The sequence below is a fragment of the Myotis yumanensis genome, unplaced genomic scaffold (genome assembly GCF_028538775.1).
Source record: "Myotis yumanensis isolate MYYU_CA2020_CCGP unplaced genomic scaffold, mMyoYum1.0.hap1 SCAF_11, whole genome shotgun sequence".
Lineage (NCBI taxonomy): Eukaryota > Metazoa > Chordata > Mammalia > Chiroptera > Vespertilionidae > Myotis > Myotis yumanensis.
Window position 1 is genome coordinate 35,012,930 of NW_027223762.1, and position 264,122 is coordinate 35,277,051.

At 41.6% G+C, this 264,122-nt stretch overlaps 3 protein-coding genes, 1 non-coding gene and 4 pseudogenes across 9 annotated transcripts; 3 read left to right on the forward strand and 5 right to left on the reverse strand.

Annotated features, from left to right (window-relative positions):
* Window positions 1-8,487: 8,487 nt before the first annotated feature.
* LOC139019639 (neuronal PAS domain-containing protein 2-like) lies at window positions 8,488-25,145 on the reverse strand (annotated as a pseudogene).
* A 14,438-nt stretch (window positions 25,146-39,583) lies between these two features.
* On the reverse strand, window positions 39,584-40,758 carry LOC139019640 (selenide, water dikinase 1 pseudogene; annotated as a pseudogene).
* Window positions 40,759-41,215: 457 nt separating this feature from the next.
* Window positions 41,216-41,608, forward strand: LOC139019431 (small ribosomal subunit protein eS24 pseudogene; annotated as a pseudogene).
* Window positions 41,609-43,994: 2,386 nt separating this feature from the next.
* Window positions 43,995-215,762, forward strand: COMMD1 (copper metabolism domain containing 1). 3 transcript variants are annotated; one of them, XM_070429310.1, is made up of 6 exons: window positions 43,995-44,165; window positions 50,413-50,536; window positions 70,319-70,516; window positions 73,433-73,622; window positions 155,748-156,029; window positions 215,550-215,762. In XM_070429310.1, the coding sequence occupies exons 4-6, from the start codon at window positions 73,608-73,610 to the stop codon at window positions 215,655-215,657; spliced, it is 405 nt and encodes a 134-aa protein (XP_070285411.1). In that variant the 5' UTR covers window positions 43,995-44,165; window positions 50,413-50,536; window positions 70,319-70,516; window positions 73,433-73,607; the 3' UTR covers window positions 215,658-215,762. The 3 variants fall into 3 exon arrangements, with proteins under 3 accessions (XP_070285411.1, XP_070285410.1, XP_070285409.1); XM_070429309.1 differs by lacking the exon at window positions 70,319-70,516; XM_070429308.1 differs by lacking the exons at window positions 43,995-44,165; window positions 50,413-50,536; window positions 70,319-70,516; window positions 73,433-73,622 and adding an exon at window positions 140,040-140,218.
* FAM161A (FAM161 centrosomal protein A) lies at window positions 82,864-109,466 on the reverse strand. 4 transcript variants are annotated; one of them, XM_070429299.1, is made up of 7 exons: window positions 109,235-109,466; window positions 100,144-100,379; window positions 97,310-98,473; window positions 96,785-96,952; window positions 94,370-94,469; window positions 84,795-84,949; window positions 82,864-84,336 (listed from the first exon to the last, which is right to left on the reverse strand). In XM_070429299.1, exons 1-7 carry the CDS (start codon window positions 109,439-109,441, stop codon window positions 84,195-84,197), a joined length of 2,172 nt encoding a protein of 723 aa, XP_070285400.1. In that variant the 5' UTR covers window positions 109,442-109,466; the 3' UTR covers window positions 82,864-84,194. The 4 variants fall into 4 exon arrangements, with proteins under 4 accessions (XP_070285400.1, XP_070285402.1, XP_070285401.1 ...); XM_070429301.1 differs by having other exon boundaries at window positions 100,144-100,375; window positions 109,235-109,322; XM_070429300.1 differs by lacking the exon at window positions 96,785-96,952.
* Window positions 114,912-129,488, reverse strand: CCT4 (chaperonin containing TCP1 subunit 4). Its single transcript, XM_070429305.1, has 14 exons — window positions 129,248-129,488; window positions 125,755-125,807; window positions 124,036-124,125; window positions 123,036-123,144; window positions 121,940-122,082; window positions 120,802-120,923; window positions 120,074-120,206; window positions 119,183-119,322; window positions 118,299-118,395; window positions 118,107-118,217; window positions 117,881-118,011; window positions 117,545-117,779; window positions 115,343-115,456; window positions 114,912-115,118 (listed from the first exon to the last, which is right to left on the reverse strand). Exons 1-14 carry the CDS (start codon window positions 129,372-129,374, stop codon window positions 115,104-115,106), a joined length of 1,620 nt encoding a protein of 539 aa, XP_070285406.1. The 5' UTR covers window positions 129,375-129,488; the 3' UTR covers window positions 114,912-115,103.
* Window positions 176,470-176,576, reverse strand: LOC139020290 (U6 spliceosomal RNA). The gene has a single exon (XR_011473282.1). It is a non-coding gene; the product is annotated as a U6 spliceosomal RNA (small nuclear RNA).
* LOC139019936 (large ribosomal subunit protein eL6-like) lies at window positions 184,091-186,767 on the forward strand (annotated as a pseudogene).
* Window positions 215,763-264,122: the final 48,360 nt, after the last annotated feature.

The window sequence follows — 264,122 nt, forward strand, 5'->3', positions numbered from 1 at the left end:
AAAGCTGAGGGAAATAAAGAAATATGTATAAAAATATTAATTTTTCATCATCTGTGTATATTAATTTAGGTTCCAGTCATTACCCAATGACATCCAATGGAGGGGAACAGGTTTATTTTGGCACTATTAATCTGATATTATGTCAGACTCAAGATTGTTAGTCAAAGACTTGAGATTATGGTTATTGTTTCAGAGTCATTGGTCAAAGATTCCAGATGGGGGTTGGGGGTGGAAGAGGAAAGGGTGCATCTTTTGGGGGTTCTACCTAGTCTGTCAGTTAATAGGCTGAGCCCCTTGTAACAGATGGGAGCTGCCTTGCCATGTCTTGGGAATTCAAATCTCAAAGATATGATTTATTTTCACAACCTAGGGCAGTGATGGTAAACCTTTTGAGCTCAGTGTGTCAGCATTTTGAAAAACCCTAACTTAACTCTGGTGCTGTGTCACATATAGAAATTTTTTTTTATTTGCAACCATAGTAAAACAAAGACTTATATTTTTGATATTTATTTTATATATTTAAATGCCATTTAACAAAGAAAAATCAACCAAAAAAATGAGTTCACGTGTCACCTCTGACACGCATGTCATAGGTTCGCCATCACTGACCTAGGGCATCACCTATTCCTTAGGAATCTTTCAACTTTTACCTCTGCCTAATTTTTATGGTAACTACTTTTAACTTTTCTTGATTTGAGAGGATGGAATTCTGCACATCCCACTGGAAAGTTCAGCTAATCTCTTTGCTTATTAAAGTTAATTTAATTCTTTGTCTCTTTTATATTTATTTTCTTATCTAATAAACAGATTAACACCAGAGTTCTACATCATAAGATTGTTGTAAGCCTTAAATGAAATTTTATAAATCATAATGTCTGGTATATAGTAAGTGCTCACTATATGTTAACTATTATTATTACTAGAGGCCCGGTGCACAAAATTTGTGCACTGGGGGTGGGGGAGGGTGTCCCTTAGCCCGGCTTGCGCCTTCTCCCAGTCCAGGACCCCTCAGCGGACATCTCTCTTGCAGTCTGGGACCCCTTGCTCCTTACCGCCCGCCTGCTCACTACTCCTTAGCGCTGCTGCGGAGCAGCAGTTGTGAGCCTGGCTTCTGGCTGAGCAGCACTCACCCTGTGGGAGCACACTAACCACCAGGGGGCAGCTCCTGTGTTGAGCATCTGCCTTCTGGTGGTCAGTTTGCATCATAGGAACTGGTCGTTCTGCCATAACAGTTGCTTAGGCTTTTATTATATAGATTATTAGAGGCTCGATGCACAAAGATTCATGCAAGAATAGGCCTTCCTTCCCCAGGCTGCTGGCACTGCCTTTGCTCTGGCCCGGAGCCGCCTTTCTGCCTTTGCTCTGGCCCAGAGCCTCCTTTCCACCTTCCCACACTGCCCAGAGGCCCGGAGCGGCTGGGGCGGTGTGGAATGCCTGCATTGTTGCCATGGCGATGATGCAGGCATCCCTCACCGCCTCCAGCCACTCAGCACGCTGCCCACAGGCCCTCCATCTTTGTTGGGTTAATCTGCATACTCACTCCTGATTGGCTGGTGGGCGTTGCAAAGGGGTGGTCAATTTACATCTTTCTCTTTTATTAGTGTAGATTATTATGTGGTTACTTTTTCAGGTTAATTTTTATTCTTTAAATATGCTCACATTCTTTAAATATTTGATTAAAATGCCATCGAATGGCTGTCTTCCAATCAAAACTCAAACTTGCACTGCTTTATGGTAAAACAGTGTTCATTTCATATTGCTGCTATAGCAAATTACCATAAACCCAGTGACTTATAAAAAACACAAATTATCAAGAAAAAACACACACACAAATTATCTTATAGTTCTGGAGATCAGAAATCTAAAATGTCTCACTGGACAAAGGTCAAGGTGTCAGCACTGGGCTGCATTCCTTTATGGAGGCTCTCCATTTCCTTGCCTTTTACAGCTTCTACTAGTAAAGGCCTTACACATTCCTTGGCTTATGGTCTCTTCCTTCAGCAACAGTATCACACTGACCTCTACTTCTCTCATTCTAACTCTCCTATCTTCCTCTTTCCCTTTCTTATTTATTTGTTTGTTTGTTTGTTTGTTTGTTTATTATTGATTTCAGAGGAAGGGAGAGAGATAGAAACATTAATGATGAGAGAGAATCACTCATCAGCTGCCTCCTCCACACCCCCTACTGGGGATTGAGCCCACAACCTGAGCATGTGTCCTTGACTGGAATTGAACCTGGGACCCTTCACTCTGCAGGCTGATGCTCTATCCACTGAGCCAAACCTGTTAGGGCACACTTTGTTTTTTTAAAGAGAGAATGGAGGGGAGAGAGGCGGGGGGAAGAGAGAGAGAGAAACATCGATGTGAGAGAGACACATTGACTTGTTACCTTCTGTTCACACCCTAACTGGGGCTGGTGATCGAGCCTGCAACCAAGATTTGTGCCCGTGACTGGGAATTAAACCCGAGACCCTTTGGTCCCGGACTGAAGTTCTAACCACTGAGAAAACGGGCCAGGGCCCTCTTTCACTTTTAAGGACCCTTTTAATTACACTGGACTCATCTAGATGGTCCAGGATAATCTCACCATCTCAAGGCTCTTAACCTAACCACATTTGCAAAGTCCCTTTTGCCAGGTAAGGTAACATATTCACAGATTTCAGGAATTATGATGCAGACATATTTGGGCAGCCATTATTCTGCCTGCCACAGGTACTATTCCTGAAATTACTGATGATGAAACCAAAGTTGGCATCATATATCACCAAAGGGATGGAAAAGGAGTCTTATTTCACTGACCTTTAAATAGATCTTGGCCAAATGCTAAGAGCATTGACTATTTGTTTGATCCTTTGACTATTTATTTTCTTAGAACTGGATAAATTTTTAAATAGAAAGGGCTCTCAATACCTTCAGGTATTCAGCAATTTTATATTATGTATAATATTTTATATTATAAATATGTTTATATTTATATATAATATCAACTCATCTATCCAGAACATGGCAATATATTCTTAAACTGCTAAAACTTAGGAAGTGCATATGCACACACATGTGCATGCACACACTCACACAACTCTCCTGAGTAGCCAAAATAGCTGACAAAAAGGTAGTAAGATTCTTGTATTTCACTTATATGAAAACTTTAGATTCACAGATCCCATCACTTGACATACAGTTCTAATAAGCTTAGTTATTTAATATCCAATCCTTGACTGACTTGAAGTAGAAAATTAGAAGGGCAAGAAGGAAAGCTCTACACATGTAAACTGGCAGAACTAATAAGACTTGAGGAAACATATCTCAGTCAATAATATGTCTTGTTTATGATGTAGCCAAATTAAATAAAATTATACTAAATTTGTGCATTCAAGTTAAGAAAGGAAGGTGAGAAATAAGAGATGTTTTACATAGAATATATTAATTCTCAAATCTTTGGCCAATCACTACCTCTCTGGGCTTTCAATTCTTCATTAAAAAAAAAGAGAGAGAGACAGACTATTTGATGTCTAGATTTCTGTATACTCTAGAATTCTATGATTTTAGATCACAACAACCAAGGCGATAATCAGAAGTGCTATGTATTGTGGTATGTACTATTATTTCTTACTACATTTACTACTACGACAACTACTATTATGAATCTAACATTTTGCCAGCACTTAAATACTTCAGTTGTCTGGGACAATTTAGAGTGAGGCAGGCAGGGCAATGTGCTTCCAGAGTGTCAAAGGAATCACTTTTTCACAGCCAGAACAAGAACCAATATTTATGTTTTTTAATCTAACCAGCAATTAATGAACAGCTACTGTGTGCATGGTATGGTGGTAGGTGCTAAATCATCATGAGAAATTAATTATTATTATGTTTCAGGAAACAGGTGGGGAGTGATAACTAAATCAAAACGTTTAAAATATGTAAATGATTTGATCCAAAAATTCTTCCCAGAAGCTGTCCAACAGAAACTTTCATGCAGGTACTCAAAGATAACTGTTCAATGATACTTACTTATGCATTGTTTGTAATAGGAAAACAATGGAAATTATCTAAACATCCATCAATAAAATGAGAAAGACCTAAATATACCAACCTGGAAAGATGCCCAAGATATAGTTCTAGATCACAACAGAAATTATAAGACTGTATTTTTGTTGCTGTGTATAGATATAAGTATATGCATAAAAATATCTCAAAAGTATACTGCAGCCCTGACCGGTTTGGCTCAGTGCATAGAGCCTGCGGACTCAAGGGTCCCAGGCTCGATTCCGGTCAAGGGCATGTACCTTGGTTGCAGGCACATGCCCAGTAGGGGAATGTGTAGGAGGCAGATGAATCGATGTTTCTCTCTCATCGATGTTTCTAACTCTCTATCCCTCTCCCTTCTTCTCTGTAAAAAAAAATAAATAAATAAATAAAAATTTTTAAAGAGTATACTGCAAAGTATTAAGGGGCAAGATTATGGAGATTTTTTGTTTCTATATTTTTTATAATGTTTACTTAAAATAATAAACACATCACACAAAAAGAAAAACAAAGGTAAAACAAATAGAATAAAAAAATAACAAGAAATTAAATAAGTTTTAGCAATATTTTCATGTGGAAGTTTGAAACTATTTAAAACAACATTTCCCCCAAGAATTTGGAATAACTAAGTTGTTTCACTTGCAATTTTCTGAGTAGCTAAAAGCTGTGAACTAGTCACTCAGTTACTCCTCTCTTCATCCTGGTGGTTATGAGCTCTCAATAAAGCTTTTCACCTGAGCTTGCTCTTTAAGAGACCTGGGTTCAGAACATATGATAATAGCAAGTGTATGCATTGCCAATTTGTTTACCAGGAGTCTCTCAGAGGAAATCATGTGCATCTGTCTGTTTACTTTTCCTTGGAACCTAGAAGGTCACCTCTAAAAATAATCTTGCTCAGTGTCAGAGCTTCTGTGACACAGAGGTACATGCCTCACATGCTCTCCGTAGTTAGTGCCCTATTCCAGGCATATCCAGTTCCCCAAAAGACTCAGACCAGAAGGGGGTGGGGGAAGCAGCTGCCAGCTAAACTGTCCAGCTGTTGATTCATTTAATACTGGATACAAAGGAAGTCCTTAAAAAAAATGGTGCACACCTTTTCTCGTAGCTACCACTCTAGACTAGTGATGTTGAACTTTTAAATGTTTATTGGCTATTTGTATTTCTTTTTTTGTGAACTTCTAAAGGACAAGAATTTCTGAACTAGAGCCCAGGCTATTGGTTATTTGAATTTCCAATAGACATATTTGGGGTGCCTAACCAGTCCCTACCTCTTCTGGAAGGGCCCTGAAGCTCTTGTTGAATGAATGGGCTTGAGGAACTATGCTTGAACCAGGGAAACACAATCCATTTGCCCCTGTCCTCCACCCAACTCCTCCCTGGTGGAACCTTCCATTAACCCATGCTGGGCTGGGATCATATTGTGGAAGGTCTTGAGAGCCAGACTATGGATTTTGAACAAGTCTGAAATAATAATAATAATAAACAAGATGGGCAGAAGAGGAAAGAATGGAAAGATGGTAATTGAAGAGATGGAATATATGTAATTTTATGATGATTGGATCCAGGGTGCAAAAGAATTCCACATATTTCAGAAGTTTCTAAGATTTGTGCTAGGAAGTTGGTGATGCCATTATGGAGGAGAACTCATCTTCTCCCTTCTGCAGGGACCTCATGCCAACAACTGTTTTGTCATTTATCTTCAATTGTTTACTTCATTGCTTCCCGTCTATTTAAACCTAACCAAGTATCTCCCACGTTTAAAAAACAAAACAGAAACAAACCTTTTCCTTTGAAAGATGATGGGAAGCGTAGGCTACTAACATCCTCATCTTATGTGTGGGCAGTCAAAAGATGCTATCTATAATTAATGGAATTAAAAATGGAGCTTACATAGGTTTTGAAGGTGGCCAATGGAGAAACCAAGATTGGTGATACAACCATTTGGGGTGAAAGAGGGGAAACAGAGAGATGCAAACTAAATTCTCATCCAGCATATCAGAAAGTTAATAATCTAGGCTGATAAATCAAGAAATGGTCATGTTAGGAGTTAATTAGCGATGTGGAAATTACCACAACACAGAAGCAGTCCAAAATGGTTGCCTCTGGCCTGGAAAAGAATGGCTCAGAGGAGTGTTGCTTTGTTGTTTTTGTCCCCACCTCACACCCAATTATTGCTTTTTTGAACCACTTACACATATTTCTTTGATGAGGTGTTTGATGATTTTTTCTTTTTCTTTTTTCAATTTGGTAAGGAGAGAGGCCTTAAAAAATAATCCTTCTTAAACTCATATCTCCTTATAGCTACCAAGGTCTCTCTTCTTTCTTAAAATATATTCCTTAATATAATAATAGTAGTAGCTAACATTTATTGAATTATTATGTGCCATGCATTGTGCTAATAACTTTAGTTTCATCATCTCATTTAATCTTCACAATGAACTTATTGCAACTAGATATCTTTTTTTAAAAAGATATTGTAGGAAGCCCATTCTTTTTTAAAAATATATTTTATTGATTTTTTACAGAGAGGAAGGGAGAGAGAGAGTTAGAAACATCAATGAGAGAGAAACATCGATCAGCTGCCTCCTGCACACTCCCTACTGGGGATGTGCCCGCAACCAAGGTACATGCCCTTGACCAGAATCGAACTTGGGACCCCCGAGTCTGCAGGCCGACACTCTAGCCACTGAGCCAAACCGGTTAGGGCTAGATATCATTTTAAAAATATATTTTTATTGATTTCAGACAGGAAGGGAGAGGGAGAGAGAGATAGAAACATCAATGATGAGAGAGAATCATTGATTGGCTGCTTCCTGCATTCCCCCTACTGGGGATCAAGCCTGCAACCCAAGCATGTGCCCTAACCGGGAATTGAACTGTGACTTCCTGGTTCATAGGCTGATGCTCAACCATTGACCCATGCTGGCCGGGCAGCAACTAGATATCATGAAGGAGTTGTGTTTTATCATCCACATTTCCTTACAATCCAATCTCTCCTCAGCCCACTGTAGACTGGCTTTTGCCACCCAAATTCAACTTAGACTGCTCTCAATGAGGGAGCCCATAACCTCTCTACTGTTAAAACTGGTTACACTTTCAGCATCTTTAACTCTACTCCTGTCTTTGCTTCTACAAGACTACACTTTTTTGGTTTCCCTCCTACTTCTCTGATTTCTCAATCCCCTTTAAGATATTTCTTTTTCTATTTACTTCCTAAATGTTGGTATGCCTCAGAGTTCTTTCTTCAGTTTGCTTTTCTTCTCACTTTATATCCCTTTGGACTATTTATATAGTCTTATTGCTTAAGTTACCACTGATGAAACTCAAACCTCTGTCTCTATCCCAACTGTTTCTACTTCTGAGCTACAAACCCACAGACCACTGTTTATCTGACATCCTGATCTGGGTCTCCCACTGACACCTCAACTCAGCAAATCCTAAGTGAAATGCATCAATATTCTATACTTGTCCTTTTTGTGTCTCCCTCTCATTTGACTCTACCATCATCCATACAGTTGCCTACTTCCAAATGCGAACATTGTCTTTAATTCCTTAGCTGCCTTCCACATCTAATAGCAGGTAATCAATCATCTGTACAGTCTCCAATCTGGATTTCTCTCTACTCCTCCTCATCTAGGGGGCCACTACTTTAATTTGCACTGTCATTATCTCTTATCTGGCAGTGGCCGCATAATTGGTCTCCCTGCCCTCCCATCTTTGGGCTCTTCTCAAGTCCATTCTCTATATTGCAGCCAGAGTAATTCTTTCTCACATGCATATCTGAAGCTGCCTCTCCTCTGCTAAAGTATTTAATGGTTTCCTGTACTCTCAACCTAGATACTAGTCAACCTATGCTCACCTCAGTCTCCGGCTGCTGCTCTGGCACTTGTCACACAGAACTGCTTGCAGCCTCCAGCTCTCTCTCTCTCTATTTTCAGGCATTTGCACTCACTGCTCCCTCTGCCTGGGATGATCCTTCCTACTCCATTCTCTTCCTCTCTAATTCCAACTAGTCTTTCTTGATCCAGCATAGATGTTTTCTCTTTGATGGAGGCTTTTTGACCTCAAAGGCCGAGTTAGGTGCCTCCTCTATGCATTCCCATAGGGCCGTATCATAGCACTTGCCATACCAATGTATCTTCTCTGTCTCCCTCACTAAACTGCAAACCTTTACAGGGTAGATGGTATACTAGTTATCTCAGCAGAGTGTCAATCCATTGAATGAATTATGGAAGGTAGTCCTAAGGCCGTGGTCGGCAAACTGCGGCTCGCGAGCCACATGCGGCTCTTTGGCCCCTTGAGTGTGGCTCTTCCACAAAATACCACGTGCAGGCGCGCATACAGTGCTGTTGAAACTTCGTGCCCGTGTGCAGAAGTCAGTTTTCGGCCTGGGCGAGTCTATTTTGAAGAAGTACTGTTGATATTTGGCTCTGTTGACTAATGAGTGTGCCGACCACTGTCCTAAGGGATTGGAAAGAACATGAGTGGGGACTGGGCCACCGGGGCTGACTTCCATGAGAGCTGCTGTTGAGCATCAGGCTGCTGGGAACTGCTGAAGCTCAGGGACATAGTTGGCTGCTGCAGAAACATCTGGATGTTAGAGTCCTGGACCAGTCAAAACTGCTTCTGGGTCTTGTGGAGCTCCTCCTGCTGCCACCAGATGTTGGCCTGCAGATTCTCTGTCCATTGCTCTGGCTGGTCTTTGATGGTCTGGAACATGCTGAACGGTGCTGGAAACTGTGCTGGGGGGTAGGTGGATTCTGCAAAAGGTCTGAGACAGGAGCTGCTGTGCGAGGTCACCGTACGATGGAACAGGTAAGGAAGCTGGCATCGTGGCTGCCTGGCTGAGCCCTGGCACAAGGAGCTCTTGAAGCAGGGTGGCCAATCTTGGCACAGCCATGGTGCTAGCTTCTGCCATCTACTTGCTTAGAGTGCAAGTGGATTGTGACATGGCCATGTGCAAGGATTTATGGGAACATCTTAAGGATGCTGATGGCGAGTGACTTGTATTAAGGTTTGAGGTGCCCACGTCAAGAGCATTAAAGTGCTGCTGAGGTTCCAGCTTGAGCCCTTGCTAAAGGATGGATGACCTCGGATGGCAGATCTTGCAAAGCCAGCTCCTGCTTCCTTTCCACTCGGACAATTGCATAACTGACCACTGAGTCTGTGCACATGATGAACTTGGGCTGGGAGTTCCACTGATGGCCTTTGGTCAGAAATTAATAACAACATGACATTCCTTTGCCAAACTGCATTAGGTGCTGGTGGCACCTGGCCAGGAGCTCCAAATGATCAATGTGTAGTAGTCATAGCCTGAGGTTCCCAAAACTTCAAAAAGCAGGTATCCTATGGTTGGAGGGGCTCTGTGATCCAGAAATAAAAATTTCCATTCCAAGCTATGCCTTGAAGTGAATTACTCTGAAGATTCCTCAACTATGCACATTTCCTTTAATAACTGTGATGTTGCTAGGGGAACGGTAGTAATGAAGCAGACCAATTTCCAAGTGGCACCTGGCAAGGCATTGAAAGGGCATTGTCAAAGCTGTTACAGGAGGGGCTAGGCACATTGTTGTAGGAGAAAAATTCCCTACAAATGTTATTTATTCATAAGTTGGACATTCCTTTGGGTTCAAGCTACCTCTGAGAAAATGGCAATAAAACTCTAAATCATTGTTAGATCTTAAGTATCCTGGGGAGGGGGAATCCGTCACAAGCACATGAGAAGAGAGCATCCAATAAACTTCTGAAAGTTCTTGTTCTGGAAGGAAATTTAACAAATTCTGATCCATGACATCCTACGGTAAGTGCCCTGGGTGAGGTGTGATACCGTCAGAAAAGTAGAGAATGTTGCTTTCTATCGTCATGGTGATGATGAAGCCATCTGATGCCTCCAACATCAGCCCTGTGAATTATTCATTACTGAGGAAGGAAGGTTCCCACTCCTGTTGAATATCACAGATTTCTGTTTGCCCTGAGAGACCGCACTGTGATTCTGCAAAAATCTGATGACTTTTTCCAGCGCCGTAGTTTTGTCCATTTCCCCTGTATTGTCAGGGAGCATAGAGTTAAGCTCTTTTTTTCTTTTTAAAAAATGTATTTTTACTGATTTTAGAGAGAGAGAAAGGGGTAGGGATAGAGAGAGAGAAACATAGATCGGCTGCCTCCTGTACACCCCTACTTGGGATTGAGCCCGCAACTTGGGCATATGCCCTTCGGGAATTGAACCAGTGACCTCTTCATTGACGGATGAACGCTCAACCACTGAGCCACACGGCAAGGCTAGCTGAACTGGTCCTGGCTTCTGAAAAGTTAGGGAACCTGTTTTATGTACATAACAGACTTGTTTCGAAAAGCTCTCTTTGCCCTGTCCTCATCTTCACTCATTATTTTTTCGATGCAGTTTTTCCTTGGAGTGGGCCAGGGTGGTCCTGTGGGGCCAGGCATCAACTGGGCCAGGGAGAAGCACCTCCTGCTGCCACCCTAGGAGCTGGAGCTGGAGCTGGAGAGGGCGCAGTGAGCTTCTCCATGGCCACCACAGCATGCATCCTGGGCTCCTGCGGGAGGCAGGCTACTCTCATGGCAAAGCCTGGATACACATAGGCCTAGGTTTTGGTTTCTTCCTCTTCTGAGTCTTTTTTTTCCCCAGCTTTAAAAATGCAGGTTGCACGTCCCTCCTCACAGAGTTGCTGGGAGGATTGAATGAGGTGCCTGGCATAGGATGTGGCACATGAGCTTGGGGTTCATAGCAACCAGAGAACCTGGGTTCCCTGGGAACTTGGTTTGAGGGAACAAGAATGAACTCAGAGGTGGGTCATGCAGGAGAAGCCAGCAGGGAGCAATGAGTTAGGCCTGAATCTGAAGTGGGAGTTGGAGGTACAGGTTTAGAAGTTCTCCGGTTAGGGACACTGAGCTGGGGCCTAGGAATAGATAAGACTATCTTGGGGAAGGCTCAGGCCAGGGAGCAGTAAAGAGAAGGTTTGCCTTGCAAAAAACAGAGGAGGAATGGTCTGTGGGATCAATGTTAGAGAAGAACTAGGATAAGGAAGGAGAAGCAACAGTGTTACACACTGCAGAGAGATGGAGGAGAATGTGGGTTTGGACTTAATGAGGTCATAGATGTCCTTGGAAAGAATGTTGATGGCTGTTTTGTGAGGTTAATCATTTGTTGTAGTTCAGAGTAGAAAGATAGAGCCATGTGGGTCTTTGGAGTTCAAGAGCAAAAGCCATCTTAACTGATAAATGGGGAAGGAAAGGCTGATGATAACTGTAGCAGCAAAAATTGCTCATAAATTAAACACAGGGCTCTTCTCCACTTCTAATCCCCACCCCACTAACTCCTGCTCAGTTTAAGAATATCAAGGAATAACCAGGCATGGTTGGCAGGAAACTGTGGAAGCATATACAAAACTCTATACAGAGAGTTTTGTATTTAGTAACTATCCTTTATTCTTTCCTATGTTGCAGGCATTGTGCTGAATGTCTTGTGCATGTTACATCACTTACTCCTTATGACAATCCTTAAAATATTTTTGTCAATTAATGTTTGAGAAAAATAATGTTTAGAGAAGTTAATTGTTGATAGTGAACTGGTGATGACTGAGATTAAAACTGGGACCTCTGACTCAAGTTCTTCTTCTTCCCTGGTCTGCTGGCATAGGGGTGGGCAGCATGGGGGAGGGGACCTAGAGAAGTCTTTGGGAGTGAAGGGAGAAGCATAGCAAGGCTTCTGAAAAGTTAGGTAACCTGTTTTATGTACATAACCCACTTCCCTTACTCTGCCCCGCTAAGTAGTAAGTGAAGTTTACTGTACACCAAAGAACCACCCAGAGCTGCATAGTCTCATAACATTTTCTGCCCTGATGGAATGTTTTTTATCTATGTTGTCTAATATGGAAGCCACTAGCTATCCATAGCTACTGGGCACTTGAAATGTGGCTACTGTGACCAAGGAACTAAATATTTTATTTTATTTTAATTAGTTTAAAATTAAATTTAAAAATTGATATTTGATTCAGTTATTGGAAAAGTATATATATATATGTATATATATTAGGTTTAAGTATATTTTGAACAACTTAGTATATGAAACTACATTTTCAATTTAAAATTTTGTGAAATCTAAATACAGGTAGCATACAAATTGATATTTACTGTGCATGTAATATACACTAGATTTCAAAGACTTATATGAAAGAAATGAATATAAAATAGTTTATTAATAATTTTTAATTGGCTACATGTTGAAATAATATTTTTGATATTTTGGTTTAAATAAATATTAAAATTAATTTCATCTGTTTTTAGAAAAAACTTTAATGTGGCTGCTAGAAAAATGTTAATGAAATATTTAGCACATATTATATTTCTGTTGGATAGCTTTGCTCTAGAGGTAGGGTCCTGGTACTAACGGAAGTGGGGTTGGAAGGCTTTTCCATACCTTTTGCTACTCTAGGCCTCTCCATTCTTCCTTCTTCCCCATCCTTTTTACTCCTCTTACCCTTGAGGTATAGAAAGTGTTATGCACTTAATTATACCTCTCCAGAGTATTTAATTTTAAAAGACAGTAGAGGTTGTGTGGATACTTCACATAAAGAACTCATTGTCACTGGATTTCAGGCCTCAATAAGGGAGGTATTTGGCTTTTTAGAAGTCACTACTGAACTTCCAGGATTATCTCTATTTACATGTTCTACCCATGTAAGTACTCATACTTGTCAAACCTGAGTCCCAGTTTAAAGACTCCAAAATGTGTATATGTAGAAAATTATTAGTTTGCTCATGTATATTGCTAGTCTCCCTATTTCTAAAAATGGGCCTTGCTGAGGTGCTAAAGGACACTTGCAATAAAAAACCTGTCTTGCTCAAGCCTCAAATCTGAGCAGGCATCACTGGGTGAAAGACTAAAATGCTAAAGATTGTACATCTCCAAAGTTTGCTCTCCAGAGCCTCTATTAAAAGGATATGCAGTAGAATCTCTTTTTTTTTTTTTTTTTTTTTAATATATTTTATTGATTTTCTACAGAGAGGAAGGGAGAGAGATAGACAGCTAGAAACATCGATGGGAGAGAAACATCGACCAGCTGCCTCCTGCACATCTCCCACGGGGGATGTGCCCGCAACCCAGGTACATGCCCTTGACCGGAATCGAACCCGGGACCTTTCAGTCCGCAGGCCGACGCTCCATCCACTGAGCCAAACCGGTTTTGGCAGAATCTCTTATTTATTTTTGATTAAAAAAAAATAAAGTATCCTTGCCCTGGCCGGTGTGACTTGGTTGGAACGTTGCTCCATACGCCAAAGGTGGCAGGTTCGATTCCTGGTCAGGGCACATACCAAGGCTGCGGTTCAATGCCTGGTCAGAGCCCATTGGGAGATAACCAATCAATGTTTCTCTTTCACATTGATAGTTCTCTCTTACCCTCCCTTCCTCTCTCTAAGATCAGTAAAATAAATAAAGTAGCCTTGGTTTCTTTATATGTAAATTGGGGAAAGCAATAGAGAGAGAGAATACTTGGGTAGACTCATGAGGGCTGAGAGGACAAAATGAATTCATATATGTAAAGTGCTTAGACCAGTGTCTGGAATATAATAAACCTTTAGCTCAATCAGTGTTAACTATTAATATAAAATGGATAGTTTTGCTCTAGAGGTAGTGCAGATGTGTGACAGAACTTAAGTGGCATCTGATTTCTATTAGAATACTTATTGGAAGCATACTCAACTATCTTACTCAACAGAAGGAAAAGATTGGAATAATCAAAACCCTAGGAGAGTTGGGTGGAGCTGGACATCAAGAACTTGAATGCTGCACGCACTCTCTGATTTTTGTCTCTATGCTTCTGTGTGTGTTAACTTCTTCACATGGCCAGAAACCAACAACTCCTGAGTCTACTTCTTATACTTTCCTCTACTAGAGAGAGTCTCTTCTCAGTTACAGTTTTTTTTAAAAATGAAAGATATTTTTATTGATTTCAGAGAAGAAGGGAGAAAGAGACAGAAATATCAATGATGAGAAAGAATCATTGATTGGCTGCCTCCTGCACGCCCAACACTGTGGATTGAGCCCACAACCCGGGCCTATGGCACAACTGGGAATTGAACCGTGATCTTCTGTTTCATAAATCAACAATCAACCACTGAGCCATGCTGGCTGGGCCTCAGTTATAGTTTTAAAAAAAAACATCCAAGGGAAGGACTATGAGTGGCCTAGCTTAGGTCAGGCACCCATTCTTAAACCAGTCAATCTTGGCTGAAGGAGCCAGGACATATTGGAGCATGGTTGCTCTTGTTGGAACCCCATAGTTAGAGTTTGAGTAGAGAAGTTCCCAAATGTAAGTGAGGGTGTTGGGCAGGTCTTTGGCATGCTGTCATTGGCTGGGTACTGCTGGGGAAAATCATGGCTTCAGCTCAATACTAAAGCAGATCCCAAAGGTGCTGCAACTTGGGGCTGTTAACTGCTCCCTTTGTAGACAATCACTAAGTTCTTGCAGGGACCTTTGAACAGCATACCAATTCATGGTTGCCACAGTCCATCCTTGTGCTGCACAGATTTACCTCTCTGCACATGTTCAGGGAGCAGCTCCTCCATGTTCCTCCATTCTGAGGGGTGTGAGCTTTTGTTAACCATACCCTTTTCTGATTGGGATTGCTGCACTGTCCATTCAAGGTCACAGTCCAACAACAGAGTGCCAGAGGCACCCATGTGAGTCACTTGATTTCCACACATATGCCTCCCTTCCCTCATTGTGTAACAGGAGCCCTGCTTCCACTAGCTGATCAGGTACAAGGACCTCTGCCAAGAAGGTCTGTTTGTTTATTTGTTTATTTGTTTATATTTTAATCCTTACCCAAGTATGTTCATTGATTTTAGAGAGAGAAGAAGGGAGAGGGAGAGAGAGAGAAGCATTGATGTGAGAGAGAAACATTGATTGGTTGCTTTCCACACACACCCCAACAGGGGATCAAACCCTCAACCTGGATATGTGCCCTGACTGGGAATTGAACCCATGACCTTTAGGTTTACAGGATGACACTCCAACCAACTGATCCACACCCACCAGGATTGGTGACTATTCTTGCCTGTTGGTCCCTGGACACAGGGATCCAAAGTGCCTAAGCAGCAGCCATAGCTTATAGTTCACTGTGTCCACTGGCAAGACTACACTCTCTAATGAGTCCCTCCAACTCTGCAGAGCCCAGATTTGCAAGGATGGGAAACACAAAATCCTCCAGAGGATCACTGGGAGTGACAGTAAATGGAGCCACTACTGTGTCCAATTATTGGTTTCTAGCACATATTTTCTTCCTACTGGACACACCACCATATAGCAGCCTCTGATTCAGTGCATATACTGCATCCTGGAGGAGTGCTCAATCCTTAAGAGTCTTGCCTCCAAGATAACATTTTACAAACAACAGCCAGGTTATGAGATCCTTCAGGTAGGGAGTCATCAGTATAAACCCGGAGTCTTTCATATCATCTGGAATATGATACTGGAGTCCATATGTATTGTTCAACCAAATGAATAAATGAATTAATGAATAATAAAACGTGAATGCTGGGTGAATACAAGACATTTGGGACTAGGGAGTGGTATTGGATGGCTACAGATTTGGCAATATCATTCATAATCATTTTTCAGCTACAATCTATAAGGTCTGACTCTTGAACCCTTAACTCCCACCCTTACCTTTCTCATGAGTTTCAGATAAACATCTACAACAGCAAACTTGATGGTGATGTCTAATATTCCAAAAGCACCTACAACAGAACATGTTCAAAATGAACTTATTTCCCCACTAACCCTGTTCCTCCTTCTACTAATGTGACCCAGATCAGAATCTTAGAAGTCATCCTAGACTTCATCCTCTCCCTCCATCAATTTGTTACTAAAATCTTGTTATTTCTGTATCTTCAATAGCTTAGGAATTTGAGTTTCTCTCCCCTCTGGTTTCTTTCCCTCTAGCTATTCTTCGTTTCCTGTCCAACTTCCTTGTCATTGACAAACTGATTTTTCTAAAATGCAGACTTAATTATGCTTCTCTCTTTCTTAAGCGGGCGGATCACAAGCATTCTCGTGTTTTCCTATTACACAGTGTTTTACATAAATGTTAAAGGCACGCCTTAAAATTAAATACCCATTGCATTTTGAAGTTATTTATTACATGTTCTTAGAAGTTAATATCTTTTTAAAGAATGATAAAACCCATACTTCTTCGTTATAACATCTGGCTTATAACATCTTCCACGATCTGGTCCTGTCTATCTTGCTTACCACTCTATAAAGCTATAAGCTTGTGGTGGTGGGAATTATATCATCCTCAACTTCATCATTATAGTGCCTAAAACAGTTTTGGTGACCAAATACCGTTTTCCTAAATGAATGAATGAGAAGACCTGAAATGGGCTTTGAAGATTGAGCTAGGTAAATAAAATATAGACTGAACATCTAATCTGAAACCTTCCAATAATTATTGAGTTACTAAGTTGAGTTTTTTTGATGAAATAGATTCCTTGTCCTTAATTTTTATATCTCTAGGCTTCTGGTCAAGATGGTAGCATAACTAAATGCAGTACTTGAATCCTCCCACAACCACATCAAAATTACAACTGAACTACAGAATAACTATCATTCAGAAGGGCCTGAAATCTAACTGAACAGAAGTCCTACATCTAAGAATATAAAAAAGAAGCCACAATGAAATTGATAGGAGGGGGTGGAGATGCTGGTCCCACACACACCTGTGGTGGATAAAAATTGGAAGGAAATCTCAGCTTCAGAGGACCCCTCCAGGAATGAGAAGTCCCAGCCCCACAACAGGCCCCCCAACCCAGGGTTCCAATGCCAGACAAAAATGTCCCCATAACTTCTGGCTGCAAAAACCAGTGGAGATGGTGGCTGCGTGAGATGGAGGGCTGCTGGAGTCCCAGGCATTCCACTTAAAGGGCCTCCACAGCCCTAGCCGGTGTGGCTCAGTGGATAGAACATCGGCCTGGGGACTGAAGGGTCCTGGTTCGATTCCGGTCAAGGTCACATGCCTGGGTTGCGGGCTTGATCCCCAGTAGGAGTAGTACAGGAGGCAGCCAATCAATGATTCTCTCTCATCCTTGATATTTCTATCTCTCTCTCCCTCTCTCTTCCTCTGAAATCAATAAAAATATTTAAAAAATAAAATAAAAATAAACAAAGTAAATAAAGGGCCTGAACAGACTTACCGTATTTTTCTGTGTATAAGACACCCCCCACTTTTCCAATCCAAAATTAAGAAATCAATATTTTAAACATTTTACTGGTTTTCCTCTTAAGGCCTTCTTTTTTTGGCATCTTTTAAAGAGTTGTTCTTCCTGTTTTCTCCACTGTCTGATCACACACTCAGTGGGAGGAGGTCCAAAATGTCTCTCTGCAGCTCTATTTCCATGCTCTTTTGCATAGCTGATTACATTCAGTTTGAATTTTGCCAAGTAAGACAATTGCTTACTGGTATTTATCTTTTTTTTTTTTTTGACATCTTTATGGGCTCTGAAGGCTCTGGTCCCTGTTGCATCTGCGCACTCTCCCAATTATAGCATCAGCTGATGTCAATAATAATAAGGCTCGTGATTGGAGGAAGCCTGTTTGACAAGGTATGAGCAGCTACACACCCACGCGGTTCCCTCCTCGGCTGACTTCCCTGTATAAGACATCCCTCAATTTTCATAATGATTTTAGAAAAAAATAGTGTCTTATACACTGAAAAATACAGTACTCAGATTCACTTGCTCTGAGCTCCAGTGCTGGGGCACCAGGGATATATGGAAAGGAACTGAATTGTCTGGAATCAGGCAAGAGCTGGATGGGCAGTTTTATCCCTGACAAAAGCCATTGTTCCTTTTCAGAGCCCTCACATCCCACTGAGCCAGTAGACAGGTGCCATATCTGAGTCTCCATCACCCTGGCTAACATTTTTGGCCCCATCTGGTGATTCCCTGAAATCCTGCCCCACCCAACTTGTGAGCCCATCCAAGCTGCTTTCAGAGGCTTTTCCATATGAATGGCCTCTCGTGGCTCATGCTTCACACTTTTCCAAAATCTCTCAAATGAACAGCATCTGGCTTCTATGTGCCCTATATCTCTCACTAAGTGGCCCCAGGCCTGGCAGTAGCAGCAACTGGCCTTGGTTTTTAGCTTGGCCTCTTTGGGGTACTTCCAAGCCCAACACAAGTAGCAGCCATCTGCAGATCACTTTGTAGCTCATGCCAGGTGGCTTCTGGCAGGGCACAGGGGGAGGCTGACCTTGATCTATACCTCCCGGGAGGCTCCAGAGCCAGTGCCCCTTGAGAACAGCTTCAGAATATGTTAAAGTACCACCCAACCTCCTCCACCAGGGACACACTCATGGAGAGGACTCAGCAAGCACTGGAGCTCCCCTGAGGTAAGTCCTGCTCTGTGGGATTGGCCCTTGCATAGGTGAACCTCCATGGTGGTCAGAGCTAGTCCTTGAAACCAATCAGACTGTGGGCAAATCCTCATACGGATATGCCAACAGCAATCAAGGCTCAACTACAACAGGAGGGTGCACACAGCTCACACAGGTGATCTGGGAAGCTATGCCTTTGGAGCTTACAGAACACCTACTACATAAGGCCACTCTACCAAGCCCAGTAGATGTAGCAGCTCTACCTAACACACAGAAACAAACACAGGGTGCCTGCCAAAATGAGGAGACAAAGAAACATGTCCCAAATGAAAGAACAGAACAAAACTAAAGAAAAAGAACTAAACAAAATGGAGACAAGCAATTTACTAGATACAAAGTTCAAAACACTGGTTATAAGGATGCTCAATGAACTTAGGAGAAGAGTAAACTCATTGAGAACTCCAACAAAGAGATAGGAAACGTAAAAATGGAACTAGAAAACATAAAAAAGTTCCAGTCAGAAATGAAGACTACATTAATTGAAATGAAGAATACATTACAGGAAATCAACCATAGAATAGATGAAGCAGAGAATCAAATCAGAGATTTGGAAGATAAGGAAGCAGAAAACACCCAATCAGAACAGCAAAAAGAATCCAAAAAAATGAGGATAGCACAAGGCGTCTCTGGAACAACTTCAAATATATCAACATTCAGGAAGTGCCTGAAGGAGAAGAGAGGGAGCAAGAAATTGTTCAAGACCTATGTAAAAAAAAAAAAAGATGAACTTTCTTAATCTGGTAAGGAAGTGGATATACAAGACCAGGAAGCACAGAGAGTTCCAAACAAGATAAACCCAAAGAGACTGACAACAAGATCATAATTAAAATGCAAAAGATTAAAGAGAGAATCCTAAAAGCAGCAAGAGAAAAACAGTTAGTTACCTACAAGGGAACTACCATAAGACTTTGCAACAGAAACTTTGCAGGCCAGAAGGGATCGGCACAAAATACTCAAAGTGATGAAAAGCAACAACCTACAACCAAGATTACTCTACCCAGCAAGGCTATCATTTAGAATTGAAGGACAGATAAAAGAGCTACCCAAACAAGAAAGAGCTAAAGGAATTCATTATCATCACACTAGTACTACATGGAATGTTAAAGGGTCTTCTTTAAAAAGAAAAAAAAAGAAAAAAAATATAACTAATAAAATGACAATACATATCTATCAACAATTGAATCTAAAAATCAAAACAAATGAACAAGCAGAACAGAAAAAGACTCATAAGATACAGAGAATATTTTGTGGTTGCTAGATGGGAGGAGGGGTTGGGAGGATCTTGAAAAGGGGAAGGGGTTAATAAGTACAAATTGGTAGTTACAGAATAGTCCCTAAAGTACAGCATAGGGACTTACATAATATTGCAATAACTATGTATGGTGTCAGAAGGATGCTAAATTGATCAGGATGATCACTTAGTAAGTTATATAATGTCTAATCATTGGTTTGTATACTTGAAACTAATGTAATATTAGTTGTAATATTATATGTCAACTGTAATTGAAAAATAAAAAATTAAAATTAAAAAAAATTTTGGTATCTCCATGACCAGCTTGGCACATAGTAGGTATATATTCAATAATTTATTAATGGTATTATGTATTCAGCCAAAGGATAATTTCTTTGGGGAAATGTAATGTTTATTTAATTACAGAGCAACTTACTTGGGAAGAGATGAAAACTTCATTAGTTCTTTGTGAAGAAGCTATTCTGCTGGTCAGATACCTGAGCAAACAGACCAGGCCTTAAGACAATTTAATCAAGCACATTTCTTATTGACCAGAATGGACCTGCTGTTGGAGAGGACACCTGTCTTCCTGAGGTCAGTGGCTCCAGCATTAAATTTATTAACTGTAACCAGATCTGGCTACAGATGCTGCCAAAAACAGGGATATCCCAAGGTGTTGTTACTGGATACTAATTTTGGATAAATACCTCCTGGAGGCTTTAAGTCTTTCAAAATGAAGACTGTATGCTATAATAAATCATAACTATTACTGGAGTTTCCATTTCAGTGAATAAACTCATATTTTTTGTAATTGGGACATACAACATACATACTGGCATTTAAATACTTAAATAGAGTTCAGAAGTCAAATATTTTACAAGACCCTAGGAACCTGTTTTCAAAGTAATGAAAAGTGACCCTGGTTGCAATACGATCACTCCCTTCGGAGAACTTGCAAATAAATTTAGTTAGTAAAAGCTTCTGCCAGCATGATTCTAGTTCAGAGAACAACAAGGATATTCCCAGTTGCCAGTTGCTCTTATCTGCTGCTGCTCCTAATGCCTAATTTGGAAAATCTCCATTTTGCTGTAGGTTTAAGACTGGGTTATCTAATCCCTAGACTTTTTTCCAACTATTTGATTCTTTGGAGCTTTCGAGGAAACTCGTGGTCCATGGTATAGTACCTTTCACTCAAACTAAAAAAGGGTAAGCTGGTTAAAGTATCAATGGTCAAGGCTTTGAAAACTTTTTTTTTTCTTGACAGGAAGAGTTTTCGACCTTATTAGTTAAATGAGGAGATTAAAACTTAATAGCAACTCTGCTAATTTTCTATTATTAAGCTGAGATGTGGCTAAATATTTTCTACTATCATGCCAACACGAAAATGGATTTTCTTGCTTCCAGTTTAACTAGCTAGAAACTTCTGCAAATAAAGCTTCAATCTTAAAATGAGATGGTGTTTTTTTTTTTTTAATCCTCAAGAGCAGAGAATGGAGAAATGAAAAGGAAGGAGGCCAATTTATTCATCCTGATCACCAAGAGGATTGGAGCTTTAGGGAAAGATTTCCTGAGATGACAGAATGTCATTTACAGTGCTCTTAAAAAATTAATAAGGCAATTTGACTTTTAATGCTTTTGCAGTCTTAGTATAGTGGCTTTTTATAGCCCTGAGCTGTGTGTTTAAATGCACATCAAAATGTCAAAGTGGGCCTCTACATAACACCTCTTTTTGCTGTCTCCAAAGGGGCTACTTAATTATTTGCAGACGTACAGCTTCATTTGAGAACAAATTGAAATACCCCTAACTAGTTGTGAGCAAAGCTGGTCACCTGATGCCTTCAAAGGCAGTTAGGAGCAAATGTAGCCTGGTTGGAGTTTGGTATTCCAGTAAGGGGGAGTGGAGGGTTGCCTATGGATTAAGAGCATCTGCTGTAGAATCTGGTAAACTGGGTTTGAGTCCTGGATCAAGTCTCACTAATTATGAGACTTGTGCAAGTTACTTAAACTCTCATTAGTGAAAAGGAAACAGTAATATCACCTACTGAGCATAACACAGTTCCTGGAACAAATAGCAAGGGCTTGGTAAATCTTACCAGCAAAGAAGAAAATAAGCATCATCATCAGCAAAACATAATACCTGCAAGATTTTGTACTAGGTCCTAAGGATACAACAATGTGTAATAAGATATGGATTCCATCCTTCTAGGCTGATTGGAGATTAAACATATATAATAAGCTGGTATGGCACTACTTGGAGTGGGCAAGGAGCCAGGAAAGGTTTATCAAGGAAGAAAGACAGAAGCTTGGCCTTGGAGGAAGTGCAGTATCCAGATAAGCTAACTACAGGCCAAGGGCATTCTCAGGGCTACCACAATTGCATAACTGAATCTTCTTGTCAACCTCATTGAGCATCTCAGTTACCTCAATAACTAAGGATTCATGGAGCAGGGAGGTAGGGGAACTTAAAAGGTTATTGGCTGTGTTACTACTTTTTTTAACTGAATGTTTTCAGTTTGGCCATTTGAAAACAAAGATTTGTTACTAGTTTAAAAATAATTCTTTTCCTTAAGTAAAAACTTTGTCAAATGTAGAACAGAAATAATCCTTTGCCACAACAAGATAAAAAATTACTTATGGCCCTGGCTGGTTTGGCTCAGTGGATACAGCCGTTGGCCTGCGGACTGAAGGGTCCCAGGTTCGATTCCGGTCAAGGGCATGTACCTTGGTTGCGGGCACATGCCCAGTGTGGGGTGTGCAGGAGGCAGCTGATAGATGTTTCTCTCATCAATGTTTCTAGCTCTCTATCCCTCTCCCTTCCTCTCTGAAATCAATAAAGATACATTTTTTTAAAAAATTGCTTATGCACCCATCTGTGTCTACCTTTGTTTGGAGATAGCATAACAGATATGATCCCAACCCAGAGATACAATCAAAACTGAACCATACAAGCTTATAATTTATATAGTTCAATAAATCATGTTTGAAGAAAGGTGTATAGTCTAATTAGTCCAAGGAAAATATAATAATGAGTTTGACTGGGGTGGTGGCAATGAAGAGAGGGAGAGGCATATAGATTCAAGATCTTTATAGAAAGCCTATTTTACTTTATTTTTTAATCTAGAGGCCCACAGCACTAATTCCTGCACCATGGGGTCCCTTGACCTGGCCTGCAGGATCGGGCTGAAATCAGCTCCCTGACATCCCCCGAGGGTCCCGGATTGCAAGAGGGTGCCGGCCAGGCCAAGGGACCCCACTGGTGCACGATCGGGGCCTGGGAGGGATGCGGGAGGTTGGCCAGCCGGGGAGGGACTGCAGGAGGGCTCCAGGGCATGTCCGGCCCATCTCACTCAGTCCCGATCGGAGCATCTGCCCCCTGGTGGTCAGTGCACGTTATAGCAACTGGTTGACCGGTCGACTGTCTGCCCCCCTGGTGGTCAGTGCACGTCATAGCGAGCAGTTGAGCGGCCTTAACATATCATTAGCATATTATGCTTTGATTGGTTGAATGGACAACCGGACGACCAGATACTTAGCATATTAGGCTTTTATTATATAGGATATATTTTTGTTGATTTCAGAGAGGAAGGGAGAGGGAGATAGAAACATCAATGATGACAGAAAATCATTGATTGGCTGCCTCCTGCACGCCCGCCGCACTGCGGATTGAGCCCAAAACCTGGGCATGTGCCCTGACCAGCAATCACACCAGGACTTCCTAGTTCACAGGTCAATGCTCAACTACTGAGCCATACCAGCTTGGATAGACAGCCTATTTTAAAGATGAAATATTGTAAGGAGAACAAGCTATTAGGTAATATTTTCCCAAAAACTCTTCTCTAGAGACCATAAAGATATTGATGCTCTACTGCAGCGGTTCTCAACCTGTGGGTCGCAACCCCTTTGGGGATTGAACAACCCTTTCACAGGGGTCGCCTAAGACCATCGGAAAACACATATATAATTACATATTGTTTTTGTGATTAATCACTATGCTTTAATTATGTTCAATTTGTAACAATGAAATTGGGGGTCACCACAACATGAGGAACTGTATTAAAGGGTCGCAGCATTAGGAAGGTTGAGAACCACTGCTCTACTGTAACCAGAAATTTTATCAAAAGGTTGTGTGTTTTTAATCCCAAATATTGACATGTTAGGGGTAGGACTACTGGAATGTCTTCTTGGAATCCCACTCATTCATTTATTATTTTATTCATAATTTATTATGTTTTTTACTTTGTGCCATGCAGTACGTGTTAGGTATTGCATATATGTTAGTGAACAAAACAGATATGTTTCCTTCTCCCATGGAACTGAAGACAGACAATAAGCACGTAAGCAAATAAATCACTATATAAATACATTCATACATTTACTCACTGAAGAACTAATATTAAGCACATATTGTATGTTGGGGAATATTTTGGGTTCTGGGAATTCAATGATGAGCAAAAATAGACTGGTTTCTGTCTTATGGAGCCTACATTCTGAGAGGGAGAGGCAACTTACTCAAAGAGTTACACTAAAAATGGCAACATTGTAACTATGAAAAAGCTATGAAGGAATAGTCATAAAGAAATTTGACCCAACAAGGAGGTCAAGGAAAGCTTCCTTGAAGAAGTGAAGAATAGACGGAGAACTGAAGGATAATAAAGTTAGCTGGCAAAAGGAGGGAGGGGAGAGCATTTCAGAGAGAGGGAAGAGCATGTGCTTAAGGCCATAGTATGTCTTAGAGGCTAAAAGATGGTGAGTATGGCCAGAAGAGGAAGATGAACCCATAAAGGAGGCAGAAAGGGTGCAGTTGGAGGTGAAGGAGCAAGCCACAGTCATAGAAACCATGGGAAGAAAGTGTTTCAAAAAGAAAGCCACAGACAGAGTCAAATGCTGCTGAGAGGTTTAGTAATATGAGAACTGAAAATGTCCCTGGATTTCACAACATGCAGCACATTGGTGAGCCCAGTGGAATTATGGGCCATAAGCCAGAATGGAATGATTTGAGAGTGAGTGTAAGGAGAGTAAATGTAAAGGAGTAGAGTATGATTTTAGGAATTGCATTTGGTCACATGTAATGGAACCTGATGGCAGTAGTTTAAATAGGGTTATTTTTCTCACATAACAAGAATGACAGAGGGTGACGGACAGTTCAGGCTGCTGTAGTGGCTTCATGATGTAATGAATGCCATAGAATCCTTCTTTCTGCTTTGTTGTCATCCTCAGTATATGGCTATTTTTTTTCATTGTGAATGCAAGACAACTGTTCACTCTCAAGTCGATAGGAAGAAAGAAAGATCAAGGGGAAAGTTCTGGTGCCTATTCCAGAAAAGCAGAAATTTTCTGTAAATCCCCAGTCCACTTCAGCTTACATGTCATTGGCTCGAAGTATGTCATATGGCTGGGAGGCTGGGAAATGTAGCTCTTCAGCTTGACCCATTGCTGCTCCTAATAGAATCAGCTTCTGTAGGAAGAAGGGAGATGGATATTGGGAGCAACCATGGCAGCTACACAACACATACAAACCACACATTCAGAAAGTGTGTTGGTAAAAGAAAGGAGCGAGATAAGATGATAGTTGGAGGGGAACATGGAATTAAAATTTTTTAAAATTTAAATTGAGAATGACTTGAATATATTTAAAGACAAGAAGGGTCTAATCAAGAGACAGAAAGTGTGAGAGGGAGAGAGAGGATTTGAATATAAAAGAACAAAAGAGGTAATTAATTCTGCCCACCGATGTGGCTCAGTGGTTGAGCATTGACCTATGAACCAAGAAGTCACAATTTGATTCCCCATGCCCTGGTTTCAGTCTTGATCCCCAGTTGGGAGTGTGCAGGAGACAGCAGGAGGCAGCCAATCAATGATTCTCTCTCATCATTGATGTTTCTAGCTCTCGCTCTCTCTCCCTTCACCACTGAAATCAATAAAAAAATATATATATATTTAAAATATATTTTATTGATTTTTTTTACAGAGAGGAAGGGAGAGAGATAGAGAGTTAGAAACATCGATGAGAGAGAAACATCGATCAGCTGCCTCCTGCACATCTCCTACTGGGGATGTGCCCGAAACCCAGGTACATGCCCTTGACCGGAATCGAACCTGGGGCCTTTCAGTCCGCAGGCCGACGCTCTATCCACTGAGCCAAACCGGTTTGGGCAATAAAAATATATTTTTAAAAAAGTGTAATGTTCCTTAGAAAGGGAAAGGGGAAGGGGATGGAATCTAAATCAGAAGAGAGATTAACATTAAAGAGAATAAGGATAGGTTCTCTATGGTAACAACAGGAAAAGGAAAGTAGGCTTACATGTTTTATATTGAAAAAAATGAAGTTTCTATTTCCTCTATAATGTAGGAGGTGAGGTTTGCTATTGCCAATGAGAGGGTATAAAGGAGTGATCAGAGCTTTGAGAAGTTTGACATGTTAAAGTTTGAAATAGCTGTTGCAGAGCATAACTGACTCAAGTATAAAGGGCACAAATAAAGTTCTATCGGGAATGTTGTTCTCATCACCTTTCCTGAGAAATACTGATATATTAGAGAATGAGTTTCAGACAATCAACATGACTAGAAAGACATCAATATAAAGCCTGGTGTTGAGTATTAAATATACAGTTACTTATACAACTACCTACCCTTGTGCTCATACCAGCTGAATATCTCTCTCTCTCTCTCTCTCTCTCTCTCTCTCTCTCTCTCTCTCTCTCTATATATATATATATATATATATATATATATATTAGCCTAAGCGACCATTACGACTGAATGACCGGAATGGCTGCATGACTGGCCAGTAGCTATGACATGCACTGACCCAGACCTTGCTGCTGGGGCCTTGACAGCCCCAAATCTGGTTCACCTGCACTCCAGACCCAGACAGGAGGGAGGAGGGAGCCGATTCCTCCTGAAATCGGCCGTTGGTTAGCTTGCTGCTGGGGCCAACCTCCTGTGGTCCCTCCCCCCAGCAGGCCACGCCCCCTCCCCATGGTCCCAATCACCGGCCAGGCCGAGGGACCCTACCTGTGCATGAATTCGTGCACCGGGCCCCTAGTCATTAACATAAACATAATTTATTCAACAAATATTTAGTAAATATCCTCTACATACTAGGTACTTATGCATGTCATGTAGCATTCGAGGATGGGTTGAGGGTAGGTAGGAAATATAGCCTGGGAGAAGAAAGTAGTAAGAAAACAATGTTTAGAAAAGGTAGACCCTCTGTTAGCTGGGAAAATGCATAGAAATCTTAACATCCAGGCTCAGAGTGGCTAAACTTCACCCAGGCAATGGCATCCAAGGGATGGTCTGATCTGAGCGGTAAGATGGGGGTGCCAGCATCTGACTTTGGAAGCTCTGGGCAATTTTCATGGCACCAGGGACAGACCTGTAGTCAGATCAGTTGGAAGTTAGGGCGCCTGGAAGGGCAACCTAGCTGTGGAGATAGCAAATGCAGAGTTAGAGGGCAGAACAGGTTTCAGCAGGCCTGATTCCTACTTGGCTGATTCCTCAAAATGTCAGCCTCAAGAGGCTGCAGGAACCTAGATGTTAGAACCCCCAAAGTAAAGGAGCCTGATAGACTGACTCAAGGAAATTGCATCTGAATGATGCTGCACGTGTCAAAAACTAGGTTATCCTGCATACATATCTATCTTAGAATGCCTAGTGCAATAGAAAAAGATTTCTATTTCTATATTTGACTTACTACTATGAATATTTTTATATTCTACTTACCACTATGGAGAGAATACATCATACTCAGTGGGGCAGATAGTAATAACAACTTATTTATTGCACATGCTACATGCCAGACACTGTTATAGATACTTAATGAGCTCCATCTCATTTTATCTTTACAATAACCTTCTGAGTTAGCTACTATTGTTCCCATTTACAGAAGAGAAACCTGAGCCTGATCCTAGTAAGTTTAATTTTCCCAAAAGCACATGGCTATAACTAGCCAAGCCAGGAATCTAGTGCATGAATGACTCCAGACCTTCCATTATGCCATAACTGTTATAGCACACTGTTCCAGTGCAGTGTTGAACCCTAATGAGTGTCACTGAAATAATTGGTCTGCTTCTGAAATCACAGCTCTTTAAGATCTCAGGATCTGTTGCTAAAATGACAAGACCATGCTGCCCTCTATCAGCTTCAATGACATTGGCCACTGGTAATTTTCAGAATGAATAAGAATATTTGACATTTGTATTGTGATATACACTTCCAAAAACATTTTACTCAAGTTTGCAACATATGAGCATTGACGCCCACACATATACACAAAAATCAATGCAAAATTTTTAATGAATCTTAATTTCTTTTGCAGTAAAGGCCAGTTATACTCTGAAGACAAACGTAATAGCAACGACTTCCCAAACCTGTTGTATCATCCTTGCCTATTCCCACCCTATAGGATACTCTGTAACTCAGTAAGTACCAGTTCCAGTCTCCCCAGTGTTTTTCTACTCACTCGCAATGGACTCTAGACACATTCCCTCAACCCTCTACTTCAAAATTTAGCACTGAATAAAACCAACTACACTTGTAATTGGAGTTCAATGAACTTGAAAGTCAAAAATCCTTGATCTTTCTCAAGGCCAGTGATATCCCTGACCCAGCTTGACTCCTTGCAACCCTGTCCCTATCAGCTCCAGTTGGATTCTATCACAAAGCTCAGGTTGAATATCCACCCAATGAGAGGCTTCCCAGGTTCCTGGGTCTTCAACCCATTCTGTAGAGCAGGGGTGGGGAATGTTTGGCCACGGGCCATATAAGGCCCACAAAATCATTTGCTCTGGCCCTGCCTAGGCATTAGGGGCCAGTTAATGAAATGTTTGACGAAATACAGCAGGCTAATTTTTAAGTTGATAATTTTGTATGGCCTGCAAATGATGTTATAAATATCCAAACGGCCCTTGGTAGAAAAAAGGTTCCCCATCTCTGCTGTAGAGATCTCCAGGTCTTGATTTCTGGCCTTACCACATGCGCTCTGAGCTTCTCCTCCTCTGTGCATCATGAAAGGGCTGGCCCAACTGTGGCAATCCTCCTCACTTCTTTTCCCTCAACTCCAAACAATTATACTTATGTCCCCAGGTTTATTCCTCCTAAATACATAGTCTGCTGAATGTTATATTCTTATTCTGTTTAGGCACTTTGTCACCAACCCTAGTTAATTTTTTTTTACCATGGTCCATATTAAAAAAACCCCAAACATTTTATATTGTGACAATGTACATACAAAGCTTTCCCTAACAATACTTAGTCTTTTACCCTATGGCAACACAATCTGATATATTTTTTATTCTATTAAATAAATTCAGCCACTAAACTGATTTCACTAAACACTAATAGGTCAAGACCCTCAGGATGAAGCCCTTGTTCTAAAAAATCCCCAATACTTTTGGCAACTTATCAGAACTTAAAATGTTAAAAAGTGATTTTTGCTCTAATTCTCTCCATTTTCTCCCCCCCACCACCACCACTTTTTAATTCCTTTAGTTTATTACAATATCAGATGAGTTGGTACAATCAGTGGTGAGAGTATTACTAAAAGCTATTTGTACACCATCTTAGACAGCAATCGCTTACTGTACACAATATTTATGTGATGATGGTGATGACAGTGCTATATTGAATATGGTAAGGAAGGCAGAGGATGTGAACTACATGAAATATCACACAAAACCCAAATTTAATCCCCTAACCCCAAATTCAGCATAATCCCCAAAATGACAACAGTCACTCCAATTCCCCATGATGTACTGGTAAGAGTAAGTGTGATGGAGGAGGAGTTGGACTGAGGAGACAGCAGTCTTACATAATTGCTAATTTTACAAAGACATATTGCCATGTGAACACATCACTAGGGACCCCCACTCCCAAGGCTCTGGAAGGGGCTTATATAAATGACGGAGCCTGAAACTTACATTTCACTAGTTCATGGTAAATCTGCTTCTAAAAATTTCAGTTATTGAATGAAGGAGTGAATATGGTGAGCCAGTTATAAGACTGGCTCTGAGGTTAAATGTATTTAATTTTTAAATTCACCATTTACTAGTTTGTGACTGTGATCAAATTAATTTTTCTGTGCCTCTGTTTTTTAACCCATGAAAGAGGATGATAATATCAAACATATAGATAGGAAGGTTCTGAGGTATTGAAAGAGATAATGTATAAAGCATGTACTTTGGTGTCTAGCAGATGGTTAATGCTGATAAGAGCAATCTACTTTTAAATATATTTTTATTGATTTCAGAGAGGAAGGGAGAGGGAAAAGAGATAGAAACATCAATGATGAGAGAGGATCACTGATTGGCTGCCTCCTGCACGCCCTCCACTGGGGATCACAACCTGGGCATGTGCCCCTCACTGGATTTGAACCTAGGACCTTTCAGTCCTCAGGCTGACACTCTATCCACTGAGCCAAACCAGCTAGGGCAGTAAGAGCAATACTTATGTGATGATGGTGATGACAGTGCTATATTGAATATGGTAAGGAAGGCAGAGGATGTTGAAGAGTTTAATGCTTTTTTGATCTTATAATAAATGTTCCCCAAACAGCTGTGATTTTAAAAATTTTCTACATATAGTTGGTATACTCTGATATTTTAAATTCCTTTGGCTGACTTGGTTTTAGTTTTCCAAGATCCTTCAATAAAGTCTGATGAAAAATGATTTAAAGAATTTTTTAATTTGAGCAGAGCAGTAGTATAAACAAAAAAGGAGTTTATGAAAAAAAAAAGAAAATATAAAACTTAGGAAAATATTGTCATATTCCCAGGATGCAGAGATAGAATTAGTCTTCATGCCACTGTCAGTTCCAAGAGCCATGTCTTCCTTTAGCACCCTCTCTGCTCTGTGGCCTCCTGTCTTGGATCAACCGTAGATGATCTTCACATAATTTTAGCACTAGTTTCCATGAATTTTCCTACTCTATGCTCCTATGTAAGACCTTTGTTTTTGTGTAACTAAAGAGTATAGCAGCAGGGGAAAGTGTAAGATGGAAAGAACATTCTGCCACCCACTTTTTTTAAAATGTATTTTTATTGATTTCAGAGAGGAAGGGAGAGGGAGAGATAGAAACATCAATGATAAGAGAGAATCATTGATTGGCTGCCTCCTGCACACCCTACCAGGGATCAAGCCCACAACCCGGGCATGTGCCCTTGACCAGAATCGAACCTGGGACTCTTCAGTCTGCAGGCTGACGCTCTATCCACTGAGCCAAACCAGCTAGGGCTGCCACCCATTTTTCTTACTCTATTTAGGGTCACTACATTACTCCTCTATCAGAGTTTTACCAGTGTCTTGAAATGGTTAGATGCAAGGCTAACACAATCTAGGAGAACTAGAAACCTCCAAAATGCTTGCTTATTGATCCAGAGAGCTCCCAACTCCCTTCAAACAGTTGTTTAGAAAGGAGAGTTGCAGATGTCCCTTATTGATATATACATACATACATATATACATATACTATAAATATCTCAATGTCCATTGGATAAATAAATTTAGTGTTTTGAGAAGCTGAATCAGTGTGTTTACTATAACTGTTCTGTCTCTGGGAGGGGAAAAAGTTGCCAAAATGAAACCTGAAAAATGCAAACAACAAGCAGGTATCCATCAATTGTCTGTGGAGACAACTGTGAAGACAACTGTAGATAGAGAAATACATCTGGCTCGTGAGAAATTGTAAGACTAGACAGTAAGCAGGATAATGTGTAGGTCTGAACTTCTACCCCCAGGCTAGAAGAAAAGCTGTGAAAGGACTTAGAGCATGAAATAATAAAAAGTGTATATATTAGTCTCTGCCCCTAGTTCTTGGCACAACACTCCTAAAATCCTCGTAATTTTCTAAGTAATAGGAGTCTTTTTGTTTTAATGAAGCAATATTTGGTGGGCTCCTGAATGAGCACTGATCACCAGAAAGACCAAGCCAAGCCTGGAACTTTGAGTCTCACTCCCATCCTCCAGAAAGGGGATAGAGGCTAGATACAGGGGTGGGCAAACTTTTTGACTCGAGGGCCACAATGGGTTCTTAAACTGGATTGGAGACCCGGAACAAAAGCATGGATGGAGTGTTTGTGTGAACTAATATAAATTCAAAGTAAACATCATTACATAAAAGGGTACGGTCTTTTTTTTTTTTTTTTTTTTAGCTTTATTCATTTCAAACGGGCCGAATCCGGCCTGAGGGCCGTAGTTTGCCCACGGCTAGGCTAGAAACTGAGTTAATGGTCAATCATACCTCCCGGAGGAAGCCTCCATAAAAATCCCAAAAGTATGAGATTCAGAAAGCTTCCAGGTTGAAGACACAAAGGATGGAGGTAATGGAAGGGTGATGCACCTGGCAAGGACATGAAAGCTCTGTGCCCCTTCCCCCACACCTTGCCTTATACATCTTTTCCATCTGGGTGTTCATCTGTATCCTTTTATAATAAACTGGTAAATATAAGGTAAGTGTTTTTCCTGAGTACTGTGAGCAATTCTAAAAATTTATCCAACCCAAGAAGGAGGTAATGGGAACCCCAACTTATAGCAATTGGTCAGAAGTATAGGCAACCACCTGGGACTTGTAACTGGCATCTGAGAGTGGTAAGGGGCAGAGAATGAACCTTCAACCTGTTGGATCTGATACTATCTCCAGGTAGATAGTGTCAGAATTGAGTTAAATTGTGGGACACCCAGCTGGTGTTGGATAATTGCTTGATGTGTGGAAAACACACATATGGTATCAGAGTATAGTGAAGTATGGTAGTGGTGTGAGAGTAAAGGAGAAATACAGGGAGTGTTCTCCCCATACAGAGTGGTTTTGCTGTAAGGACTACATTGCAGGGTAAGGTGGGGGCTTATCTAACACTTCAAGACTCAGGAATCAGCTTTGGAAATACTCTGTCATCCAGGATGATTGCTTTATCCCGGACATATGGAACCAAACCACATCTGGGAATATTCAGAATACGTAAAAAACTCTCTCAAACTCAACACTAAGAAAACAACACAAAAAAATTTTTTAATGGGCAAAAGATTTGAAAAGACATTTCATAGAGAAGATAAAGAGATGGCAAATAAGCACATGAAAAGATACTCTTCATCATTAGCCACTAGGGAAATGTAAATTAAAATCATAGCGATATTCTGCCACCCTTATTAGAATGATAAAATAAAAGACTGGCCATACTAAGTATGAGCAAGAATATGAATCAACTGGAACTTTCATACATTGCTAGTGGGAATATAAAATACATCTGACCAGTCACTCTACTTCTAGGTATTTAGAAGAAACAAATGCATATCTCCATACAAAAACTTATACACAAATGTTCATAGCAGCTTTGTTTTTAAGAGCCCCAAACTGGAAACAATCCAAACATCTCTCAACAACAGTTGGATAGGGAAATTACAGCACATCCATAAAATGAAACCCTATTTAACAATAAAATGGAAGGAACTGTTGATACCCACAACATGGATCAATCCCAAAATAACTATGTTCAGTGAAAAAAGCCAGTCAAAAAGGAGTACATATTGTATGATTCCATTTATAGAAAATGGAAACTAAGCTATACTGACAGAAAGCAGATCAGTGGTTGGCTGGGGCTAGGGTGAGGGCAGGAAGGAGGAATTACAAAGAGACATGAGGAAAACTTTGACGGTGATGGGTCTATTAATTATCTTAAATTTGGTGATGGTTTCTCAGGCTATAGATAAGTCAAACTTAACAAATTATACACTTTAAATATGTGCCTTTTATAGTATTATCAATAATGTATGTCAGCTCTGGCCAGTTTTGCTCAGTGGATAGAGCATCCACCCACAGACTGAAGGGTCCCAGTTCGATTCCCATCAAGGGCATGTACCTTGGTTGCAGGCTTGATCCCTGGCCTTGGTGGGGCACATGCAGGAGGCAACCAATTGATGCGTCTCTCTCACATCAATGTTACTTTCTTTCTATCTCTTCCCCTTCCCTTCAACTCTCTCTAAGAAATCAATGGAGGGGGATTAAAAATGGTGGCATCTACACAATGGACTACTACACTGCTATAAAAAAGAAGGAACTCTTAACCATTTACAACAGCATGGATGGACCTGGAGAGCATTATGCTAAGCGAAATAAGCTAGTCGGAGAAAGATAAATATCACATGATCTCACTCATTTGTGGAATATAATGAACAACATAAACTGATGAACAAAAATAGAGCCAGAGAAAAAAATATTTTAGAATATAATAGAAGTAATCTTGTTATTTGCAGATTTTTAATATTTCCTATAACATTTGTGATATTATATTAAGTTAGCACAGTTTTGGTAATATTATTATATTTAAAATCTTTTTTTCTTGAAATATTAATTGCATGTAATATTATATTTTAAATCATTTTTATTGAAATATTAATGTTTACTGCATGTAAATGGCTAATTATTTTGTATCTACAATCTGGTAATAGATTTATTTTGTATATTGAAAAATATAAAATAAAAAAACAAACAAAAAGAAATCAATGGAGCCCTAGCCAGTTAGGCTCAAAGGATAGAGCGTCGGCCTGGGTACCAAAGGGTCCTGGGTCTGATTCCGGTCAAGGGCACGTACCTTGGTTGCAGGTTCCTCCTCAGCTGGGGCCCTGGTCAGGGCTTGTGCAGGAGGCAACCAATTGTTGTTTCTGTCTTTCCCTCTCTCTTCCACTCTCCCTAAAAATCAATGAAAAAATATCCTTGGGTGAGGATTAACAAAACAGAAAAGAAATCAATGGAAAAATATCTTTGGGTGAGAATTAACAACAAAATAATAATAATATGCCAAAAATACCTGACATTAAAGCTGTTAAAAATAGTATATTTCTAACTTCCTTTTTAATATTTTACCTTCCTCTTCACCAGATCCTATAAAAGGGCCCATAACCACCCAATACCACTATAGATAGGGAGAGAGGAAACAGTAGTAGAAATAAAGATCTTAATTGATTGCGATGAAAATATTTACAAATTTTACAAAAACAGACACCCATCTGAATACACTACTAGTACTTCTCCCAGGGCCTTGGAGGATGCCTATGCAAGTCAGGGACTGATGGAGATGACAAGGAACACCTAAGTGTTCCTTGGATTTGGAGGAGGTGGGGATGAGCATGAGGATCCAGCAGAGGAATGGTCTTCCAGCTCCTTAGGCTCAAGACTGTGGTTTGGATATAAAGCAGATGGCCTTGTTCTGAGATCACAAGCTAGTAAGGCCTGAGGCTATATCAATTACACAAGGAATGAGGCAAGTTTTTAAAGGTCAGTAGCACCATCCTCTGGCGTTTATGCATGATCATCCAGCACAGATCTGTCTCACCACTCGGGAGATGTATCAGTGTGCTGAGGCACAGGAGTGTAAGACAAGACGTGGATTCCACTACTGTGCTGCTACTGTAACTATTTGCTAATCTGTTTCTTGAGGCAGATCATATCATCTTTGGGTATTGTTTTCAACAACAGTAAAATAAAACAACTAAAATTATCTATTGATGGCATATACTAAGATCTTCTCATAGAAATAATTTTTATCCTGTCTGAAATATGGCTGATCTCTTCCATGATCTGAAGTGTATTTTGCAGTCAGAACAAAGAAAATAGGGAAGTAAAAAAGAGAATTAGATGGCATAGACAGGTGACTCCAGGTGGGGCAGCACTCCAGCACCGGCAGGGGCTGCTAACATTTTTCCCTCATGCCAAGGAAACCTCACTGGGCCTTAGAAGGAGTCCTGAAAGTTGAGCCTCATTTGCTTCAAGTTGAATCTACCTGTCTAGAAGCTTTCTATTACTCCCCCCCCCCCCCCAATTATTTGAAGTTACCATTTATTGGGTATTTACTTTGTGCCAGCCACGTATATGCTTGTCAATTTTTCTCAACCTTGTCAACACATTAGAATTATCTAAGAAGCTTTTTTCCCCAAAATATATTTTTATTGATTTCAGAGAGGAAGGGAGAGGAAAAGAGAGATAGAAACATCAGTGATGAGAGAGAATCATTGATCAGCTACTTCCTGCATACCCCACACTAGGGATTGAGCCCGCAACCCGGGCATGTGCCCTGACCGGGCATCAAACTGTGACCTGCTGGTTCATAGGTCAATGTTCACCCACTGAGCCACGCTGGCCAGGCCTAACATCCATTCTTGTGAATTACTTTTAGATATGGGGAGGATGGAAAATAGGCAAATTATTTTTTGTGTTTAAAAGAAGAAGAAGTAGAATTTCCTATTGCTTTAGTTAGCCAAGATAAATGTTCCAATTGGAAATTATAGTTTATTATACACTAGAGGCCCGGTGCATGAAATTCGTGCATGGCGGGGGGGGGGGGTCCCCCTCAGCCCAGCCTGCACCCTCTCCAATCCGGGACCCCTTGGGGGATGTCCGACTGCCGGTTTAGGCCCGATCCTGAGGATCGGGCCTAAACCGGCAGTCGGACATCCCTCTCACAATCCTGGACTACTGGCTCCTAATCGCTCACCTGCCTGCCTGCCTGGTCGCCCCTAACTGCCCCCCTGCTGGCCTGATCACCCCTCACTGCCTCTGCATGCCAGCCTGATCGCCCCTAACTGCCCCCCCCTGCTGGCCTGGCCGCCCCTAACTGCCTCCAGCTGCTGGCTAGGTCACTCCCAACTGCCCCCTCCCTGCCAGCCTGGTTGCTCTTAACTGCCCCCTGCCGGCCTGTACACCCCTTACTGTCCCCCCTCCCGCCAGCCTGGTCGCCCCACGCAGCCTGTTCAGTCGTTTGGTTGTCCCTCACTAATCTCCCTGGTAGCCTGGTTGCCCCACGCAGCCTGCTTGTTCAGTCGTTTGGTCATCCCTCACTAACCCCCCTGCTGGCCTGGTGGTAGGCAGCCATCTTTGCGAGGGTGTGAGGGTTAATTTGCATATTACCTCTTTATTATATAGGCTGTGTCATTATTAATTTTTGAGTACTTATGTATAAGACATGGACTTGGCATTGTGGACAGATACAATTAAATTTTTCTCAGTATCTTTTTCTTTTGTCTAGCCTACCTTGCCTCAACAAATACAGTGGCCAGAATAAGGCTATTGCAGCCAGAAAGATCTGGATTAAATTTTTTCTCTGTCACTTATTAGTTATTGGGTACTTTTTAGTACATTTGGTTCTGTCCACAAAGGCATTTGGTCCATATCAAATGTTCCTTGATATTTGGTCCTGTCAAAAAGGTCCATGCTTAGAAAATATCCCTGGGTTAAAACAGCCCATCACATTTATTTATGCTTTTGATTTACAGGATTAATACATAAAAAATACTATCGTGTTTTAGTGCTCCAAAAATTGTGACAGTCTAGTCTAGAAAGGTTTAGAAGCAACATAATCTAGTGGCAGAAATATAGACTCTTAAACCAGACTATTTGGATATGAATCCCAGCATTGCTATTTACTAGCTGTGTGACTTAGAGTAAGCTATTTAACCTGCATGGACCTTACTTTTTCATCTGTAAAATGGAGATGTAATAGTAACTACCTCATAGTGTTGTTAAATGAGAACTATATGTTAATATTTATAAAGAAATGAAAGAATAGTACTATAAAAGTACTTGAAAAGTAAAATAAATATAATGCTAAATGGAGAAAAAGATCTGGAATGTGATGTCTATCTTAAGCTACAGCTTAAGCTACTCTAGTACACAAAGAAGTTTAGAACTTATTTCAATTGTTCACATTTCTAATTGACTAGCTGGCTTCTAAGCTTGTAGAGGGCAGGAACTGAGCCTTATTCATCTTTATATTTATTTTCTTTCTTCCTTCCTTCCTTCCTTCCTTCCTTCCTTCCTTCCTTCCTTCCTTCCCTTCCTTCCTTCCTTCCTTTCTTTCTTTCTCTTTTTTTTTCAGAGGTTTCCAGCACATTTAATTTTGCAGAATACTGGTTTGTGGTTTTTGAGGATCGACATCTGTATAAATCCCTATAAAATGTCCAATTAACTTCAGTTCTGTAGCAGCCTCTCAGGTACTGTACACATTCTATGACTTGAGCTCCAGTGAGACATGCCAGACAGGCTGCTCTTGGGCTCCCGAAAGGGGGAGTGTCCATGGTAAAGCCTCTTCCAGGTCTTTCTCTCCCCAGTGGCGGTTTCCTTTGACAAGAAGTTGATCAGTTCACATGGTTTTGGGGCCTGTATGTAGGAAGCATTTGGAAACTTGCAGCGATGTGGTGCTTGTTCTCTTATGCAGACATTTGAGGGGTCAGTGTACTTGTGCTTAATGACAGGAATCCCTCCAGATCACTTAGTAGGTTATAATATAAGGAAGCCTCTGCTTCTAAGTAACACAGATAAACACCTTTTTAGATTGCCTATTTTTTCTAGAACTACGAAATTTAACTCAAGAAAATATAGGTCCCGTGAAAGACTTAAAAGTTTTATAAAACTAAAATTTAGTTTTCCCCAATAAATTGTACTTTAGCCAAAACCCTCCCAATGCTTCTAAAATAATACTAAAAGGGGAATCTGATTATACAAGAGCAAAAAAATTAAATATTTACTTGAATAACAAGTTTAAGTTCGAGCTGCAATGTTGGCAATGCAGATTTTTAACACATCACAAAAAACCTGCACAAAATAGTTCTGGCACAAAGGACAAAGTAATGCTCAGAATTAGGTTAAATAGCTGATTTTAAGAAAACAAAAGGCCTGAGATCACTATACAAAATATAAAATGTATTAAGCACTACCATCCATAGAACAGTCTTTATTATTGATTTTATTTAAAAATTGTGTAATTATATATTGAATTGTAAATGAATATTATATATGAACCCTCCCCCCTTTTAGACGGCAATTTCTTGTTGCACTATAGAACATCTAATTACATTGCAAAAAATATTCTGTTTTTGCTATTGATAAAGAAAGCAGTTAATGGCCAAAACCGGTTTGGCTCAGTGGATAGAGCGTCGGCCTGCGGACTGAAAGGTCCCAGGTTCGATTCCGGTCAAGGGCATGTACCTGGGTTGCGGGCACATCCCCAGTAGGAGATGTGCAGGAGGCACCTGATCGATGTTTCTCTTTCATCGATGCTTCTAACTCTCTATCTCTCTCCCTTCCTCTCTGTAAAAAAATCAATAAAATATATTTGAAAAAAAAAAAAAAAAAGAAAGCAGTTAATGATATTACTGTAAATATTAGGAAGGCTACAAAAAAAAAAAATTTCCTTTTTATCTTCTAAGTGCTTTCCATGCAGAGTTAAGCACCTGCCTTAACTGAATGCATATTGGGAAACATCCTGGGTCAAAGAGATACTCTTGAATTAGAAGACGAGGCTTTAAAAATCAAAAACTCAAAAGAATCATGCAACCTTCTTGCTACTGGGATACCACTGTGTCACCAATTCCATCTTTCCAGAATACCTTTCAAGACACTTAAAAAAGATCAAACTGATGATAAATATACATAAAATGAAAGGCACAAACTGCAACTTGACACTACGACTGGTAATGTCTGTGCTATGTGAAAGCACCTTTAAAAAGAGCCGATGTGGCAAGAGATGTGTCTAAAGATTCAAAATGAATCAACAGTATTGGATAACAATATAATTATCAACTCAGAAGCTGCCTCAAGATTAGGTGTATCTTCAGTTAATGTAACAGGAAGGGTGGGGTGGGAACCAGGTAGAGGGGAGCTATGGGGGGGGGAAAAGAGGAATATCTGTAATAATCTGAATAAAGATTTTTTTTAAAAAAAAAGGCAATAGATTTTATCTTATTAATTGCATCCACTCACAAATAGACCTCAGGTCACCAGATGTGTAGACACAATGAGATTTTTTGTTGTTTATAGTCTTTAATTGAAATGATAAAGGAAATAGATCTATTTAAAAACAAAACAAATAGCTATTTCGGTCTAGATTAAAAGGTGGCACCAGGTGTGGGATTCACATTTTGAGTGGCCACCTGTGGTGCGACTTTGATGATCCAGGGTTTGTCTATGATTCTGGCTGTACAATTGCCCTTCTCTACGATACCTATAATCCATGCTTGGTGACCTCCACCATATTTGGGAGACTTTATCTCTGCACAGAACCGAGCTGCTTGCTCACATGGTAAACAGATTAGAAGGCCTCCTGATGTCTCCAGGCAGGTCCCATGCATGAGGCCAAACATGTTTCCCCAGGCCTTGCTCACAGCAGCCATCTTGGCCAGGACAGGGAGGTTGTGAATCACAAAGGACACCTCGTTCCTCTGCTGTTTAGCTAGGTTCTGTGCATGGCCCAGAATTCCAAAGCCAGTGATATCAGTGGCAGCGTGGCACTGAACGTGTGCACGAGTCCAGTAGCTGTTCTGTTGAGCCTTGCCATATTCATCATTGCCTCCTGGTATGCCAACTCCACATCTTCTTGAGTGACCACTAGTTTAATTTTATTCCACTTTTCAAGAATATCCAACCACTGGTGCACAGCCACGGCCACTTATGTCCCCAGGGGCTTTGTGAGAACCAGCACGTCCCCAGGCACTGCGTTATCTGGCATGAAGAATTCATCGGGCTGGCAGACAGTTGTAGCCACTCCTCCTAAAACAATCCAGGGGTTTACCACTGTTTGTCTGCCTGTTATAGACGCTTCTGCCTCCTCTGCTGCATCTTTAAAACCCTGTATAATTAGGGGCATCACTTTATCCCTTTTCCTATCGGTCATTTTATTACTGATTCCAAGAAGCATCAGCATATTGTCACATTCTGTGACCCACATTGCATAGAGGTCACCGAGTACATTAGTACATGCTATCCTGCCCATCATATAAGGGTCGACAATATGATAAATATAATCTGTGGTTTGCACCAAGGAAAGACCACTGTGCCTCAAAGGAATGACACAAGTATTCATCCCAATGCCAAGCCTTGGCATAACTGCTTCCAGAAACTGCTCATCTTCTTGGAAGTGGTTCTCTTGTAAGGATTCCAGCAATTTCTGCAGGACATCTTGGGGCACTTTGCAGCCAGTGCCCTTCAGTTCAGTAAATCTTCTTAATCAGAAGCTCTTGTCCAATTCATAACTTTCCGGGTTAAAAGACTCCCATTTAGACATGGTTCTTGGGTGTACACACCTCACAGCTGGGCCCCTCTCCTCCCTCTCTTAGTCCACTGGATTCTCAGATACACCTACCTCCAAGCCCCTAAGCCCAGGACACCAACAATGGAAGGGACATGGTGAGGTGGGTGCACCGACCAGGCATTCACCATAAAACACACATCGGGGCATGGAACTCCACAACACCTTGAATCTCAGGCTGTTGCTTTTAAAGGCCAACGGGGCCTGGGTTCTTTGTGCAGCGTGGCGGGGGAGGCAGCACGGTATCGCTGGCAGGGCCATGCCCAAACGCCCCCCAACGTGGCGACAGCAGGGAACCACGTGTGGCCCACTGGCCGGCCCACGCCCGGCCCGGGCGCCCAGGTTCAGTCAGCGCTGTGCCAGGGGATCCTCTTTTCTTTTTAAAAATATTTTTGCTTTTTCCTCCCTGGCTGCTTAAAATTCAACCATCATCATGAATGACACAGTAACTATCCAAACCAGGAAGTTCATGACCAACAGACTACTTCAGCGGAAGCAAATGGGCATTGACGTCCTTCACCCTGGGAAGGCAACAGTGCCCAAGACAGAAATTCTGGAAAAACTAGACAAAATGTACAAGACCACACCTGATGTCATCTTTGTGTTTGGATTCAGAACCCACTATGTTGGTGGCAAGACAACTGGCTTTGGCATGATTTACGGTTCCTTGGATTACTCAAAGAAAAACGAACCTAAACATAGACTTACAAGACATGGCCTATATGAGAAGACAACCTCAAGAAAACAGAGAAAGGAACGCAAGAACAGAATGAAGAAAGTCAGGGGGACTGCAAAGGCCAATGTTGGTGCTGGCAAAAAGGAGTAAAGATTCTTCAGTGACTTTATCTGTGATGATTGTGCAGATTTTTCATAAGAGGATTAATAAACTAAATTTTTATGTGAAAAAAAGTGTTTTTCATTGATTTCAGAAAGGGAGAGGGAGAGAGATAGAAACATCAATGATGAAAATCATTGATTGGCTGCCTCCTGTACACCCTCTACTGGGGATGGAGCCCACAACCTGAGCATGTGCCCTGACCAGGAATTGGTTCATAGGTCGACGCTCAACTATTGAGCCACTCCAGCTGGGCTTCATCTTTATATTTCTAATGTCTGGGACTTGGTAAGCACAAACAGACAGAAAGAACCTTGTTCATGGAATCCAAATACTCTGATTTGAATCTTCACTACCTACTACTTGTCTTGGAATAATTCATTTAACTTCCAAGACCCTCAGTTCCTGCAACAGTAAAGTCAAGGTAATACCGCTTTCAACTATTGTGAGGATTAAAGGAGACAATAATTTAGGGAAGTGTCTGAAATGTATGTGGTCAATCAATATGGGCTTCCTTGGTATTTACAATACTAAAATTTATGTAAATATTTTTCAATATTACTTAAATAAAGGGGTATCTATTAACCTAAGTATCCTATAACAATGTAGTTTTGCAAAGTTTATAAGATCTACTATGAGTCTACGTGAGAAGTTCTTTAAGAAAATACATAGAGCCCTAACCGGTTTGGCTCAGTGGATAGAGCGTCGGCCTGCAGACTCAAGGGTCCCAGGTTCGATTCCGGTCAAGGGCATGTACCTTGGTTGCGGGCACGTCCCCAGTGGGGAGTGTGCAGGAGGCAGCTGATCGATGTTTCTCTCTCATCGATGTTTCTAACTCTCTATCCCTCTCCCTTCCTCTCTGTAAAATATTAAAAACAAACAAACAAACAAAAAACAACCATACCCTCAGGTGAGGATTAAAAACCACCACCAACAAAAAACACAGATTGCTAAGGTCCCACCCAGAGTTTTTTAATTCAGTAGGTCTGGGGTGGGGCCTGAGAATCTGAATTTCTGACCAGTTTTCAGGTGATGTTAATGTTGCTGGTCCATGAAGCACACTTTGAAAATAACTGTTAGAACTTTTTTTTTATTTCCCTCCCTACTTCACTTGCCTAATTTCGCATTTAATCTTCAGTCCTTCCCTCACCATAGAACATAGTGCTCCATGGCACAGTGTACGTAACCCTATCACATAACTTATCACATGATATTGTAATGTCCTATTTATGTGTGCTTCTCTCCTACCAGACTCTTATCCTCAGCACCGAACACTATGGATAAAGCGGGGACTATTGCAAATACATTTCAAGGGGAGAATCTGGTAACATGAGAATCTTACAATTGTGCATTTCCCTTGACCCAGCAATTATATTTCTATGAATTTATTGGAAGTAATCAGGTATATGTATACACTTATGTATATGAATAGTCACCTGGTATTGTTTATACAAGTGAAAAACTGTCCAACCATTTTGGGATTGGTTGAACATCTTATATCTATTAAGTGCCATCACACTCATTAAAAAGGATTGTGTAATCTTTTAATTTACGTGGAAATATAGGAGACATTACTGGGAGAACATACTAGTAATAGGATCACATTTTTCTATTAAAAGAAAATGTCACGTGTATGCATGGCAAGTCTCCAAGTTTATATATCACTGTTAAATTATTTCTGGATGGCGAGATGGAGGCTGCGTTTAACTTTCTTTTACATGCGTTTTATGTACTTTTGTACACTTTTGCAGGGAGCAGGCATTTTTTAAAAAGCAGCTTCCTTCTTAGAATCAGAAAATACAAGGGAACTATAGAGTCCGGCGGGGATTCCACCCACTCGGGGGCTGAGGTAAGGTGAAGGGGCTCGGCGACCGGAAACACGCCTCGTGGGCCCTCGGGAATTCTGGGTAACGCACGGATACCACATTACCTCACGAAGAAACTTACCATTTAAAAGAAAAATACCTCTTGCCTTTATCACATCTATTAATCTGAGCGCAGAGAGCCGTTTCTATCCTGAGAAGCTAGAAGGGGAGGTGCGGCGAGTGAAGGTTTCTTTCTTTAAAATGAAAAGGCCTTCCTCGCTCTTCCCCGCCCCCCACTCCCCCTCAGTCTGAAGGGGCTTCGAATTCCCCTTGGGGAAGGCCGTTTCCATGGGTGACGATTCGCGGGAATGCGGTGAAAGGACCGTCGGCAAATCCACCATTGTGTTCGAATGCCGCCCTGAAGGAGGACGCACGCGCACGGCGCGGCTGGGGGCGTACCGGCGAGGCGCGCCCTGATTGGCTCACTGGGCTTCAGGCTCGGCGCTCCGAGGCCAGGGCGGGGCGGAGCCGCGCGCGTGCGCAGAATCGTCTCTGCGCGCCGGGCAGTTCGTCCCCATTCCCTAGTAGGCGCTTCAGCCTGGGAACTGAGCGAGGGGCTCAGTGCCTGCCCCGGAGGAAGGAGCGGGTTCAATGTCCTCGCACCCCTAACTAGCAGGCTCTTCTCCGAGGCTTGGCCCACTGCGGGCGTGAGACGGAGGAAGAGGCGAGGCCCAGGCGGAAAGGTCGGGTCAGGGGCTGGCGATTGCCTGCGTAGTGAAGGGCTGGGCAGGCCGGTGCGGGAGGGGAGGGGGACGGGGTGGGGGCGAGAGGAGGGACCGCCTGTCCCACAGACCCCCGCTAGAGACTTCAGTGAACAGTGAAACCTCTAAGATAATTGTTGAGGAGGTGGTGACTAAGCTTAAGCTTGTGTTTGGAGTACAGGTTGGTAACCAACTTTTGGATGACTATATGGTCTTTGGGTTTGAGGTATCAATAGGACATGTCTGTGGAAATGTTTACAGGAAGTCTTTTAAGGCAATCTTTGTGAATTACCTGTAAAAAAAAAAATGGGTCCCTGATTTGTGACTTTAGGACATTCAAAACAATTGGTAAAGTGTTATAAAATTAGTTATCTTCTCTTTGGCTAATCATATATATGATGATTAGTTTATAGCTTTGCTCTAACAGTCTACCATTTCGAGTCCCAGAGAGTGTAGAAGAATCACAAAGTTGTGGAAGAGTAAAACCTCCACGAGAGGCCTGGAAACGGGGTAAAGCTTTCAGATTAAAGATTTCCAGATCACATGGAGAATGATGGTCAGAGGCGAGTCATATGTATTATTTTAAGGGCTGCCCGACATTCTATCATACTTATATATTAGGGCAGTAGAGAAGATTATGAGTTTTTTAAACAAGCCTCAGTTTAGCCCTAGCTGGATAGAGTGTCAGCCTGCGGACTGGAGGGTCCCGGGTTCCATTCTGGTTAAGGGCACATGCCGGGTTGCGGGCTCCATCCCAATAGGGGGCAGCCAATCAATGATTCTCTCTCATCACTGATGCTTCTATCTCTCTCTCCCTCTCCCTTTCTCTCTGAAATCAATAAAAATATATTTTAAAAAACAACAAACCATAACATGGCTTTCTTAAAAATATGTTTTTAAAAAAACAAGCCTCAATTTAAATTCTAGTTTCCCCAAAACTAGCAGTATGACTAGAGGTAGTTATTGATGAGCCTTGGTCATCAATAAAATGCTAAGTAATCAGGTTCCCAATACCATAATTTATGTATTACCATAATTTTAACCTTTCTCCTCTTTTCTGGACATTTAATATTGTTTCTTGTCAGAGTCTTTATGCTGGAATCCAAGAATTGTTAGGGTCCTGATTTTAGGATCTTGGTCCACAGGCTTTAAAAACATTTTTTAATGTTCATTTACAGTGATTAAGCCTTAGGGAATTGACTTACAAGGGCTGATTTAAAAATGCCAATTCATTAATAAACTGACCAATACCTCTATTGGTTGCTTAGAATGCATTGTTTTTAGTATTTTACTAAAAGCACACTTCCTATTTCTTCCTTTCTGTCTATTTTGCCTTTTTTTGTGTGTCTTCTTGTCTCTCTATTTTGAACACTGTATTGTTCATTCCTCTTCAGTTTGTATTGATCCTGAGTGATATAACTTTGGCCATGAAGTATTCCAGAATCCTATTGGCAGAAGTCTGTGTAGGAGGAATGACAGCTGGAGGAAAAGTCACCCAATAGGCATAGGCTCCAAGGAAGGGCTAGCAGTCCAAATAGAAAAGTCCAAGAGAATCAGCAAATATGATTCCCATCTGATGGACAGGGGTAGTATAACAGAAGGGATTTTGAGACAGACAGTTTTTTAGGTTCAGGATCAGGGCAAAAACATTGACAAGGAGATCCATTTTTGGTGACAGAGGAAGCAGCCAGCTACTGAAAGACAATGGGGGAAAAACAAATCCATTGGGAAATATCTGCAAGATTTACAAGGCTAGGGTTTAAGGTCAGGCTATAGCCCCCGAAGGGAGCTGAATTTGAAAACCAGTAGTCAGGACTGAAGTTTAGTCTGACAGACTGGCCACATCTTGAGGGAAAGCTACTCATTTGTAAATATGCCCAGGGTTAATTGCCAGGATGGAAGAAATGACTGTTCTCAGTCCCTCTCACTTGTGCAGAGACAGAAAGCAGCTCACCTCAAGGATCAGTTCAGGAACATGGGAAGGTTTTAGTCATAAAATATGCTGTGCACAAGGAAATGCCTCCATAATAAATATTATTTATAGTAAAATTGTATAAACTGTTTCCGAGATTTCTTGTTGAAAATCAATATCACCTGATCAGTCAGGATTCAGAAAAAAGGTGGTACCATCAAACTGGGTAATTAAGGATCTATAATGATAAAAACATAAAATACTAATTAGACCAGACAGCCGAACGACCTTCTGGATGTCCTTCTGTATGACCTTCTGTGGACAAAGCCAGGGCTGTGAGAGCTGAGGCAAGCTGCTGCGGCTGTGAGGGCCGAACCCCTTGCACAAATTTCGTGCATCAGGCCTCTAGTAGTTTAATAAAGAGGTTATTTATGCCCTGGCTGGCCAGTGTTGTTCAGTGGTTAAAGCGTTGGCCCTTGCACTGGATTGCAGGTTCCCTGCCATGGTCAGGCCATGTGACAGAGGCATCCAATCGATGTGTCTCTCTCACATCGATGTTTCTCTCCCTCTCCCTCCCTCCCTTCTACTCCCTATAAAAATCAATGGAAAAATATCCTTGGTGAGGATTAATAACAACAACAAAAGGGTATTTATAAAGGCAAGGTTTAGAAAAGACTAGGATGTTGTAGTACCCCATGGCTAGTAACAGCAGGGAGCTGATACCATCCCTAAGCTAGGAAGGGGAAGGAATGGTGGCTGAATCCCCTTGAAGACCTATGCTATGACAGCCCACTGATAGGAGTGGTGATTTTAGCAGAGGGGAACCGCCAACATGGCTATGTGGCAGGGAGGGAGCCAGGGAAATAAATATCCTTTCCTCACTCTTTTACCAATTTCCTACCAGTATCAGCCCCCCTCCAGAGTTTCTGAACACAACTAGAAGTCAGAGTGTAAAGTGACACAGTCCATATAGGTCAGCCTCTCAGGGCACAGAGTGGGCTAGAGAATGAATCTGAAGGGAAAATAGATTATCTGTGGTGTGTAGGTTCTCATTAAATCTAACCAAAGTCTCACTTTCCAGGCCTGAGTATCTTGGGCTTTTCATCCTTTTTTGCCTGTGTCATCAACATCTTGGATTTTAGGCTTACCTTTCTTTGGGGCATATGGCCCTCTATCCACTAAACTCACACCCCCTGTGGAAGAGTCAAAATGTCCGAGCCTCTGAGCTGTCACTTGGTTCAATCAAAGCCACAGCTGCCCCAGAAAAGGAAATCTGGTTCCTATAAGAGGGGCAAAGCCTATAGGAGCTCTTCCTACCTCCTTAAGCATGATTACCTGTAATTTAATGAAGGTATAGGCAGTCCTATAAAGCCTGTGAGGAAACAGGATTAGCTCCGGAGGCAGCCCTTCCCCAACTGGAGAAAGGGAGCACGTAGCAAACCCCATCTGAAGGTTGACTGTCATTCAACCTATTCTGCCCAACTAGGTAGAGCCTTCATTCAAATTTCCATTGGAGCATAACTATCAGAGAATAATTAAAACTGGCCAAATGGAAAGGATACTCTCCATTGGCAGCTTTCTGCTGCTTTTTTTTTTTAATGATTGATTTTAAAGAGAGAGAAACATCGAATTGTTGTTCCACTTATTTATGCATTCATTTGATTGTTGTATGTGCTCTGACCAAGGATGGAACCCACAACCTTGGCATATGCGGATGACACTAACCAACTGAACTACCCGCCCAGGCTCTACTGCTTTTTTGGAGTTCTCTAAGAGGTGGAGACTGATTCTGCTCCTTTGAGTGTAGGCTGATTTAGTGACTCACTTCTAGCAAATAGAATAAGCAGAAGTGATGGTACACCACTTCTAAGACTGGCTAATAAAAAGCATTAGGGCTTCTTTTTTCCTCGCTCTCTTAATGCACTTGCTCTGGGGGAACCAAGCTGCCATGTTGTTGCTAGACAACAAATTTAGACTAGAATGATATATTCAGAAGAAATTATTTTATCTGTAGACCAAAAAGCAGCAACACCACCCATTTCATGATGAGTATTTAATTTCTTTCCCTTTTCTGCATTAGTAAAGAAGCAAATGGGTATTTGATTTGCTAATATTAATGTATGAGTCAAGAAATTTTTTAAATGTCTTTTTCTATTTTCTCCACATATTAATAAAAATCTTTAATAGCAGTTATTATCATTTTTAAAAAACATTAAATAATATGTCTTTACTTAGTTTATTTTAAATTATAGTTTCCCTGCTCACTCAAATATTTAGCACAGATAGCTCCATGGAGATGACAAAATGCAGTTCAAACACAAGTCAATTCCTTTCTTCTCCAGTGTGTGTGATCTGTTTCCATGGAAATTTCATGTTGACTGGGGACTGTAAAAATACTATACGCAAACATATCTCAGAAGCAAACCTTTTTAGAGAATAATCACAATTTAATTTGAGTCACCCCATTAAATTTTTTCAAATAATAGAAAAGAAGACTGTATTCTTCTTTAGCAAAGGCCATTCTGCAATTTACCTTAGCTCAGTATATTAGTCTAATACAGTTAGAGATTATAGGGACTTTAATTTGCCTTTTGATGAGATTAAAATTAAATCTTAATGATTTGGTAAATGTATTCATTCAAAAAAGATTAAGAACTTAATATGAATGAGCAAGGTATTGTTGGAAAGCTGAAAGGAATACAAAGGTGTACACCAACACAATAATGGTGTAAAATGAGATTATTATAGTAAAGTTGACAATGTGCTCTGGGAGTGCAGAGGAACGAAGGGATATTTATGGTTGTGAAGATCAGGAAATTTTCTTGGGTGAAATGGCAATTGTACTGGATTTTTTTTTTCTAAATATTTTTATTGATTTCAGAGAGGAGGGGGAAGGACAGAGAGAAAGAAACATCAATGATGAGAGAGAATCATTGATCGGCTGCCTCCTGCACTCCCCACACTGGGGATTGAACCCGCAACCTGGGCATGTCCCTGAACTGAGAATTGAACTGTGACCTCTGGTTTATAGGTTGATGCTCAACCACTGAGGGATGCTGGCTGGGCTGTACTGGGTCTTAAACAATGAAAAAGTAAGGAGAGGATTTTCCTGGTGAGGGAAATCATCTGATAAAGAACTAAGTTGGGAAAGCAGAGGGTGTTTGGGGAATAATGAGAAGTCTATCTGGATGAGATGTAATGGAAACTGGGGGGGGGGGGGGGGGGCGGGGGAGATAAGGTAGGGTGTGACTAGGTTTTCTAGGGCCTTGAATGCCATGCTAATTTGAATGTTAGCAGTAGTGTTAGGTGATAATTATCTGGACTGCCAACAGTTGAATATTGGTAATGAGAAAGTAAGGAAAGGGAATAACTGAAAGGAGTAAGAAAGCAGCAAAGTAGCTTGAAGAACTAGCAGGCTTGAAAAATGTTATATTTGCCTGGCCAGTGTGGCCCAGTGGTTGAGCATCGAGCTATGAACCAGGAGATTACAGTTCGATTCCTGGTCAGGGCACATGCCTGGGTTGCAGGCTCGGTCCATGCAGGAGGCAGCCAATCAATGATTCTCTCTCATCATGAATGTTTCTATCTCTCTCTCCTTTTCCCTTCCTCTCTGAAAATAATAAAACTATATTTTTTTAAAAGAAAAGAAAAATGGTATATTTGAGAGATATGGTGGGTTTAAAATATGTCCACAAATTTTTGAAGTTCTTTTCTTTAAGAGATGGAGACTGATTCTTCTCCTTTGAGTGTAGGCTGGATTTAGTGACTCGCTTCTAGCAAATAGAGTAAGTGATGGTACACCACTTCTAAGAATCTATAATAATAAAAGTGTAATATGCTAATTAGCCTGGACGTCCTTCTGGACATCCTTCTGTACTTCTGGACAAAGCTGGGGCTACGAGGGAAGCCCGGGACCTGGGTGCCAGAGGGAAGCCGGTGCTGGCAACCAGGGGAAGGAAGGCCTACTCTTGCACAAATTTCGTGCATTGGGCCTCTAGTAGCTAATAAAAGGCATTGGGGCTTTCTTCTTTCTTTCTTTCCTGAATCATTTGCTCTGGGGGAACCCAGCTGCGATGTTGTGAGGAAACTCAAACTTGGAAGTGGATTCTACAGCCACAAGTCAAGCTCTGAATGACATCTTTTTAAAAAATATATTTTTATTGATTTCAAAGAAGAAGGGAGAGGGTGAGAGATAGAAACTTCAATGCCAGAGAATTGTTGATTGGCTGCCTCCTGCACATCCCCTACTGGGGATTAAACTGGCAACTTGGGTATGTGCCCTGACCAGGAATTGAACCGTGACCTCCATATTCATAGGTCGATGCTCAACCAGTGAACCACACCGGCTGGCTGAATGACATCTTGATTGCAGCCTTCTGAGAGACCCAGAGCCAGAACGACCATCAACTAAGCTGATCCTATATTCTACAGACACTATAAGGTAAGTTTTTGTTGTTTTAATCTGCTAAATTTTGAGGTAATTTGCTATGCGGGAATAACTAATGCAGGAGGTGTGGGAATAGGATACTTACAAACATGTTTGGGGGTTCAGAAGAAGGAACCAATGGAGACTGAGAGAGTGTTGATCCCACAAGAGAAGGGAAATCATGGTTAGGCCAAATTCTGGAGGAAGATTGTAGGGGAGAGGATTGTCAGAAAAGGGTAGAGAAATTATTTTTGGAAAGGAAGAGTGAGGATCAGAAAATAATTTCAGATTGGAAAGATAAAAGATGAAATCAAGCTGGATGCCTGTGGTTCCTGCAGCAAAGGAGGTCATGTCACTGGCTGAGATGAAGGAGTCTCTGGGATCAGAGCTTCAGGTGAGTAAGTAAAATTTGGAAGAATTGTGAGATATCACACAGAGAGTCAGGTAGAGCAAAGAACATAGTTCTCTCCAGCTGTGCTTAGCACCCTGGAGAATAAGCTGAGAAAGTAGACAGTGAAGTTTACTCAGGATTGGGGATTGATAAGGCAGATATTGCCGGGAGCCGGTCCATCCTTGCTGCTTGACACAGTCGCTGCAGGAAAGAAACATCTGCACAGCATATGTTTCAAGGGACCTGGCATATATAGCATATTGTTCTTAATATGTTTGCTCCCTTTAGCGCCATGTGTTTTAACCAAGGTCACCTCTCCGAGAAAGGTTGTTTCCCCAGGTGGGGATCTTTCCCTGAGGTTAGGGAGGGGATACAACCCCTTAATTAAGTGTCAGGCGGGTAGTTAAGCTACATAATCTTTACTCCCTGGAATGGAGATAAGAAACGCCCTAACCTTTGTAATAAAAATTGACAGGATTAAAATCGGCTGGTATAAATATAGATGTAACAAGACAATAATCATCAGATCCTGATCAGTTCCTAACCAGAACTCTGACCAGAACTTTGGCTGGAGATCCTGGCTAGAGGTCCTGACTAGGCTGCTGATCAACTGAAGGCTGTCTTCGTGTCATTCCTTCTTCGCCGACTCCGTCCACACCTTTGGGGCCCCTGGACCCGCTGGGATTGGACCCCAGCAAGATATGAAAGACCAAGTGGGCAAACAGTTCTGAGATGCTGGTGTAATTACTGTGGCTGGGCATGAAGGCTAGACTGGGTACAAGGGCACATCTACACTAATAAAAGAGAAACATGGTAATTGGCGTACGACCGCTCCCCTTCCCATTGGCTAATCAGCGTATCCTTATGCAAATTAACTGTCAGCCAAGATGGCGGCCGGCAGCCAGGCAGCTGGAAGCTAACAGGCTTGCTTGCTGTGGACTCCAACGTTCCCCACCGGCCTCTGAGCTTCAGTTGGAAACATAGTAACATTTACAGAAGATAAACAAAACTCCAGAAACCTCCTGTCAGTCAGCCGGGATCTCAGAGCTGGAGTCGCAACATTGTTTCGAATACAGAAAACAAAGGCCAGAAACCTGCTTTCAGCCGAGCCTCAGAGAGAAAGCTGGCTCTCAGCTCCAGTGACAGCCATAGAAGGTAAATAAATGCCAGAATAAAAAAAAAAGAAAAAAAGGAGAGGTTTGGAGCTTCAGTCGCCCGCCAGCCTGAAAACAGCCCTCAGCCCCTCACCCAGACTGGCCAGGCACCCCAGTGGGGACCCCACCCTGAAGCAACAAGATGGCGGCTAATTTGCATACTGAAGGCAGGCGGCAGCAGGCAAGGCTGTCTGCAGTCTGGGACCCGGATCTGTGACCCTGCCGGGTGGGATCAGCGGAGCCTCGAGGCCTCCCGGCACCGGGATCAGCGTGACAGGGGGCAGCGCTCAAACCCCCTGATCTCCCTGCGGCTCTGTGAGTGACAGAGGGCGGGGCCACAACCTCCCTATCTGCCCTGCTCTGTTCCTGACAGGGGAAGGTGCCCCAATCACCTGATCAGCCCTGCTCTGTGCCTGATAGGGGGGAGCTCCCCAATCCCCTGATCGCCCTGCGGCTCTGTGTGTGACAGGGTGCGGCGCACCAACCCCCTGATCGGCCCTGCTCTGTGTGTGACAGGGTGCGGCACCCCAACCCCCGCCCCCCCCACGGGCCCTGCTCTGTGTGTGACAGGGTAGAGCCATAACCTCTCCATTGGCCCTGCCCTGAGGGTGACAGTGGCGGCGCCCCAACCCCCTGATCAGCCCTGCTCTGTGGGTGATAGAGGGTGGCACCCCAACCCCCCTCCATGGGCCTTGCTCTGTGTGTGACAGGGTAGAGCCATAACCTCCCCATTGGCCCTGCCCTGAGTGTGACAGGGTGCAGCGCCCCAACCCCCTGATCCGCCCTGCTCTGTGTGTGACAGGGGGCGGTGCCCCAACTCCTCTATCGGCCCTACTCTGTGAGTGACAGGGGAGAGCTCCTCAACCCCCTGATCGGCCCTGCTCTGTGCATGACAGGGGGGAGCTCCTCAACCCCCTGATGGGCCCTGCTCTGTGAGTGACAGGGAGCAGTGCCCCAACCCCCTGATTGGCCCTGCTCTGTGAGTGACAGGGAGCAGTGCCCCAACCCCCTGATCGGCCCTGCTCTGTGCGTGACGGGGTGGCGCCACAACCTCCCCATCGACCCTGCCTTGAGTGTGACAGGGGGCAGTGCCCCAACCCCCCAATCGGCCCTACCCTGAGCATGACTGAGGGTGGCATCGCAACCTCCTGATCCACCCTGCTCTGTGCATGACGGGGCGGCGCCCCAACTCCCCAATCGGCCCTGCTCTGAGCCTGACCAGGGGCTGCACCTAGGGATTGGGCGTGCCCTCTGCCACCCGGAAGCAGGCCTAAGCCAGCAGGTCGTTATCTCCCGAGGGGTCCCAGACTGCGAGAGGGCACAGGCCGGGCTGGGGGACCCCCCCCTCCACCGAGTGCACAAATTTTTGTGCACCGGGCCTCTAGTCTATAATAATGAAAGCATAATATGCTAATTAGACCAGTCGTCCTTCCAGATGAAGCCAGGGCTACAAGGGAAGCCCGGGTCCCAGGTGCCAGAGGAAAGCCAGTGCCTGCAGCCGGGAGAAGGAAGGCATACTCTTGCACGAATTTTGTACATTGGGCTTCTAGTGAAACTATAAAGGGTTAATGAACTGAGAATATAAAAGGGTGGGTATTCTATGGCAACTATAATCTGTACCACACATTTCACATTTTATTCTAAAATACTTTATATTATCATGTAACTTTTTGGAGAGTATGCCTAGTTTTCCTCATCGGATCATAGATTAAAAGTAGTGACCCTGGTTTATACATTTTGTACTCTCTTAGCAATTAGCGCATTGCTTCATAGGAACTCACATTTGTTGAATCAATGGATAAAATCATTCTAGCTTCCTATGTGTTTCCTACTGAGTTTTTTCTTCTTTCACAATAAGCATCTGATTGAGGCTAAAGATATGTTCCTTTTAGATAGTTGAGTGTTTTCCATCCTTGTCTCTAAAGAGACAGGATTTCTGGATGCTTTTAAGAAGTATTATATAATTATGAAAAAAAGGACAATACGTGGTTGGGTAAAAATAATAAGCCTAATTATGCCTATGTGAAACAACCTTGAAATAAACGTTGGATGATTTCTCTTCAATCTGTTAAAAATCAGAATAAAAGTAAAAAAGTTTAGAGGAAAAAAAGAGACTAGCATTCTCCTGGAAAATTGGGGAGAGCAGAGGCCTTGGTTTAGAGCAGTGATGGCGAACCTTTTGAGCTCAGCGTATCAGCATTTTGAAAAACCCTAACTTAACTCTGGTGCCGTGTCACATGTAGAAATTTTTTGATATTTTCAACCATAGTAAAACAAAGACTTATATTTTTGATATTTATTTTATATATTTAAATGCCATTTAACAAAGAAAAATCAACCAAAAAAATGAGTTCGCGTGTCACCTCTGACACGTGTGTCATAGGTTCGCCATCACTGGTTTAGAGGAATCACACTGAAGCTTACATCTGGAGTGAGAGGTCTGAGAAGAGCGTCTGGTTTTCCAAGATTAGCAGTACAAATGGCTCCATAGCCTAAGTGGACATTTATGTATTCTTTACGTAGCACACTCTTCTTTCAGTTTTCCTGGCACTGACAGGCTTGTTCAATTTTGATAAAACTATAAAGAAAACATTGAAAATAGGCTTCTAAACCACTGAAGAAGGTCACTGATCACAATGATATATAAGTGGTTCTTCAAATTTTTACCACCTGCCATTTTATGTACTTCAGTCACACCCCAACCTACCTTTCCTTCTGTTCAGACTTTTATATATGAGTTAATAAATTAATATTATATGGTGATACAGCCAAGAGTTTTCAGTTCAGTTTTGACAGTCACTATCTTTGTTGATGAGTTTGTTTCTATAATTATTTGAATATTTCATTACATTTTGCCCTTCTCATTAAAATGAAGGAAAAGAAAAATGAAAATGCTAATCCCAGTGATAACAAGTTTAGGTTTCATACACTTAGTGCAATTAAGACAAAGATGAAAATTATTTGGCCATCTAAAGGGAACAGAACTTAGCCATAATCAGATGCTCATTGTAAAGGGAAAGAAATCAATGAAAGAATACATATAAAGTACTAGTGCTAAATTACTGAAAATTGTGTCTGAAATTGAGGTGTGATTAGGGATTTTATAATAATTCTTAAGTCTTATATCATGTTAGTTCTACTTTTAGCCAGTCAAACTTTTTTGAAAACATGTTATGTTAGAAAAAGAAAAACTGCCTATATTGTATTGTGCTCCAGGAGGCCACATGGAGGTGCCACAGAGGCTAAGGTCTGGGCCAATGGCCAGAGCTGCAGGCCTCCCACCCCTATATCAGCTTTCACCAAAACAAAGTTCCTTTTCCACTTTCCATTCTGGATTCTGAAAAGCCTTTTTCTTTTCTTTTCTTTTCTTTTTTTTTTAGGATTTCTTTCAAAGAAAGAGTTCCCATGTAACAGAAGTCTGAAAATCACTGCCTTACCCTGATACAGTGTTTATATATAGTGGTTCAGCCTTTTAAAGGGACTATTTGGCAGTAACTTAAAAGTCTAAATATTTGTATTGTTTGACTCAGCAATTTTACCTCTAACAATTACTCTTAATACAAGTAATCATTCAAGGGCACAAAGATATATGTACAGGATATTTATTGCAGCATTGTTCATAATAGAAGATTGAAAACAAAACAAACATTGTTAGCATAATAACATTCCTGTATTGGTGTTCTTAAAGGAATGAGATGGAAAGATGTCAAAGTATATTGCTAAGTGGAAAAAGCAAGTTACAAAACAGTATGATTCCATTTGTAGGTCAAATAAGTCAATAAATAAAAGAAAAACATTGGCCTGGCCGGCGTGGCTCAGTGGTTGAGCTTCGGCCCGTGAATCAGGAAATCATGGTTCGATTCCAGGTCAGGGCACATGCTCGGGTATTGGGCTTGATCCCCAGTGTGGAGCATGCAGGAGGCAGCCGATCAATGATTCTCATCATTGACGTTTCTATTTCTCCCTCTCCCTTCCTCTCTGAAATCAGTAAAAATATATTAAAAAGAAAACCATTGCCTTTGATATATGCAAATAGATGACTGTTACTTCTTAAAATTATTACTAAAATTCATAGGTTTAATTGTTTTAGTTATATATTGGATGGCATGATCTTTTTTATTTACATAGATTATTCAACTTTGGGGTTTTTCATAATTGCTCTATCTGAAAAAGTAATCAGTTAAACTTAGCGTATTAGGGTTTTAGAAAGTAAAAAATCTTGTAAAGATTTCGTATAATTTTATGTTAAGAAGGTAATCAGCAATGACTTAGACTTATGGAATTTAGTCACATGGTGTAACAAAAAAGTTTAGGCCCTCAAACACTCACAAACACAATAACATTCAAGAGAATAACCATTTTTGTATGTTAGTGCAATAGGAATTTTCATAATTTAACCTTAGAGAGCTATTCTCTCTTCATTTTTAATCATTAGTTGAGTAGGCCAAAGATAAAAGATTTTGTTTATGGCACACATGTCACAAGGAGCCATGAAATCATTACAGTGAGTGTTGTATGATTGATAAGATCTTTTACACTTTTACTTTTAAAATATGTTTTTTCTTTATTGATTTTTAGAGAGAGGAAGGGAGAGATAGAAACATCGATTGGCTGCCTCCTGCATGTCCCCTACTGGGGCTCAAGCCCACAGGGATCAAACTAATGACCTCTTGGTCATAGCTCCATGTTCAACCACTGAGCAACACTAGCTAGGCTCTTTTACACTTTTATTTTGAAGCATGGAAGATTAAAAGTGGATATCACAATGGTCATGCCAACAAATCCACAGAAAAAGGGGGTGTTCAACAAACTGCATGTTTCTATAGATATGTGAGGCAGAAAATACCAGGGTAAATTTTACAAATCAGTTAAACCAATAGTACCATAAATAAGAACAGAGAAATGAAAATTACAGATTTCTTAAGTCTCATACCAGATCCTAACAGTGCATTTAAAGCACTTTAAAGACATCCTACTAGAATACATCATGGTTTTACTTCTGTCTTCTAATTAGAAAGACTGTTGTCTCACACTATGTATTTTTTATTCCCTGAGAGATTGCAATGGTGAAACTATAGAAAGCACAAGGAATGCTCATCATCTGGAAAGCAACTTAAAACATATGTTGTCATGCAAGAGAGCTCAGGAAATTCACAATGTCATAGATGAAAAAACAGGCTTTCCTAGGAACTAAAAAGCCAAGAGTCTGCAAGAGAAGGCACAGGGGATACAGTGGGCCCAGGGTGCTCTATTGCACATGTCACAAGTGAGCATTCCATTGAAGGGACATCCTCTCCTCTTTTGCTTTCTCTTCTTCAAGACCAAAGTGGTGAACATCCTTATCAAGGGGATCCACACAGACTACTTGGTATCAGGCTGTCTGGATTTAGATGTCAACTGTCAGGAGTTATCTGAGAGAACCAGATGCCTATATCTGGATTCCTTGGGTGCCCATGGGAAGTTGCAGCCCCTCCTGCTGAGAGGGAGAAAGCAACCAGTGCCATGGGAAGCCGAATTTGGAAGAAATAGGGAGGCCGTTGGTCACAGTTGGTTCATTGTTTAGGCAACCCAGAGTAACCTGCTGGGGTCATCTACAGACTATCCTGTCTGTTTTACCACTGTCATTAGTCAGTAGCATCATCTTTTTTATATAAAATTTTTATATAAAATTTAGGGTTCTGGCCCTAGCCGGTTTTTCTCAGTGGGTAGTGTTGGCCTGTGGACTGAAGGGTCCTGGGTTCTATTGCTGCCAGGGGCACATGTCCAGGTTGCAGGCTCGATCCCCAGTAGGGGGCATGCAGGAGGCAGCCGATCAATGATTTTCTCTCATCATTGATGTTTCTATCTTTCTCTATCTCTCCCTTCTTCTCTGAAATAAATAAAAATATATTTAAAATAGAATAAAATAAAGTTTAGGGTTCTGTTTTTTATTGAAATTTTAAGGTGCCTGCTTCTGCTATAATTGTTTGCAATTCTTAGTACCTTCTGTAGGCCTTCCATTTTATGTCATTTAAACAAAATTTAAATATTTTAAGAGTTGGCATTTTATTAAGAATTTTAAATATTCAGTGTCCTGACTTTGGCTAGGATAGTTCTCTTTGGCATTACTCATTGCCACCTGCTGGAGAAGAGAAGAAGTGCAGTTGAACACTTTTCATTCAAGTAACAAGACCTGTTTCTTCTCCTAACCTAAGCCATGGAAATCATATCTCCTCTAAGGAGGTGTTCCTTATTGCCCTAGGTCAGTGGTTCTCAACCTTCCTAATGCCACGACCCTTTAATACAGTTCCTCATGTTGTGGTGACCCCCAACCATAAAATTATTTTCGTTGCTACTTCATAACTGTAATTTTGCTACTGTTATGAATCGTAATGTAAATATCTGATATGTAGGATGTATTTTCATTGTTACAAATTGAACATAATTAAAGCATAGTGATTAATCACAAAAACAATATGTAATTATACATGTGTTTTCCGATGGTCTTAGGTGACCCCTGTGAAAGGGTCGTTCGACCCCCAAAGGGGTCTCGACCCACAAGTTGAGAACCGCCCCCTAGATGAAAGCAGAGGAATGTGTACATTGGGGACTCGGACAATAGTAGGTTCTCTGACCTTTCTAATCCTGACTTGTGTCCTGAGACCTGCATCAGTCTCTTCATCCCAGGGGATGGGAAGTGTGGGAGCGGGCAACACAGTGAGCTGGGTAACAGGGTAGTCCACCTACTGATTCCGGGCTGGGATAACAGTAGTTCTGAGAGCCAAGAGAAGTGCCTGTGGTGATAATATTGGCTGCTTCAATATCTACCCCTATTGGGAACAGAGCAGCTTGGATATGTTTCTATATTCTGTGGACATGTTAGGTTTACTCAGGCTAATGTTATAGAACCTGAGGATTAAAAGTTACAGAAAATTATTTTCAAGTCTGTTGTTGTAGATATAATATTAGGTTTATAAGCAAGAAATTTGAAAACTTGTTCACTATAGACCACTAAAATATTTCATGGCTTCATGAAGATATTTAAATTTATTGTTTGTTTTAATCTTACTTGGAGAAATTATTTTTTAAATTTGCCAACTTCCTCAGTGAGCTCCATCCAGTTCAGGTAACTACACTGTCCCCTGGGCCTTTCTCACCCCATCATTCTGACAGGTCTCTGCCTGCAATCTTGCGAACCTCCAATCCATTCTCTCACTGCAACTAGAATAATCATTATAAAATGCAGATCTGAGCATACCGTTGCCTTTATTGAAATATTTTAATGTTTTTTGAAGTCTAGACTCTTGAATAAGCCTAGGAGCCACTCAGGGGAAGGCCATGCCACTACTTTTTTAATATAATTTTTAAAAATATATTTGTATTGATTTCAGAGAAGAAGGGAGAGGGAGAGAGATAGAAACATCAATGATGAGAGAGAATCATTGGTCAGCTGCCTCCTGCATGCCTCCTACTGGGGATCGAGCCCAGAACCTGGGGATGTGCCCTTGACTGGAATCAAACTGGGGACCCTTCAGTCCGTAGGCTGATGCTCTATCCACTGAACCAAACCAGCTAGGGCCATGCCACTACTTTTAAACCTTCCCTATTACTCTGTTCTTGCCATGTTAAACTACCTCCATTTCCAAAGCACTATTCTCACTTCTGAGATATCGCTCTCTCTCTCTCTCTCTCTCTCTCTTTCTCTCTCTCTCTCTCTCTCACACACACACACACACACACACACACACACACACAGTAGTCCCTTTGTTTGAGTAATTGACTGACTTTTACCCATTCTTTAGACCTCAGCTTCCTTTCACAAGAGATGCCTAGAGTCTTGAAGGCTGGTGGGTCTCTGCTCTACCTTAATGCCTTTTGCCAGCTCCAGCAGAGCACCATCACACTATCTGTGAAAAACCATGTCCTTGTCACCATCCTCTTTACACTACAGGCTTCCTGAGGGTAGGGACTGGGCCTTGTTTACTTTTGTATCTCCCTGTGCCTAATACTGTGCCTGGGGTATAATAGGTGTTCAATAAATGTTGCATGAATACACAAAATAGCATATTTGAAGCCTAAAAGTCTCTCCCTGATGAGGTAGCTCAGTTGGTTAGAGCGTCGTCCCGATACCTCAAGGTTGTAGGTTCGATCCCCAGTCAGGCATATCCAAGAATCTACCAATGGCCCTAGCCAGTTTTGCTTAGTGAATAGAGCATCAGCCTGCAGACTGAAGGGTCCCGTGTTTGATTCTGGTCAAGGGCATGTACCTTGGCTGCAGGCTTCTCCCCGGCCTGGGCTCATGCAGGAGGCAACCAATCAAAGTGTTTCTCTTACATTGATGTTTCTCTCTGTCTTTCCCTCTCTCTTTCACTCTCTCTAAAATATCCTCGGGTGAGGCCCTCGCTGATTTGGCTCAATGGATAGAGCATCGGCCTGAGGACTAAAGGGTCCGGGGTTTGATTTCGGTCAAGGGCACATGCCCAGGTTGCGGGCTCAATCTCCAGTGGGGGGCGTGCAGGAGGCAGCTGATCAATGATTCTCTCTCATCATTGATGTTTCTATCTATCTCTCCCTGTTCCTTCCTCTCTGAAATCAATAAAAATATATTTAAATATATATATATCTCCTTGGGTGAGGATTAACAACAACAAAAGAATCAACCAATGGATGCATAAATAAGTGGAACAACAAATCATTCTCTCTCTCTCAAATCAATAAACAAAAAATTTTAAAAATAGAATAAGTCTGCCATAACCGGTTTGGCTCAGTGGATAGAGCGTCGGCCTGCGGACTGAAGGGTCCCAGGTTCGATTCCGGTCAAGGGCACGTACCTGGGTTGCGGGCACATCCCCAGTAGGGGGTGTGCAGGAGGCAGCTGATCGATGTTTCTCTCTCATTGATGTTTCCAACTCTCTATTCCTCTCCCTTCCTCTCTGTAAAATAAATAAATAAATAAAATATATAAAAAAATAATAATAATAAGTCTGTCTTTAAAACTAGGTTTTCTGAGCAGTTGTGGCTGCTCTCAGTCCCTTCCCAGAGGCTCTGCTTCTCAGAACCCCGGCAGCCGCTGCAAACCTCGGAGAGAAAGCTGTCCTCAGATTCCAACTGATGCCGGACAATCCCGCTTCTCCCGTCTGAGTCTGAGTCCCTAGAGATTCGCCCGGATCTGGAGCTCAGAGTCTGAGACTCCCTCCCGACTGAAAACGACAACGGCGCCCTCAGCCACCAGCCCGCTTTGCGCGCGCACCTCGGTACCTTTGTATTTTCCACACTGCGCCTCCTCTGAGCCTCGGTTTGCTGTTGTCTTTCCTTCTAGTTGAAGAGTCTCTCCTCAGCCAGCTTTCCTGTGGTTCTGGGTGATGTCTGTTCCGTCTTTTAGTTGTATTTTTGAAGTGGTTGTTTGCGGCGGCAGTCTTGGTGTTTACCTATGCCGCCATCTTGGTTCTCCTGGATTCTTTTTTGTTTTTGCTTTTCCGGTTGGGTATTTTAAATCTTTGACTTGATTCTTGGGATCCTCTTGTCTGCTGTTGGATCTCTGTATATTATTCTTTATTTCAGTCAGTGTATGCTTAATTTCTAGTTGGTCTTTTTTCATATCCTCCAGGGTCTCACTAAATTTGTCAGCAGTTTCCAGAAAATTCTTGAAAAACCTTATAACCGTGGTTTTGAACTCTATATCCAGTAGTTTGCTTTCCTCCATTTCTGTCATTTGTGACCTGTTTCCTTTGTCTCCACATTTTTTATGTTTCCCTGAGTGGCTTTGTGCACTAGGTGTCCTATAGGGCCCAGTGGCTCAGCCTCTCCAATTACCTGAGGTGGACACTCTTGGTGCACCCCTTTGTGGGCTTTGTGCACAGTCTTGTGTAGTTAAGCCTTGATTGTTGTAGGTATCACTGAGAGGAATTGACCTCCAGGCCAATTGGCTGTGAGAATCAGCTGTGTCTGCAGTGGGAGAACTTCTGTGCTGAAGACACCCTTCTGGGGCAAGACTTGCTTCAGTGGGGCTTTGGTGCTCACTGAGTCTGCCCCCTGAGTGTGTCCCTTATGGATCTGAGGAGTTGTAATCTGGATGGTCCCACTCTGACCACTGGGTACACTGGGTCTTGGATCTAAGGAGTTGCTAATTTAGCCTCTTCCTGAGGCTACCCAGCAGGAGCTACAAAGAAATCTGCAGATTCCCCTTTCTTTCTTGGGGTTTGGAGGTGCCCAGATGAGGCCCAGCTGTGAAGCAATGTAAGCCGCTGTGGGGCCTGGGGACTTCTCTTGGAATTTCTGGGTCTGTCTGGCCCAGTTGCAATTTGTTAGGTAATTTTCAGATTGCGAAGGGCCAGGGCATTCCTATGCAAAAGCCTCTGCTGCAGCCTGGGTCGGGTGGGGTCTCAGGGAATCAGCAGGGCAGGGCAAGCAGCTATGGCTGATCCTCAGCCCTGCCCTAAGGGGCCCCACGTCTCAGTGTCCTGGTAATCGCTGCAAGCACCTTTGAGAGAAAGCAGCCCTTGAGTTCAGAGTTCTGCCTTTGCCAGACAGTCCAGTTTCTCCCCGTATGAGTCTGGGTCCCCAGAGACTTCCCGCAACTAGAGTTCAGAGCAGTCGGGAGCTTGAGACTCCCTCCCGATTAAAAAAGACAGCAGCATCCTCAGGTGCCAGCCCCTTTCCGAGCGCTCAAGCCTCCGTACCTCTGCACTCCACCTCCGCAGCTCCTCTGAGTCTCGGTATGCTTTTCTCTTTCCTTCTAGTTGTAGAATTTCCACTCAGCCAGCCTTCCTGTAGTTCTGGATGATGTCCGTTTTGTCTTTTCGTTGTACTTTTGAAGTTGTTGTGGGAGGCAGCAATTTCTGGTGTTTACCTATGCCGCCATTTTGGTTTCTCGTGTCATGTATATTTTAATTTGCTTGGAGAGGCCGTAGAGTTTTATCCAATAGTCTTGTGACCATAAAGGTTTGCGATTAATTAACCAGCCTTTTTACCATTCAGTGATTCCTTTACAGACTGCCCATGAGTCGGAAAAGACGTAAATTTTGAGCTTATGATTGTCAATTGAGTCCTTAAAGGCTAAATATGTAGCTATGAGTTCAGCATGTTAAGCAGATTTGGACCTACTAGTCGTCGTTAGCACTTGTGATGTCGCTGGATTGAAGGCTGCTGCTCTCCATTCGCACGGGTCACCGGTTACAGAAACTGATCTGTCTGTAAACCAGGCGTTGTTAAGTTCAGGGCTATATTGTGGCCCTTTCACACTGATCGGATTGGGTGGTCTTACAAACTTGTTGGCACGGGTAGGTGGTTCCACCTCAAGTTTGTTGACCTCCTTGGTGAGGAGGGCTGGTTCACTGGAGCCAGAGGTTTCTCGTGTGTTAATGTACCACTTCCCCGAGAGAACCTTTTCATCCATTTGGGAACCTGCCAATTCTTCAGCTGACATTTTGAGCCATGCCTTAAGGGGCAATGTGCTGTGCACGGTTATTGGGTTAAGTCCAGTCAGGGGCTCCATGTGCAAAATGCCACATAGAGTGTCCAGGTTAGTTTCTGAAAATGAGAGAATTTGTGGTAAGAGTTAGGGAATCTCTGAGTCCAGAATCCTACAGGCATTAGTTTTTCGTCTTCTGTTCCTCTTTTGTCTAGTCCCCAGCTAGTTTCATGTTCTGCCATGAAACTAATGCCTAGTATTATTTTGTCTCCTGGTCTGATACTTTGTAGGGATTGAAAGTGGTGTATGTAATCCTTTAATTGTTTAAATGCTTGTTCCTGTTCTTGGGTTCATATGAAAGATACTGCTTTCCTGGTGACTTTGTATATGGGTTTTGCAATGTCTGCCAGATATGGTATGTGTTGTCTCCAGTACATGAAAAGTCCCATTAATTGTTGTGTTTCTTTTTTGTTGGTTGGGCCTTTTAGGTTTAGCAATTTCTCTATTACTTTGTTCAGTATGTTTCCGCCTGCAGAACTCCAGTGGATGCCTAAAAATGTTGTTTTGGTGTCTGGGGGCTGGATTTTGTCAGGATTAATTATCCAGCCTAGTGATCTCAAATGAGATACTAGTGCGTCTAAGTCAGTTTGAAGGGTATCCTTGTCATTGTTATAGAGTAGGATGTCGTCTATGTATTGTATAATTGTAGATTTACATTTGGTGGGGTCGATGTTATTGGCAAGTAAATTGTGTGCAACTGTAGGTGAATTTTTGTATCCTTGTGGAAGTCTTTTGAATTGCGATTGCTTACCTTGCCATGTAGATGTGGTAATAGGTCTGGATTCCTTAGCTATTGGGATGGCGGAAAACATGTCTGATAGGTCAATTGCTGCCATGCGTTTTGGGTCGGCTTTTTGGGTCATATTGATTACATCTTGTGCGTCAGGCAGGCAGCCATCTCTCTTTGGTGAGGCCTTATTCAGGTTGCGATAGTCTATTGTGATCCTGTAGGTGCCGTTAGGCTTTTTTACAGGCCAGATTGAGCTGTTATAAATGTGTGACCTGCCTGGTTCTATTTTAGCCTCTTCCAGAAGTTTTTTAAGTGCTTTGGTTCCATCATCATGTCCTCCTTTTAGAGGGCTTTGAGGTGTGAATGAATGTGTATTTGGTTCTGGTAATGTTAATGGAGGTATTTGTAGTGCTGTTAAGAATGTCTGTATGTTATGTAATGTAGGTTTATGTATGATGTGACTAAAGAGTTGTGGGATTAAGTCCATACCTATAATGTTTTGAATTTCTGGTGCTATCAAAAAGGTTGCTGGGATTTTCTTTCCTTTATATGCGTCCAGGAGTGGGTGCTGTTCAGATTACATTGCCCATTACTCCTTCTGTGACTACTTTGTTGTGTGTTACTGTGCCTTTTAGTAAAGAGACTTGTGTTCCTGTATCTACTAAAAATGAGTGGTTTTGAAAATGACTTCCATGTAGTGATACTTGTAGTGTTATGTATGGTCTATTGTCATGTTCCATGAGAAATGTTTCTGTAATATTTATGTTGGGGAGGGTTCCAAAGGGTAGGGGTGGGTAAATTTGTTTGTGCCCCCTACTGCTGAACTTGCTGTGGTCGGTGGGAGCCCTACCAGTTTCCCTGATTTGATTTGAGTTTTGTTTAAAGGGGTTAGTGCCTTGTCCATTTTGGAAGGGGTTGGGATTTCGTTTAAAGTTTCGATTTCTAAATAAGTTATTGTTCCCAAAAGGGTCATTTTGTCTGAATGGGTTTTGTGGCTGGGTGGATTGATTATTCCTGAATAGATTATTATTTCTAAATGGATTACTATTGTCTCTGACTGAGTTGTTATTATTACTTCTGAATGGATTATTGTTCTTGAAGAATGAATTGTTCCTTCTCCAGTAATTAGCTTGTCCTTGTCTGTACTGGTCATTCTGCCTGTTTTGATTGGTTTGGCGTGTTTGTAAGGGCTTTGGAGGTCCCCTATACTGTTGCATGGGGAATGAATATTTCTTTGATTCCTCTGCTGTGAAGGCGAATTTCTTTTCTGCTAACAGGTCTTGGTGCAGTTGGATTTTCCTTTTAAAATCCTCTGCAGTGCTGGACCCTGCGATAAGGTTCTGAGGCTGCATTTTGTAGCCATCTGGGCGTTTCTTATTAGTACCTTGACTATCCCTTCTACCTCTGAATTTTCCCATGGTGGTTTAGAGAGGCTTGTTAGAATCACCCATTTCCTTAACTGGGTCTGTAATTGTGTAAGAGACCCCAATGTTCTGACAACTGTCCTGAAGACAGGTCCACTGCTGGGAATGCTCTTCTCCACACATCTCCTATCCAGCTCCATAATGATCTTACTGTATTTGAATGTTGTTCTGCAATTTCCTTTAGTGCTGTTTTTAATTTGGCTAATTGTATTGCATCTATTACTACTGTGAGTTCATCTGCACTTAACATAGATGTGTCGCCTCCAAGTTCATACTATGTCCGTTAATTCTCCTTTAATCAATCGTTTTCTGAGTTCTGCTAATTCCTGCCTTGAAAAGGAGGTGCATTCTACTGATTGCTTCATTTTCCAATCTGATTACCTTCTTTTTTACTACTACTGGCTTGCTGGAGTATTTTGCAACGACCTTCTGTGCTAGTGATCTTCCCTTGTCAGTGTCCTCCTGCAGGTGATGGATTGTCTGTAGTAATATTCTTACTACCTCCTGTGGCCTTCTTTCTATTATTGCAGTGGTTCTCAACCTTCTGGCCCTTTAAATACAATTCCTCAAGTTGTGACCCCCAACCATAAAATTATTTTTGTTGCTACTTCATAACTGTAATTTTGCTACTGTTATGAATCATAATGTAAATATCTGATATGCAGGATGGTCTTAGGCAACCCCTGTGAAAGTCGTTCAAAGGCCAAAGGGGTCGCGACCCACAGGTTGAGAACCACTGTATTATTGGACTCAGATTGTTAGGATCTACTATGTTTTTGCTGAGGCCAGGGGCTGTCTGGATTTTATATTTGGCCCTCAGGGCGTCCTCTACCGTCTCCATTTGCTTTCTGATGGTATGTTAGGCTCGGCAGGGTTGTTTCTTTTGAAAGCTTGTTGAAGAAGTCTTTAACCTTCTGCATGGTGTTGAGTGAGGCAGAGTCTTGGTGCGTACCCACCAAACCGACAGAATCCTTGTGTATGCGGTGTGTTCCTATTGCAGTACGTGGTTTCTAGATGGAGCGTTGTTAGTTTTCTTAGAAAATTAGGGAGAGTTTTAACTAGTTTCTTCAAAATTCTGTTCATAAGTTCTGCTCTGCTGTAAATTTATTCTTCAAAAAAAATTCATTTTCCTTTTAAAAAAAAAAAAAAAAAAAAAAACTAGGTTTTCTGATACAAGAGAAATTCACAATTTACTTTCACAGTTTTATTTTTAAAAATACTAATAATGCAAGAAATAAAATTAAAATGTTCTCCTGAATCCATTATAAATGAAATAAGACTCATAAGAATCATTCAAATTTTTCTTAGACCTTTCTCAATAGAATATATTACTTAATAATGAGATATTTTTACAAAAGTAAAATACTATTATGAAAAATAGGTATGACTTTACACACTGATTAAATTTGACCATATTTTTTTTTAAATCCTACTAAATAATTTAGAATAATCTTTTGCACTAAAAAAGCTGTGAGCATACCTTATTTTAGTTAAGTCATAGGATAATTTTTTTCTTTTCAAAAAGCAGGACAAGTTTAAATTCTGGGACTCTAAGCTAAATTTCAGAAAGGCTTAATAGTATTAGAATGACGATGCCTGTTTGAGGGGTTCCCAAACACACTGAAGACTGTGGGGCTTCTGCTCTAGCTGTGAAGCTGGACACTGCTCTGCTCATTGGCATTTGGCAAGGACCCTGAGGTCACAGCCTAGTTTTGTGATGTGGAGACAGTGACTCTAAGTGACGAATGGTAAGGATTTTATATTCCGTCTGCAAATCATGATGGGATCTCTTGGTAAAAGAAAAAAAACGAGCCCTAACCGGTTTGGCTCAGCGGGTAGAGCATCAGCCTGCGGACTCAAGGGTTCAGGTTCGATTCCGGTCAAGGGCATGCACCTTGGTTGCAGGCACATCCCCAGTGGGGAGTGTGCAGGAGGCAGCTGATTGGTGTTTCTCTCTCATCGATGTTTCTGGCTCTCTATCCCTCTCCCTTCCTCTCTGTAAAAAATCAATAAAATGTATTTTTTTAAAAAAAGATAAAAAACGATTTGTTCTCACTTGTTGCCTTGCCACTGCCACGGATTATTAACTTAATTTTGTGGGAGTTTCTTGATGGAAGACATTCAAACACATTTATGAATGAGTCACAAATATTATGAGTCACAAATATTATGAATGAATCACAAATAACTAATATAGCCCTAACCGGTTTGGCTCAGTGGATAGAGCGTCAGCCTGTGGACTCAAGGGTCCCAGGTTCGATTCTGGTCAAGGGCATGTACCTTGGTTGCGGGCACAACCCCAGTGGGAAGTGTGCAGGAGGCAGCTGATCCATGTTTCTAACTCTCTATCCCTCTCCCCTCCTCTCTGTAAAAAAAATCAATAAAATATATTTTTAAAAAAATAACTAATATAACATTAGTTATCCTCTATGGGGAAGTATTCTTTGGAAAATATAATTCTATTGTTATATATGAAAATCAAGTCATTGTCTTTCTTAGTTTTCCAGAAATAAACATATATTCAAAGAAGGGAAAAGAACAAATCAAAAGGAAAAAAAAAATAAAGATACCTCTTGGTACTCCCCTGATAGGAACTTTCCTCCAACTATAAGAATATTTGCCCTAACCGTTTGGCTCAGTGGATAGATTGTCAGCCTGCCAACCAAAGGGTCTGGGTTCAATTCCGGTTAAGGGCAAGTACCTTGGTTGAAGGCTCCTCCTGGACCGGGCCCTGGTTGGGGCTTATGCAGGAGGCGACCAATCAATGTGTTTCTCTCACATCGATGTTTCTCTTTGTCTTTCCCTCTCTCTTCCACTCTCCTTAAAAATCAATGGAAAAATATCCCCAGGTAAGGATTAACAGAAAAGAACAAAGGAAAAAAAATCATAGTGTAGTAGACTGAATGATAGTCCCCAAAGATATTAGGTCTAATCCCTGGAACCTATAAATGCATGTAGAAAGGAAGAGATTATGCTGGATTACCTAGTGGGCCCTAAATTCCATCATATTCATCCTTATAAGAGAGAGGCAGACAGAGATTTGACATAGACATAGAGGAGGAGGTGATGTGAAGATGGAGGTAGCAATCGATGTGATGTTGCTACAAGCAAGGAATGGAATGCTCGCAGCCCCCAAAAGTTTGAAGAGGCCAGGAATAGAGTCTCCCCTAGATCTTCCAAAGGGAGGACCTGCTGATACTGATTTTGACCCAGTGATACTGATTTTGTACTTCTTGCCTCCAGGCTGCAAAAAACTAAATTTTTATTATTTTAATCCACCCAGTTTGTGGTAATTTGTTAAAGAGCCACAGGAAACTAATATGACTGGGGTATCATTAACATCCATTATAATGAGTTTATGAGGCACAACGTTTATTTTAATGGATTTTCTGTTGTTGTTAATTCCCACCCAAGGATATTTTTTTTTCTATTGATTTTTTAGAGAGTGGAAGGGAAGGGGTGAGACAGAGAGAAAGAAACATTGATGTGAGATAGACACATTGATTGGCTGCCTTGCAGCCGCTGTGGCTTTGTCCGGATGGGTGTTCAGATGGACATCCAGAAGATGTCTGGTCTAGTTAGCATATTACCCTTTTATTAATATAGATACTTATTGAACTTTGGCATTAGGAGGACTTAGTGTAGAAGCTCACAGGAAACATTAGTTATCCTCCATGGGGAAGTATTGAAGAACTATTAAAGAACACTGCTTCAAAATTACTGGAATACATTCTGCAGACTCCCTTAATGTTAATAAGGGACTTAGAATAATGCTACCAGAAGAACTCTAGGAATGTATTACCCTTTAAATTAAGAAACAAAACAACAAACAAAAATATGAATAATTTACTTTCTGTAAAATGAATAGTTTGTTACAGCACATTACCTTAAAACAAAAGCATTTGATTTCAGGACAACTAGGTTTGAGTGCCAGTTCTTCCAGTTATTAGTTGGTGACTGTGGGAGACACAGTACCTACCCAGGATACACTCCCACCAATCTTGTTCAGGCATCTACCCTGTCCTATACAGCCCTAATATTTTAGGAGCAGCCCACTCGGTCCCTAGTGCCACGAGTAATCCCCTCTCCTCTCCCAGTAGTTTGATTGGGAATGGGTATTAGTCAGTATACTTAGGATTTCTATTATTAGTGATGCAAAACAACCTAGTTACATTAATATTGGATAAATTATTGTCCAGTAAATGGGGGTGATATTGTCTTCCCTTTCCAATATAATCACTGTAAAAGTGCTATTTTATTTTGCAGAATAGACTATATCCAGAGATGGTATTATGTCAAAAGAAATAAAATTGGGTATTGTGGGGCGTTTTCTATAAACTATCAGATTATTGCTTTATTTGCAAATTATAGAAACTATTTTCTTTTAAAAACAACTATTGCAGCCCTGGCCAGCTTGGCTCAGTGTATAGAGCATCAGCCTGCGGACTAAAGGGTCCCAGGTTCGATTCCGGCCAAGGGCATGTACCTTGGTTGCGGGCACATCCCCAGTGGGGAGTGTGCGGGAGGCAGTTGAATCGATGTTTCTCTCTCATTGATGTTTCTAACTCTCTATTCCTCTCCTTCTCCCTTCCTCTCTGCAAAAATAAATAAATAATACATAAAAAATAAAATAAAAACAACTATTGCAGGGAGAACCAAGATGGCGGCATAAGGTATAGACCTGTGCATGCTGCCTCCCACAACAACATTGAAACTACCAACTATAAGACAAAACAGCTATCATCCAGAACCATGGGAAAGCTGGCCCAGTGGAAGTTCTACAACTGGAAGGAAAGAAAGAAGCGCATTGAGACTGAGTAGGAGGTGCAGAGGCGCCAAGAACAGAGGTACGGAGGCACACGCCAGGCGGGCTGCAACTGGATGCGCGGTTTTTTTCAATCGGAAGGGGATACAAGCTCTCGAATCCCCTGAGCTTGTTTGGGGCGGGATTCTGAGGTCCCAGACCCCTGGGGAGAGGCTGGACTGTCTTGCAGTGGGTCAGAGAGCGAGGGTGGCTTTCTTGTGGAGCTGCTTGCAGGGATCATTGTTGCTGTGGGGGCGCGGCACTCGGGGGGACGTGGAGACATGGAGTCACAGAGAGGCGAGGAGTCGCTGAGACGCTGATGACAACCATTGCTGTTTGCTCCGCCCTGGTGATTCTCTGAGACCCCGCCCTACTCAATTTACATCCCCACCCAAGCTGTGCCAGTGGCACAAAAGGAACCACCTGCGCTTTTGCAGCCTAACCCAACAAACTGCAGATTTCAACTCCTCGCATCCATAAGGGACACACTCAAGAAGCAGACTCAGGTTCAGAGGAAGCCGGAGCTGACTTGGAACCGCTGTACCAGCAAACGCACAAGCAGGTCCACCAGATCCAGTCTCAAATGGGATGCCGGGAGACAGCAGACAAGCAGTCTGTGCACTTAGCAGAAAACGAAATCCAAGCAAGCATACCAGATATTCAGCCAGCTAGAACACCTGGAGATTTTTGTCCAGCAAGGAGCCTCCCTACAAAAGACAGAATGCCAAACTTCGTGTTGACCAGTTAAAGTATGATGTCCAGCACCTGCAGACTACTCTCAGAAACTTCCAGCATTGGCGATATGCCAGGGAACAGCAGGAGAGACAGCGAGAGGAGCTTCTGTCTCGCACCTTCACCCCCAACGTGGGATGTGGCGCCCCCTGTGAGGCTGCGTGAGGCTGCGATGGCCCCTGCGAGGTTGCAACCCCCCCCCTGCGAAGTTGCATGAGGCTGCGACGGCCCCTGTGAAGCTGCGATGCCCCCTGCGAGGCTGCGTGAGGCTGCAATGGCCCCTGCAAGGCTGCGACGGCCCCTACGAGCTTGCGATGCCCCCTGTGAGGCTGCGTGAGGCTGCAATGGCCCTTGCGAGGCTGTGTGAGGCTGCGATGGCCCTTGTAAGGCTGCGTGAGGCTGCGATGGCCCCTGCGAGGCTCCGACGGCCCCTGTGAGGCTGCGACGGCCCCGGGAAGCCGGCGGAACCGCGAGAGCCGCCCAGACGGCTTCGTCAACGGCCCGCAAACCAGCTCGCAGCCCCACGCACAACTATCACCCGAAGGGTGAGAGGGGCGAGAGCAGCTGTAGTGTTGCTTTCTCCTCAGTTTTGGTAGCGAAATCCTCATTTTAAACATAAGAGGATACATTATTTTAAAAAGCCGTTACGTGGCTCTGCACCCTTTCTGAGTAGAGTGTGAACAAGTTGTGAGAGGCCTTTCCGAGCACAGAGACATGTTGCGGATGGAAATAGCTACATTTTCCATGTGTATGACCTTTGACCCAGCGACAAAAAGCATACACCTATGGATGAGGACAGTGGGGGGTAAGGGCAGAGGGTGGGGTGGGAACTGGGTGGAGGGGAGCTGTGGGGGGGAAAAGGGAACAACTGTAATAATCTGAACAATAAAGATTTATTTTTAAAAAAACAACTATTGCAGATATATACATTCAATAAGTGTCAGGTATTCTGAATTAATATTGTGTAAATTTATGCACTTATTCATTAAACCAATGTTTATTGAGCACCCACTATATCACAGTCACTATAGTAGGTGCTGGAGGTTCAGTAATTGGCAAAACGGTCACAGACCCTGCCCACAGAGCTGCAGTGCCCAAAACACATTGGATACTACAGACTCATTTCTGAAGCAGTTTTTGAGCAAGGCATACAGATGGGCAATAGATATGTGAAAAGATGTTCAATGTCACTAATCATCAGAGAGATGCAAATTAAAACCACAGTGAGATATCAACTCTCATCTGTCAGAATGGGTATCATCAATAAATCAACAAACAACAGGTATTGGCAAGGATGTGGAGAAAAGGGAACACTCGTGCACTGCTAGTGGGAATGCAGATTGGTACAGCCACTTTGGAAAGCAGTATGGAGTTATCTCAAAAAATTAAAAATGGAACTGCCTTATGACCCAGCAGTTCCACTTCTGGAAATATATGCAAAGAAACCTGAAACACTGATTCAAAAGAATATATGCACCCCTAAGTTCATTGCAGCATTAACAGTAGCCAAGATTTGGAAGCAGCCCAAGTGCCCATCAATAGATGAGTGGATAAAAAAAACCTGTGGTACATTTACACAATGGAATACTACTTGGCTGTGAGAGAGAGAGAGAGAGAGAGAGAGAGAGAAATATTACCTTTTGCCACAGCCTGGATGGATCTGAAGAGTATTCTGCTAAGTGAAATAAGCTAGTCAGAAAAGGACAAGTACCATATGATTTCACTTACATGTGGAATCTAATGAATAAAATAAGCTTACAAACAAAATAGAAACAGACTCATAGATACAGAGAACAGACTGACATCTGTTAGAGGGGAGTGGGTCTATGAAAAAGGTGGAAGGATTAAGGGAAAAAAAACACCTCATAGACAAAGACAACAGTAAGGTGATTACCAGAGGGAAAGCAAGGTTGGGGGAAGTAGAAGAGGATAAAGGTAGGGTAAATGGTGACGAAAAGAGACTTGACTTTGGGTGATGAACACACAATACAATATACAGATGATGTATTGTAGAATTATATAGGTTACATCTGAAAACTATATAATTTTATTAATTAATGTCATCCCAATACATTCAATAAAATTTTTAAAAGAATAGAATCTCACATTTGTCAGATGAAATTGCTGCCTAAATTATCTAAGATAATTTTCACATTCTTTTGTGAAAATCAAATTCTGTACGGTTATAGAATTAATTTAGAAATGACATGGTGTGTTTTTCTTCCAGGAGAGCTTGCTAATTCAAGTTGAAGCATTAACAGTCCTCCTGAAAACACTCAAGCCAATGAGGTAACAAAGGCCCAGAAGACAAAAATTAAAGCAAAGCAAGTTAATTCTTGAAAACTCTTACAACCCCAATTTAAGAAAAATAAAGAAGCAGGAAAGAAATTAGAAAAAGGCACATGACAGCATATGAGGTATTTATGAAAGTATTTTGGTTTATATATTTACCTTTTTTAATATTTAGCTTTTTTAATTACATGCATTATGTAGCTTGTACTATGGTTTTGAAATTGTAAAATATGTATTTGTTGGGTCTGTTCTCTCAGTGCTTGGAAATATAAAAAAGAAACAACTCCCCCTGCTTGTTGCTTACACATTCAGGATCACAAACTTAGATGCCGCTTGGCCAGTCCCAGGGAGGGCTGTCCAAAGTGAGGGACATGTGGCCATGAAAGGTTCAGCTGCCTTTGGACTCCGCTGTTTGTTGCCAAGTGAAGTGCAGGGCATTCCACATATTCAGAACACTGTGTTGGTTTGGGCTCTCCCAAAAGCAGGTACTGAGACAAAAATTTGGGTGCAAATGTCTATTTGGGAGGGATTGCAAGGAACTCGATGAGGAAGTCGGGCTGTTGCCATTTGGCAGCCAATGAAAGGAAGGAGAGAGGTTGCCTTATCTTTTCAAAATAAGTATTTTGAGGTTTTAGTTATTAACAGTAAACATATTTAAGCTTCTTAGTAATTGTTTACAGAAACAAATTTTTTTCTAATTATGCTCTGAACCCAGATTTAAAGTAGGCTCTTTTTCTTCCTTTTAGGCATAGACTGTGTAGAAATTAGAACATTATATGTGGAATGCATGACAAGAATCAGTTCAGGGGGAAGCAGAGTGGGTTGAGGTGGAATAGGGTATTGAAGGGATAAATGGTGTTGGGGGGAAAATAAGGAGAAAAACAAAATCAGTTCAGGAAAATTTGGAGTGGGGAAAGTAAGTAGATACTCCGAGGGAAAGGAAGGAAACCAAACCATTCAAATGAGGTGCACAAAGCACATGAGAACAGATTGGGGGGAGGTAGATAAAACCTAATCTCGAGCTAATTGTAAACAAGCAATGTAATGTTGAATTCTTTTGAAATATAAATTTTAAAATAGCTTGATCGTCTAGTTCTTTTGTAAAGTCCATGCTAACTCCTGTATCCTGCACTAAACTGTTAAAATCGTGAAAAGCTTCCCAGGGCTACAGAGTTAGTTAAACTTGTGACTGTGATGAATCTGCAGGCTATTGCCTTTCTGTGGCTTCCTTCTCAACTCCATGTTTACAGACCTGTCCCAAAGATAGATGTCTTACTTACCTCTGCCTTTGAGTTATAATTCTTATAAGTAAGTAAATGAGAAAATATGAAGATGGATATAAAATGCTGACACATGTGGAGCAATGACCCCAAATCACTTTACACAGAGAGCATATGGAATGCTCTTCCCTGTCACTGTTGATCGCTCTTGGAAACATCCTTTCTTTGGCCTCCAGGACACCACTGTCACTCTAGGACATCACTGGCTGCTCCTTCTCAGTGTCCTCTGCAGGCCCCTCTACCTGTCCCTGACTCGTAACATTAAAGTGGCCCAGGACTTAGTCTTCTGACCTCTTCTTTCTCTCTGCACATTCTCCATATGATCTTATCCAGGCCCATCAGTTTATATACTTATGTACATAGCAAAGACTCCCAACTTGAGCATCTCTAGCCCAGACCTCTGTTCTGAAGTCCAGGTTCATATATTCAACTGCTAATTAAAAATCTCTCCTTGGATTTCTCCAATAAATGTCTCAAACTTTGAATGTCTAAACCAGAGCTTTGATTCCCACCCACCGCATTTTAGTTTGGATTCCCCCAAGAGCAGACTGTGAAACAAGGACCCAGAGTAGTAGTTAATTTAGGGAGTGAGGGACATGGGTGAATTGCTTGCAAAGATGGCCTAAACTTTCTTCCCTTCTTATATGTCTGCCCCTCTTGCAAAGTAACTTTGATATCACTCCCCATCAAGAAGTGAGATTTTTCTCTTCACCCTTTGAATCTGATCTGGCACCCTAACTGGTTTGGCTCAGTGGATAGAGTGTCGGCCTGCGGACTCAAGGGTCCCAGGTTCGATTCCGGTCAAGGGCATGTACCTTGGTTGCAGGCACATCCCCAGTAAGGGAGTGTGCAGGAGGCAGCTGCTCGATGTTTCTCTCTCATCGGTGTTTCTAGCTCTCTATCCCTCTCACTTTTTCTCTGTAAAAAATCAATAAAATATATTTTAAAATAAAATAAAATAAAATAAAATAAAATGAATCTGATCTGGCATTGTGACTAGCTTTGACCAAAAGAATGCAGCAGAAGTGACACTGTGAGACTTCTGACCCAGGCCTCATGATGCTTTCTGGCTTCCCCTGAGACTGTCATGTGAAACAACCTCATCTAGCCTCCTGGAGATTAAGAGGGACAGAGGAGCAGATGAACCATCCCATCTGAAGCCTCTTAAATCAACCAGCTGACAGCTAGCTTCTGCCATCTATCAGCAGAGGTCATCTTAAACCATCCAGATCCAGTCAAGCTGCCCAATGATTATAGCCACTAAGTGACCCCAGGCAAGGCCAGCAGAAGAGTCACACAGATGAATCCAGGCCACATTGCTGACCCACAGAATCATGAGCAAAAATAGTTGTTTTAAGCCACTAAATTTTGGGGCAGTTTGTTATGCAACAAAATCTAACTTATATAGGAGGTTACCCCCAGGAAGTATAGAAATAGGGGAAGTAAAAAAGAGAAAGGAGAAATGTTAATAAAGGACAGTTTAAGGAGCAGGTCAGTATTGTGGGCAATTGAAGCTGGATCCTCTCTAAGGAATCTTGTAGAAGGCATCTCAGAATTGTCCCACCGAGGAAGAAAGAAGCTGGGTTATTTATCCAGTAATTCCCTTCCCATTCCTCACTGTTGATGGAGAAATCCCCAAGACAGAGAAACAGAGGGATGAGGGCAGAACTGCCACCAAGCTGCAGGTAAGCTCAGAAGTAGGCCAAGGTACAGTGGGACAGGGCATCAATAGCCTCTGCTAACTCCCACACCCAAATCTCACCCAATTTAGTAAGTGGCAACTCCATTCTCCTGTTGCTCAATCTAGAAACTTCATCCTTGAACTCATCAATTTCTTTCACACTCCACACTAAAATCCTTTTATTGTTATGTTAAAAATATATCCAGAATCTGGATATTTCTCACTATCTCCTCCACTACAACTCTAGTCCAAGCCACCATCATCTTTCTCTTGGATTATTGCAAACACCTCTGGCACCCTATGTAACAAGAGTGACCATTTAAAACACAAGTCCCTCTTCAGTTCTCAACCCTCCCAGAGCTTCCCATTACATCTATATAATAAAAGCCTAAGCGACTGTTAAGGTGGAATGACAGAACAACTGGTCACTATGATGCGCACTGACCACCATGGTTTTCAGGAACATAACTCAATGCAGGAGCTGCCCCCTGGTGGTCAGTGTGCTCCCACACGGGAAAGTTGGAGAGCAGTGGAACTAACAGCACAACAACATGAAATATTGGTTCAGAGTCTCCTTGCAAGAGAAAGAAAAGCTGAGGCAGAATACAGTTTCTCTCTATTCCCATGAGAATAAAACAGATTTACAAAATCTCATTATAACTATGGGAGAAAGAGAAGTTCTAAAAATTTCTTGACGAGCAAGGAATAACAAAGAAAATGAATTGCATGATACTCATTGTTAAAGATGTATATATTTGTCCATAATGCCAATGATATACCTGTATTTAGTGGGCTGTTTTATATTAGTGAACATCTTTATTTTTTATTTTTTTTTTAAATATATTTTATTGATTTTTTACAGAGAGGAAGGGAGAGAGATAGAGAGTTAGAAACATCGATGAGAGAGAAACATCGATCAGCTGCCTCTTGCACGCCCCCTACTGGGGATGTGCCCGCAACCAAGGTACATGACCCTGACCGGAATCGAACCTGGGACCCTTCAGTCCGCAGGCTGACGCTCTATCCACTGGGCCAAACCGGTTAGGGCAAGTGAACATCTTTAATAAAATGTACTTTGGCTTTCTCCTGCCCCTGTTTTGGTTCCTTTGTCTCCAAGTTTCTCATGAAATGTTTCCATTCCTCAGCCACACGTTCTTTTGGCATGGTTTTCAGGAACATAACTTAAGGATGGAAAAAAAATACTGTAACTTTCTCAATCCATTTGAGCATTATTATGGTGCCACTAAATAGCATATTTTCATAATAAAATATACAATGCTTTTTATTAATAATGCAAGATTTAACAGAAATATTGTTATTTGTTTCAGAAGGGCTCCAATGTTAATTTCTTGCTTTGCATTTCTTTCCTCATATATAAATGCAGGGGATATTTTTCTTCTTGGAAAAAGTGAGCATTCTTCAAAGAGAAGTAAAAGATTGACTTCAGTGTACATGTTTAACATCACAGGCACATGTAACTAGTGGAAATTCAGAAATGTCACTTCTTTCCAAAGTATGTTTAATGATGGGTTTGGTCTATGTCTTGAATTAGGAACTGTGTTTGCTACTATATATATATATATATATATATATATATATATATATATACACACACACACACACACACACACACATATTCAACTGAGATTTAAACAAGATAACACCTGCCCAACTGGCGTGGCTCAGTGGTTTAGTGTCAACCTATGAACCAGGTGGTCACAGTTCAATTCCCGGTCAGAGCACATGTCCAGGTTACAGTCTCGATCCCCAGTGTGGGGTGTGAAGGAGGCAGCTGATCAGTAATTCTTTCTCATCATTGATGTTTCCATCTCTCTCCCCCTCTTCCTCTCTGAAATCAATTTTTTAAAAAGATTAAAAAAGCAACGAGATAACACCTAGTCTGGAGGTTGGCAGTTACTAGTATTGATTCTGTGGCAGTTGCTAATATTAAAGGTGTGGGAGCCAAAGTTTTTCAGATTTCCCTTGGCCTTTTCCTCATGATTATAAGATAGTTACTCTGGCTCTAAGCATCACATTCAAGTTTCAGAAAGGAAGAAGGAAAAGAGAAAAGGCAAAGATCAAAAGGCCAAGCCAGCCAAGTGTTTCCCTTCTAAAGGCCTTTCCTTGAAAACCCTACTTATTTCTCTCTAGCCAGGATGGTCAATATAATTTGGAAAATAGTTTTTTCTTCCAGTTGGGCATATTGCCACCTTCAGCAAAAGTAGAGGACTCATAGTAAGGAAGAAAGGGAAAATACTTACTGGCCAAACAACTGGCAGTCTCTACCACATCCTTTTCTTGAAAAAATATCACTTTTTTTCAAGATCATATCTGCAACCCATTGGTTATTTTCTAATTCTAAGAACAACAAAGAAAAACCTTCACAAAATGACAGCACTGCTGTTTTCAGTCTAGTGTGCTGAATTGTAAGGGCTGGTTTAAATTTCTCAATGCTATTCCTAAAGCAAGTCAGTTTCCCTTTGGTGGGAGTGGCTTCTAATAGAAAAATAAAAGAATTTCAAATATTATATACTTAAAACTGTAATGAGTAGGTTTTAAGAGGATTTTTATTTTAAAAGAATGTTTTTGCCTGGCCGGTGTGGCTCAGTGGTTGAGCATCGCCCTATGAACCAGGAGGTCACAGTTCCATTCTTAGTCAGGGCACATGTCTGGGACTCTGTCTCTAGTGTAGGGCGTGCAAGAGGCAGCCAATCAATGATTTTCTCTCATCATTGATGTGTCTATCTCTCTCCCTCCTCCTTCCTCTCTGAAATAAAAAATATTTTTTAAAAGGATATTTTCATGGCTTATTTGTAATACTAGAGGCCTGGTGCACAGATTCATGCACCAGTGGGGTCCCTCGGCCTGGCCTGCGGGGATCTGGCTGAAACCAGCCCAGTGCACAGATCCGTCTAGGGCAGTGGTTCTCAGCCTGTGGGTCACAACCCCTTTGGGGGTCAAATGACCCTTTCACAGGGGTCGCCTAAGACCATTGGAAAACACATATATAATTACATATTGTTTTTGTGATTAATCACTATGCTTTAATTATGTTCAATTTGTAGCAATGAAATTGGGGGTCACCACAACATGAGGAACTGTATTAAAGGGTCACGGCATTAGGAAGGTTGAGAACCACTGATCTAGGGCATGTATGGCCCATTTCTCCCAGTCCCAATTGGCCGGACCCCAGCAGCAAGCTAACCTACCAGTTAAAGTGTCTGGCCCCTAGTGGTCAGTGCACGTCATAGCGACTGGTCGAACGGTCAAATGAATGGTCGGACATTTAGCATATTAGGCTTTTATTATATAAGATATATAGGATAATAGGGGTTTGGGGGGAAATAACTACCCATACATTAGAAGTATATTCACTCTTATGACCACGTTAGTACAGAAGGGTTAGTGGAAGAACTGGCTTTGAAATTAGAAACACTTGGGTTTGCAATATAGGCTATTGAAAAAGCCTCTTAAGTGACCACCTTTCTTTTGCCCTTGCTGCTTACAGACCATTCTCACCCATTGGCAGAAAGACCCTAAATGTTATCCAATTGTCATCCTAGTCAAAACCCCTAGTAGCTGGCCACACAAAGAAGCCAAAATCCTTACAAGAGCCTCCAAGATCCCTTCCTCTATGCCCCATCCCCAACCTCCTTCCTTTCTGACCTCATCTTCTGTGTCTTTTCCTCCTCTTCCCTCTGCTCCAGTCATAATGACTCCTTGCTGTTCCTCAGACATCCCAATCCCCTCTTTCTCCTCCCCCACTCACCCTCCCAAGCACTGACTGTTCTCTCCCAGAAGTATTTCCTCTCTGATATCCACAGGGCCCACCCTGTGAGGGTTTTGTTGAAGGTCACTATCCTGCCCATCATCTCCTTTTTATGCTTTTTTTTTTCCTGTAGCACTTGCATTTATCACCACCATCTTTTCATTTTATTTCATTTCATTTAAGTGATAGAAGGGACCTAAAACTTTTACTCCTAGTCTAATACTTTATTTTAATAATTTCTTCAAAAAGGAGACAGGAAAACTAAGTCTTGAGAGTTTTCTGGGAAGATGGTAGTGATAGTAGTCTAGTGTTTGAATCTTCCTGTATGCCCCCATATAAAAGGACAATGACAAAATAAAAAATAATCCGTTAACAGCTACAATAAAATTAGGTGATAAAATAAGAGCTACAGATTCCAAAAAGGAAAACAAGACCCTCATGGTGTCAGGAAGAATGTGAAAGGAAGCAGAGAAGTTGAAGAATAACTTTTGGGGTTGTAAGATCTCCTTGGTATAAAAGCAGATACACTAATGTTTAGAATATTTATGCTAGTTATTTTTCCTTATATTTTTTAGATTTTTTTTTCAGTTGTGAGATAAAACTGACATATAGCACCATATAAATTTAAGAGATATATCACATGCCAACTTGACTTACATATATTGTGAAATTATTACCACAATAACTTTTGTTACCACCCATCATTTCATTAAAAAATGGGGTTTTTTTTTTTCCTTGTGATGAGAACTTTTAAGATCTACTCTCTGATCAACTTTCAAATATCTCATACAGCTGTATTAATTATAATCATATGTTGTACAGCCTTAGTACTTGTTCATCTTATAGCTGGAAGTTTGTACCTTTGACCACCTTCATTCAATTCTCTTACCCCCCATTTTTTTTCTTTTTGTAACAACTAAGACTTCATGGTTTTGGGCAAGTCTGAAAATGAGTGGAGAGACATTGGCACAGTAATTGTAGCAATGATCAATGGTGGATAACAGCACAACAGATCATTAGACATTGTGTACTTCCCAATGGAAATGCACACCATGACCTATGAAGTATTCTTGCTAAAAACATCATATTTGAATCTGATCAAGCTTAGCTCTACTAATTTATAGGAAACACAGAGAACAGAGAAACACATTAAATGACAAAATTCAGAGCAGATACTCTACAGTACAAAAGACTGGTCCCTTCAAAGACAATATTGCAAGGAATAAAAGATATATTAAAAAGAGACTTAAGACATAATCAATGGAAACAGACACCAGGAGGGTGAGGGCATGAGCAGGGGAGGGGGTGGGCGGGGGCAATAGGGGGATAAGACACATATGTACTAATAATACCTTAATAAAGAAAGAAAAAATAACAAAAAGCAAACAAAGACTTGAGACTTAGTAACCAACTGCAATATTTGTATCCTGATTCAAATAAACTGTATAAAATGTATAAGTATTTTTTTTAGTATAAGGAAAGATATAACTATTTTTCTTGCTATCAGGATACTATAAATCAATGACTAGAAAGTAGCTTCCAACAAGACTAAAGCCTCATTTACATTTTTCTTTAATAAACACGTTAAAAGGGGGGAAAACAAAAACTACGTCTTCCACTGCTTGTCCCAGAGGCAAATTCCATTACCATTTTTTTACATTACCATCTTTTCAGACTTGAATATAAGCATGCATATTATTCCTTGATTTTTGACAGTTATATACACCAGATTTTATTATTTTTCTTCTCAACTTTTATCTCCTCTATTGTAAAATGCCACACACTAAAGAAATCTTTCAGTTGTCAATTTAATAGCTTTCTAAAAAAAATGATTTTGCATAGAATTACTTGAAATTACCAGTATCTTCTAAGTTTGGTTCTGTATTTACCAGATCACTCTCTTCAAAAAGTGGATCACATATTATTTTTAACAAAATAATATTTAAATCACTTTGTAGTTCAATTTTCTAAAGGTGCAGAAAGTTAAATGTTTTTTCAGGAATAGTCTGTCCTCTGACACTGTCATTTGAATAGCCTAGTTTGCAAAGAGCTTTTCCACACATCTAATCCTTCCTATAGCCACTCAGGATGGGTATTATTCCCATTTTTAAAGAAAACTGAGCATTGCTTCTGAAACCAAGCCCTTTGCTGTCCCCATGAAACTGAGAAGGGATGGATGAGGAGCAAATCCTTGAGAGTAAGCCACATTTAAAATATTACAATTTGTGGGTGCTCTCCTTCCTGGGGTCATGCCTGTGCCTTTCCCTTTTTCCCCCTCCTCATCCTCTGGCTCCAGGCACATTACCATTAGCTTCCTTGCTTCCAAGCTCCAAGGACCCTCCCTTTACCTCTATAACTAGTTTCCTAAGCCTATTTCTTCTAGGAATTACTTTTTCTACCTCTGTGATTAACCAAATAAATATTCTTCTACAAAAAAAAAAATTACAATTTATGAATTGTGTTTCACAGGTTCTCAATAAGTTGGAAGGAAAATGTTTTTAATCCCATGTGTACTTATTTTAAAGTAACTATAAGTATAATTAAAAAACATATTCATACCTGAAACCTATATGTTCATGTTGACCAATATCACCCCAATAAATTTAATAAAAAACATATTCATCTACTTACTCATCCAAACCTTTATTAAGTAAGTACCTATGATATGCACAATCTTGTGCAAAATATTAAAGGAATACAAAGATGGATTTTAAAATGATGCCAACCCTCAAGTTTACAATCTAATGGTAGTGACAAATAGTTTAACACAAACTATAAAAAAGGAATAGCAAATAAACATTTGACCTTAATTAGGAAAAATCACCTTATTTCTTCATTTAAAGCATAAATTTCCAGTAGGTAAATACTGCTATTATATACCTTTGTTAGTTAATACTCTTTATAAGTTGATTATTTTTACAAAAGAAAATGTCTCACTCTATCACATCTTTATGACTGGTTTAAATTTTTACAACAAAAAATTTGCTTACAGAGGAAAAATGATAGTCATAAAATCAAATTAACATCATTCTCAGAAAGACAAAGTGTGTCTGCAATAATATGTAAAAAATTGAACATTCTGGTTCTAGTATTAAAGAGATAAGCCTGAATTACTTTGGAGACTTGCCTTGGACAAGTTATTATGCACAATTTCATCTCATTTAAAACCAGATTGATATTTATTAAGATTATAATTCAGAATGCTATAATTATTTATATCTGTCATAATACACAAGGTTAAAAAATACGTATAAAAACTTCTAATAATTTCTATGTCAAAAATAATTTAGAATAAAACTAGAGATAAAAAGAAAAACTGATAATAGGGTGGATAATTTAATAATAAACTTTCAGTGCAGAAATAAATGTACATTTGCAAGTACCTATTTTTTCTATATTTTATTACTTTTTAAAAAATGGTCCAGATTTTAAAAATTAAATAAAAATAAAAATGGTTCAGATAAACTTAACTAGTAAAACAACTGTGAGGGTTCATTTTGTGAGATGTATTGCAGAGAAAAAGAATGGGCAAACAGTACAATTTTAAAATATGTATTGAGTCATGCTTTCCAGAAAATTTTTTTCAAACAAATCACCAAAGAACAATACTTTTCTCTGCTCTCAATGCTAAGCCATTTTTTTCTACCAAAAAATAATGACATAATAACTAATCAGTTTGTGACAGCTGTTGATTCTCAACTGCTTTTTAAAAATACAAGTAAGAGCAAAGTTGCAAACAGAGCTCATGTAGCAATTTAAAAAACTGAATAGGCAAAGCCAGTACTCAGACTAAATGACTAATCAGCTGGATTTGCCTTTTTGGCTACAAATAACTTTGCTAAAGAGCCCTGCACACATCAGAAGGATTCCTTCCCATCCATGTTCCTAACAAAACAAGCAAAGCTGCTAACACCGGATGCTGCAAATAACAGCACAGGCACAGAAAGGAGGCCCTGCTGATTCTGTTTTATTCTTCAACAGATTTCTCTTCTCCACTTTCTTCTTCGGCTTCGGCTTCATTTTCCTTACAAGATTCCTGGCTGTTGGTTTCAGTAAAATAATTTTCTTCCCCATTCTCTCTTTCTTCTATATTTCCTTCTTCATTAAAGCTAGAAGGAAAAATGTATCAATCTTTCAAAGGAAAAATGATTTGTTTAAAGGTAAACAAACCCTTTGCAATGTATGTCATCATGAAGTCAGTCTTCCTCAAGTGTATGAGCTCCAATTTATCAAGAAAACGCTATAAAAGTGCCAATTGGGAAAGTAAATATTCCTCTGAGAACTCATTTATTTCAAAACTTGGTTTACTCTTTAAACTTCACTTGAAAGCATGTTGTTATTTTCATTATTTATGCCAGTCAGAACTTAAATTATTCTGCTTAAAAACAAGGTATTTCATCACCATGTAATATGTGAATGTGTCAAAAATATCAATATGTTTTACAACAGTTCACATGTATTTTATTAGGTAAAGTTCATTTTAAAATATTATAGAACAGAATTTTTACTTTCTTGCAAGTAAGTATTTTTTCAGAGGTATACCATTCAGACATTTTATATATGTTACCTTTCTTTATCTTCAGTGAAACTTTTCATCTCTTGATTGCTGAAGGACTCAAATATTTTTCCATTTTGGCCTTTCTTTGAAACAAACTCATCAGATATTCCTAGTGCTTTTAGGGTGTTAGAATAATGCTTTTCTGCTGCCATTCTTGCATTTTTCTATAGGAAAGACAAACCTTTTTAGATGAGAACAAAAGACTTTAACTTTCCATTAAAAATGTATGTGTTAAAAGCTCCAGTGAAAAGTAAACTCAATAATCACAGTTGGCTGAAAATATGCATCCCTTCTGACCAGCAATTCCATTCCTAGGTATATACCCAGAGAAACTACATGTGCCCCAGGAGACATGTATAAAAATGTTCAGAATAGTACTGTTTGTAACAACCCCAAACTGGAAACAACCTAAATATCAAAGTAGGATGGATAAATAGGTTGTAGTCTATTTATACAAAAGAGTAAAATAAAGCAATGAAAATGAATGAACTCTAGTTATACAACACAACATGGATGGATCTCACAAACATAATACTGAGCAAAAGAAACAAAATACAAGAGTGTGTATATGTGTATATAATATATGTGTATATTATATATATGATATATATACATATATAATATATATGATTCATTTACAAAAAGGCCCCAGACAGGCAAAACTAAACTATATATAGGGATAAATCATAGGTGGTAAACTGCCAAGAAAAACAAGCAAATGCCTATCTCAAAATTTAGAATGGTGGTTACCTCTACAGAAGAGGGAGAAGGTTTGACCCGGGAGAGGCGCATAGGGTCTGAGGTGCTGGCAGTGCTCTGTTTGTTAACCTGGGTGGTGGCCACTTGAATTTTGATATATAATTATTCTTTACACTGTGCCTATTTTATGACTGCTTAAGGATATCTGGAAAAATCAGTAAGGAAATAAGTTCATATGAGGCCTAGCTGTTTGGGCTCAGTGAATGGAGCATCGGCCCGTGGGCTGAAAGGTTCCGGGTCCGATTCCAGTCAGAGGCAAATACCTCGGTTGCATGCTTGATCCCCAGCCTGTTTGGGGCGGGTATAGGAGGCAACCAGTCGATGTGTCTCTCTCACATCAATGTTTCTCTCTCTATGTCTCTCCATTCCTTCCACTCTCTCTAAAAGTAAATGGAGGGATGTCCTCAGGTGAGGATTAACAAACAAAACAAAAAAAGTAGTTCATGTGATAGTTTTCAGAGGGTTTTTATGTGCCTACTGTAATTTCTGCTCTTTATAAGCCATATCTCTACTCCATCACAGATAATACAATCATCAGTGCTGTTATCTTTACTCTGTGGAGGAAGCAATAGATACAGAAAAAACACACACATGAATTTAGAACTGGGTTCAAATCTCCAGAAAGTTACTTCCTGGCTTTGGGATCTGTGGGAATTATGATGACCTTCTCATACCGGAAGCAAGTCGAAGTTGTCACAGTTCCTGAGACTGCAGGCTTTACGGAGCCACAAGATAACTGCACTAGGGCTTTGGCGTTAGTCTGCGTTTAGCTCCTAAGAGTGAATATGAGCTAGGGCCAAGAATTGCCATCTGGACCTCCAACAAAAGCAAAATGACTTAGGAACGGCCCAATTCTAGTGGCACCCAGTCTCACCCCCCAATTTAACAAATAAAGAAACCAAGATGTTCCTATCACCCTCACTGAGTTTAAGCAGTTTGCTTAAGGTCCACAAGAATGGTAAGCAGTAGAACCAAGTCTCTTGACCCTTTCCTGGGTCTTTTCCACTCCACCATGCTGCTTTAATCTAAATGGTAGGGGTCATCCTGGAGTTTGAAGGTAGCCTAAAGCCTGACTTCAGCAATGCTCTTGCCCGATATCTGCCCAATCCAGGTACTCCAGTTAATGAGGGATCATGGAGTCTAATGTTCTATGGGAGAAATCAAAATAGTAAAGACTGGTTATAATGGATAAAACTATCAGCAGTGCATTTTCTGACACTCTGGAAAACTGAAAAAGGAACACTGTAACTGCTGCTAAAAAGTACCCACGGTGAATAACTTTTTAGAAAAGAAAGTGAACAAGCATCCAGAGGCTCTGAATGCCGACAGACCAGCCTTGGGGGAACTGAAAGGCACGGCAAAGTACGAAGATGAGAACTGTGCTCCAAAGACTGTAAAGAAATCCCAAACCTAACTGAATGCATTAAGAATGGCATGTTCGAGAAACCAAGATGGCGGCATAGGTTAACGCCGGAGTTTGCTGCCTCGAACAACCACTTCAAAAATACAACTAAAAGACGGAACAGACATCACCCAGAACCACAGGAAGGCTGGCTGAGTGGAAATCCTACAACTAGAAGGAAAGAGAAATCCATACCGAGACTCAGAGGAGGTGCAGTGCGGAAGTGAAATACTAAGGTGCGGAGTGCATGTGGAGCGGGCCGGTGGCGGAGGGCGCGGTTGTTGTTTTCAATCGGGAGGGAGTTTCAGACTCTGAGCTCCAGATCCGGGCGAGTCTCTAGGGACCCAGACTCAAACGGGAGAAGCGGGACTGTCTGGCTTTGGTTGGAACTCGAATGCAGCTTTCTCTCCTGGAACTCTGAGAGGCAGAGCCCCTGGGGACGGATCTGAGAACAGCCATAACTGCTCTCTCTGCCCGCCCTGTAGATCCCCGGGGACCCGCCCCGCCCAAGCCCTGCACAGAGGCATTTGCCGGATAGCCTTAGGCAAACAAACGCTAGACTAGCACCGCCCTAGAGATCCAGCACAGAAGCTCTCCCACTGCAGACACAGCTGACTTTCATAGCCAGTTAGCCTGGAGGTCAATTCACCCCCAGTATTTCTGACAACAATCAAGGCTTAACTACAACAAGACTGCGCACAAAGACCACAAGGGGGTGCCCCAAGAAAGCATAAAAAATGCGGAGACAAAGAAACATGACAGAAATGGAGGATATAGAGCTAAAAAACGCACTTTTAAGGTCTTCCAATAATTTTCTAGAAACTGCCGATAAACTTGATGAGATCCTCAAGAAATCTAATGAGACCCTCGATGTTGTGATAAAAAACCAACTAGAAATTAAGCATACACTGACTGAAATAAAGAATAATATACAGACACCCAACAACAGACCAGAGAAGCGCAAGAATCAAGTCAAAGATTTGAAATGCAAAGAAGCAAAAAACACCCAACCGGGAAAGCAAAATGAAAAAAGAATCAGAAAATACGAAGATAGTGTAAGGATCCTCTGGGACAGCTTCAAGCGTACCAACATCAGAATTATAGGGGTGCCAGAAGATGAGAGACAGCAAGATATTGAAAACCTATTTGAAGAAATAATGGCAGAAAACTTCCCCCACCTGGTGAAAGAAATGGACTTACAGGTCCAAGAAGCGCAGAGAACCCCAAACAAAAGGAATCCAAAGAGGACCACACCAAGACACATCATAATTAAAATGCCAAGAGCAAAAGACAAAGAGAGAATCTTAAAAGCAGCAAGAGAAAGAAACTCAATTACCTACAAGGGAATACCCATACGACTGTCAGCTGATTTCTCAACAGAAACTTTGCAGGCCAGAAGGGAATGGCAAGAAATATTCAAAGTGCTGAATACCAAGAACCTACAACCAAGATTACTTTATCCAGCAAAGCTATCATTCAGAATTGAAGGTCAGATCAAGAGCTTCACAGATAAGGAAAAGCTAAAGGAGTTCATCACCACTAAACCAGTATTATACGAAATGCTGAAAGGTATCCTTTAAGAAGAGGAAGAAGAAGAAAAAGGTAAAGATACAAATTATGAACAACAAACATGCATCTATCAACAAGTAAATCTAAGAATCAAGTGAATAAATAATTTGATGTACAGAATGAACCGGTGATTATAACAGAATCAGGGACATAGAAAGGGAATGGACTGACTATTCTTGGGGGGGAAAGGGGAGTGGGAGATGCGAGAAGAGACTGGACAAAAATCGTGCACCTATGGATGAGGACAGTGGGTGGGGAGTGAGGGCAGAGGGTGGGTGGGGAACTGGGAGGAGGGGAGTTATGGGGGGGAAAAAAGAGGAACAAATGTTATAATCTGAACAATAAAGATTTAATTAAAAAAAAAAAAAAAAAGAATGGCATGTTCTGCCCTAGCCGGTTTGGCTCAGTGGATAGAGCATCAGCCTGCGGACTGAAGGGTCCCGGGTTCAATTCTGGGTTGGGGGCTCGATCCCCAGTGTGGGGCGTGCAGGAGGCAGTGGACTAATGATTCTCTCTCATCAATGATGTTTCTATCTCTCTTTTCCTCTCTGAAATAAAAATATATATATTTTAAAAAGAATGGCATATTCTGATTTAAGCAAAATAGATTAAAATACTAATCAAAGTTAGTGTTCATAAACCTTCACCTGAATCTGCTTTAAAATTCAGTTTAACATCTACTCAGCAAGCTGTAATTTCCAAGAAACAGGATAACATGGTTTGTTCTGTACTGGATCATAGGCCTACTGTTGGGATAATTCAATAGCAGCAAGACCACAATTAACACTTACAAATGGGTAATGCTTAAAGTTGTGAGTGAATTTATTACATAACAACTGTTAACTAGCACCAACAGTCACAGCAAAATAGACTGCAAGAAAAACGTACTAATTTCTGTGAACAAAACTAAAGCAATGGTGAGCACTGCCAATCATTCTGTATAAGGAAATACCTTTTAATATTTTATATCAAGGTGAATAGTGTGTTCATTAAAACAAAGATTTCCCCCTTGCATTTCACCATGCAAAAGAATTATAATAAAGAGATAAAAGGAACAGTTAAAATAGCTTCATAATTGTTTATTTTACTATTAAACATCCTGTAAAAAAATTTGTCTCTTTCATGAAATCAAAATAACAAGTGATGAAAGTTTGTCTATTAGCACCTAGAATGAATGAAAAAATGCTTATTTTTTATAATTTTTATAACTGTAAGTTTGGTTTATAGTAATTCTTTCATTTATTTAATAATTACTAAGTACTCATTTTGTGACAAGTCCTCATGGAAGGTAGTGGGTATACACGAAAGTTGTTTTAGGCAAAGGGAACAGCATATGTGAGGGCTAAAAGTGATAGAAGAAATATCAGCTATGAGACTAACCTAGTTTTCAACATTTAAAATTTATCTATGGGTTTAATTTCATACTCACCACTTGTTTTGCCACATTTTCTCTGGTGCTTAGAAACAATGGGAATTCACAACAGGGCAAAACTGCTTGTTAATGTTGAGACTCATCACTAATTCATCAAGGTAATGCTCTCAGCCTGGGCTAATCCCAGAAAGAAAATGACAGGTCAAAATGGCTAATTTGATCATAACAGTTCAGTTTTGGTTTATGATGTTGTCCTAGGTGTCAGGATTATAAAGGATCACTCCCTTTAAAATTAACTAGTTGCCCAGCCGGTGTGGCTCAGTGGTTGAATATAGACCTATGAACCAGGAGATCACAGTTGGATTCGATTCCTGGTAGGGGCAGGTTCGATCCCCAGTGGGGGGCATGCAGGAGGCAGCAGATCGATGATTCTCTCTCATCATTGATGCTTCTATCTCTCTCTCTCTCTCTCCCTCTCCTTCCTCTTTCTGAAATCAATAAAAACATATTTAAAAAAAAATAAAAAACAGACCAGCTCAGTGTTTGAGCGAAGGGCTCTGAACCAGAAGGTCCAGGTTCATTCCCAGTCAGACCCATACCCGGGTTGTGGGCTTGATATCCAGTGTGGGGCGTGCAGGAGGCAGCAGATCAATAATTCTCTCCTATCATTGATGTTTCTGTCTTTCTCTCCCTCTCCCTTACTCTCTGAAATCAATAAAAATATTTTTTTTTAAAAAGTAACTAGTTGGAAGGGAAGAGAGATCATTAAAATAATTTCCACACAACATGGTAGGAGCAAAGAGAAAGGTATGCAAAAGGTAATAAAAAAAAAACACACAGAGGAAAGGGCACCAACACAAGCAGGGGAAACATTGCAAGAAGTGATTTTACACTGAGACTTGAAAGAGTAGGAGGAGCCCTGACCAGTTTGGCTCAGTGGATAGGGCGTCGGCCTGCGGACTCAAGGGTCCCGGGTTCGATTCCGGTCAAGGGCATGTGCCTTGGTTGCGGGCACATCCCCAGTGGGGGATGTGCAGGGGGCGGCTGATCGATGTTTCTCTCTCATCGATGTTTCTAACTCTCTATCCCTCTCCCTTCCTCTCTGTAAAAAATCAATAAAATATATTAAAAAAAAAAAAAAAGAAAGAGTAGGAGGAAAGATAGGAAGAGGCTCTAAGGATGTTCAGAAACAGCATGAATAAAGATTTTAAATTTTAAACTAGTAGTCTGGTATGGCCTGAGAGTAAAAGGGTGTATAAAGTTTTGACATGAGGGGGAACACAGTGGTAGATTAACTAAAGAGGTTAACGGGGTCAGATCATAGAGGATTCTGTATACCATGTTAAGGCGGTTTATCTTCTGAGAGAAAGCAGGACAGCTCAGTGTTAAGTGTTTGGAAGCAGATTGATTTGGGTTCCAATCCCAGTTCCATTATTTAATAACTGTAAATTTTATGAATTACTTACCTTCTTTGAACTTTTTTAAAAATATATTTTATTGATTTTTTACAGAGAGGAAGGGAGAGGAATAGAGAGTTAGAAACATCGATGAGAGAGAAACATCGATCAGCTGCCTCCTGCACACTCCCCACTGGGGATGTGCCCGCAACCAAGGTACATGCCCTTGACCGGAACCGAACCTGGGACCCTTGAGTCCCCAGGCGATGCTCTATCCAGTGAGCCAAACCGGCCAGGGCTCTTCTTTGAATTTCAGTTTCTTCCTCTGCAATATAGGACTAACAAGCTTGTAGCATTTTATTGAGAAGTCAATGACAAGACTTCTTGATACCATTCACTGACAATGAGAACGAATGGTTCAGTGAATGCATGATTGTCACCGTTATCAAGGGTTATTAACTACCTACCCAGGGTTAACATTTTTGCAAGGGAATGAGAACGGCAAAATAAAGATATAATGGGTGGCTTTGCAAAGAACAGGAAAGGCAAATGAGTCAAACCATTATATTAACTCAGATAGGAAATAATAGAGGTTTCACCTGGCATTTTACCATAAGAATGGATAAAGACAGATCCAAAAATTACATAGGGATAAAATTTGTCAGTTCTCTCAGTGACAACTGAATGGGGGGGGACAGTGGTTCCCAGTCATCCTAAATAGTAGTCCAACTAAAACAGAAAATCAAAGAGGAGGATCTGGTTTGGGGCAAGATGAATATAAAATGCCAGTGGGAAATCTGGGTCAATACCCACCAGATAAGAGGACATAAAAACCTGCAGTTAGCTGCTTTGAGCAAAAGTCAATCACTTTACACTGAGCAATATAAAACAGCTTATGATTTTTCCCCCTAAAGTTGAAACTGAGATGTTATGATTATCTATTGTTAAGCTATGTCACCCCTAGGAACCTCTCTCTTATGAGTACTAAGGAAAAGATCTGAAATTGACAAATTTCTCTTAATGGAAAGACTGTAAAACTGAGTGAAAATTTAGTTTTTCTGATAAAAAGAAGATCCTTTCAGTAATTATAGATAAGATTGAAAATTATAGACTCACTTAAAAAAAACACCAATTGCCCTGGCTGGTTTGGCTCAGTGGATAGAGCATCAGCCTGCGGACCAAAGGGTCCCAGGTTCGATTCCAGTCAAGGGCACATGGCCGGGTTTCGGGCTCGATCCCCAGTAGGGGGCGTGCAGGAGGCAGCCAATCAGTGATTCTCTCTCATCATTGATGTTTCTATCTCTTCTTTTCCTCTCTGAAATCAATAAAAAATATATTTTAAAAAAAACACACCAATCGCCGAAACCGGTTTGGCTCAGTGGATAGAGTGTCGGCCTGCAGACTGAAGGGTCCCGGGTTCGATTCCGGTCAAGGGCATGTACCTGGGTTGCGGGCACATCCCCAGTGGGGGATGTGCAGGAGGCAGCTGATCGATGTTTCTCTCTCATCGATGTTTCTGACTCTCTATCTCTCTCCCTTTCTCTCTGTAAAAAAATCAATAAAATATATTTAAAAAAAAAACAAAAAACACCAATCAACAAAATGAAAAGGCAACCTACAAATGGGAAAAAATATTTGCAAATCATATATCTGATAAGGAATTAATATTCAAAAAATATAAAGTACTCATACAAATCAATAGCAAAAACAAAACAAAACACCCAACTAATCCAATTTAAAAGCTGGCAAAAAACTGGGTAGACATTTTTCCAAAGAAGATATTCAAATGGCTCAACAGGTACATGAAAAGGTGCTCAACATGACTAATCATAGGGAAATGCAAATCATTAGGTGATATTTCACAATGAGATACCTCACCCTGGTTAAAATGGCTATTGAAAAGACAAGAGATAAATGCTGACGAGGATGTGGTGAAAACAGAAGCCCTGTGCACTATTGGTAGGAATGTACATAAGTACAATCATTAGGTAAATAGTATAGAGGTTTCTCAAAAAATTAAAAATAAAACTATATGATCCAGCAATCTGACTTCTGGGTATATATCTAAAGAAAACAAAATCACTACCTCAAAGAGATATCTGCTCCCCACATTCATTGCAGCATTATTTACAATAGCCAAGAAAGGAAACAACTTAAGAGTCCATTGAAAGATGAATGGATAAAGAAAATGTGGTATATATACACAATAGAATACTATCCATCCATAAAAAGAAGGAAATCCTGCCATTTGCAGTGGACTTTGAAGGCGTTATACTAAGTGAAATAAGTCAGACAGAAAGACAAATATTGTATGATCTCACTTATATATGGAATCTAAAATTTAAAAAAATAAAGAGATCAGATTTGTAGTTACCAGGAGGAACTGGATGAAGGTGGTCAAAAGGTACAAATTTCCAGTTATATACCAGTTATATGGGGATGTAACATACAACATGGTAACTATGTATGGGATATTTGAAAGTATGGATATATAAATCCTAAAAGTTCTCATCACAAGGAAAAACAATTGGGGGTAAGTATAGGAGGTGATGGATGTTAATTAAACTTACTGTGGAATCATTTTTTAATTTATGCATGTGAAGTCATTATGTCGTACACTTTAACCTTATCCAGTGCTGTACGTCAATTATATCCCAAAAAGAAACAAAAACAAACAAACAAACCCACTGGCAGAAATAAATCTGATTCAATTAGCCATTTTGTTTCATTTTTTAATTCTTCAAAGACCTCCAAATCATATCATGAAGCCTTAACTTAATATTTGGCCAAGCTGGTATGAAATAAACACCAGCCATTAAAAACGTGTTGTGGAACTATTCTTTCAGAAATGATTTGATCAGTAGTATGTTCTTTATTAAGCTTACATGCCTCATCAACAAAATTCATTCTTAGATTTTGGCAAAATTACTTACTTGACTGGCTTGATGAAGCTGTCACAGAAACAATATGTCTTAGTACATTATATAGCACATAAGAAAAATGGACTAAGTTAAGAGCTGTATATGTTTAAAAAAAACACACACACAACAACTGACAGTAGCTCTTAAATTCCAACAAACACAACCTGAGCAACTCTTTGAAATAGTAGTGGCCTGTGTTTTAATTTTTCTTCTATTTCTTCTAGTTCTCGTCGGTATTCTCTCATCCTTTCCTTTTCATTCTTTCTAAAATTAAATAAAAGGAGTGGAATTTTAAAAAGAAATAAGAACTTGCATATATAACATTTTAGCTTAGATGGCAAATTAGAAATTAAATTATGAGCACAATTTACAGTTGACCACCATTCCTTTTCTAGACTGGTAAATTTTTATGGAACACAGAATAAAAATTCTAGGTTCTGCCCTAACTGGTTTGGCTCAGTTGATAGAGTGTCGGTCTGTGGACTGAAGGGTCCTGGGTTCAATTTCGGTCAGGGGCACGTACCTTGGTTGCGGGCACATCCCCAGTAGGGGGTGTGCAGGAGGCAGCTGATCGATGTTTCTCTCTCATCGATGTTTCTAGCTCTCTATCTCTCTCACTTCCTCTCTGTGAAGAAATCAATGAAATATATTTTTTTAAAAAATTCTAGGTTCTGAGAGCACACATTTTACATCCTGGGAGCAGTCTTTGTACTCTGAAGGTTCTGAAATCTTCAAGACATAATGTTTTACAGGGCTTCAAATTGGCCTGAAAAGACGAATGAATGAATGTCCTCTTATCTCATATGTAAATGTATAAAACCAAAAAAAATTTGGTCACAAATAGGTATGTTCTTTTTAAGAAGTTTTTTTCTGAAAATAAGAACTTGTTCTTCTTTAGTCCCTTAAATGAGAACTGCTACAGGTTGGTGGCAAAGTTAATTAAATGGGATGAGGAGAAATGAGGCGTATTTGACTATAATATATAGAAAAATAGGAACCAAATACATAAATTCACAGTAAGTGTACTTAATATTTGGGCAAGATCCAATAATGAATTAAACTATGCTATTTCTCTATGTAAAATAAAATATACTAACTCTACCAAGATAATAAGATTTCATGGATTAGAGAAAATAATTATACTATAAAATTATAACTATGTTTAATTATATACAAGTTGGTATTATTAAAAATCCAGTTTACTTTCTAAGGATGAATGAATATTTCTAAGGAATTTTTTTTTTTTAATATATTTTATTGATTTTTCACAGAGAGGAAGAGAGAGGGACAGAGAGTTAGAAACATCGATGAGAGAGAAACATCAACCAGCTGCCTCCTGCACATCTCCCACTGGGGATGTGCCCGCAACCCAGGCACATGCCCTTGACCGGAATCGAACCCGGGACCCTTGAGTCCGCAGGCCGACGCTCTATCCACTGAGCCAAACCGGTTTCGGCTCTAAGGAATTTTTTTGCTCAAGTTCATCAAATTAAGCTCCTTCTACCAATGAATTGATATAAGGAGCTATATTCCTTATAATGTCTGACACTGACAGACATTATAAGGAATCCTATATAATAAAAGCCTAATTAATATGCTAAGTGTCTGACCGTTAGTTTTACCCTTCAACCAGTTGCTATGACACGCACTGACCACCAGGGGGCAGATGCTCCAACTGGTAGGTTAGCTTGCTGCTGGGGTCCAGCAGATCAGGACTGGTGAGTCAGGCCGAATGCGCCCTGGAGCCCTCCCCAGCCAGGGTGGGATCCTGGATTGCACTGGGCCTCTAATTAAAAGGAAATATAGATTTGGGGGAAATATTATAGGTCAGATTAAAAATTAATAAATCATATTACTTACCCAGCTTTGGGGGAGTTATTTTCCTACTTAAACATGAACATTTTAATGTTTATTTGCAACATAAAAATGTTCCTCTGGAACATTGGTTTTCAAACTTTATTCTGTAGAATTCCAGTGTTCTGTAAAGGGGTTCTGTAAATATTTTTTTAATTTATATTAAAACTGAAAAAATGCAACCCATACCACTAAACATTAACTCACCTGTTAATCGACACTTTCACATAATTGATGTTACTTAACACCAGTGTTAATCTGTGCCATCAGATTTCATGTAAATCTTAGAACAAAAATCTTTTACATATCTGTTTGTTGAAGAATATTCTGAGATTATATGACAAGTTGTTGAAAAAGCTTTATATCTGTGCCTCAAGATTTTTCTCAATATTACTAGTATATTGTGCAATCAAAAATAATAGAAAGAAAAAGAGTTAAAATGCCAATATAAGATATTAACTATAGCCACAATATTTCTGTTCAATAACATAGCTTCATGGTCCTCACCATCAGGTGTGTATACATATCTATGTTGGTTCTCATCATGAGTTGAATGAGAGAATGTGTGTGTGTGTGTGTGTGTATTAAGTATAAGTAACTGATAATAACTTGAATCCAGAAACTAAAACACTAATATTCTTCTTAATTTGTTCATATATTGGTAACTTGATTTTTAAAAAGTTTGAAAACCAATGGTCTAGAGGTTCAGGATTCTTTCATGATACCTGAGAGATTTTATTCTGGATTTAGATATTTGAGCTAAACTTTGATGTGAGTCATAAGCCTTAGTCCGGGTTGTCAGGAGTTTCTGCAATTCTTTCATTCTTTGTTTCTGCTTAGTTAGGATCCGAGTTCTCTCTTCTTCCAACATTTTCTTTTCCTCAAGTGATCTCCTGAGGGCAACAAACTAAGGCTTAATTCACTTTAAGCCAATGAGAATGTTGCTTAGCAAAGATTTAACACAGGATAATTCAAAGGCTGAAAAAAGGCAACCTTTTGAGAAGGATCTGACTTGTGAACTTGGAAATCAATAGGCCAACTCTAACCTTGTCTATTCCCAAGGAGTCATAAAATGGAAATTACATTTCTTAGCACACACTTTTGCAAAATGTTCTATATTATAAAGTAAAATATATTACTAGATATAATAATTTCTTCATACTTTCAAATTCACCAACATAAAATTAATAATGTCATGTACACTATTTTAGCAATCATAGGTCAGTCAATGCAGTAGCCTAGTTATTTACCTGGTGGCTTGTTCTCTTCCTCTGGAAGATACTGTGGGCACTGGAGGGCTGCAGTTATAAGGCACACGCTTTGCATTTGGACTTCTTCCTGGTGACTTGTGCCTTAGAGACTGATAAGCCCAGTGTGTTTCTTTCAAATTTTCTTCCTCTGCTTTATTATCTGCCAAATTTTTCTCTCTTTTAGTGGATGCATGTGAGGCTGCATGAAGATCAGATGGTTTGTAAACTAAAAGGATTTTTGGACTTTTCTGTTCTGGGAGGTGCTTCTGATACCTCTCAGGAGGTTCTCCAAAATCAGCAATCGGGCTCCTAGACTTGCATTTACACTTCAACTGTTGAGCCTGTTTGGGATTCTTGGGCTTCCTTGCAGCAAAACTTCTGTGAGGTGGACTATAAGGCGGAGGGGATGAATTCAGTAAAAGTTCTTGGGCCCTCAGCTGTGTCTTAATATTTCTAAAGAGCTCTTCTTCTTTTAACCTGTTATTGGTAGTTGAACCATAAGTAGATCGAGGTATAGGTCTGGCTTTAAATCGATTTGTTTTCTTTTTAGACTTAATAAAGTCTCTCAGCTGCTTTTCCCGGATTGCTCGCTTTTGTTCCTCCCTTGCAATAAAATTAAATGGCTTTTGTGAGGCCAGAAGTGCTTCTTTGTTTTTCTCCTTCATAATCCTCCTTCGTTCTTCATTTTGCTTGACTATGTCATGATAAAGGGGGGAAAAGACAAATTCTGGAACTGGGTTGGCTCGGAATTTTTTCTTACACTCTGAATCTTCTTGTTTTTTGAGCAGTTTGTGTGCCATTTCAATATCTGATTTATATTTCGTGTTCTCTTCTTTTTTCTTCTGTTCTCTAATCATCATTTGAAAAGGCTCAGGTACTGTAATCTTTGGCACCCATTCTTTTGATTTCTTCCCTGTTTTTTTAATTGCTGGGAAGTCAGCATCTTCACACTGAATGTAATCTTTAACAGAAAAGTTGGTCCACATGTTGTTGATGAGCTCCTTAGCATAGGTCATCATTCTGCTTTTCTCAGGATAGTCTTTTTCTAAGTTGGGCAGCTCATCTTCAGAGGAAGACACAATCAAGGAGGAAGAATGACCTAAATCAGGTTCTGAAAGTGATGTGATTAACGATATAGGGTGATAGTTCTTTTCTGATACACACCTAAGTGAGGAGAATAATTAGGTTACGTTACACTTTCAGTTGTATGTGACCAAATATAAGAATTAAGAATTAGATATTTTCTTATATCAAGGTATAATCAATTAACCCAAATGGTGTGGTTCAGTGGTTGAGCATCAGACCTATGAACCAGGAGGTCATGGTTCGATTCCCAGGTTGTGGGCTTGATCCCCAACAGGGGATCCATGATTCTTTCTCATCATTGTTTCTATCTCTCTCTTCTCCCTCCCTCTCTGAAATCAATAAAATATATACATATATTTTTTTAAAAAGGTATAATCAGATTTAAGATAGGAGCTGGATATGGCTTGTAAAAATTATCACTTTTATTTAGAACAGAGCTGCAAAATGCCTATAAATTATCTAATCTGACACCTTTATTTTGTAAGGGAGGAATATGAGACAGTTGAGGCTTCTTGTGTCTAACCTCTGAATTGAATTCTCCACATGTTTTCCATAGACACCGTTTTAAAATATACATCTGATCATTTCACTCTCCTTCTTGAAACTTTCCCATGATTTGTCATTGTTATGAAGTCAAATACAGATTACAGAGTCCTTTAATATTAGCCTCTGCCTAGCTTTCCAGTTTCACCTCTCACTTTTCCCTACCCCCATCACCATTCTACATCACATCCAATCACATGAAGTTCCTCACGCACACCATTCCTCATCCCGCCATGCCTTTGCACACATGGTTTCGGCTGCCTAGAAGGCCACTCCTTGCTTCCTACATTTGCTGCAGCTACACACACCCCTTAAGACTGAACCCAGATATGACTTCAGTAGAAAATTACTTCCTGTGTCCCTCCACTGACACTCTGACACGATCAACTGCTTTTTCTTGTCTCTATAATGTTGTATTGCAATTTTTCATTCTCAGCGAATCTTTGAGATCCTTGAGTGCATCTCAATTTTGACTTCCTAGTGTCCACGCAAGGTCTGACACCCAGGAGATATGCAATCAGTGCTGACCCTCTGGATGAGTTAAGGGACTTGCCTCAAGTTTCAAAATAAGCCAGTTTATCACAGAAATAGGTCTTGAAATTAAAGACTATTTTGAAAACTTAATCAGATTTATGTTTTAGTTCTAAACAATTTATACTATATTTTTAATAAGCTCATGTTAATTCACATATTATAAAGGTCTTTTAAATTTTTAATATTCATCATTAAAAAATATTCTGATACATGTCTACAGTTGTATGAATGATAGGTCAGAAATAAAAGACCAAATGGCCACCTAATGACCCTCAAAGCAAGAAGCTACCTGGTAGGTTGATAAGCCATTAAACATTTTGAATAAAATTCCACCTCCATATATAATTACAAGTACAAAGGGATATTTGAGAGAAAATATTCTGAAATAATTTTGTTCTGTACTTTATTCTTTTAAGATTTTAAAATTGATTTTTAGAGAGAGAAAAATATTAATGGGAGAGTACATCATCAATCAGCTGCCTCTTACACGCCCCCGTCAGGGGATTGAGCCCGAAACCTGGGCATGTACCCTGACTGGGAATCAAACCAGCAATTCTTCAGTACGTGGGACGATGCCCAACCAACTGAGCCACACCAGCCAGGGCTTGTTCTGCACTTTTAAGTATACATTTTATTTTACAGTCCACAAATAAGATTATGTACAAACTTACATGGAAGAGACACTAGAAGCTTCATCCCTGATGATCACTGGCTGCACTTTCTTTAAATTTAATTTATTCTGGTACATTTTCTCTAACTTTGCCATAGTTTCCATGTGGGCAGTCTTCAGCTCTTCTAGTTTCCTGAAATATTCTTCATTAGAGTGGAAAATATCAGAAAAGTCCACAGGGTCCTCATAGTTCATATATGTTAGGTTATTCACCCCGGAAATGATGTTAAAGTCTGTCTGATGGGAGGGAAAAGCCTGTTATATGGTATTTGGAATTAAAAGACAAATAAATTTGACACTAATTCCCAATGCTACTTCTTACTTGTGAGCTATGTACATTTCCCTCTCACATTTTATTGAGAACAAGAGAGAGAAATCAAGTTGCCAGAAAATAAATACTATTTGATCCTCTTTATAAAGGATGGTTAGATTCTCAGATCATGTACTAACCCATACTCTATAATAGGATAGAACCAAACTATCTTTAATAAAGACCCTCCGTTGGAGTTGTAGGTGATAACTGAAATGAAGAAGAACCAGTTCCTCTTACTGCAAACCAAGCAACTACAGCCCAACATCCGGAGCTTGGCTCCTACAGTATGGGCCACAAGGGTGCACCAGTGGAGAAGAGAGGGGAATGGGCAAAGGAGGGCAGGAGAGTGGAGGGAACAAAGTTCTCATTGGCTCATCAAGAACCCAGGAAGAAGCCCTCCTGGATGTGCAGGGGAGACCTCATAGGAAGTAGGAGGGTTGGAAGGGGGTGGGAGGTAGTTTCAGAACAGCCGCTCCTGGGGGCAACAAAGAGCAGTTGTAACAAAGTCCTGAGTGACAGGGACATTGGGAGTGAAAAGAGAACAAGAATAGTACAGTATAGCATTGTAACTACACAGAGTATAGTTATTCTATATATAGGTCATGCCTGGAAGAGCCTGATTGATCTTTCCCCTAACTCTTTTTTTAAAATTATTTTTATTGATTTCAGAGAGGAAGGGAGAGGGAGAGAGATAGAAACATCAATGATGAGAATCACTGATCGGCTGCCTCCTGCACGCCCCCTACTGAGGATCGAGCCCACAACCCAGGCATGTACCCTTGACCAGAATCGAACCTGGGACCCTTCAGTCTGCAGGCCAACGCTCTATCCACTGAGCCAAACCAGCTAGGGCTCCCCTAACTCTTTTCATATACATCTTATAGTTCTTTTAATTGAAGCAACTATAGAGGTAAAACTCCACTTTCTCCATAAATATAGAAATTTGATATTTTCTCAGTTGAGAAATAAAGTTATGATATTATGCATAAAAGGCTGTTGAATATGGTCTTAAATTTAGCCTATTGCCTGAAATATACTCAAAATGAAAAAAGAGTATTTGCCTTAGAAAACTATAAACCCGATCTGATAAGACACTAAGAAATAAATCTGAGTAGCTTCTCCCAATGGGAAAATGCAGAAGAGTCACTTATATGTAAAAGTTATAAATATGAGTTTTTAAACAGTGTCCAGGAGACCAGTATTGTACTACTTGGGCTAACAGAGAAAATGAAGGAAAACAAATGTTTTTCAGTAGAGCTGGTGTGCAGAAATTTACCAACAAATCTATGACTCAAAGAATTGCTTTATTGTCATACAACTCAAGAGAATTTTCTGATACCTTCTCCTGTTTCTATATGTGCTCCTCATCATTACCTTCTTAGCTGTGGAAATGAGTACTTTGTTAACTTCCTCATTCATTAAATTCTTAAGGATACCCAGCATTCTCTAGCTGCTTAAAGATACAAATCAAATAAACACTCCACCTTCTAGAACAGTGATTCTCAACCTTCCTAATGCTGCGACCCTTTAATATAGTTCCTCATGTTGTGATGACCCCCAATTTCATTGTTACAAATGAAACATAATTAAAGCACAGTGATTAATCACAAAAACAATATGTAATTATATGTGTGTTTTCCGATGGTCTTAGGCGACCCCTGTGAAAGGGTTGTTCGACCCCCAAAGAGGTCTCGACCCACAGGTTGAGAACCGCTGTTCTAGAAGCTTCAGTGAGTTTAGGTGAGGATGTGTACATAAATAATGGGCAGCAGACATTAAAGGAGACAGAACTCCTGATTCCTGCCTGTGAGCTGCTCCCATGTATGTCACAATATCAGTTACCATAAGAGCTCAGAGGAAGAATGCCTAATTCTGACCATGGGGAAAAGAAGAGACAGAATTTACAAGGGTGCACCAGATGGAGACACTGTTAGATAAGGACAAAGCTTGTCAGATTAGGGAAGCAGTGAAAAACAAAGAAGTCTGAGGCACAGTGCCAGAACATTAATCATATGTTACTGCATGATGATGCAACTGGCAGGTACTCTGTTCTTGATCAGGAAACTGAGGCTCAGAGGATTTAGGTGACCTGCCTGCAGTCACACACCAGTAAGTAGTAGAGGTGGGATTTAATCCAAATCCCAAGTGTTAGGCTCCAAAGACACACCGTAGGAAGGGGTTTTTAGCCACATGAGGAAGGAACAGGCATGGTATGCTCAGAGAGAGGTAAACAGTCTGGGGCTAGTGAGAACGGGATGGAGCACAAGGGAGGGTGGGAAACAAGGTGAAAAGGGCACGTCAAGAGCTTCAACCAGGCAACAGGAGCCTTGAAGGATGTGAGCAGAGGAGTGCCATGATCAGTCGTGCTCAGAAGGATTCTTCCGGTAGCAAATAGAGTGAAAACGAAGGAAGAAAGATTAGCAGCAGTTAATGAGCTAATGCCAAGGTCCAAGTTAGAGATATTAAGGGCAGAATTAAGGAAGCAGCACCAAGGCGGCTGCCTTGGTAGATTTAGGAGGCTGAATCATCAACTCAGTAATGGCCTGTATTGTGGGCAACAAATCGAAGACTTCTGTTTGGAGTGCTGCCTGTCTAGGTAGATGCTGCTGCTGCTGCTGCCATTTATCAATATAGGGAACACTGAGGAGGAGAGTGTTTTAGGAAAAGAAAACGAATCTCTCTTAGACACACTGAGTTTAAGGGATAGTAGGGGAGGTGAATGTCCAGGAAACAGGTGGGTAAATTTATCTGGAGACCTGGTAAGGAGGCTGGGCTGTAGATGAAGATATGGGAGCCACCAATATCACAGAAGTGGCAGGTGCAGCCTTGCATATGAATGAGGCAGCCTGAGGAGAGTGTGGGCAATACGACAAAAACCCGAGGATGGAAATGTTGGTCAACACCAACATTTAAATAAGCAGTGAGCCCTAACCGGTTTGGCTCAGTGGATAGAGCATCGGCCTGCGGACTCAAGGGTCTCAGGTTCGATTCCGGTCAAGGGCATGTACGTTGGTTGCGGGCACGTCCCCAGTGGGGAGTGTGCAGGAGGCAGCTGATCGATGTTTCTCTCTCATCGATGTTTCTAACTCTTTATCCCTCTCCCTTCCTCTCTGTAAAAAAATCAATAAAATATATTTAAAAAAATAAATAAATAAGCAGTGAGAGGAGAACTAATATGAAGTAGAAAGTGATCATTAGAAATACAAATACCGTAACCAGTTTAGCTCAGTGGATAGAGCGTCGGCCTGCGGACTGAAGGGTCCTGGGTTCAATTCCGGTCAAGGGCATGTACCTTGATTGCGGGCACATCCCCAGTGGGGGGTGTGCAGGAGGCAGCTGATCGATGTTTCTCTCTCATCGATGTTTCTAACTCTCTATCCCTCTCCCTTCCTCTCTGTAAAAAATCAATAAAATATATTAAAGAAAAAAAAGAAATACAAATACCAAGTGATAAGGGTATTCAAATGAAGAGAGCTTTTGTTTGGTTTGAGTTTGTAAAGTAACTCCAGAAGCCTTCCTGGAGGAAGTGATATTTAAGCTGAGTCAAAGAATAGAAGAATCTGGAGGATCAGATAGAGTATAGGGGGAAAGAGAGAAAAGGTACTGCAGACAAAGAAAAGGACATTAACAAAAGCCATGGGGGTGAGGGGCATGGTGGAGAGTAAGGTGCACACAGCTGCAGGATCAGAGGAGAGTAAAATGTATAAAGCGATTTTGGGAAGCAAGCCTAGAAAGGAAGGTTAGGGCAAGCAGGAGGTGGTTTTCATTTCTTGTCTACTACTTGGCTAGAAGTTAGTACCTTTTCAATTTGGAGAATTTTTATGGCTTGGGAGAAAGATTAGGGATATAGTGTCAAATTCTTGTGTTCAAGCCTAGGTTCTGCACTTCTTAGCCATGTGACATGGGCACTAATCTTTCGAACATCAACTTTACAATACTTGAAGTATGCCCAGTGTTAAACTATTGCCTGTCAGCTCCAATGCCACCCTTCTACACCCTGCTGGGTGATGCTGAGGACAGGAGTCTGTAAACCATGTTTCCGCTTTGCCAGCTGCTCCCAGGTAGACTCTTCCTAAAGTGGGGCTAGGGGGAGACAACAGGGCTAGAGGAGGAAGAAGACCTATTCCTTCCTGTTAGTTCTGTCCACTTGTCTACTTGAGTGACGCCTGCAGTGGTTCTTGCCCTGAGCAGCAGCATTGGCTGATTTCATTCTGCAGTTTTTCCAATGCTCACAGAATCAGCAAAATCACCTCGTGGCCTTTATTCAAATGTCATCGCCTCACCAAGGCTACCCTATTTGAAATTATAACCTCTCCACCCACTCATTGTCAGCCTCCCTGTTTTATTTTTTCTCATAAATACTCACCACCAACAGTCATTCTACATATCTTTATTTGCGTAATGTATGCCTAATTCTTCCACAAAGTCAGTATCACAAAGACAAGGATTTGTCTGCTTTGTTCATGGTGGTGTTCCCAGTGCCTAGAAAAGCACCTGACTAATGGCAGAGGCTCAATAAACATTCATTGGAAGAATGAATATACAGCTAAAAAAATATTATTTCCATTAAGAGGAGAGGTATTCCCTCACAAAGAACTGGATCAGCCCTAGCTGGTTTGACTCAGTGGATAGAGAGTTGGCCTGCAGACTCAAGGGTCCTGGGTTCAATGCTGGTCAATGGCACATGCCTGGGTTGCAGGCTCAATCCCCAGTAGTGGGCGTGCAGGAGGCAACCAAACAATGGTTCTCAATCATTATTAATGTTTCCATCTATCTCTCACTCTCACTACCTCTCTGGGAAAAAAAAAAAAGGAACAGAACCATCCTAAGAAATACTGGCTGCTCTAAAGAGTTATATTCTACTAAGTATTAAGAAAAGGGCTTATTTCTTAAAAAACTAACTAAAAGAGGGAAGATATTCCAAAGAACTGTTTTTAGAAAAAAGCATACAGGTACTCTCCATTCGTTCTTTTAGAACATCCTTTAAAAGAAGGCCTTCATAATAGTCATTTTCCATTAAAGGGTAAAGTTTATTTGGTCCTGGAAAAACTGCAAAGATACTGAAGGATGAGTAGCTTCTAAAGAGTGGTGGCAGGTATGATATTTATACACTGACTTTTAACAGTATCTGTCCCATTTCTGTTTAATACTCTTAATACTTAACTTTTCAGATAAATTACTCCCATGGTGTTTTACCTAAAACAGATGAATGATGAATAAGTGAATTCTAACTTTAATTTAATCTTTGTCTTCACACAGAAGAAAACATTTTAGTAGGTCAAATAACCTAGACCCGTGGTCGGCAAACCACGGCTCATGAGCCACTTGCGGCTCTTTGGCCCCTTCAGTGTGGATCTTCCACAAAATACCACGTGCGGGCGCACACATACAGTGCGATTGAAACTTCATGGCCCATGTGCAGAAGTCGGTATTTTGTGGAAGAGCCAGTATTTTGTGGAAGAGCTGCACTGAAGGGGCCAAAGAGCCACATGTGGCTCACGAGCCTCGGTTTGCCGAGCCGCAGTTTGCCGACCACTGACCTAGACCAAGGACATTATTTTCCAAGAGCCTAAAATAGCACCCTTTCCCTTTAATTGTTCGGCTTTTTGTGAATGTTGTGCATGCAGCCACTAGATTAGAGGATAATCTTCCCTAGATTGGCTTGACCCATTTAGATGATGCTCCTTCCAACACATGCACATGTGCTTCATTAGTGATCAGCACTCATAATTATTTGTGATATAGTCTGTCTAGTATCATCTGCAATTCTGGAATTTTTACTAAATTTTTTTTTTTCGTTGAAAGGATTTGTAAGGAATGAGGCAGATCTACATATAGTAACCTGGGTAAACCCAGCAATAAATGATAAGAGTAAAAAGCAAGTTTCAGAACAATATGTATACATAAAATGCTACCAAATGCTTCAAGGATGTACACAGGAGACAGGAAAAAGCCCAGAAGAATACATATATGTCAGTTTCAAAACAGTGGCTACCAATGGGTAGGGAGGAGGGACTCAGACTTTCTTTGGGAGGAGAGAGTAAAAGGGCCCAAGCCTTATTTGTAACATTTGAAATTTTAAAAGGAGAATGTGCTCATGTATTACTTATCTAATAAAAATATAACTTAAAGAAGAATGCTTTGTGAGTACTAATACTAAATTAAAAACTGAGCAATCTCTATTGACTACTTGATCTGTCTGGCACCTGCCTCTCACACTCCCCTAGCAATACTGCTTACCTTTCCCTTCCTCTTCTACCTGCTCCCACCCCCACTCCCCAACTCGTTTATTTCTTTAAGAAACCAGAAACTATCAGAGGAAAGTTCCCTCATCTTCCCATCTATAAAACGGCCTGCTTTTGTGCCACTTTTCTCTTTTCCTCCTGCTTCAGGATGAAATGTCCCTTCTCTTTAGCAATATCTGACACTTTCCCTCATCATTAAAACCAATAAACGGGACTTCCACACTCTTGTGGTGGTGATCCTACCACTGTAGCTGGTCCTTAATCCCTTTAGTCTCCTTTTTATCTATCTAACTGTTAAATGAGGTTTTTAAAGTGTTCTAGCCCAGTTGGTGTGGATCAGTGGTTGAGTGTCAACCTGTGAACCAGGAGGTCATGGTTCGATTCCTGGTCAGGGCACACGCCTGGGTTGTGGGCTCGGTCCCTGGTGGGGGGGCATGCAGGAGGCAGCTGATCAGTGATTCTCTTTCATCATTGATGTTTCTGTATCTCTCTCCCTTTCTCTCTGAAATTAAAAAAAAAGTTCTATACAAGACCCCTTCTTTTTCTGCACTCTCCCTAAGTGACTTTATCCATTCCCATTGTTTCAAAAATGCTGAAAACTCCCAGATAGGTATCTCCAGCTCAGACTCTACAGAACTACACTTTCATAGGCTCAGCTGCTTCCTACATATTTCCACTTGGTAGTTTCACAGATCTCTCAAAGTTACCATGTTCAACACTAAAACCTTGGAGGAGGGCAAAGAGGAAGAAATGGGGGAGGAGGATCTATAATAGGATTAACAATAAAAAAACACACACACAAAAAAACAACAACACTGAAAACCACCCAGCCTCTACATCCATTCCTCCCCAACTTGTCCCCAGTTCAGTAAATGGCACTGCCTTTCATGCAACTTCTCAAACCAGAAACCTGAGAGTAAGCATTCTTTATTTCTTCCTCTTCCTTGGCCTTCACTTTCATTCTTTAACAGTAATTCTGATCCATTCTGGAGAAATCTGTCCACTTCTTGCCATCTCCCCCGGACTCTAGGTCCAGCCATCACCTATGGCTTCTGAAATTACTGCACAGTCTCCTAACTAGTTCCTTACTTCTGCTTTGTCAGAAGTTCTCCACAGAGTCATCAGAGTCATTTTTAAAAAATGTAAATAGGAACATGTCAGATTTTTTAAAAGTCTTCAAGGACCTCCCAATGCACCTACAATAAACAACTCCTTACCTAGGTCTACAAGGCCCTGAATGTTTAGGCCCTGCTTACCTCTCCAAGTTCATCTCCCCTCACTCATTCTTCCCCTCTTTTCAACTCTTGCTGGCTTTCTTTCAGATCCTTAATCACCCAAAGCTCTTCATTTTCCTATCTTAGGACCTCTGCCTGTGCTTGTTCCCTCTGCCTGGAATGTTTTCCCACACCCACTCTTCAAATAACGGTTACTCTTTTTCATCTATCTGGCATCAGCTTAAATTTTAACTAATTTAATTATGGCTTAGTGGTTGCTATGACCATGAAAGGTGTTGCTACAGATTTTCTCATTAACAGTTTTAGTGTAGATTAAAGAGATTACAATTCCAAAATATTCAGTGATTTCTATTAGCCCTAGACCACAATGCTTTTTCTTTTTGTATCTGAGAGGCTTGAAAAAATGGTGTTAAGAATCTTTAACGGGGGTAAGGAGGTTTATATCTGCGGAGTCAAGGTTTCTAACTTTTAAAGGAATAGAGCAGATGGCAGACTCGGCCCTCTAACTGGTGGACAGGTGTTCACGACACATGTAACACTGAAAAGTGCCCTTTAGGAAATAATGGGTCCTCAGTAATTTGCTTCTCTGGATGCTTAACTCTATCTGTCTGATCTAGCCACTGAACTCAATGGTTTTAAACATCGCTTCTCATGTATCGTGTTAAGATGCACTAATAACCAAGACCTTAAAATGACAATAAAACACACCTCTGACAGCACAGTTGATTCACCTGAATCTTAGGGGTTATCATCTGTGGGGTAGGTAAATCAGACCTCCCCAAGTTAAAAAGAAAAGGGAATGTCTACTTCTGACAAATACTGGAGCATAAAGAGTAAGATTCTGCACTCTCTAGACCAGCAGTTCTCAACCTGTGGGTCGCGACCATCGGAAAACACATATAGCATATCAGATATTTACATTACGATTCATAACAGTAGCAAAATTACAGTTATGAAGTAGCAACGAAAATATTTTATGGTTGGGGGTCACCACAACATGAGGAACTGTATTAGAGTCGCGGCATTAGGAAGGTTGAGAACCACTGCTCTAGGCTAAAGTAAAATGCTCTCCAAGAAATTCTTACAACAATCGTTTTGGTGAAAATTACGACTTTTTAAGGCCTCGGTTTTATTGATTTCTATGGGAACATAGAGAAGATGGTGGGTCAATATTACCGACGTTCTGGACAGGGAGCAGCGTTTGTCAGCATGTCGCTCAGCCCAGCGGAGACGCGGACCAGCCATCAGCCCGCACCCAGCCAGAGCCCAGTCCTAGCCCACGTCCCGCCCCCACATTACCATCGCCCGCGACCGCTGCACTGCCTTCTCATCTTCCTGTTCCTCCTCCTCCTCTTCCTCCAAGGCCGCCACCGCGGCCGCCAGATCCTCTAAGCCTATAAGCCTAGAGTCTGGGTCCTCGTCCTGGGCGGCCCGCGCTGGGGTGTTGGGATTTACTGGGGCTTGGACACTGGAGGCCGCCAGCTCCGCGCGCGGCGAGGCGGCCATCACCGCGCCGCGGAGACCTGAGCGCCCCCGCTGGCCCGCGTGGTGAAGCAGGAGGGGCGCCCTGCTTGGGGCGGGCGGTTACTAGGAGCACGGTAACTAGGGACGCTACAGGGGCCGTAAGGGGCCAAAAGTCATTCAAATCCTTGACCGCTTCGGGATACCCAAGGTGGGCGTTTCTTGTATTCTGGCAGTCAGTACTGTGTCTCTCTAATGGTGGTGTGGGGGGAGCCGCAAGGCATCTCTTCCCCAGCTTCATGCCTCACCCTCTAATCTCAGAGATCTTATATTATACTAATGAAACTACTCTTTTTACGAAAAGAAAAAATAGAGGGCATTTATTACTTTTTAAATATATATTTTTATTGATTTCAGAGAATAAGGAGGAGGGCAAGAGAGAAACATCAGTGATGAGAATGCACGCCCCACCCTGGGGATTGAGCTGGCAGCCCGGGGTATAGGCCCTGACAGGGAATCCCACCATGACCTCCTAGTTCATAGATCAAGGCTCCATCGCTGAGCCATGCCGGCAGGGCTCTGTGCTTTATTTTAAACTAGAGACCCGGTGCATGAAATTCGTGCACAGGGGTGGGTGGGATGGGGGGGATGGTGTCCCTCGGCCCAGCCTGCACCCTCTCCAATCTGGGACCCCTTGGGAAACCAGCAGTTGGACATCCCTCTCATAATCTGGAACCGCTGGCTCCTAACCACTCGCCTGCCTGCCTGATTGCCCCAACCACTTCTGCCTGCCAGCCTGATCGCTCCCTGACTGCTCCCCTGCCTGCCCAATCACCCCCAACTGCCCTCCCCTGCCAGCCCGATCGGCCTCCTCTGCGTGAGGCTGCAGAGACACCGGGACTGGCCTCCTACTCGCCATGTGGAGCTGCAGGACCCCCAGGCCTCACTGTATGGGGCAGCCACAGGGCCCCGCCTCCGCGGTGCGCACGGCCATCTTGTGGTGGCCATCTTGTGATGATGGCGCACGTGATGACCACCTAGGCTTTTATTAGTATAGATAGTTTCTGAGGTCATGTCTTCAAATTTGGTGTTCTTTTCTTGGACAATGATAATCTGATATTAATCCTATTCAGAGTACTTTTGTAAAAAGATGTTTCATTTCTACACATTTGAGTCTCTTTTATCTCCCATTTCTGTTATCATGTTCAAATTTTCTTTTACATACTTGAACATATATGGATGATTTATAAAAGCTGCATTTAAGTCTCTGTCTGATAATGCCATCATTTGTCATTTGGGGGTTTGTTTCTCCTGGTTGATTTTTCTCCATTATGGGTCATAGTTTCCTACTTCTTTGCATGATCAATTTGTTCTTATTAGTGGTAAAATATAAGTAACATTTACCATTTTAACCGTTTTTAAATATACAGTTCAGTGGTATTAAATACATTCTCGTGGTTGTGCACCACTATCCATCTCCAGAATTTTGCGTTTTGTAAAACTGAAACTCCATACCCATTAAACAATAATTTCCCACTTTCCCCTCCTCCCAGTCCTTGCAACCACTGTTCAACTTTCTGTCATTATGATTCTGACTACTCTAAGTATCTAAGTGGAATCATACAATATTTGTCTTTTATGTAACTGAATTGTTTTGCTCAGCATAGTATTCTCAATGTTCATCCATGTTGTAGCACATCAGAAATTCCTTCCTTTTTAGGGTTGGATAATATTCAATTATATTTATCACATTTTGCTTATCCATTCAGCCATCAGTGAACACTTTGGTTGCTTCCATATTTTAGCTATTGTGACTAATGCCACCATGAATATGGGTGTACAGTATCTCTGAGACCGTTTTCAATTCTTTTGGCTATATATCCAGAAGTGGAATTATTGGGTCATTTGGTAATTCTATTTTTAATTTTTTAAGGAACTGCCATACTGTTTTCAACAGCAGCTGTACCATTTTACATTCCTGACAGTACACAGGATTCCAATTTCTTTACATTCTGGCCAACACTGTTTTATAGTAGCCATCCTCATGGGTGTGAGGTGCTCTCATTTGTATTTCCCTAATGTTTAGTGATGTCAAGCATTTCTTCATGTGCTTATTAGCCATTTGTATATCTTTGGAGAAATGTCTATTCAAACGTTATGCCCATTTTTTAATTGGTGCCAGAGACCACCGCATAGCAGCATTAGCATGAAAGTGCAAGAGACATTGGAAGGCCGATGGACCTCGATCTCAGCAGGGCTGATATCAGATTGCTTCTGCTGTGATTGCGATTTCCTGACCTGATAATCTTTACATTGTTTACTAAACTTTACTGAGCTTTGATTCTATCTGCTCTGCCTGCATGCATTGCTAAAGGGCAAATGTGTAAACAAAATGCATAAAAGCAGGCAAGACCAGGACTCGTGGGTTCTTCTTGCAAAAGGCTCCACCTGGCCTCCCATGCCTTAAAAATTTGTATTTCTTGTTTAGTATCTTCATTGTGCATTGGCCCTCCTACAGGTCATCCTGAAACCCACTGTGCAGGTCACAGCAAATTGGGTACGGTTTTCTTGTTTTCGTTTTTAAGTTTTGGGAGTTCTTTATATATTCTGGATTATAATCCCTTATCAGATATGGGATTTGAAAATATTTTCTCCCTTTCTGTGGTACTGTCTTTTGATGCACAAAATTTTCATTAATTTGTTTTTCTCTTTTGTTACCTGTCCCTTTAGTGACATATCCAAGAAATCACTGCTAAATCCAATGTCATGACGCTTTCATTGTTTTCTCCTAAGAGTTTTGTTTTAGGTCTTTGATCCACTTTAAGTTAATTTTGTCATACAGTGTTAAGCTAAGGTTCCACCCTTCTTTTGCATGTGGATATCCAGTTTTTCCAGCATCATTTGTTGAAGACTGACCTTTCCCTATTGAATGGTCTTGGTTCAGCTGCCAAAAATTAATTGAACAGGTCTGGCTGGTGTGACTCAATGGTTAGACTGTCGGCCCAAGCAACTGAAGGATTTTGGGATTTCTGGTCAAGGGCATGTATCTGGGTTGCGATTTGCTCCCCACCTCCCTTTCCCATCCCCTCAAGGATGAGTGCAGGAGGCAACCAGTGGATTCTCTCTCCCCTCATCCCTCCCTTCCACTCTCACTGAAAAGCAGTGAAAAAAATATCCTCATGAGGATTAACAAAACACACACACACATTTGACCTTACGTATGAGTTTATTTCTGGACTCTCTATTCCAGGAGTGGGGGATGTCTGGCCCCAAGCCATATAAGGAGCACAAAATCATTTGGTCTGGCCCTGGCAGGGGATTAGGGGTGAATTAACTGCTTGACCAAATATACCAGGCTAATTTTTAAGTTGGTAATTTTGTGTGGCCCGGAAATGATGTTATAAATATCCAAATGACACTTGGCAGAAAAAAAGTTCCTGGCCCCTGCTTTTTCTATCCTATTGATCTAAATGTCTTTATGCCAGTACTAGTTTTGGTTACTGTAGTTTTGTAGTAAGTTTTAAAAGCAGGAAGTGTGAATCCTCAGTTGCTTTTTCAAGGTTGTTTTGGATATTCAGTTCCCTGAGATTCCACAATGTTAGGATGGGTTTTCTATTTCTGTAAAAAATGTTATTGGGATTTTGATAGGAATTGCATTCCATCTGTAGATTGCTTTGGTTTCCCTCCTTCTCTGCAAAGCTCATTTGAACATCTAACAATTGAATCCTTTTTTAATACATACAACTAGAGCTGGGAGAGAACACCTTTCTTCCTTTTAGTATTTCTTTGCTTTTAATCTCACACTTTTGTTTTTCTGGTCTATGCTTTTAATTTTGTTAGACAGGGTCTCCCATAGTGAAAGCTATAGTGTGAATCAATTCCAGGTGTGCAAAAAAATCCATTATTCAAGAAATCTTTCAGTACATTCAGCAAGTGTATTTTAAACATCTACTATATAACAGACATTATGCTTTGTCCTAGGTCATTAGTGGAGCAAAGAAGCTAACACTTTTACCTTCAATATATAGCTTATGTTCCACTGGAGGGAGACAGACAAGAAATAAACACTGCCCTGACCGGTTTGGCTCAGTGGATAGAGCATTGGCCTGTGGACTGAAGGGTCCTAGGTTCGATTCTGGTCAAGGGCATGTACCTTGGTTGCAGGCACATTCCCAGTAGAGGGTGTGCAGGAGGCGGCTGATGGGTGTTTCTTCTCTCTCATGTTGTTTCTGACTCTCTATCCCTCTCCTTTCCTCTCTGTAAAAAATCAATAAAATATATTAAAAAAAAGAAAAAGAAAAAAATAAACACTGGTAATGCGCCATGAAGAAAAATAAAAGCAGGCATACTCTGCTGTTGACTGACACTATACTTTCCATTTGGACTGGTCAGTCACTGATGCCGCCAGCACATTGGTGAAATCGGATATCGCGAGTTAAACAGAAAGGAAGACAAAACAGGCTTGGCGCTTAACGTGTTAAAAATGAAATAGCCTTTATAATAAAACCCTAATATGCAAATCGACTGGCAGAATGACCGGTCGCTATGACATGCACTGACCACCAGGGGGCACTCAACACAGGAGCTGTTCCCTGGTGGTCAATGTGCTCCCACAGGGGGAGCGCTGCTCAGCCAGAAACCGGATTTTCGGCTGGCGAGTGCAGCGGTGATGGAGATTCTCTCCTGCCTCCGAGGCAGCACTAAGGAACAGCAAACCTGGATTCTGGCTGAGCCCAGTGCCAGTGGCAGGTGGACATCCCCTGAGGGGTCCCAAACTGCCAAAGCGCACAGGCCTGACTGAGGGACCTTGCCCAGCGCACAAATGTTGTGCACTGGGCCTCTAGTTTTTTATAAACTAGAGGCCCAGTGCACGATTAAATCGTGAGTGTGTAGGGTCCCCTAGGCCTAACCTGCCATTAGGGCCATTTCCACAGCCCAGCAAAGCCTCACACGCTCCTTGGACGCTGCCAGTACCCCGCAATGCTCCAGAAGTCCCGCCCACCACCCCACCTTGACACCCTAACCTCTCCACCCAGAGTGCGCTTGGCCCTGCCCCTGACCCCTCCGGCCTTTTCTGGCCGCTTCATGCCCCACCCTCAGTACTGCGAGTCACTTGGGCTAGTCCCGCCTCCTCCGGGTGCCTCCCAACTTCTGCCCTGTCTCCGGAGCAACAGGGCAGCTCTGCCCCTCTGTGCACACAGCCTCTGCTGATCCATCATTACGGCCCGAGGCCGTCATGACCACTTGCATAGTAGCCTCTTATTATATAGGATATTTGCTACTTAATGTGTACAAGGCATCTCAATGAACAAAACAGTGCTAATTCTTGAAGAAAGGGATTAGGATTATAGGGTAGAGAAAGCCTTTCATTTTTCAATTTGTGTCTTTCTGTACTGTTAACTTTTCAAACAGTATATATATTACTTTGTGAATCCATTGCCTTTTGTTATATAGGTTTTTCAAGTGTCTGAAATAGCAATAATTGGGGGGCGGGGGAAGCAGGAATAAATTAATCTGCCTTTTGAAACCAAATCTTTAATATTTTCATTAAACTGTGTCAATACAATTTCAAGTAAATGCAAACTGGAAGAACAGGCCCAGGAATTCATAGGGGAAACAATATTCCAAACAAGAAACACCAGTGATCTTCCACTCCAGCTGCACTATTAGTGGCCATGATGGTGCCAGTCAGCCAGTGTTATCCAGATTACCGAGTGTTTACCTGACAAAAGAAAAACTTGAGTTTCAAAACCTGTAATAATAGAATTTTAAGGCTGGAAGACATTTAAGCAGTTATCCAAATCACTCCTATTATTACAAGTGAGCAAGAGTATGAACTGTTATCACCTTGATGACTAGCAAACTATTAAGTTACAAACACCCCCAAAAATCTCTTAAAAGATACACCTTTTTGACCTTGTAGGAAAATTCCCAACCTATACATACCACATCATCAATTTTCAGGATGCTCCGGACAGTTTCAGTCGCTAGAGTCAGTGCACTAACTGAAACCAACAGAGGCTGGACAACCAGTTCCTCCAAAATGTTGGAAATACCACCCTGCAAATGAGCACAAATTGCTTTTAGTGTTTGTAATTATACACATCACCAACTACAGTTATCAGTATGACTCAAGGCCTTTTTAAGTAAGTTTTCCCTTACTTTAGTTTAGAATAAGATACTCTCTAAGTAAGCTCTTTTCTACACTATAGGTTGTATTTCAACTAAAATTTGGAAAAATTAATGCTGGATCCCCCAAATCCTAACTTCAAATCTCCTCCTATGGCCCTAGCTGGTTTGGCTCAGTGGATAGAGTGTCAGTTTACAGACTGAAGGGTCCTGGGTTCGATTCCAGTAAATGGCATATGCCTGGGTTGCAGGCTCAATCCCGAGTAGGGGGCATGCAGGAGGCAGCCAATCAATTATTCTCTCTCATCATTGGTATTTCTATCTCTCTCTCCTTCTCCCTTCCTTTCTATCTGAAATCAATAAAGTATCCTATATTATAAAAGGCTAATATACAAATAGACCGAAACAACCAAACTTGTCACTATGACGTGCGCTGACCACCAAGGGGCATGTGCAGAACATGGCGGGCATTGGCCATGGCAGGATGGTGGAGCAGGTGAGTGGGGGTGCCAGACCAAGGCAGGGCGCCAGTTGCTGTCACTGGGGTGAGACTCCGGTGGTTACTGAAAATACTTTGCTCCCATGCACTGCGGTCTGCCTGGTGCTGCACTTGCTGCCAGCCCCACTCACACCCACTGTCGGTGCCAGAGCTGCTGCTTGCACCCACTGCCGGTGCCTGGCGCCAGTCCCAATCACTCGGCACCATCAGCGGGTGTGAGTGGCAGCTGCTGGCCCTGACTGCCCTTAAGGGCTTCACCTCCCCATGCTCCTGAGGGATCAGGGCAGCAGCCACCGATCGCACCCACTGCTGGCACCAATCACTCTGTGCTGTCAGAGGGTGCAAGCAAGCCTGGCGCCGTCAGCACATGGGAGCAACGGTGGCGGGAATGGGGCTACAGAGGACCGGGAGCCAGGGCAGGAAGGGCTGGGTGGGGGTGCAGAGGATGGGCCAAGACCCGCCCCTGTGCCTACCACAGCCTCCCAGCCCACAGTTCCTTTCAAGGTGCATGAATTCGTGCACTGGGCTTCTAGTATATATATAAAAAAACCCTCCTCCTATGTATCCTGCTCTGCCTTAACATCTCTCCCAAATCTCACTTATAAATTCTCATTGCTTCTATCATAGTCCCATTCTCCTAAGGATCACTGCTGACGGCCATCACAAACAACCCCATCTCCTGTGTTCCCACCTTAAAATACTCATTTCATCATCTTAGCCTCTTGGTTAACAAAACGTTAGTGGCTTCCAACTACTGGAATAAAATAAAAACCATACCTCATGTTAACTTTTATCTGATCTTTCCAACCAGAAAGTCCAGTGTATTACCAATATATAATTTCCACTCTAGACGAAATTAGAAACTTCTCGGGCTCTCTCACCTGTAAACCATTTGCTCCCCTTTATGAAATTTCCTCATACCCTACCAATGAAAGCTACATCTTCATAATGTGCCCTCCTTTGGAATTCTGTTCTATTAAAAAAATGTAACCTTGGATTGTTAGCTTCCCCCCCGCCATTAAGTATTATTTGTCTCCTCAATAAAAAGGGACATACACAAAAGGGGAAATTATTACTGTTCTATGTGTTTACCCTAATGACTGACTTCATTAGGCTGGTGGTCACAACAGCAGCAATGGTTAAATACTTAGTGTTTTCTCTATGCCAGACATCTTTATAAGAGCATTCTTGTTAGTAATATATTTAATTCTCACAATTAGCCTACAAGGGACCTATTAATTAGTCTCTGTTTTTACAATTGAGAAAACTGAAGCACAGACTATGTAATATGCCAAAAATCAGCCAATAAGTTGGCAGAGCTAATGAACAGATAATACTTTTCACCTAAGACATAATCCATCTCCATTCTCACTCAATAACATAAATTATCCTGCAGGCCTAATATTTAAATCCTATTTTACTTTTAATTACAAAGCTTTTCATTCAACAGATAATTACAAAGCTTTAAAAATGTTATATTAATTATTATTTTCTGCAATAATTAAAAATAAAACTATTACCTTTCTGACATTAATGCCAGTAGTTTTTTCTCCTTGGGCATGACGGTTTCTTAGTTCTGTTACTGTAGAAATGGGATTCAGGCCAGCATTTTCAGCTAGTGTTGATGGAATTACTTCCATAGCATCTGCAAAAGCACGAACGCAGTAGGATTCCATACCACTCAATGTTCGTGAATATTCAGTTAACCGTAGAGCCAACTCTATTTCTGGAGCACCACCTCCTGCAATAAGAGCTCTGAAATTCACAAACATATTTTTAGCTTACATTTACACCTTTAAAACAGTCAAAATATAGAAGTTTTAATGTTCTAAATATTACTTAGCAATTCATATTACCTATTCTTCACTAAACAGCGAATGACACATAGGGCATCATGAATAGAGCGCTCAGCTTCTTCAATAACCAATTTGTTAGATCCACGAACAACAATTGTAACTGTTTTTGCAGGGCTTGCACAGCCTGTAATCTTTAATAAACATATTCCAAATTAGGTATTTGGGATAAAGATTAAAATAAACAAAAAAACTCCAGGCAAATAAAGCTTAATTATAATACTGTTACCTTGAGCAGTTTGCCAGAACCGTTTAAATTGACCTCCTCAGCTAACTCAGCTGATCCCAGCATGTCAGCAGTGAACTGGTCAATATGAGCAACTGGCTTGGTTCCAATCGTCTGGGAAAAATAATCAAATCCTCAAATTAAAACATTTGATTACTGGACATTTTCACATATACAGATGTTAGAATATTTTACCTTACAAATGAACTCAATGTCTTCTCTTTCAATATCCTTAACCACCATAATCTTCATTTTGTTTAGGAAATGTAATGCAAGATCACTTAGAGCATCTCTACAATAAAAAATCAGTCATTATGTCAATCCTAGGTTAAAAATATTTGCTGTTCAACCATTTTTTTAAGTTTTTCACTATTTTACTGTTGTTTAAATGAACAATGCGGTGATTTCCAATGGATAATATTAAAACGTACCCCAATGACACTATTTGTAAAACAGACAAGATAACCATGTCATTGTTTTTTTAAAATACTAAGTAAGTATATCTCTGATAATTAAACTTTGATACTTCCTGATTTAAAAGAATGATTAGTGCATTGTCCTGATACACTAAGGTTGCCGGCCCATACAAGAAGCAACCAATGAATGCATAAATAATGGAACAATAAATCAATGTTTCTCTAAAATCAACATAAAAAAAAAAAATCCGTATCTTTCCATCCCAAGACTATAATCATATTAAAAAACAAGATTACTAGCTATTATATGACTTGGGATGAGAACCAGGTATACCAACTCTTCAACAATGAGCATCCACAATACCTTCTGGCATAATGTATTAATAGAATACATGGGAATGTGTCTACATAATAGAAGGAAACACTGAAAAACAAAGCATTCCATTTATTTAACATCTAGGATATTGGCTAGAAAGATTATACACCCCGCATTTAAATTATCACAATGGGAAAAGAACCTATTTTAGAGTATTCATCAGAATGCCCCAAAATGCAGATTCATTAGCTGTCTAATGGTTTATCTATCTCAAATGGTTCTGTAAAAATTGCTAGAGGGGATCCAAAATAAATTATTATTAAGAAGTAAACATAATAGCTGCATACCTTAGAATAGACTTTTGTATGAGAAGAACATTACATCCTGTTTTTTTAATTTGCTTCACTAAGTTTAGAATATAGGCTCTCTCCTCTCGAAGCACTCGGTCCATCTGGACATAGTCAGAAACTACTATCTGATTATCCATCTGTTTAGAAAAGAAACAACATATTAATACTTTGCATATAGGAGTTTTAAAGTGAAAAATATTTTTAATGAAAATATTATTATAGTATAAATTCAAGCAAAATCATACCAAATATTATATATAAACATGCATAGAAAAAGTCTGGAAAGCCCAGGCGGCACGGCTCAGTGGTTGAGCATCAACCTATGAATCAGATCACAGTTCCACTCCCCATGGTCAGGGCACATGCCTGGGTTGCAGACTTGATCCCCAGTAGGGGGCGTGCAGGAGGCAGCCAATCAGTGATTCTCATCATTGATGTTTCTATCTCTCTCTCCCTCTCGCTTCCTCTCTGAAATCAATAAAAGAAATATATTCGTGTGTGTGTACACACACACGTATTAGAAAAAAAAGGTCTGGAAAGATGAATATACACCAACCTTATTGTAGATCTTTTATGCTGTCACGTGTGTCTATATACATGCAAGTACATTTTGATAATTAAAAATGTAAAATGACTGTTATTTCCTGAATATGCCAATTCTCTTTATACAAATATTTTACTGAAATAATTTCACTTGCATCCTTGTTACTTTGTCATGTTTTGGCATCCAACAATTTCTGCCATTTATTTCAATTTTATTAATTCTTTTGAGATAAAATACTTATCACTAGTACCAGTATTTTCTATTTTTACAATAATGAATAAAAGTCAAGTTATTAGAAAGTTAAACATATAAATAAAAAATCAATTTTATTTGGTTCTACTTACATCAGTCTTGGGAGCAGATAAGCAAAACTGAATAAGCCCAATTTTAGCCTTTTCGACTCTGGTTATACCAGAATTTGCCACCTTCTGAGTGAGAACTAGCCCTTCCACCAACTCACAGTCATCAATTGTCCCACTAAGAAAAAAGGAAGCAAGGGAATAGTTAACAAGGAGCAGAAATCTGTAGGTTTAGATTTCTAACAGATTAAAAATCATCAGTCCAATAAAATGTGTTTCAGCCTCACTCACATTTATTAGTGTCCCATTCCTGAACCTCTTTGATCATACTCCCTGCCATCATAAGGGAATGCAAACAAATTCTTGAGATTCGCAGATTAATACCAGTACAAATTCTCATGAAAATAAAAAAGAAGCTTTGTGACTTTCACCTAGATATTTTTCATTTAAAAGTTATTTACCGCCGAAACCGGTTTGGCTCAGTGGATAGAGCATCGGCCTGCGGACTGAAAGGTCCCAGGTTCAATTCCGGTCAGGGGCATGTACCTGGGTTGCGGGCACATCCCCAGTAGGAGATGTGCAGGAGGCAGCTGATTGATGTTTCTCTCTCATCGATGTTTCTAACTCTTTATCTCTCTCCCTTCCTCTTTATAAAAAATCAATAAAATATATTTTAAAAAATAAAATAAAAAAGTTAGTTATTTTTGGAAATAACTTAAACTTACTTTCAAAATTAATTTTTATTCATTAAAGTTATAAATAGATATGCTTACCCAAGTTTCTTAACTATTTTAATATCTCTAAGATCTACACCAGTAGCTGTGGCTGGGTCAATCACTTTCATTACTGCATTTACACTCATTGGAGAAAGCAGACTTGAATACTGAGAGACAACCTAGAATTGAAAAAAAAAAAGTCAGTTTCACAACAGAAAGAGTCCTAGTTCTTTACTGACATATCACTTTTTTTGGATGGTGGGGAAGAGGGAAAGTGAGAATATATGAGAAAACATTCCATACAAACTGTCTTTTCAATTCAGATTGTCAGTCAGCAAGGGCATGAAATAAAAATATGCACTAACAACTCTATAGGAAATCCAAAACAAAATTAATTTCATGTGGTTTCTTATCTAAAATGTATTTGTGATCAGATGCTATATATGTTTACCCCTAATACTGATGGTGCTGGTAAAACTAGCTAGTGGCTAACATTTATTGAGCACTATATGCCAGGCAGTGGTCTTATTAGTACTTTACATTTCTATAATCATTCAATCTTCAAATGAAGAAACTGAAGTAGTCAAACAGCTTAGTCAAGTGCTAGAGCCAGCCACCCAAACAATCTAGACTCTAAGACCAATGCATGTAACCATTATGCTATTCTGTCATATTAATTTCTGGGGACATTCAACAATATTATCTAATTCTCAATTTAACATTAGAAGAAAATGAACATATCAATATAATGCGGATGAAAAGAAAATGAAAAAGAATGAAAGTGTGACACTGGATATGACAGAAAAGAGCAGGTGGCATAATTTCCCAAGAAATTTAAAACATCATTGCTTTAAATTTGATAACTAAGAAAAGCAGCACAGACATTAGTTAAGAGATGGACTATGGATGGACAATCTTGTCCTGGTTCAAATTTTAGTTCTATCCCTCATTGTGGGTCTTGGATGAGATATTTAACTTCACTAGACCTATTTTCCATCTGTAAAATGGGGATACAATTTATCTGACAATCTTGGAGTAAACTTTACTTGAATTCAGTTATACAAATTACTTTAGTTACCTACTCTTGAGAATTTATGAACTGTAGAGCATCAAACAAAAATCACAGCATAGGAGTTGTGGTTCTTAACAAACCTTAAGCTATAATCTTACAACGATTCCTTAGTGCTCATCTCACCTTTGAGTTCAATGAAGTGGCTGCACTATTTAACAAAGTTTCTCTGTCACTCAGTTCCACAGGTCGAGACATTTCAACCAATACTTCAACACCCTTTTCCAAAGCCTTCTGGAATGACTCCGAAATGATAGTTGGATGAATCCCTGTCATTTGTGAAAATCTAGTTACTTAATGATATAACAAATAAGCTACATATTTGACACACTTAAAAATTTTCTATTCGTTAAAATTTCAAAAGTCATAAATTTTAAATTATTAACTATAGATTAGCTTATGCTTCAGTTATAATGGTTTGTATAACCTTAACTGTTAATTATGACTAATAATTTATTTCCATTTAATTTGGAATAGTTCAATTACACATACACATGTGATATTTAAAAGGAAAACCAAAGTTAATACTTTTAAAAACAGCATAAATCTACATAAATAGGATAAGTGACTGGAGAGTCACCACTATGATTAAGCACTATTTACTAGAGCAAGAACCCATACTTTCTCTCCCAAATCACCATTCACATCTAGAGCCTAAGATTAGCAACAGCACTACCACTTATTTTTGAAAAGCAAAATTCTATCAAACGCCATCAAAAGTTTGGCTAGACCTGTCTGGTGTGCCTCAATTGGTTGGAGCATAAGGGCAATGCTTACACAGAAGGGTGGCAGGTTCAATTCCCATTTGGGGTGCTTGCAGGAGGCAACTGATTGATGTTTCTCTCTCCAAAAAATCACTTTAAAAAAGAAGCTTGGCTAAAGAGGCTTTAGAGGGAATAAATGGCGATGGAAGCAGACCTGACTTGGGGTGTTGAACACACAATACAATGTACAGTTGATTTATTATAGAATTGTACACCTGAAACCCATATACTTTTTTTTTGAAACCCATATACTTTTATTAACCAATGTCACCCCAATAAATTCAATAATAATTAAAAAGTTTGGCAAAAAAGAGAAGCAAAAAGAAAAACATTTCTAATTCATATAATAAACATAGCAAAATTTAATCTAAAAAGTCCTAGTAAAATTATTATTCCAAATTATATCTTAAATCAGACATTACTTAACTTGAATAAAGTATGTCCTATGTTCTACCTACCTTTCTGAAGAAGCTTGGTACAGGAATCTAAGAGAGAGCCAGCAATGATGACCACCGATGTAGTACCATCTCCTGCTTCTATATCTTGTGCCTTAGACAACTCTACCAGCTAAGTGAACAGAATATTTAAGTTGTTCAATAAGAATGTGAGAACCTAATAACATCTAATTCAAATATAAAAAAATATAAATGGCCTTCACATCAGTGTCACAATTTGATTATTATCAACACTATTAAGATTCAATATAACTCATAACTTTGGATTTGTTGTCTACTTGGGTTTCATTTTAAAATAAACCCCCCCCTCCCAAAAAAGAAAAGAAAATGATAACCCACATATTTATGGCATACAAAATTCTACTTATATAAAAAACACATGATTTCTGGTTCAGACTGTGGATTGTAAATATTTACTTCCCAGCTACTTAAAAGTTCCTGTCAGAGAGTATATTGTTATACCATAGGTACCTTGTAGCCTTAGGAGCTATGAAATGGGGAATTCAGGTGAGGTTACAGTGTCATTTTGGAGTCCTTTGCCAAGTTTATCTGAACTGACCCCGTATGAGCATAATTTGACTCACTTAAAAAGTCATCGTTACATAATTTAAAAATTCACAATGCTTGCTCTAGCCATTTGACTCAATGGACACAGCACTGGCCTGCAGACTGAAGGGTCCTAGGTTCGATTCCAGTCAAGGGCACATACCTCGGTTGCAGGCTCAATCCCCAGCTCGGGTGGGGCACATGTGGGAGGCAACCAATCAATGTGTATCTTCACACCCATGTTTCTTTCTCTCTGTCTCTCACCCTCCCTTCCACTCTCTCTAAAAATCAATGGAAAAATATCCTTGGGTGAGGATTCAAACACAAAAATAATAATAAATTTTTAAAAATTCACAATGTTTAAATTATATCATGTGATCAAATAAGACAAATTTAACTGTTTATCAAATATCAAACCATACACTTAAAAAAACACCTCATCTAAAATTATACTTACCATTCTGGCTGCTGGATGTAACACTTGCATTTGTTTCAGAATGGTGGCACCATCATTTGTAATGGTCACATCGCCTTTTCCATCCTGAATCTGAAAAGTTTTAATTTTTTTTTTAAAGCTGTGATTTCAAATTTTATTTTATTTATCCAGTATTAATGTGATAACCTAAAAGCTCTATTAATTTGGTAGAGAAATTAATTTATGTCTCATAGCTTACAACTGTGCTAAATTTCAAACCGTATACTAACATAAATCATTACACTAAAATTATGCATAATAGTCTAGCTTTACAAGTAAAACAGCTGGCTTTGTTCCAATTACTTTTTTATTTGTGAAAAAGAGAACTGATACCATGGATGCCCCAAAATACAGCACCATGAATGTGAACACAATTCCTTTTTTCCATTAATTAGCTATTATTTTTAAAACTAGATGCCTGGTGCACAAAATTTGTGCAGTCGGGGGTGGGGGGGGGGGGTCCCTCAGCCTGGGAGCCCTCTGGGGATGAATGACTGCCGGCTTAGTCCCAGCCCTAAGCTGGCAGTCGGACATCCTTAGCACTGCCACGGAGGCAGGAGAGCCTCCCACCACCGCGGTTGCACTCACCAGCTGTGAGCCCAGTGCTCCCCCTGTGGGAGTGCACTGACCACCAGGGGGCAGCTCCTGCATTGAGCATCTGCCTCCTGGTGGTCATTCGCCATTTGGTCTATTTGAATATTAGCCTTTTATTATCTATAATAATAATAAGAGCGTAATACGCTACTTAGACAGGAGAGCCGCTAATTAGGAGATCCGAACGACTTTCCAGCTGAACCCCTTGCACGAATTTCATGCATCGGGCCTCTAGTATAACTTTTTAAAATTTTCAATTACAATTGACATACACAATTCTTATAGTCAACACATAAGTTATTTTTTAGTATTCTCAGCAAAGAGCAAAAAGAAGTACTATCAGGGACAGATATTAAAATATTCAGAAGGAATAATGATCTGTGTATCATCCAGACCAGCTGTTGCCAACTGGTGGTCCGTGGACCACTGATGGTCCGCGAGGTCTGAATGGTTAGTGACTGCTGATCCAGACAATCCTCTATGTTGTTTCCTCATCTCTCATTTTGGAAATTAACTAGCACTAAAGGAAGTAAAGATGGGGGAATATTACCTAAAAGTCATTGGAAGCCATCTGTTTTATGCTGCCAGTCAACAAAGCCAGAAGAGTTAAAACCCAAGACCTGTCAGGTCACAGAGCTACATCAATAAGCAACATTGAACTCAATCCCTTACACCTAGCTTTACTATATTTCCTAACAACACAAAAAGAGTAGGTAACTACTTTTGCATGTATATTTCCATTGTTTAAAAAGCATTGAACAAAATATGAATTATAGCTAAGTCCTGTCTCGTTCCCAAATAATCACTCTTCTGAACTCTCAAGTGCCTTTCTAACACTTGTTACTTTTTAAGCAACATGTCTTAACCCTCTATCTATCAAGATCTTGCAGTGTGAGGCCGGGGCCAAACAACTCAGTTGTTAAGAGCATCATCCCGATATGTCAAAGTTTTGGGTTTGAACTCTGGTTAAGGGCACATACTAGTACAAGAAGCAACCAATGAACGCATAAATAAGTGGAACAAATGTGTTTCTCTCTCTCCCCAAAAAATAAAATCTTTCAGTGTAGACAGCAGCATTCAATAAGTAATGAATGATTTCATTTTTACCATTTTATCCATTCCTTTTGGTCCAAGGCTTGTTCTAATAGCATCAGCAACAGCTGCAAAGGAAGACAAAATCAAGAAGACTCTTTAAAGAGCAAATTACTTTTCTTCTCAAATGATCTTTCTGTCCTTATAAGGATATTGTGCAGAACATTTTACCATGTCCACTAAAGAAAACTCATTAATAACAATCTACTGGAAACAGAGTAACTTACTCCTTTAATTGTAGGACACACACTTCATGTTAAAGTCACTACACATAGTCCTTATACTCTGCCTATGACAGAATAAATTTTGAGGATTTATCTAATCTTCCTTTAAATGTCAAAATGATATTATCTCTGAATGAGGACTGTATTCTTTTCTCTATTCTTTAAAATAAGACAAGCAGCAATAAGACAGGCAAGACCTCCTACCATACTATGTAATTAACTTGACCCCTCCCTCCAAAAAATGAGAAACAAACACAAAACTAAAATCACAGCTTTCATCATTATCAATGTTATGAAACATCTCTAGATATACTGTCTACCATGCTAAAGTTACTTATTATCTGTTCATGAGACCGTTTCTATTTCATTAGTCCTCTTACTATCTTCTAAGAGAAATTGGAATTGATGAATACTTGACCCCTTTTCTTTGACAAGGTCTGGACAACTGATTAAATATTTCCCTTTCTCACATACCATCTCACTCCATATACATAGGGTTGAAATTGTACATTAATAGTTTCTGTGTACTCCACAGCTAGCATAAGGCTCCCCACCTTGTGAACAATAATAGATAACCTTAAAGTGTTAAGAGAAAATATTTGGTGTAATTAAAAATTGTTTTCTACCTAATTATTTCATAGTTGAAGCTGCTGTTCCTAATTGCCCAGTCAATATTATTACCCTTCCAAGCAATTTTAGTGGCCTCTCATGGCCATAATTCTACAAGCAGACCAGCCAATTCACTGGCTGGGGTGGCTCAGTTGGTTGGAGTCATCCCATACATCAAAAGGTGGTGGGCTGGATCCCCAGTCTGGGTGTGCATTGGAGGCAATGGATCAATGTTTCTCGCTCACATCTATGTTTTTCTCTCTCCCCTACTCTCTTTAAAGTCAATTAAAAAAATAAGAATGCCCTAATTCATCTACTTGAAGACACTAGAAAAACACACATTATATATGCTTAACATCTCCCAAAGTGTCTGAAGTTTAACATACACCATGTGGCACACTGTATTGTCTGTTAAATGACTCATACAGAATAGTACTAGATATAACATCAAAATAAAAAACTGGCTCCCTGCCCTAACCGGTTTGGCTCAGTGGATAGAGCAGTCGGCCTGCTGACTGAAGGGTCCCAGGTTCAATTCCGGTCAAGGGCATGTACCTTGGTTGCAGGCACATCCCCAGTGGGAGGCGTGCAGGAGGCAGCTGATCGATGTTTATAACTATCTCTCCCCCTTCTCTCTGTAAAAAAATCAGTTAAATAGCCGAAACCGGTTTGGCTCAGTGGATAGAGCGTAGGCCTGCGGACTGAAGGGTCCCAGGTTCGATTCCGGTTAGGGGCATGTACCTGGGTTGCGGGCACATCCCCAGTAGGAGATGTGCAGGGGGCAGCTGATCGATGTTTCTCTCTCATCGATGTTTCTAACTCTCTATCTCTCTCCCTTCTTCTCGGTAAAAAATCAATATATATTTTTTTAAAAATCAGTAAAATATATATTTTTTAAAAAACTGGCTCCCTGAATTTAACTAAAGATGCACATTGCAGCAGCTTTTCTCAATTAGTTTGTAAGTTTTGTCTGACTTGGAAAGACTAGCTGTGTTATTTTGTTCTGCGTCTCCTTACATAAATCTAGGTGGTCTCTCTTTCCCACATGCATATTTCCCTTGTCCAGTTTCAATTCTCTGTTCACTGCTGTTTCAAAGATCACCTAAGTAAACCTTCCATGCTGTATCTTCCTTGTTTGTTTAAAATCTTATTATATAGCTCTTTTGACCCTCCACATGGCCCCAGAATTTAACATCTTGTTTCTAACATAATAAATCTAAGCTTCCACTATGCCCCCTAGATAACTACCTACCCCATCTTTACTTCCAGGTATATTCTCTCCTGAATTTCCAAATGACTCCCTAAATCTACTCCCCTGGTCATTTTGACCTCTCCAATTCATTAGGCCCATATCCGAACCTATTCTTATCCCACCACCCTTCCTCCAGTGCACAGAAAGTCCTCAATGTCATTGATAGGTTCTTGGAATTACAGCCAAATGACATATAAGGAAACCAATTTTACCACAGGCGAATTGATCAACGCAACAGGTAAGTTACTAGGGCATCTTTTTCAACAATATAAAGAAACCACATTGAACAAAGCATTATTCGAGGGCCTGCTATATCTTTTTCTTTAGCATCATCACACCCTCAGTCACTTCAGATGACGACCTCAAATACGTATTTGTAAGGCTGTATTTTATATATGGGGCTCTTATACACTTTCTTACTTAATGCCCACAGCAACCCTGCAAATTAGCTTTAACTCATTCTACTGAAAAATGGTTTCTAGCCAGGGCAGTTGTGCAAATCCTCTCCAGGACACCAGGCCCTTCAAGATTTGGCCCAACCCTATCCTTCCCATCTCACTTTCATGATCATTTTCTCCACCCTCCCCCCCTTTTCTCATGCTCATTTTCTAACACGAATGAAATACTCACTTTTCCTCAATACACATCACAATCTCTTAAGCCTTGCTCTCACCTTTCCTTCCAGAATCTATCCAAATTAGATTTCTCTCAATCCTCACAACTCTAGTAAGAAACATTTTTCTCCTCAATTTTATAGATAAGAAAGCCTCGCCCAAAGATTACAGGTTACAAAGCCACGAAGTAACGGCAACAGAGCACGAAACGCGGGTTTTGATGGCCAAAGTGTTCTACCAAAAATCCAACTCTAGCAAACTGTTCATGTTTCCTGGTTTGCTTGTGTTTGGTTGCACATGCCCAGAGAACATAAACGCACAATGTAGCTTTCCACAATTACTCCCAAGCAAAACGGGCAAATCTGTTCCCCACAGCCCCATACGAAGGGCCCCGCCCCAACTTCAGCGTGAAGAGCCGTGAAGAGCTTATCCAATTCGACTCAACAGCTGAGCGAGGAAAACTTATTTAAATGTTATTTTTATAAGAACAAGAGAACTTATAAGTATCGTGCAGACATTTAACCAGTGGGACCAAAAGGCAGATAAGCGACAGGGCTTAACTGTCAGAACCCCAGGGACCGCTACAAGCGTGAGTGAACAGGCTGAACAACGACGGGCGTCCAGGTCCCAGAACGCGGAAAATCCATACTCCGGGTCGAGAGTTATCGGCAGAAAATAATAGGATCTTCCCACGGGGCTGCCGCTCCTTAAGGACAAGAGGAGATCACTGAACCATGACCATCCAAAAGCAGGGCGAGAACGCACAGCCCGAACCCGTAGGGCCGCGGGCTAGGCCCCGGGAGCGATACCTTTGGCCGCGGAGATGTTGCTGAAGCGGATCTGGGCCGGCTTATCCCGGTCCTGATAGGCGCTTTTGTAGCGGCCGCCGGCAGCCCCGGCGGGCGCCCCGCTCCGGGGTGCCACGTTCTCGGGCATGGCGAGCTGGGCTGGGTCTGCGTGGGGCTCAGGAAGGACGGATGGACGCGGATTCTGGCCGGCTGCGAGGTAGGAGAACGCGCCCAACGCCTGCACGAACCTTCCAGAATGCAGCGCCTGCTCCGGGAGGAGGAGGGGGCGGAGACGGAGAAGAGGGCCTGTCTGGAGGCGCGGCGCCGGCGTGACGTAGCAGGCTGCCCGCCGCCCGCCCGATGACGGGACTGCACCGGGGACTTCTGGGCTTGCAGGGGATGTCGGCCTCCGACGCTGGGGGTCGGAGGTCGGGTGGGGGCCGCGGCGGGGCGAACTCCTGTGTGGTAGAAAGGACCACCCTCTATTTTAAAGGCGCGCGTTGGGACACCCCCACCTCCCACTTCCGGGTCCTCGGCTGTGAGGTCTCTTCACTGGAGGTGTAGTTCGCTCCTGGATTGCTCCCTACCGCTTTGGGCTGAGCCGGGTTTTGTCAGGCCGTGTATTTTTTATTTTATTTTATTCATTTTGAAAGGGAATCAGAGGAGAGAGATTTGAGATGTGCGTCTGGTTTCCTTTGCGTGAAGTGTTAGGGCTGGTTGTCTCCTGCTGATTGCTACTGAATGGCAGTTATAGATTAAAATACACCTTCGTTCAATGCTAGAGAATCTTAAAAGTTTTGGAGCTGTGATTGCCTGCCCGATCAGGACTGCTTCACTGGTCGATACAACGCCCTCGTTTTGCACTAGTTTTTACTGCATAACATAGACATTGGTTCTCGGAGTCATTTTAATGACGATCATTCAGTCCCGCCCAGTGCTAATCCCGTTACACCCTCTAGCGCTTTTAATCCTCACAACAATCCTGTGAAATAACTTCCTTTTATTCTGCTCTCCCTTCCCTCATCTAAAGCCTGCGAATTTTGCCTTTAAAAAAAATTTTTTTTATTGATTTTAGAGGGGAAAGGAGAGAGAAAGAGAGAGAGATGGAACCATCAACGATGAGAATCATTCATCGGCTGTCAGTCACCTGCATGCCCCCTTCTGGGAATCCTGGGGTAACCCAGGCATGTGCCCGGATGGGGGATCCAACTTAACCTTCGGGTTCATAGGTCACGCTCAACCACTGAGCCACACCGACTGGGCATCATTCACATTCTTTTAAAATATATTTTATTGATTTTTTACAGAGAGAAAGGGAGAGGGATAGAGAGCTAGAAACATCGATGAAAGAGAAACATCGACCAGCTGCCTCCTGCACACCTCCTACTGGGGATGTGCCCGCAACCAAGGTACATGCCTTGACTGGAATTGAACCTGGGACCCTTCAGTCTGCAGGCCGACACTCTATCCACTGAGCCAAGCCAGTTAGGGCTCATTTCACATTCTTAATATCAGGAATCTCTATTCTCCAACCTAAGTGCCTCTGCCTTAGACCCACATGATCATCTATTTCATTACTGTGATGGTCTAGCTTTTGGCTTTTCCTGCTCCTCCAGTTTGTTTTCCACAAACTCAAATGGGATGTTATTACTCCCCTACTTAAAACCTTCAGTAACTACTCAACAACCAAGTATAAATGTCCACTTTATGTGTAAAATACCCATTTCTCTGACCCAGGTCCTATTTACCTTTTCAGGTTTATAACTTTGGGCTCCTGGTCCACTTTTGCTACTGTTGGGCAGGAAAAGATTTTTTTTTTTTTTAATCCTCACCAGAGGATATTTTTTCCATTGATTTTTAGGGAGAGTGGAAGAGAGAGGGAAAGACAGAGAAACATCGATGTGAGAGAAACACATGATTGCCTCCTGCACAAACCCTGGGCCCGAGGAGGAGCCTGCAACCAAGGTATGTGCCCTTGGCCGGAATTGGACCCAGGATACTTTGGTCCTCTATCCACTGAGCCAAACCGGCTAGGGCAGGAAAAGATCTTTTCTTCTACCTTCTTGGATTCTTGACTGGTGCTCTGTCACAAAAGACATTAACAAGAGAAAAGCACACATATTTATTTAGTATAAGTTTTATGTGACATGGGAACCTTGGTGAGGAAATGAACACCTGAAAAGTGGTTAAACCTGAGCGTTTTATGCTAGATTTGATGAGTGGAAAGTTGTGGGAAAATATGATAGTGTGGTAGACAGTTAGACAGAGTGAGCAGAGCAAGGACCATGGGCCAAGTACAGAAGGTCACCAGGGTGGAGGTGCCTAGTAATGGGCAAAACTGGGAAAACAAGGACCTCGACCCTAGGGTAATCCTTCCTTCCCTAGCAAGTGTCTGGTCATTCGGTTTAGACCCCCTGAACTTTTATATCCTGGTCATGCAGCTCAGGCCCTCCCCTGACCTTTCCTCCCCTGGTATGTTGGTAGTCATGTAGTAGATTCCCTAGAGGAGGAACAAGGGGCTGAAGAGTGGCCTCATGCAAATCCCATCTGGGCCCTTGCACAACCACTCTCTTAAGCATTAACTCCTGGAGATAACATCTAGGCCTCAGTTGTGTTTCAGCTCTAGCCTCCCCCCCCCCCCCGGCCCCCCCTAAAAAACACACAGCAAAATCAGATAAGTGTTGCCATGGCTGACATCAGAACCAGCTACGTTGACTAATGACCCCCTGCACTGGTGCCAACCAATCAGTGGAGACAACCCTGAAAGGACACACCCGGAAAATTGATGCATAGTCTCTTGAGATCCTCCCCGGGGACCTCTTAAAATCCTCACACTTAGAAGCCCTTAGGATGGCCTGGCTGGTGTGGCTCAGTGGTTGAACATCGACCTATGAACCTGGATGTGACAGACTGATTTCTGGTCAGGGCACATGCCTGGGTTTCGGTCTCAACTCCCAGTAAGGGGCGTACAAAAGAGACGACCAATGATTCGCATCATTGATGTTTCTCTCTCTCTCCCTTCCTCTCTGAAATCAATAAAAAATATGCATATATTTTTAAAAGCCTTTAGGATGGAGGACTGAGGGCTCTCTCCCTTTCAGGCAAGCCAGCACCTTTCCCAGTCACCCTTCTCTCTCCTAGGCTCTAAGGATCCCTTCTTTTGGCTCCATAATTTATTTTCTGAACCCATTTCTTCTACAGATCACTTCTACCTCTGTGGCTTTCTAAATAAACTTTTGCTTATAGTTTGAGTGTTGGCTCTGGATTTTTTCGTAGAATTCAAGTACTGAGGTTGCTGAACTGAGGTCCAGTCTGACTTCACTTAACATCTAGTACACTATTTCACTGCCAACAATAGGACAAGGATATGAGTTAAAGATAGTAATCTGGAAAAACTTAGCAAGGCCTGTTCATTCAGATTCCTCTTGGCATTCCTCATCTTTGGAGATAAGAATGCTCTGGGTATAGAAAGGGCACCTCTCACATGAGGATCTTATGACCTGCTTTAGGGGAGAAGGGAGAGGTCAGAGAGTTCTCGCACCTGCCATTTCCCAAATTTTGTTTCTTGTGTTCCTTCAAATATTCAATATGCCATAGTGCCATATTTCGGGGTAGTGTGTTCTGAACCCCATCATTACACTATGAGATTCATACTGTGCCTTAACACACTACTGATTTTAATGCCTCCAAACACAGGGACACGCTATTTCTGCTGCAACATGTTGAGCTACTTGTTGGCTTGCAACCTCAGGAGTTTCCTGGGTGAAATCTGAAACCAGGACCTCCTTTCCCCCTTCCCCCTCCCACAAGGAGAGTAGGAAGAGACCGAAGAAGGAAGCAGCCACTCCAGTAGGTAGGTGGTAGTTTTAATAAGCAAAGGAACTTAATGAGGCTTGTCTTGGGGGGAGGGGGAGTCACAAGACAAGTACATCTCTACACCTGCCCACCAGAATCTTAGTGTATATAAAGGCCTTATCTGGGCTCAGTCATTGTCCAGATGATCTCAACACCTTACTCTCAAGGCAATGTCCTTGGAGTGGCTCCTATTGTGGAAATTGAAAGGGCGAGGGCTAGGTCCTCCATCTTGCCCCAGGGTAGGGGCTACGTCCTACTCTGCTAGCCACACCCAGGCTGCAGAGCACAGTCCTTTCTCCTCCCCTTACTCCAACCCCCGCTATAAAATCCCCGTCTCTACTCGGGGTTCGCTCTCTCGGCCACTTGGCTTGCCATTGTGTCGGCGAGTCTGGTGGACGGGGAGCTCAAGCTAGCTTGAAATACAGATTCTTATGCTTTTGCATCGGACTGGCTGGCTCCCTGATGTTGGTTTCTTGGGGATCTTGAAATCTGGGCATAACAGAAATTGTAAGCAGAACATACATTCCAAGGATAGGGAAAGGAGTGATTGCCCTGGTCCAGCTCTAATTCAACCAGTGGTCATGTCCTCTCAATCACCTCCTCCAACACTATTCACCATTAAGCCTCTATTTGACCCCCTGAAGCTGAGTTAATTTTTTCTTTCTTCAACCACCAAATCTGATAGTTATTTCTAGGTTCTAACAACGCTTAGTTCATTGCATTTTAATCATTTGTTTATGTATACATTTGAGATGCCTATGGAAAATGAGTAACTCAAAGTGGTGGCTTAGAAATCCAATTTTTGTACCATCTTCAGCCAAAGAGGAAAGAAAGGTGTCAGGAAGACAAGTAATGGGGAAATGACCAGGAACTGCAAGATAAACATGAGTAAGGTTTGTTATGCAGAGTTAAATGAAGGCCTTTTCTTTTGATAAGGGTTTAAAGTTGTCTCCTGGGATTGACTTTTGTTCTTGGTAGGCAGAGCAGGTGGGACACCTTTGAAAATTTATGTCCTGCTTTTAGACAAATAGGAGGGCATAGAGCTTTTCTTGTATCTGCTTCTTCTCAGTTGCCTTCAACTAAAAAATAATTCCATATCAGAGTGGCATTTTAGGGTGACATATTCTGCTAACCTTTATTTACTTATTATTTTTCCTTACCAGAATGTAAGATTTTAGGGCAGACTGTCTTATTTGATTCTGTATGCTGTGGAACCTAACAGAATGATTGGCCCAAAGTTCTCAACTAATATCTGTTGAATAGCTGGTTGAGTGGAGAGTGAATGGTAATTAAAATAGAAATGAAAAAGGAGGAGTAGAGACAGGGAACAGGGCGAGTCTATTGCAAAACTTTGGAGGCCCTGTGTTTGCACATTATTTTGGTCCACATTTTAAATTTTAATGTTTTCAGATATGGAAAACCTTATTAAAAAACATGTATTTCTGCCCTGGCCGGTTTGGCTCAGTGGATAGAGCGTTGGCCTGCGGACTGAAGGGTCCCGGGTTCGACTCTGGTCAAGGGCACATGCCCAGGGTGCAGGCTTGATTCCCAGTGGGGGGTGTGCAGGAGGCAGTCGATTGATGGTTCTCATCATTGATGTTTCTATCTCTCTCTCCCTCTCCCATCCTCTCTGAAATCTATTAAAAAAATACACTTAAAAAACAAAACAAAACACGCATTTCTGGCCTGGGACCAAACAGCCTGTGAACTATAAAAAGGTAATTGAATAGGAGAAGCTACCAGTTTTTAATGGAACGTTAAATGGAAACGTATTTGGCAACAATGAAAGGGAAACCTGTTTACCAGGTGAGCAGCTATTAGGTGCTCATCCTTTCTCTTTGCCCCAAGGCTTCAGGTTTTTTTCTTTGCTGTTGCCTCACCGTAAACAATCCTTTCAATAGGCCTATGCCCAGGTTTGTTGTCTGTGAAACAGGTTTTGAGGTTTAATAAAACTTTGTGCTCTGATCCTCTTGTTACAAATGCATTCTGAAAATGCGGCTGTGACCAACCTCGAATAGTTACATTGGCAATAGCAGCCCCTGGTGGCACAGGATGATTTTATTTTAGTGATCACTGGTGTTTTGGAATTTGCTGTAGGCTCAGACAGGCAGTGATATGTTCATGTATTACATACATTGGAATAGGAGTTAGATGATGATAGTGATATACAGGATTGCCTCCCCACCCCCCTGCTTGTAAAAGAGTAATCTGTTTCCTATGAGGCTTAATTAGAACTGGGAGTACTGAGAAGGGGTTCTTAGGACAAGTGTAAAACTAGGAGGTCTATAAAATACTTCAGAGGGTTAAATTAACCTCTAGATGTTGTAAGCTACATTTGGTGTAGATTTGCATTTTGAGGGGAAAGTATCTTAGGCTTCTATCAGATTCTGAAAGCATCTAATATTATCAAAACATTTAAGAAACACTATGTAAAGTGCATAGCTTTTCTCAGTCATGTAGAACACGTTCTTTTAAATAAAAGAAGTTGCCCAGCTAGCTCAGTCAGTAGAGCATGAGACTCTTAAATAAAAGAAGTTTCACTTTAGGATAACTATTTTATGTTTCATTATATAACCTAAAACAATTTTAAATATATATATCTTTATTAATTTTTTAGAGAGAGGATGGGAGAGTGGTAGACAGATAAAAACATTGATGAGAGGAATGTCACCGATCGGCTGCCTCCTGCACATCCCCTACTGGGGATGGAACCTGCAACCTGGGCATGTGCCCTGACCAGGAATTGAACCGTGACCTCCTGATTCATGGGCTGACACTTAACCACTGAGTGACAAAGGCTGGGCTCAGTATATAACTTTTTATTACAATGGTATTACATGTACACTGTGGATGCTTAGAAAAATCAGATAATCAGACAGAAGAAAATATGCCCTTCTTTCTCTGAAATCAATAGAAGCATATTTTAAAAATGTTTGAGCAAATATAGCTGACTCATTTTTTTAAAAAAAGATATTTTTATTGATTTCAGAGAGGAATGAAGAGGGAGAGAGAGAGAAAGAAACATCAGTGATGGGAGAGTCACTGACAGCTGCCTCCTGGAAGCCCCACATCCTGCTTTAGGGGAAGAAATATCTTATATCTTTTCTATTATAAAGAATGCCTCTTGACTTTAGGTAAACACTGTATAAACATTAATTATAGCAGTCTAGAGTAGGGATTTTTTTTAAATAATGTTTTTATGGATTTTTATAAAGAGAGGAATGGAGAGGGAGTGAGAGATACAAACATTGATAAGAGAGAAACATCAATCGGCTGCTACCTGCACACCTCCTTCTGGGGATTGAGCCTGCAACCTGGGCATGTGCCCTGACCAGGAATCTCCCAGTTCATAGTTCGATGCTCAACCACACCAACAGGGGTATTTCAATTTTCACAATAACAGAGGAGGACTGACTCAGGCTGTATACGGGATATTCATGTAGGTGAAAATCTACCTGTTTGTTATTGTCTGAACCTCAAATCTAACTCCATCATAAATATAAATACAGTGCGTTGTTAGTATGACTTTAAAATACATGGAACATTCTTGGTTTGCAATTACTAGGTAAAGTAAGAGAAGAATGTTTTTTATTCTGAATTTTACGAACCATTGTTCACATTTCAGACCAAGTTAAGAGTGGCAACCTCTCTCTCTCTTTCTTTTTCTTTCTCTCTCTGTAGTCACCAATACAGCATACTGTTAGGTCGCCGAAGGAGGAATGTGTGACCTAACACATACCTGTATTTATATTTTTGGAAGTCACAGGTGGTTCTACATACAGATCCAGGCATGGGGCTACTTCATGTTTCTTAGTCACCTAGTGTAGTTGTGCCCAAATACACATTGAAAAACATATATTATAATTTCCTTTTATTTTATTTATTTATTTTGAAAATTTCTTTATTGGTTAAGGTATTACAAATGTGTCCTCATCCCCCCATTAACCCCCAACCTCCCCCTCCCCACTCATGCTCTCATCCCCCTGTTGTCCATGTCCATTGGTTTGGCTTATATGCATGCATACAAGTCCTTTGGTTGATCTCTTCCCCTTACCTCCACCCTCCCCTACTTTCCCTCTGGGGATTGATAGTCTGATCGCTAATTCTCTGTCTTTGGATCTGTCTCTGTTCATCATTCTATGTAGTTCTCTATATTCCACAAATGAGTGAGATCATGTGGTATTTATCTTTCTCTGACTGGCTAATTTCACTTAGCATAATGCTCTGCAGTTCCATCCATGCTGTTGCAAATGGCAAGAGTTCTTTCTTTTTTACCGCAGCGTAGTATTCCATTGTGTAGATGTACCACCGTTTTTTAATCCACTCATCTGCTGATGGGCACTTAGGCTGTTTCCTTAGCTATGGTGAATTGTGCTGCTATGAACATAGGGGTGCATATATCCTTTCTGATTGGTGTTTCTGGTTTCTTGGGATATATTCCTAGAAGTGGGATCACTGGGTCAAATGGGAGTTCCATTTTTAGTTTTTTGAGGAAACTCCATACTGTTTTCCACAGTGGCTGCACGAGTCTGCATTCCCACCAGCAGTGCAGAAGGGTTCCTTTTTCTCCACATCCTCTCCAACACTTGTTGTTTGTTGATTTGTTGATGATATCCATTCTGGCAGGTGTGAGATGATACTGCATTGTTGTTTTGATTTGCATCTCTCGTATAATTAGTGACTTTGAGCATGTTTTCATATGTCTTTCGGCCTTCTGTATGTCCTCTTTCGAAAAGTGTCTATCTAGGTCCGTTGCCCATTTTTTTTTTAGTTTTTTTAAAAAATATATATTTTATTGATTTTTTACAGAGAGGAAAGAGAGGGATAGAGAGTTAGAAACATCGATGAGAGAGAAACATCGATCAGCTTCCTCCTGCACATCCCCTACTGGGGATGTGCCCGCAACCAAGGTACATGCCCTTGACCGGAATCGAACCTGGGACTCTTGAGTCCGCAGACTGACTCTCTATCCACTGAGCCAAACCGGTTAGGGCACCTTTGCCCATTTTTTGATTGGATTGTTTATCTTCCTATTGTTAAGTTGCATGAGTTCCCTGTAAATGTCCTTTTATTTTTATTCTAAATTACAATTAGGCTTTTATACTGATTTTTAAATTGAGATATAATTCACATACTGTGAAAGATCCCTTAAAGTGTACAATTCAGTGGATTTTATTATATTCACAAAGTTGCATAATCATAACCACTACCTACTAGTATAATTCTAATCTAGAACATTTTCATCACCTCCCTAAAAGAAATCCAGAACCCATTAATGTCATTCTCCCTTTCTCTAGTCTCTGGCAACCATTGAACTACTTTCTGTCCGTATGGATTTGCCTATTCTGGACATTTCATATAATTGCTATCGTTTTGTGTCTGTCTTCTTTTACCTAGCATGTTTTATTTTTATTTTATTTTATTTATTTTTTTGTTAATCCTCACTTGAGGATATTTTTCCATTGATTTTTTAGAGAGAGAGTTGAAGAGAGAGGGAAAAACAAAGAGAAACATTGCTGTGAGAGAAACACATGGATTGGTTGCTTCCAGCAGGAGCCTCAACCAGAGCCACAGTGTGGGGAGGAGCCTGCAACCAAAGTACCTGCCCTTGACCCGAATTTTTCAGAACAGGGACCCTTTGGTCCACAGGCCGAGGCTCTATCCACTGAACCAAAGCGGCTAGGGCTACTTAGCATGTTTTAAAGGTGCATCCATGTTGTCGCACCTATCAGTATGGCGTTCCTTTTATTTTATTTTATTTTTAAAAAAATATATTTTATTCATTTTTTACAGAGAAGAAGGGAGAGGGAAGGGAGAGGGATAGAGAGTTAGAAACATTGATGAGAGAGAAACATCAATCAGCTGTCTCCTGCACACTCTCCACTGGGTATGTGCCTGCAACCAAGGTACATGCCCTTGGCCGGAATCGAACCTGGGACCCTTCAGTCCGCAGGCCGACGCTCTATCCACTGAGCCAAACCGGTCAGGGCTTTTATTTTATTTTTTATTTTATTTTTGGGTGTTCCTTTTTATGAGTGAACAATATATGGAATTTTTGAAATTATATGGGTAGATAACTATATTATCATGCATGTCATTTCAGGACAGTAAAGATGTTGACAAAATATTTATTATGGAAAGGAGCATTGGATCAGAGGCACTGATCTAGCTGGAAAGATTAATGACATAAAAAGGCAAGTAACAATCCAAGCAAAGGCATTGTTATCAGGGGATAGTTAAATTTTCTCGGACAGGTAAGGATTAGGCAGAGATTAGATCTGAGTGATAGATTCTATTCAGTTAGTAGACTGGTAAGGTCTGGAATGAGATGCAGCCACCCAAAAGTTAAACTGACACTTTCATAGGATGCAACCCTATCTCAAGTGATCGCCAAGTGTTCTTTCCTCTGCGTGGGCCCTGCAGCGACGAAGGAAATCCTTTGGGAGTCCAACGACCCTTTCACAGGGGTCGCCTAAGACCATCGGAAAACACATATATAATTACATATTGTTCTGTGATTAATCACTATGCTTTAATTATGTTCAATTTGTAACAATGAAAACACATCCTGCATATCAGATATTTACATGACGATTCATAACAGTAGCAAAATTACAGTTATGAAGTAGCAACGAAAATAATTTTATGGTTGGGGGTCACCACAACATGAGGAACTGTATTAAAGGGTCGCGGCATTAGGAAGGTTGAGAACCACTGCTCTGAGGTGATGGGTTTTGCAGAGCAGAGCTGGCCACTGCCATCACGGGCTCCTCCTGGAACTTGGCTCCCAAACCCACCGCGCGCCCCCCGCCCCCGCCTGCGCCTCCGCCCCCGCTCCCACCTCCGCTCCCGCCTGCGCCTGCGCCTCCGCCCCGCCTCCGCGGGGGCTATTTGGGCCCGTCCAGGCCGCCGTCCACGCGGGCCTGCGCTCAGCTGTTGGGGGGCGGGGCTTCGATGACAATGGCGGGCGAACTGGAGAGTTGCAAGTCCCTGAGCGGGCTGCTGAGCGGCCTGGCCCAGAAGGACTTCCACGGGCACCCGGGCGTTACCGAGGAGCTGCTGCGGAGCCAGCTCTACCCCGAGGTGCCCCCCGAGGAGTTCCGGCCTTTTCTCGCGAAGATGCGGGGGATTCTTAAGGTACCGTTCCTCCCTGCAGCCTCCGCCTCAGAGCCCAGCCCCTCTCCCCGCTTCAGACTCGTCCCCTCCGCCCCCCTCCGCGCCCCCCGAGCTGGAATGGCTTTCCTCTTCGGGCTTCTCCGTGGGCGCCACAGGGCGCCTGCAGACCCGGGGCGCGGGCTCCGTCGTCTCCTCTCGCTCCTGAAGGGCGACCCCTTTCTGCTCAGGCCCCAGCCCCTCAGTGCTGACCGGCGCCCGCGGGAGGGGACGCTGGGGTTTTCTCTAGAGACACATCTCTTCTGTAGGTAACAATCTCGAGTTGTCTCGGCGGATCTGTGGGCTTCGCACTGAAAAATTAAGAGCGATTACATGGTCAGGCTTCCCCGTGCGGTGGGAGTGGGGAGCGTGAACGTGAGCCGGGATTAGGGGGGCCTGGGCCGGATTGAACCCGTCAGGGAGTCCACCGTGTGGCTAAGAGAGCGTATCTGGCCGAAACCGGTTTGGCTCAGTGGATGGAGCGTCGGCCTGCGGACTGAAGGGTCCCAGGTTCGATTCCGGTCAGGGGCATGTGCCTGGGTTGCGGGCACGTCCCCGGTGGGAGATGTGCAGGAGGCAGCTGATCGGTGTTTCTCTCTCATCGATGTTTCTGACTCTCTGTCTCTCTCCTTTGCTCTCTGTGGAAAATCAATAAAATATATTAAAAAAAAAAAAAAAAAAAAAAAAAAAAAAAAAGAGAGCGTATCTGCCCGGTAGAAACGTAACGAGAGCTAAGTATATACTTAAAAGTGTTCTGGCCCCGGCCGGTTTGGCTCAGTGGATAGAGCGTCGGCCTGCGGACTGAAGGGTCCCAGGTTCGATTCCGGTCAAGGGCACGTACCTTGGTTGCGGGCACAGTGGGGGTGTGCAGGAGGCAGCTGATCGATGTTTCTCTGTCATCGGTGTTTCTAACTCTCTCCCTTCCTCTCTGTAAAAAAAATAAATAAAATGTATTTAAAAAAAAAGTTCTGGTAGCCACATAAATCAAGTTAAAAAAAAAAAGGTGGTTAATTGAAAAAATTTAACCCAGTATATTCAAAGTATTATCTCCTTACATGTAATCAATGGACAGTAGTTATAAGATATTTTATGTTATTTTTTCACTAAGTCTGTATTTTACACTTAAAACACATATCTTTGGACCTGCCACATTTCCAATGCTCGATAATCACATGTGGTAACGGCCGCGGTCTTGGACAACACTGGTCTAGACTGAGGGCTAGTCATAGGCATGAATCGAGTGTAGAAATAAGACTGTAAAGATGATTTTTGATTTTTGTGGGCCTCCTGGTTGTTAGGAACTGTACTAGCCGTTTTACATGTAATTTGTTCCTTGCAAAAACCTTTATGGTGGGCATCCGTTTTAAAGATTAGGAAACAGGCTCATGGATGGAGTCTTAAGCAGTTAGCCTAAAGTCACACTTACTTTGATGAAAGTCAATGTTAAAATTTCATCTGCTGCCCTAACCGGTTTGGCTCAGTGGATAGAGCGTCGGCCTGCGGACTGAAGGGTTCCGGGTTCGATTCCAGTCAAGAGCATGTACCTTGGTTGCTGGGCACATCCCCAGTAGGGGGTGTTCAGGAGGCAGCTAATCGATGTTTCTAACTCTCTATCCCTCTCTCTTCCTCTCTGTAAAAAAATCAATAAAATATATTTTAAAAAATTTAATCTGCTATGCTTTTACATTTGTTAGTTGTGTTTCAAAACTGTTTAGCTCTGGCCGGGTGGATCATTTGGTTGGAGCGTTCTTCCTACACCAAAAGATTGCGAGTTCGATTCCTGGTCAAGGCACTAACCTAGGTTGGGGGTTCCATCCCCTATTGGGGCGTGTAGGGGAGGCAACTGATGGATATTTCTTTCTCATGGATGCTTCCCTCTCCCTCTCCCGCTCCCTCTCTCCTAGCCTCCCTTAATGGCCCCTTCTTCTCCCCTTTCCCTTCCTCTCTAAAAACATTATATAATATATATCTATATCTATATGTATATCTATATCTATCTATATATATCTATATACCATTTTAGAAGTTTAGAAATGCATGCAACAGTTTAGGATTGGTCTTCCTGTTTCACTTCTGCCCCCTGCAGTCTATTCTCAGCACAGCTACCAGTGATCCTTTTATCCCCCAGGTTTATCTTGTTTTTATTCAAACATCTTAGCTTTCTGAATCTCTTTAGGGCAGTGGTTCTCAACCTTGGCTGCACATTAGAATCACCTGGGAATCTTTTTAAAATCCTGATTTCTGGGCCTCACTGCTTTAGGGCCCTGCAGATGCTCTTCCATATGCCTGTAATGCTCTTCCCCCAGATATTATATGCATTGTTCACTTGCTTCATTCATTCTCTACTTAAAAGTGATTTCCTGTTAGGTCTCCCTGATCTATCCAAAGAGTCTCACCTTTCCTTCCCCACTCTTTTTACTTTGCTTTAGTTTACTTCATATTTAGCACTACTTGAAATTATATTATGTACTTCTCAGCTTGTTTATTTGTTGATTTCCCTATTAGAATGTAAGTATTAAGAGGTTGGGATTTTATTTTATTTTATTTAATTTATTTATAACACCTATTATTATTTCTGGCACATAGTAGGCACTTGGTAAAAATCTATAGAATAAGTGAATGAATGGATAGTGCTTAAATGTGGAAATTGCCATTAAAATAATAAGCAAGAGAGAAAACCTATACTACTTTTATATGAGCAGAGCTGGAAGGTGTAATACTCTAAACCAGGGGTCAGCAAACTAGGGCCCAAGAAATGAATCTGGCCTGCTGCTCATTTAAAAAAAATGTTTTTATTGATTTTATAGAGAGAGAAAGGGAGAGAGAGAGAAATAGAAACATCGATGCATCAATGTCGGTTGGCAGCCTCCTACACATCCCCTACTGGGGATGCAGCCCATAATCCAGGCATTGAACCTGGGACCTCTTGGTGCATGGGTGGACGATCAACCTCTGAACCGCACTGACTGGGCCTGCTGCTCATTTTTATAAATAAAGTTTTATTGGAACATGACCTTACACTTATTCAAATAACAGAATTGAGCGGTTGTGACATAGATCTTGTGGCCTTCAAAGCCTAAAATATTTACTATCTGAACCTCTACAGAAAAATATTTGCTGACCCCTGTCTCAAACTCAAAATCTGTTTTTAAACTCATGATGTTTAATAATTGTAAACAATATAATATGTAAATTATGTTTAGAAGGTGGTTACTTGGTAAAAATCTAAAAGGTGGAAATGAGGATTATTTGCTATTACATCCTCTTGAGGGATTTCATTAACTTGTTCTGTAGGCTCATGAGACCTTTGGTAAATAAAAATGAGCTTTAATGTTTCCATAGTACTAAGTGTGTGTTCTTAGTAAGAGATTGATAGAATTTGAATTGGGAATTTTTCCACATACAGAGGATATAAAATTTATATGTTAGTTAATGTAATATAAAGTAATCTAAAATTTAGTATTATGAACCTGAGAATCAAGTAAAAACTATCAAGATATGAAAACTGGTTTAAACTCATATAAGAAAATAGCCGAAACCGGTTTGGCTCAGTGGATAGAGCGTCGGCCTGCGGACTGAAAGGTCCCAGGTTTGATTCCGGTCAAGGGCATGTACCTTGGTTTCGGGCACATCCCCAGTAGGAGATGTGCGTGAGGCAGCTGATCGATGTTTCTCTCTCATCGATGTTTCTAACTCTCTCTCTCTCTCCCTTCCTCTCTGTAAAAAAATCAATAAAATATATTTTTTTAAAAAAAGAAAATAACTTATCAGTTACGTAATAAGATTTATAATAATAAAAGATATATAAAATAATTGCATTTTATTTTATTAAAAAAAATAAACTTTATTGAGTTATTACCACTTTTTTGTTGCTGTTGTTAATCCTCACCCGAGAATATTTTTTTAGAGAGAGTGGGAGGGAGAGGGAGAGACACAGAGAGAGAAACATCAATGTGAGAGAGAAACATGGATTGATTGCCTCCCATATGTGCCCTGAGCAGGGCCAGGATCGATCCTGTAATTGAGGTATGTGCCCTTGACCAGAATCAAACCCAGGACCCTTTAGTCTGTAGGCTGGCACTCTATCCACTGACCCAAACCTACAAAAATAAATGTTTAAAAATATTTGTATTTTAAACACCTGGTTCTGTCTCTCCTCTTAAAGCCATAAAATTTTGTAATTTTTTTTTTGAGAATTAGATTGATTAGAAAGGAAAGACCTGTGGTAATACAGTTTTTGTATATCTTGTAATTGGGGTATGTCACCCGAAGAACGCTGGATTTTTAAAAAATATATATTTTATTGATTTTTTACTGAGAGGAAGGGAAAGAGATAGAGAGTTAGAAACATCGATGAGAGAGAAACATCGATCAGCTGCCTCCTGCACACCTCCTACTGGAGATGTGCCCACAACCAAGGTACATGCCCTTGACCGGAATTGAACCTGGGACCTTTCAGTCCTCAGGCTGACTCTCTATCCACTGAGCCAAACCGGTTACGGCAAGAACGCTGGATTTAATTTTTTTTTTTTTGGCAAACATTCAACTACCTGTATGCTTTCCTTTATTAATTTTTATTATAAACATTATTTAACTTAATTTAAAAAGTATGGAAATTTGAGACATGTAAAAACATACATAACACCATCAGCTAACATAGCCAATATTAATATTTTTGTGTATTTACATATCCTACAAATTTTCTTGATAAATACCATGCACTGTTCTAGGATATAGTAGTAAACATCACTGTATGTACCCTTGTGGATCATACAGTTACTGGAGAATATAGACATTAAGCCAGTATAACAGGTATTTTTGAAAAGGTAGCCATAGAGTGCTTTGTGTCTACATAAGTAAATTATAGGCAGTTTAGAGGAGTTCCCACTCCCCTCTACAACATGAATAAAGAAAGAAAAAAGGGGGAGGAAACCCTGCTTATTAGGTATAAGGCACTAAAAGGAAAACAGAAATAGTGTAGAAATAATTTTCCTTTCCCTAGTTGTATACCCCTAATCCAAGGTAGGGGCTTTTATCACTATCGTTGACTAAAGTCATGATGTCTTTCTTAGATGAGGATTTGGCTGCACTGGGATCTCATATTAAGTTTCTTTCTTGTTGTTGTTAATCCTCACCCAAGGCTATTTTTCCATTGATTTTCAGAGGGAGTGGAAGTGAGAGGGAGAGACACACATTTATTACTACTTAGATTATTTTCTTATTTCTTTTTTCCTCTATTCTCTTTCCTCTATTCACATTGAGAAACATCAATGTGAGAGAGACACATCGATTGGTTGCCTTCTGCATGCACCCTGACCAGTGCCAGGGTCGAGCTTACAACCAAGGTACAGGCCCTTGATCAGAATCAAACCCAAGACCCTTCAGTCCGCAGGATCCACTGAGCCAAACAGGCTAGGGCAAGTTTCTTGATCTTTGGGGCCAAATCAGCTGTTAAAGTATCACCTGAACAGGCCCAGATGTGCATTGTAGTAGCTCCATCATCTCATTGAGACTCAGATCTTAAAAGCATGTTCTCATGTAGCTCTGTAAAAAAGAGGTTGTTTTTTTCTTCTTTCGTTTTAAGTCTTAATGTCACATTTAATTGCTAATTTGGCTGAAAATATATTTCTAGATTGTAAAATAATTGACTCACAATTTTAAAGGCATTGTTTCATTTAATGTGATCTTTTTCTCTCTTTGGAAGCTTTTAGGATTTTCTCTTTATCCTTTATTTTCTTGAATATTCTTGATGTGTGGTTTTCTTTTGTTTCACTTCAGGTCACTGTGGTCCTTTCTTCAATCTGCAGACACATGACTTTCAGTTCTGGGAAATTTATTACTACTTAGATTATTTTCTTATCTCTTTTTTTCCTCTATTTTCTTTCTACCACTCTGATTTTTCAAATCTTAAACTTTCTAGACTGTATTCTCAAATTTTATTTTTTCTATTTTCCATGTCTTTTCTTTTACTTCTTGATAGATTTCCTTAACATTCTCTCCTAGCCTTTTAATTGAAATTTTCCAAGAGTTTTCTTTTGACACAGACAATATACTATGTTTATTTTAGCCAATGTAGGGGAAGGAAAGGTTTTTTCTTGACACTTTTTGGGTCTTTGGCCAGGTCTGCAAATTAAACTGACAAAGATTAACGGAGAAAACATACAAATTTATTTAAGTTTAGTGTGATAGAGGATCCTTCTTAAGAAAATGAAGACATGAGTATTTTATACTATGTTTGATGAAGAGTGGACAGTTAACAAGGAATAGGATAGGTTAAAGAATATGAGGTAATTGTAGTAAACTGAGGGAAACTTAGCAAGGCCTGTTTGTGGGCTTCTTGGTGACTCTTCGTCTTTGTCCATAAGGATGCTCCTTTCTTCTGGGTTTAGGGAGGGCACATCTCATGAAGGTTTTATGACCTGTTTCAGGAGAAAAGGGTTGTGGGAGAGGGTAGAGTGACCTTCCTGCTCTGCCTATTTTAAACTCCTTCAGCTTAAAGTGGTCAATATGGCAAAGTGCTGTATTTTGGGGTGGCATGTCCTGAACCCCATCACCAACAGTTTTTCCTCTCTTTGTAAAACACAATGGGGAGCATAGAATACATAATATTCTGCACCTTGACCCTGATTTTTTTATGCTATTCTTCAGTATTAGAAATTTAGTACATTTGTACTGAGCATTGGTGAAACCTTTTTTTAAGAGGCTATTTATTATTATTTAGTTATTTATTTTTAAATAATTCTTTATTGTTGAAAGTATTACATAAGTCCCCGTTTCCCCCCCATTGACTTCCTCCAGTCCCCCCACCCCTTTAAGAGGCTTTTGATGAACATATTGCTAAGGTGCTTTTGGGTATAATGTAAATATGAAACAGGTTAGATTCTATTGTGGGATACCCCACTTAATCTTTTTAGTATTCCAGTAGTTTAATGTTTTGCCTACTTTGGTGTATATTTTATTTTATTATCCGTATGTATTATTTAAAAGCAGAATTTAATCCTAGTTTCCAAATAACCTGGACAATTTTGTGGAAAGTATTTACAATAAAAGTAGAGGCTTAAAAGTGCATTTTATATTGTTTAAAAAAATGACTTGTGTTGACTATCCATTAGTGATGACTTTTAAAAATTGTTAATGAATGGTATCATCAAAGAATGGTATTTTCAACTTGTGTTTTGGGATTTGTCTTATGGAATGTATCCAGTATCTTATTCTTGTGAAAAGGCCAGTTGTGAAAAACACAGATGCTTTTTTTCCCTTTTTTAATATATTTTTATTGATTTCAGAGAGGAAAGGAGAGGGAGAGACAGAAACATCAATGATGAGAATCATTGATCGGCTGCCCCCTGCACGCCCCCTACTGGGGATGGAGCCTGCAACCCTGTCAGTGCCCTTGACTGGAATCAAACCCGGGACCCTTCAGTCCGCAGGCCAACATTCTATCCACTGAGCCAAACGAACCAGGGCCAGAATGCTTTTTTTTTTTTTTTTTTTTTAATATATTTTATTGATTTTTTACAGAGAGGAAGGGAGAGGGATAGAGAGTTAGAAACATCGATGAGAGAGAAACATCGATCAGCCGCCTCCTGCACACCTCCTACTGGGGATGTGCCCACAACCAAGGTACATGCCCTTGACCGGAATCGAACCTGGGACCCTTGAGTCCGCAGGCCGACGCTCTATCCACTGAGCCAAACCGGTCAGGGCCAGAATGCTTTTTAATGTTGAACTTTCTTGTCTTCATAGTAGCGTTTTTGTATTTATTGTATAATGTAGAAAGATTTTATTATGTAAGATACTTCTAAATCTATTATTGGTCTCTCTGTAAAAGTGAAGAATGATCTGTTCAGCAGTTTCTTTTCGATACTTGAGTTAATTTAAGAATGAACTTCACCCTTATACATTTTGGACAGCAAATGTTAAGTAATAAAAAATTAACTTGATTGTAAAAAATGGGTGCAAAATATCTGGTCTTAAAATGTTTAGATTAGGAGACATGAATAGAAGATACTGAAAACATTTGACTTATTCTGTCATACTTTGAGGATTCATTTGTCTTCTGTCTAGCATTATCTTAACTATAAGCAGTAATTCTTTTTTTCTACTTTAGGTGGCAGTAGAATATTGGCTTGAAATACACTGATAAAATATGCTGGAAGCAACATAATGTTAAAATTGTTATTTCTGTTTAATGTTCTAGTTCAGAAAACAAAGTTGGTTATTCAACAATAAGAATTTCTTACCCAAAAGAAGTCTAAATATTTGGTTTGTTAATTTGAATTTAGGAATACCATTTCTGACTCTGTAAAACAGATTCCTTTCCTAGTTCTCTAGTTTTTGTGTAACTAAATTTTCCTAATTTCATTGAGCATTTTTGAGAATTTAGATGATAACTCATGAGATGCACTTCTCCTTCTCTGAAGAATGATGTTACTTTAAAAAAATATTTTTATTGATTTCAGATAGGAAGGGAGAGGGAGGGAGAACTAGAAACATCAATGATGAGAGAGAATCATTGATTGACTGCCTCCTGCACACCCCCTACTGGGGATTGAGCCCTGCAACCTGGACATATGCCCTTTAATCAGCAGGCTGACGCTCTGTCCACTGAGCCAAACCAGCTAGAGCTGGATGATGTTACTTTTTAATGTCACTGGACATCACATGATAAAGCAGCAATTACAGATTACCAGCTGGAGTTTGCAAAGTATTTTAATAAGCTCAAATGGCATGTAATGAGGTGTTCTGTAAGTTTTTTTCTTTTTCTCTTAGTTTAGGGCAGAACCCCTATTGATTGAAAATCTATTTTTGGTTCTCCTTTTCTCAAAGCAACTATTCTGGGTATAGAAACTTGACTTCGATTGAAGGAGTTCCTGAGTAGGGAGATTTTAAAGAAAATTTCCTCTGTAATTTAGCCATCAAATATTTCTGGGCCTGGAATGTGCTGTATCTGCTTTGTACACAAAGGTGAATGTCACAGTCCCTGTCTTAAAGTATCCTATATCATATGGTAAATACCATAAGAAAAGTGTAAATGATGTGTTCTGAATGGATCCTTATTTTAAATTACAGAAATATGAAAAATAAAGTTGTTGTTTTTCTTAATAAAACACCCACCACCCACTATCAAAGTATTAGTAGTATAATGTTATATTAAAATGTGATCAAAATTTTACACGTCTTAATTTATGGGAAGCTATATATTGGATAGTATTACTTTTATTAATATGTGTCTCAATGGTAAATAGTCTATTTTAATAATTATACAATATTCATTTAAAGTGAAATATCAAATTTATGTTTTTTTACTTTTCTTAAAAAAATTAATAAAGCTTTAATACCTAAAAAATAAAACACCCACATTTTTGGCTTTGTTTTAACTCAGATTATAGTTTTTATAAATTTTGACTATTATGGTTTATCTTTAATAAAGTTTTATTGTAATGAATTCCTTTTTTTAAAAAGCCATATTATGCGAAATTGTAAAAATTTTGGAATGGGTTGTGTTATGTGTGCTTTATGTATAATTCACTTTTAAAGTCTTTTTATACCAGTATGGGATTATTCTCTGTCATGACATCTGATCGTGGTATAGCTCTATTCCACAGTTTTTTTCTTTTTTGTTAATCCTCATCCAAGGACATTTTTCCATTGCCTTTTTTTAGATAGAGCAGATAAAAGGGAGGGAGGAAGAGAGGGAGTGGGGAGAAGAGATAGAAAGGTATCAGTGTGAGAGAGACATATTGATTGGCTATCTTCCACACAAGCCCCCTAGGAATTGAACCTGTGACCCTTCAGTGCATGGGCCGAGGCTCTAACCACTGAGAACACTGGCCAGGGCTCTACAGACCTATTTTTATTTATTTATGTATCGTTTTATTGATTTCCGAGAGGGAGAGGGAGAGGGAGGAGGGAGAGAGAGAGAGAGAGAGAGAGAGAGAGAGAGAGAAAGAGAAATATCAATGATGAGAATCATTGATCGGCTGCCTCCTGCATGCCCCCTACTGGGGATTGAGCCTGCAACCCAAGTATGTGCCCTTGACCAGAATCGAACCCGGTCCGCAGGCAGACACTCTCCACTGAGCCAAACCAGCTAGGGCCAGACCTATTTTTAAACAAAGAAGCTGCCATTTATGAAATGCCTTAATTTCCATTTTGTTTATCCTGAGCATATGTTACTTAAGAAATAAACAAATCATTTACAAATCATTTATCATTTATTTAAAATATGCTTATTTATTCAAATGAACATTTATCGAGTACTTGCTCTGTGTCAATTCTCGTGCCTGGAACTGGAACATCAATGAACCAGATAATTTTCCTCCCTCCTGGACTTGACATTGAAGGGAGGCAGGGGTATCCTGACAGTAAACAAGAATATGCGCATAAAGGAATGATGGCCGAAAATGTATTCATTATTTACATAGTCCTTCCTCTTCCTCTAATAATCTTTTTTGATCTCTTAAAATCACTAACAAACATTTACCTGAGATAATGAATTTCATATCATTAGTATCTTTGATTTCCTTTAAAGAAACCCAGTAGATTCCACTTACAATCAAGGTAATAAATGTTAATATATTAATTTTGTATTTGATGTTTAGGATGCATTTCCTAGTATATTATTTTTATCATCCAGATTTGCTTAGTATGTAGTAAATTCCTTGATATAGAGGTATGAAGCAACTTAAATTTTCTATTGAAATTCCATACTGAGGTTTCTACTCCCACACATCTAATTTACTTTTCTTTATATTATATTTAATTAGAGGCCCAGTGCAGGAATTCATGCACGGGTGGGGTCTGGCCGGCCTGCCCAATCAGGGTGGATTGGGGCTGGGCCTGTCGGGAGGAGGAGAGGACGGTGGGAAGTTGGCCGGCTGGTCCACCCTGATGGGGCCTGATCAGGACCAGGCCAGCTGTGGGGAGGGGCCATGAGTGATTGGCTGGTGGGCCCCGCCCCCGATTGGGGTGGGGTGGGGCCAATTGAGGGCCAGCAGCCTGGGGGAGGGACCATGGGTGGTTGGCCGGCTGGCCCCACCCCCGATCAGAGTTGGGGGGCCGCCGATTGGGAGCGGAGCTGGCTTGGGGGAGGGGCGACGGACCGCTTGGGGTGGTGGGGACCTATCGGGGGCGTGGCCGGCTGTGCGGGAGGGGTTGCAGGTGGTTGGCTTTTTCACAGATCATGGATATTTATTATTTCAAAGTCCCAAAGCTATTCGAATATTTTGATAACCAAAAATACACTGCACCAACTCAATCTGGAAGAAAAGAATACGGTCCTGCCTTTCTTGGCAACAAAAATTTTATAGGTGACAAAAATAGTAGCAGGCCTCTAGATAAAGCTATTGGTAGAGTTACAATTAAAATACTGCATTCCCTTAATGTTCAGTTAAAAATAAAATACAAAGCAATAGTACACAAAGTATGATGCTTCTAAGATAATTCATTAGTATTTTAAAATGTTAAATATCATTAGTATCTTTATACTAATATAATTATATTTTAAAATGTTAACAAGGACGCAGGTTTCCACCAAAATACTTAATGTGTTCCTATAGCACAGCCAAAAGAGATGCACACACATCAGTGGTTATCATCACTGATGTAAATATGAACACATCCACACACCTCCCTCCCTTTATCCATCCTTCTGCCCCTTTACTGCTAGCCTAATGAACAAGTTCTGATGTCTGTTTCTGAGATGGTTTAACAATTTCATGTCCAAGATGTCTCTTTTGTATCAATTATAATTAAAAGATATTTACAAATTGGTTAATTCACTAGCTCTACTTTTTTTTTTAAATCCTTACCTAAGGATTTGTTTTTCATTGAGAGAGAGAGAGAGAGAAAGAGAAAGAGAGAGAGAAAAGAGAGAGAAAACATTAATTGTTTGGTTGCCTCCTGTACATGCCCTGGATGGAACTTGCAACCCGAGTATGTGCCCTGACTGGCAAACCCACAGCCCTTCGGTGCTCAGGATAATGCTCTAATCAACCGAGGCACACTGGCCAGGGCACTAGCTCTACCTTTTTTAAAAAATATATATATTTTTTATTGATTTTAGAGAGGAAGGGAGAGAGAGAGAGAGATAGAAACATCAATGATGAGAGAGAATCATCGATTGGCTGCCTCCTGCACGTCCCCTACTGGGGATCAAGCCCACAACCCAGGCATGTACCCTTGATCGGAATTGAACCCTGGACCCTTTAGCCTGCATGCCGACGTTGTTCTTTCCTCTGAGCCAAACCAGCTAGGGGTAGCTCTACTTTTTTATCATACATTGTCAGTTACCTCAGGACATCTAAAAAGCTCATGTTGCAAAATAAAGAACAAACCTTGTCCACAATAAACACAGGTTCTTGACAAAAATGCACATACAGATCTATGGTTATAACCTAAAGCTCTCTTTTAGATATGGGGATACCAGCAAAGAGCCATTCCCTTCACCCTTTCTCTTCTCCCTCCTCCACCATTTCTTTTCTTTTCTTTTTTTTAAATATATATATTTTTTGATTTTTTACAGAAAGGGAGAGGGATAGAGAGTTAGAAACATCGATGAGAGAGAAACATCGATCAGCTGCCTCCTGCACACTCCCAACTGGGGTGTGCCCGCAACCAAGGTACATGCCCCTGACCGGAATCAAATCTGGGACCCTTGAGTCCGCAGGCCGACGCTCTATCCACTGAGCCAAACCGGTTAGGGCCCTCCTCCACCATTTCAATGACTGAGTACAGGATTACATGTAGTTCCAAGAGGTGAATTAACAAAGACACTCCCAGAACACAGTCCTTCCTAAAAACTAACAAATGAGCATTTAAAAGGTATTATTTTCTACATCTACTTTTAATATACTTTGGGCATTAGTACTTGTTTATTCTTGAATATAAAGCAATATATTTTTTTAAATTTTAAAATGAAAAAATTTTTAATTGAATTTATTTGGGTGACATTGGTTAATAAAATTATATAGGTTTCACGTATATAGTTCTATAATACATTATCTGTGTATTGTATTGTGTGTTCACCACCCCAATCTATAGCAATATTAACTAAAAGGTACACATGTATTAATTGCTAGACAATCTGAACTTATCTAAAGACTCATGGGCACAGAACCTTTCTGTACTTCCTTCCTTCACCACTTCCCCATCACCCTATGAACAGTCAGCATAATCTCCAACACATCAAGTTTAACAGTACAACCATACCTATGAATTAACAGAAAAAAACACTTAAAGGGTATTATTTTAACTCTACTTTTAATATGTTGTGTACTTTTTATTGAAAATATATATTTTATTGATTTTTTACAGAGAAGAAGGGAGAGGGACAGAGAGTTAGAAACATTGATGAGAGAGAAACATCGATCAGCTGCCTCCTGCACACCTCCTAATGGGGATGTGCCCACAACCAAGGTACATGCCCTTGACCGGAATCGAACCTGGGACCCTTCAGTCCGCAGGCCGACGCTCTTTCCACAGAGCCAAACTGGTTAGGGCTGTTGTGTACTTTTTTTTTTTCCCCTTCTTTTTAAAATATACTCTATTGATTTCTCACAGAGAGGAAGGGAGAGAGACAGAGAGTCAGAAACATCGATGAGAGAGAAACATCGATCAGCTGCCTCCTGCACATCTCCCACTGGGGATGTGCCCGCAACCCAGGTACATGCCCCTGACCAGAATCGAACCTGGGACCCTTCAGTCTGCAGGCCGACACTCCATCCACTGAGCCAAACCGCCTTCGGCTGTTGTGTACTTTTTAAAAGCTATATTTGGTCTCCAGAGGTGCTGTATTTTTTAATATGTTTTTATTGATTTCAGAGTGGAAGGGAGAGGGAGAGATAGAAACATCAGTGATGAGAGAGAATCATTGATCAGCTGCCTCCTGCATGCCCCTTACTGGGGATTGAGTCTGCAACCCGGGCATGTGCCCTTGACTGGAATCGAACCCAGGACCCTTCAGTCTGCAGGCTGATGCTCTATCCACTGAGCCAAACCAGTTAGGCTACACTGTCTGCTTTTACAATCCGTCTGTTCTTACTGCTACTGCTCAAGTTTAGTCAATACTTTTGGTTCCAAGTAATAGGAATACAGTTTAAACTATCCTAAACAGTAAAAGGAGATTTTTGGTGCTATAGAAAGGATGCTGAAATTACACATAGAATTGAAGGAAGTCTGCAGGAACCAGGGGATTATAGAACAGGGATATTACTCCATTGGAACCTACTTTCATCTCTGCTTGGCTTTATTCTTTATATTTTGCAATCAGACCTTTGCCAAAAGATCAATGATGGCTGTCTGCAACCTAACCTTATATCCTTCTGGTACCATGACCCCAAGAGGCAAGACCATTTCTCTTTCTGCTCTAAATTGGGAGATTTATTTGAATCAATCATTATTCCCAAAGAAAGAAGCGTACTATGATTTGTCTGGTTTGGAGCTCATGCCAACCCCAATGGCCAGGAGAGGATAAGAACATACCAAAGAAGATGCAGGGGAGAGCTTGTCTTGAGACCAAATCATTAATCAGCACTGTCCTCTCCAAAGTTTTATTGCCCCAGCCCTCTAATGATTTTCCACTGCAGTTTAGCTGCTTACTGCTCTCAGAACAGCAGTGGCACTAAGTTTTGAAATTTATGAAAAAGCATAAAGTAGTGTAAAATTTCAGAGTAATGTTATTGTGAATGAGCTGTTTGGCTGAAGATAGACTACAAAGCTAAAATAATGATTCATTTACTGAAATTTACTTAGTGCTTATTATGGACAACACATTGTACAGTTTTAATATGTTAAACCAAGTCTGGATCCTAGTATCTAGGCACTGAAATCATGTCATATTTCATCAGAGAGCTAATTAATATTACTCTCTTGTTTTAAAACTAGAGACCCGGTCCACGGATTCATGCACTGGTGGGGTCCCTCGGCCTGCCTTCGTCTTCTCGCAATCCGGGACCCCTTGGGGGATGTCGGAGAGCTGGTTTCAGCCCAATTCCCACAGACCAGGCCAAGGGACCCCACCAGTGCATGATCGGGGCTGGGGAGGGACTATGGGATGGCTCCAGGGTATGTCCAGTCCATTTTGCCTAGTCCCTCAGCAGCAAGCTAACCTACCATTTGGAGCATCTCCCCCCTGGTGGTCATAGCGACTGGTCGAACGGTCAAACGCATGGTTGGACACTTAGCATATTAGGCTTTTATTATATAGGATTTTTATTTTATTATTTTATTATTTCACCACTATAGTACTGGATTTTTAAAATTAGGTTATAGTTATTGACCTAGAATTTGAATGGCATGACTTTTTTAACAGTAGCTTTTCTGATATTTGATATTTGCAAAGGGAATATTTTTATACTTCTGAAGAGTTTATTCTCATTACTGTCACTTGATGACCCTTTTGTGAAACTTATTCATTGATTATGAATCATTCAAATTATGATCTGTAGTTAAGAAGCTACCGTTTTCTAGTTATCTACCAAATTCAAAATTATTACTTTTTCTGTCATTATAGTCTGTTGCATCTGCAGACATGGATTTCAACCAGCTGGAAGCATTCTTGACTGCTCAAACCAAAAAGCAAGGAGGGATCACATCTGATCAAGCTGCTGTCATTTCTAAATTCTGGAAGAGTCATAAGACAAAGATCCGAGAGAGCCTGATGAACCAGAGCCGCTGGGACAGTGGGCTTCGGGGCCTAAGCTGGAGAGTTGATGGCAAATCACAGTCGAGGCACTCAGCTCAGATACACACCCCTGTTGCTATAATGGAGCTGGAAATAGGGAAAAGTGGACAGGTGAGTTCAACTCCAATCAATTTCCCATTTTAAACTATGTTTTCTCTTACATGTTAGGAATACATTCAAATTGATTTTATGTAATAGTTTTCTTTGCAGAAATAGTGAGAAAATAGTAAAAGAACCTGTTTCTTAGAATCCCACTTCAGAGAGGGACTCATCTAAAAATTTGGATACTCCCAATTGTGTATAGAGTCTGGAAACCAGCCTCAGCGTTCTGGCAGCTATGGCAGAAGAACAAAATGGGGCAATAAGCCCTGGCCGGCGTTGCTCAGTGGTTGGAATGTTGGCCCTGTCGGCTGTGAACCAAAGGGTCTTGGGTTTGTTTCTGGTCAAGGGTATGTTACTGGGTTGTAGGTTCCCTGCCCCGATTGGGGCGTATGTAGGAGACAACCAATTGATGTGGCTCTTTCACATTGATGTTTCTCTCCCTCTCCCTCTTCCTCTCTTCTCCCTCCCCCTCTCTCTCCTCTCTATCCTCCTCCTCCTCCCTTCCACTCTCTCTAAAATCAATGGAAAAAATATCCTCCAGTGAGGATTAGCCAACATTTTTTTTTGAAATGGGGCAATAAGTTGATTGTACCGAAGTTGCCCACTACTTCATTTTGGTTAGATCTCAGAATTCTTTGCATTTGGTCAAAATCTACAAGGCGATGATAGAGATCCTAAATAAAGATCAGGAATTGAGATTAAACAACAAAAAACAAAACTATCTCACCTAGTCGTCTTTATAGGCAGTCAGGTATAGGAGACAATATCTTAAGTACTGTAATGTATTTATTGTTCCTAAAAATTCTAAGTGTGCTATCACTGTCATTGAGTCCACCAGTAATTTTTTATTTGATCTTGATTATTTACAAAACACTGCTGCTTTTTCCTACAGCCATTATAGCAGATAATTTTAGCATCTACATGGTTTTCCTTGAACTTATTTGGTTTGTGCTCCAGTTAACTGCCAGATCAGACTTTTAATGACTTGGTGTGTATATCTTTTTGGGGGAAAAAAAAGCAGCAACTTATAATTAGAAAGAGAAAACCCAGATCACTGAATTAGCTAACCAGACTTCTTTTCAGATAAATAATGAAATATGTGCTTCTGTTACATTCTATGATAGAAATGTATTATTTTCTTCTAATAATGAGAATATTTTTTAGCTGTCAGGTTTCCTCTTATATTCCCTTCTTGAATTTCTTAGAATTTTTCATTGTCTGTAGTTCCGTAATGACTTTGTTTTTAATTTAAAATATAATTCCTTTTAAAAAATGTAATTCTTTAAAATACATATATTTGGAGGAACTTTTATTCAGTTATTATAAAATAATGCGATTGCCTTTGTTGACTTTGGTGTGTCTGACCTTAAAGTCCATTCTCTTAACCATTGTGTTATATGGGCTTCCTTCTTTTGTTCCTAGACCAAAAATCTGATAGATTAGCAAGGTACGATAAGTACACTTAGATATTTCACCAGTAATTTGTACAAGCTATTCATTTAAAAAATATATGTTTTTATTGATTTTAGAGAGAGAGGAAGGGACAGGGATAGAGAGAGAGAGAGAGAGAGAGAGAAACATCAATGTGAGAGAAAAACAATTGGCTGCCTCCTGTCTGCACCCCAACTGGGGATTGAACCCACAAAACTTGGGTATGTGCCCTGACTGGGAATTGAACTGGTGAAGTTTTGGTTCACAGGATGATGCCCAACTAACTGAGCCATACCAGCCAGGGCCAGACTATTCATTTTTTATTATAGCAGTAGCGATTATTTTATTTTGTCTTAAGTATTTATCATTTGGATAGGATTATGAAAATATACATATCTAAGACCTTTCTAGAAAGTTTTTATAGTACTTCCTAATACTGCTTTAACTGGGGTTTATAAATAATACTAGAAATTCATGCACGGGGCGGGGGTGGGGGGGTGGTTCCCCTCAGCCCAGCCTGCACCCTCTCCAATGTGGGACATCCTTCTCACAATCCTGGACTGCTGGCTTCTAATCATTCACCTGCCTGCCTGCCTGATCGCCCCTAACTGCACCCCTTGCTGGCTTGGTTGCCCCCAATTGCCCCCACTGCTGGCCTGGTCACCCCTCACTGCCCCCCCTGCCTGCCTGGTTGCCCCCAACTGCACACCCCTGCCGGCCTGGTCACCCCTAACTGCCCCCCCCCCCCCCCCCCCCCGCTGGCCTGGTGCCTCTTACTGCCCCTGCTGCCGGCCTGGTCACCCCCAACTGCCCCCCCCCCCCGCCAGCCTGGTCACCCCTCATGGCCCCCCTGCCGGCTTGGTTGCCCCACGTAGCCTGCTTGTTCAGTCGTTTGGTTGTCCCTCACTAATCCCCCTGCCGGCCTGGTCGTAGGCAGCCATCTTGTGAGGGCATGAGGGTTATTTTGCATATTACCTCTTTATTATATAGGATGTGCCTTTTGATTTTAGTAATTTACACACCATCTGAATTTTGGGTATACTGTCACAGGGATTTTTAAATCTGCTTTTAAATCTCTGTGGTTTTTCTTTGACCTTGTTAGCCAAAGTGGCAAAATGTTTCTTTTTCATCGGAATGATTTTCATCAAATTAGTAAATCTACTACTACAAATGATGTGTTGGCTAGCTCCTAACTAATTTATATTTCCAAACTGGATTTCTCTTCTAAATTTCATTTATATATTTATGACATAAATATATATCTGGAAAACTCTACTTAACACTTGGAGTGCGGGTGAATTTCCCGCCAAAATATAAGATGGCTCTGTCTTTTGGTTTTGTTCCATCCACCAAAAGGGTGGATTACAAACAAATATTTGGTAATACGCAGTTACAATCGGCCCGAGTTTACACGTTTCCCGCACTCCACCGCAAATCTATATGAACCGAGTTAAAGACGGCTCCTGCGGAGTACGCGCAATTCACGCGAGCCGACTTAACTCATTTCCCGCACTCCAAGTGTTAAGTGTAAAAAGGTATAAAAAATGGAATATGCTCCAAACTAAGTTCCTCATATGCCTTCCAAACCTATTCGTCCTGCATTTTTTTCTCATCTTAGTTAATGGCACCTCCATTCTTCCAGTTTATATCCTCTCTTATCACACCCACATCCAATTCATCATTAAATATTGCTGGGTTTAATTTTAAAATATATCTAAAATTTGACTACCTCTTACCACTGCTCATTATGTTTAGATCACTATCACTTCTAGGTTATAATAACATCCTCCTAACTGATTGCTCTGCATCTGCTTTTTAGCTTATTCTCAACACATAGAAGTGTATCAGTAGAGTAATTCTGTTAAAGCACAAGTCAGAAAATGTATTCATGGTTCTCATCTCACTCTAGTCACTGTCTCAATCAGGTTAATAGTGCTCTTCCTTACTCAGTCTACGTTAGCTAGACACATATTCTCCTTGCTTATTCCTAGAACATGCCAGGCATGCTTCCTCTTTAGGATCTGTCCATTTGCTATTCCTTTCTCCTAATTGGTCTTCCCTCAGATATCGGCATAGTTACGTTTTCCACTTTCCTGAGATCATTTAAAAAAAAAAATTCACACCAATAAGGTTTTCACTGACCACCTCTCTAAAGATTTAGTTCTCCACTTACTGCTTTATTTTAAAAAACTTTATTGAGCTATACTTTTCATACAGTAAACTGTATCCCTTTGAATTGTCCAATGTGAAATCACCATGACAGTCAAGAGACAGTGTTCATCACCCCCTAAAAGATACCTTATGTCCTCTCTTCACTCTAGTTCCTTTGCAACCACTAATCTACCTTTGTTATCATAGATTAATTTTTCTCTGCTTTATTTTTTCTGTATGGCACTTATTACTACCTAGCTTGCTATATACAGTTGACCCTTGAACAGCAGATTTGAACTGCGTGGGTCCACTTATACCTGGATTTTTTTTTCAGTAAATTTACAGTCAGCCTTCCATATCCCTGGGTTTTGCATCTGTGGTTGGGACTCTTTGGATGGGAAGGACTGTGGACATTGTTCTACATCATCTATATATGTAAAAGCCTAAGTGACCGCACTGACCACCAGGGGGCAGATGCTTAACACAAGAGCTACCCCTAGTGGTCAGTGTGCTCCCACAGCCAACCTCCTGCGGCCCCTCCCCCCTCTCGCCCTCCCTGCCCCCTCACCCGACCCTCCAACCTCAAGCAACCCCTTCCCCCAAGGCCCGCCCCCATTGGCCCTGACTGGGGTGGGCTGGCTGGCCAACTTCCCGTGTCCCCTTCCCTGGGCCTGCCCACCCCAATAGGCCTGAAGGGGCGGCCTCTCCCCCCAGCTGGTTTCCCCAGGGCCAATTGGGGTGGGTCAGCCGGCCAACCTTCCATGGTCCCTCCCACCGGCTGGCCCGCCTCAATCGGCCCCGGGCCCTGATTGGGGTGGGAGGCAGCCCTGATTGGTCCTGATCACCGGCCAGGCCGAGGGACCCCACCCATGCACGAATTTGTGCATCGGGCCTATAGTACTTCAATAAAAAGATTTAAAGAGGGAGGGAAAGATATGTGTCTTTGCAAACTTGTTGACTCTTTGAGAACAGGACTTTGGCACCGCTGAAGTCCTTATTGGCTTCTGATTAGTAACCTGCCAACAGGCAGCCCCTGGTTTTGGACTTCTTTCAGATTTTTGCTGTTCCGGCTCTCTGGTTCTATTCTTGTGGACAGATGGGGATGATTGAGAGGAAGCCAGGAAACCAAGCCTTAAGAGGACTTGGAAATGATTTTTGGATGTCAGTGCTTTTTGCTAAACCTAGGGTGACAGTGTATCTTGCCCAGCAATGTTGAAACTGCTTGTGTTTGTCTAGTATTTGTGTACTAGTAGGTTGGCTGTGGGCTGCATTCCATGCCACTGCTCTACTACCAAGATGCACATAGAAAGCCTCTGTCTTGAGCCTGTTTTTAGCATTTGTTCTTTATTGTGTGTAAAATATAGCATAAAATTTACCATTTAATCATTTTAAGTGTACAGCTGAATTAAGTACATTCACAATGTTGTGTAAACATCATTGCTCTCAATTTCCAGAACTTTTTCATCATCCCAAATAAGAACTCTATACCCATTAACCAGTAACTCCCCATCCCCACCTTTTTCTGGCCTCTGATAACTTCTGTCTATTTTGTGTATCTGTGAATTTGCCTAATCTAAGTACCTCATATAAGTGGAATCATACAGTATTTGCTCTATTGTGTCTGGCTTATTTTGCATAGCATAATGTCTTAAAATTTATCCATATTGTAGCATGTGTCAGAATTTCATTCCTTTTAAAGGCTGTATCATATTCTATTATATTTATACTAGAGGCTCAGTGCACAAAAATTTGTGCACTCGGGGTGGCGGGGGGGGGGGAGGGGTCCCTCAGCCCAGCCTGTGCCCTCTCGCAGTCTGGGACCCCTTGGGAGATAATGACCTGTTGGCTTAGGCCTGCTCCTGGGTGGCAGAGGGCAGGCCCAATCCCTAGGTGCAGCCCCTGGTCGGGCTCAGAGCAGGGCCGATTGGGGAGTTGGGGCGCCGCCCCCTGTCATGCACAGAGCAGGGAGGATTGGGAGGTTACGATGCCACCCTCAGTCACGCTCAGGGTAGGGCCGATTGGGTGGTTGGGGCACCGCCCCCTATCACACTCAAGGCAGGGTCGATGGGGAGGTTGCAGTGCCACCCCCTGTGACGCACAGAGCAGGGCCAATCGGGGTTGGGGCACTGCCCCCTGCACAGAGCAGGGCCCATCAGGGGGGTTGGGGCTCCATACCCTGCAGGGCCAATCAGGGGGTTGGGGCTCTGCCCCCTGTCACGCACAGAGCAGGGCCCATCAGGGGGTTGGGGAGCTCCCCCCTGTCACTCACAGAGTAGGGCCGATAGGGGAGTTAGGGCACCGCCCCCTGTCACACACACAGCAGGGAGGATCAGGGCGGTTGGGGCACCGCCACTGTCACACTCAGGGCAGGGCCAATGGGGAGATTATGGCTCTACCCTGTCACACACAGAGCAGGGACCGTGTGTGTGGGGGGGTTGGGGTGCCACCCTCTATCACCCACAGAGCAAGGCCGATCAGGGGGTTGGGGCGCCGCCACTGTCACACTCAGGCCAGGGCCGATGGGGAGGTTATGGCTCTACCCCGTCACACACAAAGCAGGGCCTGTGGGGGGGGGGGGGGGTTGGGGTGCCGCCCCCTGTCACACACAGAGCCGCAGGGCGATCAGGGGTTTGGGCGCTGCCCCCTGTCATGCTGATCCCGGTGCTGGGAGGCATATTACCCTTTTACTATATAGGATAGATGCCTGGGGGCTGGCTGGTTTGCCCTGAAGGGTGTCCTGGATCAGGGTGGGGGTCCCCACTGGGGTGCCTGGCCAGTCTGGGCGAGGAGCTGAGGGCTGCTTTCAGGCTGGCAATTGACTGAAGCTCCCAACCACTCCTTTTTTTCTTTTTCTTTTTTTTTTTTTTTTATTCTGGGCCAGCTTTAGCTCTGGCTCTAGCTCTGAGGCTTCCGCTGCTATAATCGAAACAATGTATAACTCTAGCTCTGAGATCCCGGCTGGCTGAAAGCTTTTTTCTGGGGTTTTGTTTAGCTTCTATATTTGCAACATAGTTTCTTAGAGTTGTAGCTCAGAGGCCGGCAAGTCAGGCGGGGAATGTTGGAGTCTGCAGTCACTGCAGCAAGCAAGCCTCATGTTCGCTTCCAGCTGCCTGGCTGCCGGCCGCCATCTTGGCTGACAGTTAATTTGCATAAGGATATGCTGATTAGCCAATGGGAAAGGTAGCGGTCGTACGCTAATTACCATGTTTCTCTTTTATTAGTGTAGACTAGAGGCCCGATGCACATAATTCATGCAAGGGGATTGGCCCTTGCAGCCCTGGCTGCCTAAGCCCTCACAGCCTCAGTTTTGTCTGGAAGGTCATCTGGAAGGTCGTCTGAATGGTCGTTCAGCTGTCCAGTCTAATTGGCATATTAGCTCTTTATTATATACCACATTTTATTTATCCATTAATATGTTGATGGACATTTGAGTTGTTTCCACCTTTTGACAATTGTGAATAATGTTACTATCCACATAAATGTACACATATCTGTTTTAGTATCTGCTTTTCATTCTTTTGCGTGTATACCTAGGAGTGGAATTGTTGGATCATATGGTAATTCTATGTTTAACTTTTTGAGAAACTGCCAAACTATTTTCCACAGTGGCTGTGCCCTTTTGCATTCTTTCTGACAATGCATGAGGGTTCCAATTTCTACACATTTCATCAACATTTGTTAATTTCTCTCTGTGTTTATAAATTGCATTCCTAATGGAATTGCATTCCTAATGGAATGTGAAGTGACTCTTTGAGTCAAGGACATTAATACCTTTTATATCATAAAGTTTATCACATTACCCTCTGTATTAAGGTGAGGGATGAAAACATCACCATAGAAGCAAAGTTGAAGGATATATCTAATATCTATATAGTTTGCCTTCTATGGCCATAAGTGTTAAGTGCAGAAATAAATTCCATAGAAAAGAATGCTATATGCTTTAAGTCATGCATACTTCAAAAAAAGAGGTTGTTGGAGAGGGGCTTAGTAAAGGGTAAAGGGTATCAAATATGTGGTGATGGAAGATTTGACTTTGGGTGATGGGCACACAGTGCAATATACAGATAATGTATCATAAAATTGTACATTTAAAACCATTATACTTTAAAAAAAATTTTTATTTATTGATTTTAGAGAGAGAGGAAGTAGAGAGTGTGAAAGAGAGAGAAAGAGAAACGTTGATTTGTTGTTCCACTTATTTTTGCTTTCATTAGCTGCTTTTTGTATGTATGTACCCTAGTGGGAGAAAGAACCCACAACCTTGGCGTATCAGAAGGACTCTCTAATCAACTGAGCTTCCCGGCCAGGGCCTGATACTTTTTATAGATGCAGTCTCTCATTGTTTGGTAGTTTTCTCTATGCACTCTTAGTCATCTCCACCCTGGTTCTCCTCCAAATTTAAAGTTTATTTTCAAAGGTAAATTAAGTTTGCAGTTTGTTTTCTATTTGGCACTTGGGAATAATAAACTTGACCTTCTGGTTAATTACTGCTCAAACCCTGGATGGAAAGTTTGTGCTGGTATTAAAAACAACAACAACAACAACAAAAAACCCTGGCTGGTATAGCTCAGTGGTTGAGTGTGGACCTGTGAACCAGGAGGTCATGGTTCGATTCCTGGTCGGGGACATGCCCAGGTTGTGAGCTCGATCCCCAGTTGGGGGCATGCAGGAGGCAGCCAATCAATGATTCTCTCTCATCACTGATGTCTCTCTCTCTCTCTCTCTCTCTCTCCCTCTCCTCTCTGAAATAAAACAACAACCCCCCCCCCCCCACACACACACACATATTAATAAACCCAAAAGGCTTTTTTGTTTTATGAGCTTTGTGTGTATGCCTATGGCAGGGGTGGGGAACCTTTTTTCTGCCAAGGGCCATTTGTATATTTATAACATCATTCTTGGGCCATACAAAATTATCAGCTTAAAAATTAGCCTGCTATATTTGGTCAAACATTTAATTAATTTACCCCTAATGCCTTGGCAGGGCCAGACCAAATGATTTCTGGGGCCTTATGCAGCCTGCGAGCAGGATGTTCCCCACCCATGGCCTATGGCAATAGTCCTTTGACAGAAGCACACAGGGTAGTGATATTATAATGGTGTACTCAAGTAGGTATGGACAGAACGTTTATGCTTTACTCAGTACACTTATTTATGTTTTTAAATCAAGTGCTGTTGCCTCTGCTTCTGTTTTAGATGTCAGTCCATCAACAGCGTATGCTGTTCACTATTTACATTTCAGAAATTGCTCAGAAACCTTGAAATGATCTTTTACTTTTGCCAGCTGTTTCTCCATGTTAGTGTTCCTAGAGCCTGTGACCGCTTTGGAGAGATTTAGCTGGCTCTTCTCTTGGCACTGCCCCCCACCCTGTTCTATTTAACTAGACTAGCTCATAAGATGTCATCCATGTAAGATTTTACTTAAATTTTATTTGAAGAAAGGTGTCTGTATTTAACTTTGGAATTAAATGGCTTAGCTAATGTTTTTATGTCAGAAATGTAAATGAGTGGTGGTATTACCAAAGAAATGAAATGCTTTCCCCTTCCTATCATATTACACAGTGCATGGGAGTAGATCATTAATTAGTATAAATCTTTTGTGGTCAAGATCTTTGGAATGGTACATTTGACATGTAACTTTTACTTCCATCCTATATAATAAAAAGGTAATATGCAAATCAACTGAACATGGAACTACGGATCTCTATAATGCACACTGACCACCAGGGGGCAGGCGCTCAATGCAGGAGCTGCCCCCTGGTGGTCAGTGCGCTCCCACAGTAGGAGTGCTACTCAGCCACAAGCCTGGCTGATGGCTGGCGAGTACAGCAGTGGTGGCAGGAGCCTCTCCCGCCTCCGCAGCTGAGCTAAGGATGTCCGATTGCAGCTTAGGCTCGCTCCCTGCAAGGAGCGGGCCTAAGCCGTCAGTTGGACATCCCCTGAGGGCTCCCAGACTGCCAAAGGGCTCAGGCTGGGCTGAGGGACCCCTCTCCACCCAGTGCACAGTGTTGTGCACTGAGCCTCTAGTCAGTATATACTTGTGACTATTGAAGGGATTCAGAATAGGCCTCCCTAAGGTGTGCCACTTTGGTATGTGAATTATTTTGAGCTGAAGGCAATTGAGACTCTGTGAGCTCACAAAAAACTTTTGCTTCTCCCTTAAAGAATTTAAATTGGGGCACTTGCCTGGCCAGTGTGGCTCAGTGGTTGAGTGTCGACCTATGAGTGAGGAAGTCACGGTTCGATTCCTAGTCAGGGCACATGCCTGGGTTGTGGGCTCAATCCCCAGTAGAGGGTGGGCAGGAGGCAGCTGCTCAATGATTGATGTTTCTGTCTCTCCCTCTCCCTTCCTCTCTGAAATTAATAAAAAAATGTATCCTATATAATAAAAGGCTAATATGCAAATTGTCCCCTTGAGAGTATGACTGACTGGGAGTTTGACCACTTTCTATGATGTGTGCTGGCCACCAGGGGGTGTCATGGAATGAAGGAAGGCCCCGGCTGGCAGCTGGCAGCCGGGGGAAGGAAGGCCCTGATCAGCCCTGATGGCCGGCCAGGCCTAGGGACACTACCTGTTCACAAATTTCGTGCACCGGGCCTCTCGTGTGTGTGTGTGTGTGTGTGTGTGTGTGTGTGTGTGTGTGTAAGTTGGCGGACTTGCCCATGATAAGAGTTATCACTAGAAATAACTTTTTATGACCTCTCTATAAGGCATGGCAAGTTTCTAATTAATGAACATATGATCTTCTTATTGTCTTGAGGGTTAGCTTTCTACCCTCTGATGTCCCAAGGTGCCTTATTTTATCCTTAGTTCAGAATGTCATATATATCTCATTTTCCCTTTCTGTTTCTGAACCTCTCTTGTATGTGGGGGTCTCTGAGTCTCTGCGGAGTTCCTATATGTATATATGTAATTACATTTAGTTATATTCTCTTGTTAATATCATCTGTCTGTGTAGTTTAATTATTAGACTAGCTGAAAGAACCTAAAGGAAAGTTTCTTCTTCTTACACTATAAAAATCTCAGATATGGTTGCTGTGAGAGATGTTATTAGTTACTACTCTTATTCATACAGGGTGCCCCCCAAAATATGTACACACTTTGGTTTCCATTATTAATTTCAATGGGCTAAATCTGAAAAGAAAGCAACATCAATTGAGCTATAAACTGTTAAAGTGTGTATACATTTTTGGGGGACACCCTGTATTTAGGTAAGAATTTAATTTTATGGATTTCCCATAGGGACTGATTTAGAGAGATGACCTTTGGTGGTGGTGTTTCACACTATGTTCCTTGGAGCCATGATGATCCCTAGAAATGCCTCCAAGTTTATCACAGGGGTGGGGTAAGGGAGGTAGAGGTGGAGCTTAGGTAGAGAGGGCTCTGGCTTCAACATTATTTCAGTCATTGCAGCTGCAACTTTATATATTTCATTTGTGGGCTTCCACAAAGAGGATTCTGGGGCTAAAATTTGAAACAACCAGATTAGTAGAAAGATCTAGGAGTTAGGAAACCTAGGATGCAGTGTTGGCTATCCCATTTATACTAGTTTTGTAGCATTAAGCAAGTAATTTTAACTTATCTTTCTTAGTTTTTCATATGTAAAATAGAACTAATCCTGTCTACCTCATAGAATTGTTTTCAGATAGTGGTCTTAAAAATGATGAATCGGAAAGTATACTGAAGCCCTGGCTGGTGTGGCTCAGTTGGTTGTGCGTTGTCCCATGCACCAAAAGGTCCCTGGTTTGTTTCCCAGTCAGGGGACATGCCCAAGTTGCAGGCTCAATCCCCAGGAAGGGGGCGTGCTGTAAGCAGCCAATTTATGTTTCTCTCTCTCCCTCTCCCTTCCTCTCTCTCTACAAAATCAATAAAAACATTTTTTAAAACATATTTTATTGATTTTTTTACAGAGAGGAAGAGAGAAGGATAGAGAGTTAGAAACATTGATGAGAGAGAAACATCGATCAGCTGCCTCCTGCACACCTCCCACTGGGAATGTGCCCGCAACCAAGGTACATGCCCTTAACCGGAATCGAACCCGGGACCTTTCAGTCCGCAGGTCGACACTCCATCCACTGAGCCAAACCAGCTAGGGCAATAAAAACATTTTTAATTTTAAAAAGTATAATAAAGGTACTGTTAACAATAGCAGCAATTCCCAGTAACAGGAATTCAAATAGTTTTGAATTTTGCTGTAGACTTTTTAAATAATAACTACGGACTTTCCTTTTCCAATTTTCTGTCACCTAGGGTATTTTTATCTCTTCTTTTAAAAAAAAGTTTTGTTGGCAAACTTCCTTAAAATTGATTTCTAGTGGGAAACAATGACTTTATAAACATATACATACACACACACATATACAAACAAATGTATGTATGTATATCTTAAAAAATGTATGTTGATTTTTTTTTCACAGTTTCTAAGAATATAAGTAGATAAATGAAGTTTAGCTTAGAAAAACTTTAGCTATCTCTGCATTCCCAAGAGGAAAAGTCCACAATGCTTGAATTTATTTTCAGTCTTTGAAGGGCCAAAAAATTGTGCCTGAAATTTGTGTTAGCACATTTCTGAATCTGATGTTAAGTTACTCTGCTTAGTTGTGTTGATGCCTTTTACTTTCTTCATTCCTTCAAGCAGGGAATACAAGCTCCATGTTTTCTTCAGGAAACCATCCTATCCTATGTATTTGTTTAAATTCCATAGCCTGTGAAATCACAGGGACAAACATAAAGAATAGATCTCATTCAAAAATGGCTCAGTAATTGTGTTTTAGCCTTAAATAGAAAAAGTCTGAGCTTTTCTCTTTTACTTGATGGAGTATTAGAATGACTTCTCTTTAAGAAGTTGATTAGCCAATTTGATGCAAAGAGAGGAAGTGTGAATAGCATTATAGGGTTAGGTGGTGCTTGCTAATTATCCACCTCTTGCATGGCATATGCATTTTAAATATTAGGGGAATTAAGGTACTCCTTGCATCACACCACCAGCCCAAGTTACAGTTTTGAGAATAGCTGGCCAGTTTCTGGTAAATAGTTATGGACATATAAGAAAGCACAGTCCTATCTAATCTAATAATAGACAAACATGGTAATTGACCATACCTCCGCTATGCTTCCCATTGGCTAATCAGCAGGATATGCAAATTAACTGCCAACAAAGATGGCGGCCGGCAGCCACACAGCTGAAGCGAACGTGAGGCTTGCTTGCTCCAGTGATGGAGGAAGCCAAGGTTCCCTGCCTGCCATGGCCCAGCTCTGAGCTCCAGAAGCAACAATGTTTCAATTATAGAATCCAAACAAACCCCAGATACCTGCTTTCAGCCAGCCATGGCCTCAGAGCTGGAGCTGGGCCTCAGAGCTGGAGTCGGCTCTCAGCTCCAGTGACAGCTATAGAAGGTAAATAAATCCCAGAATAAAAAAAAAGAAAAAAAGGAGAGGCTGAGAGCTTCAGGCACCTGCCAGCCTGAAAACGGCCCTCAGCCCCTCACCCAGACTGGCCAGGCACCCCAGTGGGGACCCCCACCCTGAAAGGGGTGTGACCAGTTGCAAACAGCCATCAGCCCGTCATCCAGGCTGGCCAGGCACCCAAGTGGGACCCCCACCCTGATCCGGGACACCCTTCAGGGCAAACCAGCCGGCCCCCACCCGTGCACCAGGCCTCTATCCTATATAGTAAAAGGGTAATATGCAAACTGACCCTAATAGCAGAAAGACTGGGAATGACTGGTCACTATGACACACACTGACCACCACGGGGCAGACGCTCAATGCAGGAGCTGCCCTCTGGTGGTCAGTGCGCTCCCACAGGGGGAGCTCTGCTCAGCCACAAGCCAGGCTGATGGCTGTCAGTACAGCGGTGGTGGTGGGAGCCTCTCCTGCCTCCTCAGCAGCGCTAAGGATGTCTGACTGCAGCTTAGGTCTGCTCCCTGTTGGCAAATGGACATTCCCCGAGGGCTGCCGGGCTGCCAGAGGGATGTCTGATTGCCATCTTAGGCCCAGTCCCCCGGGGAGCAGGCCTAAGCCAGCAAGTGGTCACCCCCGAGGGGTCCCAGACTGCGAGAGGGCACAGGCCGGGCTGAGGGACCCTCTACCCCCTAGTGCACAAATTTTTATGCACCGGGCCTCTAGTCTACACTAATAAAAGAGAAACATGGTAATTGGCGTACGACGCTACCCTTCCCATTGGCTAATCAGCGTATCCTTATGCAAATTAACTGTCAGCCAAGATGGCGGCCGGCAGCCAGGCAGCTGGAAGCGAACATGAGGCTTGCTTGCTCCAGTGACTGCAGACTGCAACGTTCCCCTCCTGCCTTGCAGGCCTCTGAGCTGGCAGTTTGAAACTTTGTAACAAATATAGCCGGCTGGGATCTCAGAGCTGAAGTTATACATTGTTTCGATTATAAAACCGAAACAAACCAGATACCTGCTCTCAGAGCTAGAGCCAGAGCTAAAGCTGGCCCAGAATAAAATAAAAAAAAGGAGCCATTGGGAGCTTCAATCAACAACCGCCAGCCTGAAAGCAGCCCTCAGCCCCTCACCCAGACTGGCCAGGCACCCCAGTGGGGACCCCCACCCTGAAGGGTGTGTGACCAGCTGCAAACAGCCATCATCCCCTCATCCAGGCTGGCCAGGCACCCCAGTGGGACCCCCACCCTGATCCAGGACACCCTTCAGGGCAAACCAGCCGGCCCCCAGGCCTCTATCCTATATAGTAAAAGGGTAATATGCCTCCCAGCACCGGGATCAGCAGAGCCTCGAGGCCCCCTGGCACCGGATCAGCGTGACAGGGGGCAGCGCCCAAACCCCTTGATAGGCCCTGCTCTGTGTGTGACAGGGTGTGGCGCCCCAAACCCCCCCGCCCCCACGGGCCCTGCTGTGTGTGTGACAGGGTAGAGCCATAACCTCCCCATCGGCCCTGCCCTGAGTGTGACAGTGGCTGCGCCCCAACCCCCTGATCGGCCCTGCTCTGTGTGTGACAGGGTGCGGCGCCCCAACTCCCCCCCACCCTCTGCCCCACGGGCCCTGCTCTGTGTGTGACAGGGTAGAACCATAACCTCCCCATCAGCCCTGCCCTGAGTGTGACAGTGGCGGCGCCCCAACCCCCTGATCGGCCCTGCTGTGTGTGTGACAGGGGGCGGTGCCCCAACTCCCCTATCAGCCCTACTCTGTGAGTGACAGAGGGGAGCTCCTCAACCCCCTGATGGTCCCTGCTCTGTGTGTGACAGGGGGGAGCTCCCCAACCCCCTGATGGGCCCTGCTCTGTGGGTGATAGGGTATGCAGCCCCAACCCCCCTGATGGGCTCTGCTCTGTGCATGACAGGGGGCAGCGCCCCAACCCTCTGATCCACCCTGCTCTGTGTGTGACAGGGGGCGGTGCCCCAACTCCCCTATTGGCCCTACTCTGTGAGTGAGAGGGGGGAGCTCCTCAACCCCCTGTTGGGCCCTGCTCTGTGCGTGTCAGGGGGCGGCGCCCCAACTCCCCAATCAGCCCTGCTCTGAGCCCGACCAGGGGCTGCATCCAGGGATTGGGCCTGCCCTCTGCCACCCGGGAGCAGGCCTAAGCCAGCAGGTCATTATCTCCCGAGGGGTCCCAGACTGGGAGAGGGCACAGGATGGGCTGAGGAACCCCTTTTCCCCCCGAGTGCACAAATTTTTGTGCACCGGGCCTCTAGTCTATATATATAAAAGGCTGATATGCAAAGTGTCTCCTCAGGAGTTCAACAGTGAGAATGGGAGTTCGATTGCTCACTATGATGTGTGCTGACCACCAGGGGGTGGCTCGGAACATGGTGGGCGACCAGCAGCGGCAGTGGGGCGCTGAGGGAGCAAGGGAAGGAGGAGGCGGGGAGCCGGCGGGGGAGGGGCAACTGTGCAGTGGCGATGCACGGGCGGTAAGGGAAGGAGGTGGGGGGAGGCGGGGAGGTAGGGAACCTGATTGCTGGCCCCTACCCGTGCATAAATTTTGTGTACTGGGCCTCTAGTCTGACAAATAATTTACCTGCCTATCAAGTATTAAATGTAAGATATGCCAGAAGGGTAGTATTTCCTATCTTCTTGAAGTTAACAAAATTAAATACCTGAAAAGAAATGTTCTTTTTTCCTTTGTTAAAACTCTTTCTACTGAACAAAAATTCTAAGAACTAAGAATTCCATAGGAATTAGGAACTTAACTGTTAAGGTATTTTATAGCACAGTAACATATTTTATTGACCAACTAGTCCTCTTGGGAAAAATTTTTAAATTCCATAATAAGCCTTAGCTGGTTTGGCTCAGTGGATAGAGCGTCGGCCTGTGGACTGAAGGATTTCAGGTTCTATTCCGGTCAAGGGCACATGCCCGGGTTGCAGGCTCGTTCCCCACTAGGGGGCGTGCAGGAGGCAGCCAATCAATATTCTCTCTCATCATGGATGTTTCTATCTCTCTCCCCCTCTTGCCACCTTCCTAAAATTAATAAAAATATATTTAAAAAAGAACTCCATAATAAGTATAACAATATCTATTTATTGAGTGCTGCTTATGTGTCAGTTCTTAAATGTTGTAAGGTACATAAATGAGGAGAAAGTTTCAGAGATGTTAAACAATGTACTCAAGGTCACACAACTCAGGTATGGAGGGTTAGAGAGTTGAGCACAATTCTACCTGGTTGTAAAACTCATTTTCTTTTTCCTAACCATGTTCTCTCAGTCAAGATTCATTAATGAAACATATCTTTTACTTTTCAGAATAGTTTCCCTTTATAATTATGTCAAGTGCATCCTACTTTGCTTTTATTTTTCACGGTGAAATTAGACATAATATACCTAAAAATTAAAATTCAAAAGACTAAGTTAGGATATTTCAGGAAGAAAGTTAAGGTTGGAATCTTTGGAATTATATCTCACCAGCATTGATTTGCTTTGCTGAGGGCTTTAATATACCCTTGTCAACTTGCTTTTTATTTGTGCCCTGTTCTTTAGTATAGGATTTTTTCCCCTTAACCATTGATCACCCTTTTCCTCTTCACACTGCTGTGCGTAAACCTAAGAGATTATGAGGATCTTTTTGGTCCACACCACCAGAAACATTGTTCTTCCTCCAGATATCCATGACAAATATTAGTTAGTAGGTGCCATCATCTAACATATGATGTGCTTCAGCCTGAAACTTTTTTTATTCATTGCTTTTGTTTATTTTAAATGAATTATTTTACTCTCTAGATCAAAATTTTTGGATCCATGATTTTTTTAAATTAAAAATAATTCTAGTTTTCTTTGATAAATTACATTTGTAAAGTTGGTTTGTGTTTTCTTCTGCCTGTTTCATTAATAAAAGAAGTTGAATAATAACTGTTTTATGTATTTTATATGCTGGTGTCTGAGGTAATGGTACCACTGCGTAAAAACAACCCTTTAAGCCGAAACCGGTTTGGCTCAGTGGATAGAGTGTCGGCCTGTGGACCGAAGGGTCCCAGGTTCGATTCCGGTCAGGGGCATGTACCTGGGTTGCGGGCACATCCCCAGTGGGAGATGTGCAGGAGGCGGCTGATCGATGTTTCTCTCTCATCGGTGTTTCTAACTCTCTATCTCTCTCCCTTCCTCTCTGTAAAAAATCAATAAAATATATTTAAAAAAAAAAAAAAAGGTAAAAAAAAAACAACACAAAAAACAAAAAACAACAACCCTTTAATGAATGAGATATCAAACCAGTTAGTATTTTTACCTCTCAGGTTATTTATGAGAAATTGAAATACCTTGTTTTATTATTAAGGCCAAACAATGCTCCAAACATGTTTTTTCTGTGAAGAGTAGACACTTGAGAAGATTGTTTAACTATCCACTAAGGAACTTTGGATTAAGGAACACTGAGTGTACAGTATTTCACCCACTAAACATACACTGTTTTACTCAAAGAAGCTAAGCCCTATCATCATCTTAAGATCTGCCTTTGGAAATACCAGCTAAGCCGGTGATACTGGGTATAGTTTTATGCAAAGGGAATAGCTTGTATCTTAGTCGGAGATGAAAAAAGAGTAGCAGTTTCTGTTCACTAAAGATGCCTCTGCTTAATAGGGGGAAGGAACATGTTCTTATTCTGGGTAGCTACGATCTACAGTGGAAGAAGTGACAATGGCTGGGGTTCTATTTAAATGCTCAGACTCCAGTTAACTGTCTTATTTCATATTTCTTAGCTGCTCTCTATTTTTTTTTAAACCAAATCTCTTTGGAATAATTTTTTAATCTCAGAAGGAGAGGTTTTTAGATTTTTGTTGTTGTTTAGTAGTATCCAGTATGTAGATAGTATGTCCCTGTTTGTTCCTGACCTCTAAATTTGAGTTAACTTGAATTTTACTTCTGGAAGTTAGGTCCAACGAAGTCTACCTATCACATGATTGGAAATAGTGGCAGAATAGACTTTTCTGGAGTGTTCTCTGTCCTGGTCATATACAAGTTATTCAGTTTATCTTATGGTCTGAAATACAAGGAACCTGAAACAAAGATGGTAAACTGGTGTAAGAGAGAAGGTGGAGTACTATGTGATTCTTCATATGAATAGCAAGGAAGAAGCTTAAGTACTTAACCTTGAGAAACGTAACCTAATGATTTCTTTTCATCCTTTTTCTCAAATGTCCCTTAATTCTGGAGATTTTCCCCTTGACTTCCCTTTTATACTTCCCCTCTTATCCTACCTTCCATATATGTTTCTCCCTTTCCCTTTTTATAAAGCCACCCTATTTGGCATTGCTTGTCTGTTATCTATGGGTCTGTTTCACCAGACTTTAAGGGCCATGAAACTAGGAATTAGGCTATTCTTTTTAAAATATATATATATATATATATATATATATATATATATATTTTATTGATTTTTTACAGAGAGGAAGAGAGAGGGATAGAGAGTTAGAAACATTGATGAGAGAGAAACATCGATCAGCTGCCTCTTACACACCTCCTACTGGGGATGTGCCCACAACCAAGGTACATGCCCTTGGCCGGAATTGAACCTGGGACCTTTCAGTCCGCAGGCTGACGCTCCATCTACTGAGCCAAACCAGTTAGGGCTATGCTTTTCTTATTCATTGTTGAATCACAGGTCCTTATGACAGTATCAGGTATAGTGATACCAAATATAAACTTACTACATTAATGAGCAAATGAATGGTCATCTGTTATGAGAGGCGATTCTCTCATCAGAAAGGAGGTTAATTTTTAAAAGGCTTTCCCACTTTTTACTTTTGTAATTTCACTTTTCGGATATAAAAGTGATAAAACTAATGTTGGAGAAAATTTGAAAGCAGAAAAAAGGGAACTCTCTAGTACTAACCTCTACCACCCCAATGAAGTTGCTAATACTTGGTATATTTCCTTTCAGTTTTCTATGGGCCTTTAAAAATAAATCCTTAAACATAATGTATGCATTATACAATTCTGTATCTGCATTTGTTGAAAAATAGGAATAAAACATATCCCTTTATTTTTTTTCCTCACTTTTGTTCTCTCTACTGCATTTTGTTGTTCAGCTTTGAATAGTTCAGTTTTGGGGAAGAATGTATCACTTAGGAAGAGTCTTGCTGAGAGGGATAAAGGATCACGTGCTTTGTTGTGGAGACTTCATTTTGTAAGCTGACTTATTGTCATGTGGCAGTTAAAAAATGAAGCTGAGAAAAATCAAATTAGATTTTCTTTTTCCTTGGAGATACATAACCGATATTCTGGAACTTGATCTCATCAAGGAATTTCATTGCTATTTGAAATTGAGCTTTCGTTTTTCTTAAGGAAATAGGGGATTAAATGTGGGATTAAAGTACAAATACACCTTGATTACTCAATTACTTAAAATCTGTGGGTGAGTTGAATATTTGTGACAGTGACTCATTTTTCATTTGCTTATATTATTGGTTCAGAAATCCCCTCTAATGAGATTGTAAAGAAATTTACAGGTTGTTAGAAAAAAATTATCCTTTGCTCTATGCTTTTGATGTAGCTTATTTATTTTATTGCTACTCACTTTAGATAGGCTAAGTATATTTCCTAATATACTTCTAGATTAACAAGCAATTAGTTTGTACTCTGGAGTTTTTGATTATTGCAAAAGTCCATTTAACTTAAACCACCAGAGGTCTCTGAAGTTTCAGTGAATCATATATACTTCTCTAATCTCAACTAATAATGTGTAGGAAGCATCTATTTTTTTAAATGGTTGAGTCATTTTATAGAGTTTTAAGAAGTTTTATTGCTGTGCTGAAAAGTGTAACATTTCATATTATGTCTTCTTTTCTTTTTTAAAATATATATTTTTTATTGTTGATAGTATTACAGATATTTTCCATTTCCTCTCTCCTGCTTATCCCCCCCTCATATTGCGTCTTCTTAATGGACAGTCTTAGTGATTTATAACAAACTTTCTTCTCATCTTTGGTGTTTGTCTTCTATAACATTGATATCATTCAAACCTCTGGCTATTTTCTTTAAATTGACAAATTTCTGAGTAATACAAGGTATCCCATTGGTTTAGTCTTGTTATGCTGTTGAGAGTGATTGTTCTGCAGATTTTCTTAGATGTAATTGTTTAAGAAATAGATTTTTAAGTCTCCTATGGTTTATCACAATTGGAATTGATTGAGAGCCACACTGCAAAAAGTCCAAAGGTTTCTTTTTTTATTTTTTTTAATTGTTTTCAGGGAGGAAGGGAGAGAGAGATAGAAACATCAAGATGAGAGAGAATCATTGATTGGCTGCCTCCTGCATGCCCCCACTAGGGATCGAGCCCTCAACCCAAGCATGTGCCCTGACTGGGAATCGAACTGGGATCTCCTGGTTCAAAGGTTGATTCTCAACCACTGAGTCACACTTGCTGGGCAGTCCAAAGGTTTTTTTTTTTTGTTTTTTTTTAAATATGGAACGCTTCACGAATTTGCGTGTCATCCTTGCGCAGGGGCCATGCTAATCTTCTCTGTATCGTACCAATTTTAGTATATGTGCTGCCGAAGCGAGCACAGGTTTTTAAAGTCACGTGTTCAGTAAAGCATATTAACGGTTAGTAAACTTGTGTACTTTGTCAAGTCATCGACATGATTAGGCTTCATAGCAGCTATCAATCAGCATTCTGTGAATATGACTAAGACTTAGTTCATTCACTCAGCTGAGTTCACTCTTTATTTATTTTTTAAAATATGCTTTTATTGATTTTAGAGAGAGGGGAAGGGAAGGGAGAGAGCGATAGAAACATTGATTGGCTGCCTCCTGCACGCAACCACTGGGGATAGCGCCCACAATCGGGCCATGTTCCCTGGCTAGGAATTGAATCAGTGATCTCCTGGGTCGATGCTCAACCACTGACCAACACCAGGTTTGCTGAGTTCACTTTTTAAAAGACTCTTATTATGCTATAGAAATGACTCATAGACTGCCTCATTATATTTCCTTCCTCAGAGGATGTATCATCCCCTCTCAGTCTGCTTTACTGGCATGACTGCAGCTCATTCAGAAGGAATCTTTTTACCATCCTATTTTTATTTACTTATTTTATTAGTTGGGATTAAGTTCAGCTGCCAGTCACAGAGATTCAAATTAACAAAGGCTTTACAAAGATAGAAGTTTATTTCTCTTTTATGTGAAACTTGAGAGATAGGCCGTGTTCCACACAGCTGTCAGAATCCGAGACTTTTCCATCAGATCATTCCATTGTCCCTTGTATGTGATCCTTGTCCTCATGGCCCAAGAGGCCATTATATCTATACGTCAGGCAACAGGAAAGGGTCAAAGAAGAAAGGAGCAAAAGATACATATCTCTTGTCCTTTACGGAAGATTCTTTGAAGCTGCCACATTAATTTTTCCACTTGTTCCCCATTGATTAGAACTTAGACACATGGCCATACTTAGCTACTAAGGGAGGGAGGAACATGTTTTTATTCTGGGTAGCTACAATCTACTATGGAAGAAGGGACAATGTATAAGAGGAACAGATGGGAATCTGTCACACCATGATTTCTGTTTCTTACAGTCATTGAGTGGAATAAATTTTAACAGTTTTATCCCAATTTTAGCATAGTGTCTTTAGGATATTATTGATAAGAACTTTGATGAGGGTAGACTAAGATTAGGGGAAACAAAGAGAACTGACATGATCTGTGTGTCAGCATATTCGCATAGCTCTTCTCTTTTTTGAATTTCCATGTATCAGTTTGGAGTTTATTTTCTCACTAGTTACTATAGTTTCTTTTATCATTTGGGTCAAAGGGACAGCTGACTGGAGGTCATGTTTATGGAAGATCCTTCCAGGCTTCAAAAAAAGTCCGGGCATCAGAAACCTAGACTGATGAAAAAGTGTAATTTGTATTACCTTTTATAAGTCTGATGCCTAACTCACCACTTTAGAAAGGTGTGTGCTTCTTAATGCATCAGAGTATTGAAATAGGAGTCACAAAATAATGAGAGGAAGATGAGTGTGGGAGCAGTTACAGGAAAAAAATGATACAAACTTTGTTAAATAGAAAAGTTTTCCTAGGAATGTAGGGCATTTAGGACAGGATACTACCCATAGAAACAGAACATGAAACCTTGAGAAGTTGGGATCCCTGGAAAAGAAATGAACACTAAGACCAGCTATGGGATTAACAGGGTTTTGTATAATGAAAAGAAATGGGATGACACTTCCACCTTGCTTTTCCAGTGGATGGAGAAATAATATTCTCAACTCTTCATGATCCAAATGTGTTTTTGAGGCTAATGAATCAAATCTAAGGTTGGAATTTTGGGGGGGGGGGGGAAGAAAAAAGAATAGAGAGGACAAGTTCCTTCTTTTCAGTTGTCTAAATGAGCTCAGTGAGTTCCTGTGGCATTGACTGACTTCAGCACTTGAATTTCAGGGATGACTGAACTGGTTGGCTTGACTATAATGCAGTCTAACAGGACATCTGGAAACATTTGACCCAATTCCAAGGAACAGTGGGCATGTCCATGGATATCACATTGATGTCATTCATGCCTTTTATCTCAGAGATTTTTGTGAATGAGGTATTATGGTTGACACATTTTTTATGTACATAGAGTGTGTGTGTATGTATGTGTATATATACATGTATGAAATATATATATATATATATAGTCACCTAGGGTTTAGTCAGGGTTCTCCAGAGAAACAGAACAAACAGGGTAACATATAGATAAGATGAGAATTATTGTAGGAATTTGTTCGTATAGTTATGGAGGCCTAGAAATCCATCAGGAAAGCCAGTGTTAGAATTCAGTGCTAGTTAGAAGACCTGGGAACCAGGGGAGCCAATGGTATAATTCTCAGTCTGAGGCCAAAGACTTAAGAACCAAGAGCTCCCATGTCTGAGGGTTAAGATGGATGTCCCACCCAGCTCAAGGAAGGAGAGAGAGAGAGAGAATTCACTCTTCCTCCTTCTTTTTGTATTATTTGGGCCCTCAATGGATTTGATGATGCCTGCTCACATTGTTGAAAGCACATCTTCTTTACTTAGTTAGCTAATTCAAATGCTAATCTTTCCAAAAACACCCTCACAGACACACCCCAAAATAATAGTTTACCATCTGTCTGGGCATCCCTTAGCCCAGTCAAGTTGACACACAAAATAAATCATCGCAGTGACTTTTTTCTTCCTATGCTTTATAAATTTTAATTGAGATCTCACATGATCTTTGTTATCTTCTCTCATGGAAAGTAGATTTTTGGCTGTTCATCCTTTTGCTGAGGAGAAAGAGCTCTGAAGTTTGCAACTTTTTCCAGGAATCTCATTTCCGTCCCTGCCTTGTATGGAGCTAAGACTTTTCTTCTGTATTGTGTGATTATTAAATGCCGAGGCTGACCAGCAGACCCTGAGCGACAGATGAATAGATTACTCCAACATAACATTTGCTATGAAAGAGAGGGCTAAGGGACTGCCTGTCTAAAGGAACCAGACAACCTCGATTGCCTGCCTCATTAGGCTTTTATTGTAGCAGCAGTTTGAGATAAAGTTTATCTTTTAGATGCAATCAGTAGGGTAAGTAATATTAGAAGGACACATGTGTTTGCTGTGTCCTTTAAGCAAGGACACCCAAAGATTAAGCATAAGGATTCCAGTAAACACCCGGGGTTCTGCACGTGCACAGGCTTGTGTGGAAAGGTCAAGGGATAACTAGGGGCACCATCTTTGGCACTCCCCTAAGTTGGAATTCTGATAAACAGGGTGGGCGGCCTTCCACACACTTCTCTTTTCTCGGAAAGTTTGTCCTCCTTACAAACTTTCCAACCAAGTCTCGTGTGCTCCCCAACAGTTAAAACCCACTGATTTTCAGCTCTCTTTGATTTTTTAACCCCCTTGCTTTTTTGTGAACTTAGCTATTTATTTAGAAGGTTATGTTTTATTTATCCAACATTTCTAAATATCTTTTAAGGGAGATTTTTATGTCTCTTAAGGCCACCATGTCCTCAGAAGCTCAAGTTTCCAGTTACTTTAATTCATACAGTATTATTAAAGTTATTTTGTACTGGATGGAGAAAAAAAATATATAATTCAAAAGGAAAACAGCCTTATATCAATATTTTTCATTGTAAAAATATATGCTGTTTTATATGGTAAATGGTGATGATGCTTGAAATACTATCAGGATATAGAGGTTCAAAATATATGAATCAAAACTAATTACAACTACAGACCACCATGACACAAAAATTACAATAGTGATATTTTGTATGTACTAACTTTAAAGGGAACCTAGAATTTAATTGTTATTTTCATTTCAAATGCCCTTTCAAGAATTATATCATTTTAGATGATGTGACATGATGCTTATTATACTTGTTAATTTGTGTTTAATAAAAGTCCTTTGAGTAAAAATTTTGATAGATTATAGCTCAAGGCAAAAATTAACCTAGATCATGGTCGGCAAACTGCGGCTCACGAGCCACATGCTGCTCTTTGGCTCCTTTAGTGTGGCTCTTCCACAAAATACCACGTGGGGGCACGCACGTACAGTGCGATTGAAACTTCGTGGCCCATGCGCATAAGTTGGTATTTTGTGGAAGAGCCCGTATTTTGTGGAAGAGCCACACTGAAGGGGCCAAAGAGCTGCATGTGGCTTGTGAGCCATGGTTTGCCGAGCCGCAGTTTGCCGACCACTGACCTAGATGTTTCTGTATAATTCAGAAAAGGAGGAACTATTTAACTGGAAAACTCTGTGATTATTTGAATTCTCTTATGCAATTTGATTATTAAATTAGAATAAGGAAAGTTGTGAAAGAAAATGAAACTAAAAGAGAGAAATAAGAATGGGAAGTAGTTAGTCACCATGAAGGATGATGTGACAAACCCATTGGGTTGGTGCAGTGGTTGTGTCTTTCCATTTACCACTCTAGAAGTGCATCTGAATTAACAGTGCTATTTCCCTGTCAATTTGTCTGGTTATTGGCAGTAAAACTGACATTACTTGGACTTAATTAGAATTGGTTAAGGATTCTTGTCCCCATTTTTTTTTTTAAAAAAAGATAAATTTGGAGAGGGGAGAACTAGAATCTGATTTCACGATTATTTCCTGAAATGACCAACAGAAAAGAAACTCCTCACCTCATCTTTTTTTCTTTTCTTTACTAGTGTGCCTTTACTCTTACAATGATATTTGTTTAGCATTTCAGTATTTATACTATAGATTAAGGGAGAAGAGAGCAAAACATATGCATGAAAGTGATTATTAAAATGCCTAAATTCCCAGGGGACACGGGAAATTTTGACTACAGCTGCTTCATTCCTATAATGGCTGATCAGGGATGCAAATCATGACCAAATTTATACAAATTTGATGGGCTGTTTGTTATTGCTAAAGTCCTAGGTTCAAGTTTTAATATTCAGATGCGGAGAAAAGGATGGAAACTGGTGTTCATGAGTAATTAATATTAGACTCCTAAATGAAAAATTAGAAAAAATATATTATTTGTGTAACTCAGTCCAGGTGTTTTTATATGTTTTCTCACTTGACCTTCAATACTCCCACATGGTAGGTATCTTTATCCCCAAGACACATGGAGGTATATAACTTCAGTTCATTGACGATGATACTTGTACTAGAATTAATTTCCATTGATTCTTGTTCCATTTTCTATATAGGATGCTGATTACTGGCTCAATTCCCAATTAATAAAGAAACATACTGATCACAGTGTAGCCACCAAATCAAAGTAATTTGATTTATGGTCCCAATGAAATGAGAAAGGATAAACACATAGGTCAATGCAATAGAATACAGAGTCCAGAAATAGAGTTACATATACATGGTCATTTGATTTCAACAAAGATGCAAAGGTGATTCAATGGAGGAAGGGTAGTCTTTTCACGAAATGGGAGCAAAGAAACATTTGTAATTAAAAGTGACTCCTAGAAGTTACTGCAAAGATAACAGTTACCTCTAAGGGGGAAGATTAGAGAATGCAATTGGGAAGGGGGATACAGGAGCTTCAAAAATAGTGTTTAATTCTTCAGCTGGGTGATTGGGCACTGAGTATTTTTATTCTTTTTTAAAAATACATTTTTATTAATTTCAGAAAGAAAGGGAGAGGAAGAGAGAGATAGAAACATCAATGATGAGAGAGAATCATTGATCGGCTGCCTCCTGCATGCCCCCTACTGGGAGTCAGGCCCGCATCCCGGGAATGTACCCTTGACTGGAATCAAACCCAGGACCTTTCAGTCTGCAGGCTGATGCTCTATCCACTGAGCCAAATCAGTTAGGGCAGATATTTTATTTTTAAGACACACTCAAATATGTTTATTTAGTCTTTGCATCCTGAGAGACAGATATAATCATTTCTACTTTTTACGTAGGAGGAAGCTGAGATTCAGGAAAATAAAACAAGTTACTAAAGGTCAAGAAGTGAACACTCTTTTCAGTAATAAACATCCATACTCTTTCTTTTTTTAAATATATATTTTATTGATTTTTTTATAGAGAGGAAGGGAGAGGGATAGAGAGTTAGAAACATCGATGAGAGAGAAACATTGATCAGCTGCCTCCTGCACACCTCCTACGGGGGATGTGCCCGCAAGCAAGGTACATGCCCTTGACCGGAATAGAACCTGGGACCTTTCAGTCTGCAGGCCGACGCTCTATCCACTGAGCCAAACCGGTTAGGGCCATCCATACTCTTTCCACAAATTCTTTCCATATCTCTTGGAGTTCTAATTTAGCAGAAACTAATCCCACATCCCAATGGAAGAAAAGGGTTCAGAAAGAGGTCTTTGAAATATGTTTTAAAAAACTAAACTTAGCTCTAGCCAGTGTGGCTCAGTTGGTTGGGCATGGTCCCATACACCAAAAGGTTGCTGGTTTGATTCCCAAAAAGGGCATATGCCCAGAAAGGGCATATGCTCAATTCTCGATAAGGGGGCATGTAGGAGGCAGCTGATCAACATACCACTCTCACATTGGTGTTTCTATTTCTGTCTCTTTCTCCTTTCCTTTCTCTCTAAAAATCAATAAAAATATTTAAACACACACACACACAAATACAAGCCCAGCCAGTGTGCCTCAGTGGTTGAGCATTGACCTATGAACCACGAGGTCATAGTTTGATTCCCGGTCAGGGCACATGCCCCGGTTTTCGGCTCAATTCCTAGGGTGGGGTGTGCAGGAGGCAGCCAGTGATCAATGATTCTCATCACTGATATTTCTATCTCTTCCTCTCCCTCTTCCTTTCTCTCTGAAGGCAATAAAAATCTTTAAAAAACACACAAAAAAACTAAAAACTAAATATAGTGAGGAAAATATCCTGTTTTGGATACTTGATCATTAATTATTCTGGAGACGGACTTAGAAATGAAGAGAATTTTTCCTCTTTCACATTCAACCACAAATAGAAAGCCTTTTGCACTCTTAAGGATTAAGTGTCTGAGCTCATTATCCTGAATAAATGAAGGTCAATAAATATCTCCTGCATAAGAATTTGTCATACCTTTTAAAGATTTCAAGTGTTGAATGGTCATCTTTAAAACTAAGTGTTCAGTGCCATGGGCTGCACTGAGGGATCATGGCAGACTGGTTACTCATTTTATCTCTGCTCTGCTTTTCGGTTTATTTATGAGCTTCTCTGAAGGACTTCATTTTTACTTGTTCACCATCTTCCATTTGGGGTGGATCTGAATCACTTCCTTTTATTTTCTTGGAAACTGTCACATGCAGGCTGATAGATAGAGCCAGTAGCTGCGGGTTTTGTCCCTGGGCTCATGATTAGAAACCATGGAAGCAACGCACTGGTTGTTTTCTGTCAACATTGTACCTCTCACTGCAGCCTCCTCTTCCGCCGCTATCTCAAGAGCCATTGGTTGGCTGTGCAGCTCCAGGGCTGGCAGCATGGAGAGGCCCGGATCTGCCCACTGCCATCCCAGTTATTGACCCAGGAGCGAGGGTGGAGGTTGGGACTCTGCCTGGTGCCACAGCAGCCAGCACCTACCTACTTGACACCTGCGGGGGCCTACAGAGTATGCAGACTGGGGTTCACCTGCCGGTGGGTCTGACAAAGGGCAGATATTTTATATTCTGACTTTGTTTTTTACTTTTTCTGGTGTTGACATCAAGTTTTAACATGATTTTAAACCTATGTGTTTTAGTACTTTGTACAAGGACAGAGGCAGATAAGGAGATGTGCAGGTTTTCAGTGAGACTGCCAAAATAATTTAATAATCAGATAGTAAGTGATAATGAAAGGAGAACCCTCATTGATTAAGGCCAGGCAGTTTATTTGACTTCTGCACTCTTAAGGATTAAGAGGAAATAATTAGAGCTCGGGGAGTGGAGGGAGTAGAAACTTCGGTGGGAGGCCTGTCACAGAAGGGGAAGTAGGTTGGTGGGAGTGGAGGGAAGGGCAAGTATTTAAAATTGAATGAAAATAAGTAGTAATAATACATATTGCTGGCGCCTGAAGGAAAACCCTCACTGGTTATATTTCTGTCAGACTTGTTACAAGAAGTTTTCAAGGGAGAATAAATGTTAGTTTTTTAGTTTGCTTTAAGAAATGGATAACTTCCAGTTTGACTTTGTCTTCTCATTGTCACCTGCTTTGCTAACATTATCACTTGTGGCTGAAATACAGGCTGTTGAGTTTAGCCAAATGGTTGGCTCTTAATTATGCCTGAGAATAGAATTCTCCCTGGCACCAGCAATTTAGGTTTGTCAAAATGTGTTAATAGTGTTAAATATTACACTTAAAGGATGTGCTCTTGTTTTACTGCAATATTTAATGCTGATGCTAACCATCAAGAGTTAGTACAGCCCTAGCTGGTTTGGCTCAGTGGGTGGAGTGTCAGCCTGTGGACTGAAGGGTCCCAGGTTCGATTCCGGTCAAGGGCACATGCCCAGGTTGTGGACTTGATCCCTGGTGGGGGACGTGCGGAGGGGCAGCCGATTGGTGGTTCTCTCTATCGCTGAGGTTTCTATCTCTCTCTCCCTCTCCCTTCCTCTCTGCAATCAATAAAAATATATTAAAAAAAAAAAAAAAAAAAGAGCTGAGAAGCCTGACACTAAGGAGAAGAAAGCTGAAGCCAAGAAGGCTGATGTGACCTGGAAAGTATTATGCTAAGTGAAAAAAGCCAATCAGTGAGAGACAAGTACTAAAAGTGGAATCTAATGAACAAAATAAACTAACAAAGTGGCATCAGACTCATGGATACAGAGAACAGGCTGATAGCTGTCAGAGGGGCAGAGGTTGGGGGCTGGTGAGAAGGGTAAAGGGATTAAGCAAAGAAAAACAAAAAAAGAAGGACTCATGGACACAGACAACAATATGGTGATTGCCAGAGAAAGAGGGTAAAGGGAGGATAAATGGTGATGGAAGGAGACTTGACTTGGGGGGGTAAATGCACAATACACTATGCAGATGATGTATTGTAGAATTGTATACCTGAAACCTGTATAATTTTATTAATCAATGTCACCCCAATAAATTTAAATTTTTAAAAAGGAAGGCTGATGCTGGTGGCTAGATTAAGAAAGATAACCTCAAGAGCAACATGCCTAAGGAGGGGAAGTCCCACTGTAGCCGAAACCCTGTCCTGGTCAGAGGAATTGGCAGGTATTCCTGATTGGCTATGTACTCCTGAAAGGCCATGTACGAGAGGAAGTATTGAGCAGCTAAATCCAGTACTGAAAGGAAAAAGGAAAAGGTTCTTGCTACTGTCATAGAACCAGAATGGTGGTATCTAAGTGGTAAAATTTTGCAAAATGTCTAGATATTATCTTACTGAAGCTGTTGAGCCATGGCAAGAAACCCTTTAGTCAGCATGTGAGAAAACTGTGGGCTAGCATTACTTCTTTGACTCTTCTGATCATCCTCACTGGGCACCGCAGAGGCAAGGGGGTGATTTTACTGAAGCAGCTCAGCAGTGCTTGCTACTTGTGACTGGGCCCCTGTCCCTCAATCGAATTCCTCATTGCCACCTCCACCAAAATTGATACCAGTGGTGTGAAAATCCTTAAACATCTCACTGATGCTTACTTCAAGAAGAACAAGCCAGTTCCTGCCCAGGTAGCTCAGTTGGTTAGAGTGTCATCCTGATACACCAAGATTGTGGGTTTGATTTCCAGTCAGGGCACATACAGGAATCAACCAATGGCCCAGCTGGTGTGGCTCAGTGGTTGAGTGTCAACCCAGGAACCAAGAGGTCGCTGGTTCAATTCCTGGTCAAGGCACATGCCTGACTTGTGGACTTGATCCCCAGGCATATATGTATAGGAGGCAGCCGATTGATGATTCCCTCTCTCATCAATGTTTCTTTCTCTCTATCCTTCTCCCTTCCTCTCTCTCTAAAAAAATAATAAATAAAAAAATATTAAAAAGAAAAGAATCAACCAACGAATGCATAGATAGATGAAACAACAAATCGATGTTTCGCTATCTCCCCCTTCCTCTCTCTAAATTAAAAAGAAGAAGCTGTGCATGTACAAGCCCAGACACCAGGAGGGTGAGATCTCTGACACAGAAAGTAAAATACAAGATTGCAGTGCGGTACAAGGTTGATCAGAAAGCTGCGGACTTGAAAATTCTGCCAAAAATCAAAGCTGTTCCTCAGTTCCAGGGCTCTACTGGGCTCTAAACTTTGCCTTTCTAGCTTTTCATACTCTGCTCTGTGTTGCTCTTGCAAATGGGATTTATTCCTATAAACTGGTGTTCTAAATTTCTTATAAAGAACCTAATTAAATACCTGGTCTGTTAAAATTATTTTTTAAAATATTCAGTTTTATGACATCTCAAAAAGGCTTATTTGACCTTTTTTGTAGTTAGGTAAAAATATGCCACCATTAGTTGTTTTCTAAATGGTTTTCTATTCTTTAGTTGGTAACCATTATTTTTATACACATTTTATCTTATTCGTATTCTTTTAAGAGTCTCATGCTCTACCGACTGAGCTAGCCAGGCACCCTTATTCGTATTCTTTTAAATGGTCTACATAGGCTCTGTAGTTGTAACTGGCCTACATCTAAATTAGACAAGCCAAGATTTATATCTAAAGTATTTTATCTTAAATTTTGTAGTCTCTTCCAATCACAAACTTAGGTAAACCTGAGGTAGGAAAAATGACATCAGAATAATTCCATTTATCATTGATAATTAAGGCCTTTTGTCTATATGGTTCAGAGAGCTACAAGAACATTATCTCATAATTCTCAAATGACTATGAAGTGAGCAAGCAAGTATGATTATCCTAATTTATAAATGTAGTTTGTGGTCTTTAAAAGGTTAGAGAGCTGCTTCACATAAATTAAAAGCAAAAGTAGAGATGAATTTTAAAAACTGGTTTTTAATCTTTCTAGATCACTGTAAGTCCACAATTGCTCTTTTTAGAACTGTAAGGATTATTATAATGTAGTTTGACATTTTTTCTAGTTCAAAGATAAAAACATGAAATGGTAATTTCAGTCTGTTCTGATTATTGCATTTTATGATGAACTAAAAATTTCTGATGGGTGCTTAATAATTAATGATAATGGTCCCTCTTATAAAAAATATTTACAAGTTTACAGAGAACAGTGTACACTATTTTTATTATTTATCACCTAAATGTCCTTAGTGTGCATAACATTTTGTTATTAAAGGTTCACCAGGCCCTAGCTGGTTTGGCTCAGTGGATAGAGTGTTGGCCATGTCTGAAGGGTCCTGGGTTTGATTCCAGTCAAGGGCACGTACGTTGGTTGCAGGCTTGATCACTGGTCCTGGTCAGGGCATGTGGAAGGCAAACAATCGATGTGTCTCTCTCACATCAATGTCTCTTTCTCTTTCTCTCTCTCTCTCTCTCTCTCTCTTTCTCTCTTTCTTTCTCTCTCTCTCTCCCCCTCCCTACCACTCTCTCTAAAAATTAATGGAAAAATATCCTCGGATGATGATTAACAACAACAACAAAAAAAGGTTCACCAGGACTACACAGTATAGCTAGCATTCAAAGATAATTTAGGTTCATATTAATTTTGTTAATTTTTGAATAGAGACATAACTATACATGAATGTGTTATTCTTACTTCAGTCATATTTCTTCTTCTCATTTCCTGTTTCAGTTAATGGCATCTTATAACCCAGACTGGAAGTATCAGTGATTGTCATTATTTTTCTCTCCCTTACCTCTAATCCATTTGGTTGCCTACGCCTGTATGTCTACAGTATTTTATGTGCCCATTCATTCATTCATTCATTCATTTCCATGGCCATTGCCCTAAATCAGGTCTATTCTACTGGGCTCTAAACTTTGCCTTTCTAGTTTTTCATACTGCTTCCTGAAATACACACTTGACCATTGATCTCCTCTCAAATGACTTCCATTACCAAAAGTCCTAATGCCTTATTATAAAATATCACCTTGACTGTATTTCATCCTAACTCTCCTTCCATTAGACTAGACTAGATTGTTATACAATCTCTGTACTACTTTTGTACTTTTGCTGTTCTCTCTACTCTGAAATATCCCTTCCTCTATTTCTTCCTGTAAAAATTCTTGAACAGATACCATTTCCTTCATGAATCTCTTTAATTCCTCCTGTCGGACTTAAAATCTCCCTTGTGTATACATTCACAATACCAGGATTAAACTGTTCTGATTCCTCTTTGACATTTTTCTTTTTAATTGTCATTTATTGTGTATATACATCTCTTCTGTACCACCATGAGCTTGTTGTGGGTTGAGACTGTATATAGAGCACAGTCATATCTTAATAACTTTGCATTAACTTTTACTTTGCTTTCAACTTTTACTTGAATTCTGTAATTCATTGAGCAGATCAATTGAGCAATTTTAAGAATTGATTCATCTTCATACTAACCCTAAATAATGACTAGAAAGAATAATTTTGTTTCATAGATGGTAACAGCTCAGGAAAAACTTGCTATGTTCATGTTTTCTGAGATCAACAATGTAGGTAGAAATGGAATATTTATTGTCCACAATAAATCATTCTTAAATAATACAAATTTTAAAGTTGTATATATTCCACCTGTATTCTTTTTTTATGAAGTTGTTGTGGGACATTAATACAGGCTTACAGGATTCAAAACATCCCTTAGTTTGTTCCATTCTATGTCCTTCCTACCAGCCACTCATTCATCATTTAGAAGTACCTGCTATGTTCCAGGTACAATTTTAGGTACTAGAGATACAACTATAAACAAATATAGTCTGTCTTCTAGGTTCAGGAAACAGTCATATAAAGAAGGCAAATATATACAATATAGTAGTAGAATGAGAGTTGTACAAAATGCGAAGAAAACACAAAATATCTATTTCTATATAATTGTTAGAATTTGGGTGAAATTACTTGCTTTGAGTTTAAATTTCTATTTAAATTCTTGTCTGTTATCTTCCTTGCCTATGGTAATTTGGTTTAGGGGTTTGTATTTTGGGTTTTAGATTACACAGTGATTTATAAATATTAAACCTAAATAGAATTTATTAAACTTAAATAGAATTTTTTGGAGTAAATGTGTTATTCATGCTAAATAATATATAAGTTCTTGGAAAAAATCCTATGAACATCAAATATTTTAAATTTTAATACATTTTCAGCATTAGAGGATTATATTTAAAAGACAATGAAGGAAACCAAGATGGCGGCATAGGTAAACACCTGAAATTGCTGCCTCGCACAACCACTTCAAAAATACAACTAAAAGACAAAACGGACATCATCCAGAACCACAGGAAGGCTGGCTGAATGGAAATTCTACAACTAGAAGGAAGAGAAAAGCACACTGAGACTCAGAGGAGGTGCGGAAGTAAAGTGCAGAGGTACGGAGGTGCACGTGGAAAGGGCTGGCAACTGAGGATGCGGTTGTCTTTTTCAATCGGGAGGGAGGCACAAGCTCCTGACTGCTCTGAACTCCAGTTCCAGGCGAGTCTCTGGGGACCCAGAATCATACCGGGAGAAAGTGGACTGTCGGGCAGCAGGCGGAATTCGAGGGCGGCTTTCTCTCAGAGGTGCTTGCAGTGATTACCGAGGGACACCGAGACCCGGGGCTTCTTAGGGCAGGGCTGAGGATCAGCCATTGCTGTTTACTCCACCCTGTTGATTCCCTGAGACCCCGCCCCACCCAAGCTGTGCGCAGAGGCTTTTGCATATGAATACCCTGGTCCTTTGCAATCTAAAATTACCTGACAAACTGCAGCTGGGTCAGAGAGATCCAGAATATCCAAAAGAAGGCGCAACGCCCCACAGCAGCTTGCATTGCTTCACAGCTGGGCCTCATCTGGGCACCTCCAAACTCCAAACAAAGAAGAGGAATCTGCAGATCTCTCCATAGCTCCTGCTGGGTAGCCTCAGGCAGAGGCTAAATTAGCACCTCCTTAGAGATCCAAGTGCCAGTATACCCAGTGGTCAGAGTGGGACCATCCAGATTACAACTCCTCAGATCCATAAGGGACACACTTAGGGGGCAGACTCAGTGAGCACCAAAGCCCCACTGAAGCAAGTCTTGCCCCATAAGGGTGTCTCTAGCACAGAAGTTCTCCTACCATAGACACAGCTAATTCTCACAGCCAATTGGCCTAGAGGTCAATTCCTCCCAGTGATACCAACTACAATCAAGGCTTAACTACAACAAGACTGTGCACACAGCCCACAAAGGGGTACACCAAGAGTGTCCACCTCAGGTAATTGGGGAGGCTGAGCCACTGGGCCCTATAGGACACCTAGCACAGAACGCCACCCTATTAACACAGGGAAGCAGCCAAAATGCGGAGACAAAGAAACAGGTCACAAATGACAGAAATGGGGGAAAGCAAACTACTGGATTTAGAGTTCAAAACCACAGTTATAAGGTTTTTCAAGAATTTTCTAGAAACCACCGATAAATTTAGTGAGACCCTCAATAAATCTAGTGAGACCCTCGAGGATATGAAAAAGGACCAACTAGAAATTAAGCATACACTGACTGAAATAAAGAATATTATACAGAGATCCAACAGCAGACTAGAAGATCGCAAGAATCAAGTCAAAGATTTGAAATACGAAGAAGTAAAAAACACCCAACCGGAAAAGCAAAAAGGAAAAAGAATCCAAAAATATCAAGATAGTGTAAGGAGCCTCTGGGACAACTTCAAGCAAACCAACATCCGAATTATAGGGGTGCCAGAAGATGAGAGAGAGCAAGATATTGAAAACCTATTTGAAGAAATAATGACAGAAAACTTCCCCTACCTGGTGAAAGAAATAGACTTCCAAGTCCAGGAAGTGCATAGAACCCCAAACAAAAGGAATCCAAAGAGGACCACACCAAGATACATCATAATTAAAATGCCAAGAGCAAAAGACAAAGAGAGAATCTTAAAAGCTGCAAGAGAAAAACAGTTAGTTACCTACAAGGGAGTACCCATAAGATTGTCAGCTGATTTCTCAACAGAAACTATGCAGGCCAGAAGGGAGTGGCAAGAAATATTCAAAGTGATGAATAGCAAGAACCTACAACCAAGATTACTTTATCCAGCAAAGCTATCATTCAGAATTGAAGGTCAGAGAAAGAGCTTCACAGATAAGAAAAAGGTAAAGGAGTTCATCACCACCAAACCAGTATTATATGAAATGCTGAAAGGTATTCTTTAAGAAGAGGAGGAAGAAGAAAAAGGTAAAGATAAAAATTATGAACAACAAGTACATATCTATCAACAAGTGAATCTAAAAATCAAGTGAATAAATAAACTGATGAACAGAATAAACTGGTGAATATAATAGAATCAGGAGCATAGAAAGGGAGTGGACTGACAATTCTCTGGGGGAAAAGGGTGTGGGGGGTGCAGGGAAGAGACTGGACAAAAATCGTGCACCTATGGATGAGGACAGTGGGGGGGTAAGGGCAGAGGGTGGGGTGGGAACCAGGTGGAGGGGAGCTATGGGGAGAAAAAAGAGGAACAACTGTAATAATCTGAACAATAAAGATTTAATTAAAAAAAAAGAAACTAAATCTTTGTATATGGTGGTTTGCTTGAATTAAGGTGTGCATATGTGCACATTTACACCATTTTTAGTAGAATGAACAATTTGATTTCATTGGATACCAATTAATCTTATGTGTTTGCTTATCTTTTTTAAAAAAGAGAGGAAGGGAGAAGGAGAGAGAGATAGAAAAATCATTGATTGGCTGCCTCCTGCATGCCCCCTACTGAGGATGGATCCATGACTGCAATCCAGGCATATGCCTTTACTGGGAATCAAACTGTGACTTCCTAATTCATAGATTGATGCTCAACCACTGAGCCACACTGGCTGGGCTGTTTGCTTATCTTAAATAGCCATCATGTCTACTTGGCTTTAAAAGTTCTCTGTGCTTTACCTAGGATAGCTTATTTTCTGCTCTTCCTGAGCTGTAATAGTAAGAGGACTTCCAGATGGCCAATAGACACATGAAAAGATGCTCAACATCACTAATCATCAGAGAAATACAAATGAAAACCACAATGAGATATCATCTCACACCAGTCAGAATGGCTATCAATAAATTAACAAATAGCAAGTTTGGAGAGAATGTAGAGAACAGGGAACCCTCATGCATTGTTGGTGGGATTGTAAATTAGTGTGGCCACTATGGAAGAAAGTATGGAGATTCTTTAAAAAATTAACAATAGAACTACTATATGACCCAGCAATTCCACTTCTGGGTATTTATCTGCAAAAATCCAAAAACAATAATTTGAAAAGATATATACACCCCTATATTCATTGTAGCATTATTTACAATAGCCAAGATATGGAAACAACTTAGGTATCCATCAATAGATGAATGGATAAAGAAGATATGGTACATATGTATACAATGGAATACTACTCAGCCATTAAAAATAAATCTTATCATTTGCAACATCATGGATACTCATAGAAGGGTATTATGCTAAATGAAATAAGTCAGACAGAAAAAGACAGACACCATATGATTTCACTTATATGTGGAATCTAAAAAACAAATGAACAAACAAAACAGAAACAAACTCATAGATACAGAAAACAAATTGATAGTTGCCAGATAGAAGGGGAGATTGTGGGGAGAAGTATGAATTGCCAATTATAAAAATAGTCACAAGGATGTAAAGTACTACAGCATAGGGAATATAGTCAATAATATTGTAATAACTATGTGTGGTTTCAGATGGGTACCAGACTTATCAGAGTGATCACTTCATAAGGTACATAAATATCTGGTCACTACTAATATAATATTATATGTCAACTGTAAATGAAAAATAAAATGTTTCAAAAGTCTGTCATTGTCTGCCCTGTCCTGCCAATCAACCTGAGAGAAGCTATTTTCCCTGCTGGTCCCAGCTAATTAGATCAGAGGGAATTCTGAACAAGGGTAGCCCATCAATAGGCTAAACAGATATTTGTGACATGGTTTGGTATGACAGTCTTAGCTAAGACAGAGATAATAATTTGGGTAAGATAGACTCTTCTTAGGACTTTCAACTTTTTAATGTAGGGGAGCTGCCAAATGATGATGAGCACTGTAGCTGAGAGGTTACATGGAGCTTGTGGTAGGTTAATAATTATTGGCCATCTGTTTAGTGCAGAGGTTTTCTGGAAAGAATAGAGCCAGTAAGTAGAAGTAGAGGCACCATGTGTGGGATGTAAACATGCGTGAGATAGTTTATGCATATATAAGAGAAAGATACATGCCTGAAAGAGTAACAACAGTTCCTGACAGTTTCCTAGGCCCTAAGAGGTCCAGAAGTACAGACTTACCATGCTCATTCTCAACTCTATGCATTTGCTTAAATTGGTCTCCCTACTTTTGATCTTTCTCCCCTCTTCAAACCATTCTGAATATTACCATCAAGTTAGTGTTTCTAAAAATATGCTCTGATTATGTCATTTATCTGGCCAAAAATCTTTAATGATTCCCTCATTGCATTCATAATAAAGTCTAAGTTCCTTAGAACTGTGTGCTTGGCCTTTTCCAACACTCCTTCTGGGATATTTTCTCTAAAAGAACAAAGTCCATCTAATTTGGTATTTTAATATCACAGGTTATGATGAAAGTCATAAGCTCTATTCTCTTGTCTATTTGTTTCCAGGACTTTTACTGAGAATATCAACTGGACTGGAATCATTTGTTGCAGAATAAAACAGAAATGGCTCTGTGGCTTGTCTCTACCTGGTGAATGTGGATAGTGGTGTATTCTGGGGCTTGTGCCCTTGATGGAAGACTTTTATGAGGCCAGCCTTCCATCCAGCTTCTTGCTAGCTGACAGGCAGTTGGATGAGAGGTCTGTCTGATGATGAACCTGACAATGTGCCAAACTGTCCAGTAACCTTTTCTGGGTTTTAAATTCTAAATGTCTTTATTGATCAGAAAGAAATAGCCCTTTGGAGATCATTTAATTTTTGCTTTGAAAGCCTGACCATCAGTGCCAACAAAGTTGACTTACAGTGTGGTTGGTTAAACTGGCATTCATTTGGGAATTTTTTAGAACTTCAAGTTTCGAGAGTCAACATTCAACATTTATCCTCTATTTTTGGCGGGGAGGAGGGAGCGTTCGGAAGGGAAAAACAGCAACATATAACTTTTAGCAGAATATGAAATACTTGAGGCCCGGTGCACGAAATTCGTGCACTGGGGCGGGGAGGGGGGGTTTCCCTCAGCCCAGCCTGCACCCTCTTCAATCTGACAACCCTTGAGGGATGTCCGACTGCCCGTTTAGGCCCGATCCCATCAGGACTGCTGGCTCCCAACTGCTCGCCTGCCTGCCTGCCTGCCTGATTGCCCCTAACCACTTCTGCCTGCCAGCCTAATCACGCCCTAACCACTCCCCTGCCAGCCTGATAAACGTCTAACTGTTACCCTGCCGGCCTGATCGCCCCCAACTGCCTTCCCCTGCTGGCCTGATCGCCCCAATTGCCCTCCCCTCCTGGCCTGATTGCCCCCAACTGCCCTCCCCTGCAGGCCTGGTCCCCCAAATGGCCCTCCCCTGCAGGCCCAGTTGCCCCAATTGCCCTCCCCTGCTGGCCTGATTGCCCACAACTGCCCTCTCCTGCAGGCCATCTTGTGGTGGCCATCTTGTGTGTTGTAGTGATGGTCAATTTGCATGCCGGTCATGACCAATTAGCATGTCAGGGTTAATTAGCATATCCCTCTCTTACTGTGTTGGAGTGGTGGTCAATTTGCATACTGGTCGTGACTAATTAGCATGTACGGTCATGACTTGTTAGGGTGTCATGACCAATTTGCATATTACCCTTTTATTTGTATAGATAATGATCTCCCTCCTCATAATGACTCTCCATGGTTTGTAGACTATCTTTTAAAGATTATTATGAAAACATTAACTCTTTACTCGAGAATTTAGGGTCTTTCACAGTTTTCCCTCATCTGTGTCCCATTCCTTCTCTAAAAGAATTATTTTTTTCAGCCAAACTGATCTAGTCATTCTTTTCTACCTCAACATCTTTGCATATGTATGCCTAACCTGGAATGTCCTCTCTCCTATGTCTAGCTTGCAAGGTCCCCCTTAATATTTACTTCCTCAAATCAGAATAATGATAAGTTATATATCAGCATCAATAAATACTTTTAAAATAAATTACTCACCTTTTCACTGACAGAAGAAATCTGCACTATAAATTTATAGTTGCCCTGGGTGACTATGGGCATTTTGTAAATAAAATTTCAGAAGTGTCATAGAAATATGTGGTTTCTGGAATCTTTTGAAATAGCAAAGATCTATCAACACATAGCCCATTTTTCTATAAATAATAGGCTAGAGCTGAGAAATGATGATTCTTTTGGATAATTCTTATGCTTACCACTTTAGTCCCACCACTTCCCACTCTTACTATATGCCCCAGATTGCTTTGCCTCTCTAGGTGCCCCCCCCCCCCCCCCCGTCTATGGACAATTGAATTTAAGATGATGGCTATAGAGATACCAAAGGAAAATGAAAGGATAGTCTTTGAAGGAGAAAAGAGAGTATTACATTGTGGTTCTTGATAATCTGTGTCTTAACAGTTAAGAGAAGGGACTTAATATTTGCTTCCTACCTCCTAATTGATAGTAATCAGCAAGAATAACTCATAAGGACATTTAATCATGGGATAGGATATCAAGAAATGAAATACCTTTCAGAAAGTAATTTTCTGATCTTGGCTCAGTGGGGAGTAATCACTAAGAAGGTCTATGTGATTCCTTACATCACTTTTTAGGATCCATTTTCTCCAAAGGGTGGGCCCTTTGAACAACAGAATGGAAGCAAAGGCTTCAAAAACACCTAATATACAAGAGAAGGAATTCATTTGGATTTTAAATATAGTTATTTCTGTCTCTTCATACACTTTGATTAGGCAATATGGTTGTTCTGTTTCCAATGTTTTAATTTTTTCAAGTTGTCTTATTGCCTCATTTAAGGTTTTCCTAAAAAATCCTACAAAGTGGGATAGAACAGGTGAAGAAAGTCAGGCACACCTGGCCAGTGTAGCTCAGTGGTTGTTTTGACCATGAACCAAGAGGTCACTGGTTCAGTTCCTGGTCAGGGCACATGCCTGGGTTGCAGGCTTAATCCCCAGCAGGGAGTGTGCAGGAGGCTGCTGATTGATGTTTGTCATCAGTGTTGCTATGTCACTATTCCTTTCCCTTTCTCTCTCTCTAAAAATCAATAAATGCATATTAAGAAAAAGAAAAGAAAAAAGAAAGTCAGGCTCTAGGAGTTTAAGTGAATTACCCAAGTTCATGTGAATATTAAATGAAAGAATTGGAAGTAGATCCTAGATCTTCAGATTTCTAGTCTGTGCTCTGTAATTTTATACTGTTTACGTCTTCATCACCTTCCTATGAATGATCTCATCTTGCTTTGTGTGTGTTACCAAAGGACAGAAGCAATGATGCTAAGTCCATATCAGAGAGACAACAAAATGAGAATTTAATTTTGGAACTGGGTCAGCCTCTGTCTATAATTTATTCAGTCTTCTTTACCTCCTTGAGTAAACTGCCTGGTAGTAGTTTTCTCATTATGTCAAAAATTTTGGTCTACATGTCTACATAGGTAAAAAATATTGATCTACTGAAATTGCCTAAATTAAAGTGTTTTAATTTATTGTCTCTCCCCTACACTCCCCCCCCCCATTAGAATGTGAGCTCCCTAAGGGCAGATACTCTATCTTGTTTACAGCTTAATTCTCAGTATCTAGAACTATACTGCCTGGTATAAGACATTCAATAAGTATTTGGTGCCTAATTCACTGACTTAGTGTTTTATGATCCTCACTTTGAGAACATGCTGCCACAAATCAAACGCTGATTGCGTTTCTAATATCCACTTTCTCTTTTAGATCTGACGGGGTGGTCAGCCCTGTAAAGGAGTGTGTAGACATTGACCCAGAGCTTCTTGGAGTGGAGGCAATTATGTTTGTGTGATAAAAAATCTAAGACAGGTGTCAAATAAGTTTATCTTTGTGTACCTTATCTCTCAGTGCTTCTTATACTGTAATCCTTTGTAGCCATCAGTACTTTCAAGTCCCAGGCCCTGGCTGGGTAGCTCAGTTGGAGCATCATCCCGACATGCCAAGGTTTTGGGTTCGATCCTGGGTCAGGGCACATACAGCAATTAACCAATGAATGCATAAATAAGTGGAACAATAAATTAATGTTTCTCTCTCTCTCTCTCAAAATCAATACTTTCAAGTGCCTTTCGTTCAGAAGTGCCACGTTTCACAGTCTGTCTGTACCATGAAGTGGGAAAGGTAGTGAAACATTGCTTTATTAGATTCTAGTTAGAGTCTTGAAATTCTGGACTTCAGTGAGAACTCTTCTGTATGCTAAGAATTTCATGATAATGGCAGATGAGAGAATTACACAGACATGTTTGAATCAGTACATCAGCAAGTCTACTATTCCCATGAACAGAAAGCACAAAATCTAGATGCTAAAAGCTTAATAAAGGCTTACTACCTAGTCCCGAGACTGCCAGTTTCTTCATGGTTGAACCTGGCCTTTTCTGATTCTTAATATTTAAATCCATCTTGTTGCATAAAAACCTCTATTCAGAAGGGGAAAGAGGGCAAATAGCATGCCTGATCCTTGAAAGGAGAAAAGGACTATTGAAAAAGCATGAAGCTCTCAAGATGTAATACTATAAAAACATTCAGGAATTGATTTACTGTTCGGGGCTTGTCATAGCTTGAAGCAGTTGGTGATATTCCCCAATATGAGAACATTTTTGTTTCTCATGGGCAATGTCAGGCCCCAGGAGTCTTTCACATGACTATTTATTAGTCACTTTTAAGAGCCAAGTACCTGTTTTGAAGAAAACAACTAGTAGTTAAGTGTTTAGTAAAACTCTTAAAGTGTCAGGGGACAGGATGTGTGTAGTAGTAGAAAGAGAGGATAACATTTATTGAGTCTATTTCACACTAGACATGATTCTAGGTGCTTGCCACATGTGCTACCTTATTTAGTCTTTATATCAGTCCTATTAGATAGGTATTTTTTTTCTATTTTCTAGATTTGGAAACCAAGACTCATTAAACAACTTTTCAAAGGTCACACAGCTAATAATAATAGAGCCAAATCTATATCCAAATTGTCTAACTCTGAAACCAATGACTTTTTACCATCATAATACTGCTTTGGCTTCCATGGGTAATGATGGATTGGACTTACTTCCTGATCGTCCTATAAAGGGAAAAACTGAGTATAAAATGGCAGAATTTACATACTCCTTTCTAACCCTAACCTTCAAAATGTTTTAAGTATATTGAACTTTGAAACATAATACTGAGATTTTGTGAGTGTTGTAAGTGGAGTGAGCAGAGAAGTGTTTTTCTTTCCAAATTAAAGATGTTTACAGAAGTATGTATAGTAGTCCTCTCTTATCCTCAGTGTTGCTTTCTGTAATTTCAGTTACCTGAGGTCAACTTCAGTCTTAAAATATTAAATTTCCCCAACCATCCACAATCAGGGGTCCTCAAACTTTTTAAACAGGGGGCCAGCTCACTGTCCCTCAGACAGTTGGAGGGCCGGACTATAGTTAAAAAAAAAACTATGAACAAATTCCTATGCACACTGCACATATCTTATTTTGAAGTAAAAAAACAAAACGGGAACAAATAAAATATTTGTATTTGCATGTGGCCCGTGGGCCATAGTTTGAGGACCCCTGATCCACATCATCTGCTTCTGATATTCACCCATTGACAACATCATGACATATCGCCAGAAAGTCAGTAGTAGCCTAACGCTACGTCACAATGCCTATGTCATTCACCTCATTTCATCTCACCACATAGGTATTTTATTATCTCATACCATCAAAGGAACAATAAGTGTGGGTACAGTATAGTAAGATAGTTTGAATGAGAGAGAGAGAGAGACCACATTCACATAACTTGCATTAAAATAAAGGAGTTCAGAACGGACCTCGCCAAGATGTGCTACTTTGGCCTGTGGATCATTTTGAGCTGAAGGCAATAGAGGCTTTGCAGGCCCAAAAGAAACTTTTACCTCTCTGTAAAATATTTAAATTGGGAGCCTTGCCCATAGTAAGAGTTATTACCAGAAATAACTGTTTAAAAAATATGTTTTTATTGATTTTAGAGAAGAAGGGAGAGTGATAGAGATATAGAAACATCGATGAGAGAGAAACATCGATTGGCTGCCTCCTGCACACCCCATACTGAGGATCAAGCCCGCAACCTGGGCATGTGCCCTGACCAAGAATTGAATTAGGATCCTCTTGGTTCATGGGTCGATGCTCAACCACTGAGCCACACCAGTCGGGCAGGGCAAACTTCTAATTACTGAGCATCTGATCTTCAGATCATCCTCTGAATGACCTTCCTCTCCTGTGAAGCCCTCAGGTGCCTTACCTCATCCTCAGCTCAGAATGTCATACATACCTCATTTTCTCTTTCCTGTATGTGGCGTCTTTAACTCTTATGTATGGGATTTCCATATTTACATATGTAATTAAATTTGGTTATTCTCTCTTGCGAATCTATTCTGTCTCATATAGATTTAATTATTAGAGTAGCTGAGAAACCGAGGAGGATAGAGAAAAGTTTCTTCCTCCCCACAACAGTATATTGTGTAATTGTTCTACTTTATTATTAGTTATTGTCATTAATCTCTTAACTGTGACTAATTTATAAATTAAACTTCATCATAGGTTAATATGTATAGAAAAAACATATATAGGTTTGGTACTATCTATGGTTTCAGGCTTCCCCTGGGAGCGTTCCTGAATGTATCTCCCATGGATAAGGAGGATTATTGTATGACTTTCTGGAAATTTCCAATAGAGCCATTATGTCCTAAGGAACAGAGGCTAATAGTGATGTTCAGGATACTACATTTTCATTTTCACCTATTTAGATTTAACCTCCACTTAGTAAGTCCCATTTCTAAAACAGTTCATTTCAACCTAAGTATTTCTTGGAGGAAAACTCAGATTTAGGGCCTCTACCCTGTATAAAATGACAGAATTAATGGATGTTCAGTCTTAATGTTCACGTTATAGTATTTTACTCTTCATTGAGGAAGATGAAATAAATGTTACCAGTGGGGTGTCCTCTGCATCCCCACCTGTTACTGGTGGAAGTGGGCTTCTTGGGATGCCCCAGAAATAAAAATTTCCTGAGGTCCCATGGAAGAATGAGGTATTGTGGAAAGCTTTATTGATGAGTTGACATTAAGGACCTTCCCTTCCAAGATCCCATCTCCCTCTGTCCCATCATAATAAAAGTCCCATTTTGTCTTCAGCAGAACTAAGATTAAAGTCACTGCCCAGAGTTTCTGCTCCATATTAAGGTCCAGTCCAGTCCAGCATTGGGCTAGGTTAGCTTGTGTTCCCAGCTGCAGTCCATTGCATGTGACTTCTAGGGCCACAAGACTATGGAGGTGCACAGTGAATGTGGGTCACAGAGCAAGCGAGAAACAGGAGTGCAAAGTGAGAAGGGGGGGGGGGGAGAGAGAGAGAGAGAGAGAGAGAGAGAGGGAGAGAGAGAGATTTTTGTCGAACTCTGGGGATTTTAACTAGGAACTTATCCAGTGAATTTTTCAGGATTTCATGTGCTTGCAGTGGCTCCACCCCCTCTAGACAATTATCTTCTTCCCAGATTAGACTGATAGGCAAGCACCTTCCCTATGTCACCCTGGCTTCACTGCGCACGTGTCCATTTTCCCCTTAATTGGACCCCTTCCCCCAGTGATCTGCAGAGACTAGACCGATGGTTCCCTAGGGAGTGTGAAATTGCAGCTTCCTGGTGAAGTTGCCTAGATGACCATACTTATAACGTCTGGGCTCTCCTTTGCTCCTTTCTTATTAGTATTAGCTAGCTAGTTACGACAGTAACAATGACTATGCGTTAGAATTTTCTTTTTTTTCAGACTACAGATGTAAACCTTAATTGCAGCACAGTTATGAGAACACAATTTTCCATTTGCTTTGCTAGAGACCCCTCCTCACAGTTTGAAATTTGGGACACAGGAATTTTCTGTTTCATTTCATTTATTTATTTATTTATTTATTACCCCCAAGGGAGCATTTGACTTTCATTTGAAATTCTAATTGATAGGGGGGGGGGGGGGGAACAGAAAAAGTGATAGAATATTTGAAATAATAGCCCTAGCTGGTTTGGCTCAAAGGATAGAGCGTTGGCCTGTGGACTCAAGGGTCCTGGGTTCGATTCTGGTCAAGGGCACATGGCAGGGGGCAGCCAATCAATGATTTTCTCTCATCATTGTTGTTTCTATCTCTCTCCTCCCTTCCTCTCTGAAATCAATAAAAATATATTAAAAAAATAATAATAACATAAAAAGACCCAGATGAAATTAGACTCAAAATCTCAAAAGTGAGTTTGTACTTCTTTATTTAGAAGAATTGGTACAGCTAATATAATCCTTTTTTCTAAAAATTGTTTGTTTTGTTAATCCTCATCCGAGGATATTTTTCCATTGATTTTTAGGGAGAGTGGAAGAGAGAGGGAAAGACAGAGAAAAACATCAATGTGAGAGAAACACATTGATTGGTTGCCTCCGACCAGGGCCAGGGCCTGAGGAGCCTGCAACCAAGGTACGTGCCCCTGACCGCAATTGAACCTGGGACCCTTTGATCCACAGGCCAACACTCTATCCACTGAGCCAAACCGACCAGGCCTTTTTTTTGGGGGGGGGGGGGGGGGGGGTTGTTTTAATTTCTGACATAGAGGATTGGTTTAACATAAATAGAATAATTTTATTGATGTATTCTAAAAGAATGTAGAGAATGTTTAAAGATGAAATTCGGCTGAGTAAATTTGAAGGGTTAATTGACTTTAATTAAGTGATTCATGAATCCTGCAGCATCCCATGAGGCCACTAGAAGGGCTCTCTGAGGGTTGTACAAAATAGAAGATTTTTATGGGAAGAAGGATGGGGCTAGGGAGCTATTGACAAAAGAAAAGAAAGGATTATTTTCTGGCAGACATCTTTTGTTTGGGGATAGAGATTTTGGAGGACTTTCATTATGAAGATTGCCTCTTATTTTTATGGAATATAGAACTTTACTGGTTTTTTGACCCAAGAATTCTATACTGGTTGATTAAGATTACATTTCTGGGAGAGGTTGAAGCTGCAATTAAATCAGGTGTTAAGTCATAGGCTTTTATAGGAGTGACACCATTTGGGCCTATGTTTTTTTTCTTCAACAGGAGGATATTATCATATTGAAACAATAGATTGGAAATGCTCTGCATACCAACTCCCTTGTTTTCTTGCTATGGGCAAGGAAATTATGGAAATAAAGTATGAATGGCATTTTAACTATGGACTTCCTGATTTTTCAGTGTTATTGTAGAATATTTTATCTCTCAATTTGACTATAAGAAAATTGCTTGATTTGGGTATTCTCTTCTTTCTTAGGATTGACAGTGATGGCTTGCACCTGAGACCCTGCCCCTGCTTTTAGTTACTCATCATCAGTCCCTGAAACACATTCACATTCTTTAAAAAAATAAAATTTTTTAAAAATTGATTTCAGAGAGGAAGGGAGAGAGGGAGAGAGAGAAACATCAATGATGAGAGAATCATTGATTGGCTGCCTCCTGTATGCCCCCCATTGGGGATTGAACCCATAACCCAGGCATGTGCCCTGACCAAGAATTGAACTGTGACCTTCTGATTCATAGGTTGATGCTCAACCACTAAGCCATGTTGCCTGGGCACGTTCACATTCTTGGTGGCTGTAGTTTGGAGTCTTCTTTGTGTTTGGTACCTTTGTCATACTCTTCCACCCACTGCACTGGCCAGTGTCTCTGCGAGAGCTCTGCAGGAAGGAACGTGCTCACTGTAGCACCTCTGGTATTCTTTCGCTAGCCAGTGGCTGTGTTCTTCTTGGGCTAGTCCATGCAGCAGCAGGATACCTGGAGGCAGTTTCTGATTGGCAATGAAGGACTTCAGCCAGATTGGATTGCTATAGGCACAATGAAATATTTATTTTTCCCTTTGAGAAAGTAAATAGAGATGCTGCTTAACCAACTAATATTTTAATGTTGCTGGTATGCGATACTGTGGTTAAATCAGGAAGGTGTAAAATACATTTTTACCCACTCCCAAAAAACTGCGTTAAGTTGCTTTAGATACATTATCTCATTCATTAAATCTTCTCAGCAACCTTACCAGTTAAATCACTATTTCACAAATTAGGAAACTAAAACCTAGACAGTCTCACAGCTCAAAAGTGGTAGAGTTTTTATTTAGATTTGAACTTAGGTTTGTATGATTTCAAAGCCCGTGTTCACTAATCACTGGGGATAGGAACTAGTGAATAGATTAGGCATGTGCACACACATAGAATCTAATCATGAGGAAACATCAGACAAACCCAAATTGGCATTCTATAAAGTAACTAGCTTGTAAAGTAACTTTGCTATTTTGGGCATTATCAAGAGCTTTCTTTCCCTTTACTCCACCTATTCCTGTTTACACTTGGCTTGGCCAGAGAATAGATGTGGGCTGTAAAGATTTAAACTCACAATTTAATGTATTTATCTTTTTTGTATCCCAAAGTTCTTATGAATGCTGATGTGATTTTTCTCAAGTTGAATAATTTGGTGTTCTTGGGTTAGATAACAAGGTAGAATTAGGAATTCCTTCTGATTATTAATGGAAAGAATCCCCAGTTTAAGCAAAGCATTTTGGTTCTGCGACTATGATGTGGGTTAATGGGAGAAGAGTCTCGTTCAGGAAGTTCCACACATTAGTCTGTAGAACAACAAAGGGAAAGTTTGCTTCCACCTCTCCTGGTGATGGGGAAATTATATATATATATAACTGAATCCTCCCTATCTCTCTCTCCCCCCAACCCCCAACCCACAGAAAGAGAGAAGGAATAAAAGGTCTATCTTGCCTCAGAATAAGAAATTAGTCTCTTTATGATATGCTTCTCTGCCTGGATCACATGCACATATTAACTTAGTTGTGATGCCATCTCATTACACTTAAAGCTGAAAATCTTTCTATGCAACCAGGGTATAATTATTGCCTATCCAGATGTTTATATAGGATACTTTAGGTTGACTTGGGGTAATCATACTATCAGCACTCAGCTTTTCTTTGAGTCTTGTTAAAGTTAACTGAATCCTAGAATAACTTTCACATGTGGGTACTCTGTGACTATGATGATGTTTATGTTACATATGACTATGAATCAGGATTATGAAATGGGTAAGGGCTCAAACTCGAGTGAGACAAGCCTGGGTTTAAAACTGGCTCTGCCACTTACCACCTGTGTGGCCTTACACAAGTTGATCATCCTTCTTCACTTTCGTTATCTGTAAAGTGGGATAAAATTATCCTCACCAACATGAAGTGATGCATGTAAAGTACTTAGAATAATGCTTGGCATCTTTAATGTGTTCAGTAAACCTTTGCCATTGTTAGTTATCATTGCTATTAATACTACCATTATTGTAATTTCTATATCCCTTTGAATTTGTTTATGCCTTCAGATTTGTCACACTTTTCCCACAATCTCTCCTTCTCTTGTCTTCCAGACTGACTTTTTAAAAATTGTGGCATGTCATTTTCCACCGGGGTCTGGAGATGATCCTTGCATCCCCTTCAAACTTTTCTATTCCCTCCACTGCTTCCAAATTCTATTGACTAAATGGTGGCCAAAATAAGAAAGTCTATTTCTTCTTCAGTTAGGACCTGACTACCTGCTCCATCTTTTGCAAATGCCTGAACTTCTAATCTCTAGTTTCTAGATTTTGTGGCCTCTTTTCCTATATAAATTGGATCAGCAGTATATAAAAATCCATTGCATTATCTGACAGTCTTCTTGCCAAATATAGCTAAAAAGATCTGCCTTAGGTCAAATTGAAAAGGGCTGTCACTTTTACAGTTGTTTAAAGGAACTTATCCCTGACTTGGACTCTTTCTAGTTCACAGAGCTGTTTTAAGGATCAAGCGAGGTCATGCATGTGAGTGCTTTAACTATGAAGCACGGGATTAATGTGAGGGATGAGTATTGAATGTGAACAAAGGCTCAGCAACTTAAGTGATACTGGAATTCAATCCCATATAGTAAAGATGCAATCTACTCTCTTCTGCCTCCCCCAGAAGTTTATTGTAAGTTATTTGAGCTAGAGAGGCTAGTGACTAACTTCATGCAATAACTACAAATCCTTTCTCCTTCCCTCATTCCCATATTCTATCACAAAATGGTGTGCCAGACCCTGAGTCAGTCTTCAGGGCTGGATGTTGGGACATAGCATGGCAGCAAGGTGCAATAGAGGCTCTGAGAGTGAGGGTTATGAGAGATTTCTTTTTTAACCATTTTCCAGTCCTTTTCCTGGCAGCTTTTATTATGGTAGCCCCCATAGATTAAATGACATTTCAAAATCAAGTTCAGTGATATGTCTTCTGCCAAATTGGACTGGCATACCTGAGCAATCCTCAGATAGTTTTTGTATATGTCTGTTTTCTTGTTTTTGGACTATTAGAAATTCTTTTCTGTATAATATGAACAGCAAGCCTAGAATCATGTGTGAGATCGTCGTCGTCGTCGTCGTCGTCATCATCATCGTCGTCATCATCATCATCATTTGCAAATACTTACCAAATGCTTGACAGACTATCCTCCAAGCATTGGGGGTTGTATGGACTGAATTGTGTCCTTCGCAAATTCATATATTAAAGTCCCAACCCCTAGTATTACCTCAGAATGTAACTATATTTGAAATTTGTTGGAAACACAACAAAATTAGGCTGCTTTCCCCATAACCTCAGAAAAAAATCATTAAAAATCACCCCCCTCCCCCAAATTAGTGTTTTTTGAATTTGAAAGTCCTACCCTTGGTCATTTCCACCATTGCCCTCTTTACCTATTTGTTTCCTCCAGAGAAGGGCCAAGGGAAATGCTGCTTTCTCACTACACCTATTTCTGCTTAATTATGCTGTCATTATTGACTTGAAAGAAACCACATCAAGAAAGCTGAGAACTGAGAGATGGTGCTGTTGGCAGAGCAAGTTGGTGATCTCTCTTGTTGGAGAAAATCTGCAATCCCAGAATTGGTTTGATTAGTACTGCTTCTGTCTTCCTCCTCTGCCAAGGAGTTTACCATTCATTGCTGCACTCCTGTCTTTTTATTGGATATGCTAAGATGTTTCCTCCATCTTAATCTGTAGATTATCAAGAACCCCTTAGAAAGGGGGTGCTATTGCATACTTTGTTCCTGCCTGACCAATGGTATTGCCTAAACAAGGAACTCTGGATGAGTTTTGCTTTTTCCCCCATTTTCTCTATTTCTGTCATGCAAATATATTTTAGTTTGTTTGTCAAAGTTGTTTGCAAATGAGTTTCCTCTGGAATATACCTCATCAGGAATGAGGAGGGGCCCCAGTTTGAAAATTAGCAACACACTTTTTTTTAAAGCGCTAGAGTTTTGTCATTTGGTTTCTCTAAGATTTAAGTGAAATTTATTCCTCCTTCAGTGTGATTTGCCTTTTCAGCTGTTTAGCATTGTTCCTCTGGTTCTTTGTCCATTTTCACATGGAAACTAGATCTACTCAGCCAAAAGCTAGTATGATTTCCTGTGGATCCAACCAGAGCACCTAAAAATAGTTTTCTACCCAAATATTTTTTTAGCCAAAGTTTTTCAAAATACAGAAATCTTAATAGCTAAACATTAAACCCTGCTGAAAATCGAAAAAGTTGGAAAATGAATTGGAGCACAATGTTTTGAAAAACATAGGAAACAGCCAATTGTTGAGTTTTTTGTGTTTATATAACTTAGCTCCATTTCTTTTCTTTCGTAGGGTGTTTCTAAATACCTTTGTAAATGCTTAACTCCTGGTGTTTATGTAAATCAGCATAAAATCAGGCATTTTTAATTTGTTGCCATTCTACTTTGTTACATGTACTACACTAATTATGTTTGAAACTGTCCAAATTCAGAGGCAGATGTGAATAGTTAGCAGGCGGTAGGTTAAATCAAAGAGCTGGGAATTCTGGTCTTTGCATAATTGGAACTAATCTGTGGGTCTCTCTCTCTCTCTCTTTTTTTCTCTCCTAGTGTTAAAATGAAGATTGATGGTCCTCTACCTTTCATTATCCACTGGCCTGTAATGGGGATCAGAGTATATATCAGGTTGTTTTGAAATCTTGGGCGGGGGGAGAGGAGAATAATGATGGTCTTGGTTTAGCAGTACATCATTCATTCCACAAAAGAACCACTCATTCTTGCAAAATCAAACTATTTTCTCCCTTTCAGAAACAAGTCAGGGTTGCTTGGGCCAAAATTCATATTCCTTTTAACCACACATTGGCAGTACAGGCATGTATATTTTTCTTCTAAGTCATGGCTCTAGCTTTTTTTCCAGCTAAGAAACCTAAACCAAAAGAATCTCAGGGTCCTGTTCTTGGCATACTCTTACTTTCTGTCTTAGAAATTCAAACAACTTTGAGTGGACCGTGTTCTTTAACCTTATTGCCTTGTTGGCTCACAGGCCCTAAGTCTGCAGATAAAAATGAAAGCACAGCAGCAGAAGAGTATGTTTGTGTGTGTGTGTAAATTCAACCTTTGGTTTTCATTGAAATTATCTTGCTAATGCTCCCTTTGTAAGATTCCCTAGGTTTTCCTGGTGCCTGGCAATTTCTTTGATCAGGTGATTTGAAAGGCATGGAGAGTATGGGTCAGGGATCTGAGTTACTTAATATACTTCGCCTGTGGATCTGTGCATCTGATATGGGTTATGGGGTCAGGGAAAGGGTTTGCCTTTGGTACTTTCCTAGTTCTTTTATATTTTTGTCCCACTTATACCTCTTATGGTAGTACCATGTATTTTAAGGCAGGCTACTTGGGTTCATTCTTCCTGGAAGAAAATAAGTCTCCTGATTTAAATAACAGAAAGGTGTTAATAACTTTTTGTAATACTTCTCCTGAGAGTATTTATGTTTTAAAGATGTCTAGGTTGAGAACAGTAGTCCTTGTTACTAAAGGAAAAGAAATATTTGGAATAAGAAGTCCTTTTTTTTAAATCCTCACCTGAAGATATTTTTCCATTGATGTTTAGAGAGAGTGGAAGGGAGGGAGGCGGGGGGGAGAGAGAGAGAAACATTGATGTGAGAGAGACACATCGATTGGCTGCCTCCCGCACACCCCTCCACCCCCACCAGGGCCGGGGATCAAGCCTGCAACCGAGATAAGTGCTCTTGACTGCGAATCAAATCCAAGACCCGTCGGTCTGAGTGACGGCAGTCTAACCACTGAGCAAACCATCTAGGGCCTGGGCATTGCCTTTTCATTTATTAGAGTGAATTCTCTTAGTCCCAATTGTTCTTAGAACATTATGGACACCTATTGAGTTTTGGGGTGAGTCCTTTTAATTGACTTGCTTAATCACCAGTGGGATAATTTGCTTTGTGATTTACAGTACATTTTTTTCCCTGTTAAAAAATTGGATTACCCTGCACTTTACACAGTAGATGTATGACTTGTCAGCTATTATATTTGAAATGAGGATTTCCTTAGGATAAAAATGGCCTAGTAAGGACCATTGGTTATAATATGTATTGTTAATAATTTTTGTTGAAAGATTTTTAAAAAGATTATAAATCATAAGTTTTCTTTTTTGAAATATTGTTTTAAATTAAAATTTTTTTTATTGATTTCAGAGAGGAAGAAGGAGAGAGAGAGAGATAGAAATGTCAATGATGAGAATAATTGATCGGCTGCCTTCTGCATGTCCCACACTGGGGATCAAGCCCTGACTGGAATCGAACTTTGACCTCCTGATTCATAAGTTGATGCTCAACTACTGAGTCAAACCAGTCAGATGAAGTATTGTTTTAAACTACAGCTAACCTATCCATTGTTCTAGATATTGGATATAAGAACAGGTTATCCTTAGAGATGAGACCATGTTTTTGGTATCAAGATCTTTGATGCAAATGTTTCAATGAAATCTCATCTTCCACAGTTGTTACTGCTATTGTTGAAGTAGTGATTGTTGCCAGAAAGTAAAGTGAGAAATGAAGAAACACTACCCCCACATAGCAAATATTGGAAATGGTATGGGAGAAGGAGTTGGCGGTTGGGGCGTAAATATCCTGACCTTTCTCTCTTCTTGCCTGAACCCAACTATAAGCCAGAAAACAAGGGGGTGACACAATCTTAGAGAACAGCTTCACAGGGAATAGAACAAAGCAGAGAAGGGTGGAGAATAGATATGAAAGGACAAGTGGAGAGTAATCAGCACAGTTTTCAGGGAACTATAAAATTTTAATTTTGGGCAAATCGTTCCTTAGGAAGGAACTTGGAAGATCCTCTGCCACAGAGAAGCTGTTTTGAGGTCTCCTGAAGGAGTCAGGGAACAGTATCAATGATAATTCTGAGAAAACCACAGGAAATATGAGTGGTGAGCACAGGTTTACTTCTGAAGATGTTTGGAACGTCTATGGTGGGCAATGTTCAAAGCTATTGGGTATCTTATTTGTTATATAATTGATGTTTGGGAAGCCATTGCCAGTTTTGTTTGACCTTTGCTGCATGTTCTTGTTCTCTCTCCAGTTGTTAAACACAGAAGACAGAGTGGCAGAGCTGCAGTGGCAGAGGGTTAATTTAGGTTTATGAAGTGACAGCCCAAACAGGGGGATAGGCCTTATGCTAAAGTTTTTCTCAGCCAAGAGTCTATCAATAAATAAAACAGGCAGGATAGTAAGCAGCTAGGAAAATTCCTTGGGAAGTGGAATGAGGAAACTGAGACAGATAGCTGATTCAGACTGGCCCCAGCCTTACACGCTGACTCACCTGCCTCCTTCTCCCTTGCTCAACCACTCCCCTAAGCATTAAGTCCTCAGGACCATGAGGTTCTGATCAGCATTAGATAATCTTAGGAACAAAGCTTTGGGTCTGTAAACCACAGAGACAGAATTTTGGTCAAACTAGAGATATCTAGTCCTCAGTTGTGTCTCAGCTCCAGGCCTAGAAAAGCAGCAAAATCAGATGAAGCAATGCCTATGGCTGACATCAGGATTGGATGCAATGACTAATGACCCCTACCCTAGCGCCAATCAATCAGTAGAGACTGTGGGGATCCTATATGTTCATTTTGATGTATCATCATATTAAAGACACACCTGATAAGCTGATGAATATCCTGTTGAGATCCTCCCCTGAGACCTCCCTAAAATTCCTGCCTTTCTCTCTCTCTCTCTCTCTCTCTCTCTCTCTCTCGCTCTCTCACCCTCATCTCTTGAACACCTGTGTCTAAACCTCTCTACTCCCTGCCCCTTCTTTCAGGTGTGGGTCTTTGCTTTCTTTCTCCTAAGCTCCAAGGGCCCTTCTTTTGCCACTGTAACTTGTTCCCCGAGTCACACAGACCATCTGGATCACTTTTTCTGCCTCTGACTTTCTTTCTAAAAGGCCAAGGCAGCTTTCTGAGCAGCCCACTCTTTTCTTCTCTTCAAGTGTGCTTTTGCTTTGCTTGCTAAATAAACTTCACACACTAGAGTTCTTGGCTCTGAATTCTTTCTTTGTTGAACCCAAGAACCAAGAGCCACGTTCCCAGTAACAAAAGAAAAACTAGGAATAAGCCTTATGAAGTCTGGTCTACCTGAGTCAGTATCAGTTTAGCAGGATCCTAAGGCACCTGTTTTCACTCTCACCCTCCATCCCCCAACTTTAGAATTTTAAGGAAGCTACAGCATGTTAGAAATTGCCAAAGTTGTATTATAATGCTAAATATGGCCAATAAATTGGGAATAAAGCTTTGTGAAAATTTTGCATGGAAAATAATAAGGATATAGAGCATAGGTTATAGGATTTCTATTTTGTTTTATGTTGAATTTATTCTGAATAATTCTACTCAATAATTCTATTTAATAAATTGTAGTCATTTTTTATTTTCTATTTTTTTTTTTTTTTAGCATTTTATCACTATAGTATTGTTTAACAAAGAACGCTTATGGGCCCAGATAAAGAAGTCATCTAAATGGACATCCTACACAAAGAGGTTACTTAGTGTGTAGAAGGGGAAAACCAAACACTTGCTTAATTATTATTATACTAGAGGCCCAGTGTGTGATATCGCGTGAGACCCAGACTGACTCCCGAGGCGCTAGGCGGGACGTGGGACCCAGAGTCAAGTCCCCACCTACCCGAATGCGCCGTGCCTCGCATGCAGCCCTGCCCACCTGCGGGCGCTTCGCTGCACACGCAGCCTCCTGGTGACCAGTCTTTGGTTGGTCTGCGCTATGGAGTCACGGCCACAGGCCTTTTATTAGTATAGATAAATGAATAATCAGTTATATTCTTTGACCCTGATAGGAAATGAGTTTCAGCTAAAACATTAAAGACTTAGGCTTCACAAGTAAGAGTTTCCTTGTTAGAATGTTAGAGTGGTTACCTGGGAAAGGAGTTCCTTAGGAACCTGTGAAATGTCCTTGTCTGGAAGTCATTAAAGCTAGTTTGATTTTTGTTGTTGTTGTTGGTTTGGGTAGGTTGGCCTCTCAAGGATCGCCTCTTAGAATTTTATAGTTTTTGCACTTGGAGAGACTATTTGAATATTTTGCCTTTGCTTTCTCTTCTAATTTAAAATAATTATTTAAAAACTTGTGTTTAATACAATGCCATATTCTCCATGATCACAAAATACATAGTCTTACTAATGATGTGCTTGCTTATTCATCTGCTAACCACTTTCTGACTTTACCCCGTGCTGTATCTAAACTCTCCTGAAAAGAAACAATTCTAACTCTTTACTCAGATATTTAAATACCAGAATTTAGTCTTGTTATCTCTCATTATTATGATCAGTTAGGTCCAGATCAGAGTGGAGGACTTTGGAAAAAAAAAAAAAAAGTTGTTTCAGATTGCTTTTACTTTCTGCCTCAGGCTTAATAAACATTACCTGCATTTCTAAAGATATTTTTCAAGTGCATTTGATGTACTTTTGGTAGCGTACTCCAGTCAAATGTGAAATTTGAAAAAAGACCCATATGTTAAGCCCCAGGTTAAAGGCTCTTGAATTCCTGATAAGATATTGATAGCATAACTAGATGAAGCTAGGCATTGATAATACAATTTCAGGTTAGTTGTTTCTTTGAGTCATGTAGGGTTATATGTCTTTCTAAGACTTTAGGGTTCATTGTTTCAAGGGGTGAGAGGTGAAGGTTGGGAGAGGATAGAAAATATTTATTTTACTATTTTTATTTTTATTTTATTTTATTTTTTTTAAAATATATTTTATTGATTTTTTACAGAGAGGAAGGGAGAGAGATAGAAAGTCAGAAACATCGATGAGAGAGAAACATCGATCAGCTGCCTCCTGCACATCTCCCACTGGGGATGTGCCCGCAACCCAGGTACATGCCCTTGACCGGAATCGAACCTGAGACCCTTCAGTCCGCAGGCCGATGCTCTATCCACTGAGCCAAACCGGCTTCGGCTATTTTACTATTTTTAAAAAAATATTTTTATTGATTTCAGAGAGGAAAGGAGAAGAGAGAGATAGAAACAACAGGGATAAGAGAAAATCATTGATCGGCTGCCTCCTGCACACACTACACTGGGGATTGAGCCCGAAACCCGGACATGTGCCCTGACAGGGAGTCAAACTGTGACCTCTTGGTTCATAGGTTCACACTCAACCACCGAGTCACACTGACTTTTGACTTTTCTTTATCTAGCCTGCTGTTTCTCTTCAGTATTTGATTTCCTTTAAAAATAAACTGAGCATGGCTCATTGGTTGAGTATTGACCTATGAACCAGGAGGTCATGGTTCGATTCCCTGTCAGGGCACATGCCCAGGTTGTGGATTCGATCCCCAGTGTGGGGTTTGCAGGAGGCAGCTGATCAATGATTCTCTCTCACCACTGATGTTTCTCTCTCTCTTTTCCTCTCCCTTCCTCTCTGAAATCAATAAAAATATATTAAAATAAATAAGCTGAGTTTCAATAATACTTAAGAGGGTTAATAAAAAATAATGTGAATACTAAAACCTACAACAAATTAATGACCCTGATCAGAAAAGATCCTAGCTATTAATAAACTTTGCTTACATATTCCTGTCTCTATGATCATTGTCCTTGATAATCTCTTCCCACATAAATGGAAAACCAGGTGATTTATCATTGTAACGAACTTTCTCTGAGGTGAAACAGGGAATGCATCATCTTTTCTGCCAGTTTCCTAAATATGTATGTTAGACTCTGCTAGTTATTAGTTTCTAGACCATTGGTTCAAAAGCCAGATGTTAAAAAATGTTTTAAAGTCAACTAAAGATCTCAGTAAAACTGAATGAAGAATAAGAGGCTTTCAAATCTGAGGCCTTTTCTTAATGTAGCCAGCTGAACAGCTTAATTTGCTATAAATTTGCTCCTCCTGAAGCTCAAACACAGCTGGCTTCCTTCTTTATTTTATTTTATTTTTTAGTATATTTTATTGATTTTTTTACTGAGAGGAAGGGAGAGGGATAGAGAGTTAGAAACATCGATGAGAGAGAAACATCAATCAGCTGCTTCCTGCACACCTCCTACTGGGGATGTGCCCGCAACCAAGGTACATGCCCTTGGACCAGAATCAAACCCGGGACCCTTCAGTCCACAGGCCGACGCTCTATTCACTGAGCCAAACCATTAGGGCTTCCTTCTTTTTTAAAAAATTGGTTTTTGCTTTCAACTAAATGAAAACCTGGTAGTTTCTAAGCTCACATATGAGACTATACCCCTCTCCTATTCAAATACATGTTTGAGGAGAAAGTTCCCTTTTGTCAGGGAAAGCTACCTTCCCTTCCTTTGGGAGACTTTCATCTGAGAGGCCTCTTATTTTCCTCTGCATTCATTTTTCCTGGGGGATTGTTCAATGCCATCAGTATAGACTCAGCACAGCAGCTTAGCAGCAGCGAAGGTACTTTTTCAAAATCAACTGCTGAAGGTTCTTCTAGCTGATGACAGAATGACTCCTTCCTTCTGAAGGGGCTGTGGCCTTCTTTTACCTGCCATTTTGGGAAATGCCATAGTATTTACAGAGGAAAATGTAGAGAAGATCACTGATCTGTGGTTCTGCCATCAACTGAGAGACAGACAATAGGCATGTCATTTAATATGCCTGGGGCTTCAATTTCATTATCTAAACAATAAGACAGTTGGGTTATATGATTCTAATAATTCATACTGCTTTAAAATTACATGACTATTGTTCTTAAGAGTCTTGAACATAGTTACTCTTGGATATATAATTTGCCCTTGTCTCTCAAGACAGTGCAAACCTAGGATTTGTTTAGTGCTCATGAAATTTCTGTCACCATACTTCAGAGGCCTTTGTCTTTGATGTCTACCTAATCTAGGGTTGATTGACTGATCCTACCAGTGATGAAAGGAAATGTGTTTGAGGGAAATCTGGGGAGAGCCAGCTTGCAACAAGTAGAAAAGCCCTAGAAATATTTACAGCTGTTTCAAGATCTGGTTATCTTTCAATGATCTGATTGATGTTTCCCAAGCAACTTGGTCACCACTTGTCACAATTTCTAGTACAACCACTAGATCCAAATTAGCCTTAGTCCCAGGGTAACACAGCCAATCCAAATCCTCCTTTTATTTTATACTCCAGGTGCTGTGGAGACAGCATGGACTTTGGAGTTGACAATCTGATTCTGCCTTTTTCTGGTTTTGTGATGCAGGTTAACCTCTCTGTGCCCCAGGGTCATCTATAAAATAGCAATATTTAGTACTTACCTTAAAAATTATTAAGGGATCAAGTATGATGACAGATGAGAAGAGCTTCTCACACACCTCCTAATGAGAACATCTGACATTTGAATACCTCTTTACCACTTATGAAACACCTCAGAAAAGTAGTTTGATTTAGGGCATTGTGCTGGATTTGCTGTGCTGGGTAAAATATCATTTAGGGATATAGAGGCTTGAGCCAGGCTTGCTGGGTAAGGGTCCCAGGCCTTTGGAGTTGGGTCACACCAGATCCAGAGCCTTGGCTATCTTGAGAATCTCTTGTAGCTAAAACACCCTTTTATGTTTTCCAGGAATCTGAATTTCTGTGTTTGGAATTTGATGAGGCCGAGGTCAACCAAGTTCTGAAGAAGCTCTCAGAGGTAGAAGAAAGTATCAGCACACTGATGCAGCCAGCCTAGCTGAAAATGGACTTGTTGAAGCAAAGGTGTTCATGACCTGTTTTTTTTTTGTTTGTTTGTTTTTTAATATTATTCACCCATTAGTATTAAATCCTCAAATTCAAATTTGCCTGCCTCTGCTTGCTGGGACTTATTTTTTCCATTTACTCTTGTAGTTGTTCTACTGCAAAGGCTCTTATACTTCAGCATGTAGAGGCACTTGTAACAGCATTTTTTTAAAAAAAGGAGGTGTCTCGAACCCTATCCCCAGAGACTTGGATTCAGGTTGGCTGGGGTCAACTTTAGAAACCCATATTATGGTGGTTTGTTCCTGAGTAAGATTTTAGGAATATATACATGATAAATTATACAAGAATTAGAAAACATTTTATACAAACAAATACAAGGCTGACTAAATACTGTGTATCTTGAGCTGAGGCCCAAGAGATTTGCTGACCCTTGATAATAAAACCAGAGATGCTTCTGGAACTGATTCAGGTATTTGAATTAGTTCTACCCAAATCTGGGGGATCTGATTTGCTCTGAGCTACTGAGGAACATGGGATTCTTTAGAACCTAGAAATAAACTGATCTTATCACAAAGGGACTCCTTCACCCTCAAGTCAGGACTGTGGGAAGAGAAAAATGTCACTGGAGGTAATGTGAGGTTCTTTACCTCAGAAAATTTTACTTGAGTCATCAACTAAAACCTCTTCAAGAAAATATCTTCAGCCCAGCTGATGTGGCTCAGTGGTTGAGCATCGGCCCATGTACCAAGAGGTCACTGGTTTGATTCCCAGTCAGGACACATGCCCGGGTTGTGGGCTCATTCCCCAGTAGGAGGCATGCAGGAGGCAGCCAATCAGTGTTCCTCTCTCAGTGATGATGCTTTTATCCCCTCTCCCTTCTTTCTCTAAAATCAATAAAAACATATTTTAAAAAAAGAAAGGAAATGTCTTTTAAAAAACTAGATCCTAGTAGAGAAGTTGTACAAAACACCAAGGTCATTCTAAGAGGAGGAAGCTGTCATCCAGTATATGAAAGCCATGGTCACTGTTGAACAGGTTTTGTAACCTGATATTGATAAACTTTAGGAACTCAGTTGCCTTTGGGATATAATGTGTTAAAAAAAAGTGTAGTTCTCTTGGTCTGTGGTTACATCATATATCAGTTCTAATGAGTTTATTCCAGGGCAGGAATAAGTCCTCTTCTGTTAAGCATTTTCTCCTAAATCAATTTGGAGACGTTTTTAGGAGTTCTTCCCAACACCCATGCTGAAAATACTGGCTTCCTCCCTGATTAAAACCATCCCAGCAGTTAGCAAACAATAACCAGAAGGTTTTAAATGTAACCCCTGTGGACTCTTCAGAAAACATCTTGAAATAGTAGGGTAATGTGGTTTGGCCAACGAACTATTAAAACTTGCTCTCTGTTCCCAGGGCTACCGTCATGTGATCCAGAAGAATTAGATAATGTCTCCTGCTATAAAATGAAGGTCAACAATATTTCACTAGATAATGAGATTCCAGATGTCTTTGGAAGGAAGAACTGTAGCTACCACATTAGTATTAACTTACATTCCAATGAAAGTTTGTGGAAGCCTAAAGGACCAGTCCATGGACCCACAGGGAGAGCTCTGTGTAGATCATCCTATGAAAGCAGCACCCACAGTGGTGGGCATAAGCTTCTTTATTATGTCCCCCAACCACACCTAGGTCGTTGGGGAAACTATTCACATACACTGAGTTGTTCACCATCATTATCATAAAAGAAACTGGTTGTTGAGGTTAACACTAAGCATTTTTTAATGCAAGTGGCTTTGGACAGGGTGTATTTGCCTATGTTTTATACTTACCAGTGATTGTTTTAGTTCTGATTACTGAAGGCATATATGTTTATTAGTCTACTAGAGGCCCGATGCACGAAATTCATGTAAAGGGCTTGGCCCTCGCAGCCCTGGCTTCGTCTGGCTTCATCCAGCTTCATCTGGAAAGTCATCTGGAAGGACTTCTGGAAGGACGTCCAGTCTAATTAGCATATTACCCTTTTATTATTATAGACTAGAGGCCCGGTGCACAAAAATTTGTGCACTTGGTGGGGGGGAGGGGGGAGGGGGGTCCCCCAGCCCGGCCTGTGTACTCTCTCGCAGTCTGGGACCCCTCAGGAGATACCTCAGGAGATAATGACCTGCGGGCTTAGGCCTGCTCCCAGGTGGCAGAGGGCACGCCCAATCCCTAGGTGCAGCCCCTGGTCAGGCTCAGAGCAGGGCCGATTGGGGAGTTGGGGCGCCGCCCCCTGTCATGCACAGAGCAGGGCGGATCGGGAGGTTGCGATGCCACCCTCAGTCACGCTCAGGGTAGGGCCGATTGGGGGGTTGGGTCACCGCCCCCTGTCACACTCAAGGCAGGGTTGATGGGGAGGTTGCGGCGCCACCCCCGTCACGCACAGAGCAGGGCCCATCAGGGGTTGAGGAGCTCCCCCGTCATGCACAGAGCAGGGCCGATCAGGGGGTTGAGGAGCTCCCCCCTCTCACTCAGAGTAGGGCCCATAGGGGAGTTGGGGCACCGCCCCCTGTCACACACAGAGCAGGGCGGATCAGGGGGTTGGGGCGCTGCACCCTGTCACACTTAGGGCAGGGCCAATGGGGAGGTTATGGCTCTACCCGTTACACACAGAGCAAGGCCCGTGGAGGGGGGTTGGGGCGCCACCCTCTATCACCCACAGAGCAGGGCCGATCAGGGGGTTGGGCGCCGCCACTGTCACACTCAGGGCAAGGCCGATGGAGAGGTTATGGCTCTACCCTGTCACACACAGAGCAGGGCCCGTTGGGGGCGGGGGGGGGGGGGGGTTGGGGCGCCACACCCTGTCACACACAGAGCAGGGCCGATCGGGGGTTGGGGCACCACACCCTGTCACACACAGAGCCGCAGGGCGATCAGGGGGTTTGGGCGCTGCCCCCTGTCACGCTGATCCCGGTGCCAGGAGGCATATTACCCTTTTACTATATAGAATAGAGGCCTGGTGCATGGGTGGGGGCTGGCTGGTTTGCCCTGAAGGGTGTCCTGGATCAGGGTGGGGGTCCCCACTGGGGTGCCTGGCCAGTCTGGCTGAGGGGCTGAGGGCCGTTTTCCGGCTGGCGGGTGACTGAAGCTCCCAACTGCTCCTTTTTTTCTTTTTCTTTTTTTTAGTCTGGGCCAGCTTTAGCTCTGAGGCCTCGCTGCTGAAAGCAGGTTTCTGGCCTTTACCTTCTGTATTTGATACAATGTTGCAGTCAGGCTGGCTGAAGCCCGGCTGACTGAAAGCCGGTTTCTAGGGTTTTGTTTAGCTTCTATATTTGCAACATAGTTGCTTAGAGTTGCAGCTGAGAGGCTGGCAAGTCAGGCGGGGAACGCTGGAGTCTGCCATCACTGGAGCAAGCAAGCCTCCCTGTTCGCTTCAGTGCATGGTTGCCGGCCGCCATCTTGGCTGACAGTTAATTTGCATAAGGATATGCTGATTAGCCAATGGGAAGGGTAGCGGTCGTTATGCTAATTACCATGTTTCTCTTTTATTAGTGTAGATTGTGAAAATACAGAACATACTAAGAACAGTTAAATGACTCATCATCCTAATCTAGAGAGATAATAGAAAGAAGGCTAGAACTGGGAGAAGAGTTGATGTTCTCTGAATGAATTCCTGGAAGTGGAGCCGACTGTTTTTAAGACTTTAGTAAATGCTGGCAGATTCTTTACAGAAAAGTTATATCAGTTTATATCCCCTCTAAGAAAGTATGAGAATAAAATACTCTTCTTGCCTAATTGGATATTATTTGTTTTTGTATTTTCTGGGACTAGTTTTTGTAAATTTTTGCAAGGGACACATACTTAAACCAGGACATCTCTCTGGGGAAAGGACCAGGGAAGGAGAAAACTGGCATAAGGGTCCCAGCAGACCCCACCAAGTTTCCTACCTCTGTAATCCTAGGTTAAAACCACTTTATTTTGAGTTCAGGAAATATGGGGCAAAGTAAAAATAATCCTCAGCCTGAATTAGGCCTTGTGGAAATTGTCCTTGCTTAGCAAAAAGCACTCTAACTACTTATCTGTTTAGAAACAGTCCAGGCAAAAGCCAAGAGTTGCTTTCAGAAAAAAGTCAGACAGAAACTCCAGACTTCAGTAGTTTCACGTTGTTAAGAAGCGAAGGATTGGCCTGATCCTCAGTGCTGGCTTTCCTTGGGAGCTCTGGTTCTTATCAACTCATCAGTGAAGGCTTAAATTCCACCATTTTATCCTCCCCTTTCCTTTATATAATTCTCTCTTCCCCCGGTCTTATTTCAATGATGATTCAAAAAGAATGACAGCATTTTAAAATTTAGTTTAAGTTATTCTGCCCTAAATGCAAGAAGGATGAAAAGCCAAGGATGACATTGAGTACCTGGAATCTAAAGACCTGCCATTAGCTATTAGTTACTGAAGTTCTTTTTTTAGACCTGAGTGAAACTTTGGAATACAGAATATAAATAGAAATTAAATGAAAATAAATGTTAAACAGAATGTTAGAAAGTATTTGGGGGGCGGGGGGGGAGTGCACAATAAATATCTAGACCAGTAAAGGGACAAGAATATAGAAGGAAGCCTTCTAGAATCAGCTCAGAAATGAGTGGATGTTTTCCTAAAAGAACAGGATGTTGGAAGGATGGGCCTTTGTGGGACAATTGCTACCTTATGATTCTTAGCTGCCCAACTTTCTAATCAAGGTTTTCAAATGTTTTAGATGGTGAATTATTCAGCAGAAGAGAAAACTCAAATAGAACATAATTAGCTTAATTCGAGTTGCAAAGTATATAGTTTTTACCTCAAAATTTGAGAAATAGCAATTTTTATCTAAATGTAGTGAATTCTCCCTTGTCTGGGATTGGCCATAATTGTCTCTTATAGCATCACAACTCTATGCTGGACTGAGCTAGCCTTTGTTACAAAGGAACCTGCCTATGCCTCCTTCTTGTCAGATAATGGTACCAAGTGACATAAGTTACAAGTTCACTACATATCCTACCAGAATAAAACACTAAACCTATACATGAGCAGGTAGCAAAATATGGGTATTTATATCATATACTCACCAAGGACTATAATTAGGCCTTTTGTTTCTTTTTTTTTGTTTTTTTTTTTTTTTACCTGTTCTCAGCTAGTTTGGTTTGCTACTGGTGTTGGGTTTAAAGTTTTGTTGATTCACAGGATGCAGGCTGGGAGAAATGAAAAGGGGGATAATAAGGATTTGATAGCATAACTAGAATAAGAGATTAAACTGTTAGTTTAAAAGAAATTTAGATTGAAAGGTGGAAGTAGTTAAAATCTTTAATGCTGTTATACTCTTTTTATGTTAAAAATAAAAATAAATTTGGGGACTTCATATGATTCGTATTCTGGATATTTTTAGAACCATGATAAAGATTTGGCACTGATCTCAGAATGATTGATTTTCAGGCTTTGGTAGAAGCTATTTTATTGTTTTGTGAAAATGAAGAAACATCTGGACAGACAGGGCAGAGGACTTGCACTAGGCCATGGTCAGAAAGAGACGTCAGGGAACCGTCTTCCAGCTCCATGTTCTACCTGCCAGATCCCCCAAAAGAATAATGCGTGCTTGTAAAAAATATCTGTGTCCTTGCTCATTGTGTTTAGATGATGGCAGTTCCTACAGTGATGATTTTGTATGCATATGTGACCTTGTGGGACTTGCAATCTGCATTCATGTAAACCTGTCTCAGTGCAGAGGTTGCTGATACTTTTAGTAAAGTCTGATGCTGTTCCCGATGGCCTTGGCCTCACTGTCCATCTCTGGGTGCCATGTGCAAGATGACTGCTGTCATACAGGGCTTCCTGGCCATCCACAGTACCCAAGTAGGCAGCAGTTTATCATGATCCTACCTGGACAACCACTACCCAAGCTTGCTAAATATAGCATCACTCTTACCAATTAATTCATTGTAACAATGTTTCTAGTAAAGTCTGTAACAGCTACTTCCTCACTATTATGGTTTTCTCCACATGGTCTACCTACAATGCTATAATACAGAGATAAGAAATTTTTTTTACATTTTAATTATAAAGGTAATACATACTCATTAAAATTATTAATAATTCTTTAATTGTTAAATCAGTACAGAACAGTATGGAGCAAAAATGAGTCTCCCTTATCTTCTGCTTAAAAAATAACAACAAATGGTTGCTGTTAACAGTTTGGTATGTTTCCTTCCAGACACTTTCTATGCATACAGAAATGCGCGTGTGTGTGTATGTGTATTTAAACGTGTATGTGTGTGCATATATATTTATATAGTTATATGTTCAGGTATATCTTCAAAGTATCATGGTAGTGGTTCTTAACTTTTGTATGACACTTTATGTCTTAAAGAATCCAGTAAAATGCCGGGACCGGTTTGGCTCAGTGGATAGAGCGTCGGCCTGCAGACTGAAAGGTCCTAGGTTCGATTCCGGTCAAGGGCATGTACCTGGGTTGCGGGCACATCCCCAGTAGGAGATGTGCAGGAGGCAGCTGGTCGATGTTTCTCTCTCATCGATGTTTCTGGCTCTCTGTCTCTCTCCCTTCCTCTCTGTGAAAAATCAATAAAATATATTTAAAAAAAAAATAAAAAGAATCCAGTAAAAGCTTGGATTCTGTTTCCCCCCAAAACACACACACACACACACACACACACACACACACAAACACACTCACTGAATTTTTCACTGTGTCAGGAGTTTCTAGAATTCCCAGACAGCATTCTGTGACCACCTCTTCCTGCTCCTTATAGAACCAGGGGCAACCTAGGAAATAGCAACACTTTATTTTTTATTTTTTAAAATATATTTTATTGATTTTTTTTTTTTATATTTAAATAATTTTTATTTCTTAAAGTATTACAAAGAGTATTACATATGTCTCCTTTTTTCCCCCCCTTGACATTCCCCCGGCCCCTACCCCCCCGCCCCCCCCCCCTGCCCCGTGTCTTGTGTCCATTGGTTAATCCTATATGCATGCATACAAGTCCTTCAGTTGGTCTCTTAATCCCCCCCCCCCCCCCAACCCTCCCCAGGCTTCCCACTGTAGTTTAACATTCTGTTCAATGTTGCTCTGCTTCTGTATCTACCCCTGTTCATCAGTCCATACTGGTCCCCTTTATTTGTCCCAACCTCACTGGAGTAGTCTCAACCTCACCAGGGCCGTCTGAGCCTCACCAGGGCCGTTTCAACCTCACCGGGGCCGTCCCTACCTCACGGGGGCCGTTTCAACCTCACCGGGGTTGTCCCTACCACACCGGGGCTGTTTCAACCTGACCGGGGTTGTCCCTACCACACCGGGGCCGTTTCGACCTGACCAGGGTCGTCCCTACCTCACAGGGGCCGTTTCAACCTCACCGGGGTCGTCCCTACCTCACGGGGGCCGTTTCAACCTCACCGGGGTTGTCCCTACCACACCGGGGCCGTTTCGACCTGACTGGGGTCGTCCCGACCTCACGGGGGCCGTTTCAACCTGACCAGGGTTGTCCCTACCACACCGGGGCCGTTTCGACCTGACCAGGGTCATCCCTACCTCACGGGGGCCGTTTCAACCTCACCGGGGTCGTCCCTACCTCACGGGGGCCGTTTCAACCTGACCGGGGTCGTCCCTACCACACCGGGGCCGTTTCGACCTGACCAGGGTCGTCCCTACCTCACGGGGGCCATTTCAACCTCACCGGGGTCGTCCCTACCACACTGGGGCTGTTTCAACCTGACCTGGGTTGTCCCTACCACACCGGGGCCGTTTCGACCTGACCAGGGTCGTCCCTACCTCACGGGGGCCATTTCAACCTCACCGGGGTCGTCCCTACCACACCGGGGCCGTTTCGACCTGACCAGGGTCGTCCCTACCTCACGGGGGCCGTTTCAACCTCACCAGGGTCGTCCCTACCTCACGGGGGCCGTTTCAACCTCACCGGGGTTGTCCCTGCCACACCGGGGCTGTTTCAACCTGACCGGGGTTGTCCCTACCACACCGGGGCCGTTTCGACCTGACTGGGGTCGTCCCGACCTCACGGGGGCCGTTTCAACCTGACCGGGGTTGTCCCTACCACACCGGGGCCGTTTCGACCTGACCAGGGTCATCCCTACCTCACGGGGGCCGTTTCAACCTCACCGGGGTCGTCCCTACCTCACGGGGGCCGTTTCAACCTGACCGGGGTCGTCCCTACCACACCGGGGCCGTTTCGACCTGACCAGGGTCGTCCCTACCTCACGGGGGCCGTTTCAACCTCACCGGGGTCGTCCCTACCACACTGGGGCTGTTTCAACCTGACTGGGGTTGTCCCTACCACACCGGGGCCGTTTCGACCTGACCAGGGTCATCCCTACCTCACGGGGGCCGTTTCAACCTCACCGGGGTCGTCCCTACCACACTGGGGCTGTTTCAACCTGACTGGGGTTGTCCCTACCACACCGGGGCCGTTTCGACCTGACCGGGGTCGTCCCTACCTCACGGGGGCCGTTTCAACCTCACCGGGGTCGTCCCTACCTCACGGGGGCCGTTTGAACCTGACCGGGGTTGTCCCTACCACACCGGGGCCGTTTCGACCTGACCAGGGTCGTCCCTACCTCACGGGGGCCGTTTCAACCTCACCGGGGTTGTCCCTACCACACTGGGGCTGTTTCAACCTGACCGGGGTTGTCCCTACCACACCGGGGCCGTTTCGACCTGACCAGGGTCGTCCCTACCTCACGGGGGCCATTTCAACCTCACCGGGGTCGTCCCTACCACACCGGGGCCGTTTCGACCTGACCAGGGTCGTCCGTACCTCACGGGGGCCGTTTCGACCTCACCGGTGTCGTCCCTACCTCACGGGGGCCGTTTCAACCTCACCGGGGCCGTTTCAATCTCACCGGGGTCGTCCCTACCTCTCGGGGGCCGTTTCAACCTGACCGGGGTTGTCCCTACCACACCGGGGCCGTTTCGACCTGACCGGGGTCGTCCCTACCACACCGGGATTGTTTCAACCTCACCGGGGCCATCCCAGCCTTACCGGGGAAACAGGAAGTTTTGCCCTCTGTCCCCTGCCGGCGGCTCCCCACCAGACAAAATCTCCAGTCGTTCCTGGTGGTTGAACATCCAGCACTCCTGCCCTCCACCAAGTGCACAGACTGCCTGTCTGCTGTCCCCCAGCGTCCCACAAGAGACTGGGACCAGTGGGCATGTTTGTGCGCTTGCTGGTACAGCAGTTCCACAGTGCCGGCCGGCCCCGGACCCGACTCTGCCCCCCGATTGTGTCCCTCCCAGATGCAAGGAGCTGAAATCTGCAGCCTGCTGGGATGGGCTCTGTACTTGGTGCCTCTGCACATCCTACTCAGTCTCAATGCGCTTCTTTCTATGCGAGGAGTTGAAATCTGCAGTTTGTTGGGTTGGGCTCTGTACTTGGTGTCACATCCTACTCTGTCTCAATGTTCTTTCTCTCCTTCCAGTTGTAGAGCTTCCACTGGGCCAACTTTCCCATGGTTCTGTATGATAGGTGTTTGTCTGATATTTGGTAGTTTCGATGTTGTTGTGTGAGGTAGCACGCACAGGTCTCTTCCTTATGCCGCCATCCTGGTTCTCCTGGGTCTGCTTCTTGAGTGTGTTTCCCATGGCTGCGAGCAGTTGAAGTCTGCAATTTGTTGGGATAGGCTGCAAAAGCGCAGGTGGGTCTTTTTGTGCACCTGGCACAGCTTGGATGGGGATGTAAATTGATTAGGGCTGAGACTCAGGGAGTTGCCATGGCGGAGCAAATAGCACTGGCTGAGTGTCCGCGGCCCCTTGAATCTCTGCCAGGGCTTTGTGTCCCCCAGTGCCGGCGAGCAGCTGTGCAACAGAGTCTCCCTCGCTTTCTGATGGCTGCAAGGCCGTGCTGCCTCTCCCCGTAGGGTCTGGTGCCTCATGATCCCGCCTGAACCAGCTCAGTGGATTTGAAAGTTTGCAGAAGAAAAGGCGTTTCTACTTGTGAGTCTGGCACAGCCCAGATGGGAATGTAAATTGCGTAGGGCGGGGTCACAGGGAGTCGCCGGGGCGGAGACTCAGAGGCCCCTTGCCTATCCAGGACTCCAGGACTTTGTGTCCCCCAGTGCGGCGAGCAGCCGAGCGCCAGAGCCTCCCTCGCTTTCTGACCGCTGGAAGGCCGTGCCGTCTCTCGCCTTGGGGCCTGGGGCCTCAGAGACCCGCCCGAACCAGCTCAGTGGATTTGAGAGTTTGTAAAAGCACAGTCATTCCCTCTTGTGCCTCTGGCACAGCCCTGAGGGTAGGGCGGGATCACAGGGAGTCGCCAGCGTGGAGGAAATAGCGATGGCGGCGTCTCCGCGCCCCTCGCCTCCCCGGGACACCAGGACTTCTTGTCCCTCAGTGCCGGCGAGCAGCCGCGTGTCAGAGCTTCTCTCGCTCTCCGACCACTGCAAGGCCGTGGCCGCCTCTCCCTGTGGGATCTGGGGCCTCAGAGACCCGCCCCGAGCAAGCCCAGAGGATTCGAGGGTTCGTAAAAAACCGAGAATCCATTTGCAGCCCGCGTGGCGTGTGACTGCGTACCTCTGGTTTTGGTGCCTCCGTAGCTCCCACTCAGTCTCACTGCGCTTCTTTCTTTTCCTCCAGTTGTAGATCTCCCACTGGGCCAACTTCCCCATGGTTCTGAGTGGCGGTTGTTTACTTCATAGTTGATAGTTTCAATGATGCTGTGAGAGAGCAGCACACACAGGTCCGCTCCCTACGCCGCCATCTTCCTTTCTCTTTATTGATTTTTTACAGAGAGGAAGGATAGGGATAGAGAGTTAGAAACATCGATGAGAGAGAAACATTGATCAGCTGCCTCCTGCACACCCCCTACTGGGGATGTACCCGCAACCAAGGTACATGCCCTTGACCGGAATTGAACCTGGGACCCTTTAGTCCTCAGGCCGATGCGCTATCCACTGGGCCAAACCAGTTAGGGCTAGCAACACTTTATAATGTATTTGGAGGATGTTATTATTCATAGCAGAAACTTAATGAACCCACATACTCAGGGTGTTCTTAGTTGAGTTTTCTGGTCAACAGAATCTATCACAAAATCTTTTTTATCACAAAACCTTGAGTTAAAAACTTGACAAAAAGTCTAAGTTCACTTTCCTACGCGCCAATCCAGGGATTCTCCGACCTCATTCCTTTGTGCCTGCTGAACTTTCACAGCTGCCATCACAGCAGGTACACCGTGTCAGTGCAAGTACCTCCTCTCTGCCATCTGTTTCCTCCAGGACTGTGAACTCCTTGAGGGTAGGGAGCTCATCTCATACATCTTTATCCTTTCTCTTCCCCCTGATTGCAAATGTCTCTATCACTGTGCATGAGGTGAGCATCAGAGAGATATGATGATTGAGTTGGGTATTAATCAAATCATGGTTTCCATGTAAGTGGGGGATAAAGGAAGCATCAGATCTAAATTTGTATCACAACTCTCCACAGGGCCCTGGCTGTGTGACCTCAGTTTAGTTTTCTCATCTGAAAATAGGGATGACAAATCTAATTCACAGGGCAGGTACTACGGACGGAGTAAATAGGATTTAGGAGATAATCTAAAAGACATCTTTTAAAGACCCAAGGGCTCTTCAACTTGGGTTAAGTCCTAGCTCCTTTATTTACTAGTTTGCAACCTTGGGCAACTTATTTAACATCTTTGTGCCTCAGCTTCTTCAGTTATAAAAAAAAATAAGGTGATAATGCAGTAGTGCATACCACAGTAGGATACTGGGGAAATAAAATGAGTTGGCGTGTGGGAAATAATATCTGCACAGAGTTAGCCATTTATAAATGTTTGCTGCGGCTGCTGCTATTGTCATCATTACTGCTGTTAGGAGCTGTCTCCTTAGGAAACTGAAACCAGTAACCATGAAGCAGTTTACGAGCAGTACAAGTCACTAGCCAAATAGATTGCTAAATGGAATGGTTTAAGCTACAACTGCTGTGAGAGTTTCAGCATAGACAAAGGTCAGAGGGGCAGGAGTCATCAGAAAAGGTTTTACATCAAAGCTTATTTCTTCTTCCCCCCTCCAGTTTTTACAAAGAATTTATTTTCCAATTATAATTGACAAAATATTATACTAGTTTCAAATGTACAACATAGTGATTAGATATTTATGTATCTTATGAAGTGACCCCCACCCCCAAAGAATTCTAGTATCCACCTGATACCATACATCATTTTTACAGTATTTTAAGCAAAAGCTTTTGAAATCAGATGAGCTTGGGAAGGATAGAGGGGTATGTCTTTGGATCTGGAGGTAGAAAAGGAGCACATTTCCAGAAATGAGTGGGGTCACCCTTCTTCATGGAAGGGGCCTCTCTTTTCTCTTGGTGGATGTTTACAAACCCAGATGACATCTGGCTCATCATCTGGGGCTCAAGTCCTTGGTGATAAATTGTTGGGAACGGAGAGCTGGGAAAAGTTGTGTTCCCATGGAAGACAATCAAACAAAGCTAAACATAGCTGGAGTAAGAGAACCTATGACTGCTAATGGACGTGGAACTGTGCAACTGAACAAACCCCAGTGCTCCCTCCTTCCCTGGGGAGTTGAGGCCAGAAAGTTTCTGTAGCTCCCCTGGCAGAGCTGGGAGCCTGTTCTGGCTTGACTGGGAAGGAAGGTGAGGTTTGCTGTTCTTTCTAGGGTCGCTTACCTGCCTCTGAAGAGAATCCCCAGGGGCTAGACTAGAGTCTGGAAAGGGAAGAGAGAGTGAGCATAGTCTGTCTTATTAGCTCATGAAATTCATGCTCACATCCTCCAATTCATGCTCACATGCTCCAAGCAGTTTGCAGAAAGGAATAAGAACTCTTAAAAAAAAAAAAAAAATTCCCTCCTACTTTTCCTCAAAACAGAGTTCAGCATTGAAGACTTAAAGGGTTATTACTCGACACACAACTAAACTTTGCCTAAAGGGTTTATATTAGCTAGCAACCAGTATCTTATCAGCCAAAGAATGGCACAGGCAAGCAGGTGGGCCATGTAACATTCAGTCTTCTCTGGGGTCCCAGTCTGACCTGGATTGGCTGGCCAGGGTCGGGGCTAGAAGTAAGGTGCCAAATCCTTTGGGCATAGAGGGAACACCTGACTTCGGACCTCATAGACCAAGGAAATGCCTTTTCCCAGATCCCTTCTGAGCTTGAAGAAAACAAGTCACTCCGGAAGTTACTGTATGATCCATTAAACCATAGATGTAGCCATTTGATGGATAGTGTACCCCCACTTCAATATGGTACATAGGGAGTTTAGAGAAAAATATTTCCCCCCACTATCAGGAAGAAGTAAAGTAAAAACAGTAAGTAATAAATAACCAGATAATCTGGGTCCAGGAGCATCTAGTAGGAGATTTAACAGACCCGCCCACTTCCCTTGCTGAGACAGGTGGTAAAAGCTGATCCTTCTCTTCATCAAAGCTTATGCTTGTAATTTTAATAAATGGGCAAGAATAATGCAACAGTTTAACAAACAGTTCCATTCCCTCTCCCCTTTCACATAGGGAGCAGTTATTGAAAAGCTAAGGGAATTTGATTCTGAAGGTCTCTAAAGAGCTGGAGAAATCTCACTGGGGACCTGACTCTGGAAGAATCAACTTGCAGTCCCCGTGGGCAAGCAGCCCTCAAATCATTGCCAGAGGGGCGAGACCCAGCAAGTCCCTGTTGTCTTGCAAGAGCTCTGGGATAGAGGTGGTTGCTGAGTAACCATGGAGCCATTCTTTGTAGATCAAAGGCCACACCTAGTTTTGCACCTGGATGTTTAGCCAATTAACTGTGTGCATGGCTTGTTAAGGAGCTGGTTTGATGAGACAAGTAGTGATTAAATTCTTGTCCTTGCCTTTCATTCTTTTATCTTATCCTTGTTTTGGAGAAGGACTGTGAAGATTGCTGATGACTTGTTCCATTTTTCATTCTTGTATTGCCAGGTGCTAAAATACCCAGTTAATTACAATTAAGCACATGCTTTTAGCTAAGCCAGCATTTTTGAGAGATTTAAAAATGTTCAAATATCAAAAATATCACCACAGTCACAGGAAAAAATCAGAACTTTGTAGGATTTTTTTTACTTTCATAGTATTTTTTATTTTGAATTTTAATGCAGATAAAGAAGGAGAATCTTTATCTTCTCAGTGCTTTTCTGGGGCCATTAAGGGTTTTAATCAGGCCTGATATCCCATAAAGGTTTCAGAGTGTCTTGAGAGAGGTGTGGGGCTGCCTCGGAGGCCCAGAGTAAGAGGGTGCCTACCATTCCAGGAGCATTTTGGGTGGAAGCTTATGGACATTTCTGTCTTCAAGAGGTTGTTTTGGTTTGTTTTTAACTTGACACAAATAATACATGGATACATTGTCCTTGAGAAGCATTTAAACCTTACAATTAAGGCTAAAGTCTCTTATCACTAACTAGAGGCCCGGTGCACAAATTCATGCACTAATGGGGTCCCTTGGCCTAGCCTGCGGGATTGGGCCGAAACTGGTTCTCTGATATCCCCTGAGGGGTCCCAGAGCGCGAGAGGGCGCAGGCCAGGCTGAGGGACCCCACTGGTGCACGATTGGGGCTGGGGAGGAATGCAGGAGGTTGGCCAGCTTGGGATGGACCATAGGAGGGCTCCAGGGCATGTTTGGCCTGTCTCGCTCAGACCTTATTGGCCAGATCCCAGCAGCAAGCTAACCTACCAGTTGGAGCGTCTGCCCCCTGGTGATCAGTGCACGTCATAGCGAGCAGCTGAGCAGCCTTAGCATATCATTAGCATATTATGCTTTGATTGGTTGAACAGACGACTGGACACTTAGCATATTAGTTTTTATTTTATAGGATACTGTCTATCCTGGTTTGTGCCTCTTTTCCCCCAGCAGTAACCTCTGTGATTACTTTGAGTGTATCTCCTTCCAGATTTTTAAATGATTTTTACCAACTTGCATATATGCCCATATTTACTGTATTGTTTTAGGTACTCCTGTAACATATGTACAGTCCTATTGTATTGTCCTGCAAATTGCTTTTCCCCTTAACGATATGTCTTGAGATTTTTCCAAATTAGTACTGCAGAGACCAACAGCCCACCAAACTGGCATAGAGAATACTTCAGAGTGGAAATATCTGAGCTATAGAAGATTCTAAAAGAAATCTCATCTGAATGTCCCTCATCTGATAAGAATGGAGCTTTACTAGTCGGTGGCTAGCACTCACTCCCCTCATCCCTCATGTCTCAGTCAGGGAACACTGACCAGAAGCACTGGGACATTCTGCAAAAACTGAGGAAGCAGGAATCACCAGAACCTTCCGTCCTATGATTTCCCAATCTTCCTCCCTTTCCCTGCCACCTTATTATACGTTGGTCCTGCATGGGTAATATTTTTATTTTCCTGTTAATCTGTCCATTTTCAGTTATTTTCCCAGTCACACCTAAGTAGGTAAAGAAATTTTTCCTTCCATCAGTGTGTGTGCATAATTTTTTTTTCATTTCTTTCAACTGCTGCATAGTATTCCAGGCACGTAATTTAGGTGTGTGTTTTTAATTCCTTATCAATGGATTTTTTAGGTTGTTTCCAGTTTTTCCTCATTGCAAACAATGCTGCAGTGAACATCCTTGCACACACCTCCCTGTATACATGTGCAAATATATCTTAGGAAACAGGAATTGCTCTATCTTGAGTTATGTACTTTTTTAGGTTCTGGACTCTGACAAATACCCTATAGGATATGATAAATGTTTAATAACCAGCCTCCAAAAAAAGGGAGTAGGGGCTGATTTGTGGCATTTGTCCATGTCCATTGTGAAATCAGCCTCACCATGGTTGATTTCAAACTACTAATGTGACCTTACTAAAATAAACTTGGAGTTGAAAAAAGATACACACAACTGGCTCTTGAAAGCTGATATGAACTGGCTCCAGCACAGAGCCCAGAATCCTTTAAATTCAGGAAGCAAATAGATATTGGCAAATAGCCCTCTAAGGTAGCCCAGCCAACTTATACTTTTCACAAACAGTGTATGAAAGTATCTTGATAGTATACCTTTTTGCTAATGTAATTAGTCAAAAATGGTATCTCCTTTTGCCTGGCATTTTCCCAATCATCAGTGAGGTTGAGCAACTTTTCATTGTCTCTGCTATTTTTATTCCCTCTTCTGTGAAAGGGTCCATAGCCTTTGCCTGTTTTTCTTTTCGTGTTATTCTTCTTTTTCTTATTGATTTGTAGGAGCCCTTCATGTAGTCTGGAAACATTGTCCATCAAGGAGTTTTCAATCTTTTCTAGAGAATGAAACTGGAGGAATATTCCCAAATTTTATTGAGCACCTGCTATATAACATATCTATCAAGGACTGGGACTGAGAAAGAAAAGCACACATTGTGTACATAAAATTTGATATGTAGTTGTTTAACATTGTGGTAGGGTCCATTGAACACACATGTGCATACCAGTAATACTACAACAAGGTAATTACTGTGGAAAAAATAAATTGTATTTTGGCTCAGTCAGCCTATTTGTCATTTTTTTCACAAGCATCTTATTGATCCTCACTTCTGTTGGGATTACTTAGGTCACTGGATTTTTTTTTTAAGAGAATACATACACCAGCCCTTCCTATTCAATAAAAAAACCCAACAAACTATGCACTCATATGTTCATTGCAGAGTTATTTACAATAGCCAAGATTTGGAAGCAGCCCAAGTGCCCATTGGTAGATGAGTGTATAAAAAAGCTATAGTACATTTACACAATGGAATACTACTCGGCTGTAAAAAATAAGGAAATCTTATCTTTTGTGATGGTGTGGATGGACCTGGAGAGTATTATGCTAAGTGAAATAAGCCAGTCAGAGAAAGACAAATACCATATGATTTCACTTATATGTGGAATCTAATGAACAAAATAACAAAATAGAAATCATATATAATAAAAGCCTAGTATGCAAATTGTCCCCTCGACCGGGCGTTTGACCACTTGCTATGATGTGTGCTGACCACAAGGGGGCGGTGCAGAACATGGCAGACATTGGTGACCCAATGACCGCAGGTGGCGACCAGCGGCCGGCAGGTCCTGATCGCCTGATCAGGACCTGGTCTTGGACCGGGATGGGGAACTGGGGGTGGGTGGCAGCAAACAACCTCCCACGGCGCTTGGCGGGGGGGCTGCAACCTCTCGCTGGCTACCTGGGAGTGGGGATGACAGGGACAGAGGTGTGGTGAGAATGCGGGGTGTCCACCGAGCTCACTCTCACTCCCTCTCCTACCCTCCCCCAGAATGCCAGGGCTTGCGTGCCGGGGAAGCCCCCGTACTCAGGTGCCAGGCGCCCATGAGGAGCCCGCCCCGCACCTGCACAGTCTCTTCTGAGTGAGCTAGGCTGCAGCTGCCAGGACCACAGGGGCCAGTTGGGCTCCCCGTGGGTTCACGCAGGAACTGGTCTGCGAGGCTGGCCGGGAGAGAGTGAGCTGCCCGCCCAGCTTCCATGCAGCGCCACAGGGCGGCCCAGAGGCCCACACTGTGCCCTGGCCCGCATCTCCACATGGGGACTTGAGCGCTGTGACTCAGGTGGAGGGGGGTGTGTGAGGGCCCGAGGGCCCAGGTGCTGCCCGGGCCCAGAGGTCAGCTGGGACATGCCCTTCCACACCAAGTGCTTGTGCTTTGATTGCTGGCCAGGCCTAGGGACTGCATCTGTGCTTGAATTTCATGCACTGGGCCTCTAGTAGACTCACAGATACAGAAAACAGACTGACAGCTGTCAGAGGGAAGGAGGTTTGGGGGACTGGGTGAAAAAGGTGAAGAGATTAAGAAAAACAAAACAAAACCAAAAAATCCTTATAGACACAGACAGCAGTATGGTGTGACCAGAGGGAAAGGAGGGTGGGGGGAGGTAGAAGAGGGTAAAGGGTAGATAAATGGTGATGGAAGGAGACTTGACTTTGGGTGGTGAACACAATACAATATACAGATGATGTATTGTAGAACTGTACTCCTGAAACCTATATAATTTTATTAACCAATGTCATTCCAATAAATTCAATTAATCCTATATAATAAAGAGGCAATATGCAAATTGACCATCACTCCAACACACAAGATGGTTGCCCCCATGTGGACACAAGATGACCGCCACAAGATGACCAGCATGGGAGGGCAGTTGTGGGTGATCAGGCCTGCAGGGCAGGGCAGTTAGGGGCAACCAGACTGGCAGGGGAGGGCAGTTAGGGGTGACTGGGCCAGCAGGGGAACAGTTAGGCATCGATCAAGCTGGCAGGGGAGTGGTTAGGGGGTCATCAGGCTGGCAGGCAGGTGAGTGGTTGGGAGCCAGCAGTCCTGGATTGTGAGAGGGATCCCAGATTGGAGAGGGTGCAGGCTGGGCTGAGGGACACCACCCCCCCCCCCCCCCCCCCGTGCATGAATTTTGTGCACTGGGCCTCTAGTAATGGAATAAAAGGCTTTAACAGTTCATCTTTTCTTCCAGGAGCCACAGGTTTTTTTTGAATGACAAAGACCACTGATTTGGTCTAACTATCAATTCTGAACTTCTCTGGTTAGGGTTCTAAAATTTAAGACAATGTGACTTTAAAATCCTCTGTCCTAAGTATTTCCTGTAAATCAGAAGTTAGGACTAGAGTCTTGATTAATTAAGATCAAAATTTTTGGCAAGAATACTTCGTTTTCTTGAAGCTAAATACCTACACAGATTTAATTCTAGTCACTAACTAGTTAGCTGTTTACCTCCCATTGTTTCCTCTGTTTATCTCCACGGCCTTGATCAGGCCTCGGCTTACACAGCACTCTCTCTGGGAAGCTGGTGCTGACACTCTAGCGCACGAGCTCCTGCAGGGCTTCACCAGAGAGGAAGTAATTGCCTGTTGGTACATCTGGATCCTTGATTGAATCCTGGTAGATAAAAGGCAATTACAGAAGACATTTTGAGTTCTATTGGAGAAGTTTAATATGAATTGTATATAGATGACACTTTGTATACAAATGGTCACTGTACTAGTACAAGGTGCTTTTTGTGTATGGTTTTTTTGGATGGTGGCTGGGTCAGGTTTATTGAGATATAATTTACATAGAGTAAAATTGAAAATTTTTAAATTTACATAGTGTAATATATGATTGACAAATATATACAATTGTGTACCTCTCATCACAGTCAAGATCTAGAATGTTTCTATCACCCTCAAAATTCTCCCGTGTCTCTTTATAGTTAGCCCCTCATCCTACCCCCAGCCCCTGGCACCACAGATCTGTTCTCCACCCCTATAGTTTTGCCTTTTCCAGAATATCATATAAATGCTTTTTGAGTCCAGCTTCTTTAATTTAGTGTAATAATTTCTTAGGGTTGTCATAATAAAGTAACAAACTAGGTGGCATACACAACAGAAATTTATTAGCTCACAGTTCTGGATGCTGGAAGTCCAAAATCAAGTTGTCAGAAGTGCCATGCTTTCTGGATGGCTCTAGGGGAGAATCTGTTCATGCCTTTATTTCAGCGTCTGGCATCACCAGCAATCCTGGCACTCATATTGGAGTAAGGGCCTGCCCTATTCCAGTATGACCTCATTTTAGTTAATTACACCTGCAGCGACCCCATTTCTTTCTTTTTTACATTTATTCAGTGCTTATAATGTGTCAGACACTTAAGCTATTTCTCTTATCTTATACAATGACCACGTTAAGTAAACATTATTATTATCTCCATTTTATACCTGAGGTTAGTGGCAGCCCATGGACATGCAGCTAGGAGTCCTGGAATCAGGCAGTTGATTCCATGCTGTGATCCAGTGCCTAGAGCACCGTGTGTTCATAAAGGATGGAGCCTGTTCTCTTTCCTTATCAGCAATGACCCTATTTCTAAATAAGGTCACATTTTGAGGTGTTAGGGGGTAGGATTTTATTTGGTGGGGGGCATAATCGAACCCATGGTATGTAGCATAATGCATTTAAAATTCATCCTTTTTTTTTCTTAAAGGTTTTTATTGCTTTTTTAGAAAGAGAGAAAGGGAGAGGGAGAGAGAGAAACATCTATGGGCTGCCTCCTGCACTCCCCCTACTGGAGATCAAGCCCACAACCTGGGCATGTGCCCTGACCAGGAATCTGAACAGGCAACCTTTTGGTGCACAGGATGATGCCCAACCAACGGAGCCACACCAGCCAGGGCTTATTCATGTTTTTCCATTTATCAGTGGTTTGTTCCTTTTATTGATGTATGGTATCCAACTGTGTGGGTGTGCCACATTTTATTTGTACTACATTTATCAGTGGAAGTACATTTGGGTTGTTTACAGTGTTAAGCAATTATGAATAAAACTACATTAAACATTTGTATATGGAATTTTGTGTGAACACAAATTTTCACTTCTCTTGGGTAGATATTGAGGAGGGCATATTTAATTCTATAAGAAACTGTGACACTTTTCCAAAGTAGTGATACTATTTTCCATTTCCATCAGCAATATATGAGAGTTCCAGTCTTCTACATTTTCACCAACACTTGATCTTATCAGTTTTTCTGATTATAGTAATTTTAATGTATGTGTAGTGGCATCTCATTGTGATTTTAATTTGCATTTCCATAATGACTTGTGTTCAGCATTTTTCCACATGCTTATTTGCCATGTGTATATCTTTATAGATTATTTGTTTTCTTATTATCGAGTTTTGTGGGTTATTTGAATATTTTGGATACAAGTCTTTTATCAGATGTATTTTTTAAATATTTTCATGCAGTCTGTGGCTTGTCTTTCATTTTTTTTAACAGTGCTTTTCAAGGAGCAGAAGCTTGTAATTTTAATGAAATCCGGTTTATTTCCTTCTAGAATGGCAGTGTATGGAGCTCAACAGACTTCCTCAGCAAACAATTTAGTGAAAATTATTTTTTAAAATGTCTCTGGAAATTGTCCTAAGGGCATACTGCAAATGAAGAAACATTCACTCAAACTGGAAACAACCCACATGTCCTTCATTCAGGAAAATCTACTATATCTTTGGAAGATAGGGCTCCTTCCCAGAGCTCCCAGCCTGGGATCATGGCTTAACCCCAGGAGGGGCAGGCTGCCAGTGTTCAGTTGCAAAGGCTCTGTAGCAGGGAGGCCCAGGTCTCCCTTCTTCTACTCAGCCTTCGTTCATAGAAAGCGCATCACTCCCACATTGCTGGAGTGAATGTAAAATGGTACAGCCACTTTGGAAATCAGTTTGGCAGTTTCTGAAAAACCTAAACATACAGCTACCATACAATCCAGCAATTGCAATCCTGGGCATTTATCCAAGAGAAATGAAGACATATGTTTAAATCAAAACCTGAACACATATGTTTATAGCAGCTTTATTTGTAATAGCTCAAAACTGGAAACAACCCAAATGTCCTCCAATAGGTGAATGTTTAAACAAACTGGTACCTCCATATGATGGAATACTCTTTAGGAATAAAAAGAAACAAACTATTGAACATGCCAGCAACCTGGCTGAATATAGAGAATTATGCTAAGTGGGGGAAAACCAATCCCAAAAGGTTATATACTGTATCATTTCATTCATATAATCTTGAAATGACAAAATTGCAGAAGTGAAGAACAGATTACTGGTTAGCAGGGGTAACTAAGGGTGTGGGGGGGAAGTAGGTGTGGCTATAAAAGGGCACTGGAGGGATCCTTGTGGTGATGGAAAATATCTGTATCTTTTCTGTCTCAATATCAGTATCCAGGTTGTGATATTGTACTATAGTTTTGCAAGATGTTACCATGGGGAATACCGAGTAAAGGATACATAGATGTTCTCTATATTATTTCTTACATCTATATGTAAAGCTACAATTACCTAGCAATTAAAAGCTTAATTTAAAAAAAGGGCCAAACCGGTTTGGCTCAGTGGATAGAGCGTCAGCCTGCAGACTCAAGGGTCCCAGGTTCGATTCCGGTCAGGGGCATGTACCTTGGTTGCGGGCACATCCCCACTGGGGGGGGGGGGGGCATGCAGGAGGCAGCTGGTTGATCTCTCTCATCGATGTTTCTAACTCTCTATCCCTCTCCCTTCTTCTCTGTAAAAAAATCAATAAAATATATTTTTTAAAAAAAAGGACCTGGCCAGTATGGCTCAGTTGGTTGAGTGTCATCTCGTGCACTGAAGAGTTGCCGGTTGGATTCTGGGTTGGGCGCATGCAGTAGTTTCAGGTCCATCCCTGGTAGTGCATGTGGGAGGCAGCCAATCAATGTTTCTCTCTCACATTGATGTTTCTTTCTCTCTTTCTCTCTCCCTTCTTCCTCCCTCCCTCCCTCTCCCTTCCTCTCTCTCTCAAATCAATAAAAAAATTTTAAAAATCTGATTTTAAAAATTGGAAAGGATTGGAGTAGAAATTTGTCCAAATAGGACATACAGATAGCTAATAAACACATGAAAAGATGCTTAACATCACAAATCATTAGGGAAATGCAAATCAAAACCACAATGAAATAAGAAAGCTACAATAAAAGCCAGACAGTAGCAAGTGTTGGGAGGATGTAGAAAAATTGGAATCCTTACACTTTGTTGGTGGGAATATAAAATGGTGCAGTTGCTTTCAAAAACAGTTTGGCAGTTCTTCAAAATCATAAACAGAGTTACCATAGGACCCAGTAATTCTATTTTTTTTTAAAATAATGAATATCCTTTTAGGGCCTTTTCTTTTTTTAAAATATATTTTATTGATTTTTTACAGAGAGGAAGGGAGAGGGATAGAAAGTTAGAAACATTGATGAGAGAGAAACATTGATCAGCTGCCTCCTGCACACTCCCTACTGGGGATGTGCCCACAATCAAGGTACATGCCCTTGACCAGAATCGAACCTGGGACCCTTGAGTCTGCAGGCCGACACTCTATTCACTGAGCCAAACCGGTTAGGGCCCCAGTAATTCTATTACTAGGTATATACCCAAGATAAATGAAAATATACATTCACCAAAAACTTTTTCAGCAATAAAAAGGAATAACAATACATACCACAAAATGAATGAACCTGAAAATATCTATCTATATATATATAAAAAGCCAGTGACTGGAATGCTGTAATGACTGGAATGACCAATTGCTATGACGCCCACTGTGGCCAGCGAACTGGCCCGATTGGGGGTGGGGCCGGTTGGCCAACCTCCCACGGCCCCTCCCCCCGACCAGTCCCCCTCCCAATCGGCCTCTCCTGCCCTGCTCAAGGGCAGGGTGGCTGGCCCACCCCCCCGCAGCCCCTCCCCCCAACCGGCCCCACCCCCTGGCTGGCCCCCCCCACTCTGATCAGGGGCAGGGCCGGCCAGCATACTGCCTGTGGCCCCTCCCCATGGCTGGCCCTGCCCATGATTGGCACCCCCCCACACTAATTGGGGACAGAGTTGGCCAGCCAACCACCCGTGGTCCTACCCCCTGGCTGGCCCTGCCCCTGATCAGTCCCTCTAATACCAATCGGGGGTGGGGCCTGCTGACCAATTGCCCACGGCCCCTCCCCCACAGCCAGCCCAGCCCTGATTGGACCCCAATCCAGGCAGGCTGGCCGGCCAACCTCCCGCTGTCTCCTCATCCCGACAGTCCTGGCCCCAATCCACCCCAATCAGGTCCGGGCTGGCCAGACCCCACCCGTGCACGAATTCATGCACTGGGCCTCTAGTTCTAAATAAAAGAAACCAGTCACAAAAGACCACACATTACATTTACAATTATATTTGTATGAAATGTCCAGAATAGGCAAGTCTCAAGACAAAGTAGTTTGGTAGTTGCTTGGGGGCAACCTGTGTGACTGCTAATAGGTATAGGATTTCTTTGGGAGAGAAAGAAAACGTCCAAAACTAAATTGTGGTGATGGTTGCAGAACCCTGTGAATTTACTAAAGAACACTGACTTTTACCCTTTATCTGGGTAAGTAGCTGGTATATGAATTATATCTCAATAAAGACTTTAAAAAAAGAGAGTCAAGCTTGAATCCAAGCTATCTCTACCTTTTGTATTTTTTAAAATCTTCATTCAGAAAATATTTCAAATAAAGTTTACAGAAAGTTGCAAGATTCCCCAATTACTAACAATTTGGCCTATTTTTTTTTTTTTTTTTTTGGTTAATCCTCACCCAAGATATGTTTTCATTGATATTTTAAAAAATATATTTTTATTGATTTTAGGGAGGAAGGGAGAGGGAGAGAGAGAAACATCAATGATGAGAGAGAATCATTGATCAGCTGCCTCCTGCACACCCCCTACTGGGGATCGGGCTGCAACCCTTGACTGGAATCGAACCTGTGACTGCAGGCTGACACTCTATCCACTGAGCCAAACCGGCTAGGGCTCCATTGATTTTTTTTAGAGAGAGTGGAAGGGAGAAGGAGAGACAGAGAGAAACATCAGTGTAAGAGAGACACATCGATTGGTTGCCTCCTGCATGCACCCTGACCAGGGCCGGGAATCTGCAATCAAGGACTTGCCCTTGACTGGAGTCAAATCCGGGATCCTTCAGTCCGTGAGCCGACGCTCTATCCATGGAGCCAAACCAGCTAGGGCTGGCCTATTTTTAAGGTTAAATTCCATCAGCTTTGGTGTGATGTATTCATTGGCTTTTTTTGTAGGTCTGGATTTCATATTGTATTGCTTACTCTGCCCCAGAGTTCTCAGTCCACACATTTGGCAATGTTTGGAGACCTTTGGGGAGTGGCTGGTATGGGCATCCACGTTCTACACCGCACAGGGCAGCACTCCCAACAAAAACTTATCTGGACCAAAATGCTAATAGTGCCAATGTTGAGAAACTTGCCATACTCTGTTAGTGTATTTATCAAAACAGAGAAATATTATAGTCTGGTTAAACAGGACGGGGATGTTAAAAACATATATATTTTTATTGATTTCAGAGAGGAAGGGAGAGAGGGAGAGAGAGATAGAAACATCAATGATGAGAGAGAATCATTGATCAGCTGCCTCGTGCAGGCCCCACTTTGGGGATCAAGCCTGCAACCCCAGCATATAACCAAGACCTCCTGGTTCATAGGTTCATGCTCAAACACTGAGCCACACCAGCTGGGCCAGGATGGGGATTTTACTCTTAAATTAGGGTTTGGGAGCATGGAGTGAGTGTATCTCATATGGTTATTTATTACTTGGTCTTCTAGTTGGTTCTCCCACCCTAAACATTTGGCTGCTGCCTGAGAGGGCAGGAGCCAGAAGTGAGGTGCTAGAGCATCTCAGCAGTGCTGTAAACTAAAGGGCACTTAGTATTTGGAAACAAGGATAGGGCAGCAGCTGGGGAGTCAGATGGCAGCATTAACATAGCCCAGGGTGGGAGGAGGGGGAGAAGGGGTCATTAAAGCCTGTGGCTGGGGAGATCTGGTCATTGCAGCCCTGACATGGCACTGGGATAGACCACAGTCACAGAACTTAAAGGATCCAATAGGTCATTTCACATGTAACTTCTTGCTAGTGTGTTTTTCCCATGAATTGGTACACTGTGGCCATTCCTGGAGGCTGAGTGGTTGAAGGAATTACTACATGCTGGGATATCTATTTATTTTTATTTAAAAAAATTTTACTTAATTTATTGGGGTGACATTGGTTAGTAAAATATAGGTTTCGGGTATACAATTCTATAATACATTATCTGTATATTGTATTATGTGTTCACCATTCAAAGTCAAGTCTCCTTTTATCACTATTTATTCCTTTATTCTCTTCTACCTCCCCCCAGCCCCCTTCCCATATGGTAGTCACCATACTGTTGTCTGGGCCTATGAATTTTTCTTTTCTTTTTTTAATATATTCTGGTCTGTAATCTTTTTTAAAAAAATATTTATTGATTGATTTTTTTACAGAGAGGAAGGGAGAGGGATAGAGAGTTAGAAACATTGATGAGAGAGAAATATCGATTAGCTGCCTCCTGCATACTCCCTACTGGGGATGTGCCTGCAACTAAGGTACATGCCCTTGGCCGGAATCCAACCTGGGACCCTTCAGTCCGCAGGCCGACGCTCTATCCACTGAGCCAAACCAGTTAAGGCTGAATTTTTCTTGTTGTTTTTGCTTAATCCCTTCACCTTTTTCACTCAGCTCACTAACCCCTCTCCTCTCTAACAGCTGTCAGTCTATTTTCTGTATCTATGAGTCTGTTTCTGTTTTGTTTTGTTCGTTGGATTCCACATATAAGTGAAATCACATGGTATTTGTCTTTCTTTGACTGGCTTATTTCACTTAGAATAATACTCTCCAGGTCCATCCATACTGTCCCGAAAGGTAAGACTTCCTTCTTTTTTTTACAGCCAAGTAGTATTCTGTTGTATAAATGTACCATAGTTTTTTTATATAATCATCTATTGGTGGGCACTTGGGCTGCTTCTAAACCGTGGCCATTGTAAATGACACTGCCACAAACATAGGGTGCATATTGTATTCTTAATTTCTGACTGGTTCTTTCTTATGGTTTGTATGTAGTTTTTAATGCTTGCTATCTCTTTGTTGAAGTTCTCACTAAGTTCCTTGAACATCCTTATAACCATTTTTTTGAACTCTATATCTGGTAAATTGCTTGCCTCTTTCATTTAGCTCGTTTTTTGGAGATTTCTCATACTCTTTCATTTGGGGCATGTTTCTTTGTCTTCCCTTTTTGGTTGTCTCTTTGTGTTTGTTTCTATGGATTAGGTAAAACTGCTATGCCTCCCAGTCTTGGTAGGGTGGCCTTATTAGGAGGTGTCCTGTGGGACCCAGTGGTACAGTCCCCTTGATCACTTGAGTGGGGTGCTCCAGGAATGTCCCTGTGTGGATTATGTAGTCCCTCCTGTTGTAATTGAGTCTTGTTTGCTATTGGCCTATTTGTGGGTGGGGTCAACTCTCAGGCTGGGTGACTGTGAGGATCGACCCCAAACACAGTTTATGAGCTGCTGTGCAGGTGCTGACCACACAAAGCAGAATTTGCCTCAACAGGGTCTGGTGCCTGCCGAGATCTCCCTTTGAATATGCCACTTGTAAAGCTAATTAGATCCTGCTTTGATGTTATCTGAAGCTGGCCACTGGGTGTGTTGGTTCTGGAGCTTCTTGGGAGGGACTCAGGTGCAGGCCAATGTCAGATGCTACCTGTGACTGGCCCTGAGTAACCTATTTGGAGCTATAAAGCCATCCACAGTTTGTGGCTGTCTCTGCTGCGCCTGGGTGTGAGTGGTAAGGACCAAACTGTGCACCAAGACTGGCTTTTACCTGCACTGCTACCAGGGGCAAGTCAGCAAAAGTCCTAAGGCACCCTGAGATCTGCCTTGGCCTGCCACTGCTTGCTGGCTGCCTGATAGGCTCAGTTACAGAGCCTCTGGTGAGACTTGAGTTGCATGAGGTAGGTTTTCAGTGAGTCACCAGGTAAGTAAGGTGAGTGATGTTCACCAGATTGATACAGGTTCAAACTCAATGTCAATGCTGGGTCTGAGGCAACTCAGGAAATGTCCCAGGGTATACCAAGGCTAGGTGCCACCCACCAGGTGCCAGCAGACCTTTGTGGTGGGGCAGGATCTCCGGGAGTTGTCAGGGTGAGTCTGGAAGATTTTGTCAAGCCCAAATTGATCCTTCACACAGATTTGGCTGTGTGAAGGGAGGGCTCTGCACCAGTCTGGCGTGTGAGGAAAAATGGCCCCTGTCCTAGAGCCACATTACTTAGTCTGTCCAAGATTCTGCCAGGAGCCCTAGCTCAGCAGGGTGAGGCCATAAGAATATCTCTACATCCAACTAGCCAAGGCTTTCAGCAGATATGCCCTTCCCAGTTTCACATGCTGGGACTGTGCAGGGTGAACACAAGGGGTCCTAGCTTTCATAGTAAGTTGAAGCTTTCACCCACCATTTGTTCTGTGTGTCATGATGGGTCTTGGTGGGTGTGGGATACTGATTATGAACTCTTGAATCTTTTATTTCTGCATAATCCCAGGATGTTTGAGGAAAGTATCCTGCTCAGAGAGGGCACTCAGCAATTTCAGTAAATAGTAGGATCTGTATTGTATCCCAGGCACTGTATGAGGCATATGAGGCATATTAGTGGACAAGAGAGACAAGGTCCTTAACCTTAGGTCTCATATATAACAGGAATGCCTTAATATATATTTATTCACCATTTGATGTTTCTCTCTGAGAAACTGGTTTTTTATCATCGTTGCTCATTATCATCAGAAAGTTTTCAAGATCAATGTGTGTCCATGGGAGCAACAGAGGGACCAACTGTTGGATTTTCTAGAAGGGTTAACAGCCACCAGCTGGAGTCTTAGACTATTGGAAAAATCTGTCTTAAGATGACTGTTTAAGTGGATACGCCACTAAAGGCTCAGTAATTGAACAAAATAGTGAAATAGAAAATATGTGAAAATTGAATTGTATATGTATAAATTGAACATAAAATTTTGAAGACATCACATGGGAAATTCAAATGATGGCTTTCTAAAAGAGTAGTTGCATTTGAGTATTAGAAGTGAAGAACATTCTTGAAAGCAAAATATAATTATTGTGGATGATAAATGCTAATTTGGGTACATCTATTTCTCAGTTCCTTTTAACTAGTTTTGGTTTTATTTTCCTTTTTGTTCTATTCTATGTAGGAAAATATTTTATTTTTTAAATTTCTTCAAAGCTTTCTTTTGGAGTAGGGTGGGGTGTAAATAAATAGTTTTTTTGTTTTTGGAAAAATGAGACCTGAGTGTAGACAATAGGTGTCCCCTGTGGTGAAGGTCAGAAAGGACAGGGTGGAGAAAGAATGCCAGGAAGGACAGAAAGTCCCCTGAGAGCATGGTGCCTCTGTGAGTTCCCGAACACAATGTTCTGTCACTCCAGACAAAACTGACTTTTGTCTAAAGAGTTATTTTTTTAAAGCCAAATATTTTTGATACATCAAGGCCCCTCCTCCTTAGATCACTGAGATCCAATTGAACACTATAGTAGCATGGTTTTATCTATAGTCACAACTGTCAGTGAATGGGTTTTATCTATAGTCACAACTGTCAGTGAATAGGGCTTAAAAGTTTCCTGAGCTGGATGCAACAGAAATTGAGAAAAGTGAGAGAACCAAACTTGGATAATAATCTAGGAATCTACTTCAAGAGAACCAACTAGAAAGGGGTAGGATACTTTCTCAGGTTGAAAATCAGTCCCATTTTGCCACAGGGGGGCCTTTGTTAGCTTTGTCCTGTTTCTTTGCAAAACGTAGGCAGAATCTGAACCCATTTTTGGAGACTGGAGAGTAAATGCCATTTCTATTACCTGGAGTTTCAAACAGCTGACTTTGAGCCTCTGCTGGATCCAGACCATGATTTCCTTCCTATCCCTTCCACAGAGTTGTTGGTTTTTGTTTTGTTTTTCACCCTCTGGGTGCCTCAGTGATATCCCTGACAGATACTCCTGATAGGGGCTGAGAGTTCATTATGTATTACTTGTCAGTCCATACAGTGGGATATTATACAGCAATAAAACAGAAACAAGCTCTTCAAGACATTGATGAGTCTAAAATGCATACTACTGAAAAAACCCCCAACATGCTGTATGAGTCCAATTACTAAGACATTCAGGATAAGGCAAAATTATAGAGATAGTAAACAGACCAGTGGCTTCTAGGGGTTCAGAGTGGGGGAGGCTTGAAAAAGTGAAATGGGTTTTTTTTTAGGGCAGTGAAATTATTCTGTATGATGCTGTAATGGTGAATCCAATACAGTATTTTTTTTTAAACCCATACATATGCTTTGCTTCAAAAAAGAGTAAATCTTTGATGTATACAAATTTTAAAAAGTCATTTAGGAATTTAGAGATCCCATGATGGAATACAGAATATCACCAAAAAATATAAATGTACTAGAGGCCCGGTGCACGGATTTGTTTACTGGTGGGGTCTCTCAGGCTGGCCTGCGCCCTCTTGCAATCTGGGACACCTCAGGGGATGTCGGATTGTGGGTTTTGGCCCAATCCCCGCAGAACAGGCCGAGGGAACCCACCAGTGCATGAATCAATGCACTGGGCCTCTAGTATGCATATAAGATCTTCGGTTAATCTCTTCCTCCCCTCCCCCTCCCCCCTTCCCTCTGAGAATCATCAGTCTATTCCATATTTCCATGCCTGTGTGTTGAGTGTCTGCCCCTGGTGGTCAGTGTGCATCATGGCTAATGGTCGAACGATTGCTTAGGCTTTTATATATATAGACTAGAGGCCCAGTGCATGAAATTTGTGTACTGGGGGGGGGGGGGGGTCCCTCAGTGTGGCCTGTGCCCTCTCACAGTCTGGGAGCCCTGGGGGGATGTCCAACTGATGGCTTAGTGGGCTAGGAGGGCGGGTTTAGCCGCACCCCCGGCAAGGTTCAGTGCACTACTGCTGCGGAGATGGCGCCACTGCTGTCGGGAAGGGGGTGTTGTGGGGGGATGAGTCTGACCCTGAGGGGCCGCTTAGGCCTGCCTTCACCTGGGTCTGGAGTTGTAGGGAGGAGAGGCGTGCCTAGCCCCAGCGGAGGGGGCCCAGCAGCGGCAGGCCACGGGCCTCGGGTGCGCTGACGGGTTGTCACAGGCGTGCTATTATTGTGGGCGCCCCTGGTGGGGGTGGCAGGGGAAGAGATTGGGAGTCGGAGTTGCGGGCTGTAGCTACCCCCAAGGCTGGGTCTTCTCCTGTCTGGTCAGCCTCCCCATCCCCCCGGGGGTATGGGGACTGCGGTAGGGTGTCCATGCAGGGGGATTGGAAGAGCTCCCTGTGGCCGCTTCCTCTTCCTTCTTTGCAGTCTGGGCTCCTGTCAAGCACTCTCCTCAGACCCCCAGGAACTTAGCTCTGGCCACTCTGCCCCCACATGACTCCCTGCAGCCCCTGCCCCACTTGGCTCTCCCGGCCGCCCTCCTGTCAGGAGGCTGCCAGGATGCCCTGCTGTGGGGCCACCAGGGAGTATGCGCTAAGCCTTAGCTAAGCCCCCGGCCTGCCACTCTCGGGCCCTGGGAGCGTGGCGGAGGCCGCGGCGCGCAGCGGGTGGGCCCCCCTCTTTGCTCTTCGCTCGCCACGCCAGCCTTTGCTCGCTGCTCCTGCCCGGGGCCAGCCGGCTTCGCTCCATAGCTTGGCGCCTACATATGCAAATTAACTGCCATCTTTGTTGGCGGTTAACTGCCATCTTTCTTGGCAGTTAACTTGCATATCACCCTGATTAGCCAATGGGAAGTGTAGCAGAGGTACGGTTAATTACCCTTTTGTCTTTTATTAGATAGGATTCCAAATTCACTAAAAGGGGTAGGGAAATAAGGTACTGACCTATGTGATTTTGGAAATGAGAGGAGTCTGTGAGACTAAAAGTAAATGGAATTGTATATAAGTACCATTTCCCATCGGGGTATGGTTAGCAATTCTGAAACCACTACACATGTACTTTACTGGAATTGAAGAACTAAATAATTGAATGATGGGTGATGGGAGCCAGGTTGTTGTTGGAGTGGGAAGTTACAGATAAGCAAGGGAAAGATGCTAGAATTATCCATGTTGTAATGGGTTAGAGTTGGAAATATCAGTATGAACTTATGTTTACCTTAGTATAGGTACAAGTGGTTACTTTAGGTACAAGCTATATATGGGTTAGCACATACACCTATATTTATTTTCTCTGTCAACTGGGAGGGACTAAAAGAAATGAGACCTGAGTAGCAATAAACATACGTAGAGCCCAGCTCTTGGTTTCTAATACCATTCTCCAGTGAAAGGAGCCAGGGCTTCATGGAGAAAAGGCTGATTCTGGGAATAGGAAGGAAAAGATACAGTTTGAGCCTAGAGCATTTTCTAGTGCCAGTAAGTAAACAAATGCAAAAATAAAAATAAAAAATTCAAAAACACCCACAATGATGTTCATATGTCAAAGGGATATAAGAGCCAAATGAAGAGCTCCTAATGGCCAAAGCTGGAATAATTTGAGCAATAAAATGAATAAAGTAGTATTGTATCGTTACCCTAAGTATAAAATAAATATTCATGAATCTATACTGATATAAATAAATGATTGAATGAATAAATAAATAAATAAATTGGGGATTTTAGATATACCTCCCCTGCAGAAGAATCGCAAATAATTGATGTAGACATTCTGCTCTTAAGAGGGTGAAACATAATTCCTACTCCTTAAATGTGGGCTGTGAGCACAGTATGGAAAGAGCAAAAAGAAAAGGAGTACCTTTACAGTAGAGAAATCTGACAACACTGTCTCAGCCAGGTGATCAAGGGTGACATCAGCAATTATGTCATATTGATAGTATGTTCCTTTGATGTGAGGAGAATGGGACTTCACCTCTCTGGTTTTGCTCCCCAAAATGCATTACCCCAGTATAACCATGAGGAAAACACCAGAGAGATCAGAAATGAAAGACCTATAAAATATCAGACCAGGACTCCACAAAATTCTTAAGTGTCATCTGCAGTCAAGAGAAGCCTAAGGAGATACAACTACAAACATAATAGGGTATCTTAGATGAAGTCCTGTTACAGGAAAGGAACAGCAAGTGAAAACAGGAAATCTCAAGTTATGGACCTTAATTAATACAAATGTATCAAAATTGGTACATTGATTGTGTCAAATGTAGCATACTAATGTGAAATGCTAATGACAGTGGAAACAGGCTCTGGTGTGTTATGAGCACTCTCTGTACTATCTTCACAGTAATTCTGTTAATCTAAAACTGTTCTAAAAATAAAAATTTATCCTCCTATATAATAAAGAGCTAGTATGCTAATTAGATCGAACAGCAGAAGGACCATCCGGACGACTGTCCAGGCGACCTTCCTGATGAAGCTGGGGCTGCGAGGGCCAAGCCCCTTGCACGAATTTTGTGCATCGGGCCTTTAGTATATAATAAAAGGCTAATATGCAAATCGACCGGATGCTGGAACGACCGTTTGCCATGACAAGCACTGACCACCAGGGGGCAGACACTCAATGCAGGAGCTGCCCCCTAGTGGTCAATGCATTCCGATAGGGGGAGCGCCGCTCAGCCAGAAGCCCTGAGCCAGGCTCACAGCTGGCGAGCGCGGAGGTGGTGAGAGCCTCTCCTGCCTCCGAGGCAGCGCTAAGGATGTCTGACTGCCGGCTTAGGCCCGTTCCCCACGCCTGGTAGCTGAATGCTTGTCAATTTTGTTGATCTTTTCAAAGAACCAACTTTTGGTTTTATTGATTTTATCTGTTGTTTTTTCTATTCTCTATTTCATTTATTTCCTTTCTAATTTTCCCCCTCTCCTCCTTTCTTCTACTTGCTTTGGATTCAGTTTGCTCTTCTTTTTCTAGTTACTTCAGGTAAAAAGTTAGGTTATAGATTTAAGATTTTTCTTCTTTTTTTTTTTTTTTTTTTAATATATATTTTATTGATTTTTTACAGAGAAGAAGAGAGAGGGATAGAGAGTTAGAAACATCGATGAGAGAGAAACATCGATCAGCTGCCTCTTGCACATCCCCCACCAGGGATCTGCCCGCAACCAATGTACATGCCCTTTACCGGAATCGAACCTGGGACCCTTCAGTCCGCAGGCCGACGCTCTATCCACTGAGCCAAACCGGTTTCGGCAGATTTTTCTTCTTTTAAGTATAAGCATTTATAGCTTCTCTATATATTTTTTGCATCTTTATGTGAATCTATAATTATTTCAAAACAAAAACTTAAGGCCTGGATGGTGTGGCTCAGTTGGTTGGATGTTGTCCGTATACCAAGAGGTTGCTAGTGCAATCCCCAGCACATGCCTGGGTTGCAGGCTGGATCCCTGGTAGGGGGCATGTGTAGATGTTTCTCTCTCTCTCTCTCTAAAAATCAATAACAAAATAAAACAAACTTAAGAAGAAGGTCTGTCTGTGCTATGCTAGGAAGCTGTGTATGTCTATGACTCAGCCATTGTACTTACCCTCAAGGAGCTTAGTCCCGTAGAGAAGTACAAATCCAGTGATCCAGAAGATGAAGAGGTGGCTGCGGCTGCAGAGATGAGAGGAAACACGGAAGGTTTTCCAGGAAAACCAGGAAGACACACTGAGGGCTTATATGCATTGAAGAGTGATGCTTTCATGATGGAAGTTCCATACTCAGAGAGGCTAGTCCCGAAGGAGGTTGTCACTTATTTCTCCTCAGATCTGTAGGGACTGCAGCTGAAGCCATTTAGAACACTCTGATTAAGGCTAATGGTCCTAGCTGAGGGCTTTTCTCTGCAGCTCAAAATGCTCAAAGATGCCCCCCGCCGCCCCCACATCTCCTACCAACTCACTCAAAATGTTCAAAATGTGCAGATTGACTTCCTTCAATAAAGGTAGCAAGAATGTTGTTAAATAGGAAGGAAAGCCTGGAAAATTTGTTGGGATTGCTAATATTGTAGACATTTCTTTTAACTCTAATTTTGAAATAATTTCAGACTCACTAAAAAAGTTACAAAAATAGTTCAGTAAATTCCCATATACTCTTACCCAATTTTCTCAAAATTGCCCCAAATTAACTTGTTTAATGTTTCTTTTTAGAATTTATTTTTTCTTTTACTAGGTAACACGTTCTTTTATTTTATAACACAAAATAATATAAAGAGGTCCGCAGGTGAAAATCTTGTTCTCACCTCTGCTCTTTCTACTCCACCTCTCACTCCTCACAAACACTCATGGGTGGCCACCTGTATTTTTCTTTATGCAAACATAAACACAGTATTTTCATACCTTCCCCTCGTCTCTCCCCCACCCCCAAAGCCAGCATCCTATACTGTTCTGGAGCTTGCATTTATCATTTAGCAATATAGCCTAGAAACATTTCCAAATCAGAACATAGTTAGGTTTTTTTTCTTTTTTAAAGGGACATCAGTATTTATCCCATCTCAGTCCCACTGCCCTTCAGCGTCACCTCAGGCATTGCTTATGCTCTCTCTTTCTTGTCTAACCTCCATTGTTCAGGTTCCAAATTCCCCAGTCATAGTTCATTCTCTGTGATGACAAACTCAGGGCTTATATAGACCCCAGAAAGTATGACTGGAGCAAAGCCACCAACCCCCTGTGCCAGCAGGACCACAGGGACACATTCAGAAGCGATAGCAACAGTGTGATGATTGCCTTAGCATGAGCAATACCCCAAAGAGATCACTCTGGGCCAAGGAGAAGAGATGATCTGGAACAAGGCCTTGTTGCCAAGCAACCCCAGAGGGGATGAAATTAACGCAGTCTGTTTTTCATGTAACTGCATCTCAAATGAAAGCTGAGGCCAGCGTTGGTCCCATGCAAAATTAATAATTACCGCATGATTCTTTCTTTTACATGCCTATTGGCAAAAGACTGGAGACAAAAGAAACCAGTATATCCTTTTTTAAAGGGATGGAGCAGGAAAGAAAACAAATAAATTCAGATCCTGTGTTTTTCCATTTGAGTCTTAGGTAGGAAATAGGGCATTTCTATCATAGACTGCTGTTGAATCTGCCCAGGGGGAAACCTGCTTTAAAAGCCAGATCCCAAGTAGACAAGATAATATGCACCAAAGAGTCGAGAGAGAATATTTTTCTTAGAGGTGAGAGACAGCTTTGGATCATTTGAGTTCCTTTTAGTCTCCTTTTTAGAACATTTACAATGTAATTTTCCCCATTAGTGAGTTCAGAGAGGGTAAATTGTCATAAAAATAGCCCCACTTCCTACAGCCTACCCACTCTCCCTAATCTCACATTAAAGGCTGAACGAGGAATACAGCTTGATGTGCTCAGTAACCTTTGCTTTTTGAGAGCTTAGCAATATTTAAAAGGCAAAAATGACATAGAAGATTTCATCCTTTCCCTCCTGTCGCTGCATTAATTTGGGTAAATTAACTGCGTGGTTAGAGCAGAGCAATGACCTTCTCACCAAGAGAACCTTTTTGATTATTATTTTGTGGTTGTGCAATAAAATGTAACTCAAAACAAAGCATTTTTACCTAAAGAGACTAATTTGATTTGAGAAGGAAAACTTTCCTGCCCAAGGGAAGGTTGGATCCAGACTTCATCCTGGGGAAGGTGGTTACTAGGTTCTTTCTCACTTAGCGTTCATGCAATGTATTTGCTGGCGTTGAGGCAGGGCACTCCTTGCCTCCCTTCTGCCACCCCACCTCACCTCACACTACGCCAGTTTGAGCAAATGTCCTCCTGGCCAACTTGTCTCTGTGAAGCAATGAGTGTTTGCTGATAGAGTTGAGCAGAATGTTCTAGTACAGAGAGAAAACCAGATAGCAAAGAGTGCACACTTGAGCTCTGTAACCTTTCTCAGTCAGGGTCTCAGCAGGGAACAGATGGTGCATTCACACTGGGTGCTTTGAGGACTGTAATAAAGGGATTATTTACAAAGGTTGGTGGGGAAATCACAAAGGGTTGGTGTTGCTTTGGGTTGGGAGTCATTACCAGGTCTAGGCCTGAAGAAGTGAGAGATTCAGGAGATGGAGGGGTGATATGGAGAGGGACGCCTTATGAGAATGTAGCCTTGCCCTAGCTGGTTCGGCTCAGCGGATAGAGCGTCAGCCTGTGGACTGAAGGATCCCAGGTTCGATTCCGTCAAGGGCATGTACCTGGGTTGCGGGCATATCCCCAGTAGGGGGTGTGCAAGAGGCAGCTGAATCGATGTTTCTCTGTCATTGATGTTTCTAACTCTCTATCCCTCTCCCTTCCTCTCTGTAAAAAACCAATAAAATATATTTTTTTAAAAAAGAATGTAGCCTTCAGTGGAGATGTGAATATCCCAGTATCACTTGTCTCCTTCCTTCTGACCTCTGGCTAGGGTCCCCTACTTGGCTGAACCCCACTATAAGCCAGAGGACAAGGAAACCCCTGAAGGTAGTAACTATAGGTCAGCCTCCCAGAGCATGGAGTACCCCCTAGCCTATGGGTGGGGGTGGGGGAGTAACCCTTAGGCTAGTCCTTGGTCCTGGCCCAATCAGTGGCCAGTTCTGGACATGGAACAGCTCTGAGCAGGGGGCTCTAGATGGAGCTCTGGGCAGGTTCCCTCTATAGGAGACAATTGGTGTGGCAGAGCCCATAGCTGACATGCCTCAGGCCCCGACTGTTAGATGATAAGCTCTGGGGATCAGGGTCCAGGGTCTTACCTTGGCTTTCCAGTAGCTCGTGCCATCATTTCTTTCACGTCAGCCTACTCAGTGGATACTTACCAAATTAGACTGGGTAAAATAACCCTTAAGTAATAATTATCTACCTCAACCGCATCCGTTCTTGGGCATCTATTAAAACACAAAGACCTTTGACATTTGTTGAGAAGGACTTTGTTGATCCACAGGCAGAGAAGCCAACCTGTGTTGGGCTGATGGAGAGACATGCTGGCACAGTGTGCATCCTGCTGGGGACAATGGCTTCCTTATTCTTGAAATGCCTCCCAGCTGTATGTGGCCAAGCCAGGTCTAGGCTCAGTTCCTGCACTAAGAAGCCTCGCACAGTAGCAAGCGAGCAAGGGAGGCACAGCTTTTCTGCTACGGTAGCTCTCTTACTCCGTTTCAGTGATACGAGCTTATTGACATTGAGGGAGATGACACCATTGATACTTCCCAGAGCAAAGCTGGCCTTTCTGATGTTGAGCATAGGACTGACTCCATGCTGTGTATCCTGCGTATGTGTTTTTCCTCGGTGGGTTTGAGGGATAGAATTCTTTTGGATAAAAACGAGGGGTATGAGCTACAGTCAAAGTGGCCAGCAGAACTGTCTGTGGCTCTTCCTCACTTCTGGCCTAGGATCTCTGAGGCAAAAAGCAACCGTTTCCCTTGCAGGGGCAACTGGCACTTTCGACATAGTACATCTTTTCAGACCAACTTGTCAAGTCCTCCGGGACTCATTCATCTGGAGACTCAGCTGGACCCCAACTTGAAGGTTATTCATGAACAGCAGGATTTGACCTGTGGGGTAGGGGAAGGTTTTCATTAATTTCACCTGAGAAGTTATCAAGGGCTTTCCAGCTGTTTTGGAATGTTCTGTTCCACACTGTTGAGGTTAAAGCTTCCTCTTTCTGGGGAAAATGGTTCCCCCAAGGTCACATGGCTTTACCCATTCTCCAGTGTCCATTTTCTCTCTCTTTTCCTCCTTTAACTGATCTCCCATATCCTCAAGTCAAGAAAAATGCATGCATTGTCTTTCCTAGGCAAGTTGCTGCCTTGCATGGAAGTTCACCTTTAAACCAACCCGAATCTAAGTAGTTGCTGGTCACTGGCAAAAAGCCTGATTCACTTTAACTCTCCCCATCTACCCACTCTTTCATTAAAACACATTTTAAAATGTATGATATATATATACATCAGAGAGGAAGGGAAAGGGAGAGAGAGATAGAAACATCAGTGATGAGAGAGAATCATTGATTTGCTGCCTCCTGCACCTCCCCCCTCCCCCAGGATCAAGCCTGCAATCCAGGCATGTGCCCTTGACCAGAATCCAATCTGGGGCCCTTCAGTCTGCAGGCCGATGTTCTATCCACTGAACCAAACCAGCTAGGGCTTAAAATGTATGTTTTCTGATTATAAAAATAATAAATACCATTTGGAAAAGAGAATACACTCTTTCCACCTCTACTACATTTAAAAAATGATTTTCCAGGGTGAATTTCTGAAGCCATGTTTGACTCTTCCCTCCAGGGGTTTTCAGAGGAGATGGATGAGTAAAACCCCCATCTGACCCCTGATTCCATCACGGTCCCTGTTGCCCATTGAGAGTGCTTCGGCCCCCCTGTGCCTTGATTTCATTCAGGTGATCACAGCTGCCTAGACGTTCATTTTAACCAGATTTTACTGATAAAAGTGTATAGGGACAGTCAGGCATTAGCATTGGACTGCTATTCTATTATGAACGTTTCGAGTACAGGCTTTGCCAGAAACTAGCTGTTACTGTATGAGAGTCTGTCAGCCTCTCTGCCTGTTTATCATTTGTGAAATTTGATTTGATTTGATTATTTGTAAGGTTCTATAAATTGCCCGGATTCATAGTTTAAAAATAAAATGTTTATTTGATTAATCTACTTCCTCCGCCATGGTTCTTAACCCTTTTCACCTCAATTTTACTGTTTTCTCATTACCCAGCCCTACCGTTCTCCCACGTGGTAAGGAGTGAAATGTTCTCCTTTCCCACTGTTCATGCCAGTGAGCAAACTTGCCTCACTTCTTAGTCATTTTTGTGTTCTTTCTCTGCTCTTTCTGCTGTCTTCCCAGTCTCTCATCCCAAATGAGGCCTCACAAAAACAGGTTTGCCGCTTATGTATGGCTTTAACTGACACATTAATTAGCAAGTCTTTATTTGGCACCTACAATGACCAGAACACAGCTCAGCGCTGCTAAAAAGGTAAAAGAAGTTTAAGACATGTTCCCAGTCTTCTAGGAGACACTACTACTGAGGCTGCAAATCCTAGTTGCCTCCGCTTCAGTGCTGACCTCCGAGTCGCCAACTCGGACAACCACTCCTCCGTGCCAAATGTTCTCTTCTCAGGGCTCTGTGTCTCCACACCTGGTTTCTTCCTGGCTCTTTTTGCTGCATCCTCCCTCGGGTCCACTGAGTAATTGGGTCCTCAGGAGCTCCGTCCTAGTCCCTCTTCTCCTCCAAGTCTCTTTTCATTCCCTGGACTGTTTCAACCATTCCCATAACTTCAGTTACCATCTATATATTGATAATTCCCCAAAATCGGTATCTTCATTCAGATATACCAATATGTCTGGGGCAGGACCCTTGATTGCATTAATGTATTTGTAGTGAAATATGGGCTATGTGAAAACTATACCCTTTCGTAGGATCCAGTCAGATTTTGCTGCCAAGTTCGTTTTTGGGCCACCGTAAGAGATAACGTTGTTTTCAGAGCTTTCTGGACTGCAGAATTGCAGAGAAGATCATGGATCTGTATGTGGAGGGATGTCCTGTGTCAGGCCAGGGAGGGATCTGCATTTCCCTTTCCACAGAATAACAAGTATTCACAAGACTTGAGGTCTCTGTACTTGCAGAATGAGGAATAACCAATCTCTTGTAAACAGTTTTTTTTGTTAAAATTACATATGTCTATGTATAAAATTACAAAATGATATATATGTATATGTATAAAGTTCTACCACATCTGGCTCTGTTGGAGTCCAGCCCCACCAGGTCCAGGAGTCCCCAAAGGTGTGGACAGAGTCGGTGAAGAAGGAAGGACACGGAGACAGCGTTCAGTTGATCAGCATAGCGAGGTTCTCTTTTTATTCTTCTACTAGAGGCCTGGTGCACAAAAATTTGTGCACTCGGGGGGGCGGGGGGGTCTCTCAGCCTGGCCTGTGCCCTCTCGCAGTCTGGGACCCCTCGGGAGATAATGACCTGCTGGCTTAGGCCTGCTCCCGGGTGGCAGAGGGCAGGCCCAATCCCTAGGTGAGGCCCCTGGTCGGGCTCAGAGCAGGGCTGATTGGGAGGTTGCGATGCCACCCCTAGTCATGCTCAGGGTAGAGCTGATTGGGGGTTTGGGGCACCGCCCTCTGTCACACTCAAGGCAGGGTCGATGGGGAGGTTGCAGCGCCACCCCCTGTCACGCACAGAGCAGGGCCGATCAGGGGGTTGGGGCGCTGCCCCCTGTCACGCACAGAGCAGGGCCCATCAGGGGGGTTGGGGCACCGCCACTGTCACACTCAGGGCAGGGCCGATGGGGAGGTTATGGCTCTACCTCGTCACACACAGAGCAGGGCCTGTGTGTGTGAGGGGGGGGGGGGGGGTTGGGGCGCCACACCCTGTCACACACAGAGCCGCAGGGCGATCAGGGGGTTGGGGAGCTCCCCCCTATCAGGCACAGAGCAGGGCTGATCAGGGGGTTGGGGCGCCTTCCCCTGTCACGAACAGAGCAGGGCGGATAGGGAGGTTGTGGCCCCGCCCCCTGTCACACACAGAGCCGCAGGGCGATCAGGGAGTTTGGTCGCTGCCCCCGTCACGCTGATCCCAGTGCCGGGAGGCCTCACAGCTCCACTGATCCCGGTGCTGGGAGGCATATTACCCTTTTACTATATAGGATAGAGGCCTGGTGCATGGGTGGGGGCCGGCTGGTTTGCCCTGAAGGGTGTCCTGGATCAGGGTGGGGGTCCCCACTGGGGTGCCTGGCCAGCCTGGATGAGGGGATGATGGCTGTTTGCATCTGGTCACACCCCCTTCAGGGTGGGAGTCCCCACTGGGGTGCCTGGCCAGTCTGGCTGAGGGGCTGAGGGCCGTTTTCAGGCTGGCGGGTGACTGAAGCTCCCAACCGCTCCTTTTTTTCTTTTTTTTTTTATTCTGGGCCAGCTTTAGCTCTGAGGCTTGGCTCCAGCTCTGAGGCCTCGGCTGCTGAAAGCAGGTATCTGGTTTGTTTGGGTTCTATAATTGAAACACTGTTTCAACTCCAGCTCTGAGATCCCGGCTGGCTGAAAGCAGGTTTTTGGGGTTTTGTTTAGCTTCTATATTTGTAACAATGTTTCAAACTGCAAGCTCAGAGGCCGGCAGCCGCAGGCGGGGGGAACGTTGGCTTCCTCCATCACTGAAGCAAGCAAGCCTCCTGTTAGCTTCAAGCTGCCTGGCTGCCGGCTGCCATCTTGGTTGGCAGTTAATTTGCATATCGCCCTGATTAGCCAATGGGAAGGGTAGCGGAGGTATGGCTAATTACCATGTTTCTTTTTTATTAGATAGGATTACATCTATATTTGATCCTATAAGCATGCCTCTATAATCACATCATGGTATGTTTTGGGTAACGTTCTACAGTTCCTTGTTTCTTATCTGACCTTTGCCAAAAATCCTGTCTCTATCTAGTTCTGTTGATTTTAATCTTGTTGGGGTTAATCTCTGTGTTCCATTACAAGGGCTATTCCAAGGTCACTGCTCTACTGATAGGCTACAAGGAAGTGACTGAAGGAGATTCTCCTACCCAGTAAAGGTTATGTCCTCCCAGCCTCACTGCTTGCCTTCCCTGGGACTGCCCTGTGTCGGTGGATCTCCAGGGGTATAGGCTTTGGTGCTTTCCCCGGTGGGCAGACCCCTGGGGATGTGGGCCCAACAAGTCCCGAATTTATTGCCAACAGTCTTAGTCCAAGTTCTTCATAAGTAGTACTTGGTATTTCTGTAACACTAGGGGCATTTACTGATTTATTCTCTTCCTTAGTCCTATTAATCCCTAACCTGGGGAAACAACCTTTCTCGGGGAGGTGGTCCTGTTTAAAACATATAGTGCTAAGAGAGGGAGCAAACATATGCCATATACACCAGGTCCCTTGAAACATAAGCTGTGCAGATGTTTCTTCCCTGCAGTGACTGTGTCAAGCAGCAAGGGTGGTCCGGCTTCCGGCAAATCCCCCCATTTTTATTTTTTAAATGACAGCGCGTGTAAATCAGCGGCCACCTCTCGGATTGGGTTGTTTAAGACTTGGAAGAAGACTTGTTTGTGATTTTGCTAACAGATCAGTCCGAGGCTTAACCCTATATCGGCTCCCCACATGGCTCCCCACTACAAACAGTGGCAATATCAGATTCCAGCACCTCACTGTCCAGCATTTCTCATTTAGCTGAAATGTTTGGGCTTTCTGTAATACATAGGACTTCCTGAATATACACACAAACATTCATGTGTATGGCTTTAATTCTTGGATATTTAAATAGATATATAACAATGAACAAGTTAGTTCCCCAGCCCTTTTCAATGATGACTACTTTCATACCCTAGCATAACACTTCCTAGGAGTTGGCCCTACAGCCAGGTTAGTGACAGAGCTAGAGGATTTTCACTAAAGGGGGTGGGGGAGGGGGAGGGCAGTGCCAGGGAGAGTCTGGATGCAATGTTATTTTAGTATTTTCAGTGAGACAGAGAAAAACCTCATGCAAATATCTCTACCCTCCTTTGGTAGAGATATTTGGTTTTATAAAACCTTTCTTTGACCAAATCTCCATTTTGTATTAGTCCCTTGTTGATGATGTCTGTTTAAGTCCTAAATAAAGGCTTATTTGTTTGACCTGCCGTATCCATAATTGCTCTAACTGCTCATTTTGGTTTCCTATTGTGTAGACTGTTCTAGGAAGCTTGGCAGGAAGCACACTATGAAAATGTGGAACTGAACAGCTCAATGTGTGTAATTTGGGAAGTTCAGCAGATGCCAGGGCTTAGCAGGCTCCCGGCTTGTTCAAGACTAATCCTGTGGATTTTCATTCTTGTGGGCATCATGCCCCTTAAGTCTGAGGGCTTGGGTCCCACCCAAACTCAGTCTACACAGCCATCTCCCAGCTGTCTAACTCTTTTTTTTTTTTTTTAATTAGAGACAGGAAGGGGGAGAGAGAGAGAGAAAGGGGGCGGGGGGGGGGGGCATACTGATCTGAAAGAGAAATATCGATAGGTTGCCTCCCACATACACCCCGACCAGGGATCAAACTCGCAACCTAGGAATGTGCCCTGATGGCAAATGGAACCCACCCCCTTTAGGTGTATTGGAGGAAGCTTCAACCAACTGAGCCACCCAGCCAGGGCCCAGCTGTCTCAATCTTAAAAACCAGGATAATAGCTGATACTTGGAAGCTCTCCTATCACTTCTTCCTACGTAGAAGAGTAGTGAGATAATTGGGTTCCAGAGCTGGTTCTGGTAAAGGCTGACATGTTTTCTGGGGACATGAGTGTGGTTTCTAGGAGACCTGAATTGACCTAGGGATTACCCATGCAACATCATCCCCCCTATAGTGGATGGCATGTTTTGCCCCCACTATAGGGGGGATGATTAAGATATTAACAGCAGTGACTGTCAGCTGAGTCCCTCTCTGAGATTTCTCCTCTGCTGAAAACAGCCACTTTGCTGGTGGTTATGCTCCATTCCAAAGAGCAACCCACAAATACTGTGTGGTTGATGCAAGAGTAAAAAGGCTCAGCTCTCTCACACTGATTTAGGACAACTCTGAGCTATCCTAGCACCAGAGGTCTCCAAAAGATCAGCTAAGGCCGTTGTCCTGCCTGCATTGCAGTTCACCTTCTCTATCCATTCCCGTTTACTTCACTCTCCCAGGTGCTGGTGCTGAGAGCACTCCCTATAAAATTCCCACATGCAAACCTCTGTCTCAGGCTGGGGAAACCCTACCGGCAACAATTTCCTTTATCCTAGTTGGTGCTGCACTGACTGTGTTTGGGGGCCCACACCTTCATGTGATGACCCAGGAGTAAACCATAATTGGTCTAAGTTAGTCAGGTGGGCTCATTCATTTAGCCAGTGATTGGCTTTGGAAGGGTCATGTGACCCCAATGAGATAGGAAGGGAAATCTGGTAGGGGACTGTAGGAAAGGTTTCCTGCATCATGAAAAGAGACTAGGGAGAACAGAGTTCCTTTTCTGCCAATGTTAGCCCTGATGAGATCCCTGAAATAGCTATAAAAAAGGACAGAGGTGGGAAGAAGATGGAGCAAAGAGAACAGCAGAGAAATCATACTGAAGCAGTACCTACCTTGCCTGTGATCTTTTTGTCATATTTGACAAGTCCCCTTTGACAGTACAGAAGGGGTTTGTCGCAGGGGTCCTGAATGATGGAGTTAGGTCTACAATCTCTGATTTTTGTTCCAATTCCAGCTGCCCATTCCACTTCCCCACCCTTTGGAAGTCTGTACTTTTAAAAAAAATTATTATTTAAATATATATTTTTTATTGATTTCAGAGAGGGAGAGGGAGAGAAAGATAGAAACATTAATGCCGAAAGAGAATCATTGATAGGCTGCCTCCTGCACACCCTACTCTGGGGATCGAGCCTGAAATCTGGGCATGTGCCCTGACTGGGAATCGAACTGTGACCTCCTGGTTCATAGGTCAATGCTCAACCACTGAGCCACAATGGCCAAGCTGGAGGTATGCACTTTTTGAAATGTTTGATTGCCAGGATTCTTTCTTGAAAATTTCCTGGTGACCCAAATTCTTTTTTCTGATATTTTATGACCTTTCATTTGACTGTGGTTTGTCAATTAAACTCTGCTTCCTTTTTCTAGGGCAATATGGGCAGGAAGTTTATAGAGTTAATGTTATGCAATAATACCCGCAGCTGAGGGTGGAGTGAGAGTGACTCCTAAAGGATGCTGACTCTGGAAAACCATGTTCTGGGATGGTTTTAGATAAGAAAAGAAAGAAAGGTGATGAAGAGGCTTGCAAACTGTAGAGGAACAAGGGCTTGAACCTAATATTTGGCCCAGAATAGGATATTTATTTTTAGAAAAATGCATTCTTTCCTATCTGTAGTTTGTTTTGAAATGTCAGTTCATAGCTGCCCCAGAGTCTGGTGCAGAAGAAATTGCCTGGCATAGTAGTGGGGAGCCTACTTCTTTCTTCCATTTGCCAGCACTCCCCTCTGTCTACAGACTGTGCTTCCTAATATATAAACAATAAAATGTACAAATCCAAAGTACACAGTGTGATAAGTTTTGACAATGGTATGCTTTTATGTAACCATCATTCTAGTCAACAGATGGAATGTTTCTCTCATCTCAGAAAGTTCCTTCATGCTTTTCTTTCCAGTTAATTCTGTTCTTATCCTCAAAGCAACTGGTGTTCTGACTTCTATAACCATAGACTAATTTTAACCTGTTCTTGAACTTCATGTATATTCTTTTGTGTTTGACTTATTTCACTCAACATGTTTTGAGATTCATCCATGTTATCACATTTATCCTGCTTCCCTTTTAAGACTATCATGGGGTCCATTGCTCTCTGACTTCATCTGACTGTTATGTTTAAACTAGAGGCCTGATGCATGAAATTCGTGCAAGAGGCTCGGTCCTTGCAGCTGTGGCAGCTTGCCTCGGTCCTCGCAGGCCCGGCTTCGTTCAGAAGGACGTCTGAAAGGTCATTCGGCTGTCCGGTCTAATTTGCATATTACACTTTTATTATTATAGATGAGGAGACCCTGCCCATCCTGGTGATTGCTAAGCAAGTGTCCTATAAGTCACTGGGTCCTAACGACCAAGCAAGTGGCTCCTCCTAGGGACAGCCAATTGATCCTTCCATTCTACGTGGTGGTGATGATGATGATGATAATGATGTCTGAGCTCTTTGGAATGAGGATAGAATAACAATTCCTCCTATAAACTGCCAGTACAAATGCCCAGAATTCTATGCCAAGATACCACCTGTACTTTATCCTGGTGAGGACTTGGTCCCACTGCCATGGCCAAGGAAGAAACAAATATTTATTAAGCACCAAGTATCTACAGGCACTTGGTCATATATTACCTCATTTCCCCTTCCTGGGAACTCATTGAGGTAGGTGTTACTATACCCATGAGGACACATAGGGCTTATTCCTAGAGTAGGATTTGAATCTAAGTTTGTAGACTTCCATAACATGATTTTTTACCAGCAGCAGCCAAGGCCTAAGCCCCTGTGTCCATCTGAGGTGGCTCATGCATATCTCCAGGTGACCATTAGACCTCACAGTCATTACCATGACTGGATGCTGCAGGGTTAGGAGAGGATTTGGAGCTAGAGGTACTTCCTTTCTCAATAAGAGCCAACTAGAGTTGGCAGATAAGTCTTAACTTTTTGGAAATAGTCTGCTCTCCTTAGCTGGACAGTTTTGACCTTTGGTGAAGGCCAGCAAATCTTTGTTATGCCCCTTGGAAATCACTGCTTCTTAACAATTGAGTTTACAACTGAGATGGTTTCCAGACCCAGGAAAGCTTTACAAAGGATGATGCTAGCAAAGAGGCATTAGGTTCTCTAATAGGCTTATGCCTTGATAATCATATTAATGGCATTGTCTCATGCTTGATGCTACAATTATGGGCCTCTCCTCTTGCATGCAGTTTTGCAGTTTGATAATAATTAGGAGTATGATTTTGCATTTCTCCTTAATGAAAGTTCCATTCACCAAAATAACACGATGATCCTAATAGAGATGACCATTCCCTTCAAATTGCTGACCTTATATCCCATTGCAATGTCATATACAAGCTGGACTTTACTCACCTGGGAATTCTGAATTTTTCTAGCATCAAGACTCTGTGGGATATGGAGCAAATCCCTTGGAATCATGATATTGGTTTCTGGTATCTTCATCTGATAATAAGGTTTTATGTTTCTCTGTTGTTGCAAAGTCAAAGTAATCTTGGAGGAGAAAGGGTTTGCTTTAGGAGCCAGATAATTTTTAGCCTGTAACTCAATTGTTCAACATTCATGATGTTATCTCTAGTGTCAGGTGTTTGGCCTCTAGAAAGCTATTTTAGGGGCCTTCTTTTTCTCATTTGCAAGTTCCAAAGGATTTGGACTGGAATCCTAAGAATGATTCCACCTTTCCATTAGTAATTAATATTTTAACCATTGACAGAGGCGGCTGTTTTTTTCTGTAGTTTTCATGGCCCCACCTGGGACTGATTAACAGACGACCACAACACTGCTATCATTCTGGAACAACCTAAGTCCATAGCATATATGAGATTTGGGGATTTGTGCTGCTGATGCTACCCTCAGATCTCAGCTCAAATGTCACATCCTCTTGGATTTCTCAGACAAATGGGACCCTATATCACAACTGTAATTATATAATTGATAGTGCATTTAAATGTTTAGCCCTTCTCTCTCCAGCTAGACTGTGAGCGCCAAGAAGGAAGAGTTTGCCTGCCATGTTCACCACTCCAGTGCCTAGCCCTGTGCTGTGCCCTATAGATGGTCAACACATATTTGTTAAATATATGAATATTTAATTTAAATAACTAAATAACACATCTTTACCTAATGATAATGGACTTAAGCCCCAACTCAAGAGTAAAGACTACAGCCAAGTGGGTGCGGGATTTAGTCCCCTAAGACAGTGTAACTATTACAGATACACTTTCAGCTGCATTAATTAATAGCTCAATGGAGAGAATGCCCTTATTTTTTTAAATTTCAGGGCCTGCACAGCTTTTGGCAGCTGCAAAGGATACAAGCTAATTTCCTTGTTGGCTGCCAGCTGACAGTGTAGCAGTTCCTTAACTAAAAACTCCTTGGCTAGCAGTTCCTGAAAGTCTGTCTGTGGCTAGTGGGAGTGCAGTTAAAGGGAAGACATACATACGCATAGAAACAATATTACCGATCTGATGGCACCGAAAAATCTTCAGATGTTAGTGTTCAATCATAGCAATTAAAGAACAGCTTAAAGGTACTTTATTTAAACCAATGAACATGGACTCAGAATTAATTATTTTGACACAAAATGTAAGATCTAGACTTCATTTGTTTATTAATTAATACTTTCTGTAGAGTTCTTAAAGATATTCTAATTTCTAGAAAATGTTTATTAGCTTTCTAAATTATGAAAGTTAATATACTGGAAAAATACAAAATTTAAAGTCAGTAAAGGTATAAAATTCATTTCTCCTCCTCTAACACTCCTATCCCACACCTGGGGTAACCAGGATTACCAGTCAGTGTGCACCCTTCCAGATGTTTTTCGATGAATACGCAAAAATAGCTTGTTTCTTGGACATTATGCCGTACTCTTAGGAGAATCATGTGATCGACATAAAAGCAAAAAGGCCTGGAGGCGCAAATCAGAACTTTCCTAGATCTGACTGAGAAGTCCTGTTTCTAGTGGAACCGTGTGGCTCAGTGCATC

Coding starts and splice junctions, on each gene's coding strand:
- FAM161A (XM_070429299.1), bottom strand. CDS start 109,441: ATGGCCGCCTCGCCGCGCGCGGAGCTGGCGGCCTCCAGTGTCCAAGCC. Junction 96,953..97,309: donor GGAAGAGAACAAGCCACCAG/GTAAATAACTAG, acceptor TGTTGCCCTCAG/GAGATCACTTGAGGAAAAGA. Junction 94,470..96,784: donor TCCAGAATAAAATCTCTCAG/GTATCATGAAAG, acceptor ATTTAATTTTAG/AAAGAATGAAAAGGAAAGGA.
- CCT4 (XM_070429305.1), bottom strand. CDS start 129,374: ATGCCCGAGAACGTGGCACCCCGGAGCGGGGCGCCCGCCGGGGCTGCC. Junction 119,323..120,073: donor TATCTGCTCCCAAGACTGAT/GTAAGTAGAACC, acceptor TTTTCTAAACAG/ATGGATAATCAGATAGTAGT. Junction 118,218..118,298: donor ACATTGAGTTCATTTGTAAG/GTAAAATATTCT, acceptor TATTTTTCCCAG/ACGATTGGAACCAAGCCAGT.
- COMMD1 (XM_070429308.1), top strand. CDS start 140,042: ATGGCGGGCGAACTGGAGAGTTGCAAGTCCCTGAGCGGGCTGCTGAGC. Junction 140,219..155,747: donor AGATGCGGGGGATTCTTAAG/GTACCGTTCCTC, acceptor CTGTCATTATAG/TCTGTTGCATCTGCAGACAT. Junction 156,030..215,549: donor AAATAGGGAAAAGTGGACAG/GTGAGTTCAACT, acceptor TATGTTTTCCAG/GAATCTGAATTTCTGTGTTT.